Source organism: Pseudophryne corroboree, chromosome 6, assembly GCF_028390025.1.
Source record: "Pseudophryne corroboree isolate aPseCor3 chromosome 6, aPseCor3.hap2, whole genome shotgun sequence".
NCBI classification, from domain to species: domain Eukaryota; kingdom Metazoa; phylum Chordata; class Amphibia; order Anura; family Myobatrachidae; genus Pseudophryne; species Pseudophryne corroboree.
In genome coordinates this window covers 184959435-185247792 of record NC_086449.1, presented here as the reverse complement: position 1 = coordinate 185247792, position 288358 = coordinate 184959435, and the positions used below count along the sequence as shown (strand labels likewise).

General features: G+C 44.6%; 1 non-coding gene and 1 pseudogene across 1 annotated transcript; one reads left to right on the top strand and one right to left on the bottom strand.

Annotated features, from left to right (window-relative positions):
* Window positions 1–22641: 22641 nt before the first annotated feature.
* On the bottom strand, window positions 22642–22760 carry LOC134936917 (5S ribosomal RNA; annotated as a pseudogene).
* Window positions 22761–41923: 19163 nt separating this feature from the next.
* Window positions 41924–42042, top strand: LOC134938950 (5S ribosomal RNA). Its single transcript, XR_010181377.1, has one exon. It is a non-coding gene; the product is annotated as a 5S ribosomal RNA (ribosomal RNA).
* Window positions 42043–288358: the final 246316 nt, after the last annotated feature.

Below are 288358 nucleotides of genomic sequence, written 5' to 3'. Positions count from 1 at the left end.
AGCGATCGTAGTGTGATTGACAGGAAGTGGGTGTTTCTGGGCGGCAACTTGGCGTTTTCAGGGAGTGTGCTAAAAAATGCAGGCGTGCCAGGTAAAAACACAGGAGTGGCTGGAGAAACAGGGGAGTGGCTGGCCGAACGCAGGGCGTTTGTGACGTCAAACCAGGAACTAAACAGTCTGTAGTTATCGCAATCTAGGAGTAGGTCTGGAGCTACTCAGAAACTGCAAGGAATTATTTAGTAGCAATTCTGCTAATCTTTCGTTCGCTATTCTGCTAAGCTAAGATACACTCCCAGAGGGCGGCGGCCTAGCGTTTGCAATGCTGCTAAAAGCAGCTAGCAAGCGAACAACTCGGAATGACCACCAAAGCGTGTAGCTACCATAGGTGCAGTGAGTGCAGCTGCTATGGGGCCCAGAGCTGAAAGGGGCCCACCTTCCCTGTCACAGTTACATGTGATACACAGCAATAATATTGATTTTAAGTACTTGGTAAACTTGGTTTCAATTCTGGACAATCATATTCGGAACAATATTTCTGATTTAAGACATTTTGGTTAGGATCTCTTTGTTTACTGCACACATAGGCCCTCATTCCGAGTTGTTCGCTCGTTGCCGAGTTTCGCTATATTGCGATTAGTCGCTTACTGCGCATGCGCAAGGTTCACAGAGCGCATGCGCTTAGTTATTTTACACAAAAGTTAGGTATTTTACTCACGGCATAACTAGGATTTTTCATCGTTCTGGTGATCGGAGTGTGATTGACAGGAAGTGGGTGTTTCTGGGCGGAAACTTGCCGTTTTATGGGTGTGTGCGGAAAAACGCTGCCGTTTCTGTTAAAAACGCGGGAGTGGCTGGAGAAACGGGGGAGTGCCTGGGCGAACGCTGGGTGTGTTTGTGACGTCAAACCAGGAACGAAACTGACTGAACTGATCGCAGTGGCAGAGTAAGTCCCGAGCTACTCAGAAACTGCAGAGAAATTTCTATTTGCAATTATGCAAATCTTTCGTTCGCAATTCTGCAAAGCTAAGATTCACTCTCAGTAGGCGGCGGCTTAGCGTGTGCAATGCTGCTAAAAGCAGCTAGCGAGCGAACAACTCGGAATGAGGGCCATAGTCATACTTTAAAGATCTCATCTAATCTATGATTGCATTGCAGAAAAACATTCTTGCGTATCTGGGCACTTTAGCAGGGCTCTTCAAGAGCCTGGATCAAGCACCTCTTAGGGAAGCAGTATGTAATTAAGCTTTATACTAAAATATGGTACTATTTATATTCTGGATAACACTAGCAAAAACAGCGTAGGAGTAAAATCTAATGCATTCGAGATATTATTGTAAATGTATGTGTTTCATCTAAAGTGTCCATGTTGAACTTCTCTACAATTAAAAAAATTAATAACTAGTGCTCCTCTGATCAAAGATATTTTTAAATATTATAGAAGCTGTCTGAATATAACCCCCCCCCCCCTTCCCTTCCTAACTTGAGCCGCAAAATTAAAATAGGAAAAGTAACAAAGAAATTATTCTGAATGGTTATATTCAGCTCAGATGCTACTAAGTGAATTGAGAGTAATGACATTTTCTAACCAAATTGGGTCTTTCTAATTGGACCCTCTGTTTTGCATTCTCAAATAGCCGCCACTGCTCAGCACAGTAACAATTTGTCTCCTGGTTTGTGAGCAGCAAACGCTTTTATAAAAAGAACATTTCTTGTAATGGCAAATTCAGTTCTGGTAATCTGTCTAAATTCTTTTTTTTTTCTTTTGATTCTTTACAGAATAATAATAACTTAAAAGCAAAACGCTCCATCAGAGAATCTCATTATTGTGAAACCGTGGAAACTGTTTAATCAGTCAAAAACAGCGGACCAGGGAAATATAACAAGTCCTAACTCATGTCATTGGGAGAGATCTGTTGGAAGAATTTGTTTTAGCAGCTCTCTTTCCCAGGGCTGGATTAATAATGAGACTGATAGGACTACAGTCCAGTGCTCCACTTTGGAGAACGAATTGACAGAATAGGAGAGGAGTGGGTTAAACCTCAGCTAGTCTGGGGGGCAGGACGGTAAGGCATTATGGGAGTTTATTGTTAGCCAATAGGAGTGAACATTGGGGGTAGGTGGAAAGGGGTTTTAAGCCTGGTAAAGGGGCTGGGTCAGCCTCTTCTGCTGTAATCGTGGTAGGGGTGAGTGCTTTTCACCCCCCTTTCTCCTGTGTTTGTGCTGCTCTCCCCTTATTGCTTTTACTCACTTGCCTGGACTGGGTGCATTTTATATTGTGCCCACCTTGTGTCCCCCTTTCTGTTGCCCATTACCTCCTGGTTATTTTCGTGCTGGCTGCCATGTCCCATCCCCGCCGCTCTGCTGGTGCCCCTGCACGTTATGCTGCTGCTGCCCCCTCTCCGTCTCGGGCCCCGGGCCTGAGCGCTGCGCTCACGGCTGGGGCTCAGTCTCCTAGCCCTGCTGTGGGTGCCCGTCCGCGGGCACGCACGGTGGCGCGTGCGTCCGCTCCCATGCTGGCTGAGCCGCGGGCGTGGGGGGATTCTCCCGGCGCAGCGGCGGCTGGTGAGGGACGGGGCGCTGGGCGGCGGAGGACGAGATCGGGCGGTCGGAGGGGGGAGCCAGCAGGAGTGCCCGCTGGCGGGAATCCCTCTCCGGCTGCAGCGGCTCAGGGACGCACGCGCGGTCCCCGCGCCCTCCACCGCTGAGAGTCGCTCCGGGGTCCCCAGATGATGAGGGGGTTGTGTTTAGGGTTGCGGCCAGTGGCTCATCCACTGGCCGCCCCTTCCAGGCGGCTGGTGCTCGTGCTTCCTGGGAGCTCTCCCTGCTCCAGCGGGCGGGGCTCCAAGGATGCTTCTGTCATCACAGTGCGGGGCCAGAGAGGGGAGGTGCGATCTGGGAATGGTGGCCATCCGGTTCCCCAGGTGGGCGAGGCCAGTGGGGGCTGGGGCACTGAGGGGGCGGCTGGCGCATCGCAGGAGATTGCGGGTTTGCGGAGGCCATCTGGCGTCAGTCCCAGTCGGGGCCGACTGGGACGGCACGGCGGCGACGAGAGGGCCGTCCCTGCTGCGGACCCGGGGAGCGGGGGGACCATTGGGGCTGCGGCTCCGGATCCCTCTGACGTTTTTGTCGACTTTGTCCCCGGGTGGCGTTTCCGTGGCTCCCGCTTCGGTCGACGCGGCCGTTCTCCCTGGTGCTTCTGGCCCCGCCATGGCAGAGTTACTCCAGGCGTGTCACGCTATGGGCTCCGCCGCTGCATTGCTGGGTGGCGCTGCCCTGTCGCCCGCAGGGGCGTCTGCTTTCATCCCCGCCGGGGGGGCTTCAGCACCCGTGGCGGCTTTCCCTTCTTTTTCAGATTCGGATGCGGGTGACAATCGGGAAGAGGAGCCGGTCATGGCGGACATTTCGCCTTCAGGAAGTGGGCCATCCGGTGAGTGGGACACCGATACAGTTTCTGTGTCTCGTGGGTCTTCTTCTTCCTCTTCCGGCAGTAGGTCCAGTAGGTCTTCTTCCTCTTCTTCCTCATTGCAGTCGGCAGCTAGTAGCTCCACAAAGGCTAAAAAGAGGGCATGCAAGTACGCGCGGCGTGAGGCACGGCACCGGGATAAGCGGTCTAGGAAGATCGGTAGTAGTTCCCGTAGGGAGAGGAGGCGGCGTAATTTGCCGGGTGTAGCTCGCTGCGAGTACACGGCGGTGTTGCGGGGGTTGCGTGAGAGTTGCAGGAAGAAGATTAGGTGAGGGGAATACGTCGACCTTTTCACATTGATGGAGGACACCAAGAGGGAAGGTAAGGAAGCGCTTGCGAAGGGTGGTATCAGGGCGGAGGCCTTTCGTTCGTACGACAATTCTGTGTGTTCGCGGCATGCTACTTGGAGGATCGCCCTGATGAGCACATCAACGTCATCAGGTACATTCACCTCGTGCATGACATGCAGCGTCAGTCTAAGGACGATACGTGGCTGCATTATGACAAGCAGTTCCGTCAGAAGCACGATTGCCTGCACATCATTGACTTCGGGTGCAAAGATGTGGAGGTATGGCTTCGGGTCACACGGGCGCAGGATATGAAAATGGTGGCGAAAGGGGGGGTCCGTGGCTCGCGATTCGCGGTGGCGAATTAGTCCCGGCCCTCCTTTGAGGCTGCGCCGCCCTTGGAGCGCGGCCCGTACTGCGCAGCAGGCGCCGGCGAAGGGGAAGTGCTTCGCGTTCAACAATTTTTGACACCTTTGCTTGCGATGTAATGGATCACACCCGGCTTCCAATTGCTTTTGCGCGTGGCGGCCAGGAGCTAAGGCAGCCGGGGGTGCGGCCGGAAAACCAGCTGGGGGGGTTGCCGCTAGTTAGGGCGCCGTCCCCGGTTCGTTTGGGGGCCATGCTCAAATGGTTGGGGTGGTACCCAAACAGAAACAACGCTAAATTTCTGCATGATGGTTTTGCGTTGGGTTTTCGTTTGCCGGTGGAGGGGGATGTTTTAGTTCGGGCCGCCAGGAACCTGCAGTCTGCTCGGGATTTCCCCGACGTGCTTTGGGAAAAGCCCTTTGCGCTGCCGCCTATCGAGGATTTGATTATTTCCCCGGTGGGGGTCGTGCCCAAAAAGGCCCCGGGTAAGTTCCGGCTTATTCAGCATTTGTCTTATCCATCGGGGTCCTCGGTTAACGATGTAATTCCACCGGAGTGTTGTTCGGTGGTTTATCAGTCTTTCGAGGATGCCCTGGGCATGGTACGGGGCTGTGGCCCTGGGGCCCTCATGGCTAAGCTTGATGTTGAATCGGCCTTTCGCTTGCTCCCTTTGCACCCGGAGTCGTTTCGATTCATGGGTTTCCGCGTCGGGGAGGAATACTTTGTAGACAAGTGTCTGCTATGGGGTGTTCCGTTTCGTGTGCCTTTTTCGAAAAGTTCAGCACCTTTTTACATTGGTGTGTGGAGTTTTCTTGCGGAGGTAGCGGTATCGCGCATTACCTTGATGACTTTTTGTGTATGGGGCCCGTGCATTATCCTCGCTGTGGTTTCCTGTTGTTTTCGCTGCGTGCCTTGTTGGGGCATTTTGGCGTTCCTGTGGCCGAGGACAAGACAGAGGGGCCTCTCTCCTGTTTGTCCTTTTTGGGTATCGAGATTGATACTGTCGCAGGGGCTTGCCGGTTGCCTCGGGACAAGGTTGCGAGGCTTCAGGAGTCCATAGCGCGGTGCTTGGAGCCGCATAAGGTGACGTTGCGGGAGGCTCAATCCCTCCTCGGGCTGTTGTACTTTACCTGTCGGGTGATTCCCATGGGCAGGGTTTTTTGTCGGAAGTTGGAGCGGTCCACGGCTGGGGTGTCCAGGCCGCACAATTTTGTCCGTTTCTTGGCTGAGATTAGGAGAGACCTCGCTGTGTGGGTTTCGTTTCTGGTGGACTTCAATGGTGTGCTGATCTGGATGGCCCTGCTCGTTGACAATTTCGACCTGCAGTTGTTCACGGACGCGGCGGGCTCGTCGGGGTTCGGTTGTTATCTCGACGGGGCTTGGTGCGTGGCTTCATGCTGACTTGTATGCGATGTAGTATTCTGTTTCGGGCTCAGCAAGTCCCCGGGGTTGATAATGGGATTGCCGATGCATTGTCCAGGGAGCAGTGGGATAGGTTCCGTTTATTGGCCCCGGAGGCTGATTCAGCAGGTTTGCCCTGCCCTTCTTATGTTTGGCAGGTCATCATGGCGGATTGGAAGGGCTAGCCGAGCTATCTTTGGCTCCATCCACTCTCACGGGATATCGTCAGGCCTGGAAGGAATAGCAAGACTTTTCCCGTGACCAAGGGCCTAGAGGTAAGAGGGGTCAGGGATTGTTTCTGGACTTCGTTTGGCAGCTCTACGTGACGGGTAGATCGAGAGCCGTGGTGTCTCGATACCTCGCTGGAATATCTTTTTATTCAAAATTGAGGGGTGTTCCAGATTTTATGAAGTTTCCTGCTGACGAAGGCGCTTAAAGGTTGGGCGCACTCTGCGCCGGTGCCTCCTGATAGTCGGCGCCCTATCGATGCATCCCTGCTTTCTTCCCTCATGGGAGCGGTGGAGGCGGTGGCGGACTCCCAGTTTGAAATGCTTTTATTTCAGTTGGCTTTTTCCATGGCCTTCCATGGAGCGTTTAGGGTCTCTGAGTTGGTTGCGGCTTCTAAAAAGTCGGATGCCATTATGCGGCGCGCGGATGTTGTCGTGGGTGTGGGGTCTGTGCTGTGCAGGCTGCGCCGCTCCAAAACTGATCAGATGGGTAGAGGTCATTGGATCACTTTGGCACCTTCAGGTAATGGGGCCTGTTGTCCGGTGGCATTGGCTAATCGGTATGCGGAGGTCAGGCCCTTGTTAGAAGGGTCTTGGCTTCTGCACTATGATGGGTTGCCATTGACGAAATACTAATTTACTTGGATGATGCGGCGCTGCCTGTCCAGTTTGGGCCTCTCCCCTCGGGATTTTGGTTCGCATTAATTTAGAATTGGGGCCGCCACTTCCGCAGCAGCTACAGGGCGCGCAGTGGATGAAATTAAGGCTTTGGGCCGCTGGAAGCTTATAAGCGTTACATTCGGCCCGTTGTTGCATGAGCGAGTTGTTTGTTCTACTAACATTATGTTTGTTTACTGTTTCTACGTTTCGGTTCAGTTTGTTCGTTTGTATTGTTTGTCTCCCCTGTCCTCCCTACTCGGATGGCTTGCTACTCACCACTGCTGGCAGTGGGGGTCTGGAGTGCTTTGCGATTTTTTGCCTGAACTGACTAACTGATTTGGCTTAATTCATTCAATTCAGCTAATTGACTTCTAATTACAAGTTCCTCAGCAGGTTTTTACGTTTCACTTCCAGCCGAGTTAGTCTGTGGGACCCCCCCCCCCTCCACTCCCTAACACCCCTCCCCCAATTCCCCTTTTTCTTATTTTAAGTTTTCCTTCCGTTTCTTTTTGTTGCTTCGATTGGCCTGAAGCTTGTCCGAGAGGAAATTCATAGTCCTCTATTCAATTTTTCTTTTTGGCAGATCCTCGTTCTTGTAGTTGGTTCCTGTTCTGGTCTGGGGGTTTTGCTTTCCTTTGTATATTCATGATTGTTTGTCTGTTTTTTCCCTTATAGGTTGGCGAGAGGATGAGTTTAGTGTTTGGGTGATTGGTCACTCCTATGTTTTTTGGGCAGCCGAGTTGGTGGCTTCGGAGGGGGCTCCTGGCTTTGTTGGGTCAGATAACGTGAGGTGGATAGGAGTTAGGGGGATGTTGTGGCAGGATCTGAAGGTTACCCTTTTGGAGCAGGTTAAGCGTTTTGGGCTGCCCAGATTGTTGGTGATACACTTAGGTGGCAACGACCTGGGTAAGAGAAAGACAGTGAATCTTAGATTGGCCATTGTTCATGACTTACAGGTGATTGCGGGTGCTTGGCTGGGCTGTAGACTTGTCTGGTCCTGTATAGTGACGCGGTTGTGTTGGCATGGAGTTGCGGACTGTAGGGCGATCGATGCCTCTCGGCGGAAGGTCAATTCCGCAGTTGCTAAGTTTGTGGTGGCTCTTGGCGGTGCTGTGGTGTGGCACCAGCGGATCAAGTTTCGGTTCTTCTACTTGTTTAGACCGGATGGGGTTCATTTGACTAGGCAGGGACTAGGTATTTTCCTTGAGGATCTGTTTTCGGTGGTTGGTTCTTTGGGTTAGGGGTATGGTGGCGGAGCGTAGTTGCTGTTGGGCAGAACTTCGCTGTTGGCGGGAAAGAACGGCAAGTTAACTTTAGTTGTATTAAAGGAGTTGTTTGGAGGTTGTTTGGTGGTTGGTTTTTTAGATGCGCTCTCCTTTGTTGACTGGTATTACATCTGCTGGACCACCTTCACGGGGGCAGCCTCATCACCTTCACGGGTGGGTAGTCAAGATGGAGGTTGAGCGGATACCTATTGCTTGTTGGAAGGTTTATGTCAGTTTTTTATAAGATAGGTTTTTTGTTCATGGGATAGGGTTGTTTTAGCCGTTCTTTCTGGCCACCATACTTTAGTTTAATTATTCATCAGTTAATGGTTCATTTAAATAAATAGCTAACATTTTCTGCCAAATTCAAGTCTCCGTGTCTTTATTTATTATAGTTAAGTGTTAAGATGTTATGGTTTAAGTTTACGGACAATCCTCAGACTATATGAGGTTTATAAAAGCAAGCCCATGAGATGGATTGTCCATAAGAGTTACTAGTGTCTGTCTGGCCTGATTTTACACCTGCAGCTGGTAAGCAGTGCATGTTGGCAAAGTGTTACAGTATCAGATAGGGATGTTAGTCCACACAACGGCACTTAACCAGAATGATTGGTTTATTCAGATAACAGAGATAACAGCTTGTAGTATATAGAAGATGTTCTGCAGCAGCAGGAACTCACAGTATACATGTGAAGCAGTACAGCGGTAACACAGCGTTTCAGTACACACAGAATGTGGCTGCATACACACAGGGTGTGGCTGCGGGGAAGACAAGGTCACAGACTGAGGAGGGCAGAAGCTGCACGTGAGTGCAGTTGTCTCTCACAAGAACTCTCAGACTGTGAGAAAGCTAAGTACCTCCTCCTGCACTAAGCTGACACTAGGAGGGAAAACACTAGAGCAGTGAAGCTACCTCTAGTGCTGGGAATGGAGACAGACCACAGAGTGATCCACTGTCTAGCACCCCCACCCCCTTGCTCAAGGCTGTCTCCAGTTACATACATTTGCATAAAACTTTATCAAAACATTTCTCAATAAAGTTTTCCTGTAACCGAAAACACATTAATAAAGCATGATAAGTAAACAGTAAAACAAATCAATATTTCTCAAAAGTATTCCAGTCCACATTTTGCCATGAACATATTCAGCAAGTGTGATGATAGTCCCTTTGTCAACATATCAGCAGCATTGATCTCGCTTGCTATGTAATCCACATAGACAGACTTGTTCTCCACTAACTCACGGATAAAGTGATGTCTAATGGCAATGTGTTTGTATCATCTATAATGCTTGGTGCTGGAAGACAAATCAATTGCTCCCTTGTTATCACACACAATGTTGATATTCTCACTGTGGTAAAGAAGGCTAAGATCACATAAAGTCTCCTTCATCCATAAAGCTTCTTTTGCAGTTTCTGTAAGTGCCATGTATTCCACCTCTGTGGTGTATAGGGCAACAGTGGGTTGCTTTCTGCTCCCCCAGCTGATGGCTGCACCTGCCAAAACGAACAAGTATCCCATATAGGAACGACGGTCTTCCTCATCTGATCCCCATTCCCAGAAAACTTCCAAAGTCATACCGTTTGACTTTATAAACACCAACTTTAATAAACTTGTACCTTAAGATTGCACCGGCGCATGCGCTGTTCAGACCTGATCGGCTGCTGTGCAAAAATGCACAGCAGCGATCAGGTCTGAATTAGGCCCATAATTCAATTTGTGTTCTTTCATAGTTTTGATGTCTTCTGTCACGGGCTGGTCTGATTGTGTTCCCGGTAATGACCTGGGTGAGCCAGTGGAGAGCACAGGGAGGCAGAAGTTAGGTGGCTTGAGATATGGACAAGTCATATGCTGGAGCACTCCGGAAGTTTACACAGTGAGCACAGAGAATTGGCGAGACCTGAAGCATAGGCGCGGAGTCTAACTCGCCAGGGGTTTTCGCCAGTGACCCCCGCCAGGGGATATGGTCTTCGCTGCGCCTGACGGGCAGGTCGCGGCCCTCTGCTCAGGTTCCTCTGTGGAGGCTGTGAGACACTCGGGTATACAGGGATGCTTAATACCGGATTATACTGAAGTGCTTAACCATCGATGGTGAGTCCGATGGTGACATGAAAAGGTAAGTATATTGGAGATGGTGAACTCTGGAGTGCTTGGGTAGCTGAGGATATCCGGAGCCTGTGAGGGGAATCCTGGACTGGGCACCGCAGACTGGTAACACACTGAGATGGAGATAGTGGAAGTCTCTGGCGGCAAGTAAGTAACCAGGAAAGGCAGGTACAGCAGGACACAGGTAAATGGATCTCTGGAGCAAGCTTGGAGCCTTGAGAGCGACGCTGGAGAACTTGCAGGAGAACTGACAAGTTGTTCAAGGCAAAGAGGACTCTGGGAAGCCTTCTTATATCCCCCAAGAAGGATGCTGATTGGTTGCTACCGGCAGCAGCAGCAGCATGCAGACCCTCCAACATGACCCGCCCCACTAGGTACAAAATGCTCTGTTTCTGGACTTCCCTCTTAATTTATGATTTCCATCACCTGTGTTGAACTAGTTAAATGATAAGAAAGCTGTTTCTTCACAGGTGATTGCAATAATAAATTAAGAGGGAAGTCCAGAAACAGAGCATTTTGTACCTAGTGGGGCGGGTCATGTTGGAGGGTATGCAGCATGCACAGAACAAGGAAATAATTGCCTGGATACCTGGATTATGTGACTCTGGATCATGTGACTCTGGATCATGTGACTCTGCCAGAGTCAGTGGAAATCATGCTAGTAACCACAGAAAGCACCAGCGGCTGATCTGTGGCACAGAATACACCAGCGTGCCGGTAAGTGGCGTGTGCGAGCAGTGCGTGAACTGTGGTTCCTGACAGTCTTCAGTATTAATCTACAATGTAGAAAATAATTAAAATAAATAAAAACCATAGAATGAGAAGGTGTGTCCAAACTTTTCACTGGTACTGTATGTGCATAAGCTTTACAGCCGAAGACACAAAGATGATTGACAGCGGTTTTTTCTTGAACCATGCCTCCAGTGGCGTTTTACCTTTTACAGCTACTGTGGGCACACAGTTTTTAAGATATACTGCAGTAGACACTGCTTCTGCCCAAAAGCTTTTCTCCAGGCTTGCATCACTCAACATAGTCCGTGCTCTCTCAACAATTGTACAATTTGCACACTCACTCACACCATTTTGTTCTGGTGTGTTAGCAGTTGTTAGTTGATGCTGTATGCCATATTTTTTGCTAAAACTCTGTTGTCACACTCTCTGCCATTGTCGGATCTCAAGACTTTTAATTTCAGATCCGTCTGAGTCTCTACCAGGTTCTTGTTTTTCACAATTTTATAGACAACTTCACTTTTAGCTTTCATGAAATATACATGTGTCATCCTTGTGGCATCATCAATAAATGTTATAAAATACATGTAGCCACTCATTGATTCCATCTCCATCGGACCACATACGTCAGTATGCCCTAGGGCTAGCAGTATTTCCGCTTTACTAGTAAGCTTAGGAACTGGGGTGCGAGTCTTCTTTCCTTTTATACAACTCTCGCACACAACTCTCAGTGATTCCAGTTGCCATTCCATCTAGTAGTTTCTGCACGTTGTCATATCCCAGATGACCTAGGCGCCCGTGCCACAGCTCCATCGACTGGTTTGAATCAGAGGCCGCCATTGCAGAACACTGCTTGGCGTCCAGGACATACAGTTGGTTGTACCAGGAATCCGAACCCCCCCGAACTTCAGCCTTTTTACACGGGTCCGAGGCAGACTCAGATCTTCCCGCCTTGCTCGGCTAACCCAAGCGCGCCCGAACGTCATCATCCCGCAGTCGGATTCTCGCGAGACTCGGATTCTATATAAGGAGCCGCGCGTCGCCGCCATTTTCACACGTGCAGTGAGATTGATAGGGAGAGGACGTGGCTGGCGTCCTCTCCGTTTATAGTTACTGTTAGTAGTTAGTTAATCTGATTGCTGCTTAGCTTATTGTGGGGAGGATTGGGGAGAGCTGTTAGGAGGAGTACAGTCAGTGCAGAGTTTTGCTAGTTTTTTTTAATCCGTTCTCTGCCTGAAAAAAACGCTCCATACCATATCTGTGCTCAGCCTCAGTGTGCTGCATGATATATCTATGTATATCTGACTGTGCTGAGTGCTCACTGCTCACACAGCTGAATTGTGGGGGAGACTGGGGTGCAGTTATAGCAGGAGTACAGTGCACACTTTTGCTGCCAGTGTGACTGACCAGTGACCACCAGTATATTGTCTGCCTGAAAAAATTAAACACTCCTGTGGTGTTTTTTTTTTTTATTCTATAAACGCATTTTGCTGACAGTGTCCAGCAGGTCCGTCATTCATTATATTATATAAATATTTACCTGCAGTAGTGTTATATTTTTTTTGTTCATCTCTATCATCTTTATCATCTCTATATTAGCAGACGCAGTACGGTAGTCCACGGCTGTGGCTACCTCTGTGTCGTCAGTGCTCGTCCATAATTGTATACCTACCTGTGGTGGGTTTTTTTTTCCTATCTTCTTCATACTAGTAGTTTAGGAGTCTGCTGACAGTGTCCAGCAGGTCCGTCATTATATTATATATATACCTGCAGTAGTGATATATATATATTTTTTATATCATTATCATCTCTATACTAGCAGACGCAGTACGGTAGTCCACGGCTGTAGCTACCTCTGTGTCGGCAGTGCTCGTCCATAATTGTATACCTACTTGTGGTGGGGTTTTTTTTTCTATCTTCTTCATACTAGTAGTTTAGGAGTCTGCTGACAGTGTCCAGCAGGTCCGTCATTATATTATATATATACCTGCAGTAGTGATATATATATATTTTTTATATCATTATCATCTCTATACTAGCAGACGCAGTACGGTAGTCCACGGCTGTAGCTACCTCTGTGTCGTCAGTGCTCGTCCATAATTGTATACCTACCTGTGGTGGGGTTTTTTTTTCTATCTTCTTCATACTAGTAGTTTAGGAGTCTGCTGACAGTGTCCAGCAGGTCCGTCATTATATTATATATACCTGCAGTAGTGATATATATATATTTTTTATATCATTATCATCTCTATACTAGCAGACGCAGTACGGTAGTCCACGGCTGTAGCTACCTCTGTGTCGTCAGTCGCTCGTCATCCATAAGTATACTAGTATCCATCCATCTCCATTGTTTACCTGAGGTACCTTTTAGTTGTGCCTATTAAAATATGGAGAACAAAAATGTTGAGGTTCCAAAAATAGGGAAAGATCAAGATCCACTTCCACCTCGTGCTGAAGCTGCTGCCACTAGTCATGGCCGAGACGATGAAATTCCATCAACGTCGTCTGCCAAGGCCGATGCCCAATGTCATAGTACAGAGCATGTAAAATCCAAAACACAAAAGATCAGTAAAAAAAGTACTCAAAAATCTAAATTCAAATCGTCGGAGGAGAAGCGTAAACTTGCCAATATGCCATTTACCACACGGAGTGGCAAGGAACGGCTGAGGCCCTGGCCTATGTTCATGGCTAGTGGTTCAGCTTCACATGAGGATGGAAGCACTCAGCCTCTCACTAGAAAAATAAAAAGACTTAAGCTGGCAAAAGCACAGCAAAGAACTGTGCGTTATTCGAAATCACAAATCCACAAGGAAAGTCCAATTGTGTCGGTTGCGATGCCTGACCTTCCCAACACTGGACGTAAAGAGCATGCGCCTTCCACCATTTGCACGCCCCCTGAAAGTGCTGGAAGGAGCACCCGCAGTCCAGTTCCTGATAGTCAGATTGAAGATGTCAGTGTTGAAGTACACCAGGATGAGGAGGATATGGGTGTTGCTGGCGCTGGGGAGGAAATTGACAAGGAGGATTCTGATGGTGAGGTGGTTTGTTTAAGTCAGGCACCTGGGGAGACACCTGTTGTCCGTGGGAGGAATATGGCCATTGACATGCCTGGTGAAAATACAAAAAAAATCAGGTCTTCGGTGTGGAAGTATTTCAACAGAAATGCGGACAACATTTGTCAAGCCGTGTGTTGCCTTTGTCAAGCTGTAATAAGTAGGGGTAAGGACGTTAACCACCTCGGAACATCCTCCCTTATACGTCACCTTCAGCGCATTCATCATAAGTCAGTGACAAGTTCAAAAACTTTGGGCGACAGCGGAAGCAGTCCACTGACCAGTAAATCCCTTCCTCTTGTAACCAAGCTCACGCAAACCACCCCACCAACTCCCTCAGTGTCAATTTCCTCCTTCCCCAGGAATGCCAATAGTCCTGCAGGCCATGTCACTGGCAATTCTGACGAGTCCTCTCCTGCCTGGGATTCCTCCGATGCATCCTTGCGTGTAACGCCTACTGCTGCTGGCGCTGCTGTTGTTGCTGCTGGGAGTCGATGGTCATCCCAGAGGGGAAGTCGTAAGACCACTTTTACTACTTCCACCAAGCAATTGACTGTCCAACAGTCCTTTGCGAGGAAGATGAAATATCACAGCAGTCATCCTGCTGCAAAGCGGATAACTGAGGCCTTGGCATCCTGGGCGGTGAGAAACGTGGTTCCGGTATCCATCATTATTGCAGAGCCAACTATAGACTTGATTGAGGTACTGTGTCCCCGGTACCAAATACCATCTAGGTTCCATTTCTCTAGGCAGGCGATACCGAAAATGTACACAGACCTCAGAAAAAGACTCACCAGTGTCCTAAAAAATGCAGTTGTACCCAATGTCCACTTAACCACGGACATGTGGACAAGTGGAGCAGGGCAGACTCAGGACTATATGACTGTGACAACCCACTGGGTAGATGTATTGACTCCCGCCGCAAGAACAGCAGCGGCGGCACCAGTAGCAGCATCTCGCAAACGCCAACTCTTTCCTAGGCAGGCTACGCTTTGTATCACCGCTTTCCAGAATACGCACACAGCTAAAAACCTCTTACGGCAACTGAGGAAGATCATCGCAGAATGGCTTACCCCAATTGGACTCTCCTGTGGATTTGTGGCATCGGACAACGCCAGCAATATTGTGTGTGCATTAAATATGGGCAAATTCCAGCACGTCCCATGTTTTGCACATACCTTGAATTTGGTGGTGCAGAATTATTTAAAAAACGAGAGGGGCGTGCAAGAGATGCTGTCGGTGGCCAGAAGAATTGCGGGATACTTTCGGCGTACAGGCACCACGTACAGAAGACTGGAGCAACACCAAAAACGCCTGAACCTGCCCTGCCATCATCTGAAGCAAGAAGTGGTAACGAGGTGGAATTCAACCCTCTATATGCTTCAGAGGTTGGAGGAGCAGCAAAAGGCCATTCAAGCCTATACAACTGAGCACGATATAGGAGGTGGAATGCACCTGTCTCAAGCGCAGTGGAGAATGATTTCAACGTTGTGCAAGGTTCTGCAACCTTTTGAACTTGCCACACGTGAAGTCAGTTCAGACACTGCCAGCCTGAGTCAGGTCATTCCCCTCATTAGGCTTTTGCAGAAGAAGCTGGAGACATTGAAGGAGGAGCTAACACAGAGCGATTCCGCTAGGCATGTGGGACTTGTGGATGGAGCCCTTAATTCGCTTAACAAGGATTCACGGGTGGTCAATCTGTTGAAATCAGAGCACTACATTTTGGCCACCGTGCTCGATCCTAGATTTAAAATCTACCTTGGATCTCTCTTTCCGGCAGACACAAGTCTGCAGGGGTTCAAAGAACTGCTGGTGAGAAAATTGTCAAGTCAACCGGAACGCGGCCTGTCAACATCTCCTCCTTCACATTCTCCCGCAAATGGGGGTGCGAGGAAATGGCTCAGAATTCCGAGCCCACCCGCTGGCGGTGATGCAGGGCAGTCTGGAGCGACTGCTGATGCTGACATCTGGTCCGGACTGAAGGACCTGCCAACGATTACGGACATGTCGTCTACTGTCACTGCATATGATTCTCTCCCCATTGAAAGAATGGTGGAGGATTATATGAGTGACCGCATCCAAGTAGGCACGTCAGACAGTCCGTACGTATACTGGCAGGAAAAAGAGGCAATTTGGAGGCCCTTGCACAAACTGGCTTTATTCTACCTAAGTTGCCCTCCGACAAGTGTGTACTCCGAAAGAGTGTTTAGTGCCGCCGCTCACCTTGTCAGCAATCGGCGTACGAGGTTACTTCCAGAAAATGTGGAGAAGATGATGTTCATTAAAATGAATTATAATCAATTCCTCCATGGAGACATTCACCAGCAGCAATTGCCTCCACAAAGTACACAGGGAGCTGTGATGGTGGATTCCAGTGGGGACGAATTGATAATCTGTGAGGAGGGGGATGTACACGGTGATGAATCGGAGGATGATGATGAGGTGGACATCTTGCCTCTGTAGAGCCAGTTTGTGCAAGGAGAGATTAATTGCTTCTTTTTTGGTGGGGGTCCAAACCAACCCGTCATTTCAGTCACAGTCGTGTGGCAGACCCTGTCACTGAAATGATGGGTTGGTTAAAGTGTGCATGTCCTGTTTATACAACATAAGGGTGGGTGGGAGGGCCCAAGGACAATTCCATCTTGCACCTCTTTTTTCTTTCATTTTTCTTTGCGTCATGTGCTGTTTGGGGAGTGTTTTTTGGAAGGGCCATCCTGCGTGACACTGCAGTGCCACTCCTAGATGGGCCAGGTGTTTGTGTCGGCCACTTGGGTCGCTGAGCTTAGTCACACAGCTACCTCATTGCGCCTCTTTTTTTCTTTGCGTCATGTGCTGTTTGGGGAGTGTTTTTTGGAAGGGCCATCCTGCGTGACACTGCAGTGCCACTCCTAGATGGGCCAGGTGTTTGTGTCGGCCACTAGGGTCGCTTAGCTTACTCACACAGCTACCTCATTGCGCCTCTTTTTTTCTTTGCGTCATGTGCTGTTTGGGGAGTGTTTTTTGGAAGGGCCATCCTGCGTGACACTGCAGTGCCACTCCTAGATGGACCAGGTGTTTGTGTCGGCCACTTGGGTCGCTGAGCTTAGTCATCCAGCAACCTCGGTGCAAATTTTAGGACTAAAAATAATATTGTGAGGTGTTCAGAATAGACTGAAAATGAGTGGAAATTATGGTTATTGAGGTTAATAATACTTTGGGATCAAAATGACCCCCAAATTCTATGATTTAAGCTGTTTTTTAGGGTTTTTTGAAAAAAACACCCGAATCCAAAGCACACCCGAATCCGATCGGTGAGGTTTTGCCAAAACGTGTTCGAACCCAAAACACGGCCACGGAACCGAACCCAAAACCAAAACACAAAACCCGAAAAATTTCCGGTGCACATCTCTACTCTATAACCCCTTTTTTTCCAGGATGCTTATAGCAATGAGATTGCTTCCTAATTCTAGCACGAACAAGACGTCTTGGATGTCCGTAATAACTGTTTCACCTTTAATTCTTAGATGCACTGTGATTTCCCCAAATTTTGAAGCAGTAAGGACTTTGGGGGTAATTCTGAGTTGATCGCAGCAGGATCTTTGTTAGCAATTGGGCAAAACCATGTGCACTGCAGGGGGAACAGATATGACATGTGCAGAGAGAGTTAGATTTGGGTGTGGCGTGTTCAATCTGCAATCTAAATTTCAGTGTTAAAATTAGGCAGCCAGTATTTACCCTGCACAGAAACAAAATAACCCACCCAAATCTAACTCTCTCTGCACATGTTATATCTGCCTCCCCTGCAGTGCACATGGTTTTGCCCAACTGCTAACAAAGATCCTGCTGCGATCAACTCAGAATTACCCCCATGGTCTCCAATCGTTTTTACTATAATGGGTTCACATGCTGTCAGTGAATTGAACCATTCCTGATTACAACTGAAATGCCTAGTGGCCCCCGAGTCCATGTACCAGCAATCCTTCTCTGCTACATTCAATGCTGACTTATTTGGTTTGTTACGCTTCTTCTGCGTACCACTGCAATTTCTCAGTCTGCAATCTGAGGCCTTGTGCCCCACCTTGTGACATATAAAGCACTTGAACTTGAGCTTTCTGGATTTAGTACCTTTTGGTGATTGTGAATAAGGCAGAACCCTCAGCATGGGGTATATTTACTAAGCTCCCGATTTTGACCGAGATGCCGTTTTTTCTTCAAAGTGTCATCTCGGTTAATCTCGGTCATTTACTAAACACTAATCACGGCAGTGATGAGGGCATTCGTAATTTTTTGCTAGTTCAGGTAAAAAATTACGAATGAATACACCATCGGTCAAATTACGCCTGTTTAGATATGAATCTCGGTCATTTACTAAGAAGTGCAAAGCAAAAAAACACAAAACACTGCCGTGAAAAATTACAACTCGTAAAAAAGTCCTAAAAAAAACAGACCTGCTTTTTTTTTCCGTGATTTGAGATGCATGCAGGGATCCATGAGATCCGTGCATGTATATCAGTGGGAAGGGGTGGGAAAGTGCTTATTTTTGCCAAAAAAATTGCGTGGGGTCCCCCCTCCTAAGCATAACCAGCCTCGGGCTCTTTGAGCCGATCCTGGTTGCAGAAATATGGGGAAAAAAATGACAGGGGTTCCCCCATATTTAAGCAACCAGCATCGGGCTCTGCGCCTGGTCCTGGTCCCAAAAATACGGGGGACAAAAAGAGTAGGGGTCCCCCGTATTTTTAAAACCAGCACCGGGCTCCACTAGCTGGACAGATAATGCCACAGCCGGGGGTCACTTTTATACAGCGCCCTGCGGCCGTGGCATCAAAAATCCAACTAGTCACCCCTGGCCGGGGTACCCTGGGGGAGTGGGGACCCCTTCAATCAAGGGGTCCCCCCCCCCCAGCCACCCAAGGGCCAGGGGTGAAGCCCGAGGCTGTCCCCCCCCATCCAATGGGCTGCGGATGGGGAGGCTGATAGCCATTTGTGATAATGAAAAGATATTGTTTTTAGTAGCAGTACTACAAGTCCCAGCAAGCCTCCCCCGCATGCTGGTACTTGGAGAACCACAAGTACCAGCATGCGGCGGAAAAACGGGCCCGCTGGTACCTGTAGTACTACCACTAAAAAAATACCCAAAAAAACACAAGACACACACACCGTGAAAGTATAATTTTATTACATACATACACACATACATACATACTTACCTTATGTTCTCACGCAGGTCGGTCCTCTTCTCCAGTAGAATCCAAGGGCTACCTGTTGAAGAAATTCTACTCACCAGATCCATGGGTCCAGGCTCCTCGGCAAATCCAGGGTTAATCCACGTACTTGAATAAATAAAAAAAAACGGTGTCCCGACCACGAACTGAAAGGGGACCCATGTTTGCACATGGGTCACCTTCCCACGAATGCCAGAAACCCACTTTGACTTCTGTCTAAGTGGGTTTCTTCAGCCAATCAGGGAGTGCCACGTTGTAGCACTCTCCTGATCAGCTGTGTGCTGCTGTCCTCACTGACAGGCGGCACACGGCAGTGTTACAATGTAGCGCCTATGCGCTCCATTGTAACCAATGCTGGGAACTTTCTGCTCAGCGGTGACGTCACTTTAGGTCAACCGCAGGGCAGAAAGTTCCCATCATTGGTTACAATGTAGCGCATAGGCGCTACATTGTAACACTGCCGTGTGCTGCCTGTCAGTGAGGACAGGAGCACACAGCTGATCAGGAGAGTGCTACAACGTGGCACTCCCTGATTGGCTGAAGAAACCCACTTAGTCAGAAGGCAAAGTGGGTTTCTGGCATTCGTGGAAAGGTGACCCATGTGCAAACATGGGTCACCTTTCAGTTCGAGGTCGGGCAACCGTTTTTTTGTTTTATTCAAGTACGTGGATTATCCCTGGATTTGCCGAGGAGCCTGGACCACTGGATCTGGTGAGTAGAATTTCTTCAACAGGTAGCCCTTGGATTCTACTGGAGAAGAGGACCGACCTGCGTGAGAACATAAGGTAAGTATGTATGTATGTGTGTATGTATGTAATAAAATTATACTTTCACGGTGTGTGTGTCTTGTGTTTTTTTGGGTATTTTTTTAGTGGTAGTACTACAGGTACCAGCGGGCCCGTTTTTCCGCTGCATGCTGGTACTTGTGGTTCTCCAAGTACCAGCATGCGGGGGAGGCTTGCTGGGACTTGTAGTACTGCTACTAAAAACAATATCTTTTCATTATCACAAATGGCTATCAGCCTCCCCATCCGCAGCCCATTGGATGGGGGGGGACAGCCTCGGGCTTCACCCCTGGCCCTTGGGTGGCTGGGGGGGGGGACCCCTTGATTGAAGGGGTCCCCACTCCCCCAGGGTACCCCGGCCAGGGGTGACTAGTTGGATTTTTGATGCCACGGCCGCAGGGCACTGTATAAAAGTGACCCCCGGCTGTGGCATTATCTGTCCAGCTAGTGGAGCCCGGTGCTGGTTTTAAAAATACGGGGGACCCCTACTCTTTTTGTCCCCCGTATTTTTGGAACCAGGACCAGGCGCAGAGCCCGATGCTGGTTGCTTAAATATGGGGGAACCCCTGTCAATTTTTCCCCCATATTTCTGCAACCAGGATCGGCTCAAAGAGCCCGAGGCTGGTTATGCTTAGGAGGGGGGACCCCACGCATTTTTTTTGGGGGATTTTACATTGTTTAATTAAAAAAAAAAAAAAATAAGAACCCCAGCACGGATCACACAGATCCGGCCGAGATTGATTGTAAAAAAAAACGGCAGTGTTTTGCTAATCACTGCCGTAAAAATAGGTAAAAAAAAACGAATGACATCGACATCGGAAGAAAAGAAAAACCCGAATACGACAGCTTAGTAAATCCATCGTAATCAATTCAAAAAGTTGCAGTTTTACACTGTCGATGTCATTCGTGATTGAACTTTGACCTTTTTTCGGAAATTACGAATCTTAGTAAATTTACCCCCATGTGTCTCAACAGGAATACGTTCTTGGAACTGCAGCAGCTTGGCTCTTACAATTTCTGTTGTCAGCTTGGTATCACTAGACTCCAAAGCTACTATCAGGAAATCTAATTCTGGTGTCAGATTTTGTAATATCACCACCGCCACTTCCTCGTCGTCCACCTGTGCCCCCACAGATGCCAACTGCTGAGCTATTGACAGTATTTTATCAATATAATCATTCATGTCTTTACAGGCACTTTAAGTTGTCCCGTACAGCATACGCCTCAAGTTTATTCTTCTTATCAGGCCTTTGTCCTCATACACCATTTGTAGAGCTCCCCACATGTCTTTGGCTGACACTTTCCTGCTAATAATGGAGTAGACGTGTTGTTCCATGGCCAAGCTTATCATCCCGATGACTCTATCCACCTCAACTGGGTTTAGGTCTGCTCCTGGCTCAATTGTGACTTTCCACAACTTATCCCACTTAAGCTGCATTTCCATGGTAAATTTCCATGTTATGTAATTCTCTGAGCCTTTTAGCTTTGTAAAGTTCACGCTGCTCCCTGTACTGTACATTCTTCTCTATATTTAATAAAAGTACTCCTTCTTTAATCAGCTGCACTTTTGTTTCTTATTTCTCTGTTTTAGAATGCCTTTCGGACTTGGGGTCCTGGGCCCATAACCTGTTGGCAGAGTGTTGCGGTGTCGGATAGGGTCTTAGTCCACACAACGGCACTTAACCAGGATGATTGGTTTATTCAGATAACAGAGATAACAGCTAGTAGTATATAGAAGATGTTCTGCAGCAGCAGGTACTCACAGTATACTGCTGGGAACGGAGACAGACCATAGAGTGATCCACCGTCTAACAGTGCAATGTTTCTAGAAAAATAGGTTCAGGAAGCCTGGGGATGAAGAAGTGAGTGGTGATGTGGGTGGAGGGTGGGTGAAGCTATTACAGGATTTGTGCTTAAAGCACAGTTAAAGAAAAACTATACAAATCTATCTATATATATATATATCTATATATATGTGTGTGTGTGTGTGTGTGTGTGTGTGTGTGTGTGTGTGTGTGTGTGCAAATCAGAAACTTCTGTGTGAAGAACAAGTAAAACAGCTAGTAAAGAATATGGGGGGTCATTCCGAGTTGATCGCTCGCTAGCTTCTTTTAGCAGCCGTGCAAACGCATAGTCGCCGCCCACGGGGGAGTGTATTTTTGCTTTGCAAGAGTGCGAACGCCTGTGCAGCCGAGCGGTAAAAAAACATTTTGTGCAAAACAAGACCAGCCCTGTATTCTGTGCGATGATTGCAGCGACGAAAGTCCCGGAATTAACGTAAGATACCCACCGTGCAAACTTCTGGAAACGCCTGCGTTTTCCCAAACACTACCAGAAAATGGTTAGTTGACACCCATAAACTCCCTCTTCCTGTCAATATCCTTGCGATAGGACAGAACACGGGGTGATCGGGCACAGGTCACAGGGATACAATCATATATATAAGAGAGAAAAAAAACAAAAATGGACAATTAATTACCCAAGTAGTGGGAAAGAGAAAATGTATACAATTTTCTCTTATTAAATACTGTCCTAGTTGGTGGTGCGCCCAGAGCCAGAAAATACACAGATAGACAATGGGAGAGAAAGAAGGCTCTTGTGTGGGCGCACTCTTGCACAAGGAAGGAAATTCTTATATTAGATATTAGGAAATATTTAAAACATAACTTTTATTGGTATTGTTTAAGACATAATTACCCATCTAAATGATCCTTATGAAATAAAGAATTGAAAAATATTAAAATGTTCTGGTCTCTTGCTCCAAAGAGTGATTGGAAAGGTTGTAGACACTGGATTGTCAAACCCCCATTTCCCCTGACCAGTACAGAGTTTCTGTATTGATGGGACCGAGGAGTGGTCAAAAATATTATAGATAAATTCAACTATAGTAACTTATATTAAGTTATAGTTAATATTCGATGGTCACCAATATTGAAACACCTGAAATGTTGACAGATATCACATTGATAAAAAATTATAAGATGTAGAGCTGCAATGGACACGAATTAAATAAAAGAGGAAGATAAGGAGGTACTGAATAAAATTAGTGGTGATACTGCTGTTGGTGTCCCTTCTTACATAGAGAGGGAAATAATTCCTACTCTACAACACCAGGTATTCGCAGGCAGTCTCCTCTCCTGGTACTAACCTGGCCCAACGCTGTTTAGCTTCCAAGATCGAACGAGATCGGGCGTTGGCAGCGTGGTATGATAGTAGAGGATTATGCAATCTGTACACCAATGAGAGTGCACCTATGTAAGAAATTATGGAGTAGGAATTAATTAGAGAACAAGAAAGAGGGATGAATAAGTGAAGTGGGTGAAAATGTGTGGATCTGCTTTCCACGTTAGGCACGGTTCAACAGTTCCCACGTCCGTGGTACTGTGTTCCGTGGATCGTGGATGAGAGTCCACAAAATTTTTGTGGAAAGGAGAGAGAATAAATTAATATAATAACATTCCAGAACAGAAATGTGTTTCGTATCCACATACAGTGAATTCTGGACAATACCAGTCACTATAGCTGAAGTAGTGCTCCTAACACAAATGTCGTTATTGACGGTAATATGGAGCTTTGCAAATATATTCTCACAACAAAAATATGTGTGTGTATATGTTTACTACATATTAGGCCGTCTGAGCCAACCTGTTAGTAAGATGCCAGAAGGTCAAGAATTAGCACAAAATATTACCATGGATAGACCAATATGAGAAAATAATTGCTGGAATTGATATTGAAAACAGTCTATCAGCAAGTTCTAATAATACTGACACAAAAGTATCTGATAGGTACCAGGAATCGTGTAAGTTAAGGAAAAAGATCCTGACCTCAGATAAGGATGAGTTTATATCAGAGAGTAATATTCCATAGAAAGATTATTCTGGAAAAAATTCAACAGTCATCATAATAATATAATGCTCCAGACATGGGATATAGTTTTAAGCAACGGCATTAGTTTTGTGACTGTGTAGATGTATTCTCACAGCGTGTATTTTTCTGACATATTAACAGTCTAGCACAACATACAATTGTGGTATTCAGATGAAAAAAGGTCCAGAATTGCATAGATTATTGCTGAAAATTAAACCAGCGTAACTGAATCATTCCCTCAATTGGAAAATAAAGCAGCCTATTTGCAGATACAAATAATCCTGACACAAAAATGTCTAGCAGGTACTGGGAATTATACAGGTTATGGCAAAAGGAAAGACAGAGAAAGGAATAAGTAAAGGTGTCCTAGTCTCTGTTGGAGATTATAATTGCAGCCTGTATCAAAGAAGCAAACTTCACATGAAAAATTATTTTAGATATTACCTCTGAGGTGCAGATTATAGGGATACAAATGTGGCTGACTACAAATACAATGTTACTGTCTGTGGGACATGACCACACGACAGATGGGGCTTACAAAACTCCAACCAAGAGGGCAATCAAGCAGATCCATGCATCGTCAGGTGAGTAAAGGTGGTGCCAAAAGGATCACTCCATGTGCGGACCCCCCCGTGGCAGACGCGTTTCGCCCGTCAGGGCTTGTTCACTTCCGGGTTCGGAGGGGTGAGTGGGGGACGGGATTTTTAAAAGCAGCTACATTGATGAAATGACCAATGGTTGTGGTCAGAGAGTGGGTGCAGTGGGCAGGAGTGCTACGTTGCCGCTCCCACCCGCCGCCGCTGACAGCATAAGAAAGAAATTGCCCTGTATGAACAAGCAATAATTGACCGAAAATGCAACAAATTCATCAGGGATAAATGTGACTTCACACAAGGCGACATCTTTAGGTGGAATCCCATACTCCCCAACAGGAATAGAAAACAGAAGGAAGACCCCACCCTCTCGGAGTTTGAGTCTTCCAACAGTGAAACTTTTGAAAACACCAAGTACAATCAGGAAGAGGTTGAGGATTTCTCCCCACGTTTTTTAGGCCAAGGTTCAAGGCCCAGGGGCCGTATAAGAAATCAAGGAAAACCAGGAGAGGGGGAAAGAAGAAACAACAGACGCAATCAAGATTGGGACATACCAAGGACCGCCCGATTTCCAGCCCAGCAGAGGAAGACGGTGCGATAGATCCCGATAATTCCTCCAAATTACAGATCATTAATTTATCTGATAGGTTTCTCTCCCCCGATCACATGGAAGTACTTGCAAAGGGACTTTCCTTCTCACCATCTAGATCTTTTAATAGATTTTCCTGGGAAAAGGATCTGAGACTATTTGGGAGGAAGCTTCTTCTCAAGAAATTTTTCGCCAAACAACAATCCAGACAGGCATGTGATATCTTCAACTCAGAACTGTCTAGTGATTACCTCCATGCCATCCAGGAATTAGAGGAACTTCAAATGGAATCCAACACTGACGGAGTAACTACCTACAGACCGAAATGTAAACCCAAATCATCATTCTTCCCTCCTGACAATACTAGTCCAGAGATCAAGGTCTTTTTGAACCGAATATCCAAAGAATTTGATGACATTTATGTTCAAACTAAAACTGGCCTCCACAACTCTTCCAAAAATCTTAAATTCAAAGAGAGAAAAGCCCTTCAAGAAATAGGAACTTGTCATGATATAATCATAAAATCATCCGACAAAGGTGGCAATATTGTTCTTTGGCCTCGAGATATGTACATTACCGAGGCACATCGACAATTGTACAATCTTTCATGCTACAAAACGCTTCTCAGTGATCCGACCACCACATTCCTGAATGCTTATAACATCCTGGTACAGGAAGCTGCTGCCCAAGGTACCATCACGAAACAAGAACTACAATATCTTACTGTCCAGAAACCAAAAACACCAACATTCTATCTTTTGCCCAAAATCCATAAGAATGCTCATACCCCACCTGGCAGACCAATAATGTCAGGTAATGGGGGACTTTTGGAGCAACCAAGCCGATTTTTGGACTTACATCTACGCAAATTCATTCTTGATTTACCCTTCTACTTGCAGGATACATCTGACTTGTTACGAAAGATCCATGACATTTTGAGAGCAATTTTCTCCTAGTGACTCTAGATGTAGAGGCACTTTACACAAGTATTAATCACCATCAAGGCCTCACAGCGGTCAAATACTACCTGGATCAAGGAGGAGCAAAAGATTTTTCAAATTTCCTTCTGGAGTTACTCAATTTTGTTCTTTCCAAAAACTACTTTGTATTTCAAGACCAATTTTTCCTACAAGTAAGGGGAACAGCAATGGGCGCTGCTTGCGCACCTACATATGCCAATCTTTTTGTTGGGGTGGTGGGAGCATCTTTATGTCTTTAATACCATCAATGAGGAGTATACCACACATGTGATTTTGTGGTTGAGATATATCGATGATATATTCATTATTTGGGACGGAGAAAGAGACCTTCTTATGGACTTTATCAAACTTCTGAATACCAACGATCTCAATATCACACTGACACACACCATTAGCTCTGAGATGGTCCCCTTTCTTGACCTCAAGATTTACCCGAGTCCCGAGTGGAAAATGCTGAAGAATGCCATAACTAAACATCTTCCCATTCTACAGCTGGATCCCGATTTATCTCCCTTCTTGAATTCTCCATTGCAGATGAGTTGGCGCAGATCCAAGAACATGAAAGATCAGTTAGTCCGGAGCCATTTTGTGACTTCGACACCTAAAAAAACCATCTGTTACTGGCTCTTTTCCTTGTGGACAATGTAAATCGTGCCCCCAGATATTACAAACTAATACCGTCATGGACCGATATGGTCAATCAATAACGTTACAACATTTATTCAATTGCAATAATCAAGCTGTGATTTATTGCATAACTTGTGGATGCAACCTTAAATACATTGGCATGACCACACGTAAATTGAAAGAGAGGGTCCTAGAACATTTGGGCAATATTCGCAATGCACCGAAAGATCTTGCACGTATGAAACAGCTCACCTCGGTTGCCAGGCACTTTCACTTTTACCACAAAGGATCCATCAAAGAATTTAAGGCCTTTGGCTTGGATCACGTTCATTTAGGCCTACGAGGAGGAGACATTACCAAGGAACTTTACAAAAAAGAGAGCGAATGGATTTTTCGCCTCAATAGTCTCAAGCCCTCCGGTCTAAATGAAAATATAAATTACGCTGTTTTCTTGTGAACCACTGGTTTCCTTCATTAGTTTCAATCCATTTACATATACACTGCACCTTTTCTCAACCCCAAACACATTGCACTGCCTATCACACTTTTTACATGCTCTTCCTTTCCCTCTTCTTGCACCCTGTTCCCCCCTTTCTTTTTCCCAATCCAATACTAGCGAGTGACCCAGTCGTCACCTGCTTTATTCAATACCTTTTCACTCCATCACAGTTACCTTCTCCCATCCTCATCATTCCGGTAGATTTTCCAATTTTATTTATAATTCCCTTTCCCACGCCATTCTCCATATCACTACTTCTCCCCACGTGTTTCACAATGCCTATACCGTGGCACACTCTTTATTGTAACCTGGTGACACTGCCCTTATACTATACACCACCTTTTTTCACCGTCCTGCTCATTCATTCACTCTGTAATAAAGTGCCACCAGATGAGCTCACAAATTTCGATAATTTAGCATTATTCATACTATGATACAACGCATTAGATGCATTATTTTTATTATTTTTCCTGTTTAATACCTGTTATTGATTTTTGCCCGTTCAACCAATTATTATTTCATGTATTTAATACCAGTTTTATTCCCTTCATTTGTATTTTATTACGCTTTATTTTTTATCATTATTTATTTTTAATTTTATTTTTAGTATATATTTCTTCCTACTTCACTTTCCTTTTATTTCCTCAAATCCAACTCTCACCGAGTTCAACAATCATTATCCTCTTAGTTATTTTTTCCCCCTCCACTCTCACAGCTCACCACTACACATTTATACCTATCAATCATTCTACTCACTCATTCAATATAATAGCCGGCACGTTAAATCACGTCCTAGCATGCACCACTAATACCCCAATTCCATTCATACCCCACATCCCAGGTTGCACTATTCCAGTCCCCAGTTTCACTCAATCATAACCTGCCACTCAGGGTTCGTTAGAACTCTATCTTGTTTCCCCTTCTCCCTTTCCCTATACCCAATTCTATTCATCATTAATATTTTCTATTACATTTATTTCATTTAATTTCACTTTTATAATTTTTGCCATAATGTCATCGATCCGTTCTGGTTTCTCATACTATGCAATATATGGTCCTCATTTTTCTATCTGTCAAAGTCAGAAAAATATCTCTATGCACACTACCATATTTGCACCTCACACAGGTCCGTGCTGCGCATGCGTGCGCTCTCCCGTACGTGCGCATACTCACAGTCGCGGGCACCCGCAGGCGCATGGTATGCGTATTTACGGTAGAGTTTATGCGATCGTAGCGTGCGACTCAATCATTACATATTTTCACTAATAATGTATTTTGTAGATCATGGTCCCTTTGATAGATTCTGAAAGTTTGGTTAATATAGAATGTTTATGAACAGAGGAATCCCTCTTTGTTTGATACGAAGGGTCAGACAGGAGTAATACAGTGGTGTTTAGTATCCATCGGAAGAATATTTAATTAGAAATATTCCGGTGTTGGTTTGAAGCAGATCAATCGCTCGTGCGAATAGTTATGGACATAAGAAGTTTATGAACATTTACTTTATTTGCACTTTATTACCCATGCGGCGGGAAACCCAGTTTCCCTCCCACCTGAGCAGTTGGAAATAGTCACAGCCCACCTGTATGAATCAACCTATGACCTTTTGTTATAATACGAAGCCGAATTCCTATGTCCAATGAACAATGAGATTGTAGGGACCATTGAATTGTATTGTGTGTGGGGCATAAATAGGCAAGCCGACCATATCCAACTTCACTCTCTTCAACGGTTCTCATTGCTGATAATCGGGAGCTGGATATCGAGGCGCATGCGATCGTTTCCCCTTGTGCGTAAGTTTTCTCCGTAATCATATTGTCTTACTGTGAGCCATCTCTCTCTCTCTCTGTCTCTCTCTCTCTCTCTATCTCTCTCGTATTTTCCTTTAATTGTATTATATTGTATTTCCTGTGTAGTTTATCTGGTTAGTTGGTTTATGTTATATTGTAGTGTATCATTTGTACTGTGATTCCTTTTGCAAGTATAATAGTTATAATAAATATAATAGGTTTTGGACCCTAAGCCCAGGTATCTGTGTATTCTTTATAAGGGTTAAGTATTCTCTGAGCGTCGGTGACGCTCAAGCAGCTTTGTAGTTAATCAGGTTACACCAGGTTGCACTTACACTCTGTCTCCACACTAAGGTATACTGTGTATCTCATCGTTAAAGGTATAGATATAAAGGTTTAACGTTGTAAACGTCTGCACCGCTGGTGATCTCCTCGTGGTCCCGAGCGTACGCTACGCTATAGCGAATCATTACGTTAGTCGGCAGCCAATAGCGTGCCTGCCTGTGATCACTGGGCCGTAAGCGAACGTGACGCTTGAGCGTCTCGACTACGGTTGAGCGATCGCTACACAACTTGCGTACCCTTACGGTACTTCTTACGTAGATAGCGTACAGTGTTCTTAGACCTCTTAAAGTGTTTTATATACGATAAATATTTAGCTTTATCAATTGGCGGCTCGCCCGTCCTTCACATATCTGCACTAGGTAGATCAGCAGACATTATCCCTCAGCAAAGGGCGGGAGGTTGTATCCCTCGTAGTGCTGACAGGATAAGCGTCTGCTTCGCTTAGGTAAAGAGTGCTGAAGGAATCCGGGAACCGGAGGTAAGAACAAAACGCTAGTGCCTTTTAAAACTGTTTATTTTTCTGTCTTGCGTACACACGCACGCACACATATATATATCTGCATTTCTTTTTCTTTTTCATTTTCGTATATCACTCTCCTGTCTGCCAGTTTTATAGTTGATAGAAGTGCTAAAAAAAGATTTGCCGTTATTTCATAGTTTAAGAGTAAAGGTAATATAGTTAAAAGATAGACAAACACGCAGTTTTGCCTGGGAGATAAGGCGAAGTCAGTGTGTTGTGTGGTAGATGATCAAGGATCATCTACATTGATAAAAGTATAAATTGTGTTACGGTGGATCTTTGCTTTGCGTATACGTGTCTCTAACAAAGACTTGCGTACGCAATCCAAAGGCCGACGCACGCAGCGTATATTATGCAACGGAGCGTCCGGTTACGCCCACGTAGCTCAAGTCACGATAAGTTGATTTTTAACGCAAAGCGATAAATAACGCGAGGCGAGAAATAACGCAAGTCTATTTTTGGGTGTCCGAAATTTTAATTAACAGATCCTGCTCCTAATTGGTAACACACCTGATCTGAAGAAAAATTTCTGCGCAGAAATAGAAATAGAAACAAAAGTGTACATGTGATGAGTGAGTGTTTTTACAATTTTTAAAGGTTGAACCACAAGAAAAGTCGAGTACTCGTGAGGTACATGCGTGTAAGTGACGTGCACGGTGGCTAGGGAGGCATCTCTGGTTAAATATACAATTTTGAGCATTAGAGTATAGCAGACCAGGAGGTCATACTGTAACAAGACCAGGAGGTCGTACTGTAACAAGACCAGGAGGTCATAGCAGACCAGGAGGTCCAGGTACAGCCGACAAGGAAGTCCGCTATACAGTTCACAGGCACAACACCGAAAAGGGTTGGTGCAACACCCATATAGGCCATATAAGCTCTGGCTGAAGGAATTCGCCGTCGTAAGTTTCGATTCCATTGGTCTTTCCGTACATAAGCTTAGTTGTTTGTGTACTGAACGACTGGACCGCACGTAAGTGTGTGCAGTAGTTAGTAATCTGACCTAATACCATTAGAGTAAAGGGGTCACAAACGCTATCTGTACACTCTAACGTGATTTGTGTAATTTTTTTATTTTAAGGGAAGTTTGCTGCTCACTCAGGAACTATCCAGCAACCAATAGTTACTGGAAAGAGTAAGTGTTCTTCGGATAACCCTCGCAGGTTCCAGTAAATAGAGGTTCAGGTCGCAGGGGCCCTAGGTCGAGTACGCCAGCACCATATCGGTGTGATCAGGTCGTATTGGTCGGCGTGGGCGAGTGAGTGGGGTACTCGGTAAACCGCCACCGTCAGCCTATTGTTGACATTTGGTTTTTCGTAAGGGTTGGCTAAATAAAGCAACACTTTCGAACTATGGGGGCCACTTGTTCAGGTAGGGGGCGATCAACCTCGGTTCGGGTTGATTCAGTGGTCCGACCAATTGGGTCGGCCAGGTATATAATGTGTAAGAAATATGGAAGTCACACAGAAACTTTATGTGATGAATGGGAGAGAATGACTGTACATGACGGGGAGAAATTCCCAAGAGTAGGGAGCTTCAGCTCAGAAGTGTTACAAAATTTAAGGAGGAGGATATGTCTCATAAAATCAACAAAGAGACGAATCCAGCATTATGATTATTTACAGTTGTGGCAACAGGAAGGTGAGATACAGAGAGGTTTGGCTCAGGCGGCGGGATCTGGCTCTAACAGAAAACTGATTGCCACGGCCCCACCGCCACCATATATATCAGGAGAGAAGTTGATTGTGGAGAAAGACGCACTAAGGTGTAACACAAAATCACTTAGTAACTGTGTAAATGTTAATGATAATGTTAACCCATTAACCCATGCAAGTATTAACCCGTGCAAGTTGTACCCTGTTTTGAACTTTCCTCAGGAGTGTGATCAAGAGGACGAATCGGCAACGATTTCAGCGCTCTCTCTAGCAGCCACCATAGCAGAGACCACAGTAGGCACAGCTCCACCCACGAGATTAGTAAAGGCCCCTAGCGGAGGGATAGGTGAGGTCGTATCAACTGGTAAGTACGGCACCATGCATTATGCTGAAACTATTTCACCACAGCCTGTAGAATCTACACAGAATGAGGTTGTTAGAATTACGCCTGTTAGAGTAATAGCAGTGCCAAATGGGAAAACAGACGCATCAGGAGCCACTCCCATTAGGAACATTGCCATGTACACTCCATTTTCCCGAATGGAATTAAGGACCATAGTGTCTGAATTTCCTGACCCTAGAAAAGACTTAGTTGCCAGTCAAAAATACATCAGAGACTTAGGTAACACTGCAGAGCCCAACAATAAAGACTGGCAGATATTGCTGAGAGCATGTTTACCCTCAAATGTCGACGCAACTCAATTTTTAGCTGATTGCGGACTAGATCATGATGTACCTCTTACAGATGTGTACAACCAAGATAATGTGAAAAGAATAAACTTGCAGTTAAAAGAGTATTTCCCAGCAGTAGCTAAATGGAATAAGATATTCTCCATTAAACAGAAGGAGTCAGAGACAGCTGCAGAGTATTTTCACAGAGCATTATTAGAAATGGCAAAATACACAGGCATAGAGGACATTAAAACAGACACAAACCATCGGGAAGTAGCAGTATCGGTACTGATGGATGGTTTAAAAGAGTCATTGAAGACTAGGGTACAGACCACACAACCATGTTGGCGAGGTCTGTCTGTGGCTACTTTGAGAGAGGCTGCTATTGATCACGATAGAAACATCACCAGACACAGGGAACAACAAGGTGATAAATTAATGTCAGTAAGTATACAGGCTCTGACCACAAGGCAGCCTTTGTTTGTATCACCAAATCCTGTGGGTAAGTCAAGTATGGTTACTTGTTATTCTTGTCACAAACAGGGACACATGGCACGAGATTGTAGAGTAAAGAATCCACGAAACTCATACCAAACCCCTAGACAACGACACGACACACGACATTGGGAGCAAGGTCCGCAGAAACGGAGTTATGAGCCACATACAGGGGAAACAAAAAGATATCCCCCAAACAGAGACTGGCATGCCTCTGGTAGTTCCCAACTATCTCCCTCACAAGTAGTTGCTGCCAGCGGGATTCAGGGAGGTCACCATACCCAATAGGGGTGTGGCCATACCTGTAATCTGCAGCCAGTAAAATTAATTGCCAACATTGGAAGTGAACCCGAGATCGCAATTAATGTAGCTGGTAAAACTTTAAACTTTCTTGTAGACACAGGGGCGGCCAAGTCGGTGATAAATTCGACAGTGGGCATGAGAACCACTGGTAGGACAATTCCAGCCATGGGAGTAACAGGAGTAGTCCAGCACTACCCTGTTAGCAAACCAGCCGAGATTACAATAGGGCCTTTGCATACCAAGCATTCCTTTTTGCTGGCTGCGTCGGCACCAACCAATCTCCTGGGAAGAGACTTACTGTGTAAAATGGGGTGCGTCATTTATTGTACTCCTGAAGGTGTATTCTTGGACATACCTGAGAAACACGCTCAGGAAGTGCGAGACATGTTAGACTCCCCATCAAAATTAATGTCACATACCATTATGACAAATAGGAATCCATCCCAAATAGAAGAGATGACATCTCAGATACCAGAGTCACTTTGGACAAAAGACGGACAAGACACTGGATTAATGGCAAACGTAGCTCCAGTAGTTGTACAAGTAAAAGATGGTAGGATAGCTCCAAAAATCCCACAGTACCCTCTGAAGCCAGAGGTGGAGTTAGGAGTTTACCCAGTAATAGAGCGCTTGCTACAACAGGGCATTCTGGTAAGAACGTCCAGCACTGCTAATAGTCCCATCTTCCCTGTGAAAAAGAGTGGGGGGAGGGGTTACAGACTAGTGCAGGATCTAAGGGGGATTAACAAAATAGTTGAGAGTCAGTTCCCCGTAGTGCCAAATCCAGCTGTCATCCTAATGCAAATCCCTCCCACTGCCAAATTTTTCACTGTTATTGACCTCTGCTCCGCTTTCTTTTCGGTACCTCTGCACCCTGACAGCCAATATTTGTTTGCATTCACATACAGAGGAGTCCAATACACGTGGACTCGATTACCCCAAGGTTTCATAGATAGTCCAAGTATATTTTCTCAGGCTTTGCATGATTGTTTACAGTCTTTCCAACCAGACAGTGGATCAGTATTGATACAGTATGTGGACGATTTACTACTGTGTTCAGATTCACTGGAAGCATCTCTGAAGGATACGAAACAGCTCCTGTTTCATCTTTCAGACACAGGACACAAGGTGTCCAAAGACAAGTTACAATTATGCCAAACTAAGGTAAAATATTTGGGACACTGTCTAACACAAGGACTGAGACACCTGACCGCTGATAGAATCCAAGCAATTAGAGACATGACTCTGCCACAAACCCAGCAACAGATCAGAACGTTTTTAGGAATGTGTGGGTATTGCCGTAATTGAATCCCAGGGTTTTCCATTTTGGCGTTACCTTTGCAGGAAATGGTCTCCTCAAACAAACCTGATAGGATTTTGCATACAGACGAGTCCGAAACAGCATTTGAGAGACTCAAACAGTGCCTAACGCAGGCACCAGCACTAGGTATGCCAGACTATGGGAAACCCTTTGAACTATACGGAACAGAAAGTGCTGGTTGCGCGGCAGGTGTACTAACCCAAAAACACGGTGATGCCAGCAGGCCAGTTGCATACTACAGCGCTCAGCTAGACACGGTAGCGCGATCCCTCCCCACATGCTTGCGAAGCGTTGCTGCGATAGCATTGCTAGTGACAAAAAGCGAAGATGTCGTGCTAGGCCACAACCTCACAATCCATACGCCACATGCAGTATCAGCCTTATTGAATTCTGCCCAAACCAGACACGTCTCATCAGCGAGGTTTACAAGATGGGAATTGGCACTAATGGCCCCCGTAAACATCACCATAAGGAGATGCAGTGCATTAAATCCTGCAACGTATCTCCCAGGTGTGCCTGGTCAGGCACAAAGGGTGGAAGGTGAGAGTGATGGGGAAGGAGGATTTAATACAAAGGAAGATACACATGATTGTATGGAATATTTGACCCAAAATTTTACCGCAAGGCCTGACATCAGTGACAACCCACTGGAAGATGCAGAACTCACGTTCTACACGGACGGTAGTTGCCATAGACAGTCAGACTCGGGAGACTTGTGTACTGGATACGCAGTCGTAGATGACCAAGACACCATAGAAGCGGAACCGCTAGGCCCACCTCACTCAGCCCAGGTTGCTGAACTGGTTGCCCTAACCAGAGCATGTGAATTGGCTAAGGGTAAGTCAGCCAATATCTACACCGATTCTAGATACGCATTTGGAGTAGTCCATGATTTCGGAGCCCTATGGCGTCTCAGAAATTTCATGACGGCCGCTGGTACACCGGTAGCGCATGCAGCTCACATAAAAAGGCTTCTAACAGCGATACAGGAACCCGACAGAGTGGCTGTTATCAAATGTAAAGCACACACATATAGCCAAGACCCGGTATCACTTGGTAACAGCCGAGCAGACGAAGCTGCTAAGTTAGCAGCTGCTACCCCCATACAGACAGACACCACACAATTGATGGTATTTAATACCATTAACACACAGAAGTTGTGTGAAATGCAAAATTTGTGTTCCACACAGGAAAAGGCAGTCTGGAAGGCAAAGGGATATGGCCAAGAGTCCTCAGGACTCTGGACGGATGGACATGGTAAACCAGTGGCCCCCAGAGCATATCTTCCATGTCTGGCTGAAGCAGCTCACGGGCTGACTCATCTAGGCAAGGAAGGGATGTGCAAATTGGTAAGAGCCTATTGGTGCGCCCCAGGATTCTCCTCTCATGCGAGTAAAAGAGCAATGTCATGCCTTACCTGTTTGAGAAAGAATATTGGAAAGGCAATACCTACAGAACCATCCCATATCCCACCTGCCGGCGGCCCTTTCCAGGTAATACAAATTGACTTTATACAATTACCCCCTTGTCGGAATTTGAAATATGTACTTGTTTGTATAGATGTTTTCTCAAATTGGGTCGAAGCATTTCCTGCGGCTACAAATACCGCTATGTTTACTGCTAAGAAAATTGTGCAGGAATTTGTATGTAGATATGGTATCCCTAGAATAATCGAAAGTGATAGGGGTACCCATTTTACAGGTGATGTCTTTCAAGGAATGTGTAAGTTGATGGGAATTGATAGCAAGCTGCACACTCCGTACCGGCCACAGGCGAGTGCGAAGGTCGAAAGAGTGAACAGCACTATTAAAAATAAATTGAGTAAAGTGATGGCAGAGACAGGATTGACATGGCCAGAAGCTTTACCCATTGTATTGTACAGTATCAGAACCACTCCCAGGTCCCCTCTTAATCTGTCTCCCTTTGAAATCTTGTTTGGTCGACAACCGCATGTCATGATTAACCCTCAGGATGATTTGAAATGTAACAATGAAGTAACTGTAAAGTACTTGATTAACATGAGTAAACAGTTAAGGAATCAAAATGATAATCTGAAGTTGGTGATTCCTGATCTACCTGATAGTAATTGTCATGACATTGAACCTGGGGATTATGTAATGATACGGAATTTTCTACGCTCAGGTTGCCTTATTGACAGATGGGAAGGACCATACCAGGTCTTATTGACTAGCACTACAGCATTGAAGGTTGCTGAGAGAGAGACTTGGGTCCATTCATCCCACTGCAAGAAGGTTGCTGATCCAGAGAAGTCCCGTGATAAGGAACAGACGGTAGAGGTTGTATCACTGGAGTGTCTGTTCCAGGAGGACTGAGGCGGCACCTGAGCCTTGAAGACCGAGAGCTGTTGTCGACTCCCCACTCCCTTTTATTATTTTCCTCCACTTCCCATCCCCTCTCCCTCAAATTTCTTTTTCCTCCTTCTCATTTTTCTCCATTTCCTCCTATAAGATGGACTTGCCCCAAGAGACTGTGATCCGGATTTTCCTGTTGACCATGATGTTGACCAGAGCAGTCTGTTCCGGCGAGAGTACCATGGAGGTCGATAGAGGTTCTGGAATGGGTTCTGATGATAAAGATGGAGGCGTAGTTTTCCAAGATCAACCTAACCAACAAGCAAAGGCGAGTATCAGAAAACGATCCGATAGCATTGACCATAGAAGAAATTGTGACGGATTGTTAGCTGAGGAAAACTGTATCTGTAGGCTCTGTAACAATGTCATTGAAGATGGGTGCATTAAGAAATGCCAATCCAGTTTTAATATCCATATGGACCGGCATCCATTGAGTGACTATCACTCCTTAGTGGGTAATGTGTTAAACAAAACAGATTGTTGGGTATGCTCTCAAGTACCTCAGGGTCATAGCAAATCAGGGCTAGTACCATTTCCTTTAACGATAGGGGAGGTACTTGAGTTAAATGGTGGGAGACCGGTGGACAGGAGGTTTAATATCTCCAGCCCTCCTAGTTTGAAGCTCCACCAATACCATGTGGATAGGTCCCTATTATGTTTCAACATCTCCAATCCCAGAAAGCCGGGAAATTGGGAAGTGTCATGGAGTAACCACACCATGACCTTTTCGCATAGAGCAGATAGAATGCCTACAGATACAGAGCTTGTACGCCACATAGCCAGTAGAGGAAAATCTTTCCGGTATAGGTACACCTTAGGAAATAGGATTACGAGAGTTGGAGAAGTATCACCAGGATACTGTGCACATATCGTACAACCTGATACGTGTATTAAGCAGATGGAAGAATTAGGGTTAGGAGAGTTCACCTGGAAGGTGTGTAATATGGTTATGTCCTTCTCCGTCCCATATGTTCTTCCCGATGATGCATATTTCATATGCGGGAGAAAGGCGTACAAGTGGCTTGCCCCAAACTCTGAAGGATTGTGTTATATTGGAAAAGTATTGCCTGAAGTGATGACTGTAACACATGATAAAATGAAAGACATACATCGTGGTGCCCAAGCTCCTTATACTCACACCCATTACGAGCACGTTGTTAAAAGACACCTGATAGAGAAGACAGAGCATCCGGCCTCTGATCTGATAAGTGAATCCACCGGGATTCAATTCTTAATCGCGTTAGATTTCACCCGCACCGCTAGAGGAGTGCTAAATTATAAATACATATCGGCGCTCGCAAATTTGTTAGATAATATCACTGAAATGTATGATGACACGTTTAGATATACTGGAAGGGAACTTCAAGCTTATAAAACAGAACTGGTGCAGCATAGAATGGTTCTTAATTACCTCACAGCAGTGACAGGCGGATATTGTGTTACATTGGCAACACAGTACGGCGTGAAGTGTTGCACGTATATCACGAATAACACCGAGGATCCGGTCGAGGTCATAGACCAAAAGATGGACGATATTCTCCAATTGAAGTGGGAATTTCGCCGAAAACACAATCTCACCCTTGCTGCTGTAGGTAATGAGCTGACTGGTTGGGTGTCATGGTTGAACCCGCGAAATTGGTTCTCCGGTTTGGGAGACTGGGCTCAAGGAGTCATAATGGATGTTGGGAAGTTTCTCCTATGTATCTTAGGTGTTATCATAACGATCGGTTTGATATTTAGATGCGGTCAGGCTTTAATGAGGTGCAATCGTCGTACTAAGGTAATGAGTTTGAGGAGTGAGGAAACTGTAATTAACCTGGATTTGATTTATGACCCAATGATAGAAACAATGATGTGATGAAAATGCGATTTCTACGGTCCGTTTCTTTCACCTGTTTTTCTGGTTTTTCTCCAAGAAAAAAAGACCCACTTGGACGAGGAAGTTGACGAGACGCTATACAGACAACGGATAGACCAAAGAAGAAGTTTTGACCACTTGAGATATGGACATTTGATGAACTTTGCCATGGATCCCCAGTTTCCCTAGAATTCTTAAACTTACGCTAGCCCAACATTTTTTGTAAATCTAATGGCATTGACAAAGCTTTTTGCTCACACCTAATGGGCAACACAGCGCAAAGAAGACGACTTTCAACTGATACCGAACAAAACTTCAACCGACAGATGTACATTAACCTGACATAGAATACCACCGCATTTACCGTAATTATGTCTTTTCTTCATTTCTACAACCCTCAGGTAATGACACACATAGTATAGGGAATACAGGCACAGATATCAGCAATCACATATTCCCCCATTCATGTATCATCAACTAAAATGTGCTCCCCATTTTATTCAAAATCCGAAAAGAGCTCGGTAAAGTTTGACAGCCCATCCACAGACCCGTACCACGGGATAAGAAGGAATTCAAATGTATACTTCGCAATACCTCGAAGCTTGATTTACAACACGTACGGCACGATGATACATGACCCCCCAAACATGGACTTATACACACATGCTTCTGCTATCTCACTAGGTCATACCCTCTTCCCACCTACTCCTCTCTCCTCCCTTACCCAACCATGGAAATGAATTAACCCCTGACATATATTTTTCTCCTTTTGAAATGTTTTAGAAGGTGGCAGTTATTATTGACTGCCAAAGGGTGGACTGTCAAAGTCAGAAAAATATCTCTATGCACACTACCATATTTGCACCTCACACAGGTCCGTGCTGCGCATGCGTGCGCTCTCCCGTACGTGCGCATACTCACAGTCGCGGGCACCCGCAGGCGCATGGTATGCGTATTTACGGTAGAGTTTATGCGATCGTAGCGTGCGACTCAATCATTACATATTTTCACTAATAATGTATTTTGTAGATCATGGTCCCTTTGATAGATTCTGAAAGTTTGGTTAATATAGAATGTTTATGAACAGAGGAATCCCTCTTTGTTTGATACGAAGGGTCAGACAGGAGTAATACAGTGGTGTTTAGTATCCATCGGAAGAATATTTAATTAGAAATATTCCGGTGTTGGTTTGAAGCAGATCAATCGCTCGTGCGAATAGTTATGGACATAAGAAGTTTATGAACATTTACTTTATTTGCACTTTATTACCCATGCGGCGGGAAACCCAGTTTCCCTCCCACCTGAGCAGTTGGAAATAGTCACAGCCCACCTGTATGAATCAACCTATGACCTTTTGTTATAATACGAAGCCGAATTCCTATGTCCAATGAACAATGAGATTGTAGGGACCATTGAATTGTATTGTGTGTGGGGCATAAATAGGCAAGCCGACCATATCCAACTTCACTCTCTTCAACGGTTCTCATTGCTGATAATCGGGAGCTGGATATCGAGGCGCATGCGATCGTTTCCCCTTGTGCGTAAGTTTTCTCCGTAATCATATTGTCTTACTGTGAGCCATCTCTCTCTCTCTCTGTCTCTCTCTCTCTCTCTATCTCTCTCGTATTTTCCTTTAATTGTATTATATTGTATTTCCTGTGTAGTTTATCTGGTTAGTTGGTTTATGTTATATTGTAGTGTATCATTTGTACTGTGATTCCTTTTGCAAGTATAATAGTTATAATACATATAATAGGTTTTGGACCCTAAGCCCAGGTATCTGTGTATTCTTTATAAGGGTTAAGTATTCTCTGAGCGTCGGTGACGCTCAAGCAGCTTTGTAGTTAATCAGGTTACACCAGGTTGCACTTACACTCTGTCTCCACACTAAGGTATACTGTGTATCTCATCGTTAAAGGTATAGATATAAAGGTTTAACGTTGTAAACGTCTGCACCGCTGGTGATCTCCTCGTGGTCCCGAGCGTACGCTACGCTATAGCGAATCATTACGTTAGTCGGCAGCCAATAGCGTGCCTGCCTGTGATCACTGGGCCGTAAGCGAACGTGACGCTTGAGCGTCTCGACTACGGTTGAGCGATTGCTACACAACTTGCGTACCCTTACGGTACTTCTTACGTAGATAGCGTACAGTGTTCTTAGACCTCTTAAAGTGTTTTATATACGATAAATATTTAGCTTTATCATATCTTATTCATAATGGGATCCCTGATATTAATTGCAGTCTTGCATTTTTCTTTGCCCACACTTTGATTATCCCAGCGCCACTCTTTCCCTTTAACAAGATGGCGCTCCAGGTCTCCGCAATAGCCATTCCTGGCCTGCCCATACTTTCTTCAACATAGCATCATCCTATCCCACTATCAATATGGCGGATGCAGGCTCCTTGCACGTAACTACCAGCTGACAATGCCTGTCAGCGGCAGCGGGCGGGAGCGGTAACGTAGCAATCCCGCCCACCGCACCCGCTCTCCGACCACAACCATTGGTCATTTCATCAATGTAGCTGCTTTTAAAAATCCCGTCCCCCACTCACCCCTCCGAACCCGGAAGTGAACAAGCCCTGACGGGCGAAACGCGTCTTCCACGGGGGGGTCCGCACATGGAGTGATCCTTTTGGCACCACCTTTACTCACCTGACGATGCATGGATCTGCTTGATTGCCCTCTTGGTTGGAGTTTTGTAAGCCCCATCTGTCGTGTGGTCATGTCCCACAGACAGTAACATTGTATTTGTAGTCAGCCACATTTGTATCCCTATAATCTGCACATCAGAGGTAATATCTAAAATAATTTTTCATGTGAAGTTTGCTTCTTTGATACAGGCTGCAATTATAATCTCCAACAGAGGCTAGGACACCTTTACTTATTCCTTTCTCTGTCTTTCCTTTTGCCATAACCTGTATAATTCCCAGTACCTGCTAGACATTTTTGTGTCAGGATTATTTGTATCTGCAAATAGGCTGCTTTATTTTCCAATTGAAGGAATGATTCAGTTACGCTGGTTTAATTTTCAGCAAAAATCTATGCAATTCTGGACCTTTTTTCATCTGAATACCACAATTGTATGTTGTGCTAGACTGTTAATATGTCAGAAAAATACACGCTGTGAGAATACATCTACACAGTCACAAAACTAATGCCGTTGCTTAAAACTATATCCCATGTCAGGAGCATTATATTATTATGATGACTGTTGAATTTTTTCCAGGATAATCTTTCTATGGAATATTACTCTCTGATATAAGCTCATTCCTTATCTGAGGTCAGGATCTTTTTCCTTAACTTACACGATTCCTGGTACCTATCAGATACTTTTGTGTCAGTATTATTAGAACTCGCTGATAGACTGTTTTCAATATCAATTCCAGCAATTATTTTCTCATATTGGTCTATCCATGGTAATATTTTGTGCTAATTCTTGACCTTCTGGCATCTTACTAACAGGTTGGCTCAGGCGGCCTAATATGTAGTAAACATATACACACACATATTTTTGTTGTGAGAATATATTTGCAAAGCTCCATATTACCGTCAATAACGACATTTGTGTTAGGAGCACTACTTCAGCTATAGTGACTGGTATTGTCCAGAATTCACTTTATGTGGATACGATACACATTTCTGTTCTGGAATGTTATTATATTAATTTATTCTCTCTCCTTTCCACAAAAATTTCGTGGACTCTCATCCACGATCCACGGAACACAGTACCACGGACGTGGGAACTGTTGAACCGTGCCTAACGTGGAAAGCAGATCCACACATTTTCACCCACTTCACTTATTCATCCCTCTTTCTTGTTCTCTAATTATTTCCTACTCCATAATTTCTTACATAGGTGCTCTCTCATTGGTGTACAGATTGCATAATCCTCTACTATCATACCACGCTGCCAACGCCCGATCTCGTTCGATCTCGGAAGCTAAACAGCGTTGGGCCGGGTTAGTACCAGGAGAGGAGACTGCCTGCGAATACCTGGTGTTGTAGAGTAGGAATTATTTCCCTCTCTATGTAAGAAGGGACACCAACAGCAGTATCACCACTAATTCTATTCAGTACCTCCTTATCTTCCTCTTTTATTTAATTTGTGTCCATTGCAGCTCTACATCTTATAATTTTTTATCAATGTGATATCTGTCAACATTTCAGGTGTTTTAATATTGGTGACCATCGAATATTAACTATAACTTAATATAAGTTACTATAGTTGAATTTATCTATAATATTTTTGACCACTCCTCGGTCCCATCAGTACAGAAACTCTGTACTGGTCAGGGGAAATGGGGGTTTGACAATCCAGTGTTTACAACCTTTCCAATCACTCTTTGGAGCAAGAGATCAGAACATTTTAATATTTTTCAATTCTTTATTTCATAAGGATCATTTAGATGGGTAATTATGTCTTTAACAATACCAATAAAAGTTATGTTTTAAATATTTCCTAATATCTAATATAAGAATTTCCTTCCTTGTACAAGAGTGCGCCCACACAAGAGCCTTCTTTCTCTCCCATTGTCGATCTATAAATATCCTTGCGATAGCCTGTGCAAATGGAATCTTCGCTAGAACCAGTGCACAGCAGCGATGCTCTTGTGCCCGTATGACGCATGTGCGCATTGCAGTGCATACGCATGTGCAGTTTTGGCATTTTTTTACCTGATCGCTGCGCTGCAGAAATCGGCAGCGAACGATCGGAATGACCCCCATAGTTAAGAAAATTGCTGTAAATTCACATACTCACCAGCCCATGGATCCACATAAAGGGCCTAATTCAGAGTTGATCGCAGCAGCAAATTTGTTAGCAGTTGGGCAAACCATGTGCACTTTAGGGGGGGCAGATATAACATGTGCAGAGAGAGTTAGATTTGGGTGGGGTGTGTTCAAACTGAAATCTAAATTGCAGTGTAAAAATAAGGCAGCCAGTATTTACCCGGCACAGAAACAATATATAACCCACCCAAATCTAACTCTCTCTGCACATGTTATATCTGCCACCCCTGTAGTGCACATAGGGGGTCATTCTGAGTTGATCGCACGTAGCAACTTTTTGCTGCCCGTGCGATCAACTAGACGCCGCCTATGGGGGAGTGTATATCTATGGGGGAGAACACTTGTGCAGCCCTGCTATGCAAAAAAAGTTTCCTGTAAAAGAAGACCAGGGTAAGAGTTACTTACCCTGTGCGATTGTTCCATCGCATCGATGCAGGTCCCAGAATTGACATCAGACATCCGCCCTTCAAAAGCCTGAACATGCCTGCGTTTGCCGAACCACTCCCGGAAAACAGTCAGTTGACGCCTCAGAACGCCTTCCTCCTGTCAATCTTCTTGCGGTCACCGCTGCGACCGCTTTTGTCATTAATGCCATCGCTGCCCGTCGACGGCCATCGCCGGGCAATGACGCGCCTGTGCAATGCGACCGACGTGCATGAGCAGAACCGACCCGTTCGCACCACTGCGACAAACAGCAGCATGCGAACGGGTCGGAATGACCCCCATGGTTTTGCCCAACTGCTAACAAATTTGCTGCTGCGATCAACTCTGAATTACCCCCAAAATACATTGAAAAAGCATAGGCCAAATAAAATTAGTTGGAAAAAACAGTTTCACATAGAATGTATTGAAATAAACAGATCCATACAAAATTCATTGAAAAAGCCAGAAAACTACCCAGAAAAGCAGGATACATAATAAATATTTTTTGGTCTGCCTAATGTAATTAGAGTTCAGAATCTCTGATTGTTTGGTGTCAGTTACCTGTTAGGTATATTCAGCCAAGCTGATGAAAAAGCCACTTACAAGATTTGAGTTCTAGAACTCTGACCCACAGAGCTGCATCGGCAGAGCTGCTCACCTGTCTCTGGCCCAAACATTTAGCTGCACCAGCAGGTACTGCTAACAGGACTGACAAGAACAGTGGCGAGCCATACCCATGTTTGTAAGAATGGCCTTTTTGTAAATTGGTTTGGACAATGATACTGCAATTCCTCACCGTAAATGGTGTTCCTCGCCTAAATTGGTGTTCCTGAGTAGATTGTTAGAAAAGGCCAGATGCAGGGTGATTTCTGCAGTGGCCAGTTTCATGATGTCAAATGCTTGGTGGTGGTTTAAGAATGAACTTCTGTTTAGGCCTGATGGTGTGCATTTGATGGCTGAGGGTTGTTTTTGTTTGTGGAAGCTTTATTAAAAATGGCTTTTCAAGTTGGTTTAGTTTAGGTTTCTAGTTGCAAGCATGGCTTAATTTGCCTTGCTTTGGATGAAAGAACGATAGTTTGGTTAATTGCATAAATATTTTAGATGGAAGTGCTCTCCTTATTAATTATAAACCAATTGGTCCCCAACACACAGCTTGTCTGGGCGTGCTTTTTCACAAGAGTTAAAAACAAGTGTTTTTGTATGCATGTTATTGTTGTACTTGTGCATTCTGTGTTGTCTGAAACCATACGTACTAATTATATGAAATCAATTTTAAGTGATCATTGAAGAATTTGAATTCAGTTGGTTAATGTCAAAATAAATTTGACCTAAATACATTCCTTGTATTTATTTTTTTATAAATTGGGATAAGTCTTAAGGCCTATACACACTTGACGATGCACACGTCGTTAACGACCGTCGTTAACGACTTCCCTTGAACTTCCCTTGAACAGCTGAGCAAACGACATGAGCATACACACTACCAACGACCAAAGACCAAAGACCATTCATCGTTGAAGCATCCAAGCTGAACAGTTTATTAAAATAATGAGCTGGGAACATGGCTGGTGAACAGTGGCTTGGTCGTTGGTCGTTGGTCGTTCACACCATAGACATTCAACGACGTCTCTGGTCGGTAACGACCATAGTGGAAATTGAGCATACATGCTCCACAGATAAGCGAGGGTCGTTAACGTCCCGCGGGGCCGTGCATCGGTGGTCGTCGGATGCATACACACTTGACGATATAATGAGCGACGTCGTTGATGAGGGCTGAAATGAACAACGTCACTCATTTTATCGTCAAGTGTGTATGGGCCTTTAGAGGTAAACTGTGGATATTTTTTATCATTTATTTATTATCAGTTATTTACATAGTAACATAGTAACATAGTATCTAAGGTTGAAAAAAGACAATTGTCCATCGAGTTCAACCTATTTGTGGTCTCCTATGCATGATTATTTTGTAGAAAATTTTGACTGAAGTTGATGACTGCCGTTACGTTTTACCCCTCTTTTTTATAATAACCATAGTGCGTGACTATGCCCCGTAACCCTGGATATCCTTATCCATTAGGAATTTATCTAACCCATTCATAAAGGTGTTGACTGAGTCTGCCATTACAACTCCCTCAGGCAGGGAATTCCAAACATGTATCGTCCTTACCGTAAAAAAGCCTTTACGCCGTATTGTGCGGAATCTCCTCTCCTCTAACCTGAGCGAGTGTCCACGCGTTCTCTGTGTTGATCTAACCAAAAACAGGTCCTGTGCAAGATCTGTATAATGTTCCCTTATATATTTGTAATGTTGATCATGTCCCCTCTTAATCTCCTCTTTTCCAGTGTAAACATGCCTAGTCTTGCAAGCCTTTCCTCGTATTCCAGCGTCTCCATACCCTTAATTAGTTTGGTCGCCCGCCTTTGAACCTTTTCTAGCTCCAGGATATCCTTTTTGTAGTAAGGTGCCCAGAATTGTACACAATATTCAAGGTGTGGCCTCACAAGTGATTTATATAACGGGAGTATAATACTCTCGTCCCTAGCATCAATTCCCCGTTTTATGCATGCTAATATCTTATTAGCCTTCTTTGCTGCAGTCCTACTTTGGGTACTACTGCTTGGTTTGCTATCTATGAGGACACCTAAGTCCTTTTCCAGTACAGAATCCCCTAATTTTTAATTTTTTTTATATAGGGCACACGTATTCCGCAGCGCTTTACAGAGAATATTTGGCCATTCACATCAGTCCTTGCCCTAGTGGAGCTTACAATCTATATTCCCTATCACATGTACATCCACACACATTCACACTAGGGTTAATTTTGTTGAGAGCCAATTAACCTACAAGTACAATTTTGGATTGTGGGAGGAAACCCACGCAAGTACAGGAGAATATACAAACTCCACACAGTGGTGGGAATCGAACCCATGACCTCAGTGCTGTAAGGCAGTAATGCTAACCGTTACACCATCTGTACTGCCCCATCAACCGCTAGGGAGTCTATGCAACACTGCATAGCTAGCTTTTAGGAAATAAGCCATTCATTAATTCCTAAAATGTGCATCATTTTAAAACTTGACTAATAAAGGTGTTGTTCTTTATTCTGGATCAGATTTCTACTCTGTAATCTCCTACTGTACAGTACCTCTAACTATCAGATAATTCCTAACGCCAAAATTGACTGAGTGTTTACAAGTTGCAAGTCATTTAATAATAGTTTAGAATGAGACTAGAATCTTTAGGAATTGTTCTACTGAACTTGACAGCTTACAAAGGAATCCAAATTGGTAGGACTGAACTAAAAATTGTCCGTTTTGCTGATGTCATGATACTCTTTGTCTCAGGTCCAGCATCTTCTCTCACACTTATACTTCATATGATCTCTAAGTTTGGAACCAGAGCCAACTACCGAATAAATAGATCCAAACCAGAGTTATTACCTTTAGGCGTATCTTCACAGAATCTATCCTATATTCCTCAAGTGTTCTCTTTTCAGCTAACTTATATTTAGATGACTTATTTAGAAGTACAGATTCTGGTAGCTCTCTCCAGGTTATACGAGATTCATTTCTCAATAAAGATAGTGAAAATTACTTAATTATTGAATAATTGGAAATTACGACCTCTCCCCTTACTGGACACAGTTGAGATCCTCAGGTGTATTGTCTTCCTGAAGATATTTTATACAATGCAAATGTTAGCTATTGGTCTAACCAAAAGAGATATTTCTTATCTACGTAAAATCATGACTAGATTTTTATGCCAAGGTAAGAAACCATACATTGCTCTAGATAAACTCATGGCCCCAAGAGCGGATGGAGGAATAGGTGTACCAGATTATACAAGTTATTCACTGGCTGTTTTGGTCAGATGTGTTGCTGACTGGCTGTATGTATGGCAAGAGCACCTATACTGACCCTAATCTTGACGCAGAACGCCTCCATCCATTCTCACCGAGCGCGCTTTTATACTCTATACCATCAGATATTGCTTCTCATATATTACATAACTCTCTCTTTCATGACATTTACAATGCTTGGATTAATCTGAATAAGAAGTTGAATAAAAACTCTTCCTTCTCCCCTCACATTCCTCTCTGGGGTAATCCCACTTTCCCCCCATCTTTTTCAAGTAATATATTTACCACTTGGAAAGATAAGGGACTACCAGATTCCTCCAAAGTATTTCACCCTGGTGGCACTCTTCTTCAATTTTCAGACCTCAAAACAAAATACGGGCGGCCTCAGACTCATTTCTTCATGTACCTACAAATGCGACATTACCTTTTCTCAGTTATCCCCCTAAAGATTCCCTCTCAGACTCTCTCCACTCATTTCTTAACATCTATGAGTGGAATCTATTCCGTATCCTATATATTTACACTATATGGTCTAAACTCTCGACAGACAACAGATGGGGCAGACTACTGTCCCAATGACAGAAGGGCATTCTGACTTTGACAGACTCACCACACCTTAGTCAAAACTAGAGATGTGCACCGGAAATTTTTCGGTTTTTGTGTTTTGTTATTGGATTCGGTTCCACGGCCGTGTTTTGGATTCCGACGCGTTTTGGCAAAACCTCCCTGAAATTTTTTTGTCAGATTCGGGTGTGTTTTGGATTCGGGTGTTTGTTTGTTTTCAAAAACCCCTCAAAAACAACTTAAATCATAGAATTTGGGGGTAATTTTGATCCCATAGTATTATTAACCTCAATAACCATAATTTCCACTCATTTCCAGTCTATTCTGAACACCTCACACCTCACAATATGATTTTAGTCCTAAAATTTGCACCAAGGTCGCTGGATGACTAAGCTAAGCGACCCAAGTGGGCAGCAAAAACACCTGGCCCATCTAGGAGTGGCACTGCAGTGTCAGACAGGATGGCACTTAAAAAAATAGTCCCCAAACAGCACATGATGCAAAGAAAAAAAGAGGTGCACCAAGCTCACTGGACGGCTAAGCTAAGCGACCCAAGTGGCCGGCACAAACACCTGGCCCATCTAGGAGTGGCACTGCAGTGTCAGACAGGATGGCACTTAAAAAAATAGTCCCCAAACAGCACATGATGCAAAGAAAAAAAGAGGTGCACCAAGGTCGCTGGATGGCTAAGCTAAGCGACCCAAGTGGCCGGCACAAACACCTGGCCCATCTAGGAGTGGCACTGCAGTGTCAGACAGGATGGCACTTAAAAAAATAGTCCCCAAACAGCACATGATGCAAAGAAAAAAAGAGGTGCACCAATGTCGCTGGATGGCTAAGCTAAGCGACCCAAGTGGCTGGCACAAACACCTGGCCCATCTAGGACTGGCACTGCAGTGTCAGACAGGATGGCACTTAAAAAAATAGTCCCCAAACAGCACATGATGCAAAGAAAAAAGAGGTGCTCCAAGGTCGCTGGATGGCTAAGCTAAGCGACCCAAGTGGCCGGCACAAACACCTGGCCCATCTAGGAGTGGCACTGCAGTGCCAGACAGGATGGCACTTAAAAAAATAGTCCCCAAACAGCACATGATGCAAATAAAAAAAGAGGTGCACCAAGGTCGCTGGATGGATAAGCTAAGCGACACAAGTGGCTGGCACAAACACCTGGCCCATCTAGGAGTGGCACTGCAGTGTCAGACAGGATGGCACTTAAAAAAATACTCCCCAAACAGCACATGATGCAAAGAACAAAAGAGGTGCACCAAGGTCGCTGGATGGCTAAGCTAAGCGACCCAAGTGGCCGGCACAAACACCTGGCCCATCTAGGAGTGGCACTGCAGTGTCAGACAGGATGGCACTTAAAAAAATAGTCCCCAAACAGCACATGATGCAAAGAAAAGAGAAAAAGAGGTGCACTGTGGTTGCTGGACGGCTAAGCTAAGCAACACAAACACCTCAATATCACAGGAATTATTTGTTCTAATCAATGGTATTATTGGTCCAAATCACTGGAAGAAAATGACAAAATCACAGGAATTATTCATTCTAATCAATGGTATTATTGGTCCAAATCACTGGAAGAAAATGACAAAATCACATAAAATTATTCGTTCTAATCAATGGTATTATTGGTCCAAATCACTGGAAGAAAATGACAAAATCACTGGAATTATTCGTAAACACTTGTAGAAAGTCGCTGCTTTCTGATTACAGAAATGCTCACATATTCCACAATCCCTTCCCAGACGAAAAAGAAATTGAGAAACCGTTGTTTGAGAACGTTTGTTCTCTTTCCCTTACAAAGGAACAAACCACTTTCCAAGAAGACTGACGTTTTTGGGATTATGGAGACATAATGTTTTTGAATATAAATCCTAAAGCAGGTGGTCTATTAGAGCAAAAGAGTGCAAGAGACCAGCCATGCAGTTTCTGAAATATTATGACAAAATGTTACTGTATCTTATAAGCACTCATTCCTAACTCTGCTAAGTACTGTTTGATATACTGTATCTGGCTTCCATGAGGTAGTTGACCTTTTTGAAAGCGGTAGAAGTTATCGATTCTTTTTATTTCCTCCCCCCCCCTATTTTTAATTTTCTCCTGCATAGCCCAGTAAAATGTTGCAATGTTAAGTATTGACTTGTGCCTTCTGGGGGTCCAATTCTTCACCAAACCCAGCCAAATCTCATCCTAACCCTCTGTTCCACGTTCTCTATGTACCCCATCTGTGTCACCTATGTTTGTCTACCCCTCCACTTTAGATTGTAAGCTCTCACGAGCAGGGCCCTCTTCCCTCATGTGCTTATCCTTTGTCTTACTTTAATAATCTTCAACTGTACCACATCCAGCATTCTTCTGCCACATGATACTTATTCCAGTGTCATCTGCTGATGTAACTATGTTTATTTACCCTGTACTTGTCCTATACTGTCATCAACTGTAAGTTGCTGTTTTCCTGTTTGATTATTTATGTACTCTGTAATTGGGCGCTGCGGAACCCTTGTGGTGCCATATAAATAAAGGATAATAATAATAATATACGGTGTATAATCCCCAGGTGTATCTCACACATCGCTCAGTACAGATTACAGGATGTATAAAATCACCAGGTGTATAACACACGTCGCACAGTACAGTATACATACTGGTCCCAATAGCAGCACAGAGATAGTATACTCGACACAGAGCTGCAAGATACACAGCAATGGCCTACTGTACTGTACTATATATGTATACTGCTGGTCACCAAAATGCTGCACTGTCCTACTATATACTGGTCACAATAATGCAGCACAGAGATGGTATACTTGACACAGAGCTGCAGGATACACAGCAATGGCCTACTGTACGGGTGGTCTTCAGTATGCCGAATGTCAGGATCCCGGCGCACAGTATACCAGCGCCGGAATCTCGACACCCGGCCTACGGACATATATTCTCCCTCGTGGGGGTCCACGACTCCCCTGGTGGGAGAATAAAATAGCGTGGCGCGCGTAGCGCTCCACCGTGACCGCAACGTGGCGAGCGCAGCGAGCCCGCCAGGGGTACCTTTGCACTCGCCACGGTGTCGGTATGCCGGTGGTCGGCCCCGGCACCGGTATGCTGGTCGCCGGGATCCCGGCCGCCGGCATACCATACTACACCCTACTGTACTGTACTATATATTTATACTGCTGGTCACCAAAATGCTGCACTGTTCTACTATATACTGGTCACAATAATGCAGCACAGAGATAGTATACTTGACACAGAGCTGCAAGATACACAGCAATGGCCTACTACTGTACTACTATAATACTGGTGGTCCCGAGTCCCTACAATGCAGCACACTGAGCACAGATATGTAGCGTTTTCAGGCAGAGAACGTAGATATTTTCAGCACACTGAGATATTTGCAGCACACTGAGCACAGATATTTGTAGCACACTGAGCACAGATTACGGAGCTTTTCAGGGAGAGAACGCAGCCACGTCCTCTCCGTTCAATCTCCAATGCACGAGTGAAAAATGGCGGCGATGCGCGGCTCTTTATATAGAATACGAATCTCGCGAGAATCCAACAGTGGGATGATGATGTTCGGGCACGTTCGGGTTAACCGAGCAAGGCGGGAAGATCCGAGGCTGCCTCGGAACCGTATAAAATAGGTGAAGTTCGGGGAGTTTCGGATCTTGACGAACCGAACCCGCTCATCTCTAGTTAAAACTATGATGCTGTTTGGAGATTCCTAGGATCTACATGCCTACAAGAAGTTCATGTACGTACCTTACAAAGGGCATGTATCTCCCCTGGACAACAAGCATGTTTCAACCCTTCCCATACACTATTGTCAACCTCATTTTGTCATATGTTTTGGGAGTGCGGACACAATCGTCGATTTTGGTATAAAGTGGAGTCCTTTGTTAGTGACCAATTGTCAATCCGAGATATGTCTGACCTATTAACTTGCTTCTCAAATTGGGAACCAAGTCCCTCCTGGAAAACACATGTACCCTTCTTGACCGTGTTAGTCACAGTTGCCAAGAAAATTATATTAACCCACTGGATATCTCGGTTCACCCCTTTCCTCATGGAGGTTCATATGAAATTACTACAGATATTATATTTTGACAGAAAATATGCACAAGTGAATACAGAGATGGGAGTATGAGCATTCTATAAAAAATAGGGGTTATATATTGAGTCAAGAGACCAACACACCCGCACCCAGATATTTACAGTATTTGAGTATTTTACACATTCCCGACAAGGGTTAAAGAGAACATAGGAGGCTGACCTGCTGGTTACACTGCCACCCCTCATCCCTCATTAATTTCTAAGTCAAACAATTAAGTTAACTTAATGTTGAACTAATCAATCCTACCTTCCTTCATCTGCCTTCCACTACATGCATATTCCACCTCCATCTCCCTGTACTGCCCTCGGGCCTCTGATTTACTTCCTGATTAATGAAAAAATTGCTGGTTTCTTTAGGATTGTATAGTACAGGCCTGGCTAACCTGTGGCTCCCCAGCTGTTGTGAAACTAGTCTAGAGATGTGCACCGGAAATTTTTCGGGTTTTGTGTTTTGGTTTTGGATTTGGTTCCGTGGCCGTGTTTTGGATTCAGACGCATTTTGGCAAAACTTTCCTGAAATTTTTTTGTCGGATTCGGGTGTGTTTTGGATTCAGGTGTTTTTTTTCAATAACCTCTCAAAAACAACTTAAATCATAGAATTTGGGGGTAATTTTGATCCTATAGTATTATTAACCTCAATAACCACAATTTCCACTCTTTTCTAGAGATGAGCGGGTTCGGTTCCTCGGAATCCGAACCCGCCCGAACTTCATGTTTTTTTTCACGGGTCCGAGCGACTCGGATCTTCCCGCCTTGCTCGGTTAACCCGAGCGCGCCCGAACGTCATCATGACGCTGTCGGATTCTCGCGAGGCTCGGATTCTATCGCGAGACTCGGATTCTATATAAGGAGCCGCGCGTCGCCGCCATTTTCACTCGTGCATTGAGATTGATAGGGAGAGGACGTGTCTGGCGTCCTCTCCATTAGAATAGAGATAGATTAGATAGAGAGAGAGAGATTGTGCAGAGTCGCAGACAGAGTTAGTTTACCACAGTCAGTGACCAGTGCAGTTGCTAGTTAACTTTTATTTAATATAATATATCCGTTCACTTCTCTCTGCTATATCCGTTCTCTGCCTGAAAAAAAAAACGATGCACAGTCAGTCACACAGTGTGACTCAGTCTGTGTGCACTCAGCTCAGCCCAGTGTGCTGCACAGTCATCAATGTATAAATTAAAAGCTTATAATTAATTGTGGGGGAGACTGGGGAGCACTGCAGGTTGTTAGCAGGAGCCAGGAGTACAATTATATTAATTAACAGTGCACACTTTTGCTGCAGGAGTGGTGACCAGTGCCTGACCACCAGTATAGTATTGTTGTATACTACTAATATCTCTTTAAATATCAACCAGTCTATATTAGCAGCAGACACAGTACAGTGCGGTAGTTCACGGCTGTGGCTACCTCTGTGTCGGCACACGGCAGGCAGTCCGTCCGACCAGAATTGTATTATTTATTATTATATACCTACCACCTAACCGTGGTTTTTTTTTCATTCTTTATACCGTCATAGTGTCATCCTAATTGTTACGAGTATACTACTATCTCTTTATCAACCAGTGTACAGTGCGGTAGTTCACGGCTGTGGCTACCTCTGTGTCGGCACACGGCAGGCAGTCCGTCCGACCAGAATTGTATTATTTATTATTATATACCTACCACCTAACCGTGGTTTTTTTTTTCATTCTTTATACCGTCATAGTGTCATCCTAATTGTTACGAGTATACTACTATCTCTTTATCAACCAGTGTACAGTGCGGTAGTTCACGGCTGTGGCTACCTCTGTGTCGGCACACGGCAGGCAGTCCGTCCGACCAGAATTGTATTATTTATTATTATATACCTACCACCTAACCGTGGTTTTTTTTTCATTCTTTATACCGTCATAGTGTCATCCTAATTGTTACGAGTATACTACTATCTCTTTATCAACCAGTGTACAGTGCGGTAGTTCACGGCTGTGGCTACCTCTGTGTCGGCACACGGCAGGCAGTCCGTCCGACCAGAATTGTATTATTTATTATTATATACCTACCACCTAACCGTGGTTTTTTTTTTCATTCTTTATACCGTCATAGTGTCATCCTAATTGTTACGAGTATACTACTATCTCTTTATCAACCAGTGTACAGTGCGGTAGTTCACGGCTGTGGCTACCTCTGTGTCGGCACACGGCAGGCAGTCCGTCCGACCAGAATTGTATTATTTATTATTATATACCTACCACCTAACCGTGGTTTTTTTTTTCATTCTTTATACCGTCATAGTGTCATCCTAATTGTTACGAGTATACTACTATCTCTTTATCAACCAGTGTACAGTGCGGTAGTTCACGGCTGTGGCTACCTCTGTGTCGGCACACGGCAGGCAGTCCGTCCGACCAGAATTGTATTATTTATTATTATATACCTACCACCTAACCGTGGTTTTTTTTTCATTCTTTATACCGTCATAGTGTCATCCTAATTGTTACGAGTATACTACTATCTCTTTATCAACCAGTGTACAGTGCGGTAGTTCACGGCTGTGGCTACCTCTGTGTCGGCACACGGCAGGCAGTCCGTCCGACCAGAATTGTATTATTTATTATTATATACCTACCACCTAACCGTGGTTTTTTTTTTCATTCTTTATACCGTCATAGTGTCATCCTAATTGTTACGAGTATACTACTATCTCTTTATCAACCAGTGTACAGTGCGGTAGTTCACGGCTGTGGCTACCTCTGTGTCGGCACACGGCAGGCAGTCCGTCCGACCAGAATTGTATTATTTATTATTATATACCTACCACCTAACCGTGGTTTTTTTTTCATTCTTTATACCGTCATAGTGTCATCCTAATTGTTACGAGTATACTACTATCTCTTTATCAACCAGTGTACAGTGCGGTAGTTCACGGCTGTGGCTACCTCTGTGTCGGCAGTCGGCAGGCAGTCCGTCCATCCATAATTGTATTATTATTATAATATATACCACCTAACCGTGGTTTTTTTTTCATTCTTTATACCGTCGTCATAGTGTCATACTAGTTGTTACGAGTATACTACTATCTCTTTATCAACCAGTGTACAGTGCGGTAGTTCACGGCACAAACAGAATGTGCACAAACTGGCTTTATTCTACCTAAGTTGCCCTCCCACAAGTGTGTACTCCGAAAGAGTGTTTAGTGCCGCCGCTCACCTTGTCAGCAATCGGCGTACGAGGTTACATCCAGAAAATGTGGAGAAGATGATGTTCATTAAAATGAATTATAATCAATTCCTCCGCGGAGACATTGACCAGCAGCAATTGCCTCCACAAAGTACACAGGGAGCTGAGATGGTGGATTCCAGTGGGGACGAATTGATAATCTGTGAGGAGGGGGATGTACACGGTGATATATCGGAGGGTGAAGATGAGGTGGACATCTTGCCTCTGTAGAGCCAGTTTGTGCAAGGAGAGATTAATTGCTTCTTTTTTGGGGGGGGTCCAAACCAACCCGTCATATCAGTCACAGTCGTGTGGCAGACCCTGTCACTGAAATGATGGGTTGGTTAAAGTGTGCATGTCCTGTTTTGTTTATACAACATAAGGGTGGGTGGGAGGGCCCAAGGATAATTCCATCTTGCACCTCTTTTTTCTTTTCTTTTTCTTTGCATCATGTGCTGATTGGGGAGGGTTTTTTGGAAGGGACATCCTGCGTGACACTGCAGTGCCACTCCTAGATGGGCCCGGTGTTTGTGTCGGCCACTAGGGTCGCTAATCTTACTCACACAGTCAGCTACCTCATTGCGCCTCTTTTTTTCTTTGCGTCATGTGCTGTTTGGGGAGGGTTTTTTGGAAGGGACATCCTGCGTGACACTGCAGTGCCACTCCTAGATGTGCCCGGTGTTTGTGTCGGCCACTAGGGTCGCTAATCTTACTCACACAGTCAGCTACCTCATTGCGCCTCTTTTTTTCTTTGCGTCATGTGCTGTTTGGGGAGGGTTTTTTGGAAGGGCCATCCTGCGTGACACTGCAGTGCCACTCCTAGATGGGCCCGGTGTTTGTGTCGGCCACTAGGGTCGCTTATCTTACTCACACAGCGACCTCGGTGCAAATTTTAGGACTAAAAATAATATTGTGAGGTGTGATGTGTTCAGAATAGGCTGAAAATGAGTGTAAATTATGTTTTTTGAGGTTAATAATACTTTGGGATCAAAATGACCCCCAAATTCTATGATTTAAGCTGTTTTTTAGGGTTTTTTGAAAAAAACACCCGAATCCAAAACACACCCGAATCCGACAAAAAAAATTCGGTGAGGTTTTGCCAAAACGCGGTCGAACCCAAAACACGGCCGCGGAACCGAACCCAAAACCAAAACACAAAACCCGAAAAATTTCCGGCGCTCATCTCTACTCTTTTCCAGTCTATTCTGAACACCTCACACCTCACAATATTATTTTTAGTCCTAAAATTTGCACCAAGGTCGCTGGATGACTAAGCTAAGCGACCCAAGTGGCCGGCACAAACACCTGGCCCATCTAGGAGTGGCACTGCAGTGTCAGACAGGATGGCACTTAAAAAAATAGTCCCCAAACATCACATGATGCAGAGATAAATAAATTAAAAAAAGAGGTGCAAGATGGAATTGTCCTTGGGCCCTCCCACCCACCCTTATGTTGTATAAACAGGACATGCACACTTAAACAAACACATCATTTCAGCCACAGGGTCTGCTACACGACTGTGGCTGAAATGACTGGTTGGTTTGGGCCCCCACCAAAAAAGAAGCAATCAATCTCTCCTTGCACAAACTGGCTCTACAGAGGCAAGATGTCCACCTCCTCCTCATCGTCCGATTCCTCACCCTTTTGCTGTGTACATACTCCTCACAGAGTATTAATTCGTCCCCACTGGAATCCACCATCTCAGGTCCCTGTGTACTTTCTGGAGGCAATTGCTGGTGAATGTCTCCACGGAGGAATTGATTATAATTCATTTTGATGAACATCATCTTCTCCACATTTTCTGGAAGTAACCTTGTACGCCGATTGCTGACAAGGTGAGCGGCTGCACTAAACACTCTTTCGGAGTACACACTGGAGGGGGGGGGACAACTTAGGTAAAATAAAGCCAGTTTGTGCAAGGGCCTCCAAATTGCCTCTTTTTCCTGCCAGTATACGTATGGACTGTCTGACGTGCCTACTTGGATGCGGTCACTCAGATAATCAACCACCATTCTTTCAATGGTGACAGAATCATATGCAGGGAGAGTAGATGACATGTCAGTAATCGTTGGCAGGTCCTTTAGTCCGGACCAGATGTCAGCACTTGCTCCAGACTGCCCTGCATCACCGCCAGCGGGTGGGCTCGGAATACTTAGCCTTTTCCTCGCAGCCCCAGTTGCGGGAGAATGTGAAGGTTGAGCTGTTGATGGGTCACATTCCGCTTGACTTGACAAGTGTCTCACCAGCAGGTCTTTGCACCTCTGCACACTTGTGTCTGCTGGAAAGAGAGATACAACGTAGGCTTTAAACCTAGGATCGAGCACGGTGGCCAAAATGTAGTGCTCTGATTTCAACAGATTGACCACCCATGAATCCTGGTTAACCGAATTAAGGGCTCCATCCACAAGTCCCACATGCCTAGCGGAATCGCACTGTTTTAGCTCCTCCTTCAATCTCTTCAGCTGATTCTGCAAAAGCCTGATGAGTGGAATGACCTGACTCAGGCTGGCAGTGTCTGAACTGACTTCACGTGTGGCAAGTTCAAAGGGTTGCAGAACCTTGCACAACGTTGAAATCATTCTCCACTGCGCTTGAGTTAGGTGCATTCCCCCTCCTTTGCCTATATCATAGGCAGATGTATATGCTTGAATGGCCTTTTGCTGCTCCTCCATCCTATGAAGCATAAAGGGTTGAATTCCACCTCGTTACCACCTCTTGCTTCAGATGATGGCGGGGCAGGTTCAGGAGTGTTTGCTGGTGCTCCAGTCTTCGGCACGCGGTGGCTGAATGGCGAAAGTGGCCCGCAATTCTTCGGGACACTGACAGCATCTCTTGCACGCCCCTGTCTTTTTAAAAAAAAATCTGCACCACCAAATTCAATGTATGTGCAAAACATGGGACGTGCTGGAATTTGCCCACATGTAATGCACGCACAATATTGGTGACATTGTCCGATGTCACAAATCCCCAGGAAAGTCCAATTGGGGTAAGCCATTCTGCAATGATGTTCCTCAGTTTCCGTAAGAGGTTGTCAGCTGTGTGCCTCTTATGGAAAGCAGTGATACAAAGCGTAGCCTGCCTAGGAACGAGTTGGCGTTTGCGAGATGCTGCTACTGGTGCCGCCGCTGCTGTTCTTGCTGAGGGAGGCAATACATCTACCCAGTGGGCTGTCACAGTCCTGAGTCTGCCCTGCTCCACTTGTCCACATGTCCGTGGTTAAGTAGACATTGGGTACAACTGCATTTTTTAGGACACTGGTGAGTCTTTTTCTGACGTCTGTGTACATTCTCGGTATCGCCTGCCTAGAGAAGTGGAACCTAGATGGTATTTGGTACCAGTGACACACTAACTCAATAAACTGTCTAATTCCCTGTGAATTAACGGTGGATACCGGACACACGTTTAACACCACCACAGCTGCCAAGGCCTGAGTTATCTGCTTTGCAGCAGGATGACTGCTGTGATATTTCATCTTCCTCGCAAAGGACTGTTGGACAGTCAATTGCTTACTGGAAGTAGTACAAGTGCTCTTCCGAATTCCCCTCTGGGATGACAAACGACTCCCAGCAGCAACAACAGCAGCGCCAGCAGCAGTAGGCGTTACACTCAAGGATCCATCGGAGGAATCCCAGTTAGGAAAGGACTCATCAGACTTGCCAGTGACATGGCCTGCAGGACTATTTGCGTTCCTGTCTAAGGAGGAAATTGACACTGATGGAGTCGGTGGTGTGGTTTGCGGGAGCTTGGGTATTAGAGGAAGGGATTTAGTTGTCAGTGGACTGCTTCCGCTGCCACCCAAAGTTTTTGAACTTGTCAATGACTTCTGATGAACGCGCTCCAGGTGACGTATAAGGGAGGATGTTCCTAGGTGGTTAACGTCCTTACCCCTACTTATTACAGCTTGACAAAGGCAACACACGGATTGACACCTGTTGTCCGCATTTCTGTTAAAATAATTCACACCGAAGAGGTGATTTTTTTTGTAATTTGACCAGGCATGTCAATGGCCATATTCATCCCACGGACAACAGGTGTCTCCCCGGGTGCCTGACTTAAACAAACCACCTCACCATCAGAATCCTCCTTGTCAATTTCCTCCTCAGCGCCAGCAACACCCATATCCTCATCCTTGTGTACTTCAACAGTGACATCTTCAATTTGACTATCAGGAACTGGACTGTGGGTGCTCCTTTCAGCACTTGCAGGGGGCGTGCAAATGGTGGAAGGTGCCACCTCTTCCCGTCCAGTGTTGGGAAGGTCAGGCATCGCATCCGACACAGTTGGACTCTCCTTGGGGATTTGTGATTTAGAAGAACGCACAGTTCTTTGCTGTGCTTTTGCCTACTTAACTCTTTTCATTTTTCTAGCGGGAGGATGAGTGCTTCCATCCTCATGTGAAGCTGAACCATTAGCCATGAACATAGGCCAGGGCCTCAGCCGTTCCTTGCCACTCCGTGTCGTAAATGCACATTGGCAAGCTTACGCTTCTCCTCAGACGCTTTTAATTTAGATTTTTGAGTCATTTTACTGAACTTTAGTTTTTTGGATTTTACATGCTCTCTACTATGACATTGGGCATCGGCCTTGGCAGACGACGTTGATGGCATTTCATCGTCTCGGCCATGACTAGTGGCAGCAGCTTCAGCACGAGGTGGAAGAGGATCTTGATCTTTCCCTATTTTACCCTCCACATTTTTATTCTCCATTTTTTAATGTGTGGAATTATATGCCAGTAATATATCAATAGCAATGGCCTACTGTACTGTACTATATATGTATACTATTGGTCACCAAAATGCTGCACTGTAATACTATATATACTGCTCACAATAATGCAGCACAGATATGGAATGGATACTTGCAGTGACATAGAGCTGCAAGATACAGCAATGGCCTACTGTACAACTATATACTGTTGGTCACCAAAATACTGCACTGTAATACTATATACACTGCTCACAATAATGCAGCACAGATATGGAATGGATACTTGCAGTGACACAGAGCTGCAAGATACAGCAATGGCCTACTGTACAACTATATACTGTTGGGTCACCAAAATGCTGCACTGTAATACTATATATTAGAGATGAGCGCCGGAAATTTTTCGGGTTTTGTGTTTTGGTTTTGGGTTCGGTTCCGCGGCCGTGTTTTGGGTTCGACCGCGTTTTGGCAAAACCTCACCGAATTTTTTTTGTCGGATTCGGGTGTGTTTTGGATTCGGGTGTTTTTTTAAAAAAAACCTAAAAAACAGCTTAAATCATAGAATTTGGGGGTAATTTTGATCCCAAAGTATTATTAACCTCAAAAAACATAATTTACACTCATTTTCAGCCTATTCTGAACACATCACACCTCACAATATTATTTTTAGTCCTAAAATTTGCACCGAGGTCGCTGTGTGAGTAAGATAAGCGACCCTAGTGGCCGACACAAACACCGGGCCCATCTAGGAGTGGCACTGCAGTGTCACGCAGGATGGCCCTTCCAAAAAACCCTCCCCAAACAGCACATGACGCAAAGAAAAAAAGAGGCGCAATGAGGTAGCTGACTGTGTGAGTAAGATTAGCGACCCTAGTGGCCGACACAAACACCGGGCACATCTAGGAGTGGCACTGCAGTGTCACGCAGGATGTCCCTTCCAAAAAACCCTCCCCAAACAGCACATGACGCAAAGAAAAAAAGAGGCGCAATGAGGTAGCTGTGTGAGTAAGATTAGCGACCCTAGTGGCCGACACAAACACCGGGCCCATCTAGGAGTGGCACTGCAGTGTCACGCAGGATGTCCCTTCCAAAAAACCCTCCCCAATCAGCACATGATGCAAAGAAAAAGAAAAGAAAAAAGAGGTGCAAGATGGAATTATCCTTGGGCCCTCCCACCCACCCTTATGTTGTATAAACAAAACAGGACATGCACACTTTAACCAACCCATCATTTCAGTGACAGGGTCTGCCACACGACTGTGACTGATATGACGGGTTGGTTTGGACCCCCCCCAAAAAAGAAGCAATTAATCTCTCCTTGCACAAACTGGCTCTACAGAGGCAAGATGTCCACCTCATCTTCACCCTCCGATATATCACCGTGTACATCCCCCTCCTCACAGATTATCAATTCGTCCCCACTGGAATCCACCATCTCAGCTCCCTGTGTACTTTGTGGAGGCAATTGCTGCTGGTCAATGTCTCCGCGGAGGAATTGATTATAATTCATTTTAATGAACATCATCTTCTCCACATTTTCTGGATGTAACCTCGTACGCCGATTGCTGACAAGGTGAGCGGCGGCACTAAACACTCTTTCGGAGTACACACTTGTGGGAGGGCAACTTAGGTAGAATAAAGCCAGTTTGTGCAAGGGCCTCCAAATTGCCTCTTTTTCCTGCCAGTATAAGTACGGACTGTGTGACGTGCCTACTTGGATGCGGTCACTCATATAATCCTCCACCATTCTATCAATGTTGAGAGAATCATATGCAGTGACAGTAGACGACATGTCCGTAATCGTTGTCAGGTCCTTCAGTCCGGACCAGATGTCAGCATCAGCAGTCGCTCCAGACTGCCCTGCATCACCGCCAGCGGGTGGGCTCGGAATTCTGAGCCTTTTCCTCGCACCCCCAGTTGCGGGAGAATGTGAAGGAGGAGATGTTGACAGGTCGCGTTCCGCTTGACTTGACAATTTTGTCACCAGCAGGTCTTTCAACCCCAGCAGACCTGTGTCTGCCGGAAAGAGAGATCCAAGGTAGGCTTTAAATCTAGGATCGAGCACGGTGGCCAAAATGTAGTGCTCTGATTTCAACAGATTGACCACCCGTGAATCCTTGTTAAGCGAATTAAGGGCTGCATCCACAAGTCCCACATGCCTAGCGGAATCGCTCCGTGTTAGCTCCTTCTTCAATGCCTCCAGCTTCTTCTGCAAAAGCCTGATGAGGGGAATGACCTGACTCAGGCTGGCAGTGTCTGAACTGACTTCACGTGTGGCAAGTTCAAAGGGCATCAGAACCTTGCACAACGTTGAAATCATTCTCCACTGCACTTGAGACAGGTGCATTCCATCTCCTATATCGTGCTCAATTGTATAGGCTTGAATGGCCTTTTGCTGCTCCTCCAACCTCTGAAGCATATAGAGGGTTGAATTCCACCTCGTTACCACTTCTTGCTTCAGATGATGGCAGGGCAGGTTCAGTAGTTTTTGGTGGTGCTCCAGTCTTCTGTACGTGGTGCCTGTACGCCGAAAGTGTCCCGCAATTTTTCTGGCCACCGACAGCATCTCTTGCACGCCCCTGTCGTTTTTTAAAAAATTCTGCACCACCAAATTCAAGGTATGTGCAAAACATGGGACGTGCTGGAATTTGCCCATATTTAATGCACACACAATATTGCTGGCGTTGTCCGATGCCACAAATCCACAGGAGAGTCCAATTGGGGTAAGCCATTCCGCGATGATCTTCCTCAGTTGCCGTAAGAGGTTTTCAGCTGTGTGCGTATTCTGGAAAGCGGTGATACAAAGCGTAGCCTGCCTAGGAAAGAGTTGGCGTTTGCGAGATGCTGCTACTGGTGCCGCCGCTGCTGTTCTTGCGGCGGGAGTCCATACATCTACCCAGTGGGCTGTCACAGTCATATAGTCCTGACCCTGCCCTGCTCCACTTGTCCACATGTCCGTGGTTAAGTGGACATTGGGTACAACTGCATTTTTTAGGACACTGGTGAGTCTTTTTCTGACGTCCGTGTACATTCTCGGTATCGCCTGCCTAGAGAAGTGGAACCTAGATGGTATTTGGTAACGGGGGCACACTGCCTCAATAAATTGTCTAGTTCCCTGTGAACTAACGGCGGATACCGGACGCACGTCTAACACCAACATAGTTGTCAAGGACTCAGTTATCCGCTTTGCAGTAGGATGACTGCTGTGATATTTCATCTTCCTCGCAAAGGACTGTTGAACAGTCAATTGCTTACTGGAAGTAGTACAAGTGGGCTTACGACTTCCCCTCTGGGATGACCATCGACTCCCAGCGGCAACAACAGCAGCGCCAGCAGCAGTAGGCGTTACACGCAAGGATGCATCGGAGGAATCCCAGGCAGGAGAGGACTCGTCAGACTTGCCAGTGACATGGCCTGCAGGACTATTGGCATTCCTGGGGAAGGAGGAAATTGACACTGAGGGAGTTGGTGGGGTGGTTTGCGTGAGCTTGGTTACAAGAGGAAGGGATTTACTGGTCAGTGGACTGCTTCCGCTGTCACCCAAAGTTTTTGAACTTGTCACTGACTTATTATGAATGCGCTGCAGGTGACGTATAAGGGAGGATGTTTCGAGGTGGTTAACGTCCTTACCCCTACTTATTACAGCTTGACAAAGGGAACACACGGCTTGACACCTGTTGTCCGCATTTCTGGTGAAATACCTCCACACCGAAGAGCTGATTTTTTTGGTATTTTCACCTGGCATGTCAACGGCCATATTCCTCCCACGGACAACAGGTGTCTCCCCGGGTGCCTGACTTAAACAAACCACCTCACCATCAGAATCCTCCTGGTCAATTTCCTCCCCAGCGCCAGCAACACCCATATCCTCCTCATCCTGGTGTACTTCAACACTGACATCTTCAATCTGACTATCAGGAACTGGACTGCGGGTGCTCCTTCCAGCACTTGCAGGGGGCATGCAAATAGTGGAAGGCGCATGCTCTTCACGTCCAGTGTTGGGAAGGTCAGGCATCGCAAACGACACAATTGGACTCTCCTTGTGGATTTGGGATTTCAAAGAACGCACAGTTCTTTGCGGTGCTTTTGCCAGCTTGAGTCTTTTCAGTTTTCTAGCGAGAGGCTGAGTGCTTCCATCCTCATGTGAAGCTGAACCACTAGCCATGAACATAGGCCAGGGCCTCAGCCGTTCCTTGCCACTCCGTGTGGTAAATGGCATATTGGCAAGTTTACGCTTCTCCTCCGACAATTTTATTTTAGGTTTTGGAGTCCTTTTTTTTCTGATATTTGGTGTTTTGGATTTGACATGCTCTGTACTATGACATTGGGCATCGGCCTTGGCAGACGACGTTGCTGGCATTTCATCGTCTCGGCCATGACTAGTGGCAGCAGCTTCAGCACGAGGTGGAAGTGGATCTTGATCTTTCCCTAATTTTGGAACCTCAACTTTTTTGTTCTCCATATTTTATAGGCAGAACTAAAAGGCACCTCAGGTAAACAATGGAGATGGATGGATTGGATACTAGTATACAATTATGGACGGACTGCCACGGTTAGGTGGTATAAAAAAACCACGGTTAGGTGGTATATATTATAATAATAATACAATTATGGATGGACGGACTGCCTGCCGACTGCCGACACAGAGGTAGCCACAGCCGTGAACTACCGCACTGTACACTGGTTGATAAAGAGATAGTAGTATACTCGTAACAACTAGTATGACACTATGACGACGGTATAAAGAATGAAAAAAAAACCACGGTTAGGTGGTATATATTATAATAATAATACAATTATGGATGGACGGACTGCCTGCCGACTGCCGACACAGAGGTAGCCACAGCCGTGAACTACCGCACTGTACACTGGTTGATAAAGAGATAGTAGTATACTCGTAACAACTAGTATGACACTATGACGACGGTATAAAGAATGAAAAAAAAACCACGGTTAGGTGGTATATATTATAATAATAATACAATTATGGATGGACGGACTGCCTGCCGACTGCCGACACAGAGGTAGCCACAGCCGTGAACTACCGCACTGTACACTGGTTGATAAAGAGATAGTAGTATACTCGTAACAACTAGTATGACACTATGACGACGGTATAAAGAATGAAAAAAAAACCACGGTTAGGTGGTATATATTATAATAATAATACAATTATGGATGGACGGACTGCCTGCCGACTGCCGACACAGAGGTAGCCACAGCCGTGAACTACCGCACTGTACACTGGTTGATAAAGAGATAGTAGTATACTCGTAACAATTAGGATGACACTATGACGGTATAAAGAATGAAAAAAAAACCACGGTTAGGTGGTAGGTATATAATAATAAATAATACAATTCTGGTCGGACGGACTGCCTGCCGTGTGCCGACACAGAGGTAGCCACAGCCGTGAACTACCGCACTGTACACTGGTTGATAAAGAGATAGTAGTATACTCGTAACAATTAGGATGACACTATGACGGTATAAAGAATGAAAAAAAAACCACGGTTAGGTGGTAGGTATATAATAATAAATAATACAATTCTGGTCGGACGGACTGCCTGCCGTGTGCCGACACAGAGGTAGCCACAGCCGTGAACTACCGCACTGTACACTGGTTGATAAAGAGATAGTAGTATACTCGTAACAATTAGGATGACACTATGACGGTATAAAGAATGAAAAAAAAACCACGGTTAGGTGGTAGGTATATAATAATAAATAATACAATTCTGGTCGGACGGACTGCCTGCCGTGTGCCGACACAGAGGTAGCCACAGCCGTGAACTACCGCACTGTACACTGGTTGATAAAGAGATAGTAGTATACTCGTAACAATTAGGATGACACTATGACGGTATAAAGAATGAAAAAAAAACCACGGTTAGGTGGTAGGTATATAATAATAAATAATACAATTCTGGTCGGACGGACTGCCTGCCGTGTGCCGACACAGAGGTAGCCACAGCCGTGAACTACCGCACTGTACACTGGTTGATAAAGAGATAGTAGTATACTCGTAACAATTAGGATGACACTATGACGGTATAAAGAATGAAAAAAAAACCACGGTTAGGTGGTAGGTATATAATAATAAATAATACAATTCTGGTCGGACGGACTGCCTGCCGTGTGCCGACACAGAGGTAGCCACAGCCGTGAACTACCGCACTGTACTGTGTCTGCTGCTAATATAGACTGGTTGATATTTAAAGAGATATTAGTAGTATACAACAATACTATACTGGTGGTCAGGCACTGGTCACCACTCCTGCAGCAAAAGTGTGCACTGTTAATTAATATAATTGTACTCCTGGCTCCTGCTAACAACCTGCAGTGCTCCCCAGTCTCCCCCACAATTAATTATAAGCTTTTAATTTATACATTGATGACTGTGCAGCACACTGGGCTGAGCTGAGTGCACACAGACTGAGTCACACTGTGTGACTGACTGTGCTGTGTATCGTTTTTTTTTTTCAGGCAGAGAACGGATATAGCAGAGAGAAGTGAACGGATATATTATATTAAATAAAAGTTAACTAGCAACTGCACTGGTCACTGACTGTGGTAAACTAACTCTGTCTGCGACTCTGCACAATCTCTCTCTATCTAATCTATCTATCTCTATTCTAATGGAGAGGACGCCAGACACGTCCTCTCCCTATCAATCTCAATGCACGAGTGAAAATGGCGGCGACGCGCGGCTCCTTATATAGAATCCGAGTCTCGCGATAGAATCCGAGCCTCGCGAGAATCCGACAGCGTCATGATGACGTTCGGGCGCGCTCGGGTTAACCGAGCAAGGCGGGAAGATCCGAGTCGCTCGGACCCGTGGAAAAAAAAGTGAAGTTCGTGCGGGTTCGGATTCAAAGAAACCGAACCCGCTCATCTCTACTATATATACTGCTCACAATAATGCAGCACAGATATGGAATGGATACTTGCAGTGACACAGAGTGGCAAGATACAGCAGCGGCCTACTCTACAACTATGTACTGTTGGTCACCAAAATGCTGCACTGTAACACTATATATACTGCTCACAAAAATGCAGCACAGATATGGAATGGATACTTGCAGTGACACAGAGCTGCAAGATACAGCAATGGCCTATTGTACGACTATATACTGTTGGTCACCAAAATGCTGCACTGTAATACTATATATACTGCTCACAATAATGCAGCACAGATATGGAATGGATACTTGCAGTGACACAGAGCTGCAAGATACAGCAATGGCCTACTGTACAACTATATACTGTTGGTCACCAAAATGCTGCACTGTAATACTATATATACTGCTCACAAAAATGCAGCACATATATGGAATGGATACTTGCAGTGACACAGAGCTGCAAGATACAGCAATGGCCTACTGTACTGTACTACTATTATACTGGTGGTCCCCAGTCCCCACAATAAAGCACACTGAGCACAGATATGGAGCGTTTTCAGGCAGAGAACGTAGATATTTTCAGCACACTGAGCACAGATATTTGCAGCACACTGAGCACAGATATTTGTAGCACACTGAGCACAGATTACGGAGCTTTTCAGGGAGAGAACGCAGCCACGTCCTCTCCGTTCAATCTCCAATGCACGAGTGAAAATGGCGGCGACGCGCGGCTCTTTATATAGAATACAAATCTCGCGAGAATCCGACAGCGGGATGATGATGTTCGGGCGCGTTCGGGTTAACCGAGCAAGGCGGGAAGATCCGAGGCTGCCTCGGAACCGTGTAAAATATGTGAAGTTCGGGGGGGGGTTTGTATCTCGGAGAACCGAACCCGCTCATCTCTAGAAACTACAAGTCCCAGATTGCCCTGCCACAGGTTTACTCTTAGTAAATGCTACAACAGTGGCAGGGCATGCTGGGATGTGTAGTTTCACAACATCTGAAGAGCCATAGGTTGGCCAGGCCTGGTATAATGTATTAAACTGCTACCCTGTCTGCCACTGCTGTGTGGCAATGTTTCATAGATGTGCTATAGTTTTTTAAAATAGTGTGTTTGTGCCGCTGCTCTGTTGCTTTGTTTAGACAGCCAGCCTTTGGCCTATATTGCTGAACAATATTGTGAGCTGTGAGGTTGTCAAAATTTACTGGAATGTTATTGAGGTTAATAATACTGTAGGAATAAAAACAGGCCCAAATTATGATTTTAGTTGGTTTTATTTAAAAACAAAACAAAAACAAAACACCAGCTCCCAAACCAAAACACATGAGGGTGGCTTTGCAAAACCAAAACATGAAGATAAATCCAGATTCAAAACCAGAAAACGGGTTCAGCGCACATCTCTAATGTTAACACTGTGTGCCATCTTGTATCATGGAAAAAAGTTTTGTTTCCATTTCTTTGAAGATTTTTAGAAGTGCAAGAAAAAAAAATGGATTCTGAGAAGGGTCATGTTGTTCTATTCAGCTGCTCTTTCATATATCCTAGAAAAATCCATTAAACCATGCAGGAGATGCTGTGCTTGTCATAAAGTACAATAAAACTCACCTGAGAGCAGGAAATGCATTTGGAATTGGGAACTATGAGTTATGCTACGAGGTCATGATGAACTTTTTAGTTATGTACAAGTATGACGTCTAGAAAATACTGTGAGATTTCTGCTGGTTTGTCTCACATTATACATGATGCATAAGTGTAACAGCCTGTGGTTATGTTTTTGGAAAAGATTACTGGCTGCAGGAGATGTAGCATGTTTATAGACAACACTTTTATTTATGACTATAAAGCAGTGTTCACCCATTGAATGATGCCATGTTTTTCTTCAACAGTTGTACAAGTGAATTATTGTGACATGTTATAACAATGGGGGTCATTCCGAGTTGATCGCTCGCTAGCAACTTTTTGCAGCGCTGCGATCAGGTTAAAACTCTGCAAAACTGTGCATGCGTATGCACCGCAATGCGCAGGCATATCGTACGAGTACAAAGAGGATTGGTGCTGGGCGATGGATTTAACGAAGAATCCATTCGCACAGCCGATCGCAAGGTTATTGACAGAATGGGGGCGTTTATGGGTGTCAACTGACCATTTTCTGGGAGTGTTTGGGAAAACGCAGTCGTGTCCAAGCGTTTGCAGGGCGGGTGTCTGACGTCAATTCCAGGACCAAAAAGACTGAACTGATCGCAGCAGCTGAGTAAGTCCAGAGCTACTCAGAAACTGCAAAAACCTTTTTTATACCACTCGGCTGCAAAAGCGTTTGCACATTTGCAAAGCGAAAATACACTCCCCCCGTAGGCGGCGACTATCTGATCGCAGCAAAAAGTTGCTAGCGAGCGATTAACTCGGAATGAGGGCCCTTGACTCTAGAAAAACTCTGCTATAAGCAGTGGTGCAAGTAAAAAAAATGTCTTAGTGGTACTGAGTGCGCTCGCCTCGCCAAAAAAAATGGCTGTGGTCAAATGCCACATGGGGCATGGCCAATGAAAATGGGGGCATGATACACATATGGGTGGGCCAGATACACTATAGTAACATAGTAACTAAGGTTGAAAAAAGACAATTGTCCATCGAGTACAACCTATTTGTGGTCTCCTATGCAGCCTTATTATAGGACTAGTTATTTATGTTAGGACTAGCTATATTAACTATAATGCGTGCCTACGCACCATAACCCTGAATATCTTAATCCAATAGGAATTTATCGATCCCATTCTTAAAGGTGTTGACTGAGTCCGCAGTTACTACTCTCTCAGGCAGGGAATTCCAAACACGTATTGTCCTTACTGTGAAAAAACTTTTCGCCTCAATGTGCAGAAACTCCTCTCCTCTAACCTAAGCGAGTGACCACGTGTCCTCTGTGCTGATCTTATAGAAAACAGGTCCCTACCGAGCTCTCTGTATTGACCCCTTATATATTTGTAGATGTTGATCATGCCCCCTCTTAGTCTCCTCTTTTCCAATGTAAACATGCCTAGCCTTGCAAACCTTTCCTCGTGTTCCAGCGTCTCCATGCCCTTGATTAATTTGGTCGCCTGCCTCTGAACCTTTTCTAGCTCCAGGATATCCTTTTTGTAATATGGTGCCCAAAATTGCACACAGTATTCAAGATGAGGCCTCACTAGTGATTTATATAATGGGAGTATAATACTCTCGTCCCTTGCATCAATTCCCTGTTTTATGCATGCTAATATCTTATTAGCCTTCTTTGCTGCACTCCTACTTTGGGTACTGCTGCTTAATTTGTTATCTATGTGAACCCCTAAGTCTTTTTCCAGTACAGAATCCCCTAATATTACCCAATTTAGTATGTAGGTGTTATTTTTGGTCTTGCCCCCACAGTGCATTACCTTACAATTGTCTGTGTTTAATCTCATTCTCCATTTTGCTGCCCATGCTTCCAGTTTAGTTAAGTCATTCTGAAGAGACTCAGCATCTCTCTCCGTATTTATAACCTTACACAATTTGGTATTGTCTGCGAAAATTGATACCATGCTCTCTAGACCTACTGTTAGGTCGTTGATGAAAATGGTGAACAAAAGTGGTCCAAGTACAGGCCCTTGTGGCACACCACTTAGAACTTTAGTCCAATTTGAAAATGATCCATTGACCACAACGCCTTGCTCCCTATTATCTAACCAATTACTGACCCAAGTGCATATTGTGCTCCCTAGCTCTATTTCTTGTAGCTTGTAGATAAGACGCATGTGTGGTACAGTGTCGAAAGCTTTGGAAAAATTTAAAAAGATTATGTCCACTTCCTCCCCCTGATCAAGGTTCGCACTTACTGTTTCATAAAAGCCAAGTAAGTTGGTCTGACATGATCTGTCCTTCACAAATCCATGTTGGTTCCTTTAAATGACCTTATTTGCTTTAAGGAACTTTTGAAAACTGTCCCTTATATACCTTCCAATACTTTCCCCACTATAGATGTAAGACTAACTGGTCTATAATTACCTGGTTCCTACACCAATGTACCTCACTTCGCTTATCTCAAAATATCTCCCAACCCGACCTCTTCGCTCTTCACAAGACCTGCGTCTCTCATCCACACTCATCACTCGCTTCCACTCACGATTGCAGGACTTTCATCGGGCTGCACCCACTCTGTGGAATGCCCTACCACACACAATAAGACTCTCCTCTAGTCTCCAAACCTTCAAGCGTTCCCTGAAAACACACCTCTTTAGGCAAGCATATCAAATTCCAGAACCGCCCACATAACTTTCATAAACCTTCTTATTAAATTGCATCCACTCTGTACAGTCCACACATATCCTCACATGTCTTCTCATTCTTCACTTTTCCTTCCTCTCAAACCCGGTTCATCATTGCTGTATGATCATATCATACAGCCCTCCAAGAACCTTTGCAATCTGGCGAACAACTATGCAATAGATAGCACCTTTCCTTGTGTACACATGCCTATTTCCCTATAGATTGTAAGCTTGCAAGCAGGGCCTTCCTACCTCTATGACTGTTTGTTATCACCCAGTTTGTTATTGTTATTTTAAATTGTAAAGCGCAACGGAATTTGCTGCGCTATATAAGAAACTGTAAATAAATAAATAATAAATAATGGTTCAGCTTTGCTCCCCTTTTTAAATATCGGCACTACCTCCGCTATATGCCAGTCTTTGGGAACCATACCCCGATTTAACCGAATCCATGAAGATCAAAAATAGTTCAGCGTGCAGCTCCATAAGAACCCTCGGGTGAATTCCATCGGGACCAGGTGACTTATTAATCTATAACCCCAATAGTGCCAGGTACACATATGCCCCCACAGTGCCAGATATGCCCCCACCATGCCAGATATACTCATACAGTGCCTGATACACAAATGCCCCACAGTGCCAGATACACAAAGGCCCCCAGCAGTGCCATATATGCCCCCACAGTGCCAGATATGCTCCCACAGTGTCATATACACATTGCACCACAGTGCCGGATATACATTGCCCCACAGTGTCAGATACACAATACACATTGTCCCACAGTGCCAGATACAAATTGCCCCACAGTGCCAGATACACATTGCCCCAGAGTGCCTGATACACATTGCCCCAGAGTGTCAGATACACAAATGCCCCACGGTGCCAGGTACACAAATGCACCCAGCAGTGCCATGTATGCCCCCACAGTGTCAGATATGCTCTCACAGTCCCAGATACACATTGCCCCAGTGCAAGATACACATTGCCACAGAGTGCCAGATACACATTGCCCCACAGTGCCAGATACACATTGCTCCACAGTGCCAGATACACATTGCCTCACAGTGCCAGATACACATTGCCCCAAAGTGTCAGATACACAAATGCCCCATGGTGCCAGATACACAAATGCCCCCAGCAGTGCTATGTATGCCCCGCAGTGCCAGATATTCTCCCACAGTGCCAGATACAAATTTCCCCAGTGCAAGATACACATGATACATATAGCCACATAGTGTCAGATACACATTGCCCCAGAGTGCGCTCCCCGTGATGCTCACAAGGCCTCTGTTGTTTCTGTTATGTGAGAGTAGGAGAGCACAGCGCCTCTCCTGCCCCTCAATGATCGTGAAGTCCGGTCTCCGGTGGCGGGTATCTCAAATGAGGTGCTGGTTCGTTAGCCAATCAGAGCTTGTGGACCGGCAGCCAATCAGGAGCCGTTGCAGCCGGTCTGCGATCTCTGATTGGATAACAAACCGGTGTCTTATTGAGATTCACCACCCCCCGCAACTGCCGGAGACCGGATATCACATAGCATTGACGGGAAGGAGAGACGCTGCGCTCTCCTGCCCTCACATAGTGGCGGGCTGCAGGTATGGTGGACGGCCCGGCAGTACTGTGTACCGGCTGGGATTTTCTTACCAGTATGCCATAACGACCCGTACTGCCATACTTGCAGCACTGGCTATAAGCCAGAAAGATCCCAATGATTTTGCAGTCACAGTAGGCAGATCCATCTTAACGGCAGTGTAGGCCCCTAGGTACAGCAATGCACTGGGCCCCTACCCATCCTCCAGCAGGAGGGGTGGGGGGTGATATCAGCTGCAGCTTTGATATTCCGTGGGTGGTAGGCGGTGTTCAATATATAAGGGAGGGGTGGATAGTGGAGTGTGCTTAATATTCTTCATTTTCCAGTGGGAGGGCAGCTTGCTTGACTGCAGATATCTCAAGTTCCTGAAAAGATACAGGTATTTCTTAGCTCTGAATGGGATACAAAACTAGAGAGCCCCACCTTTCAGGAGGTTCTGGGGATTTGGGGATCAGAGTTCAGCAGCCAAACCAATCCACCTACGAAAATCTAAAGCTGCATATTAGGCGTGTGGAACTGGAACAGTGACCAGCTGCTTGAAGGCTGATATCTCTGGTTCTGGGCATAGTAGAGACAAGCTGCCAGGTCCACCAAAAGGGGAGAGTCACAGCTTTTGGATTATATCCTCAGTAAAACTCTAGGTCAGACAAAACCCGAGATATCTGGCTGGTAAGAGCAATTAACAGGCATGGACGGGGACCACTGCTTTCATGTCAGATATCTCCGGTTTCCCAGGGCCGATTTTCAAAAATCTGGTACCCCTGGAAAGAGGGGACTCTCAGCTATCAGCATAGGACCCTTACACTCCTGGGGCCCTTGGGCAAGAGCCCATTGAGCCCATACAAAAAGACGGCCCTGACAGTAGGTCGGTGTATTTCACAGGAAGTTTGCAATACTTGTGAATAGTGATATTTTCCATATTGTTGCAATGTCCCACTAGCATCTAACAATTTTTACAAGTTTTTAGAGTGAATTTAGTGGGTGATTCAGTAAGGATTGCATAAACCCCCGATGTTAGGCTCCTGCATACATGCCAGATCCATTGTGCGCATTGTTGTGTCTATTGGGCCTAATTCAGACCTGATCGCTGGGCAGCGATTTTTGCAGCCCTGCGATCAGATAGTCGCCGTCTACTGAGAGAGGGTATTTTAGCTGTACAAGTGTGCGAACGCATGTGTAGCAGAGCTGCACATACTGATTTTTAAACCCTAAACAGTGGCATATCTACATAGGCGGGGATCCATGGGCAGTCTCCATATGTGGGCCCCCTCCTCTCCTGTAGCTGGCAGCGCTATTAGCACTCTGAGCACTAGATACTCTGGCACAGTGCCAGAGACAACATCACTGGTTCAGGTGTCCGGGAAAATACCATGGCGGACATTTTCCTGGAGACCTGTGCATGCGCCTTAGACTCTGGCACTGTGCCAGAGTCTCTAGTGCTCAGAGCACTAATAGCGCTGCCGGCTATGGGTGAGGAGAGGGCGCACACAGATACCGATGGACACAAGAAATGTAAGTCTAGAAGAAATGGATACAGTTTGTGTGGTGTGGGCTCACTCTTGACCCAGGGGCCCGTGTGCACAGCACACACTGCACCCATTATAGATACACCACTGACCCTAAACCATTAGTGATTGCAGAAAGATTTAGGTTTCACAGACGCAATCAAACTCGAAGTGAAATCAGAGCTGAGTAAGTTATCTGAATACTGTGCATTTGGAGCAGGGTTATCAGATGATTATTATTATTACTTTTTATTTATAAGGCATCACAAGTGTTTCGCAGCGCCGTACAAAGGACAGTACAGGGAGACAAAACTTAGCATTACAGTAAATAAATAACAAAAATAGAGTACAGGTAACAAAGAGCACCACAATTCTCAAGACATAATACAGCTAAGATGTAAGTAGCGAGGGAGTAATCATCGTACTACTTGGGGCTGGTGGCCATAGATGGAGATGAGCCTTGACCAGCAGGAGAAAAAGCGGGTAAAGATGGTTGCTGAGTAGGAGAGAGCTGTGAGTGAAATGTGTCGAGAAGAGTATGGATATCTGGTTTTCACCTGACTGCGCTCATCCCCTACAGTTTAAGTACTCGTGAAATGATGCAAATGGGTACTTATATAAAGGTGTGTTTTACTTTCACATGTATCAAATATGACACTCAATATAATGAAACAGTGCAGATAAATATTGTGGAACATGAAAAAGGTGGTAATCACAATGTGTGCTCCACGGGGAGCACCTGTTTAACTCAGTCCTTCAATCACTCAAATTGGTGATTAAATCCTTTAGGTTCTTGGCGTGTGTGTTCTGACACAAAGGCCAATGGGCTGGAAAAAATATATATATGTAATGATTAAATCTGGCTGCGTTGCTTTAAAAGTCAAATATAGATTTTCCAGTGGAAATGTCTCTAGTCCTGACCGGACTGTGTGGGCTTTCAAAATCTGTCTTTAGTAATTAGATTCATATAGTTGCAGAGGACGGCGTCCCGTACCTCTGCGTGTGGAAGTCAGGTATTCGTGCACTGTCGTTGCGGCCGTACTTGTAAGATGTACAGGTGCGGGGGGCAGCGGGAACCTCCTGGCAGCTCCGGACAGACTCGTCCCTCAGCTCGCGCACCTGCTCTCCGGTTCGTCCTGTTAGGGATCTCCCCGTGTGCCTGCGCCGCTCGCTGGGTTGGTCGTGTTCGCGTGGGGGGGAGCTCAGCCGCAGGATCTAAACAGAGCCTGTGGCAGTGTTGCACCTCCCCACAACGGAGTACTCACCTGTGTGGTCCTCCTGCTGCCCGTCCGTCTGTACTGCTTACCGATGTCTGCGCCGTAGGTCCGAGGGTCTCACAGCACTCTCCTGTCCTCCAATGGTTTGATGTCTCTTAGTCGTCTCCTCCAACGCGTTTCAACCGGATCGGTCTTCCTCTGGGAGTCTTTGCAGTGTTCTGATAGTGATGGGTGTTAAAATGGCTTGCGGGCGGGACCAGCATCAGTTCCTCCTTTGTTCCACTGATTTGATTGGTGGTTGAGGTTGTCAGTATTGGATGTTAAATTGGCTTGCGGGCGGGACCAGCATCAGTTCCTCCTTTGTTCCACTGATTTGATTGGTGGTTGAGGTTGTCAGTATTGCAGGGGGCAGATCATATGTTCCTGCAATCTGTCCCATTTGTGAGTTTCAGAAACAGGGAAAGTATGAAAACATGGCAATGCAAATGAAATTCCTTTTTTCTTTTTTTTTGATTGGTGGTTGAGGTTGTTAGTATTGCAGGTGGCAGATCACATGTTCCTGCAATCTGTCCTATTTGTGAGTTTCAGAAACAGGGAAAGTATGAAAACATGGCAATGCAAATTAAATTCCTTATTATTATTATTTTTTTTTGATTGGTGGTTGAGGTTGTCAGTATTGCAGGGGGCAGATCATATGTTCCTGCAATCTGTCCCATTTGTGAGTTTCAGAATCAGGGAAAGCATGAAAACATGGCAATGCAAATGAAATTCCTTTTTTTTTTTTTTTTTTTAAAGGTACATAGTGGTGTTTCTTAATCATTTTTTGTTAGGCATTTGTATTCTCAGACAAATAATACGATTCTGGTTGTGTGTCTGGGTTTCTGAATTTCAGTCATCGGTACCAAGGTGCATTAACCAATGAACATAATATGCTTTGGTCATGTAAAATTAAATGAGAATTGCGGTTATTGTATACCACACTTCTCTCAAACCCAAGTCACAGTTTTATCCCAATTACATGATGGGAAACCATATAGCGACATTCACCGATATGGTAGAGAAAGACGTCATGAGACTAGACGACAGACCTAATAGACTTAGGAAACACAACATGACCAATAAGGAACAAAGAGCACTGACAGAACTCAGCAAAAATACTAACTTGGTAATTAAACCGGCTGACAAAGGGGGAGGGGTAGTACTTCTTAACAAGGATGACTATATGAAGGAAGCCAACAACATACTGAGCGACACGAACACCTACAGAAAACTACAAGGAGACCCCACCCATACATTCAAACAGCAACTACAGACCCTACTTAGAGAAGGGTTGGACAAAGGGATCCTCTCAGCACAGGAACACACATATCTCAACATACAACATCCAATCATACCAGTATTCTACTACCTACCAAAAGTGCACAAAAACCCAACAAAACCACCAGGCAGACCGATCATATCCGGAATAGATTCAATCAGCTCAAATCTCTCACAGTATATTGATGTCTTTCTACAGCCATACGTTAAAACTCAGAAATCCTATCTTAGAGACACTACTGACATCCTTAGAAAGTTAGAATCAATCACATGGAAAGAGGACTACTGGTTAGTCACAAGCGATGTCATTTCTTTATATTCCATCATAGATTGTGCACAGGGAATAGACAGCACACGTCATTACCTCGAACAAGACCCCAACATGTTACCAGACCAACGAGAATTCATTTTGGGGGGCATAGAGTATATTCTCACCCACAATTGCCTATGGTTTAACAACAACTATTACCTACAGACCACCGGGACCGCTATGGGGACAAGGTTCGCGCCAAGTTATGCAAATCTGTTCATGAGCAAGTGTGAAGACGATACAATCTGGTCTGATGTGGAGCTTGGTGCGAACCTCGTCCTCTGGACCAGATTCATAGATGATATATTCTTCATCTGGAAGGGAGATGAAGAATCACTCAAAAGTTTCAATACACACCTCAATCAGAACGATCGGAATCTCAAACTCACCACCACATATAGCAAGGAAAAAGTACAATTTTTAGATCTCAACATTTTCATAGATGAAGATCGAATACACACAAACACTTACAATAAAACTGTCGACGTGAACAGTTATATACTAGCCACCAGTGGGCATCATCCGACATTGCTCAATGGCATACCAATGGGACAATTTAAAAGACTTCGTAGAAACTGTTCCAAAATGAGTGATTATGAAACACAGGGGAAGGTTTTGAGTGACAGATTTAAGGAAAAAAACTACCATACCGAGACAGTACAAGTAGCCTTCGAAACAGCAAAAAAGATAGAGAGGCCCGCACTCCTTAACTACAAAGAGAAGCCAAAACAGATGACACAAATCGAAGAACCACTGTTCATAACACAATATTCAGACCAAGCCCATCAGATCAAAAAGATCATCACAAAACACTGGCAGATATTATTGCAAGATGACAATTTAGCTAAAGTTCTACCCCCTAACCCCAAAGTCATCTATCGAAAGGCTCCTGACATAAAGAAAAAACTAACACACAGCCACATACCGCCACCAAATCAGATACAAACCACAATAGATGGGTCACAGAACAAAGGAGGTTTTTACCACTGTGGGATCTGCTCAGGTTGCCATATGGTAAAAGCAAGAAGCACATTACCCACTATCATGAAACAATCTGCAACTAACTCATACAGTTACAAAATCAAAGACAGAATCACATGCCACAGCAAAGGCATCATATACTTACTAGAATGTCCATGTAAGTTACAGTATATAGGGAGAACCGTCCGACCACTGAAAATCAGAATCAGTGAACACATTCGCAATATTAAACGAAAAACAGAAGATCATCCGCTCTCATTACACTTTAGAGACCATCATGAATCAAACCCCGCATTACTAAAGTGTCACGATCCGGGTAACTGGACGCCATTACTTACCCTTCAGATGCCTCCTAAGGCTGGCTCAGCGTTCCAGGACCGGATCCCGCTGTTCCTGAGTTTCCACATGCAGAATGTCAGAGTGGTGATTTCATCAGCCGCGGCCTCCGCTGTGCCCGCGTGGTTACATGTGCGCTTGTCAGTCTGGCGTCTCCTGTCTCCTGTGGCCGGCGTCGCCATTACTGTTTCAATTCTCACATGGATTACAAACCAAACTTCCCTCCAAGTGTCTGCATGGGCGCAGCCATCTTGGATTTTGTCATCTGATCATTTCCACCAATCTGCTGTCTGTATTGTTGATTTGCATAATTGCCTAGCCAACCCCTTCCTTGCTGCAGGTATAAGTAAGCTGTGCCTGAGCAAGGAAGGCGTCAGTGCTTTGGTTGTCTAACCTAGTTCCAGTTTGTCTCTCTCCTGTGGTTGTCTTCCAGGTTCCAGCTCCTGTCTCCAGACTTCTGCTATAGAGACCCGCACCAGCATTCCATCTGCGGTGTAGCCTGACTCTCCGATCCATTCTGGACTCACCTGTTTCCAGCTCAAACAATCACCTGCTTCCAGCCCAGCTTCCAGCAGTGTACAGCTTCTCTTAAAGGGCCGGTGTCCTTTTCTGCAGTTTACCACTCTCCACCGGTATTATTATTTCACCGCTCTCAAACAATCACCAGCTTCCAGCCCAGCTTCCAGCAGTGTACAGCTTCTCTTAAAGGGCCGGTGTCCTTTTCTGCAGTTTACCACTCTCCACCGGTATTATTATTTCACCGCTCTCAAACTCCAAACTTCATTATTATTTCATCGCTCTCAAGTTCGTTTATTATTTAACTGGTCCCAGCCAGTATCCACTCCGTATCAACAACAGTCTGGTTCCAGCCAGTATCTTCAGCAGCCCAGCCTTTCCTGGAACATCGGCTGGTACGATCCTGGGTTCTCTCCATTGCTACAGTCAGGCCTGGTAAGGACTTTCCAACTAGAAGATTATAAGAACTGTCTCACACTACCAGTGCCTGTGGCCCTTGCCACCCTGTAGTACCCAGGAATTGTATTTATCCTCTGTTGACTTTTATGTTTCCTTTTACTGCTGCTGTGTTACGGAGTTTGTCATAATAAACATCATTGACTTTTATCCTGGTTGTCGTGGTCACGCCTTCGGGCAGTTATTCTACATGTTACTTACATGTCTAGGGGTCTGATACAACCTCCCAGGTTCCGTTACATCTCAGCCCCTACAACTGAGGCTGCCTCCCGTCAGCTCAGGCCCTCAGTTGTGACAGTAAGCACTGACCTAATGAATCCAGCCGGAGACCAGGATCAAGCGGCCAGGCCGATGCAAGAACTGGCAGCCCGACTTGAACATCAGGAGGCTGCACAGGGCCACATCATCCGCTGTCTCCAGGATCTCTCTACACGGCTGGATGGGATTCAAACGACCCTCCGTGGACCTGGCACGTCCGGTGCGTCCACTACAGTGACACCAGCTGTAACCCCACCCACCTTACCCATTTCCAGTCCACATCTTCATCTTCCAACGCCAGCAAAATTTGATGGATCTCCAAGGTTCTGCAGGGGATTTCTCAATCAATGTGAAATCCACTTTGAGCTTCTACCTGGCAATTTCTTCAGTGACCGTACCAAAATTGCCTATGTCATCTCCCTTCTCAGTGGCTCAGCCCTTGACTGGGCATCACCTTTATGGGAGAAGTCTGATCCCCTGCTATCCTCCTATACTGACTTTGTAGCTACATTCAGGCGCATCTTCGACGAGCCAGGCCGGATAACATCTGCTTCATCTGAGATTCTTCGTTTACGCCAGGGAACACGTACTGTGGGACAGTATCTTATACAGTTTAAAATCCTGGCATCCGAACTGGCATGGAATGACGAGACCCTGTATGCTGCATTCTGGCATGGCTTATCAGAACGCATCAAGGATGAGTTAGCTACCAGAGACTTGCCCTCTAAGTTGGATGAGCTAATTTCTCTTTGCACGAAGGTTGATCTACGTTTCAGAGAGAGAGCAACCGAGCGAGGAAGATCATCTACTCCTAAATCTTCTGCTCCTCCTCCTCGTCAACCATCTCCATCCAAGGATGAGCCTATGCAAATTAGTCGTTCCCGTCTATCTCCCGCTGAGCGCCGAAGACGTCTCTCTGAGTCTCTCTGTCTCTACTGTGCAGCTCCGTCGCACACTATCAATGCCTGTCCCAAACGTCCGGGAAACTCCAGATCCTAGCTCGCCAAGGAGAGGGCCGGCTAGGAGTAATGATCTCCTCTCCATCTCCTCATGACTGTAACCTCCCAGTGTCGCTCCAAATTGCTCAACGTTACAGGAACGTCATTGCCCTCCTTGATTCCGGAGCAGCTGGGAATTTCATAACCGAATCTTATGTTAAACGGTGGTCCCTACCCACCGAGAGACTGTCCTCGTCCATCTCTTTGACTGCCGTGGATGGCAGCAAGATTTTTGACGCAGTCATTTCCTTAAGGACTCTTCCAGTTCGTCTGAGAGTGGGAGTTCTTCATTCTGAGTATATTTCTTTTTTAGTGATTCCAAGAGCCACACATCCAGTGGTTTTAGGCCTTCCATGGCTCCGTCTCCACAACCCATCAATTGACTGGACGACTATGCAAATACTGGCATGGGGTCCCTCCTGTGCTGAGACTTGTTTAGCCAAAGTTCTTCCTGTTTGTTCTTCCTTCCCCAGGTCAACTGATGTTCCGCCTCCTCCATATCAAGACTTCACGGATGTGTTCAGTAAAGCCTCTGCTGATATCCTTCCTCCTCATAGAGAATGGGACTGCCCAATCGACCTCATTCCAGGGAAGGTTCCACCGCGAGGCCGAACTTATCCGTTGTCTCTGCCCGAGACACAGTCCATGGAAGAGTACATCAAAGAGAACCTGGCGAAGGGTTTCATCCGACCATCTTCTTCTCCAGCCGGCGCAGGCTTCTTCTTCGTTAAGAAGAAAGACGGTGGTCTGCGTCCGTGCATCGACTACAGAGGTCTGAACGACATTACCGTCAAGAACCGATACCCTTTACCCCTGATTACCGAGCTCTTTGATAGAGTTAGTGGTGCAACCATTTTCACAAAGCTGGACTTGAGGGGTGCCTACAATCTCATCCGAATCCGTGAGGGTGACGAGTGGAAGACCGCCTTTAACACCCGTGACGGACATTATGAGTACCTCGTCATGCCCTTCGGATTGAGCAACGCTCCAGCAGTCTTCCAGCACTTCGTGAATGAGATCTTCAGGGACATCTTGTACCGCCATGTCGTGGTTTATCTAGACGACATCCTCATCTTTGCTAATAATCTCGAAGATCATCGTTTCTGGGTAAAAGAGGTTCTTTCCCGTCTCCGTGTCAATCACCTCTATTGTAAATTGGAGAAGTGTGTGTTTGAAGTTAAAACCATTCCGTTTCTAGGTTACATTGTGTCCGGTTCCGGACTAGAGATGGATCCTGAGAAACTCCAAGCAATCCAGAATTGGCCTATACCCTTAAGCCTCAAAGGGGTCCAGAGGTTCTTAGGGTTTGCCAATTATTATAGAAAATTTATACGAGACTTTTCCACCATTGTGGCGCCTATCACTGCATTAACCAAGAAAGGTGCTAATCCGTCCAAGTGGTCCGAGGAAGCTACACAGGCCTTTCACCTTCTGAAGCAACGGTTCATCTCTGCACCAGTTCTGAAACAGCCTGACACCGACTCTCCTTTTATCTTAGAGGTAGACGCCTCCTCCGTTGGAGTAGGAGCAGTGTTATCCCAGAGGGCCAAAGATGGACATCTACATCCTTGCAGTTTCTTCTCCCGGAAGTTCTCTCCAGCTGAGCGCAACTATGCCATTGTCGATCAGGAGTTGCTAGCCATCAAGCTCGCTCTGGAGGAGTGGAGATACCTGTTGGAGGGAGCTTCCCACTCAATCACCATACTCACCGACCACAAAAATCTTTTATATCTCAAAGGCGCACAATGTCTGAATCCTCGTCAGGCTAGATGGGCACTTTTCTTCTCTAGGTTTGACTTTAAACTCCAGTTCTGTCCGGGTTCTCAGAATCGTAAGGCCGATGCCCTTTCCCGCTCATGGGAGCAAGAAAATGAGTCCGAGTCTGCAGACAAGCATCCTATTAATAATCCGTTGGCATTCTCCACGGTAGGGATGGACTCTACGCCTCCACCAGGGAAAGTTTTGTTAAGCCAGTTCTAAGGAAGAAGCTCATGCATTGGGCCCATGCTTCCCGTTTTGCTGGACATACAGGCATTCAGAAAACCCTTGAATTTATTTCTAGGTCCTACTGGTGGCCAACTCTGAAGAAGGACGTTATGGAATTTATTGCCTCCTGCCCAAAGTGTGCCCAACACAAAGTCTCCCGCCAGTCGCCTGCGGGGCAACTGGTTCCATTATCTGTTCCCCGTCGACCATGGACCCATTTGTCGATGGACTTTGTTTCCGATCTACCTATCTGCAACAAGTTTAATACCATCTGGGTGGTAGTTGACCGGTTCACCAAGATGGCACATTTCATTCCTCTCACCGGTCTTCCGTCAGCTTCCAAGTTGGCTCAAGTGTTTATACAAGAGATCTTCCGACTTCACGGTCTTCCTGAAGAGATCATCTCGGATCGTGGAGTACAATTTGTAGCCAAATTTGGGCGAAGTTTGTGTCAAGCCCTCCAAGTCAAGTTAAAGTTTTCCACGGCTTACCATCCTCAGACCAATGGTCAAACCGAGAGGGTGAATCAGGACTTGGAGGCCTTCCTCCGTATATATGTGTCTTCCTCTCAAGATGACTGGGTTCAACTCCTTCCTTGGGCCGAGTTCAGCCACAACAATCAATACCATTCCTCATCTTCTTCTACACCATTCTTCATTAATTATGGATTCCACCCTAAAGTCCCAGAATTCCAACCGCTTCCCGCAACTTCTGTTCCAGCAGTGGATGTCACCTTGCGTCAGTTTTCAAATAACTGGAGGAACGTCCGCGCAGCCCTGCTTAAAGCCTCCTTCAGGTATAAGAAGTTTGCCGATAGGAAGCGTAGAGCGGTTCCTGCTCTCAAGGTGGGTGATCGTGTGTGGTTGTCCACGAAGAATTTGAGGTTGAGAGTTCCCAGCATGAAATTTGCACCTCGCTACATCGGACCCTTCAAGATTGAACAAGTCATCAATCCTGTTGCCTACAGGTTACAGTTACCATCCTTCTTGAAAATACCCAGGACATTTCATGTTTCTTTGTTGAAACCGCTGATCCTGAATCGGTTTCATTCCGCACTTCCTCCAGCTCCCAAAGTTCAGACTCAACGGGGAGTCGAGTACGAGGTGGCCAAGATTTTGGACTCACGTTTCCGTTACGGTCAGTTATAATACCTCATTGACTGGAAGGGCTATGGTCCTGAAGAACGCTCTTGGACCAATGCCTCAGACGTCCATGCTCCTGCCTTGGTCCGAAATTTCCACGCAAAGTTTCCTTTAAAGCCTAAGAAGTGTCCTGGGGCCACTCCTAAAGGGGGGGGTGCTGTCACGATCCGGGTATCTGGACGCCATTACTTACCCTTCAGATGCCTCCTAAGGCTGGCTCAGCGTTCCAGGACCGGATCCCGCTGTTCCTGAGTTTCCACATGCAGAATGTCAGAGTGGTGATTTCATCAGCCGCGGCCTCCGCTGTGCCCGCGTGGTTAAATGTGCGCTTGTCAGTCTGGCGTCTCCTGTCTCCTGTGGCCGGCGTCGCCATTACTGTTTCAATTCTCACATGGATTACAAACCAAACTTCCCTCCAAGTGTCTGCATGGGCGCAGCCATCTTGGATTTTGTCATCTGATCATTTCCACCAATCTGCTGTCTGTATTGTTGATTTGCATAATTGCCTAGCCAACCCCTTCCTTGCTGCAGGTATAAGTAAGCTGTGCCTGAGCAAGGAAGGCGTCAGTGCTTTGGTTGTCTAACCTAGTTCCAGTTTGTCTCTCTCCTGTGGTTGTCTTCCAGGTTCCAGCTCCTGTCTCCAGACTTCTGCTATAGAGACCCGCACCAGCATTCCATCTGCGGTGTAGCCTGACTCTCCGATCCATTCTGGACTCACCTGTTTCCAGCTCAAACAATCACCTGCTTCCAGCCCAGCTTCCAGCAGTGTACAGCTTCTCTTAAAGGGCCGGTGTCCTTTTCTGCAGTTTACCACTCTCCACCGGTATTATTATTTCACCGCTCTCAAACAATCACCTGCTTCCAGCCCAGCTTCCAGCAGTGTACAGCTTCTCTTAAAGGGCCGGTGTCCTTTTCTGCAGTTTACCACTCTCCACCGGTATTATTATTTCACCGCTCTCAAACTCCAAACTTCATTATTATTTCATCGCTCTCAAGTTCGTTTATTATTTAACTGGTCCCAGCCAGTATCCACTCCGTATCAACAACAGTCTGGATCCTGCCAGTATCTTCAGCAGCCCAGCCTTTCCTGGAACACCGGCTGGTACGATCCTGGGTTCTCTCCATTGCTACAGTCAGGCCTGGTAAGGACTTTCCAACTAGAAGATTATAAGAACTGTCTCACACTACCAGTGCCTGTGGCCCTTGCCACCCTGTAGTACCCAGGAATTGTATTTATCCTCTGTTGACTTTTATGTTTCCTTTTACTGCTGCTGTGTTACGGAGTTTGTCATAATAAACATCATTGACTTTTATCCTGGTTGTCATGGTCACGCCTTCGGGCAGTTATTCTACATGTTACTTACATGTCTAGGGGTCTGATACAACCTCCCAGGTTCCGTTACATCTCAGCCCCTACAACTGAGGCTGCCTCCCGTCAGCTCAGGCCTTCAGTTGTGACATAAAGTTTACGGGGCTGAAAGAAATCAAGAAGAACTGGAGGGGAGGGGATTATATACAAAAAATAAATAAAGAAGAGTTACGTTTAATAATCTCCTTTGGCACACTAGCACCAAAAGGGTTAAACATTGATAATGAAATAAGGTCTATCATCTGCAAGTAGAACCAATCATTTAGTATACAGATATCCAATACCCAGAAAAAGCCCACAGGGAACATAGGATTATAAACCACTCCAAAGTAGGAAAGTTATATATATCCCAGATATTTCATAACAATACCAAAGAATCCACTTTACCATTATTGTTGACACACAAGAAACATCTTGAATTTTTGAAAAGCTCCGTGATCAGATAGCATACTAACAAGCCACATACCATTGCCACATAAAACACTAAGAAATATCCCGACGTAACGTAACATCTTCCACAATAGCAAGCTTACCAACAGGCCCTATACCATTTGCTCTAACAATAAGATTCACACCATCACTGGTATACAATAACCGCAATTCTCATTTAATTTTACATGACCAAAGCATATTATGTTCATTGGTTAATGCACCTTGGTACCGATGACTGAAATTCAGAAACCCAGACACACAACCAGAATCGTATTATTTGTCTGAGAATACAAATGCCTAACAAAAAATGATTAAGAAACACCACTATGGACCTTTAAAAAAAAAAAAAAAAGGAATTTCATTTGCATTGCCATGTTTTCATGCTTTCCCTGTTTCTGAAACTCACAAATGGGACAGATTGCAGGAACATATGATCTGCCCCCTGCAATACTGACAACCTCAACCACCAATCAAATCAGTGGAACAAAGGAGGAACTGATGCTGGTCCCGCCCGCAAGCCAATTTAACATCCAATACTGACAACCTCAACCACCAATCAAATCAGTGGAACAAAGGAGGAACTGATGCTGGTCCCGCCCGCAAGCCATTTTAACACCCATCACTATCAAAACACTGCAAAGACTCCCAGAGGAAGACCGATCCGGTTGAAACGCGTTGGAGGAGACGACTAAGAGACATCAAACCATTGGAGGACAGGAGAGTGCTGTGAGACCCTCGGACCTACGGCGCAGACATCGGTAAGCAGTACAGACGGACGGGCAGCAGGAGGACCACACAGGTGATTGCACCGTTGTGGGGAGGTGCAACACTGCCACAGGCTCTGTTTAGATCCTGCGGCTGAGCTCCCCCCCACGCGAACACGACCAACCCAGCGAGCGGCGCAGGCACACGGGGAGATCCCTAACAGGACGAACCGGAGAGCAGGTGCGCGAGCTGAGGGACGAATCTGTCCGGAGCTGCCAGGAGGTTCCCGCTGCCCCCCGCACCTGTACATCTTACAAGTACGGCCGCAACGACAGTGCACGAATACCTGACTTCCACACGCAGAGGTACGGGACGCCGTCCTCTGCAACTATATGAATCTAATTACTAAAGACAGATTTTTAAAGCCCACACAGTCCGGTCAGGACTAGAGACATTTCCACTGGAAAATCTATATTTGACTTTTAAAGCAACACAGCCAGATTTAATCATTACATATATATATTTTTTCCAACCCATTGGCCTTTGTGTCAGAACACACACGCCAAGAACCTAAAGGATTTAATCACCAATTTGAGTGATTAAAGGACTGAGTTAAACAGGTGCTCCCCGTGGAGCACACATTGTGATTACCACCTTTTTCATGTTCCACAATATTTATCTGCACTGTTTCATTATATTGAGTGTCATATTTGATACATGTGAAAGTAAAACACACCTTTATATAAGTACCCATTTGCATCATTTCACGAGTACTCAAACTGTAGGGGATGAGCGCAGTCAGGTGAAAACCAGATATCCATATTGAACCAAAGGGCAAGGACACCCTTTTGACTAGCAGCACATCCCATACAGTAAAACCACCCCAGTGCGCAGATTACCTCCCTTTTTGTGTCGAGAAGAGGGCTTTGACAACAGGAGGAAATAGGTCCCTGCTCTGAAGAGCTAACAATCTAGTGGGAAGGGGTGACAGGCAGATGACATTAGGAGCAAGCAAGCGGGAGGTAGCCTGATGGCAGTATGTAAGCAAACCCGAGATGTTTAAGGCATGAGGCAGGGGGATGGAGGAGCAGCCTCAGATGCTCTAAGAAACTGTTTAGTTTGTGGGATGAAAAGTGCACGTATACAAAAGAAATTGCTGGCTGAGCCTGAACTAATCTTAGAGCGGACACTATCGCTATTTCAATGGAGACTTCAACCACAGATACATCAGAATTGCAACAAAAGGGACCAGAATGTACTCCTAATTCAGTTCATTGGAAACAAGGACAATCCTGTTTCTGCTGTGGGAAGTCCTCACATGATGCCAGTCAATGCTGGTTTAAAGACAAAGTATGTAGAAAATGTAGGAAAAGAGGCTATTTTGAAAGGTTGTGCTAGTCGAGAAAAGCACCCAAACACCCACAAGTATCCAAAGCTCCTTGGAGAAAATATACAACACCCCAGGTGCATAAGGTAGCCGACAAGGAGTCAGACTCTAATGATTGGTACAGAAAAAGGGTTATGCAACCTAGAGGTGCACTCTATGATGGTAAAAGAACTTCAAGTGATTTGGGTCACTTTGGAATTATCAGGTATTGACTTTAAAATGGAATTAGACACAGGCTCTGCTCTGTTAATGATAAATGCGTGATTACAAACGCCTGTTTGCTGCGATTCCTTTAAAGAAAACATCTGTAACACTCTGCACATATATGTGTGAACCAGTGTGCCCATTATGAAAAATAAAAGTTTTTGTGAAACACACAGGCAATACCCATAAGCTGTATTTATACATACTTCCACCGGCCCAATCCTTCCATTATTGGGCCGTGAATGGATAAGAAAATTTCAACTTGATTGGTATTCCATTCCATTCACATGCTACAGTCTACCGCATCTAATGTATCCAAAAGTGACGCAGCTACTAAGGAACTTTCGAAATTGTTAGCTGCCGCACAACCTATCCTCCAACCAGAGATAGGCACGTTAAAGGGCATTAAGGCCAGTACAGAGTTGGATCCACATGCCGTTCCAAAGTTTTGTAAAGCTCAAACAGTACCATATGCTATCTGACCAGTGGTTGAGGTAGAAGTACGGAAACTGGAAGACTCTGGTATACAGTACTCTCCCCAGTGGAATGGAGCAAATGGGCCTACAGTTCCAATAGTAAAGAAAGAAAAAACAGGAAAACATTTGCATTTGAGAGCAATGGATCAAGTCCTACAAGTAATACCAGGTACGCAATGTTACCTGGATGACATAATTGTGACAGGCAAAGATGATTTAAATAATTTGGAAAGAGTATTAACCCGACTGCAGGAATATGGACTCAGAGTTAATAAAGACAAATGTGCATTTTTCCTCAAAAGCATTTCCTATTGTGGACACGGATAAAGAAGGCCTGCACAAATCGACTGATAAAATTGAGGCAGTACTGCAAGCACCCCAGCCTCAGTCTGTATCACAACTGAGATCTTACCTGGGTCTAGTTAATTATTATCACAATTTTCTTACCAGACCCCTTCACAGTACTACACCTGCTAAATGGCCTACTACAGAAAAATGCACGTTGGAAGTTGACAAAAGACTATGAGAAAGCATTCTCTGACACAAAAAGATTGATTACATCTGATAAAGTCCTTACTCATTTTGATCCAAAGCTACCCATCAGACTGGCGTGTGATGCTTCACCATAGGGCATTGGAGCAGTGTTGTCACATCAACTGAGAGATGGAAGTGAGACACCAATAGCATTTGCTTCATGGTCCTTGCCAGTAGCAGAGAAGAATTATGCTCAAATTGATCGAGAAGCCTTAAATTTAGTATGGAGAGTAAAGAAATGTAATCAATATTTGACTGGGCAAAGGTTTACATTAATTGTGGATTATCAGCCATTGGTATCAATATTTAACCCCCGCAAGGGAGTCCCAGTCATGTCTGCTGCTCATTGGTTATTATTCCTGGGTGCAAACACATTTTGACTTTGAGTTTAAAGGCACAAAACTGCATGGCAAAGCTGATTGTCTATCTCACTTGACCCAAAGTTAGGAGGACAATGGTGGAGATCCCCTTGAAGTGTATCACAATGCGTTGATGGAACAGCTACCTATTAGCAATGACATGATCAACCGGGAAACAAGGAAAGACCCGGTACTATCAAAAGTAATGGACCTAACTCCCAAAGGTTGGCCTAAACATGATGATGCTCAATATTATGGGTTTTTAGCCAGGAGAGATCAGCTTTCTGTCTATCAAGGAACTCAATTGTGTGGATCCAGAGTGGTAATACCACCTAAACTGTGAAACAGAGTTTTGGAAAATTTACATGAGTGTCACCTAGGCACAGTAATAATGAAGAATCTTGCTAGAAGCTATGTGTGGTGGCGAGTAATCAATGGTCAAATTGAAACATTGACAAAAGGGTGTGAAGTATGTCAAATAGTTAAAAATTCACCAACTTTAGCCCCGTTACACTCCTGAGAATAGCCTCCATGGCAGCGGGTACATATTGACTTTGCTGGTCCATTCATGGATTGTATGTTTCTTATTCCAGTGGATGCTCATTCAAAATTGGCAAAGGTAATAAAGATGGAATCTACTACATTTAAGAAAACAATTGCTGTGAACCAACTGGGAATAGTTTCTTCCAAATCCAGCACTCTGATGTATGTGATTGAAGTCAGAGGAGAATTGTGGCATCACCACATTGATCAAATAATTGAGGTCGGGAGGCAAACTGACTGTACGTCGACAGCTGGACATAGCCAAGCCAGTGATGTGGGGGTTAATTTCCAGTATACCTCTCTGGGACTGCTACAGAGACTGTTCCTGACACTGTGGAGAAAATGTACCCCTCTGGGTCAGCTACAGAGACTCTTCCCAAGCCTGCTATAGTGTCACCTGAGCATGAGGTTCCCTTAGTAACAACAACTGATCCTAAACCTTTTATTGTGAATTTGGTGGAGCAGCCAGTCATTCTGGGATTTAAACATAATACCCAGACAGAGTTCGTATGGCACCTCAAAAGATTGATTTGTAGCCTTCTGGGGTGACGTCTACATTGCATAATGCTAATCTTTTTTTTTTGTCTGCATTTGTCTAAGTTGGGAGGAGTATGGTGTATATTAGTTTCCATTGCTGTATATGTATTCCGGTGGAAGGTTAAAATGGATCTTATTTTGTGTTTGTAATAGTTGGCATATAAATCTCTATTCTGTGTCTTTTGGTTCCTGTGTTTCAGTAAACAAACATCCAACACACACTGTGTCCTGGTTACATCAAAACGCTTATTGAAATATAAGTCACAGACTTAACAAGCATATGCAAAACACGTCCTGTGATCTTGGTGCAGGTTTGTAAACACCTCTGCCTGATTGACAGACAGAGGCATTTGTGGGAGGGGTGGGGGCGGCTGGCATCGAGAAAACAGGGGTGTGTGGTACCCATTTTCCAGGAGTAGCAAGGCCAAGGACTGTGTTTTGCGAGATGCAGCTTCCTTGGCCTCGCAAGCCACCCTGTGACGCCAATCCTGAGTAAGCTGAAGCTTACAGCAGACAGAGAGGGGGTTGCTGTTTCCCCCCTGGTATCCCCCAAGCACACTAAAAATTATCTGTAACCATACCTGAACCTATCTGGTAATAGAATTTCAGAGAAATGGTCGCATGCATTTGCAAAGACATGTTTAGCTGTTGAACCGCGTCAAGGCTTCTCCGATATCAGCAGTCCTAACACTACATAATGGCAGTGCCCACATAGGGCCATGTGATTTGTCTACAGTAAGGCCTCATGATAAAGGCTCATACTAAAATGCATCCAGACAAAGAGCAAGCTTACCTGGGAGCCACCCTCGGGATCTCCCATTAGCAACACAAGGAACAGCATGCCTTCCAAATGCTGCTCCCATTCAATGCATTCTAACTAGTGATGTGCACCGGACATTTTTCGGGTATTGTGTTTTGGTTTTGGATTCGGTTCCGCGGCCGTGTTTTGGATTCAGACGCGTTTTGGCAAAACCTCACCGAAAATTTTTTGTCGGATTCGGGTGTGTTTTGGATTCGGGTGTTTTTTACAAAAAACCCTAAAATACAGCTTAAATCATAGAATTTGGGGGTCATTTTGATCCCATAGTATTATTAACCTCAATAACCATAATTTCCACTCATTTCCAGTCTATTCTGAACACCTCAAACCTCACAATATTATTTTTAGTCCTAAAATTTACACCGAGGTCGCTGGATGGCAAAGCTAAGCGACACAAGTGGCTGACACAAACACCTGGCCCATCTAGGAGTGGCACTGCAGTGTCAGGCAGGATGGCACTTCGAAAAAATAGTCCCCAAACAGCACATGATGCAAAGAAAAAAAGAGGCGCACCAAGGTCGCTGTGTGACTAAGCTAAGCGACACAAGTGGCCGACACAAACACCTGGCCCATCTAGGAGTGGCACTGCAGTGTCAGGCAGGATGGCACTTCAAAAAAATTGTCCCCAAACAACACATGATGCAAAGAAAAAAAGAGGTGCACCAAGGTCGCTGTGTGACTAAGCTAAGCGACACAAGTGGCCGACACAAACACCTGGCCCATCTAGGAGTGGCACTGCAGTGTCAGACAGGATGGCACTTCAAAAAAATAGTCCCCAAACAGCACATGATGCAAAGAAAAATGAAAGAAAAAAGAGGTGCAAGATGGAATTGTCCTTGGGCCCTCCCACCCACCCTTATGTTGTATAAACAGGACATGCACACTTTAATGAACCCATCATTTCAGCGACAGGGTCTGCCACACGACTGTGACTGAAATGACTGGTTGGTTTGGGCCCCCACCAAAAAAAGAAGCAATCAATCTCTCCTTGCACAAACTGGCTCTACAGAGGCAAGATGTCCACCTCATCATCATCCTCCGATTACTCACCCCTTTGACAGTGTACATCCCCCTCCTCACAGATTATTAATTCGTCCCCACTGGAATCCACCATCTCAGGTCCCTGTGTACTTTGTGGAGGCAATTGCTGCTGGTGAATGTCTCCACGGAGGAATTGATTATAATTCATTTTGATGAACATCATCTTCTCCACTTTTTCTGGAAGTAACCTCGTACGCCGATTGCTGACAAGGTGACCGGCTGCACTAAACACTCTTTCTGAGTACACACTGGAGGGAGGGCAACTTAGGTAGAATAAAGCAAGTTTGTGCAAGGGCCTCCAAATTGCCTCTTTTTCCTGCCAGTATACGTACGGACTGTCTGACGTGCCTACTTGGATGCGGTCACTCATATAATCCTCCACCATTCTTTCAATGGTGAGAGAATCATATGAAGTGACAGTAGACGACATGTCAGTAATCTTTGGCAGGTCCTTCAGTCCGGACCAGATGTCAGCACTCGCTCCAGACTGCCCTGCATCACCGCCAGCGGGTGGGCTCGGAATTCTTAGTCTTTTCCTCGCACCCCCAGTTGCGGGAGAATGTGAAGGAGGAGATGTTGATGGGTCACGTTCCGCTTGACTTGACAATTTTCTCACCAGCAGGTCTTTGAACCTCTGCAGACTTGTGTCTGCCAGAAAGAGAGATACAACGTAAGTTTTAAATCTAGGATCGAGCACGGTGGCCAAAATGTAGTGCTCTGATTTCAACAGATAGACCACCCGTGAATCCTGGTTAAGCGAATTAAGGGCTCCATCCACAAGTCCCACATGCCTAGCGGAATCGCTCTGTTTTAGCTCCTCCTTCAATGTCTCCAGCTTCTTCTGCAAAAGCCTGATGAGGGGAATGACCTGACTCAGGCTGGCAGTGTCTGAACTGACTTCACGTGTGGCAAGTTGAAAGGGTTGCAGAACCTTGCACAACGTTGAAATCATTCTCCTCTGCGCTTGAGTCAGGTGCATTCCCCCTCCTTTGCCTATATCGTGGGCAGATGTATAGGCTTGAATGGCCTTTTGCTGCTCCTCCATCCTCTGAAGCATATAGAGGGTTGAATTCCACCTCGTTACCACCTCTTGCTTCAGATGATGGCAGGGCAGGTTCAGGACTGTTTGGTGGTGCTCCAGTCTTCTGTACACGGTGGCTGAATGCCGAAAGTGGTCCGCAATTCTTCGGGCCACCGACAGCATCTCTTGCACGCTCCTGTCGTTTTTTAAATAATTCTGCACCACCAAATTCAATGTATGTGCAAAACATGGGATGTGCTGGAATTTGCCCAGATGTAATGCACGCACAATATTGCTGGCGTTGTCCGATGTCACAAATCCCCAGGAGAGTCCAATTGGGGTAAGCCATTCTGCGATGATCTTCCTCAGTTTCCGTAAGAGGTTGTCAGCTGTGTGCCTCTTCTGGAAAGCGGTGATGCAAAGCGTAGCCTGCCTTTGAACGAGTTGGCATTTGCGAGATGCTGCTACTGGTGCCGCCGCTGCTGTTCTTGCTGCGGGAGGCAATACATCTACCCAGTGGGCTGTCACAGTCATATAGTCCTGAGTCTGCCCTGCTCCACTTGTCCACATGTCCGTGGTTAAGTGGACTTTGGGTACAACTGCATTTTTTAGGACACTGGTGAGTCTTTTTCTGAGGTCTGTGTACATTTTCGGTATCGCATGCCTAGAGAAATGGAACCTAGATGGTGTTTGGTACCGGGGACACAGTACCTCAATCAAGTCTCTAGTTGCCTCTGAATTAACGGTGGATACCGGAACCACGTTTCTCACCGCCCAGGCTGCCAAGGCCTGAGTTATCTGCTTTGCAGCAGGATGACTGCTGTGATATATCATCTTGCTCGCAAAGGACTGTTGGACAGTCAATTGCTTACTGGAAGTAGTACAAGTGGTCTTCCGACTTCCCCACTGGGATGACGATCGACTCCCAGCAGCTACAACAGCAGCGCCAGCAGCAGTAGGCGTTACACTCAAGGATTCATCGGAGGAATCCCAGGCAGGAGAGGACTCGTCAGACTTGCCAGTGACATGGCCTGCAGGACTATTGGCTTTCCTGGGTAAGGAGGAAATTGACACTGAGGGAGTTGGTGGTGTGGTTTGTAGGAGCTTGGTTAGAAGAGGAAGGGATTTAGTGGTCAGTGGACTGCTTCCGCTGTCACCCAAAGTTTTTGAACTTGTCACTGACTTATGATGAATGCGCTGCAGGTGACGTATAAGGGAGGATGTTCCGAGGTGGTTAACGTCCTTACCCCTACTTTTTACAGCTTGACAAAGGCAACACACGGCTTGACACCTGTTGTCCGCATTTGTGTTGAAATAATTCCACACCGAAGAGCTGATTTTTTTTGTATTTTGACCAGGCATGTCAATGGCCATATTCGTCCCACGGACAACAGGTGTCTCCCCGGGTGCCTGACTTAAACAAACCACCTCACCATCAGAATCCTCCTTGTCAATTTCCTCCCCAGCGCCAGCAACACCCATATCCTCATCCTGGTGTACTTCAACAGTGACATCTTCAATTTGACTATCAGGAACTGGACTGCGGGTGCTCCTTCCAGCACTTGCAGGGGGCGTGCAAATGGTGGAAGGCGCAAGCTCTTCCCGTCCAGTGTTGGGAAGGTCAGGCATCGCAACCGACACAATTGGACTCTCCTTGGGTATTTGTGATTTAGAAGAACGCACAGTTCTTTGCTGTGCTTTTGCCAGCTAAAGTTTTTTCATTTTTCTAGCAAGAGGATGAGTGCTTCCATCCTCATGTGAAGCTGAACCACTAGCCATGAACATAGGCCAGGGCCTCAGCCGTTCCTTGCCACTCCGTGTCGTAAATGGCATATTGGCAAGTTTACGCTTCTCCTCAAACGCTTTTAATTTTGATTTTTGGGTCATTTTACTGAACTTTTGTTTTTTGGATTTTACATGCTCTCTACTATGACATTGGGCATCGGCCTTGGCAGACGACGTTGATGGCATTTTATCGTCTCGGCCATAACTAGTGGCAGCAGCTTCAGCACGAGGTGGAAGTGGATCTTGATCTTTCCCTATTTTAACCTCCACATTTTTGTTCTCCATTTTTTAATGTGTGGAATTATATGCCAGTAACTATCAATAGCAATGGCCTACTACTATATATACTGCGCACAACTGAAATGCACCACAGGTATGGATGGATAGTATACTTGACGACACAGAGGTAGGTAGAGCAGTGGCCTTCCGTACCGTACTGCTATATATACTGGTGGTCACTGTCAGCAAACTTCAAAACTAAAATGCACCACAGGTATAGAATGTAGATGGATAGTATACTTAATGACGACACAGAGGTAGGTACAGTAGTGGCCTTCCGTACCGTACTGCTATATATAGTATACTGGTGGTCACTGTGTCAGCAAACTGCAAAACTAAAATGCACCACAGGTATAGAATGTAGATGGATAGTATACTTAATGACGACACAGAGGTAGGTACAGCAGTGGCCTTCCGTACCGTACTGCTATATATAGTATACTGGTGGTCACTGTGTCAGCAAACTGCAAAACTAAAATGCACCACAGGTATAGAATGTAGATGGATAGTATACTTAATGACGACACAGAGGAAGGTACAGCAGTGGCCTTCCGTACCGTACTGCTATATATAGTATACTGGTGGTCACTGTGTCAGCAAACTGCAAAACTAAAATGCACCACAGGTATAGAATGTAGATGGATAGTATACTTAATGACGACACAGAGGTAGGTACAGCAGTGGCCTTCCGTACCGTACTGCTATATATAGTATACTGGTGGTCACTGTGTCAGCAAACTGCAAAACTAAAATGCACCACAGGTATAGAATGTAGATGGATAGTATACTTAATGACGACACAGAGGTAGGTACAGCAGTGGCCTTCCGTACCGTACTGCTATATATAGTATACTGGTGGTCACTGTGTCAGCAAACTGCAAAACTAAAATGCACCACAGGTATAGAATGTAGATGGATAGTATACTTAATGACGACACAGAGGTAGGTACAGCAGTGGCCTTCCGTACCATACTGCTATATATAGTATACTGGTGGTCACTGTGTCAGCAAACTGCACAACTGAAATGCACCACAGGTATAGAATCTAGATGGATAGTATACTTAATGACGACACAGAGGTAGGTACAGCAGTGGCCTACTGTACCGTAATGCTATATATTATATACTGGTGGTCACTGGTCAGCAAAACTCTGCACTGTACTCCCCCTAATATATAATATTATACTGGTGGTCCCCAGTCCCCACAATAAAGCAGCACACTGAGCACAGATATGGAGTGTTTTTCAGGCAGACAACGTATACTGGTGGTCACTGTCAGCAAAACTCTGCACTGTACTCCTGCTATATAATACAGCTGCTCCCCAGTCCCCACAATTAAGCAGTGTGAGCACAGATATATGCAGCACACTGAGCACAGATATGGAGCGTTTTTTTCAGGCAGAGAACGGATAACTGGTGGTCACTGATCAGCAAAAGTCTGCACTGTACTCCTCCTATAGTATACAGCTGCTCCCCAGCCCTCCCCACAATTAAGCAATAGTGCACAATCAAGTTCAACAATAACGGAGAGGACGCCAGCCACGTCCTCTCCCTAACATTTCCAATGCACGAGTGAAAATGGCGGCGACGCGCGGCTGCTTATATAGAATCCGAATCTCGCGAGAATCCGACAGCGGGATGATGACGTTCAGGCGCGCTCGGGTTACCCGAGCCATACGGGAGAATCCGAGTATGGCTCGGACCCGTGTAAAAAGGGTGAAGTTCGGGGGGGTTCTCATTCCTGGAGATAATTATATATCAGGTGCTTGAAAAGGGTAGGGGGTCATAAACAAACAGCAGACAGAGAGGGGGGGGGGGTTCCCCCCTTGTATCCCCCCAGAACACTAAAAATTATCTGTAACCATACCTGAACCTATATGGTAATAGAATTTCAGAGAATTGGTTGCATGCATTTGCAAAGACATGTTTAGCTGCTGAGCTGCATCAAGGCTTCTCCGATATTAGCAGTCCTAAGACTACATAATGGCAGTGCCCACATAGGGCCATGTGATTTGTCTACAGTAAGGCCGTATAACCATGCACAGTTTCACAAACTTTTTTTTCTTACGGCCACAAACATTTATTTACACTGCAGGTTGTGCGTTTTGGACAATGTGGTAGTAGTATCTTTTGTGGACCTGCTTGGGTTCTAAGTGGGGAAACATAGGTTCAGCCATCAACTTGATGCAGAATAATTTTACCATTTAACTACTGCACTGTAGATCAGACATGGAGATAAAGAATAGCAGCCCATTGCCCTTAATGAGCTGATAGCACTTAATGCTCTTGGCAAGCTCCAGGCTTATATAACTATTCACTGGCCTAGAAGGAGTACTTTTGCTCTTTGTTACTCCTGATCTGGTCTGTCTGCATTTCCTGATACTAATACTTTTTCTGTTTACGTGTTGCTGATTGAACCTGCTTAGTTACCTGCCTTGAGATTGGATATTTCTTTCTATTGCTATGTTTCATTGCACTTCCACACTGCACTTGCACCTTACCTTTGATGGGATTAATGTACCACCTGTTACCTGCGTTTGCCTCCCCTGATGCCCAGATATAAAAGATTTCAGTTTTTGCAAAAGTTTAAATTAATTCAATGCGCAGTTGCAGTACATGCCATTCGTGTTTTTAGTTGGTTTGTTTTTGTTTACCACTTAATATTATACTGATCATTTTTAAGTAAATTTATTCCACAATGTATTAATAATGTAGATATTTGTATAATAGCTTTTGTAATAGTTTAGGGTCAATTATTGTGAGCCTTCCCAAATTTATCACCCAGAGTTCTGATGCTTGCTCCTTATAATATACACCATTCCTGTAAACTGCTAAGTTTGTTGGGGTATCATACATGTTGGGGGGGGTCTCAGCTCTACTTGCATTGGTGGTGGCAGTAATCTCACCAGAGACAGAGAAGAAACAGCTACCTTTGAAAATAGAGAAGTAACAGCCACTTTGACAATCACCCAATCAGTGTACCAGCCATGTAATAAAAACAGTTCTGAAGACCCCTGGTTCTCTTGACTAATTTAAGAGATCAGTTAGGCTAAGCTGAGCAGTACTGGAATTCTGAAATAAATGAGTGGTCTAAAAGTGGAAGTAGGTTGAAGTTTATGTGACATTTTAAGCCGTTTCACTTTGTACACTTCTAGCCAGGGGTGTAAATACAGTAGACAATGGAAGTCAGTGTCCTCTGGGCGACAGCCCTGAAGTAAGCACCCTGATCTCCTCCATTGCTCTAGGTTCTGCTTTATGTGCCACAGAGCCTGAATAAGCATGTGCTGCGGTCCTCTCTCTGACAGCACTCCCACACCAAAGTCCTTCCCCATGTGGAGATGTGCCCTGTATCACAGGGCACATCAGTGTGGCAGCGGCGGGTGTCCGGTGCAGGGATCAGATATTTCCCTGCACCAGACTGTCGGCGGCGACAGGCAACGGTGCGGCGGTGTTACGAACTTGGCGCCACTTGGGCCGCCAATGAGAAGCGCCGCCGGCGTCTTTTCAAACCCGGCGCCGTCCGCGAGCCAATCGCGGCTCGCGGGGCGCCGGCCAATCGGAGGTGGGCACGGTGAGCCAATCAGCGCTCGCCGCGTCATAGGCCCCGCCCCCGGCGTCTGACGACAGTCGCCGGGCGGGAGCCACGGGTGAGGAGAAGCGCGCGGAAGAGCGCAGAAGAAGCGTCCGGGACCCGGAGAAGGAAGTCGGCACGCAGGAGTGCAGAAGAGAGACCGGCGCGGAGGAGAAGACGACGGCCGTTTGAAGAAGAGCTCCGGTGGCCGCTGAAGAGGCCTGAAGACGTCGGGCTCCTGAACGAAGATGTCCAGCGGCGGCTGGACGCGGAGGAGCGGAGGCGACGCCACTGGCCAGGACGGGTCAGCGACAGAAGAGGGCGCCGGAGACCCCCAGAGCAGGTGAGGCCTCAGTGAGGCTACTTCCACCCCCCTCTCCTTTCCTCCCTAGACCATCAGGGATGGACATTAGGCCCGGGGGCACAATTCAGGCACTAGGCCTGTGGCGCAGATAGGAGGTTGGGGTCACCATTTGATTTGGTGGTTTGGGCATTAGGCCCAAGCCACCCCAACAGCACAGTAGGCGGGCATTAGGCCCGAGGGGCATATCAGGCAATAGGCCTGTGTGGCATTAGGCCCTAGTGTATTCTGGCCAATTAGGTGAACATAAGGTGACGCTGGGTACTAGGCCCAGGTCACCCAACGAGTGACGAGTTAGGCGGGCGCTAGGCCCGTGGGTGATGTCGGGCCTCGGGCCCGTGCGCAAATAGGGGGTGCTAGGCCCAATAAATAAGCGGTTCCCCCGAAGGTGAATACAGGTGCTACTGGGCACTAGGCCCAGTCCACCCCAGGGTGTTTAGGTAGGCAGGCTCGCTTGGCCTGAGCCCCACATAAGGGAGGGTACAGGAGGTGGGTAGGCTGTGCGGCGTCCACCCCCCAGAGTGCAGGTAGGGATCTAAAGGAACCGCACCGTTTGATGTTGTACTCTGATATGTGTGTTGTTACCGTGCAGGGCAAAGTGTTGTTAGAGTTTGTGCATAGTTTGTGTTGCACCACCCACACTTGAGCCAGTTTGAGGGCTTTGTTTATGTAGCTAGTGTAGCGGATGCACACTAGGTTAGAGTTAGGCCCTGCACGGCTGTTCCTCTCTTTGCCTCCTTACAGGGACCTGTAAGTGGAGAAGATCGGAGTACAAGTCGTAGGACGGTGAGTAACATCTGTCTGTGTGTTACTTCTGTGTTTGTCCCTATCTGTCTCCCTTCCTTCAGGGCGAACGGTGAGCCTTGCACGCCGGTGCAAGGTAGAATTTCCACCTGGTGCAAGAGTGCCAATAGGTGAAATTTGGGCTCTGAGGCGGACGCCTGGGATGACCCTCACCTAGCCCGAAAGCACTATTTTCCTCGGTTCCGGAGGGCGTTTCGGTCCACAGTAGGAGGACGGCACTCAGAAATCTCCTTCCTCCTAGGTCATCGTGTCCGGGTCCGACTGAAGATTTCCAGGTCCGTTGAAGGTACCGGTACCTGAAGGTGAGAGAGTGCGGCGCCTGGTAAGTGGTGAACCTAAACCTGCACGGCAGCAGGCACTACACGCACCGCGCCACCACCACCCCTCTTACACCCAGTCTAGGGATATATCTGTTTTTCTCAATCTATACCACATCTCTTGGCAAACTATTCAGTTCTTTCGGATTTCAGTATTATCTGTATGCAGATGATACTCAAATCTACCTATCCTCCCCAGATTTGTCTCTATATGTATTGGGCTGTGTCACTGAATGCCTTTCTGCCATTTCATCTTGGATGACATCTCGCCACCTCAAACTTCATCGTCTGCAGAACCGCTATGTCAGTCCCTCCATTGGGTACCGGTATTCTACCGTATTAAATATAAAATACTTTTACTTACATGCAAGGCTATTAACCAAACTGCACCATCATACATCTCTTCACTCATCACAAAATATCTCCCTACCCAACCTCTCCTCTTTGCACAAGATCTGTGTGTCTCATCCACACGTATAACTTGTTCCCACTTAAAATTACAGGACTTTATCGGAGCTTTGCCCACTCTGTGGAATGACCTACCATGCACAATAAGACTCAACTCTAGTCTCCAAATCTATAAACGCTCCCTGAAAACTCACCTCTTCAGACAAGCCTATCAAATTCCAGACCCACCCACATAACCTTCAATTCCCTATCTAATTACATCCTCTCTGTACAGAACACATAACCTCACATATTTTGTCTTTCTTTGCCCTCACAACCTCCTGAGCCTTGGCCAACATTTGCTGAGTGATCAACCCAGCAAATACAACCCATACAACCAATTAAGAACCTAGCAATCTGGCGGACCATTATGCAATAGGCAGCATCTATCCTTGTGTATCCTTGTGTATCAATGCCTATTTCCCTATAGATTGTAAGCTTGCGAGCAGGGCCCTCCTACCTCTATGTCGGTCTGTTTTTGCCCAGTTTTGTTCTATAACTGTTGTTCTAATTGTAAAGCGCAATGGAATATGCTGCACTATATAAGAAACTATTAATAAATAAATATTTCCAGCAAGCAATCCGCACCAATGTACGTAAAAGGGGCAGGGGACAAGCATGAAGTACATGGCCCTTCCCTTCTTTGCTGGCTCTTCCTCCTCATACATATGGAACTTGCTGCCTTTGCTGTTGCTGTGGAATCACCAGGAAGACCCTGATCAGCAGTAGCTAGTATTTGTTTTCTGGGGTGTTGGCAATTAATTAGGAAGGAGATTGTGGAGCTAATTCAGACCTGATTGCTAGGCTGCATTTTTGTACAGCGGGCGATCAGGTCTAAACTGCGCATGCATATGCGCCGCAATGTGCAGGTGCATCGCACGGGTACAAAGTGGATCGCCGCTCAGTTATGGATTTGTGCGAAGGATCCGTTCGCATAGGCGTGCGCAAGGAGATTAACAGGAAGAAGGCGTTTGTGGGTGTCAACTGAATGTTTTCTGGGTATAGTTTGGAAAAACGCAGGCGTGTCCAAGCATTTGCAGGGAGGGTTCCTGACGTCAATTCCCGGACAGGCTGAAGTGTTCGCAGTGGCTGAGTAAGTCCTGGGCTACTCAGAGACCGCACAAAATCTGTTTGTACAGCTCTGCTACACATGCGTTCGCATACTTGCAAAGCAAAAATACACTCTCCTATGGGCGGCGATTAAGCGAACGCAGGACTGCTAAAAAAACCCTAGCGAGCGAACAGTTCTGAATTGGCGCTTGTGTCTGGGTGCTGCTGGAGTGTTGGAAGTGAAAGCACAGGGAGGACAGTGTGCGCTGTTGGGCTGTTGATAGTGAAGACAGGGAAAGAGTATGTCTGGTTGCTACTTGGATGTAGGTAGTGAATGTAGATTAGGGGGATTGTGTGTCTTGTGCTGCTGGGATTTGGGTGTTGGCAGTGAATGCGAGAGTGGGGGATGGGGGTCACCAGCAATTACTCCTGGTATAAATTTACACCCCTGCTTCCAGCCAGATATAGAATTCCACAAAAGATAATGCAAAGCATTTTCCAATTGTAATTCTTAACACCATAATGTAGAGTAGAGTAGATGCTCGGATGTAGACCAGAGAGGGCTGTGTAGTGGTATAAGCACACAGATGCAACAGCAGCACAAGACACAAGGAGGCCAAAACTACGTCCAACTCAGAATCAGGTCTTAAGAGGAGTGATCCTGGCCTCTTGACAGACTCTACCCACTCATCAGACCCCGCCTTCATTAGGTCTGCTTCCATGCACTTCCCGGGCTGGTTTTTTATCCCAATCCGCCCCTACTAAAGGCAGTAGTTTTTGAAGTGGATAGTGAAAGTGCTATCCCATCGGCCTTGTTCCTCCCCCTGATTTCAGAGGTAATTTAGCCCACTTGGATCTAACATAAAACATCAGCCAACATGAAGGAGAAGATGGCTGAAATGCAGGGGAATGTGCTGGTGGGTGGCTGCTGTGGCTGGTCGGGGGGGGGGGGGGGGGATGGGACAGGGCTGGTTCACTCCTTTCCTGTGGGCAACATAACAACATAACAGTAGTAGCACATGTAATTTTCATCAGTGTTAACATTCAAGTTTCCTGTGCATAGCTATAGACTATATATTGGCTTAGCATGCTTAAAAATAGACATTTGCTATCTAGGACATGTGTGAGATATTTGTACCATGAGTAAGAACCTACAGGACAACAGGTTAAGGTCAGTATAGTGGTCTTTAAAAACTTTTTGGTGCTTTCTGCAGTGGCAGAACATGTGTGTGTTGGGCCCAGGTGCAAAAATATAATTTGTAATTTGGGCGCCCCTCCTCCACCCCAACCCAAGGATACAATATGCCACACTGCAATGGATGACAGGGAGTTGTAGAGAGTGACAGAGGAAGGCAGGGGGAGGCAGAGATTAACATAGAGTCAGATGGTGAAAATTAAAGGCAAGGGAAGGCATACGGTAACAGTGGAAGGCATGGGAAGGCAGATGGTGACAGCGGAAGGCAGGGGGAGGCAGAAGGTGACAGGGGGAGGCAGTGTGTGCCAGAGAGGGTGAAAGGGGAAGGTAGTGGGTGATAGGAGCAGGGCCGTATTAAGCCTTGGGGGTGCCCGGGACACTTAAGACAGGGGGGCCCCGATGGTAGGTGAGGGATGTAGATTAAATTGTGCATACTTCCCAACATTTCCCATTCCAGGAGGGACAAAATGCTCTCTACTTGGACTTCCCACTTAATATATGATTGGCATCATCTGTGTTGAACTATTTAAATTATAAGAAAGGTATTTTAAAACCGGTGATTGCAATCATAAATTGAGAAGGAAGTCCAGGTAAAGAGCATTATGTCCCTCCTGAAATGGGTCATGGTGGGAGGTATTTATTGTGTTTATTACATTTAAACCAATGGTGTATATTAGTATTAACTAATAGTTTAATAATGCCTGGGTACTGTTTATAGCTCCACCTAATTGAAAAACAACTATTTTACAAAATTTTCTTGTAGTGGAACAAAGACAACTTAACCGTAAAACACACATAGAAAAATAAATAAATAATTTATCTTGTCACGTGCAGTAATAGCAGTAGCCTCTGTACTACTTACACACTGGGATATGACTCAGGAGGACTCTGTGTGTCTATCTCTAGAACCAAATGGTTTAGTTACATAACAGTTTGCAAAGAACTCCGACACCCAGGTGGGGAGGAGAAAGAGCTGGGATCCCTGTGTCAATTACAGCTCTCTCCACATTTCTATCTCTCCTCTGGTTAGAAAGCTCCGTCGGTAGCTCATAAAACTTGATATTCCTGTGTCTCTGCCTGCACTGCATACTGTCCTGCTCGCATTATGACTGCTGGCTCTGCTGCTGCTTAAGAGGGAAAGCTAATGATTTCAGTGTGCTCTGGCCAGAGGGCCCCCTCACAAAGGGGGGACCGGGGTACAGTATGCCCTGCATCCCCCCCTTAATCTGGCTATGGACAGGAGTACAAACACAATGTCCTGTGTGGTGTGGAGAACAAGGGGCATGTACCTTGGAGAGGGCAGGAACACAGTGGCCTCTGCTCTATCTGTGGCAGCTGCCCCCGCCCCTTGTGCTTTCCTCAGTTTGGCACTCATTAAGGCATCTCTGACAGTGCCAGTTACACCAGTCATGAGCTGCCTTTAATTGACAGCAGAGAATCAGAAAAAAATGTACAGCTGTGTGTTAATTAGAGACAGAAAGTGGCTGTGATCATCAGTGTGGATAGGTGGCAGGACTCATCTATCAGTCTGGCACACACAAGGTCAGCCCTGTCTCCCTAAGGTAAGGGGCAGGTCCCCCAAACAGTGGGGTGCACCCTGCTCTCTGTGTTACTCTACAAAGGATTTTTACAATACATTATATTTTTGGGATTGAAACACAACTTTTTTTATTCGGCTAATTGGATATCATTTGTATTTTATATTCATGCTGTATGTGTTGAGTATTTGTTTTGTATAAATATTTATTAATTCTATGTAAATTAAGACATTGGGCCTAATTCATGTTTGTTGCCAATGACTTATGTTCACACAATGGAGCGATTATCTGCAAACTGCGCATGTGCATGAGTGCCGCTGTGATCCAGCTCACAGCGAAGACATACAGCGTTGGTTATACGACCGCCGGGATCCCATGCGCCGGCAAAACATACTGATCCACCAGCTGTATGGTGACATGGGCCCTATGTGGGGTATGCTGGCTGTATGGAGACATGTGGCTCTATGTGGATCACATCCAATGAGTTATCAAGTCTCTGTCCATCGTTTTAGATGTGCTGTGCTCGATCTGCTTTCAAGCAAGGAGTTCCTAATATTGGTAATTCTTCCCATTTGTGGTAGCGGGATTACCAGGAAGCAGGGAATATATTGTGATTGCCAGTGAGAGCTGAAACCTCTGGTTGTTCTGGAGGTAACTCTAAACAGCCGGCTGAAAGCTACAATTCTTACCTTGATAGCATCTGCCTATGAATTATGCAGCTTACAGAGACTTAATATTGAGCACCCTGCATTTGGTGAAAATTCACCTGCACATTATACAGTTATAAATTCTACCCTCACCCTTCCCCAGGGAGAGCACTACTCAGGGACCTCCAAGAGGTCATGAGCTGCGGTTGAGTTTCCAGAAATCCACAGAAGAGGACACAGCATGAAATGATGGGAAAATTAGGAACTCTCTTAGGCAGTGCAGGAGGCTGCTGCTATGACATCTCCTCTCCCTCGGCTCCCCGGTGTGCAGTGTCCCCTCTCTGGCTCCCCAGCGTGCAGTGTCCTTTCTCCGGCTCCCTGGTGTGCAGTGTCCCCTTTCGGGCTCCCCGGTGTGCAGTGTCCCTTCTTCGGCTCCCTGGCATGCACTGTCCCATTTCCGGCTTCCCGGCGTGCAGTGTCCCTCTCCGGCTCCCCTGCGTGCAGTGTCCTCTCTCTGGCTCCCCGGCATACAGTACACTATCTATACCAGGGAGGCCAGCGTTTCATCTACCAACGCTGTGGCCGAAGATGTCTTGGCTGGGGATATGGGGTCTTCACTGGTTACTGGTTCCTGCTGTAGCAAGAATTTTTTTCCCTGTCTGCAGGTGCTGTTGGCCTATTTTCATGGTGGGCCTGAGCTGCAGCTCCATGAGACCCATTGTTAATACGGCTCTGGTTACGATAAGGTATCGAAAAAGAGTAGCATCCCCATATAGTAGAGCAAGTGTTTTTTGTTTGTTTGTTTTTTACTTGTTTACTGTATATCAAACAGGTCTTTTCATCCAATGTCGGTGGTTTCAACGCATTACACTTTGTCTAGTAATATTTTTTTTAAAAATTGGTGTAAATAAAACAATTCTGCTTGTGATCTGTTTACTTGGCTAAAGTTCCAATGAAATTATTCTGTTTTTTTTTTGTTTGTTTTTTATAAGCCATTTGTGTGACAGACTTGGACAGAGACCATCCTTTGTGTGGCAAAGCAAAACACAAATTTTCCTGAACAAGCAGTACTTGTATTCAGAGTAATAAAAAAAAAACATTAAAACTAAGTTCTTGCTCTACTTTTATTTATGAAAATAACAGGTTACACATCAGTTTAGTAGCGGTGAATCAAGCTTTATTTGCGTACATGTACGCAAATAAAGCTTGATTCACCGCTACTAAGCTGACTCCTGAATGCCGCCTATCCACATTTGGTACCAGCTAGTATTTGGTACTAGGAGGGCATTGGAGCAAGTTATATACAGCTGAAAGAAATTGGAGGAGTGCCGGGACCAATTGCTCTATCTATCTATCTATCTATCTATCTATCTATCTATCTATCTATCTATCTATCTATCTATCTATCTATATTGTTCTTGTAAAAAATTTAGATGAAGAGCAGCCTGTTCCTGGGCTTGTGGAATGCCCTATGAAAATCTACTCACATCGCTCTTCCATAGTGTAACAATGGAAAGGGAAGCGTTAATCATATTTTCTAAAGCAGCCTCCTCAGTGCACAGCCTTGTTATTTCTAAGAAAAGAATTGTGATCTGTACATTCAGTTTGATTATCTCCTATGAAGGTGTGTGCTTTCATTGTGTAACAATCTGCAAAATGTGCCGAGTTGCCTTCTCCTCTGGCAGGGTCAGAGAGATGTAATGGGGAGCTCAATTCCACAACGTAACTCTCCGGTACCAAGGAAGGCTCAATTTATTGGCTAATGGCCGTTCTCCACAGGAGAATCCAATACCATCAATTTACATGGAGCAAGCATGCAATATAACATTACAAATATGGGTAATTAATACATTCAACACAAGGTATTTTATTGCGCAGGAACTGGATATTCACAGTAGAGATGAGCGGGTTCGGTTTCTCTGAATCCGAACCCGCCAGAACTTCATGTTTTTTTTCACGGGTCCGAGCGACTCGGATCTTCCCGCCTTGCTCGGTTAACCCGAGCGCGCCCGAACGTCATCATGACGCTGTCGGATTCTCGCGAGGCTCGGATTCTATCGCGAGACTCGGATTCTATATAAGGAGCCGCGCGTCGCCGCCATTTTCACACGTGCATTGAGATTGATAGGGAGAGGACGTGGCTGGCGTCCTCTCCATTTAGATTATAAGAGACTGAGAGAGATTTACTGGAGCTGACTAGGAGGAGTACTGTTACTGTAGAAGTGTAGAGACTGAGTGGAGAGAGTTTACTAGTGAGGACAGTGCAGTTTACTTTATAATCCGTTCTCTGCCTGAAAAAAGCGATACACAGCACACAGTGACTCAGTCACATACCATATCTGTGTGCACTGCTCAGGCTCAGGCCAGTGTGCTGCATCATCTATTATCTATATATAATATTATATATATCTGTCTGACTGCTCAGCTCACACAGCTTATAATTGTGGGGGAGACTGGGGAGCACTACTGCAGTGCCAGTTATAGGTTATAGCAGGAGCCAGGAGTACATAATATATTATATAGTGAGTGACCACCAGACACACAGTGCAGTTTATTTAATATATCCGTTCTCTGCCTGAAAAAAGCGATACACACAGTGACTCAGTCAGTCACATACCATATCTGTGTGCACTGCTCAGGCTCAGGCCAGTGTGCTGCATCATCTATATATATTATATATCTGTCTGACTGCTCAGCTCACACAGCTTATAATTGTGGGGGAGACTGGGGAGCACTACTGCAGTGCCAGTTATAGGTTATAGCAGGAGCCAGGAGTACATAATATTATATTAAAATTAAACAGTGCACACTTTTGCTGCAGGAGTGCCACTGCCAGTGTGACTAGTGACCAGTGACCTGACCACCAGTATATATAATATTAGTAGTATACTATCTCTTTATCAACCAGTCTATATTAGCAGCAGACACAGTACAGTGCGGTAGTTCACGGCTGTGGCTACCTCTGTGTCGGCACTCGGCAGCCCGTCCATAATTGTATATACCACCTAACCGTGGTTTTTTTTTCTTTCTTTATACATACATACTAGTTACGAGTATACTATCTCTTTATCAACCAGTCTATATTAGCAGCAGACACAGTACAGTGCGGTAGTTCACGGCTGTGGCTACCTCTGTGTCGGCACTCGGCAGCCCGTCCATAATTGTATATACCACCTAACCGTGGTTTTTTTTTCTTTCTTTATACATACATACTAGTTACGAGTATACTATCTCTTTATCAACCAGTCTATATATTAGCAGCAGACACAGTACAGTGTGGTAGTTCACGGCTGTGGCTACCTCTGTGTCGGCACTCGGCAGCCCGTCCATAATTGTATACTAGTATCCAATCCATCCATCTCCATTGTTTACCTGAGGTGCCTTTTAGTTGTGCCTATTAAAATATGGAGAACAAAAATGTTGAGGTTCCAAAATTAGGGAAAGATCAAGATCCACTTCCACCTCGTGCTGAAGCTGCTGCCACTAGTCATGGCCGAGACGATGAAATGCCAGCAACGTCGTCTGCCAAGGCCGATGCCCAATGTCATAGTACAGAGCATGTCAAATCCAAAACACCAAATATCAGTAAAAAAAGGACTCCAAAACCTAAAATAAAATTGTCGGAGGAGAAGCGTAAACTTGCCAATATGCCATTTACCACACGGAGTGGCAAGGAACGGCTGAGGCCCTGGCCTATGTTCATGGCTAGTGGTTCAGCTTCACATGAGGATGGAAGCACTCAGCCTCTCGCTAGAAAAATGAAAAGACTCAAGCTGGCAAAAGCAGCACAGCAAAGAACTGTGCATTCTTCGAAATCCCAAATCCACAAGGAGAGTCCAATTGTGTCGGTTGCGATGCCTGACCTTCCCAACACTGGACGTGAAGAGCATGCGCCTTCCACCATTTGCACGCCCCCTGTAAGTGCTGGAAGGAGCACCCGCAGTCCAGTTCCTGATAGTCAGATTGAAGATGTCAGTGTTGAAGTACACCAGGATGAGGAGGATATGGGTGTTGCTGGCGCTGGGGAGGAAATTGACCAGGAGGATTCTGATGGTGAGGTGGTTTGTTTAAGTCAGGCACCCGGGGAGACACCTGTTGTCCGTGGGAGGAATATGGCCGTTGACATGCCAGGTGAAAATACCAAAAAAATCAGCTCTTCGGTGTGGAGGTATTTCACCAGAAATGCGGACAACAGGTGTCAAGCCGTGTGTTCCCTTTGTCAAGCTGTAATAAGTAGGGGTAAGGACGTTAACCACCTCGGAACATCCTCCCTTATACGTCACCTGCAGCGCATTCATAATAAGTCAGTGACAAGTTCAAAAACTTTGGGTGACAGCGGAAGCAGTCCACTGACCAGTAAATCCCTTCCTCTTGTAACCAAGCTCACGCAAACCACCCCACCAACTCCCTCAGTGTCAATTTCCTCCTTCCCCAGGAATGCCAATAGTCCTGCAGGCCATGTCACTGGCAATTCTGACGAGTCCTCTCCTGCCTGGGATTCCTCCGATGCATCCTTGCGTGTAACGCCTACTGCTGCTGGCGCTGCTGTTGTTGCCGCTGGGAGTCGATGGTCATCCCAGAGGGGAAGTCGTAAGCCCACTTGTACTACTTCCAGTAAGCAATTGACTGTTCAACAGTCCTTTGCGAGGAAGATGAAATATCACAGCAGTCATCCTACTGCAAAGCGGATAACTGAGTCCTTGACAACTATGTTGGTGTTAGACGTGCGTCCGGTATCCGCCGTTAGTTCACAGGGAACTAGACAATTTATTGAGGCAGTGTGCCCCCATTACCAAATACCATCTAGGTTCCACTTCTCTAGGCAGGCGATACCGAGAATGTACACGGACGTCAGAAAAAGACTCACCAGTGTCCTAAAAAATGCAGTTGTACCCAATGTCCACTTAACCACGGACATGTGGACAAGTGGAGCAGGGCAGGGTCAGGACTATATGACTGTGACAGCCCACTGGGTAGATGTATGGACTCCCGCCGCAAGAACAGCAGCGGCGGCACCAGTAGCAGCATCTCGCAAACGCCAACTCTTTCCTAGGCAGGCTACGCTTTGTATCACCGCTTTCCAGAATACGCACACAGCTGAAAACCTCTTACGGCAACTGAGGAAGATCATCGCGGAATGGCTTACCCCAATTGGACTCTCCTGTGGATTTGTGGCATCGGACAACGCCAGCAATATTGTGTGTGCATTAAATATGGGCAAATTCCAGCACGTCCCATGTTTTGCACATACCTTGAATTTGGTGGTGCAGAATTTTTTAAAAAACGACAGGGGCGTGCAAGAGATGCTGTCGGTGGCCAGAAAAATTGCGGGACACTTTCGGCGTACAGGCACCACGTACAGAAGACTGGAGCACCACCAAAAACTACTGAACCTGCCCTGCCATCATCTGAAGCAAGAAGTGGTAACGAGGTGGAATTCAACCCCCTATATGCTTCAGAGGTTGGAGGAGCAGCAAAAGGCCATTCAAGCCTATACAATTGAGCACGATATAGGAGGTGGAATGCACCTGTCTCAAGTGCAGTGGAGAATGATTTCAACGTTGTGCAAGGTTCTGATGCCCTTTGAACTTGCCACACGTGAAGTCAGTTCAGACACTGCCAGCCTGAGTCAGGTCATTCCCCTCATCAGGCTTTTGCAGAAGAAGCTGGAGGCATTGAAGAAGGAGCTAAAAGGGAGCGATTCCGCTAGGCATGTGGGACTTGTGGATGCAGCCCTTAATTCGCTTAACAAGGATTCACGGGTGGTCAATCTGTTGAAATCAGAGCACTACATTTTGGCCACCGTGCTCGATCCTAGATTTAAAGCCTACCTTGGATCTCTCTTTCCGGCAGACACAGGTCTGCTGGGGTTGAAAGACCTGCTGGTGACAAAATTGTCAAGTCAAGCGGAACGCGACCTGTCAACATCTCCTCCTTCACATTCTCCCGCAACTGGGGGTGCGAGGAAAAGGCTCAGAATTCCGAGCCCACCCGCTGGCGGTGATGCAGGGCAGTCTGGAGCGACTGCTGATGCTGACATCTGATCCGGACTGAAGGACCTGACAACGATTACGGACATGTCGTCTACTGTCACTGCATATGATTCTCTCAACATTGATAGAATGGTGGAGGATTATATGAGTGACCGCATCCAAGTAGGCACGTCACACAGTCCGTACTTATACTGGCAGGAAAAAGAGGCAATTTGGAGGCCCTTGCACAAACTGGCTTTATTCTACCTAAGTTGCTTCCCACAAGTGTGTACTCCGAAAGAGTGTTTAGTGCCGCCGCTCACCTTGTCAGCAATCGGCGTACGAAGTTACATCCAGAAAATGTGGAGAAGATGATGTTCATTAAAATGAATTATAATCAATTCCTCCGCGGAGACATTGACCAGCAGCAATTGCCTCCACAAAGTACACAGGGAGCTGAGATGGTGGATTCCAGTGGGGACGAATTGATAATCTGTGAGGAGGGGGATGTACACGGTGATATATCGGAGGGTGAAGATGAGGTGGACATCTTGCCTCTGTAGAGCCAGTTTGTGCAAGGAGAGATTAATTGCTTCTTTTTTGGGGGGGGTCCAAACCAACCCGTCATATCAGTCACAGTCGTGTGGCAGACCCTGTCACTGAAATGATGGGTTGGTTAAAGTGTGCATGTCCTGTTTTGTTTATACAACATAAGGGTGGGTGGGAGGGCCCAAGGACAATTCCATCTTGCACCTCTTTTTTCTTTTCTTTTTCTTTGCATCATGTGCTGATTGGGGAGGGTTTTTTGGAAGGGACATCCTGCGTGACACTGCAGTGCCACTCCTAGATGGGCCCGGTGTTTGTGTCGGCCACTAGGGTCGCTAATCTTACTCACACAGCTACCTCATTGCGCCTCTTTTTTTCTTTGCGTCATGTGCTGTTTGGGGAGGGTTTTTTGGAAGGGACATCCTGCGTGACACTGCAGTGCCACTCCTAGATGGGCCCGGTGTTTGTGTCGGCCACTAGGGTCGCTAATCTTACTCACACAGCTACCTCATTGCGCCTCTTTTTTTCTTTGCGTCATGTGCTGTTTGGGGAGGGTTTTTTGGAAGGGCCATCCTGCGTGACACTGCAGTGCCACTCCTAGATGGGCCCGGTGTTTGTGTCGGCCACTAGGGTCGCTAATCTTACTCACACAGCTACCTCATTGCGCCTCTTTTTTTCTTTGCGTCATGTGCTGTTTGGGGAGGGTTTTTTGGAAGGGACATCCTGCGTGACACTGCAGTGCCACTCCTAGATGGGCCCGGTGTTTGTGTCGGCCACTAGGGTCGCTTATCTTACTCACACAGCGACCTCGGTGCAAATTTTAGGACTAAAAATAATATTGTGAGGTGTGAGGTGTTCAGAATAGACTGAAAATGAGTGTAAATTATGGTTTTTGAGGTTAATAATATTTTGGGATCAAAATGACCCCCAAATTCTATGATTTAAGCTGTTATTTAGTGTTTTTTGAAAAAAACACCCGAATCCAAAACACACCCGAATCCGACAAAAAAAATTCGGTGAGGTTTTGCCAAAACGCGTTCGAACCCAAAACACGGCCGCGGAACCGAACCCAAAACCAAAACACAAAACCCGAAAAATTTCAGGCGCTCATCTCTAACACAGTGAACACTCCGTCTGCGTCGCGTCCCTGGAAAACAGTAAACCTTTTCCACACAACTTTGCAAAATTTCAATACTAGGCTGAATCGGACTTACTATGTGTAACAACCGGTTAGGAAATGTATAGATTACACTCAAAATTCTCCTTTTTCCTTACCCCACACTAAGGCATGCAAATAAAGTACACAAAAAGAAACAAATCCCTTAGAGCACATGCACGGCTAGACCTGTCTTAAAGAGAGCTCTCTCGTATTGTTCGTTGCCCGGGTTAAATGTGAACAGAGTTTAATGGTTCCTGCCTGATATCCCTTGGAGCTGCAGTCTACACTAGAACCCAGGGCTGTACCTGAGGGAAAAGTACTCTGCTCCAGAAAGTCTGCCGGCTTTCCCTGGTAATAGGTGAGGGTTAATCACAGCATATGCTCTGGATCCCTGGTCTGCTGTCTTTCTGACATAAGTGCTGCCACTGCTACTTTAAAGCTCCTGTTGCACGCTACACAGTTATCCTGTCACTGAGGATTGCGGCAGTTATCCTGTCACTGTATAATACTTGGCCAGACCGTGAAGGTAGGAATTGCTGACTTACAACTGGAGAAGTTTAGGTAGTATATCCTATACGGCTTTCCCTGCTCTCCACAGCTGGCTGCGTTGGAGAAATTATCATTTAACCCTGTCACTTCTCCACCTCTGCAGCTGGGTTGGTGGCACTAGAATTGTTTTTAAGAGAGGTGCTCCTCACAATAAAGTTATTAAAGAGAGAATCCCCTTTTTTATGTGGTGTTGCTGCCCCGAAATGTCTCTGGACTATCACTCTCGTGGTACTGTCTACGGCAGAGCTGGCCCTAACCAATATGATGCCCTAGGCAAGATTTTGGCTGGTGCCCCCTAGCACCACCGCTGGTTCCGCCTCTGACCTTGCACCTCTTTCCCAGCACCATCACCCCTCACCCATAGCAGTCCTTATTTTGGTGTTTGTACCCCCTATACTTTAAATAGGAACAGCTCGCACATTTGGCGCACAGCAACTTTATTCACATGATCATGATCATGCGATAGTGTCCATAATTCATATTACACCCCACAGTAGTATCACTTTACCTTATAAACGTTACGCCTCACAGTAGAGCCCCTTATTCACATTACATCACACTGAATTGCTCCTTATTCACATTACACCACACCCTACTGCTCTTTATTCACATTAGACGACACAGTAGTGCCCTTTCTATATGCAACGCCATATAGTATAGCACCTTATACACAAAATGCCACACATTAGTCATGCATTTATACACACAATTCCACACAGTAATGCCCCTTACACATATGAGACACCTTATTAATTTCCTTATAACCATAATGCGCCTTACACATTATGACAACCTTTATCAATGCCCTTTTACACATAATGTCCCTTACACATATGCCGCACATTATTAATGCCCTTATACACATAATGACACACACAGTGCCACCTACACATTTGCTGCACATTATTAGTGCCCCTTTACACATAATGACACACATACAGTAGTACCCTGTTACACATATGCCACACATTATTAATGCCCTTATACCCATAATTACACACAGTACCCCTTACACATATGTTGCACATTATTGATGCATTTTTACATGACACACATAATGCTCCATACACATATTCTGAACACTACTGCACAACCAACCCACTCACATGCACACAGCACTCACGCTGCTACTAACACTGTGACCTCTGCCTCTGCTTGGATACAGATGTGTCCTCATAAATCTTGCCTCAATGATAACGTCGGGCACGTTTTTTTTTATGAAAATGCATCTTATTTGCATTGCTATGTGGCTAGGATGCACAAGCAGCTTCTGTTGATTAAAATGATATGCAGCATGCCTATATACTGTGTGAGACTGTGGCTGTATCTGCATATGAAATGCTACACTCAGAATATAGGCATGCCGCATATCATTTTAATCAGCAGAAGCTGCTGATGCCCCTAGGCATATCAAATGCCCTAGGCAATTGCCTAGTTTGCCTATACCTATGGCCGGCTCTGGTCTACGGGGACACCCTGCCTATGGAAACTAGAGATGAGCGGGTTCGGTTTCTCTGAATCCGAACCCGCCAGAACTTCATGTTTTTTTTCACGGGTCCGAGCGACTCGGATCTTCCCGCCTTGCTCGGTTAACCCGAGCGCGCCCGAACGTCATCATGACGCTGTCGGATTCTCGCGAGGCTCGGATTCTATCGCGAGACTCGGATTCTATATAAGGAGCCGCGCGTCGCCGCCATTTTCACACGTGCATTGAGATTGATAGGGAGAGGATGTGGCTGGCGTCCTCTCCGTTTAGAATAGATTAGAGAGACACTTGATTTACTAATTTTGGGGAGCATTAGGAGTACTCAGTACAGTGCAGAGTTTTGCTGATAGTGACCACCAGTTTTATTTATAATCCGTTCTCTGCCTGAAAAAAGCGATACACAGCACACAGTGACTCAGTCACATACCATATCTGTGTGCACTGCTCAGGCTCAGGCCAGTGTGCTGCATCATCTATTATCTATATATAATATTATATATATCTGTCTGACTGCTCAGCTCACACAGCTTATAATTGTGGGGGAGACTGGGGAGCACTACTGCAGTGCCAGTTATAGGTTATAGCAGGAGCCAGGAGTACATAATATATTATATAGTGAGTGACCACCAGACACACAGTGCAGTTTATTTAATATATCCGTTCTCTGCCTGAAAAAAGTGATACACACAGTGACTCAGTCAGTCACATACCATATCTGTGTGCACTGCTCAGGCTCAGGCCAGTGTGCTGCATCATCTATATATATTATATATCTGTCTGACTGCTCAGCTCACACAGCTTATAATTGTGGGGGAGACTGGGGAGCACTACTGCAGTGCCAGTTATAGGTTATAGCAGGAGCCAGGAGTACATAATATTATATTAAAATTAAACAGTGCACACTTTTGCTGCAGGAGTGCCACTGCCAGTGTGACTAGTGACCAGTGACCTGACCACCAGTATATATAATATTAGTAGTATACTATCTCTTTATCAACCAGTCTATATTAGCAGCAGACACAGTACAGTGCGGTAGTTCACGGCTGTGGCTACCTCTGTGTCGGCACTCGGCAGCCAGTCCATAATTGTATATACCACCTAACCGTGGTTTTTTTTTCTTTCTTTATACATACTGTACATACTAGTTACGAGTATACTATCTCTTTATCAACCAGTCTATATTAGCAGCAGACACAGTACAGTGCGGTAGATCACGGCTGTGGCTACCTCTGTGTCGGCACTCGGCAGCCCGTCCATAATTGTATATACCACCTAACCGTGGTTTTTTTTTCTTTCTTTATACATACATACTAGTTACGAGTATACTATCTCTTTATCAACCAGTCTATATATTAGCAGCAGACACAGTACAGTGCGGTAGTTCACGGCTGTGGCTACCTCTGTGTTGGCACTCGGCAGCCCGTCCATAATTGTATATACCACCTAACCGTGGTTTTTTTTTCTTTCTTTATACATACATACTAGTTACGAGTATACTATCTCTTTATCAACCAGTCTATATATTAGCAGCAGACACAGTACAGTGCGGTAGTTCACGGCTGTGGCTACCTCTGTGTCGGCACTCGGCAGCCCGTCCATAATTGTATATACCACCTAACCGTGGTTTTTTTTTCTTTCTTTATACATACATACTAGTTACGAGTATACTATCTCTTTATCAACCAGTCTATATATTAGCAGCAGACACAGTACAGTGCGGTAGTTCACGGCTGTGGCTACCTCTGTGTCGGCACTCGGCAGCCCGTCCATAATTGTATATACCACCTAACCGTGGTTTTTTTTTCTTTCTTTATACATACATACTAGTTACGAGTATACTATCTCTTTATCAACCAGTCTATATTAGCAGCAGACACAGTACAGTGCGGTAGTTCACGGCTGTGGCTACCTCTGTGTCGGCACTCGGCAGCCCGTCCATAATTGTATATACCACCTAACCGTGGTTTTTTTTTCTTTCTTTATACATACATACTAGTTACGAGTATACTATCTCTTTATCAACCAGTCTATATATTAGCAGCAGACACAGTACAGTGCGGTAGTTCACGGCTGTGGCTACCTCTGTGTCGGCACTCGGCAGCCCGTCCATAATTGTATATACCACCTAACCGTGGTTTTTTTTTCTTTCTTTATACATACATACTAGTTACGAGTATACTATCTCTTTATCAACCAGTCTATATTAGCAGCAGACACAGTACAGTGCGGTAGTTCACGGCTGTGGCTACCTCTGTGTCGGCACTCGGCAGCCCGTCCATAATTGTATATACCACCTAACCGTGTTTTTTTTTTCTTTCTTTATACATACATACTAGTTACGAGTATACTATCTCTTTATCAACCAGTCTATATATTAGCAGCAGACACAGTACAGTGCGGTAGTTCACGGCTGTGGCTACCTCTGTGTCGGCACTCGGCAGCCCGTCCATAATTGTATATACCACCTAACCGTGGTTTTTTTTTCTTTCTTTAAACATACATACTAGTTACGAGTATACTATCTCTTTATCAACCAGTCTATATATTAGCAGCAGACACAGTACAGTGCGGTAGTTCACGGCTGTGGCTACCTCTGTGTCGGCACTCGGCAGCCCGTCCATAATTGTATATACCACCTAACCGTGGTTTTTTTTTCTTTCTTTATACATACATACTAGTTACGAGTATACTATCTCTTTATCAACCAGTCTATATATTAGCAGCAGACACAGTACAGTGCGGTAGTTCACGGCTGTGGCTACCTCTGTGTCGGCACTCGGCAGCCCGTCCATAATTGTATATACCACCTAACCGTGGTTTTTTTTTCTTTCTTTATACATACATACTAGTTACGAGTATACTATCTCTTTATCAACCAGTCTATATATTAGCAGCAGACACAGTACAGTGCGGTAGTTCACGGCTGTGGCTACCTCTGTGTCGGCACTCGGCAGCCCGTCCATAATTGTATACTAGTATCCAATCCATCCATCTCCATTGTTTACCTGAGGTGCCTTTTAGTTGTGCCTATTAAAATATGGAGAACAAAAATGTTGAGGTTCCAAAATTAGGGAAAGATCAAGATCCACTTCCACCTCGTGCTGAAGCTGCTGCCACTAGTCATGGCCGAGACGATGAAATGCCAGCAACGTCGTCTGCCAAGGCCGATGCCCAATGTCATAGTACAGAGCATGTCAAATCCAAAACACCAAATATCAGTAAAAAAAGGACTCCAAAACCTAAAATAAAATTGTCGGAGGAGAAGCGTAAACTTGCCAATATGCCATTTACCACACGGAGTGGCAAGGAACGGCTGAGGCCCTGGCCTATGTTCATGGCTAGTGGTTCAGCTTCACATGAGGATGGAAGCACTCAGCCTCTCGCTAGAAAAATGAAAAGACTCAAGCTGGCAAAAGCAGCACAGCAAAGAACTGTGCATTCTTCGAAATCCCAAATCCACAAGGAGAGTCCAATTGTGTCGGTTGCGATGCCTGACCTTCCCAACACTGGACGTGAAGAGCATGCGCCTTCCACCATTTGCACGCCCCCTGCAAGTGCTGGAAGGAGCACCCGCAGTCCAGTTCCTGATAGTCAGATTGAAGATGTCAGTGTTGAAGTACACCAGGATGAGGAGGATATGGGTGTTGCTGGCGCTGGGGAGGAAATTGACCAGGAGGATTCTGATGGTGAGGTGGTTTGTTTAAGTCAGGCACCCGGGGAGACACCTGTTGTCCGTGGGAGGAATATGGCCGTTGACATGCCAGGTGAAAATACCAAAAAAATCAGCTCTTCGGTGTGGAGGTATTTCACCAGAAATGCGGACAACAGGTGTCAAGCCGTGTGTTCCCTTTGTCAAGCTGTAATAAGTAGGGGTAAGGACGTTAACCACCTCGGAACATCCTCCCTTATACGTCACCTGCAGCGCATTCATAATAAGTCAGTGACAAGTTCAAAAACTTTGGGTGACAGCGGAAGCAGTCCACTGACCAGTAAATCCCTTCCTCTTGTAACCAAGCTCACGCAAACCACCCCACCAACTCCCTCAGTGTCAATTTCCTCCTTCCCCAGGAATGCCAATAGTCCTGCAGGCCATGTCACTGGCAATTCTGACGAGTCCTCTCCTGCCTGGGATTCCTCCGATGCATCCTTGCGTGTAACGCCTACTGCTGCTGGCGCTGCTGTTGTTGCCGCTGGGAGTCGATGGTCATCCCAGAGGGGAAGTCGTAAGCCCACTTGTACTACTTCCAGTAAGCAATTGACTGTTCAACAGTCCTTTGCGAGGAAGATGAAATATCACAGCAGTCATCCTACTGCAAAGCGGATAACTGAGTCCTTGACAACTATGTTGGTGTTAGACGTGCGTCCGGTATCCGCCGTTAGTTCACAGGGAACTAGACAATTTATTGAGGCAGTGTGCCCCCGTTACCAAATACCATCTAGGTTCCACTTCTCTAGGCAGGCGATACCGAGAATGTACACGGACGTCAGAAAAAGACTCACCAGTGTCCTAAAAAATGCAGTTGTACCCAATGTCCACTTAACCACGGACATGTGGACAAGTGGAGCAGGGCAGGGTCAGGACTATATGACTGTGACAGCCCACTGGGTAGATGTATGGACTCCCGCCGCAAGAACAGCAGCGGCGGCACCAGTAGCAGCATCTCGCAAACGCCAACTCTTTCCTAGGCAGGCTACGCTTTGTATCACCGCTTTCCAGAATACGCACACAGCTGAAAACCTCTTACGGCAACTGAGGAAGATCATCGCGGAATGGCTTACCCCAATTGGACTCTCCTGTGGATTTGTGGCATCGGACAACGCCAGCAATATTGTGTGTGCATTAAATATGGGCAAATTCCAGCACGTCCCATGTTTTGCACATACCTTGAATTTGGTGGTGCAGAATTTTTAAAAAAAACGACAGGGGCGTGCAAGAGATGCTGTCGGTGGCCAGAAAAATTGCGGGACACTTTCGGCATACAGGCACCACGTACAGAAGACTGGAGCACCACCAAAAACTACTGAACCTGCCCTGCCATCATCTGAAGCAAGAAGTGGTAACGAGGTGGAATTCAACCCTCTATATGCTTCAGAGGTTGGAGGAGCAGCAAAAGGCCATTCAAGCCTATACAATTGAGCACGATATAGGAGGTGGAATGCACCTGTCTCAAGTGCAGTGGAGAATGATTTCAACGTTGTGCAAGGTTCTGATGCCCTTTGAACTTGCCACACGTGAAGTCAGTTCAGACACTGCCAGCCTGAGTCAGGTCATTCCCCTCATCAGGCTTTTGCAGAAGAAGCTGGAGGCATTGAAGAAGGAGCTAAAAGGGAGCGATTCCGCTAGGCATGTGGGACTTGTGGATGCAGCCCTTAATTCGCTTAACAAGGATTCACGGGTGGTCAATCTGTTGAAATCAGAGCACTACATTTTGGCCACCGTGCTCGATCCTAGATTTAAAGCCTACCTTGGATCTCTCTTTCCGGCAGACACAGGTCTGCTGGGGTTGAAAGACCTGCTGGTGACAAAATTGTCAAGTCAAGCGGAACGCGACCTGTCAACATCTCCTCCTTCACATTCTCCCGCAACTGGGGGTGCGAGGAAAAGGCTCAGAATTCCGAGCCCACCCGCTGGTGGTGATGCAGGGAGTCTGGAGCGACTGCTGATGCTGACATCTGGTCCGGACTGAAGGACCTGACAACGATTACGGACATGTCGTCTACTGTCACTGCATATGATTCTCTCAACATTGATAGAATGGTGGAGGATTATATGAGTGACCGCATCCAAGTAGGCACGTCACACAGTCCGTACTTATACTGGCAGGAAAAAGAGGCAATTTGGAGGCCCTTGCACAAACTGGCTTTATTCTACCTAAGTTGCCCTCCCACAAGTGTGTACTCCGAAAGAGTGTTTAGTGCCGCCGCTCACCTTGTCAGCAATCGGCGTACGAGGTTACATCCAGAAAATGTGGAGAAGATGATGTTCATTAAAATGAATTATAATCAATTCCTCCGCGGAGACATTGACCAGCAGCAATTGCCTCCACAAAGTACACAGGGAGCTGAGATGGTGGATTCCAGTGGGGACGAATTGATAATCTGTGAGGAGGGGGATGTGCACGGTGATATATCGGAGGGTGAAGATGAGGTGGACATCTTGCCTCTGTAGAGCCAGTTTGTGCAAGGAGAGATTAATTGCTTCTTTTTTGGGGGGGGTCCAAACCAACCCGTCATATCAGTCACAGTCGTGTGGCAGACCCTGTCACTGAAATGATGGGTTGGTTAAAGTGTGCATGTCCTGTTTTGTTTATACAACATAAGGGTGGGTGGGAGGGCCCAAGGACAATTCCATCTTGCACCTCTTTTTTCTTTTCTTTTTCTTTGCATCATGTGCTGATTGGGGAGGGTTTTTTGGAAGGGACATCCTGCGTGACACTGCAGTGCCACTCCTAGATGGGCCCGGTGTTTGTGTCGGCCACTAGGGTCGCTAATCTTACTCACACAGCTACCTCATTGCGCCTCTTTTTTTCTTTGTGTCATGTGCTGTTTGGGGAGGGTTTTTTGGAAGGGACATCCTGCGTGACACTGCAGTGCCACTCCTAGATGGGCCCGGTGTTTGTGTCGGCCACTAGGGTCGCTAATCTTACTCACACAGCTACCTCATTGCGCCTCTTTTTTTCTTTGCGTCATGTGCTGTTTGGGGAGGGTTTTTTGGAAGGGACATCCTGCGTGACACTGCAGTGCCACTCCTAGATGGGCCCGGTGTTTGTGTCGGCCACTAGGGTCGCTTATCTTACTCACACAGCGACCTCGGTGCAAATTTTAGGACTAAAAATAATATTGTGAGGTGTGAGGTATTCAGAATAGACTGAAAATGAGTGTAAATTATGGTTTTTGAGGTTAATAATACTTTGGGATCAAAATGACCCCCAAATTCTATGATTTAAGCTGTTTTTTAGTGTTTTTTGAAAAAAACACCCGAATCCAAAACACACCCGAATCCGACAAAAAAAATTCGGTGAGGTTTTGCCAAAACGCGTTCGAACCCAAAACACGGCCGCGGAACCGAACCCAAAACCAAAACACAAAACCCGAAAAATTTCAGGCGCTCATCTCTAATGGAAACTACTGCTGTCACTGATGTTCACAGAGAGTAGAAGAGGGAGATCCACATACGTGTTCCCATGGTGCTGTAAGAAGCTTTGTCTCCGCCCAGTCTGCCTCCTGGCATGGTCACTGCGAGGGAGCCACCTCCAGAACCGCCTCCTGCAGTTTTTGCTGTACGGGGGTTGAAAGGAGCGACACCCCGTCAATCAGTGTGAGCTCCACCTCCCGGGCCTGCCTCTGTAGCGCCTCCCGGCATGACCGTTGCCTGCAAGCCGCACCTCCACTCCGTCCCGCTGGCTGGATTCTCTCCCGGGTAGCTCCGCCTCGCCGCTGCCGGACTCTCTCCCTCACGCTGACTGGTGTCACTCTTGCGGGGTCACAACGGAGCCGCGCAGTCCTGCATCCTCTCTCCCTGAGGACCATCCAGTAAGTGTGCAGTTCCTTTCAATGGCTGCCCGGTGCTCACAAGATCCTGTGCAGCCGGCGTGCGTGAATAGTCCAGCAGTTTCTAACCACGCGCCGGGCCCCTGCACCCGCTCAACCCCTGCCACCAATGTATGCTGCACATAACAAAAGGCATCCACCTATCCACTGTCACCAATGTACACAGGGTACAATGTATATAGCCCCTGTGCACCTATATATATATAACTGTTATCACAATAAAAGGTCCTATAACAATGGGCAAGGACTCCACGGTCTGGTGGGGGTGTCACAATTGTATACCTAAAATGTTTACAGTTAGCGATTCATTTGATGGGATTAGGTAGTGCTTTCCTACCACCACCATCATCAGCCTCATCAAGGATGGGGACGAACCAGCCTATAGACAGGAAGTAGACTGGTTGGCCCAGTGGTGCAGCCACTACAACCTTGAGCTTAACCCCCTCAAAACTGTCTAGGTGATAGTGGACTTCAGGAAGAAGTCATCTAGTGCACCTCCGCTTACAATTGCTGACAGTGTGGTATCGCTATTGGACTCCTTTTAGTTTTAGGGACTACAATCTCCCGGTACCTTAAATGGGGGTCCAACGCTGACGCCACTGTTAGGAAAGTGCAGCAGAGGTTGTTCTTCCTCAGGCAACTAAGGAAGTTCAACATCCCACAGAAGCTTCTGCTCCTCTTCTACTCTGCGATTGTGGAGTCAGTACTGTGCTCCTTGATTCTGGTATGGTACAGCTCCGCCAGCGCGAGGGACAGATGCAGGCTCCAAAAGGTGGTCAGAACAGCAGAGAAGATCATCGGGCCGACCTTCCCTCAGTCCAGGACCTGTACCTGTCCAGAGCTAAAAAGCGGGCAATGAAGATAGTAAAAGACCAGTTACACCCGGCCACAGAATGTCTAACTTGCTTCCTTCAGGAAGGTGTTTCAGGGCCGTCCCCGCCAGGTACACCAGAAGCCTCAAAAGTTTATTTCCCAAGCGGTCCGCCTGCTGTACTCCTGAACATTGACTGACTAGACGTACATGTAACTAACTTGTGTCCCTACGGTATACCTATCTGTATGACTTTACTTGACCCCCCCCCACCCCCCCCACCCCACACACACACACACACACACACACACACCTGCTTGTCTGTTACGTACTTGGCTGTTGTATAGCAAACCGAAGACAAATTCCTAGTATATGCAAGTATACCTGGCCAACAAAGCTGATTCTGATTCTGATTTATACTGTATGTCTTATTCTCTTCAAGGAGAAGCAAGAATAGAACCATAAGAAACACTACATATGTTAGGGATGGGATAGAGCTGAGGTAAACTTAGACATATTCAGTCTTCATGTCAAGGTTTAATACAACTCTCATTTGCATAAGAACTTAATTAAAATGAATGGTAACAGGTTATTATAGTTCTTAGTTATTCATGTGCTCAGCTGCCTATGAATTGTGTTTTCCATTTCAAAAGAGGATTCAGGATTAATGTATCCTAGTGAAATGACAGCTCACAGTAAACGTAGCATTTATACACATTCCAGAGAGGAAGAAAAATACAAAGCAGCAGCATAATATCTCCATTAGGACCACTTACAGTCATTAGTGCACCCACATACCTTCCTGGTAACTTGCAGTACCCCAAAAGCAGCATCAATCATGTTTTCTCAAGCTAGTAGCAGAAAACAAATACATGTATTTCTGCGATGGTTGGTTTTGGGCTTATGTGATGCAATGGAGATCTCTGGTTCTAGCTCCACCTATGGGCTATATTTTGCCCATGATGACATTCTGAATGACAACATAATGGCTACATAGCGTGGCAAACGCTTAATAGTGATCACTAGTAGCACAACACTGAGTGTCACTCATAAAATAATTCTTAATGACATCAGAGTACATCAAGTTTTCTTGTAATTTTCAAACCACAAGATTTACAAAAGGTAAAATCGCTAAAAACTGTCACACTATCTTCATTGTGAGCATTGAAAACAAATATTTCTCAACTCCAGTCATCAAGTAGCCCCTACAGGCCATGTGTTCAGAAGCCACTCCAGCTTCTATGGGCTGCAGCTGATGCAGTCCATACAAGCCGGCGGTTTGTGCACGCGCAGTTGCACCACGGCGTCTGCGCATATGCCTGTCTCTTTTCCATGCAAGGGGGTAGTGGCAGCCTTTCTAATAAATGTAAGTAGGAGCTGCTGCTTCTGCTTATGAGTCCCAACGCACCGTACAAGAATCACACAATAGAGAAGGTACTGTATCTTCATTTTACATACATACTAGTTATACATGTAAAAACAGTATACTCAAAACTATATTCAATATGTAAAGAATTTCCACACTGAGAGACTACCCAGGGGCGTTTTAAGAGAGGAGGGGTCCTGTCTGAAGCATAATACCAGAGTCTACTGCACATGCGCAGGTCTCTCCGGGAACAAGGCACAGGCGCCATGTTCCCAGGGACATCTCTACTGAGCATGAGCAAAACATTCGGAAATGGCCACGACCATTTTCCAAGAAATTTGTGTACACAGTTCAGGGCCACCGCCGCAGGACTCCAGAGGGGAAAGTATACTATATAGATGCAGGGTGTTCGCTGTGGGCCCCCCTGGACCCAGGAGCCCTTGTGCATCACACACACTGCACCCATTATAGAAACGCCATGTCCCTAAAACAGTGAGACCTTCAGTATTAGCAATAGAAACAGTTAATCACACTTACCTACCTGGGCTAGGGAGGGCAAGCTGCTGTGCAACTTCAAATGTCTATGGAAAATGGTTTATTCGAATCCTAGCCACTATGACCTGAGACTTGTAGAGCCCACCACTGGGCCTGAGGGGTCCTCTATTGGCTAAGTAGGGCATACCTGAAAGTCACCCTGTTCCAGCAGGCACACCAACAGTGAGCCTAGGACAGCTCCTGACAGAGCCGGACCTAGGCATAGGCAAACTGGGTAAATGCTTAGGGCATTTGGTATGCCATGGGGCACAAACAGCTTCTGCTGATTAAAATGATATGCGGCATGCCTATAGTCTGTGTGTGACTGGGCTGTATCTGCATACAAAATGTTACATTACAGTGTATTCCTGGATATCACTATAACATAGCATTTCATATGCAGATACAGCCACAGGCCCCCTCTCTGTCCAGGCCCTGGACTCCCTGATGGTGGCTGCAACTGCTACCAAAGTTCGCTCTAGAATAAAGCACATTTTTTAGTACAATAAAGCGCTAGAATAAAAGCACATCATTGTAATTATTAGAGATGAGCGTTTTCAGTTCCCTGAGTACTGAACACCCCCAAGCTTTGTGATCTGACCTGGGATCCGAGCCCACCTCCGGTTTTTCCACCTGCCTTGATGATGTTATCAAGGCAAAACATCTTCATCCCACTGTTGGATTCTCGTGGGTTTGGATTCTATATAAGTCCCTGTGCATCTGCTCCATCTTTACTCCTGCATTGGGGAGGGTACTGAACGGAAGTGTCCTTCTCATTACTCCATGGTGTGGCGTGGCGTGGCATGGCTGTGGCAGGTGGGGGTGCCATGTCAGCTGTATCTGAAAAAGGGGTGCTCTCTCTGTCAGCTATATCTGAAAAAAGGTTGCTCTCTCTACCTGCTGTATCTGAAAAAGGGGTGTCCTCTGTCTGCTGTATTTGAAAGGGGTGCTCACTCTGTCAGCTGTATCTGTAAAGGGATGCTCTCTCTGTGAGCTGTATCTGTAAAGGGGTGCTCTCTCTTTCAGCTGTTTCTGAAAAAGGGGTGCGCTCTCTCTCTCTCTCTCTCTCTGTCAGCTGTATTTGAAAAAGGGGTGCTCTCTATGTCAGCTGTATCTATAAAGGGGTACTTTGTCAGCTGTATCTGAAAAAAGGGTGCTCTCTGTCTGCTGTATTTGAAAGGGGTGCTCTCTCTGTCAGCTGTATCTGAAAAGGGGTTTTTCTCTCTCTGTTAGCTGTATCTGTAAAGGGGTGCTCTGTCAGCTGTATCTGAAAAAGGTGTGCTCGCTCTGTCAGCTGTATCTGAAAAAAGGGTGCTTTTTGTCAGCTGTATTTGAAAGGGGTGCTCTCTTTCAGCTGTATCTGAGAAAGGGGTGCTCTGTCTGCTGTATCTGAAAGGGGTTATCTGTCCGCCCATCCAGGGGCTCATTCCCAGTGTAAAATTAAAATAATAAAGCTAAAAACAAAAAGCCTAAAATAAAAATTAGAAAAAAAGTATTATTATTTTTTTTAGTTTGTGCTGTACCCCAGTGTACTATACAATTTTTATTTTATTTTCATAAGTACTGTGACACTGCCGGTCTGACCGCAGTATATTATTTCCTGCAACACTGTCTGTGAAGTCAACCACAGTGTGTATTATTATATAAATTTCTGACTCTTTTGTGCGATGCTGTCAGTGAAGTAAACTGCAGTGTGTAATTATTATTATATACATTTCTGACTCATTTGTTTGACGCTGTCGATGAAGTCGACCGCAGTATGTAATTATTTATTATATATATTTCTGACTAATTTGTGCAACGCTGTTGGTGAAGGTCAACCCCACTTTGTGTTGATAGGAATGGAGGCTACTACTAGTGCTGAAGCTGCTTCCACTAGTCATGACATTGACAATGCAAGTCCGTCAATATCATCTGCTAAGGCAGATGCCCGGGGGCATAGAGGGCTTGGGCCAGGGCATGTAAAATCATTTAATTTTAGAGTGGTAAAGAAAAAAATCAAGAGGAAAATTAGCTGCAGAGGCAGTAAAACAAACTGCGCATTCAGAATCAGAACCATCAGACATTCTTGAGGAACGTTTAGATGTGTCCACATCAGCTGACATTTCTCACACTGTCCTCATAGAGAAGCCTCTTTCACCTCTTTCCACCATTTCTGAACAATCTGGACATGTGGGGAGCAGTACAAGTAAAAGTTGTGATGTATCTGTTGAGGAGGGTGATGAATCTGATGAGGAGGACATGATACAAATTGAGGATTCGTGTGTGGAAGTGGGACAGGATGAGGGAGATATGTGTGTACTATCTGACAGTGAGGATGTTGATGATGATGATGTTTGTGTAAGTCAGCCACTAGTGGCTGCAGTTGTTGACCGTGATAAAAAGAAAGCCATTGTGATGTCTGGGCATACGACAAAAAAACCCACCTCTTGGGTGTGGGATTATTTTAACACCAATCCTGACAATGTTAATGAAAGCATCTGATTCATTTGTGAGGCCAAATTTAGTAGCGGTTGGAACTATCTAGGCATCTCTTCCATGTTACGTCATTTGCGGCGAAGACATGAAATTTATTGCACAAGATTATAATTCAAAACGAAGGAGGTCCTTCTAAAAAAAAAATTTGTGGGGTTCCAAACAAACCAATCATTTCAGCCAGAACTGATGGTCCCTGTCACTGAAATGATTGGTTTGTTAAACTGTGCATGTCCTGTTTAAAATATACAACATAAGGGTGGGTGGCAGGGCCAAAGGATTATTCCATCTTGCACCTTATTTCTTTGCATTATGTGCTTTTAGGAGCATTTTATTTTTGGAATAGTGCATAAAACAAAACTGCCATCCTGTCTGTCACTGCAGTGCCACTCCTAGATGGGCCAGGTGTTTGTGCCGCCCACTTCTGTAGCCTACTGTAGTTTAGTCATCCAGCTACCTCGGTGCAAACATTTGCCCAAAACTGGATTAAAACAATATTGTGAGCTGTAAGGTACTCAAAATACACTGGAAATGAGTGGAAATGAATGTTATTGAGGTTAATAATACCGAAGAAACAAAAACACCCCCAAATTATGTGATTTTAGCTGTTTTTATGATTTAAAAAAAAATTAGAACCAAAACCAAACACACAAGGGCAGTTTTGGCGAAACAAATCCAAAACAAAACACGAAAAACAAACCAAAACACGAAAAATGGGCATGCGCACATGTCTAGAAAATTATGTTGATAATTAGTTTGGCACTTCAGGTGCCATAAAACCATTCCTTTTAACTCCCTATATTCATTTGTGATGTCACATGCCATTCAGCAGATCATGGCTTCCTCTGTGGAGTAGAGAGAGAGGGAGGGGGAGGGGGGGGGGGGTTGGCATCTTGGGACTTCCTGTGGTGTGTCCCAGAAGCACAGACAAATGGACAAACAGGATAGTACACCCAGTTGCACACATTTTACACTAGACAACAAGTCATTGCAAACCATAATACAGTAACCAATACATCCCTAGTCATGCATCACTTTCACGTGTAAACATATTATACATAGCAACAAGGCACCCTAAACTATAATACATAATTAATGGGAATACGGTCATTAGGTCAACACCACTTAGGTCGACAGTCATTAGGTCGACCACTATTGGTCAACATGCATTAGGCCGACACGTTCATTAGGTCGACCTGTACTAGGTTGACAGTTCAAAAGGTCAACATGAGTTTTTCACATTTTTTTAAAAAAAATTGACTTTTTCATACTTTACGATCCACGTGGACAACAATTGGGAACGGTAACCTGTGCCAAGAGCAGCGGTAGCAGAGCGAGGCACCGTACTTGAAGCATGGCGAGTGAAGCGAGCCATGCGAGGGTACACGGTGCACTAATTGAGGTTCCCCATCACTTTACGAAGAAAACGACACCAATAAAAGTAAAAAAAACTCATGTAGACCTAATGACCATGTCGATCTAATGACTCTGTCGACCTAATGCATATCGACCAATAGTGGTCGACCTAATGACTGTCGACCCAATGACCCATACCCAATCATTGACAGGAACAACACAGCTATGTAAGAAGAGAGACTACTATACATTATATAATCACATGTTCAGATTAATCAATACAATACCCTATTAATGTCTAACGTACAGTCCTGTTCACAGCAGCTATGATGCACAAACATTAATTTGCATTATAATCATAGTTACTTGTCGACTTGATTACACCCTCTTCCGGGAGGGGACAGCCCGGTCGGCGAATAGGGGGATGGTCGGCGAGTGCTGGGCTTGCCGGGGCTGTGGTAGGCAGGATTGTGGGCATCTCAGGGGCGTGGCCTTGAGAATGCATCATTGTGGTTCCACCCCTACTCTACAGTTTCGTGGAAACAGGCACTATAGAGCGGTGGGAGGCTATTCAGTGCCAATCTCATCATTGGCCCCCCTCGCACTGCCCACTTCCACTAAAATCTGAAGGGGGTTGCGGGAAAGATCCAGGACGCTTGCTTGTCTTTCTGGGTGGCTGGGAGGGTCATCTGATTTTCAGGAGCCTCCCGGCCATTCTGGGAGGGTAGGCAAGTCTGATTATAATGTGCACAGTGAAACTGAGCACACAGGCAGTGTGCTACATAGGGGGAAACATCTATCTCCCTTCCCCCTTGCACTTACATACTGAGGAGAAAACAGGCTGGGAAAAAGTATACTGTCAACCATGTCTATATACACAGAATGCATTTATGATTTATATACACCTTACAGGGGTGTATCTAGGGGTCCAAGCGTCCCTGGCAAAGTAAGGGGCTGGCGCCCCCTACACACATTTGAAATAAGGTGTGAGTATTGGAAATGAGGAATGGTCTTGTGGGGGAAGAGCGTGGACACAATAGTACTTCCAATTCAAATTATGCCACACAGTAGTGTCCCTTTCACATTACACCACACAGTAGTGTCTTGTATTCACGTTACGCCATCCCTCCCCCCTAATCCTAACCCACCTTTCCCACAGCCTGACCCTAACCCGCCCCCATCCTCTTAAGTGGTGCCTAACCCTAACCCACCCTTCCTAATCTCCCTCTCTGCAGCCTAACCCTAACCCTCCCATGCGGCTTGCCAGTGGAGACTTTGGAACCAACTTGATTCAGATTTGGCATTTTTGCATCGCTATCTATGTTGGAATGCCAGCATCAGCATTCCGAGCAGTTTCGGTATGCTGGCGTCAGCTTTCCGACTGCCGGGATGTCAAACGCTGGCATCTTGACTGCATCCCGAATGAAATGCTAATTAGATGTAGTGAGATGAGCCTCAAATGGACCCAGCCATTAACCAAACACCATTAGTTGGGTGGAAGAAGTGCTTCCTGTTAGAAGAAACATCAGGGTGCCATCACTTCCAAGATAAAATGATCAATTATACAATAACCTGATATACATTTCCATGAACATGGCCTTGAAATAGGTAATATATGTATTTTCTTTATTACACTCAACATGTTAAAGTTTTTGCTTACTTACTACTTACTAACATCTAACATGCATGAAAATTGTGTAGTTTTCCAGGTACTAGAGTCCCTTCTCCCAAACACTGCCACTTTTTCATTAGTACTGTGCTATATAACAATTGCTGTGTACCTGGTGAGAGTCTGTTACTGCCGGCGCGGCACCGGTGTCCGTCAGCACCACACTGGACTAGTGATCAGACTAGTGTCCGACAGCACTGCACTTGTAATCAGCCTCAAATTAAACTACAGTTTCCAGCAGCCCTTGCTGCTAGTAACTCCCAGCAACAAAGGCTGCTGGGAGCTGTAGTTTATTTTGAGTCTGATCGCAAGTGCGGTGCTGCCGTATACTGGCGCCGCTCCAGCAGTAACAGACTCTTACCAGGTACAGTCTGGCAGTACTACTTTTTTATCCTCCTCCTTGCTGGCGCCCCTGGCGAGTGCCATCCTGGCCAATGGGTAGATACGCCCCTGACAACTTAAACACACAGCCTGTAGGTAATTTTACACAATATTTTTTATAATGTTGTGCATGAAACAAAATTTGAGTACTTTGAACTATCAGAAAGCAAAGGTGTCACTATCTCAGTCAGAAAAAAATCTGTATTTTGAAATATTTCGCATTATGGAATTTTGGATATGGAAAACTATACCTGTAATTATTATTTTTTTTACTTTGCTAAGACTATTCAAAATTATTTGATAGCTTGTGTACCAGTAGCTCATTACAGGGACAACTCAATGGGGTGACATACACTGAGATAATAGAGGATAAAAATAAAATAAAATAAATATAAAAGTACTTCCCTCATATACTGTATACACATCATATAGTTATATACTATATATGGAATCATTTATTATGTTACCTGTTTAATTCTTTTTATTAGTTTGGCCAAAACATGAGAATGAATAATGATTGGTGCCAATTGGTTCACGATACCAATCCAAAGTGACGAGTATTCATACAGTAACAAACTGTGATGTGCTGATTCCTGCTCTAGTCGCCCACGTCACACAGAATATGGCAGTGCTTGATGCTGGCTGGGTGTCTGGAACTTGTTATATTGCTTTTCTCAGTGAATAATTGAAGGCACATTGTTTATTCCAGTTCTGCGCTCGAACAAAACCTCTCACTCATTTGGATGTTTTTGCTGTCAGTTATTTTGCTTCCCTTTTGCTACCATACCTACTGTAGTGTGCTAATAAATGTAACCAGTCACTGGCCTAAAATATGTCTCCCTAAATAGGTGAATGACTTAGAAGAGCTTGCTTTTCACTGATGTGCAGGAAGAGAATACTGCATTATGGGACTAATTCAGGTTGGATCACAAATCACTATCCAACTGGAATTATTAAGTCCACCCCACGGTCGCATGCACAGTGCTTGTCCTGCACATGTCCCTGTACTTTCTGCGGGGGGGCAGCATAAAATGCGATCGCCTCTACCTGTAGGCAGTTGTGGGGTAGGGAGAGGCGGCAATGCTCTGTTTCCAGGGTGGAGATGGAGCATTGCGGGAGCGGTGCAGCACGAATGGGGGCAGAGGCGGCCAAATGGGGGCGTGAACTCGGCGGCTGTGTGATGTCATATGCAGCCGCCACGATCAAGAACATGGCAGCGGGCCTCCTGTGAATGCAGCTAAGCCAGTAGGAGGCTTCCTCAGTTTCTGCTAACAAGCAGAAATTGCGATGCATTCACAATTTCTTCTTGTTGAACGGGGGGAGGCGCCGGTCAGCATGCTGGGCGGCCTTGGCCAGCAATGGGTGGCCTCCAGCATGTGATCCAAAGGATTGAAAATTCTGCTAATTAGCAGGATTTGCAATCCTTACTGAATTAGGCCCTATGTACAGAGACTGTACTCAAATGTAAAGCATCAGCTAATTAACTATTCTGATGGTATCCGGTCTATAGAGCTATGCTCAAAAGGTCTACAGTCAATAGGTCGAACCTTATGGTAGACATGCAGTAGGTCAGCGGTTGCCAACCAGTGGCTCTGAGCCACATGCGGCTCTTTCTTTATTCAAATGTGGCTCCCAACACTTTAAATCATGTGACCACAACAAATACAGAAACCGCTGCACTCCAGCCAGACAAGCAGCAGCACTACGGAGACTGAAAACTGAAGGAGCCAGATACTAGAGGTGAGACACCCACCAACAAACAGAGGACACATTAAGGGCTGCTGCAATTGCACGAATTGGTGGGGAGGCTGTAGTGATACATGAGGGTGGGCTAGAGTGACTCAAGGCAGAGCTGGCTGGAGTGACACAGGAAGGTCCTGGCAGCAGTTACACATGGGGGAGCTGACTGAAGTGACGCATGAGGGTGCTGGAAGTAGTGACACATGGGAGAGCTGGCTGGAGTGACATAGGAGGGTGGTAGCAGGAGAGACACATGGGGGAGCTGGCTGGAGTGACACAGCAGGGTCCTGACAGTAGTGACACATGGGAGAGCTAGCTGGAGTGACACAGGTCGGTGCTAGCAGGAGTGACTCATGGGGAGCTGGCTGGAGTGACATAGGAGGGTGCTAGCAGGAGTGACACATGGGAGAGCTGGCTGGAGTGACATAGGAGGGTGTTAGCAGGAGTGACACATGGGAGAGCTGGCTAGAGTGACTCAGCAGGGTGCTGGCTGAAGTGACAGGAGGGTGTTGGCTGGAGTGACATATGGGGAGCTGAAGTGTATTATGTGAATCTGGCTTTTTTAATTATTTTATTTGAAAGTGGCTTTTTCAATGTATTTTATACCAGGGGAGTGGTCTAGCAGGCACAAGGCCACATTCCATTTTTGCATGTGCTCCTTCGGCTCGATGTCGGTTCTTTGACGTACTTAACAAGGTTTTTGGGCTCTTTGTCATAGACTGGTTGGCCACCCCTGCAGTAGGTAGACAGGGTCAAAAGGCTGACAGGGTCAAAAGGGCATCATGTAAAAGGTAGACAGGTCAAAAGGTCAACAGTGTCAAAAAGTTGACATGATTGATACACATATGGTCGACACAAGTTTTTTTCCATTTTCTTTTCAACTTTTTCATACTTTACCATCCACGTGGACTAGGATTGGGAATAGTAACCGTAACCTGAGCCAAGCACAAGGGAGGTGGTACACTAATGAGGCTTGTTTGTAGCAGAATAGTGACAAAACACCCCAAAAAACAAAATATCTGTCTATCTTTTTTTGTGTTGACCATTTCCATGTCGATCTTTTGACCCTATTGACCTTCTGATCTCATCAACCTTTTCTAATGTCTATATATTCTATGTCAACCTTTTGACCCTGTTGACCTAATGCATGTCTATCATTACTGGTAAGCCTATTGACTGTAGACCTTTTTAGTGTATAGCTACTAATCCACACCCGGCTTTTTCAAAGGGAACCCCACAATATTTGTCCCTTGGATTATGCAGGTATCAGCCTAGCAGAGGCATGTACTGTATGTGTGCAATGCGCTCTACATCCAGCACTCCCCTACATTCTGCCAAGGTACTATCTTCTGTGTGATATCCTCAGAAAGTTTTTCAAAGATACCAGAGGCTGTGGCACAGTACGAGAGTCCTTACCATCACATGCGCAGGCACCATCTACGTGAATATAGCATTATAGATATGCCACTGCAGCCTAGTCTTGAAGTGCTGCAATGTTGGAGGGAATTTTAAAAACTCTCCACCTCAAGTTTCTCCAGCTCAGACAGATCCAGCCATCAGGTGACACTCCTGAATGAAAGATCGAGCAGTGGACGTTAGTACAGCAGATGTGTCTTATTTTGTTTCTCTTACCTATCTCATTCTAAAACTAATTTATCCTGTAAGACATCATTTATACAGTAATAGTTCATTTTCAGTCATTACGCTTTCTATGGATTCAGTATGTTTTACCAGCGGGCCAGATGCCGACTGACAATATCCCGACAGCGGTATCCCACCCGCCAGAGTGCCAGCAGCGGGGTGCGTGCTAAGAGTCCCCTTGCTGGCACACCGTGCTCACCACTCTGGGGACTCAGTGGCTCACTGTGCTCTCCACAGGATCTATTTCTACTCTGTGGGTGTCGTGGACACCCACGAGTGGGAATAGCCCTGTTGCGCCGGGATCCCGGCTGGCGGCATTGTCGGCTGGCGGGATTACGACATCAGTATCCTGAGCGCCGGGATCCCGACAGCTAGCAAATTAAACGTAGCCCCTTTTTTAAAATGTTGGTGCAGTGTTTTCCTATAGCGGGGGGGTTTGGGGTCTATACAAAATTATACTTAAAATGGCAATGTAATTTTTCTAAAAACTTATAATAGCTAAAAGTTTATATTTAATTGTTTTTTCATCCATACAATGCTGCTATAATGCTATTCATTAATTGCCCAGTATGTGCCATATTAGGTGGTCTAATTGTGTGTATAAGAAAGCATTCAACTGCACTTATTGCTATTTTGTTAGCTTAAACAAAAGATTACAAAGTTTCTCGTGATTCATACAATAGACAGTTACACAATGGATATAATACATCTTCACCAGAGAAAAAGGTATGAACAAAGCTATAAATACATTAATAGCAGCTCATGAAATAATAGCAGTCTTACAATTTTGTGAATATAAGGTACTAAAATGTCATGTGGGACATAATACACCCCATAAAGTATGAAGTGTTCCCTGGGAAAATATGTTTGCGAGCAGCCAAGCAATATACTGTAGGAGTGGGAAGGACTGTGTCATAGCAGTAATCACTGTCATTTACTACTGCTGTAATGGAAAGTAAAGTGATACTTTGAAAGAATATGTGAGGAGTTGTAGTAGAACATTTTTAGGCATTCAAATTCTTATCATTTTAATAACCAGCAGTATCCCAGAGAACCAAAGGTACTCATTTAGGAAGAACAAAATAGCGAGATGCTCCATTTTGATAACGTTACATGACGTGATTTGTGCAGATGCAACTATATATCTTGCAAAGTCTATTGGAAGGCAGAGTAAGATGGTTATAGGTGCAGGGGGAACAAATGTCTACTCTACACTAGAGATGAGCGGGTTCGGTTTCTCTGAAACCGAACCCGCACGAACTTCATGTTTTTTTCACGGGTCCGAGCAGACTCGGATCCTCCCGCCTTGCTCGGTTAACCCGAGCGCGCCCGAACGTCATCATGACGCTGTCGGATTCTCGCGAGGCTCGGATTCTATCGCGAGACTCGGATTCTATATAAGGAGCCGCGCGTCGCCGCCATTTTCACACGTGCATTGAGATTGATAGGGAGAGGACGTGGCTGGCGTCCTCTCCATTAGAAATTAGATTAGAAGAGAGAGAGAGATTGTGCAGAGTCAGACAGAGTTTACCACAGTGACCAGTGCAGTTGTTGTTACTAACTTTTATTTATTTTAATATATCCGTTCTCTGCTATATCCGTTCTCTGCCTGAAAAAAAACGATACACAGCAGCAGCCAGTCACACAGTGTGACTCAGTCTGTGTGCACTCAGCTCAGCCCAGTGTGCTGCACATCAATGTATAAAAGGCAAAGCTTATAATAATTGTGGGGGAGACTGGGGAGCACTGCAGGTTGTTATAGCAGGAGCCCCCAGGAGTACATAATATTATATTAATTTAAAATTAAACAGTGCACACTTTTGCTGCAGGAGTGCCACTGCCAGTGTGACTAGTGGTGACCAGTGCCTGACCACCAGTATAGTAGTATATTGTTGTATGTATTGTATACTATCTCTTTATCAACCAGTCTATATTAGCAGCAGACACAGTACAGTGCGGTAGTTCACGGCTGTGGCTACCTCTGTGTCGGCAGTCGGAACTCGGCAGGCAGTCCGTCCATCCATAATTGTATTACAATATATACCACCTAACCGTGGTATTTTTTTTTCTTTCTTTATACCGTCGTCATAGTGTCATACTAGTTGTTACGAGTATACTACTATCTCTTTATCAACCAGTGTACAGTGCGGTAGTTCACGGCTGTGGCTACCTCTGTGTCGGCAGTCGGCAGGCAGTCCGTCCATCCATAATTGTATTATTATTATTATAATATATACCACCTAACCGTGGTTTTTTTTTCATTCTTTATACCGTCATAGTGTCATACTAGTTGTTACGAGTATACTACTATCTCTTTATCAACCAGTGTACAGTGCGGTAGTTCACGGCTGTGGCTACCTCTGTGTCGGCAGTCGGCAGGCAGTCCGTCCATCCATAATTGTATTATTATTATAATATATACCACCTAACCGTGGTTTTTTTTCATTCTTTATACCGTCATAGTGTCATACTAGTTGTTACGAGTATACTACTATCTCTTTATCAACCAGTGTACAGTGCGGTAGTTCACGGCTGTGGCTACCTCTGTGTCGGCAGTCGGCAGGCAGTCCGTCCATCCATAATTGTATTATTATTATAATATATACCACCTAACCGTGGTTTTTTTTTCATTCTTTATACCGTCGTCATAGTGTCATACTAGTTGTTACGAGTATACTACTATCTCTTTATCAACCAGTGTACAGTGCGGTAGTTCACGGCTGTGGCTACCTCTGTGTCGGCAGTCGGCAGGCAGTCCGTCCATCCATAATTGTATTATTATTATAATATATACCACCTAACCGTGGTTTTTTTTCATTCTTTATACCGTCGTCATAGTGTCATACTAGTTGTTACGAGTATACTACTATCTCTTTATCAACCAGTGTACAGTGCGGTAGTTCACGGCTGTGGCTACCTCTGTGTCGGCAGTCGGCAGGCAGTCCGTCCATCCATAATTGTATTATTATTATAATATATACCACCTAACCGTGGTTTTTTTTTCATTCTTTATACCGTCGTCATAGTGTCATACTAGTTGTTACGAGTATACTACTATCTCTTTATCAACCAGTGTACAGTGCGGTAGTTCACGGCTGTGGCTACCTCTGTGTCGGCAGTCGGCAGGCAGTCCGTCCATCCATAATTGTATTATTATTATAATATATACCACCTAACCGTGGTTTTTTTTTCATTCTTTATACCGTCGTCATAGTGTCATACTAGTTGTTACGAGTATACTACTATCTCTTTATCAACCAGTGTACAGTGCGGTAGTTCACGGCTGTGGCTACCTCTGTGTCGGCAGTCGGCAGGCAGTCCGTCCATCCATAATTGTATTATTATTATAATATATACCACCTAACCGTGGTTTTTTTTTCATTCTTTATACCGTCGTCATAGTGTCATACTAGTTGTTACGAGTATACTACTATCTCTTTATCAACCAGTGTACAGTGCGGTAGTTCACGGCTGTGGCTACCTCTGTGTCGGCAGTCGGCAGGCAGTCCGTCCATCCATAATTGTATTATTATTATAATATATACCACCTAACCGTGGTTTTTTTTTCATTCTTTATACCGTCGTCATAGTGTCATACTAGTTGTTACGAGTATACTACTATCTCTTTATCAACCAGTGTACAGTGCGGTAGTTCACGGCTGTGGCTACCTCTGTGTCGGCAGTCGGCAGGCAGTCCGTCCATCCATAATTGTATTATTATTATAATATATACCACCTAACCGTGGTTTTTTTTTCATTCTTTATACCGTCGTCATAGTGTCATACTAGTTGTTACGAGTATACTACTATCTCTTTATCAACCAGTGTACAGTGCGGTAGTTCACGGCTGTGGCTACCTCTGTGTCGGCAGTCGGCAGGCAGTCCGTCCATCCATAATTGTATTATTATTATAATATATACCACCTAACCGTGGTTTTTTTTTCATTCTTTATACCGTCGTCATAGTGTCATACTAGTTGTTACGAGTATACTACTATCTCTTTATCAACCAGTGTACAGTGCGGTAGTTCACGGCTGTGGCTACCTCTGTGTCGGCAGTCGGCAGGCAGTCCGTCCATCCATAATTGTATTATTATTATAATATATACCACCTAACCGTGGTTTTTTTTTCATTCTTTATACCGTCGTCATAGTGTCATACTAGTTGTTACGAGTATACTACTATCTCTTTATCAACCAGTGTACAGTGCGGTAGTTCACGGCTGTGGCTACCTCTGTGTCGGCAGTCGGCAGGCAGTCCGTCCATCCATAATTGTATTATTATTATAATATATACCACCTAACCGTGGTTTTTTTTTCATTCTTTATACCGTCGTCATAGTGTCATACTAGTTGTTACGAGTATACTACTATCTCTTTATCAACCAGTGTACAGTGCGGTAGTTCACGGCTGTGGCTACCTCTGTGTCGGCAGTCGGCAGGCAGTCCGTCCATCCATAATTGTATTATTATTATAATATATACCACCTAACCGTGGTTTTTTTTTCATTCTTTATACCGTCGTCATAGTGTCATACTAGTTGTTACGAGTATACTACTATCTCTTTATCAACCAGTGTACAGTGCGGTAGTTCACGGCTGTGGCTACCTCTGTGTCGGCAGTCGGCAGGCAGTCCGTCCATCCATAATTGTATTATTATTATAATATATACCACCTAACCGTGGTTTTTTTTTCATTCTTTATACCGTCGTCATAGTGTCATACTAGTTGTTACGAGTATACTACTATCTCTTTATCAACCAGTGTACAGTGCGGTAGTTCACGGCTGTGGCTACCTCTGTGTCGGCAGTCGGCAGGCAGTCCGTCCATCCATAATTGTATTATTATTATAATATATACCACCTAACCGTGGTTTTTTTTTCATTCTTTATACCGTCGTCATAGTGTCATACTAGTTGTTACGAGTATACTACTATCTCTTTATCAACCAGTGTACAGTGCGGTAGTTCACGGCTGTGGCTACCTCTGTGTCGGCAGTCGGCAGGCAGTCCGTCCATCCATAATTGTATTATTATTATAATATATACCACCTAACCGTGGTTTTTTTTTCATTCTTTATACCGTCGTCATAGTGTCATACTAGTTGTTACGAGTATACTACTATCTCTTTATCAACCAGTGTACAGTGCGGTAGTTCACGGCTGTGGCTACCTCTGTGTCGGCAGTCGGCAGGCAGTCCGTCCATCCATAATTGTATTATTATTATAATATATACCACCTAACCGTGGTTTTTTTTTCATTCTTTATACCGTCGTCATAGTGTCATACTAGTTGTTACGAGTATACTACTATCTCTTTATCAACCAGTGTACAGTGCGGTAGTTCACGGCTGTGGCTACCTCTGTGTCGGCAGTCGGCAGGCAGTCCGTCCATCCATAATTGTATTATTATTATAATATATACCACCTAACCGTGGTTTTTTTTTCATTCTTTATACCGTCGTCATAGTGTCATACTAGTTGTTACGAGTATACTACTATCTCTTTATCAACCAGTGTACAGTGCGGTAGTTCACGGCTGTGGCTACCTCTGTGTCGGCAGTCGGCAGGCAGTCCGTCCATCCATAATTGTATTATTATTATAATATATACCACCTAACCGTGGTTTTTTTTTCATTCTTTATACCGTCGTCATAGTGTCATACTAGTTGTTACGAGTATACTACTATCTCTTTATCAACCAGTGTACAGTGCGGTAGTTCACGGCTGTGGCTACCTCTGTGTCGGCAGTCGGCAGGCAGTCCGTCCATCCATAATTGTATTATTATTATAATATATACCACCTAACCGTGGTTTTTTTTTCATTCTTTATACCGTCGTCATAGTGTCATACTAGTTGTTACGAGTATACTACTATCTCTTTATCAACCAGTGTACAGTGCGGTAGTTCACGGCTGTGGCTACCTCTGTGTCGGCAGTCGGCAGGTATCCAATACTAGTATCCAATCCATCCATCTCCATTGTTTACCTGAGGTGCCTTTTAGTTCTGCCTATAAAATATGGAGAACAAAAAAGTTGAGGTTCCAAAATTAGGGAAAGATCAAGATCCACTTCCACCTCGTGCTGAAGCTGCTGCCACTAGTCATGGCCGAGACGATGAAATGCCAGCAACGTCGTCTGCCAAGGCCGATGCCCAATGTCATAGTACAGAGCATGTCAAATCCAAAACACCAAATATCAGAAAAAAAAGGACTCCAAAACCTAAAATAAAATTGTCGGAGGAGAAGCGTAAACTTGCCAATATGCCATTTACCACACGGAGTGGCAAGGAACGGCTGAGGCCCTGGCCTATGTTCATGGCTAGTGGTTCAGCTTCACATGAGGATGGAAGCACTCAGCCTCTCGCTAGAAAACTGAAAAGACTCAAGCTGGCAAAAGCACCGCAAAGAACTGTGCGTTCTTCGAAATCCCAAATCCACAAGGAGAGTCCAATTGTGTCGGTTGCGATGCCTGACCTTCCCAACACTGGAGGTGAAGAGCATGCGCCTTCCACCATTTGCACGCCCCCTGCAAGTGCTGGAAGGAGCACCCGCAGTCCAGTTCCTGATAGTCAGATTGAAGATGTCAGTGTTGAAGTACACCAGGATGAGGAGGATATGGGTGTTGCTGGCGCTGGGGAGGAAATTGACCAGGAGGATTCTGATGGTGAGGTGGTTTGTTTAAGTCAGGCACCCGGGGAGACACCTGTTGTCCGTGGGAGGAATATGGCCGTTGACATGCCAGGTGAAAATACCAAAAAAATCAGCTCTTCGGTGTGGAGGTATTTCACCAGAAATGCGGACAACAGGTGTCAAGCCGTGTGTTCCCTTTGTCAAGCTGTAATAAGTAGGGGTAAGGACGTTAACCACCTCGGAACATCCTCCCTTATACGTCACCTGCAGCGCATTCATAATAAGTCAGTGACAAGTTCAAAAACTTTGGGTGACAGCGGAAGCAGTCCACTGACCAGTAAATCCCTTCCTCTTGTAACCAAGCTCACGCAAACCACCCCACCAACTCCCTCAGTGTCAATTTCCTCCTTCCCCAGGAATGCCAATAGTCCTGCAGGCCATGTCACTGGCAAGTCTGACGAGTCCTCTCCTGCCTGGGATTCCTCCGATGCATCCTTGCGTGTAACGCCTACTGCTGCTGGCGCTGCTGTTGTTGCCGCTGGGAGTCGATGGTCATCCCAGAGGGGAAGTCGTAAGCCCACTTGTACTACTTCCAGTAAGCAATTGACTGTTCAACAGTCCTTTGCGAGGAAGATGAAATATCACAGCAGTCATCCTACTGCAAAGCGGATAACTGAGGCCTTGGCATCCTGGGTGGTGAGAAACGTGGTTCCGGTATCCATCATTACTGCAGAGCCAACTAGAGACTTGTTGGAGGTACTGTGTCCCCGGTACCAAATACCATCTAGGTTCCATTTCTCTAGGCAGGCGATACCGAAAATGTACACAGACCTCAGAAAAAGAGTCACCAGTGTCCTAAAAAATGCAGCTGTACCCAATGTCCACTTAACCACGGACATGTGGACAAGTGGAGCAGGGCAGGGTCAGGACTATATGACTGTGACAGCCCACTGGGTAGATGTATGGACTCCCGCCGCAAGAACAGCAGCGGCGGCACCAGTAGCAGCATCTCGCAAACGCCAACTCTTTCCTAGGCAGGCTACGCTTTGTATCACCGCTTTCCAGAATACGCACACAGCTGAAAACCTCTTACGGCAACTGAGGAAGATCATCGCGGAATGGCTTACCCCAATTGGACTCTCCTGTGGATTTGTGGCATCGGACAACGCCAGCAATATTGTGTGTGCATTAAATCTGGGCCAATTCCAGCACGTCCCATGTTTTGCACATACCTTGAATTTGGTGGTGCAGAATTTTTTAAAAAACGACAGGGGCGTGCAAGAGATGCTGTCGGTGGCCAGAAGAATTGCGGGACACTTTCGGCGTACAGGCACCACGTACAGAAAACTGGAGCACCACCAAAAACTACTGAACCTGCCCTGCCATCATCTGAAGCAAGAAGTGGTAACGAGGTGGAATTCAACCCTCTATATGCTTCAGAGGTTGGAGGAGCAGCAAAAGGCCATTCAAGCCTATACAATTGAGCACGATATAGTAGGTGGAATGCACCTGTCTCAAGTGCAGTGGAGAATGATTTCAACGTTGTGCAAGGTTCTGATGCCCTTTGAACTTGCCACACGTGAAGTCAGTTCAGACACTGCCAGCCTGAGTCAGGTCATTCCCCTCATCAGGCTTTTGCAGAAGAAGCTGGAGGCATTGAAGAAGGAGCTAACACGGAGCGATTCCGCTAGGCATGTGAGACTTGTGGATGCAGCCCTTAATTCGCTTAACAAGGATTCACGGGTGGTCAATCTGTTGAAATCAGAGCACTACATTTTGGCCACCATGCTCGATCCTAGATTTAAAGCCTACCTTGGATCTCTCTTTCCGGCAGACACAGGTCTGCTGGGGTTGAAAGACCTGCTGGTGACAAAATTGTCAAGTCAAGCGGAACGCGACCTGTCAACATCTCCTCCTTCACATTCTCCCGCAACTGGGGGTGCGAGGAAAAGGCTCAGAATTCCGAGCCCACCCGCTGGCGGTGATGCAGGGCAGTCTGGAGCGACTGCTGATGCTGACATCTGGTCCGGACTGAAGGACCTGACAACGATTACGGACATGTCGTCTACTGTCACTGCATATGATTCTCTCAACATTGATAGAATGGTGGAGGATTATATGAGTGACCGCATCCAAGTAGGCACGTCACACAGTCCGTACTTATACTGGCAGGAAAAAGAGGCAATTTGGAGGCCCTTGCACAAACTGGCTTTATTCTACCTAAGTTGCCCTCCCACAAGTGTGTACTCCGAAAGAGTGTTTAGTGCCGCCGCTCACCTTGTCAGCAATCGGCGTACGAGGTTACATCCAGAAAATGTGGAGAAGATGATGTTCATTAAAATGAATTATAATCAATTCCTCCGCGGAGACATTGACCAGCAGCAATTGCCTCCACAAAGTACACAGGGAGCTGAGATGGTGGATTCCAGTGGGGACGAATTGATAATCTGTGAGGAGGGGGATGTACACGGTGATATATCGGAGGGTGAAGATGAGGTGGACATCTTGCCTCTGTAGAGCCAGTTTGTGCAAGGAGAGATTAATTGCTTCTTTTTTGGGGGGGGTCCAAACCAACCCGTCATATCAGTCACAGTCATGTGGCAGACCCTGTCACTGAAATGATGGGTTGGTTAAAGTGTGCATGTCCTGTTTTGTTTATACAACATAAGGGTGGGTGGGAGGGCCCAAGGATAATTCCATCTTGCACCTCTTTTTTCTTTTCTTTTTCTTTGCATCATGTGCTGATTGGGGAGGGTTTTTTGGAAGGGACATCCTGCGTGACACTGCAGTGCCACTCCTAGATGGGCCCGGTGTTTGTGTCGGCCACTAGGGTCGCTAATCTTACTCACACAGCTACCTCATTGCGCCTCTTTTTTTCTTTGCGTCATGTGCTGTTTGGGGAGGGTTTTTTGGAAGGGACATCCTGCGTGACACTGCAGTGCCACTCCTAGATGTGCCCGGTGTTTGTGTCGGCCACTAGGGTCGCTAATCTTACTCACACAGTCAGCTACCTCATTGCGCCTCTTTTTTTCTTTGCGTCATGTGCTGTTTGGGGAGGGTTTTTTGGAAGGGCCATCCTGCGTGACACTGCAGTGCCACTCCTAGATGGGCCCGGTGTTTGTGTCGGCCACTAGGGTCGCTTATCTTTCTCACACAGTCAGCTACCTCATTGCGCCTCTTTTTTTCTTTGCGTCATGTGCTGTTTGGGGAGGGTTTTTTGGAAGGGACATCCTGCGTGACACTGCAGTGCCACTCCTAGATGGGCCCGGTGTTTGTGTCGGCCACTAGGGTCGCTAATCTTACTCACACAGCTACCTCATTGCGCCTCTTTTTTTCTTTGCGTCATGTGCTGTTTGGGGAGGGTTTTTTGGAAGGGACATCCTGCGTGACACTGCAGTGCCACTCCTAGATGGGCCCGGTGTTTGTGTCGGCCACTAGGGTCGCTTATCTTACTCACACAGCGACCTCGGTGCAAATTTTAGGACTAAAAATAATATTGTGAGGTGTGATGTGTTCAGAATAGGCTGAAAATGAGTGTAAATTATGTTTTTTGAGGTTAATAATACTTTGGGATCAAAATTACCCCCAAATTCTATGATTTAAGCTGTTTTTTTGGGTTTTTTGAAAAAAACACCCGAATCCAAAACACACCCGAATCCGACAAAAATAATTCGGTGAGGTTTTGCCAAAACGCGTTCGAACCCAAAACACGGCCGCGGAACCGAACCCAAAACCAAAACACAAAACCCGAAAAATTTCAGGCGCTCATCTCTACTCTACACATACATATACACATTTTCACATACGTGTGTCTGTACATCACACAGTGACATACAGTGTCTGCAGTCACTGTGGAGGGTTAAATCGCCTTGGGGCCAAGAGGTTAAAGGACTTGGTAAAGCTAGACTGCTCTCCTTTCTGCTCAGGAGAGCATAGCATAGAATGAGGATAAGCAGGCCAGCACGTGTGCAGTAAAGCACAGCAAGGTCTTCTGGGCATGTGTGGAGCCCCTGGGACTGCCAGAAGGCCAACAAATACTCACATATTTAGCACAAAGCCAACATGTAGAATGGATATGTGGTAAACAGTGCAGAATTGTGTAGTACACATAATACACATTATACTCCAGACCATCTCAACATAAAAAACAAGTGTAACCCATGCTCACCTGCAGTTGGTACGGTGAATCCAATGAATGGTTTTATATGTACTTGTTGTTACGCCATTTTGTTAAGTTTCTATCCCCAGCGATATTTCCATAAACTATTGTTCCACTGACTTCATTACTGTCTTTTCTCCAAACCAACACATATTGTACCAGATATCATTATGAAGATCTTAATCTGTAGATCCAGCCAAAGTATGGAGCACCATGATTACAAGCTGGTCAAAGGAGATTCCTTCTTTCCCAGCCTCAGATGAGATTTTCTTGCACTTTGACTCCACTATGAAATACCTGCTGTTAGCAATTCCCCAGGAAGTCTTTAAAGTCTTAAATAGAGCTGTATATCTCTCAGTACCACAGTAAACATGTGATCAGTGACAAGACAGGCTGCTGTTCTAAATGTCACTCTACTATATCCCATGTTTTCAGATTTTTTAGAATGCACCAAAATAAAGCAGTTTTGGAACAAATTGGTTTCTTTTATGAACTCTATTTTTCATTGCACCTCAGCCTTGACCCGCTTGCTATATTGTGTACTGTATGCACTACACCAGTGTCAGACTGGGGCATGAAGGGCCCACTGGGAAAATGCAGTGGTAGGGGCCCATGTTTAGAGGTTTGGCCAACTTATAGTGTATGGTCTGGGCACCTTGATAAATATATAGAGTAAATACATAGTCCTGTGCTGTATAAGGTAACCTATGTATAGTGTATAATTGAAGTGCTCAGTTTGGAACCTGATCCCTAGAGGAGGATGTGGGCCTCCGGCAGTGGGGCCCACCGGTGGTTTCCCCTGTACCCCTGTGGGCCAGTCCACCCCTGCACTGCACTAGTTGGTAGTTTGTACACCACCACAAGTCCATAATACTGTACCAACACACGCATACTCCTTTCAACAGTCAACCAGCTACTCTTACATTTTTTTTCTACAACAAACTGGGGCTCTATGTTAATCAATTAAATACACAGAGCTGGTATTTGTTGTGTCAGTTCTAGGACTTGTCCTGACCACATGCCAATGTTTTTATGTTAGAATACTATTTAAATACTCTACGGTACTGAGTGGAACCATTTTTGCTTTGCATCTCCCCCGACACTGGGGGTCATTCTGACCTGATCGCACGCTAGCTATTTTTTGCAGCGCTGCGATCAGGTCAAAACTCGGCAAAACTGTGCATTCGTATGCACTGCAATGCACAGGCGCGTCGTACGGGTACAAAGCGGATCAGTGCTGGGCGATGGATTTAACCGGACAGGCTGAAGTGATCGCAGTGGCTGAGTAAAGGGCCCTACACATATGGCGATGTGCCGCCGAGGTGCCCGACGGCCGATACGGCCGACGAGCAACCCGGCGGCTGGGGGGCAGTGACGGGGGGAGTGAAGTTTCTTCACTCCCCCCGTCACCCGGCTCCATAGACGTGCAGGCAAATATGGACGAGATCGTCCATATTGGCCTGCATGCACAGCCGACGGGGGACCAGCGATGAATGAGCGCGGGGCCGCGCATCGTTCATCGCTGGAGCCTCCACACTGAAAGATATGAACGAGTTCTCGTTCATTTATGAACGAGATCGTTCATATCTTTCAAAAAATCGGCATGTGTGTAGGGCCTATTAGTTTAGACCTACTAGGAAACTGCACAAAACTTTTTTGTACCGCTCGGCTGCACAGGCGTTTGCACACTTGCAAAGCAAATATAGACTCCCCCATAGGCGGCGTCTATCTGATCGCAGCAATGCAAAAAATACCTAGCGAGTGATCAACTCGGAATGACCCCCACTACCTTTTCCACATTCACTTTTTGCCTATTTAGAAAGATATGATGAGGTCCTGTTACCTAGCATTGCAAAGTTATTCAAAAACACGTGTGATCCCTTACTATTATTATTATTATTATTATTATTATTATCAAAAACATAGGTTTCCCCTTCAGTAAGAAATACTAATTGTTGTACCTGGTTTCTAATAAAAAGTAACACTATTCAATATTGAAATAAACTTGAACTCACTTCAGGGTGACAGCTAATGTTAAATGGATTTAGATAAGTGTTTCCCAATCTCAGTCCTCAAGGCACACTAACAGTCCAGGTTTTAAGGATAGCCATAATTGAGTTAAGGATAGCCATAATTGAGCACAGGTGAGTTAATTAGTACCTTATTTTGATTTAACCATCTGCGCTCAAGCATTGATATCCTTCAAACCTGGACTGTTAGTGTGCCTTTAGGACCGAAGTTGTGAAAGTGGTAAATATTACTATACTATAAGCGACAGAGCAGCGGAACAAACACACTGCAGTTTAAAAGAATATAGCACATCTGCAGCACAGGAATGGCAGACAGAATGGCAGTTTAATAAACTACATGATGCAGCAGAAGCAAGTTTTCAAAAGAAGAGGCCCCAGGGCAGCACAAGGAAATGAAGGTGGAGTATGTAGTGGCAGGCAGTTAAAGCATTGATTGATTGATTGATTGATTGATTGATTGATTGATTGATTGATTGACTGATTTAAATTGATTAATTTAATTTAGAAAATGTATTTTAAAGAGAAAAGGCCATAAAATAATTCAATATTAATAGCCAAGGGTTGCAAAAAGAAGAAAATTTGAAGTTGCACTGCAGACCTGCAAACTCCAAATCATCCTATCTTACACTAACAAATATTAGTACATTAGGAAGGGGGTGGGGGAGAGACTTAAGCACTGGATCATTTGTCAATAAATAAAGTAATTATGAAAGATACGTAAGGATATGCTGTCTATGATCAAAGAGTTTGAGTCAATAGTGTCTCATGTGGATGTGTTGCCCTGAGAGTATAGATATAATCACTGAGAAAAAGAGGAAGTAACTCTCCTTTTTATGGGGGCACACTTGTAAATAAAGTTAAAAGATTAATAAAATGTATGTATTATAGGGGTAAATATATAGACCATGAAAACATATATGGGTCGATCCTATTAGCCGCAATGATATCGGGGCTGTGAATCATCGTGGCAGTGGCAGCACTTTATGGCAACCTGAATTTGCACAAAAGTGCTTGCTGCTTCATAACGCTCCAAGCACTTTGGTGCAACTGTAGCCCGATACAGTCTGTGAAGGGTACGAGATTGGGTACTGTTGCCAGCATTTAAATGCAGCAACAATGGCACATCGCACCCTTCGCAGGTAATAGTTCGACCCAATAGACACAGACACAACAATGAGCTCTTAAATATACGAGTAACACGCGAAATATCAATGATAAATGTTTCAATAGTAGTATCAATACACAACAGTCATAGTAGTTTAGAAACAGTGTAGCTCAATATACTGTAGCACAGTTTAGGACAGCAAATAGAAAATAGATACTTTCAATAGATGTATAATAAGCCATAAGATTATACTTACATAGGGGTATATTCAATTGAAGTCGTATCCATTCCGACATTCATTTGTCGGAATGGATCCGACCCGGGGGGGGGGAGACGGGGGTGAGCCGCGGGCAGACAGGGGAGAGCAGCGCTAGAGCTCTCCCCTGTCTGCCGGTTTTGGCCCCGATTTCGACACAAGCACGTGGATCGGCAGCTATTCCGCCGATCCACGTGCTTTTCGACAAGTCGAATTCCTCGACTTGTCGAAAAATTTGGGGTTTGATTGAATAGGTCGGAACCCCTTCCGACCTAAAAAAGTCGAAAACTGCCGTCTTTTCGACAGATGGCAGCTTTCGAGTTCAATTGAATATGCCCCATAGTCTCATTGCCGACTATACAATATCTGCCCAAGTTGTGCCATATGCTAGTCAGCAGGAGCTAAAAAAAAAAAATGATCTTATATACAGGACAGTATCACAATTGTAGCTCATACATGATTATTATTGTATGATATGCCAAAACTTTATCAGTCTACTGAATCAGGTTTTATTTCTGTCAACCCCCCTATATTGGCATTTAGAAATAAGTAATGGATAGTGTAATAAAAATCAGGTAATTGTAACCAAATGTACAGTAATAGACAATCCAGGAAAGATTAGGGGGAGAAAACAACTCCCTTTGTTATGTTATTTATAGCTACTGCTCCCCACAGTGTAAGCTGAGACTCACTCCACTCTGGTTTTGGGAGGGTTAAAGGAATACCAAATAGGTGGGGGGAAGCTGCAGCATGTAGCTTTACATATGGGAAACTGACTCTGAAAATTTGTCATTATCGTGAGGTGGTTACAATGAGAGATTGGACCCTATAATGTTGCAGCATATGCCGAGAAGCCTCACTCAACCAGCGTTGAGTAATACAGGTGACTAGGAAGTTGTTTTTCTCCCTATTTTATTTATTGAAATTGCAATTACTTATGTGACTATAGAAACTATTATATTCTTGTAACCTTTCTTTCTCTAACGTCCTAAGTGGATGCTGGGGACTCCGTAAGGACCATGGGGAATAGCGGCTCCGCAGGAGACTGGGCACATCTAAAGAAAGCTTTAGGACTATGTGGTGTGCACTGGCTCCTCCCCCTATGACCCTCCTCCAAGCCTCAGTTAGATCTCTGTGCCCGAACGAGAAGGGTGCACACTAGGGGCTCTCCTGAGCTTCTTAGTGAAAGTTTTAGTTTAGGTTTTTTATTTTCAGTGAGACCTGCTGGCAACAGGCTCACTGCATCGAGGGACTAAGGGGAGAAGAAGCGAACTCACCTGCGTGCAGAGTGGATTGGGCTTCTTAGGCTACTGGACATTAGCTCCAGAGGGACGATCACAGGCCCAGCCTGGATGGGTCCCAGAGCCGCGCCGCCGGCCCCCTTACAGAGCCAGAAGGCAGAAGAGGTCCGGAAAATCGGCGGCAGAAGACGTCCTGTCTTCAACAAGGTAGCGCACAGCACTGCAGCTGTGCGCCATTGCTCTCAGCACACTTCACACTCCGGTCACTGAGGGTGCAGGGCGCTGGGGGGGAGCGCCCTGAGACGCAATAATAAACACCTTGGATGGCAAAAGAATGCATCACATATAGCTCCTGGGCTATATGGATGCATTTAACCCCTGCCAAAATACATAGAAAAACGAGAGATAAGGCCGCCGATAAGGGGGCGGAGCCTATCTCCTCAGCACACTGGCGCCATTTTCCCTCACAGCTCCGTTGGAGGGAAGCTCCCTGTCTCTCCCCTGCAGTCACTACACTACAGAAAGGGTTAAAAAAAGAGAGGGGGGGCACTAATTACGCGCAGTATTAAATAAAACAGCAGCTATAAGGGGAAAAACACTTATATAAGGTTATCCCTGTATATATATAGCGCTCTGGTGTGTGCTGGCAAACTCTCCCTCTGTCTCCCCAAAGGGCTAGTGGGGTCCTGTCCTCTATCAGAGCATTCCCTGTGTGTGTGCTGTATGTCGGTACATTTGTGTCGACATGTATGAGGAGAAAAATGATGTGGAGACGGAGCAGATTGCCTGTAATAGTGATGTCACCCCCTAGGGGGTCGACACCTGAGTGGATGAACTGTTGGAAGGAATTACATGACAGTGTCAGCTCTGTATAAAAGACAGTTGTTGACATGAGACAGCCGGCTACTCAGCTTGTGCCTGTCCAGACGTCTCATAGGCCGTCAGGGGCTCTAAAGCGCCCGTTACCTCAGATGGCAGTTATAGACGCCGACACGGATACTGACTCCAGTGTCGACGGTGAAGAGACAAATGTGACTTCCAGTAGGGCCACACGTTACATGATTGAGGCAATGAAAAATGTTTTACACATTTCTGATAATACGAGTACCACCAAAAAGGGGTATTATGTTCGGTGAGGAAAAACTACCTGTAGTTTTCCTGAATCTGAGAAATTAAATGAGGTGTGTGATGATGCGTGGTTTTCCCCCTATAACAACTGATAATTTCTAAAATGTTATTGGCATTATATCCTTTCCCGCCAGAGGTTAGGGTGCGTTGGGAAACACCCCCTAGGGGGGATAAAGCGCTCACACGCTTGTAAGGGCTCTACCCTCTCCTGAGATGGCCGCCCTTAAGGATCCTGCTGATAAAAAGCAGGAGGGTATCCTAAAATGTATTTACACACATACTGGTGTTATACTGCGACCAGCAATCGCCTCAGCCTGGATGTGCAGTGCTGGGTTGGCGTGGTCGGATTCCCTGACTGAAAATATTGATACCCTAGATAGGGACAGTATATTATTGCCTATAGAGCATTTAAAAGATGCATTTCTATATATGCGTGATGCACAGCGGAATATTTGCCGACTGGCATCAAGTCTAAGTGCGTTGTTCATTTCTACCAGTAGAGGGTTATGGACACGTCAGTGGTCAGGTGATGCGTATTGCAAACGGCATTTGGAAGTATTGCCTTATTAAAGGGAGGAGTTATTTGGGGTCGGTCTTTCAGACCTGGTGGCCACGGCAACAGCTGGGAAATCCACGTTTGTACCCCAGGTCGCCTCTCAACATGAGAAGGCGCCATATTATCAGGCGCAGTCTTTTCGTGGACAAGCGGGCAAAAGATTCCTCATTTCTGCCCCGTGACAGAGGGAGAGGAAAAAGGCTGCAGAAATCAGCCAGTTCCCAGGAACAGAAACCCTCTCCCGCCTCTGCCAAGCCCTCAGTATGACGCTGGGGCTTTACAAGCAGATTCAGGCACGGTGGGGGGCCCGTCTCAATGAATTTCAGCGCGCAGTGGGCTCACTCGCAAGTAGACCCCTGGATCCTTCAGGTGATATCTCAGGGGTACAAATTAGAATTCGAGACGTCTCCCCCTCGCCGTTTCCTAAAGTCGGCTTTACCAAAGTCTCCTTCTGACAGGGAGACTGTTTTGGAAGCCATTCACAAGCTGTATTCCCAGCAGGTGATAACAAGGTACCCCTCCTGCAACAGGGAACGGGGTATTATTCCACACTGTTGTGGTACCGAAGCCGGACGGCTCGGTGAGACCGATTCTAAATCTAAAATCTTTGAACACTTACATACAGAGGTTCAAATTCAAGATTGAGTCACTCAGAGCAGTGATTGCGAACCTGGAAGAAGGGGACTACATGATGTCTCGGGACATCAAGGATGCTTACCTTCATGTCAAAATTTACCATCTCATCAAGGGTACCTCAGGTTTATGGTACAGAACTGTCACTATCAGTTCAGACGCTGCCGTAGGGATGGTCCACGGCACCCCGGGTCTTTACCAAGGTAATGGCCGGAATGATGATATTCCTTCGAAGGAAGGGAATTTTAGTTATCCTTTACTTGGACGATTCCCTGATAAGGGTAAGATCCAGGGAACAGTTGGAGGTCGGTGTAGCACTATTTCAGGTAGTGTTGCGGCAGCACGATTGGATTCTCAATATTCCAAAATCGCAGCTGGTTCCGATGACTTGTCTTCTGTTCCTAGGGATGATCCTGGACACAGTCCAGAAAAAGGCTTTTCTCCCGGAGGAGAAAGCCAGGGAGTTATCCGAGCTAGTCAGGAACCTCCTAAAACCGAGCCAAGTCTCAGTGCATCAATGCACAAGGGTTCTGGGTAAAATGGTGGCTTCCTACGAAGCAATCCCATTCGGCAGATTCCACGCAAGAACTTTCCAGTGGGACCTGCTGGACAAATGGTCCGGGTCGCATCTTCAGATGCATCAGCGGATAACCCTGTCACCAAGGACAAGGGTGTCCCTCCTGTGGTGGTTGCAGAGTGCTCATCTTCTAGAGGGCCGCAGATTCGGCATTCAGGACTGTGTCCTGGTGACCACGGATGCCAGCCTGCGAGGCTGGGGAGCAGTCACACAGGGAAGGAATATCCAGGGCTTATGGTCAAGTCTGGAGACATCACTTCACATAAATATCCTGAAGCTAAGGGCCATTTACAATGCTCTAAGCTTAGCGAGACCTCTGCTTCAAGGTCAGCCGGTGTTGATCCAGTCGGACAACATCACGGCAGTCACCCACGTAAACAGACAGGGTGGCACAAGAAGCAGGAGGGCAATGGCAGAAGCTGCAAGGATTCTTCGCTGGGCGGAAAATCATGTGATAGCACTGTCAGCAGTATTCATTCCGGGAGTGGACAACTGGGAAGCAGACTGCCTCAGCACGACCTCCACCCGGGAGAGTGGGGACTTCACCCAGAAGTCTTCCACATGATTATAAACCGTTGGGAAAAACTCGACAGGTATTGCGCCAGGTCAAGGGACCCTCAGGCAATAGCTGCAGACGTTCTGGTAACACCGTGGGTGTACCAGTCAGTGTATGTGTTCCCTCCTCTGCCTCTCATACCCAAGGTACTGAGATTGATAAGATGGAGAGGAGTAAGCACTATATTCGTGGCTCCGGATTGGCCAAGAAGGACTTGGTAACCGGAACTTCAAGAGATGCTCACGGAGGATCCGTGGCCTCTACCTCTAAGAAGGGACCTGCTCCAGCAAGGACCCTGTCTGTTCCAAGACTTACCGCGGCTGCGTTTGACGGCATGGCGGTTGAACGCCGGATCCTGAAAAGGCATTCCGGATGAAGTCATCCCTATCCTGATCAAAGCCAGGAAGGATGTAACCGCAAAACATTATCACCGCATTTGGCGAAAATATGTTGCGTGGTGCGAGGCCAGTAAGGCCCGACGGAGGAAATTCAACTGGGTCGTTTCCTACATTTCCTGCAAACAGGAGTGTCTATGGGCCTGAAATTGGGGTCCATTAAGGTTCAAATTTCGGCCCTGTCAATTTTCTTCCAAAAAGAACTAGCTTCAGTTCCTGAAGTTCAGACGTTTGTAAAAGGGGTACTGCATATACAGCCTCCTTTTGTGCCTTCAGTGGCGCTTTGGGATCTCAATGTAGTTTTTGGGTTCCAAAAGTCACATGGGTTTGAACCACTTAAATCTGTGGAGTTAAAATATCTCACATGGAATGTGGTCATGCTGTTGGCCCTGGCCTGGGCCAGGCGCGTGTCAGAATTGGCGGCTTTATCTTGTAAAAGCCCTTATCTGATTTTCCATTCGGACAGGGCGGAATTGAGGACTCGTCCTCAGTTTCTCCCTAAGGTGGTTTCAGGTTTCACCTGAACCAACCTATTGTGGTGCCTGCGGCTACTAGGGACTTGGAGGACTCCAAGTTGCTAGACGCTGTCAGGGCCCTGAAAATATATGTTTCCAGGACGGCTGGAGTCAGGAAAACTGACTCGCTGTTTATCCTGTATGCACCCAACAAGCTGGGTGCTCCTGCTTCTAAGCAGACTATTGCTCGTTGGATTTGTAGTACAATTCAGCTTGCACTTTAGGTGGCAGGCCTGCCACAGCCATAAATCTGTAAATGCCCACTCCACAAGGAAGGTGGGCTCATCTTGGGCGGCTGCCCGAGGGGTCTCGGCTCTACAACTTTGCCGAGCAGCTACTTGGTCAGGAGCAAATACGTTTGTAAAATTCTACAAAATTGATACCCTGGCTGAGGAGGACCTGGAGTTCTCTCATTTGGTGCTGCAGAGTCATCCGCACTCTCCCGCCCGTTTGGGAGCTTTGGTATAATCCCCATGGTCCTTACGGAGTCCCCAGCATCCACTTAGGACGTTAGAGAAAATAAGAATTTACTTACCGATAATTCTATTTCTCGTAGTCCGTAGTGGATGCTGGGCGCCCATCCCAAGTGCGGATTGTCTGCAATACTGGTACATAGTTATTGTTACCAAAAAAAAAAAAAAAATCGGGTTATTGCTGTAGTGAGCCATTTTTTCTAGAGGCTCCTCTGTTATCATGCTGTTAACTGGGTTTAGATCACAAGTTGTACGGTGTGATGGGTGTGGCTGGTATGAGTCTTACCCGGGATTCAAAATCCTTCCTTATTGTGTACGCTCGTCCGGGCACAGTATCCTAACTGAGGTTTGGAGGAGGGTCATAGGGGGAGGAGCCAGTGCACACCACATAGTCCTAAAGCTTTCTTTAGATGTGCCCAGTCTCCTGCGGAGCCGCTATTCCCCATGGTCCTTACGGAGTCCCCAGCATCCACTACGGACTACGAGAAATAGAATTATCGGTAAGTAAATTCTTATTTTTTCTGTAACTGTAATTTTTGACTTGGATTAAAAATTATTATTTTTTTTTGAATAGAGTGTTTTTATTCAACAAAGTAATTAATGGTACAGACATTTCAGTGTACGCTGGGAAACATAGTTGACATTATACAATATACTTTGCATTGTTCCCCCACAGAATACATATTTACCGAAGTCCGTATACAAATCATGATCCACATACTTAACATTTTAAATGTTCTCCCCGAACCATTATGGTAACTACCCCAACTAGCAGGCCAAATATAGCCCACAACCCCTTAACCCAAAACAAACCCCCCAAAAAACAAACACAAACCCGTCTTACCTATAACTACCCGAGTGTGTGAGGTGAGATACAATAGCAAAATAAATAACATAAAATAAAGTAAAGGAGAGAGAGAGGTCCAGCTCGGCTCCTCTGGGCCCAGAGAACGCGTCGCAGTTACGGTCAGTACCCCCTAAATCCGAAGGGCAAGGGATGAGTATGCTGAATTGATCCAAGGAGACCATATTTTCTCGTATTTGGTGAGTGCATTATTTTTCATATATACATAGCGGTCTTTCAATAGAGTATCATTCACCAAAACTTTATATGCAGATATCGTGGGAGAATGCGGAGCCATCCATGCCCGCACAATACACACCTTAGCAAGGGCGCACATACTACGGGCATACATGTCCTCCCACCGAGACCCAGAGTCAGGACCACCCACCCCCAAAATACAAAATCTCGGAGTCAGCAAACCTCTCGATATCCCCGTGTGTTCCAGAATCGACCCGACCCCAGCCCAGAACGCCTGCAATGACTGACATTCCCATGCAAGGTGCCAGAAGGTTCCTCCAGCAGCCCCACACTTGGGACAAACATTAACACTACCGACCCCAAATCTGGCCAGTCTACTTGGCGTCATATATGATCTGTGCAAAATAAAGAGTTGTATCTGTTGGAACCGTAATGATTTGGTGACCTGGCTCGAGTTACCCAGCGCTACCTCCCAATCTTCCACATCTATGGGGCCCAAGTAACACTCCCAGTGCTCCCGAAGATTCGAGAGCGGGTTTGCGTGAATTGTTTTAAGAAGGTACGAGTAGGTGAAGGAGGTCACCTTAACTCGACCCAGTGAATGTAAAAAGGTTTTTATGGGGAAGGGGAGGAGCGCCGGGGGAGAGTCTCCAAACTGTGCTTGCAAGGCGTGCCTGAGCTGTAAAAATCTGTAAAAGTAAGAATTCAGGAGTCCAAACTCCTCCTTTAATTGCTGAAACGATTTCAATGAACCATCACTATACAGCTGGGACACTGAAGTTATCGAATACGGAGCTCACACCTCCCCACCCTCCAGAGACCCCAATTCATGGAACGACGCGGAGTGCCAAAGGGGAGTGTCTGGGTCCACACCATCATACCCAAGCAGACTCTTCAAAGCTAGCCAGATCTTCATGGCCTGAAAGACAATAGGAGGCGAGAATCTAGAAGGACTCCCCCCCCCCCCACCAGGACCTGCGCCAGGGAGAGATCTGGGTAGTAACACCTAAGGAACGCCCAGTATAAGCCAGCCTCGTCTCCACCCCTGAGCCAGATACCGATATGGGACAACTGAGCCGCGTAGTAATACAGTTGGAAGTGAGGCAAGGCCAAGCCTCCATCAGCTTTTTGTCTGGTAAGGGTAGTTAATTTTATTCTAGGCCTTTTATTGGCCCAGATCAGGAACGCTATGATACTATTTAATTTCCTAAAGAAGGCTGGAAAGATGTACACAGGGGATTACAAGAGAACGTACAATAGTTTGGGCAACACTACCATTTTAATGAGGCTAACCCTACTCGTCATTGTCAGCGGGAGTTTACACCAAGCTCTCGACTTGCGTACAATCAGCTGTACAAGCAGGTCAAGATTCAAGGGTATAAAGTCCGAGGGGTCATTAGTGACTTGGATCCCAACGTACTTAAACTGGCCTGTCCAGCATAGCGGCAGAGAGAGCCTCGGGACCTGGGGGGGAGAGCCCATAATGGGCATTATAAATGATTTGGACCAGTTTATGCGGAGACCAGAAAAACCACCAAATGTCTCTATGACCTGCAACACAGTAGGCATATCCACCACGTAATCATGGAGGAATAACAACAAGTCATCCGCATAAAGGGCTATTTTGTCAGTGCATGTACCCGTATCAACTCCCCCAATGTCCGGATGTGACCTAACCAAGCAAGCCAGGGGCTCGATGGCTATGGCAAACAAGGCAGGAGAAAGGGGGCATCCCTGTCTGGTGCCCCGTGTCAGAGGAAAGGAGGAGAAAATGTAGCCGTTGACCAAGACCCTGGCGCGTGGATTTTGATATAGCAATTTGATCCATTGTATAAAATTAGGGCCAAAGCCCATGCTTCTCATGACTCCCCACAGGTAAGGCCACTCGACACTGTCGAATGCCTTAGCCACATCCAATGAGACCACAACCGCGTCTGAGGGGAAGTCATGAGGGGCCTGCAAAATAGTGTACAGCCTGCGCAAGTTAATGGACGTGGATTTCCCGGGCATGAAGCCGGATTGATCCGGATCTATTATAGATTCAATCACTAAGTTGAGCCGGAGCGCCAGAATTTTTGCCAGGATCTTGGCATCGGTAGGGATGAGAGAGATCGGCCTGTAGGACTCCAAAAGTTTGGGGTCCTTTCCGGGTTTTGGGAGCACTATAATGACGACCTCTGGCATTGAGGGAGGAAGGTGATTAGTGGTAAATATATCAGTATACATTTCATGCAACTTAGGGCCAAAGAATTGTATGTTCTGTTTGTACAGCTCCGTGGGGATACCGTCACTACCCGGGTACTTGCCACTGGGAGACATCTCCACCGCCGCCGTCACCTCCTCCAGAGTCAAAGGCGCATCTAAAGCGTCCCTAGGGGAAAGTTTAGAAAGGGGAATTTTCGTCAGGTACAGGTCTAAGTCCTCCATGGAGCATGTCAGCCGAGTATCATAAACCTCCCTAAAGTATAAGAGGAACATCTGTGCAATGTGAGGGGTGTTATCTACCGTGGAACCGTCCAGGCCAGACATCTGCGCTATCGTAGTCCCAGGTCGGTCATAATGCACCAAATGGGCCAGTAAACTACCTGGTCTGTCCGCCTGCATATATATATTAGTAGCCCTAAACAAAAGGGAGCGTGCATTTTTGGCCGAAAGGTGAGCCAGCCAGGCCTCCTGAGCCAGCAGCCAGCGAGCCTTCAGCGCAGAGGTCCCCTCGGTCAGATAGCGGGTCTCCAGATCCCTACATTCAGACTCAAGCTGTCTCTCCGTCGCCCTACATGCCACTTTGCAGGCAGCAATTTTGCCAATCAATGTACCACGTAAATAAGCTTTAAATGTATCCCAAACTACTTGGGCCGGGGCCGTACCCAAATTATCCACAAAAAACCCCTCCCACATGGGCGCTAAATCTGGGCAGTCACCCAGCTGGGTCAACCAAGACGGATGCAACCTCCAATAAGACTGTCCCCTTTGGCACTCCCCATCCAGAGACAGGATCAGGGGCGAGTGATCAGACACCCCCCATGCCTCGTAGTGGACATCTTTTATACTAGGTAAGAGCTCAGGTGAGACCAGGGCCAGGTCAATTCTGGAGAAGGAGCCGTGCGTACTGGAGAAGCAGGAGTATTGCCGAAGCGTAGGATACCGAGTCCTCCAAGCATCCACCCACTGCATACTATCTAGAAAATCCGCAAACTTAGATTCGGATGAATTCGGGTCGCCCCCCCCCGCCCCTGAATCCCGAGGTGTCCTCCATCTGTCCAGAGAGACATCCAACACATTGTTGAAGTCCCCCAGACAGATGACAGGAGTGTGAGGGGAAGAAGCCATAAATGAGGCGGCCTTCTGCAGGACATCATATGAGAATGGGGAGGGTCATATACAGACAATAGGAAAAAATTACGAGAATACAATTTACATTCTAGAAATACAAATCTACCATACGGATCTGTATTTACCGTGATCAGTTCAAACTGTACAGTCCTCTTTATCATGACCGACACCCCTCGGGAAGAGGAGGAGTGTGAGGAATGATACGCCCAGCCCACCCAGGGCCTGCGGAGGAGCGACAACAGTCTATTACCCTCTAAATGAGTTTCGCTCAGGCAAATAATGTCCGGCCCATATTTCTTAATCATTTTAAAAACTAGGGATCGCTTTATTTTGTTATTAATGCCCCAGACATTCCACGCCAAGATTTTTAAGGGAGACATGTCAGCCAATGTACCAACTGGGACCCATCACTCCCATATACCTGAAGGCTAAGAGGAAGTACCATCATCAATGCAATCCGGGCAACTACCTTCCCGTACTGTGCTCCACCCTCATATCCAAATCGTCCGCAGGCCCCCGGTTCCCAAGCCAAACCCCATAAAATAGCACAGCATCACCTCACTATCTGAAAAACAATTATATAGAAACCAAAAAACTAAAAAAGGAACAAAAAAACTGCTGAGAAACTTACAGCAAACCCACAGCCACCCCCCACCCCGTATACCTTCCCGAACTGTGGCATACACATATCCCTAACTGAACTCTACCCCTGGAGATCCGAAAGCCTACAGCAACACTATTCTAGGCGTACAGATCCAAAACAACCCCAACACAGAACCCTTATACGTATATAACTCTTCTCAGCAAAGTCCAGAACCACTAAACAAGAGGAAGCTCCCCTGACTTATACTTGCAGATTGTAGGCCCATGTAGGAGGAAGTCCTGGTGTCAGTCTGGAGCCAGTTGGCGGACACCTGGAGCATATCTGTCCAACCAGGCAGCCGCCTCCCTCGGAGAACTGAAGAACTTGGTTTCCCCATCCGCCACCACACGCAACCTGGAGGGGAACAGCATTGAGTAGGGGAGATTCAGGTCACAAAAATGTCGCTTAATGGGAAGAAACTGAGCCCGGTCTTTTTGAACGTCCGCTGCAAAGTCCGGAAATGCCGACACCCGGACTACGTTCCGAAGCAGGGGGCCCTTCGTGCGCCCTAGGCGCATGACAGAGTCCTGGTCTTTATAGTGCAAGAATTTTGCAATAAATGTCCGTGGAGGGGCGCCTGGGGGCAAGGGCCGGAAAGGTACTCGGTAAGCCCGTTCCACCGCAAACTGGGAGGTAAAGGATTCATCGCCATATGCTTCTTTCAGCCAGGACTCTAGGAAATCTTCGGGATGTGCCCCCTCCTCCTTTTCAGGTAGACCCACGAACCTCACATTATTTCTGCGAAGTCGGCCCTCCATATCCAGGAGTTTGGTTTGCAGTGTCGAGACTTGTTGTGTCACCGCAGACACAGAACGCTGCAGTGGGCCGCTGAGGTCCTCCAGATTAGAGACCCGCATCTCAGTTTCGCCCACCCTCTCCCGGACCCGCTGGACGTCCTGGCGCAGCAATGACAAATTGCACTGCACCTTCTCCATTTTGTCCTACAGGCGTTGTCCGCTGGCTGCTATGGCCTCCAGGACCTGTTGAATGGAAGGAGCAGATGGCTGTGCGTTCGCTCCGGAGTCGGCCCCGGCCGGGAGATCCATTCTGGCAGAAGGGGAGGGCTTAGGAGATGACTGCGTTGGCTGGGTAGCAGGCTGTCGAGCAAACCTTTGCAATTTAGCTGCGGCCGCGCTCTGGCCACCCCTCACCATTGTATCAAGGCCCAGCAGTGCTCAAAGTCCTAATACTCAGTGTCAGGGAATACAGCAGTGGATGGGGAATGTAATATCAGCAGCACACCAGGGTCCAGGACATCCAGCAATAATACAGAAGGGGGATGGGGGGACCAGTGGGATCCAGTGGTATATATATATAGTGTAGGATAGTCCAGAAGCCGAAAGCAGGGCAGCGGGGACCAGCTCAAATCATCCAGCCCAATATGATCTTCACACACACAGCTCCATGCAGTGAGGAGGGACACTGGAAACTGCAGTCAAGATGGCCGCCCAGCACACACACTCTCCCTTCCTTTATCCAGCCCTCACAATATCTGGCACCAGGGGAGATGGATTGGGCCAGTATGGTGCCCTGGGGGTGCAGGAGTGGGGTGCTGCTCACCTCAGATGCCGCGGAAGCCGTGGACGCCGCGGGTGCGCGCCCGGCGGAGCTCCGGAAATTGATGCCGCCGTGGCCACGCCCCTTTGGATTAAAAATCTTAATCTTAACTCTGTATTCTGTGTTTTCACACTCAAGTCCCGAGAGGCTTATGTTACTTAATTTTTATGTATTAAAAATTGTGTTTGGGGGTGAGAGTAGGAGCTCAACCTGGGCTTGACCCAAAAGGTACTTTTGCTGGTGGCAATTACCATATTGATTTACCACACATGTTGAGGTAAGGAGTAAGGTGTCACAGGCAGCGTTCTCAGATTGGCGTATATGAAGTATCGAGGTGCCTGGAGTCCTAACGTACAGTTTGTTCTTTAGCCTTAGTGTTCTTCTTTTTTTTTGGACACTGATTTGTTTGTTTTAATGGTGACACCTCTACTAGGCTCAGAGCGAGAAGGTGTTGCATAATCATATGAGGTTACAGGATAAGATGACTGACTTCCAAAACAGACATTCTTCTAGTATATGAAGTAGCAAGCAGGACCACCACTCACACACAAAGGCCATTGCCTGAGACTTTCCTTGCCACTATGTGTGGTGTATGGCATGTTGGAAATTTTACATTTTTTCACTGTAAATTTTCCCATTAGAGCTGATGTTTTGTTTAACATTGCAAAATATTGTTTAGATTTTTTGTACACTTCCTTAAACTTTGTGTCCCCTGGACCACCTTTAGTAGATGTTGAAGTACTATCATGACTGCCAGCAGCCATATCATTAGTACTGGGTTTTTGCTCCTGCTCTTCTATTGTCTGATCGTGATCCATATCGACTCCTAAAAACAAAAAATATTCTAACACGGTGCTTGAACACATAGCAGTTTTATTATTATGTTACATGGTGGTTGAACACCCAACATTATTATTTTATTTAGTATTTTACATGGTGCCTGAACACACAATAGTTTTAATTGTATTTTAATTTTTTTTACATGGTGCTGGAACACACAACAGTTTTATTCTTTTTATATTTTATTACATGGTGCTTGAACATTCAACAGTTTTGCCTGTGTGGTTCAGTCCTACACAGAACCACACACTCTCCCTCTGGTCACTGGTGTGTGTCCTCTCTTTTTTTTTTTTTAGTGTCTCAGAGCCCACAGTCCCACACACTCTCACTCTGGTCACTGCCACTGGTGTATCTATAATGGGTGCACGGTGTGTTGTGCACATTGGCCCCTGGATCCAGGGGGGATTACACACCGCACACTCTGCACCAATTTAACTATACTTACCACTATGTTGGCACAGTGCTGGCTGCAGAGCATCTGCTATGTTCCCAGAGATCTGCGGTTTAATTTGATTGAAATCGAATCAAAACAAACCTCTTTTTCCACTCATCAAATCCCATATTTACTAATATTTGATTTTGCATTTGATTTCATAATCGAATTCGATGTTTGATTTTGACTAGTGATTTTGTGTTCGGTTTAGGATATCCATTTCAAAATCACCTACAGTATAAAATTGAATACAGATGTAGCCATGATGAGCATGGCTACATCTGTACAGTATGTTCATCTAGGGTATTACAGGATATAATTTACAAAGGTAAACAAAACCAAAAAGCCTTGGAAATCTTTACAGCGCTGTTTTCAAGTGATTTTATATGCCAGCAGTTCTTATTTCTTATACGTGTACTACTTCCAAAAAAATATATCCATAAAAGATGTGCTGCCCAGATAAAAATTAAAATATTAAAAATGTATTAAAGGACATTAAAAAGCTTTCTTTGCTCGTAGACAATGTTCTACTTTAAAGTTCTACTTTCAGCAGGTATTACAGTTCAGCATTGGATTTCAACAAAAAGGGATTATCTCACCGGACCTCCTGGACACCAGAATTGAAGCACGGCGTTCCCCCTGCTCCGAGAGTGTCGCTTTTTACCCGCAGCTGTGCACTTGAGGGCTTTCCTGCCGCTGGTCATCCACCGGCTTTCTGTATCGAGAACAAACCCCTTATGCCGCTGATTCTCCTGCTCTGCGTCTTGTCTATATTAACGCTCCCGGCTCTCTCCTTATGCATAGAGTGACCAAATCCACCTACTACCGCCGACGGGTTTCTAAACAATCAGGGTCTTTGTCAAGGTATAGGTGGGTTTGGTCTGGTCACTAATTTATACTGTGCCCGGGAAATGAGGTGTGCCAACTCCTACATTTAATTATACAGGTTCCATCCTTTATTATACATATATCGGGGCTTTTTAAGGTACATGTCCTATTACATTCTTAAACACATCGTTTCTTCATAAGTATTAAAAAAATCTACCTATTATAACACTTTGCTCTATTGCACTTTATCAACATACGACTTTCACTAGATAGATATAGCAACATCATGTGCTTCTACCTCCTTGTAATTATACCACTTTTGGCTTTATAATGTATTCAAATACTGGAGAATAAATTCCAACACCAGAAAAGTTATTTATACCTGAAGCAGAGGCGGAACTACCGCCAGTGCAACCAGTGCGTTGCACTGGGGCCCGCCTCTGTCCAGGGGCCCAAAGCATGTAATGAGTCAAACTGACTCATTACATGCCGCTGTGCGCTGCGGGCAACCGCTGCCCGCAGCGCACAGCCGCCCGGAGAGAGGAGAGGAGCAGCGGTACGGGGGAAGGAGGAGGAGGGAGGTGAAGGAGGGAGCCGCAGCAGCGCTTTACTACTGGTGGAGGCGCTGCTGCTGCTGCCCCTCTGCTTCACTATAGGCTGTCTTCCGAGTACAGCCTATAGTGAAGCAGAGGGGCAGCAGCAGCAGCGCCTCCACCAATAACATAGCGCTGCTGCGGCTCCCTCCTCCTCCTCCTTCTCTCCAGCCCGGGAATCGTCTGACGCTGCACCGAGGAGCCTGAGCCAGCGGAGAGGGTAAGTATAATTCTTCTTTCTTTCTGTCTCTTTCTTTCTGTCTCTTTCTTTCTTTCTTTCTTTCTTTCTTTGTTGGGACTGCCTGCCACAATGTGTAAAAAGGGGGAATCTGCCTGTCGCAATGTGTAAAAATGGGGAATCTGCCTGCCGCAATGTGTAAAAACGGGGGACTGCCTGCCGCAATGTGTAAAAAGGGGGAATCTGCCTGCCGCAATGTGTAAAAAGGGGGGTCTGCCTGCCGCTATGTGTAAAAATGGGAAATCTGCCTGCCGCTATGTGTAAAAAGGGGGAATCTGCCTGCCGTAATGTGTAAAAAGGGGGACGCTGTCTGCCGTAATTTGTAACAAGGGCACACTGTCTGCCGTAATGTGTAAAAAGGGGACGCTGTCTGCCGTTATGTGTAAAAAGTGCACGCTGTCTGCCGTTATGTGTAAAAAGTGCACGCTGTCTGCCGTAATGTGTAAAAAGGGGGACGCTGTCTGCCGTTATGTGTAAAAAGTGTACGATGTCTGGCGCTATGTTTAACAAGGGCACGCTGTCTGCCGTTATGTGTAAAAAGTGTACGCTGTCTGCCGCTATGTTTAACAAGGGCACGCTGTCTGCCGTTATGTTTAAAAAGTGTACGCTGTCTGCCGCTTTGTGTAACAAGGGCACGCTGTCTGCCGTTATGTGTAAAAAGGGGACGCTGTCTGCCGTTATGTGTAAAAAGTGCACGCTGTCTGCCGTAATGTGTAAAAAGGGGGATGCTGTCTGCCGTTATGTGTAAAAAGTGTACGATGTCTGCCGCTATGTTTAACAAGGGCACGCTGTCTGCCGTTATGTGTAAAAAGTGTACGCTGTCTGCCGCTATGTTTAACAAGGGCACGCTGTCTGCCGTTATGTTTAAAAAGTGTACGCTGTCTGCCGCTTTGTGTAACAAGGGCACGCTGTCTGCCGTTATGTGTAAAAAGGGGACGCTGTCTGCCGTTATGTGTAAAAAGTGCACGCTGTCTGCGTAATGTGTAAAAAGGGGGACGCTGTCTGCCGTAATGTGTAAAAAGGGGGACGCTGTCTGCCGTAATGTGTAAAAAGGGGATGCTGTATGCCGTAATGTGTAAAAAGAGGAATCTGTCCGCTGTAAGGTGTAAAAGGGTCTCTACCTGGTGTAGTGGTGCTACTGTGCGGCGTAATTTGAAGAATGGAGACTACTGTGCACCGTTTTATGAATTGGTATTATTTTGTGGCCACACCCCTTCCCCACGAAGCCACGCCACTATGTATTTTTGCGCGCGCCTATGGCGCGCACTGCCCCTGTTTTGCATGCAGGGGTGGGGCTCCGATGCCGTTTCTTGCACACAGTGCTAAAATATCTAGTTACGGCACTGTTGCTAGGTATCCATTTCTCTGGCCCTGAGCAGGTCCCCCTCACCAGATCCTCTCCAGGGGTGAGAAGGTGGACTTGGATGGGATGTGGGGGGGGGGGGGGCAAAGCATTTTGTCGCACCTGGGCCCACTGCTCGCTAGTTCCGCCACTGACCTGAAGGGAGGTTATTTATACCTAAAGGTTATTTATACCTAAAGGAACCATTTCATCTCGAAGTCACCGTTTAAACCATCCTGTTGTAGGGTTTTTAGTTCATATATCCACCACATCTCGTTTCTCGCTAGACAAGCTGCTACATCTTTTTTTCTCCAATTACCCTTTACTTGTTCGATGGCTTTAAAGTTCACTATGCTACTGACTGAACAGTTATGTTCCTCTTTGCAGTGTGAGGACAGGTTCTCAAATCCCTTTTTTATATTATTCAGATGTTCCCTCATTCTGACTTTAAAAGGTCTGCTCGTCCTCCCCACATATTGTTTATTGCATATGCATATGCACTGTATCAGATAAACAATGTTACTACTGTCACATGTCATAAAATTATTAATTTTGTATTGTTTCTTAGTTGTGGTTGACACAAATGTTTCCATTTTACTGCCCTCGATTACTTTAATGGATTTACATGCCATACACAAACCGCACCTAAAAAATCCTTTTGATCTCACTCGTGTTGTCATTGTGGGAACAGGGGCTACAGCACTCTTTACCAAAAGGTTCTTTAAATTAGGGGCTTTTTTATATATCACCCTTGGTTTTTCTGGCAATACTGTTTCTAATACAGAATCACTCCTGAGGATTCCCCAGTGTTTCTGCAAAACTCTCTCAATGTTTTTATATTTGGAGCTATATGTTGTAACAAAGGAGAGAGAAAAATCTTCCATTTTCTCTCTACTGCTAGGTTGTAATAATGAGTCTCTGATAATTTGATCTATGCTATCTAAGGTGTTCTGTAAAGTGTCCGGATCATAGCCTTTTTGCACAAACTGGCTTTTCATTACCTGAACCTGTTGTTTATAGACAGAATTCTCGGTGCAGTTCCGTTCTACACGTCGGAACTGACCTCCCGGTACTCCTTTCAGCCAATTGGGATGATGGCTGCTGTCTTTTCTAATAAAGGAATTACTGTCTGTGGGTCTAGTGTAATTATGTGTGCAAATGGTCTGGTCTTTAATATATACTGTCAAATCCAGAAAGTTGATATTATGAAAACTTTGCGTATAAGAATCACTCAAAACACATTGTCGTTCAACTTACTCTGGAACTATAAGAGGGTTTCCTCCCCTCCACACAAAAATTATATCATCTATATATCTATAGTAGAGTACGAGACCCGCCCCCAGCTCGCCCCACACATGGTACTCCTCCCATGAGTCCATGAATATATTAGCAAAACTGGGGGCGAATCTCGTACCCATCGCCGTGCCGAGGCGCTGCAGGTAGTGGGCATCCTTGAAGAAGAAATGATTATTGGTCAAGATAAATCTTATACCCTCTAAGATTAATTTCTTCAAATTATCGTCTATTTTCTCCATCAAAAGGACATTCTCTATATAGCTTGAATTCCTCTCTTGTGTTCTATTATTGAATACAGTGACCTGACATCTGCAGTCACTAGAATATCTCTCGACTGCCACTGTACTTCCTTTAATTTATTAATAATATCTGTGGTGTCCTTTAAATATGCCCTACCTCTGCATGCCAGGGGTTGCGAGTGTGAATCTATCAAATGAGAGGGGTTTGAGGTAACTGAACCCACCCCTGCCACTATAGGACGTAAATGGGGAATCCTCCACATTTTTGTGGACCTTTGGCAGTCCATAAATTACTGGGAGGGTGGGGTCATCCACCAACAAAAAATATCTTTCCTGTTCAGTAACTACCCCCATCTCATAGTATCTTTTCACCATCTCATTAAGATCTGATTGTATTTTATCCATCGGGTTCTTTTTCAAGGGTTGATAGGTATTCCTATCAGACAACATAATTTGTATCTTTTCCTCATATTTCTCTGTGTCCATCACCACCACCCCACCCCCTTTATCAGCTGGTTTGATGGTGATGGACTTCTTTTCCTGAAGATTCTTCAGCGCCTCTCTTTCTTTTTTAGAGAAATTATTATTACATTTTCCTCCCCTTTTCTTAGACACACCCACATCCCACAATTTCTCCAGATCATTCATAACCATCTTTCCAAACGTGTTTACTGCCGCACCTCTACTCTGTACAGGGTTAAATGTGGATTTTTTTCTTGAATCTAGATCTCTCCACTTGTTCATCATTTACCATGGTATTTTTACCAGAAAAAAAACGTTTCAAAGAGAGTTTTCTCAAGAATTTTTGCATGTCAACAAATAAATCAAAAGACTTAGCTGTGTTAGTAGGTGCAAACTTTAGCCCTCGTTTTAACACACTTTCTTCTATTGGAGTCAACATGTATGAACTAATGTTATAAACTTTGGTATCTTTTATTTCTTTCATTTCATTCACATCTCTCTCCCTTTTTCTTAGTAGTTTTGATTCCTTACTCTTTATCTTATTCTTTTCTTTCTTTTTAACCAACCCCCCTCTTTTCCCCCTTCTCTTACACTTTTTATTGATCCTTCTTAATATCTCCAACTCCTTAGTGTATTCTGATGTAATCTTCCTATTTTTGGGTCTTGATGGCTCCCCCCTAAAAAACGATATTCACTCTCATTTTCATTTTTTTCTCCATCTACCTTCCTCTCTCTGATCTCTCCCATTATCGGGTTCAGTCCCTCTCGAATGGTTACTGAATTGTTCACCTCTAAGGCGACTCCCCGTCTGTAATCTATATCTGGGAGATCCATGTTCTCTGAAATTCCCATAATCTTCCCTTCTCCTAGGGGGAATGTCTTTACCTCCATACCTAAATCTACGATCCCTTTGGGGTGATGGGCTCCTTTTCTGTCTGTGAACTGGGGATGATTCTTTATTCTTTCTACTTCTTACATTAAATCTTCTATTTGATGTTAGATATTCATCTCTTTTCTCAAAATGCTGTCTTTCTTTCCTAAAAGTATCTTTTTTGTTGTTTACCTGTCTACCAATTTGTGGAGATATTATTGTGTCTATAACCTTATCCCTATCTCTTTCAATCTGGTCTTCTACTGTCTCAAATTTTTGATAATAATTACCACTTACTAGATCTTTCTTATCCCTTAAAAATGTCTTCTGTTTCTTCTTAATTAAATCTTGTTCATTTTTTCTAAGTTTAATTGTTATCTCTTTTTCAAGATCTTTATAATCAACCGAATCTTTATAAGGATAAATTAAACTCATTAACAATTCTATTTCACTTTCAATAACCTTTAAATTCTCTCTCCTATCACTGATAATTATTTCCATCAGTGAGAGAGAGCATGAGTCCAGAATTTTATACCAGTCCGTTCTAAATCTTTCTGAACCGGTGTTGAAACTGGGAAGTTTCTTTATTCGTAGTCCTCGTGGTATCAATTTCTGTGCAACATAAGTCTCTAGGGTAATTACTTCCCACCATAAAGGTCTACAGTCATTAGGTTGACCACTATTGGTCAACATGCATTACGTTGACAGGTTCAAAAGGTCGACACATGAAAAGGTCAACATGAGAAAAGGTTGACACAAAAAAATTGATGCAACATTTTAACATTTATTTGCTGTCATTTTTGCTGTAAAAGCATGTGAAACCAAAATGAGTGTACCATGTCTCCTCACTTCGGGCAGGTTACTATTCACAATTGTAGTCCACGTAGTTGGTAAAGTATGAAAAAGTTGAAAATGCGAAAAGAAAATGAAAAGCTATGTCGATTTTATGTGTGTCAATCATTTGTACCTGTCGACCTTTTGTACCTGTCGACCATAAGAAATGTCAACCTTTTATATGTTGACCTATTGTCCAGGTTGACATTTTGACCATGTCGACCTACTGCATGTCGACCATTAGTCATTGACCTAATGACTGCCAACCTTTTCATGGTCGACCTAGAGCCCAGATATCGCTCATCTATGTAAAAGTACCAAAATTCGAGTTTAAAAAAAGTCGGCAAGTATGAAACTAAAGGTGAGATTCAATTCTTGATATGCTGGCAGCTACTAGATGGTGCCCTAAAGGAGCTATTCGATTGCAACTCCATTCATGCGCAATGGCTGCATTTCAACTCTTACCCCCTGGGGATGGCGAGCTGATATGCGCGAGAAGTGATCCATTTGGGCACCCAAGTGGCAGTTTTTTGCAATCGGCCACACACTTTGGTCAGGTTCAGCTTCTTTTTGCGGTTAAACATACCCTCAATGGGTGAGAAATATGTGGAAAAATAAAACAATTAAATTGCGCCCTATGATCTCCAGTCTTTAGATGGGAGATTAGACGTGCAAAACAATTGACTCTTGCCCACAGTGTAGAGCTCAGTTAAAATGTAAAGGAAACCTGCTCTATTCAATAATTTTTAGTGTTTTCAAGACTCATTCTTCCATTTCATATGTCTGTTTTAAGTTTAGCCAGCTTACATCTATTCAGGGGAGATTGACAATAAAGGTGGTCATATTTAATATGGTGAGGAAATTGTGATGACTTCTATTTGTCATGCACTATACATTTCCTCCAGTAATAGAAAAATATTGCCGTTCATATGATTTTACTGTATCACCTGAGGCCTGTAGATGGGGAAAGTAGCGTTATCCATCCAATGTGGCTTGTTACTGTTCCAGAGGTTTGTTTCTTTTTTAAGAACACTGTGTACCCAGGACATTTCCTTTGTACAGAGAGGTAAAAAAGCATTTCATCATGAACTGGTAGGAGGTTGCACAGTTTTGTTTAAACAACTTTTAAAAAGCATAGAATGTATTGCCAATTGAGAAAGCAACAGGGAGGAGCAATTTGTCATTGAGCAGACACTGTAAATCACATAATGTTTTCAAGACAGAGCCAAGAGATGGCATCTTCAGTACCTGTACCAAACATTCCGATATCATTATTAGGAATAGAACGTGAAGAGTAAGCAAGATTTATTTTTCTTTAAAAATAACCACAGAATACATAGGCATAGACAATAACATACGTTATGTAACTCAGAAGCAGGATGCTATGCTGTAAGCCAGTATTTACCAAGCTCTTTATAGATTTTTCAAAAGAAGAGATGAATTTTCAATCTTCTTACAGTATATACTTTTGTGCAAGGACTTTATCTGTACAATCTTTCTGGTTGGAACAATAATCTGTAAATGTTTGGGAACAAATGACAATTGACAATTTATTTGCTCCCAAACACTGGAAAAAAATGGACATGCAGACAAATTGGTTAATTCCATTTGAATTTATCCAAATGACCATTTTCTGTCCATACAGTATTCCAGCTTTTCATAGCAAATGGTTGATTGTCATTTGCTCCCATACTGTACATTACCAGATATTTGCTCTAACCAGAAATATTGGACAGATTATTTTATAGTGTGTATCCAGTTTAACATGGACTCTCCGATAATGTGAAGACATGTCCTTTGTACTGCTCAGGGGTGGACAGGAATGGAAAACCAGCCTTGGAAATTTCTGGAAGCAGCCCTAATGTAGGTGGGGTTTGTTGATGGAAAGTTAAGGGATTCTGAGATGCTGCCTGTCATGTTTTTTTTTTTTTTGCTGCAGTTGCATCTGTGACTTTATGCAGATCTCGCTACAATACCCTTCCCTGGTGCACATCTATGCATCCAAATGTGCAGGGACTGAGACACCCACTGTTTCTACAGATGCTGCAATCATGCTTTGTGTGTCTTTCAATGCCACCATCAGTCTCACCATTGAAACTCTCACAAACCCTATGGTAAAGGTTAGGTATGGCTTACCGGCGTTGGGGATCCTGGCGATTAGCATATTGACCATAAGATCCCCGCAGCAAAATGTTGCGCGCTCGCTGCACTCGCCATGATGCGGGCTCGGTGGCAAACTGCACTCGCCACAGGTTGTATTCCCACTCTATGGGTGTTGTGGAAGTGGGAATAGTCCTTGCAAGTCGGCATGCTGACTGTCAGGATTTAGAGGGGGGCGGGATGTAGCCGTCGGTATTGTGACCGGTGGTGTCCTGACTGCCGGTCACATAGCTACATCCCCTAGGTACAGATCATCCATCTGAGTACGGCCTGCAATGTGAGCAATTTAGTGGCTCTATACACAACCACTTTCAGCAACCCGTCCTTGTTACTCCAATAGCATGCTAATACTATACTACATCTGAGCCTGATTAGCCAACCCCCTGTAACCACTCAGGAATATCCCAACACATTTCTAGTACATTTCTTGGTGTGTGCATTTGAAACTGTACTGCGCCTCTGTACGAGTAAAGACAGTGAAAATTATGACATGACATAATGTCACCATGCATGTATATGAGTGTTAGGTGTAGGGTTACAGTTAAGTTTGGGGTTAGGCCACGGTTATGGTTAGAGTTACGACTAGAGATCAGCGGGTTCGGTTCCTCAGGAATGTTGCAATCCGAGCTGGTATCCGAATCATTTAGGGGCTGCTGTGACATCTAAGGGGCTGATGTGACATCTAAGGGGTTGCTGTGATATCTAAGGAGCTGCTGTGGGCTCACATTTATGGGCTGCTGTGGCTTCTAAGGGTCTGTTGTGTCCTCCTACAAGGGTTGCTGTGTCTTCCAGGGGCTGCTCTGTCTGTCAAGGGTGTACTCTGTCAAGGGGGTGCTCTCTGTTAGTCCATCCAGGGGCATTGCCCCAGCATTAAAAAAATAAATAAATTATATTTTGTACTGCACCCCAGTATACATCCAGATGCTGCTGCTGTTGGTCCATCAAGGGGCTGCTTCATCCATTAAGGGGTGCCCTGTCCATCCATCCAGGGGCCCTGACCCAGTGGTAAAAAAAATAATATATATTAATGTATGTGTGTGTATATATATATATATATATATATATATTTAATTCAATCTTGTGCTGCACCCCAGTATACATCCAGAGGCTGCTGCTGTCTCCATCCATCAAGGGGCTGCTGCATCTGTCCATCCAGGGGCCCTGCACCAGTGTTAAAAAAAATAAACATTTATATTTTGTGCTGTACCCCAGTATACATCTGGAGGCTGCTGCTGTTGGTCCATCAAGGGGCTGCTCATCCATTAAGGGATGCTCTGTCAGTCCATCCAGGGGCTCTGCCTCAGTGTAAAATGAAAATAAAAAAAGCTAAAAACAAAAAGCTTAAACTCATAATTATATAAAAAAAATATCTTTTTTTGTCTGTGCTCTACCCCAGTGTACTATACAATTGTTTTACATTTTCATAAGTACTGTGACACTGCCGGACAGACCGCAGTATATTATTTCCTACTTATAAATGCATTGTGCGACGCTGTCTGTGTAGTAAACCGCAGTGTGTAATTATTATATATATATCTGATTCATCTGTGTGACACTGTAACCGCCACTGTGTGACATAAAAAAATCATATTTTTGGCTCATTTGTGCAACACTGTAACCACAGTGTGTGATATAATATATATATATATATATATATATAATTTTTTTATTTATTATTTCAATACAGGTTGAGTGTCCCATATCAAAATATTCCGAAATACGGAATATTCCGAAATACAGACTTTTTTGAGTGAGACTGAGATAGTGAAACCTTTACTTTTTGATGGCTCTATGTACACAAACTTTGTTTAATACTCAAAGTTATTAAAAATATTGTATTAAATGACCTTCAGGCTGTGTGCATAAGGTGTATATGAAACATAAATTAATTGTGTGAATGTACACACACTTTGTTTAATGCACAAAGTTATAAAAAATATTGGCTAAAATTACCTTCTGGCTGTGTGTATAAGGTGTATATGAAACATAAATGCATTCTGTGCTTAGATTTAGGTCCCATCACCATAATATCTCATTATGGTATGCAATTATTCCAAAATACGGAAAAATCCAATATCCAAAATTCCTCTGGTCCCAAGCATTTTGGATAAGGGAAACTCAACCTGTAATATTTTGTGCTGTGTTATCCCAGTATACATCCAGGGACTGAAGCTGACCCATTCATCTACATCTAGGGGTGTTCTGTCAGTCCACCCAAAATAAAAGATATCTTTTAAAAAAAACTGTGTGCCGTATTCTCCCAGAATACATCCAGGCCTACTCCATCCATTTCAGGGTGTGGTGTCCATAGCTCATATGCTTATGTTATAACTTATTGTCATATTTTCATAATTCTAATCACCACATTGTGATTAATTCACATTAATATTATTAATAATAATTATAAATTAGCTACATTTAAATTAAATGAATATGAATAAACTCTCCACACTTATATACTGAACTTTCTGCATATCAAAGATATCTTTTAGGAAATTAAGAATTTGATCCTAAATAAATAATATAAAATAAATTAAAATAAATTGAAATTAAAATAAATTAAATTAAATACATTAAATATATTATTCTTCTTTGCCGTAATCATCTTTTTGTGAACTGAAATCTTGAGCCTTGCCTAATGTGTCTTTTTTTTTAAAATACATTTTTTCTAAATATTTTGTCCTTCCGGTATATACATCCAAGGGCTGCTGCTGCTTCGTCCAGATACTTTGGTGCAACCTTTTGGCCTAAACTGGATGCAAACAATATTGTGAGCTGTGAGGTGTTCAGAATAGTCTGGAAATGAGTGGAAAAGAATTTCATTGAGGTTAATAATACTGTAGGAACAAAAACTCCCCCAAATTCTGTCATATTAACTGTTTATATGATTTTTCCCACCAAAAAATACAGATACAAAGCCAAAACCCAATCCAAACTCTGCAAGGGCGGTTTTGGCAAAACCAATACAGATCCACAACACGAGGACAGATCCAGATCTAAAACCAAAACACAAAACCTGAAAAATGGCAGGGTGTGCACCCATAGTTATGGTAGAGTAGGGCTGGAAATACGCTAAAAATGACATGTTGACATATAAATATATAGAATTTTTAAAGTTTGTGTAGTCATTAGTTTTTGTTCACCATGTTTTGGAAATTCTCAAAACATTCACGTTCAAAGTGTGTGAGAAGACAATACCCAGATCATTGTAAAAATGTCATATCTTTGTCATCATCATTATAAGCCATTTAACAAACGATTATGTTTTGCAAAGCATAATTTGGGTACAGTAGAAGGAGGCAGAGAAGAGATTTATGGTAAGAAATTACCTTTGTTAAATCTCTTTCTGCGAGGTACACTGGGTTCCACAGGGAATAACATTGGGGTGTAGAGTTGGATCTTGATCCGAGGCACCAACAGACTAAAAGCTTTGACTGTTCCCAAGATGCACAGCACCAACTTCTCTATAACCACGCCTTCGTGCACAGGAGCTCAGTTTTGTTAACCAGTCCAATGCAGTAGCAGGTAAAAGAGACGACAATCGTTAGCAGCCACATATACCACATTCTCACGACAGGAGAAAGGTACCAACGGCTAATGCCACACAAACCCAAAGAAGCGAAGTACATCAGGGTGGGCGCCCTATGGAACCCAGTGTACCTCGCAGAAAGAGATTTAACAAAGGTAAGTTCTTACCATGAATCTCCTTTTCTGGAGTGGGGTACACTGGGGTTCCACAGGGAATAACATCGGGGATGTCCTAAAGCAGTTCCTCATGGGAGGGGACACACTGTAGCGGGCACAAGAACCCGGCATCCAAAGGAGGCATCCTGGGAGGCGGAAGTATCGAAGGTATAGAAACTTATGAACATGTTCACTGAAAACCATGCACAATTGTTCAAGGGTCGCACCACGTCGGGCCGCCCAAGAAGGTCCAAAAGACTGAGTAGAGTGGGCTTTGATGGTAGCAGGAGCTGGAAGACCAGCCTGTACATAAGCATGTGCAATCACCATTCTAATCCATCTGGCCAAGGTCTGCTTATTAGCAGGCCAGCCACGGTTGTGAAAACCAAAAAGGACAAAGAGGGAATCAGATCTTCTAAGAGAAGCTGTTCTGTTCACATAAATACGGAGAGCCCGTACCACATCCAAAGACCTTTCTTTGGAGGACAAACCAGGAGAGGTAAAGGCTGGAACCACAATCTCTTGGTTAAGGTGGAAAGATGACACCACCTTAGGCAGATAACCAGGGCGAGTTCTAAGAACCACCCAGTCATGGTGAAAAATCAGAAAGGGTGACCGACAGGACAGGGCACCCAAGTCTGAAACCCGTCTAGCAGAGGCAATAGCCAGCAAGAACAGAACCTTAAGAGTAAGCCACTTAAGGTCCACCGACTCAAGAGGTTCAAACGGAGACTCTTGTAAGGCGTCCAGAACAACCAACAAATCCCAAGGAGCCACAGGCGGGACATACAGTAGGGAGGTTGAATCCGTAAAACACCTTGAGTGAATGTATGAACATTAGGCAGAGTCGCAATTTTTCTCTAAAACCATATCGACAAGGCAGAAATATGAACCTTGAGGGAAGCCAGGCGAAGGCCTAAGTCCAGGCCCTGTTGCAGGAAAACCAAAAGCTTGGCAGTACTGAACTTATATGCATCATAATGGTTAGTCGCACACCAGGCGAAGTAAGAATTCCAGACCCTATAATAAATCCGAGCCGAAGCTGGTTTACGGGCCTTCAACATAGTTTGAATGACCGCCTCAGAAAATCCTTTGGACCTCAGTACGGTAGCTTCAAGAGCCACGCCGTCAAAGCCAGCCGGGCCAAATCCTGGTAGACACAAGGGCCCTGAACAAGGAGGTCTGGGCATTGCGGAAGTAGAAGAGGACGCTCTATCGAGAGACCCTGCAGGTCTGAGAACCAATGCCGTCTGGGTCACGCTGGAGCGATTAGAAGTAGTATTCCTCCTTTTTGCTTGAACTTCCTCATCACCCTGGGCAGAAGTGACACTGGAGGGAACACGTATGGCCAGTGCATCCACGAACGCTGCTTGAGGATCCTTTGTCCTTGCTCCGAAGACCGGAACCTGGTTATTGTGTCGAGACGCCATCAGGTCTACATCTGGTAGGCCCCACTTGTCCACTGGGAGTTGAAAGATATCCAGATGAAGGCTCCACTCTCTGGCATGTATGGCCTGACGACTGAGGAAGTCCGCTTCCCAGTTGAGGATACCCGGAATGAACACTGTCGGTAAGGCTGGCATATAGCGTTCAGCCCAACAAAAGATTTTTGATACTTCCTTCATTGCCATGTGGCTTCGAGTGCCGCCTTGATGATTTATGTATGCCACCATGGTGGCGTTGTCTGACTGTACTTGAACAGGCCTGTTCTGTACGAGAGGCAGGACTAGTGTCAACGTATTGAACACGGCCCGCAATTCCAAAATGTTTATCGGGAGAAGAGATTCCTCCCTGGTCCATCGACCCTGAAGACAGTGTTGCTCCAACACCGCGCCCCAGCCCCGCAGACTGGCATCCGTCATCAGAAGGACCCAGTTGGAGATCCAGAAGGGATGACCCCTGCTCAGCTGCTGGTCCTGTAGCCACCAGCTCAGTGATAAGCAGACCTCCGGAGTCAAGGAGATCATGTGGGTCCTGATCCGGTTAAGTAGGCCGTCCCACTTGGAGATTATCAACCTCTGCAGGGAGAGGGAATGAAATTGAGCGTACTCTACCATGTCGAAAGCCGACACCATGAGGCCTAGTACTTGCATCGCAGAGTGTATCGACACACGTGGGTGAGAGAGGAAGCATCTTATCTTTTCCTGAAGTTTCAGGATCTTTTCCGGAGACAAAAACAACTGCTGGTTGTGGGTGTCCAATAGTGCTCCCAGGTGCAACATGCTCTGAGCAGGGAGCAGGGAAGATTTCTTCCAGTTAATGAGCCACCCGTGGGCTTGCAGGAATTGGACCATCAGTTCCAGATGACAGAGGAGAACCTCTGGAGAGTTCGCCAGGATCAACAAGTCGTCCAGATATGGCAGGATCCTGATACCCTGATGGTGGAGTAGAGCCGTCATGACCTTGGTGAAAATTCTTGGAGCCGTGGTCAGACTGAAAAGGTAAGGCCTGGAATTGAAAATGTAGGTTGCCAATAGCAAACTGCAGGTATTGCTGATGCGACACTGCAATAGGAATATGCAGGTAAGCATCCTGTATGTCCAGGGATACCATATAGTCCATGGGCTCCAAAGCCAGAACAATAGAGCGAAGCATTTCCATACGGAATTTGGAAACTTTCACATATTTGTTCAAAGACTTGAGGTTGAGAATAGGCCGAGAGGACCCATTCGGTTTCTGGACTAGGAACAGCATGGAATAGTACCCTCTGACTCTCTGGGCCAGAGGCACCAGTACTATCACTCCTGTATCCAGGAGAGATTGTACCACCAAATATAGAGTTTTTGCTTTTACCTGATCCAAAGGGATGTTTGTTGAGCAAACTGACGAGGGGCACGTTTCTTGAAAGAGATGGCGTATCCGTGAGTGACGACTTCCCTTACCCAGGCATCCGAAGTGGTCTGTAACCACGCCTGAGCAAACCGTAGAAGTCGGCCTCCCACCCTGGGATCCCCCAGGGGGAGGTCTGCCCCGTCGTGCAGCAGGCTTGTCCGTTTTGGAAGCAGGCTGACGGGCAGCCCAGGCACGTTTAGGTTTGGGCTGAGGTTTTGGAAGTGTGAGCCTTTTTTTTCGGGTACGCCTGAACCCTTGCTTTACCTGGAGGTCGAAAGGAACGAAAGGAAGTACTCTTAGCCTTCAGAGCTGAAGGAGAAGTACTAGGCAGACATGCAGTCTTAGCTGAAGCTAAGTCAGCAGCAATCTTGTTGAGATCTTCCCCAAAATGAATGTTTCCCTTAAAAGGGTTCACCTCCAAGGTCTTTTTAGAGTCCAGATCTACAGACCAGGATTGCAACCACAGGATCCGGCGAGCCAGAACAGACGTAGTAGACGCTTTGGCCACCAGGATACCTGCATCAGATGCCACCTCCTGAATATGATGAGAGGCTGTAATAATGTATGAAAGACACTATCTAGCATTATCAGGAAAATCAGACGGTAGTTCCCTTTTCAACTTCCTGAACCCAGGCCTCTATAGCCTTAGCAGTCCAAGAGGCCGCAATAGTGGGCCTATGTACAGCTCCAGCAAGAGTGTAAATGGACTTCAAGCAACCCTCCACATGCTTATCCGTCGGGTCCTTCAGGGAGGTGACGGTAGTGACAGGCAGAGCATAGGACACCACCAGACGAGCGACTTGTGAATCCACCGGCTGAGGTGTTTCCCAATTTTTACTTAACTTTGCAGCAAGGGGATAACGGGCTAGCATCTTTTTAGAAACCTTCTGACGTTTAAACTTATCTGTTTTCTTTGAGGTAGCTGGAGGCTCTTCGTCATCATCGATTTGAAGAATCAGCCTGAATGCCTCCAAGAGGTCAGGAACACCCACTTGTGTCAGAGATTCCCCATCAGAAGCATCTGCATCTGTGTCTGAAGGGTCAGTGTAAGCGCCATCTTCATCGGATGAGGTATCTGAAACGTGTGGATTGTGAGGAAGTAATGGCCCGTTTGGATGTCCCCTTGGTCTTAGACGGGTGAGTCAGAATTTTGCTTAGCCAGAGACCGATTTAATTGATGTAACTGAGAGGACAGAGTATCTGCCCATGGCGGATTAACTGCAGGGACTTGATGTGGCTGTAATAGCACAGGAGGTCCCATAGGGGGTGCAAGTCTAGTTACTAGCGTAGTAAGTAAATTAGAGAAAGAGCCCAAGGTGGGTCTTGATTTGCCTCCATTGCTGCAGACTGACCATGGGTTATAGAACCCCCAGTACCTGAACCCTCAGCTGCTATGTTTTCCTCCGAGTAATCTGTGGCATCAGCACTGCATGGTGCAGGATCAGCCATAGATCGACCTCCCTGTTTAGCAGACATTATATGTAAGCGTAACCTTAGGGTGTAACAGTACAATATAAGCAGACAAATTACCTGACAAAAAACCCCTGTATAGTGTGACTGCAAAGCAGTGCACAAACAGAGGAATTAAGAGGTATGTGGTGACTGTAAAACACAGAGAAAAATACCAAAGTAGTATATCCTGTGAAACACTATGGCCCTCATTCCGAGTTGTTCGCTCGCAAGTGAATTTTAGCAGATTTGCTCATGCTAAGCCGCCGCCTACTGGGAGTGAATCTTAGCATCTTAAAATTGCGAACGATGTATTCGCAATATTGCGATTACACACCTCGTAGCAGTTTCTGAGTAGCTTCAGACTTACTCGGCATCTGCTATCAGTTCAGTGCTTGTCGTTCCTGGTTTGACGTCACAAACACTCCCAGCGTTCGCCCAGACACTCCCCCGTTTCTCCAGCCACTCCTGCGTTTTTTCCGGAAACGGTAGCGTTTTTTCCCACACGCCCATAAAACGGCCTGTTTCCGCCCAGTAACACCCATTTCCTGTCAATCACATTACGATCGCCAGAACGATGAAAAAGCCGTGAGTAAAATTCCTAACTGCATAGCAAATTTACTTGGCGCAGTCGCAGTGCGGACATTGCGCATGCGCATTAAGCGGAAAATCGCTGCGATGCGAAGATTTTTACCGAGCGAACAACTCGGAATGAGGGCCTATATTTATGAGGACACTGACGCGCTTAGCCCCCCTCAGGGTACAGAATATAGGGATAGCAATATGTGTGGGATACACGAAATAGAGCTATTGGCACACACTCAGTCACATATACAATGCAGAAATGATTACCAACAGTAAAACTACAATGGACTAGCAATACTAAGAACAAACAGTACCACTAAGTAAAGCTACATAGGTATACAGATATAACAATGCACAGTAAAGACTGGATGTATATCACAGGATACTTATACTAAATATGCCTGTAGTAATGCACTTGTTCTTAACTAACACTGTCTAAATGACATGTAGAACACTTAAGTGTCCTGTAAATGCACAGCGCTGTTGATGCAGGCGGCTTTACAGCGGTGACATTGCCCAGCAGTTCCAGAATCAGCTCAGCATGTGTGTAATGGCGCCCAAACGCTGACAGGGAGTGAGGGAGACAAAGAGATGCAGCTCCAGGGCGGGAACATTTGCAGTAAATGGCACCTGGGGCTGGGGAGGGGCTACAGGTCAGAGCCTTATCCCCTTGCTGGACTTCACCACCGGGTACTGCGGGGCCTATTAAACTGGATTATGAGGTAATCCGACCTGTGCCTCTTGCCCTGGTGGTCTAGTGGGGTCCCTGTATGGGCACAGTGTCCACGCCAGCGCGCACGTCCCGTCTCCTAGAGACCGCGGCGGATCGCGGTTTTCAGCGGGTCCCACCTGGGGGACCATCTTACCTCCTCCCTGTAATACGGCCACGCGATCCTGGAGAGAAGCGGCAGGCGTGTGTGTGCCTGAAGAGAAACCAGAGCACTCCGCTGTAAGTACCCGGCAACCAGGGCGCAGGAGTATACAGCACCGCTGGGGGAGGTGAGGGAGCCTCAGCACGATATGTCAAACTGACATATAGCACTTTTAAGTGCCTGTGCTGCGGCCCTTGAAGTCTTCTTTTCTTCTAAAAAAGCACTTTTCAGGGCTGCCTAGCACAGCCCTCCCTGTTAGCTGCCTGCACTGCAGGCACCAACTTACAAACTGAGCTCCTGTGCACAGAGGCGGGGTTATAGAGGAGGCGGCGCTGTGCATCTTGGGAACAGTCAAAGCTTTTAGCCTGTTAGTGCTTCGGATCAAGATCCAACTCTACACCCCGATGTTATTCCTTGTGGAACCCCAGTGCACCCCGCTGCAGAGAGAGATTTGTTTCAAATTTAAAATCTGTTCTAATTCTTTATATGATCTGACAAATACTGAAGCCCGCAAAAAAAATTATGATTTTTATTATTCAGTTACTATTTTATGTTTATTATAGGCAATAATACAGCAGGTAGAGATTTTATAATTCTCACAGCAGCCATAAGTGAGATTACAATATATGAACCTATACAACTTTGCTTGCAGTTTCTTAACACCTCTAAAATAAGCGTTGCAAATGACAAACAAAACAATCATCCCCAATAATTGAAAAAGATATACAGCAAAAACATAAAATTCATACAAATAAGTTCAAAGTATTTAACCATTTTTACTACTGTATCTGCTAAAATGATGAGCAAGAAGAAGCTTGTCTTCTTTCTGTATACAGTATACCTTGTTGTCATACTTTCAAATATAACATTCATGTGTAATATCTTTCTTACTCTAAGTAGCGTAGCCTGCTTCTGACATGAGGTGGAGTGAAGATGAAAAATAGGCTCTCCAGATGTCTCAGAAATAATATATCCAGATGACATCAATGACTACCCCTGGCATTACATGAATATCCCACACACACAAGTATAAGGGAACACAGTCAGAACTCAGTGATCATGAAACAGTAAACAGAACATCCTAGTGATCTTCATTCAGTAAATAGAGCATCCCAGTGACTGCCGTATAGTAAACACAGTCTCCAGCGACTGGTTTGAAGTACACAGAGCATTGCAACACAGTGAACGCCAGAAAATTTAGTCGACACCCACATCCATTTTTAATATTTCTTACGCTCTTACTGTGCCCCCTTCCACCAGCTATGCAACTGCTCACTCTATTTCTTTGTTTAAAATTTATAGACAAGCTCATACAGTTATATTGATGGAACCACAAAATAACAATGGCCCTCATTCCGAGTTGTTCGCTCGCTAGCTGCTTTTAGCAGCCGTGCAAACGCTAAGCCGCCGCCCTCTGGGAGTGTTTTTTAGCTTAGCAGAAGTGCGAACCAAAGGTTCGCAGCGCTGCTACAAAAAAAGACTGTGCAGTTTCTGAGTAGCTCAAGACCTATTCCTAGCTTGCGATCACTTCAGACTATTTAGTTCCTGTTTTGACGTCACGAACACGCCCTGCGTTTGCCCAGCCACGCTGACATGCCTCTGATTTTACACACACTCCCGAAAAACGGTCAGTTACCACTGAGAAACACCCACTTTCTGTCAATCACTCTGTGGCCAGCAGTGCGACTGAAATGCGTCACTAGAGCTTGTGTAAAACTGCATCGGCTTTTGTGAAAGTACGTCGCGCGTGCGCATTGAGCCGCATGCGCAGAAGTGCCGATTTTTAGCCTGATCGCTGCGCTGCGATCGAAAGCAGCTAGCGATCAACTCGGAATGAGGGCCAATAAACTGAGTGTACTGAAAGGAAGTTCTTTACTCTAGCAATTAACAAAAGCATGACTGGAAAGAAAGGTGCCCTCTCCAAATCTTCTTGTCTACAATGGTTCTGAAACAAATGGCTCCTTATAGCAAGAAAAAATAGAACTTCACAGGTACATTCAATATAGGGGCAAAAGATAGTGATGTTAAGGTTACAATACCATGGTATATCTATAAAGGGTGCAAGTTGTGCAGTGCACACAGGGCCCAGCGTGAGTCCCTTCATGATTGTACCTATTGCATTACCTATGTATTTGTCCATGTATTTTTTGCACATCAGTGTCCACTGAAGATATTCATGTGAGCAATACAAATAAAGGAGCTAGTGGTTGTATTTTTGGCTTGAGAGTGCTATCATGACTCTGATATGCAATGTGAAGGTTCGATGTAGTAAGACCAATATGGTTGTAATAACCAAGAAATAGTTAAAAGACCAGGGAATGGGTTCATCTTGAGAACAATGATATCATCCTAATTATAAACCAGTTGGGTGATCTAACTTATTTAATTATACAGGTGTTCTGTTTATTGATAGCAAGGAAGGGCAACCACAGCTTTCTGCCAGGGACTGCTAGCTTCAAATAAAAGGTGAGAGAATTACTTCACTATAGATGAACATTGCCCCAAACAAGAACCTTAGACTTACACCATTGATACTGTCAGACCAGCCAAAATAACTGGCATGCCCCCTTGTTGAAGGTGGTGTGGCCACACCTTATTTATTTATTATTTATTTATTTATTAACAGTTTCTTATATAGCGCAGCATATTCCGTTGCGCTTTACAATTAGAACAACAGTAATAGAACAAAACTGGGTAAAAACAGACAGACAGAGGTAGGAAGGCCCTGCTCGCAGGCTTACAATCTATAGGGAAATAGGCATAGATACACAAGGATAGATGCTACCTATTGCATAATGGTCCATAATGGTCACACACCTGCTCTGAGTGAGATCAGCTTTGAAGACTGTGCATACAAGCACATGCAAAAGAGGGGTAATTCCTCTTTTTCCCCTTCCAATCTCCCCACAGTCAAGCCCAGGCAAGCAGTACCCTCCCCTCTCTCTGTGCCAATGATGCCAGTCACTAGTGAATCTCTACTGCGTTGGTGAATACTTTATAGTCCACAGAGATGCATTTCTTCTTCACCAAACCACGCTGGAGGCCGAGTATATCCAATTACATTCTGAAAACTCCTGCTGACCCTTATCGCATTAAGGACAGTCCTGCAGATTTATATTACATTGTTAACAACAGTGTGGCATGGACAACATGCGGAGACTGGAGCTGAATCCTGTGTCTCTTGGTTGCCCGAGACAGTGATTATTGTGGGAGTTGTGAGATTTCAGTTTGAGACTCCACACTCAGAATCGGCCCATACAGTATATGAGTTGGAGGAATCGAAGTATCCATGGACCAGGAGTATATTTTGTCACAGTTGTGCATAACCATAGGGCGGTCCACAAGATGGATATTTTTCAATTTCATGACACTAGGAGGCAAATTTACTAAAGGTCGACTTTAGTCGATTTGTTTTTTTTGCGAAAAAGTTGCGATTTAGCTTATCTCAAATTTACTAAGGATTAATTTGCATGGAAGTCACATGTCAAATGCGACTTTGCACTCCAAATAGCGACAAATCACCATCAGTACAAACATCATCAAAATAACATTGGGATCAGCGAAATTTGCACGAAGTATGGTCTTTGCAAATGTGCACACATTTGCACTAAAATCGCATAAAATTCGCACTTCAATGATCTTTTTTTATTGAGCGTCATGACATGTAAGTTGCATAAAAAGCCATACAAAAATTGCACAAAAACCGCACCTAAATGCACCACTCCCAAAAAGCAACATGTGAAAACCATTTTAATTATGGACAAACCAATCAGAAAGCTAATAAAAGCCACACTCCACCACAAGCACCACCAATGCATGTGTTCCTGGTGGTTTGTGGGTGTATTTATAACAACATGATGATGTCACTGTAGCATGTGCATGTTTTGACCAATTGAAATGTGTTGATGCAATTTGTTGCTCTCTGCCGACTTGCGAATTAATGTGCGACTTATGGTGCAAATTGAGGCATGATTAGCTATGTGTTGGCATGCGACTTGTGAGGCATTCTTTTGCAAATTATAGATGATTCAAATGTGACTTATGAAGTGACTTCCCATGCGAAAGCTGCAAACTCACACATGCCAAAAATCAACAACATACACAAATGATAGACAAAAGTGAAAGTGCATGTTAGTAAATGTGCAATGTTTTCAGCTCTTAGTAAATGTCCCCCAAGGACTGGATGAAGGAATTAAGTGTTCCATATTGTTTGCGCAGACAGTGTCATTTCTGTAGGACTCCTATTTCAATGGATTTTTCACTGTAAAGTTTCACTGGAATAATACTGTATATAAGAAAGCCCTTCCTAAGTAGTATTAAATGTAGACCTACAATATTTGATAAAAATACGCAATACAGAAACAAGTGCAGGGAATTTTGCAGCAATACATCAAATCATTATCACAGGATTGGATTTGAGAGATATGAATGCAGCTACACTAGGCTTATGACTTTCTAGGAATTATAGTTCATCACAAGTCTCGTATCAGAAGCACAACTATAATTTACAGAAGCCCATGTACAAGTCACATGGTATTATTGAACTAATCAGTAAACAACAAACGCTTTCATAGGAAAATCTGTAGGGAGGTTTAAGCAATGCAGGTAAGTGTGCATTTTGTAATAATTATAATGTGTTAGGTTGTCCATTGGTTTATATACTTTTCTATGTACCATGGGACTGATTCAGAAAGGTATGCACACCCAATGTTTACACACATGGATGTTTTTAGATCTATGCATGTGCAGAAGCCGCATTGCGCATATTGTATGTATATCTGGGTCTGCAATTTCATATTCTGTCCCTCAAAAGCTGCAGCATGATTGACATGCTGCTGGTCTTTGGGGACAGTGACGGCCGTGTTCCAGAAAATGGTGGTGTATCAGCCCAATTTTCTGGGCTTGCCAATGACAGAATACGCAGCTCCAATGGCCTCGGCAGTGTGATTTCACCAGACATCCTGAGTAACCTGCGGGATACTCAGATGTCCGAAGTTCACATAGAGGGATCCGATGCTGCAGGCCAGTGGCAGTAGTAGTCTATTTGCACAATACTCCACCTGTGGTTTTTGCATATTTAACACAGCAGCTGCTGGTGCAGCTACTGTATAGCATCCAACTCTACATCAGCCTCCATGTGTAGTGTCGTTCCTTGATTGTGTTACACAATTCTGGATATTTCAGGGGTGCTTGTCAATCTCATTACCCTATATACTGCAATATTGATGTAATGTGATAAGAAATAACTGTGCTTGGGTACTGCTGAATATTAGAGTATTTGTGATCATGCTGATTCAAAGGTGGACACTATTGTTCGGTTGTGCTTCAGCTCTGTACATAATTAAAACTTAGGTAGATTGAGTATTGCGTCACTGTGTCTGCTGTGCGAATAAGACTCTATAGAAAAAGTCACTGCGCTAAACTGCTCAGTGCAGCTTACTAATGCCACACGGTGTACTGAGGCTTGGGGGGAATTTAATTGTGGGTGAAGGATGTGAATTGCCGTTGACATGGCATTTAAATGTCGTCAACAGTAGCCTGACTCACACCCTTTACCCGGATGATTCACTCCCCTATTTGCTTAAAAGTGCTTGCTGCCTTATGGGGTACTGAACACTTTTTATTAAGATCCTGCCGCAGTTAAGTGCGGTAGGTGTCATATAAATTTGGCAGAGGCAATCCATTTGGCATCAATTGAATTTCCCCCTTGTTGTATGAAGACACATCTGTATACTGGTGTTAAGTATACAAAGTAGAGCCCATTTCCCTTACTTCTATATATGAGATTGATCTGTGAGCCAGAATCAAGAACAGAGCATATTCTGACTGCAAGTGTTCAAAGCAGAATGCTGGTCCCATTACACCATGGATCAGTAACAAATGATGCTATACAGCTTAAAATTCTCATGGAACATTCCCAGACCTAGCTCCACTGTATCCAAATAACTTAGTTTTGTTGTCAATTTCATAAATGCAATATCGGCTCTCACTGGCTATAAAAAGGTCACATTATTCTTATTGCAGTACCGTGGCTTTCAGTTAAAACCTCAGCTGCCAATGATTATCTTTTAGATGGAAAAAAGGCTACACGTGCACAGATCTACTCACTGGACACAAAAAAAAACCTCTGATGCATTAAACTCATTATTTTTGTTACTGTATGACACTTCATTTGTATCAGATTCTGCCAGTCTCATTTTACAGTCCCACTTATATCATCTTAACTCTTTCTTCACTCTCTCTACACAAAGAGAAGACATACTGTACTGTATGTACAGTACATAAAGAACAGTGCATTAAGATAAGCCTTTTCCTAATAGTCTGCAAGATTACAGCTATTCAAACGTATTTTTCATTTATGCATCTATTGTGCCAGTAATTTCTGAAAGAAAATCCTGTTACCGGTGTTAAGCAGTTTTTTTTTATCTTTTAAATATAAAAAATCTTCATTTTCTGGGATCCATAAAAATGATGCAGACATTACTTGTCGCCCAGAGAGTATAAAACATATTAAATCTCATGGAAGGCTATGAGAATTCAATTTCAGTGCACTTCATAGACTGAGGACGCCTTTTAAAGGCTCGTAAACAATCTATATGGGCAGATTTATAAAACAAATACTATGGATATTACTTTGTGATCTACTTAGCAGTAATGTAAATAGTGCATAAGAATACTTTTGTTATTGTTAACCATTTCATATAGCTGTGGGAAGTGCAGTACTCGGACCGGTTCATAACAGAACTAGAAAATTTTCAGGTTTAGTTCTTGTCCCAGATCTTGTCATAGGTACTGTACTGTAACTAGGGGTTTCATTAGTGGAAAAGTTAATCCTGTGAGTTATAGTTATCGGCTGGTAAAAGGGAGACAGTGTTCTCTATTATGTGTATTGGCTTTCTCCCCTGTCAAACCTACTTAAGGCCCATATAGACGGGCTAATGTGGGCATAGGCGTGCGCACGGGGGGTGCCTGGTGCTCACAGGCACCCCCTAATGTCCGGCACCCCCCGCACATCACGCCTGCTACAGCAGCACTGACATTAAATGATGATCGCCGCTGCCGTAGCCAGCGAGGCGCCACCGAGCCTAGCCTGCCGAAGTGCTGCTCATTCGTTGCTGCCTTCTGTGAACCACCCCCCACCTGGACCCCGCTGCACCCGCCGCCAGCCGCCCGCCGTGGACGATGTACAGTATCAGTATAGCCTTGCTCTACTCAGTCTACTGTGTATTCTAAGGGAGGACTGACGTCAGGCTCCGCCTAGCGTTGTGACGTGTCACACCGCGAGCCCTCCCTACCTGCACTTTCTTACCGTGCTCTCAGCCCATGTGTGCCCTGGCCCCTGCACCTTCCGCCTGGCGATGCCACTGGCCCAGCCCATGCAGCTACTCTCAGAAGGACTCGGAGCCCAGAGCAGAGGACACAGTTGAGGAAGCCAGAGACAGTTTAGCAGAGGGTGAGATTCTCTCTGTCTGTCAATGTCACTGAGACAGCTGACTGCGTGCTGCAGCCTACCCTGCCACTGAGCCTGCAGGGGAAAGAGAGAGGGGCCAGGCCAGCCATGGGGAATAAAAGTATGTAGTACAGGTTGAGTATCCCATATCCAAATATTCCGAAATACGGAATATTCCGAAATACGGACTTTTTTGAGTGAGAGTGAGATAGTGAAACCTTTGTTTTCTGATGGCTCAATTACACAAACTTTGTTTACTACACAAAGTTATTAAAAAATATTGTATTAAATGACCTTCAGGCTGTGTGTATAAGGTGTATATGAAACATAAATGAATTGTGTGAATGTAGACACACTTTGTTTAATGCACACAGTTATAAAAAATATTGTCTAAAATGACTTTCAGGCTGTGTGTATAAGGTGTATATGACACAAAAACGCATTCTGTGCTTAGATTTAGGTCCCATCACCATGATATCTCATTATGGTATACAATTATTCCAAAATACGGAAAAATCCCATATCCAAAATACCTCTGGTCCCAAGCATTTTGGATAAGGGATACTCAACCTGTATATGTTTACAGCAGTAAATTCATGATAGTTTGTTACAAAACCAAAAAAAGAGATCCATTGACACAACTACATCTCCTGCAGCAACTGCGGGGGCTTGGCTTTGATCCCCCCTGAAAGCCTGGAGCCTCCATCCCCCGCAGTGGCTGCGGGAGCTGTAGTTACGTCAGTAGATCTAGTTTTTTTGGTTTTGTAACTAACTATCATGGATGTACTGCTGTAAACATATACTACGTAATTTTATTCCCCATGGCTGGCCTGGCCCCGTGTCATTCCCCTGCAGGAGCAGTTGCAGGCTCAGCAACAGGGCAGGCTGCAGCACGCAATCAGCTGTCTCAGTGACCTCCAAAAATGGCTGCAGCCTTGGAGGAGACAGATGCTAGAGGTCATACTTGACCTCTAGCATCAGACTCCTGTGTCCCTATGCAGCACAGCAGCATAACCCGGATGTGCCGGGAGCGCTCAGTGCTGGCGGCAGTGCCAGCCACATACACCCCTGTCAATAAGCATGACACCCCTGGCAACGAACATGACACCCAGCGCATGAAACCCCTAGCGATGAGAATTACACCCAGAGCATGAAACCCCTGGCAACGAGCATGACACCAAGAGCATGAGACCCCTGGCATACAAACATGACACCAAGAGCATGAGACACCTAGCAACGAGCATTACACCCATGGTAACAAGCATGACACCCAGAGCACGAAACCCCTGGCAACGAGCAGGTAATTTAAAAGTAATTTGAAGCTTTACTGTGGTGCATAATGTGTCAGGGGCATTGTTGTGTGTGGCATAACGGAAACTTTTTTGGCTTGTGGGTGCAGAATTTCTAGTTATGACACTAATGAGATCTGTAGGTGCAGTGTGCACAGTGTACTCTTGAGAAATATATTTATACAGGTTGAGTATCCCATATCCAAATATTCCGAAATACGGAATTTTTTGAGTGAGAGTGAGATAGTGAAACCTTTGTTTTCTGATGGCTCAATGTACACAAACTTTGTTTAATACACAAAGTTATTAAAAATATTGTATTAAATGACCTTCAGGCTGTGTGTATAAGGGGGGTCATTCCGAGTTGTTCGCTCGGTAAAAATCTTCGCATCGCAGTGATTTTCCGCTTAATGCGCATGCGCAATGTCCGCACTGCGACTGCGCCAAGTAAATTTGCTATGCAGTTAGGATTTTTACTCACGGCTTTTTCTTCGTTCTGGCGATCGTAATGTGATTGACAGGAAATGGGTGTTACTGGGCGGAAACAGGCCATTTTATGGGCGTGTGGGAAAAAACGCTACCGTTTCCGGAAAAAACGCAGGAGTGGCCGGAGAAACGGGGGAGTGTCTGGGCGAACGCTGTCTGTGTTTGTGACGTCAAACCAGGAACGACAAGCACTGAAATGATCGCAGATGCCGAGTAAGTCTGGAGCTACTCAGAAACTGCTACGAGGTGTGTAATCGCAATATTGCGAATACATCGTTCGCAATTTTAAGATGCTAAGATTCACTCCCAGTAGGCGGCGGCTTAGCATGAGCAAATCTGCTAAAATCCGCTTGCGAGCGAACAACTCGGAATGACCCCCAAGGTGTATATGAAACATAAATGATTTGTGTGAATGTACACACACTTTGTTTAATGCACAAAGTTATTAAAAATATTGTCTAAAATTACCTTCAGGCTGTGTGTATAAGGTATATATGAAACATAAATGCATTCTGTGCTTAGACTTGGGTCCCATCACCATGATATCTCATTATGGTATGCAATTATTTCAAAATACGGAAAAATCCGATATCCAAAATACTTCTGGTCCCAAGCATTTTGGATAAAGGATACTCAACCTGTATAACCATTATTCTATTTTTATTTATTTATTTTTTCCTGAGTGCATCCACAGAACTTCATGTATATGGCCAAATACAGTAAGATACAAAAAAGAAAAAAAATAGATCTGTGGGTGCACTTATTAATTATAATTTTTTTTTTAAATACTTAAATTATGTATAGTGGCTGAGCAAAGCATTCAGTAGTTTCTTGAGTGCACCTATAGTCAATTGAACTACTGAATGCTTGGATCAGCTAATATATATATGTAATCCTTTTTATTTTTTTTCATGTGCAGAGTTTCTTACATAGGCGTGTGCACGGGGGGTGCCTGGTGCGCACAGGCACCCCCTAATGTCCGGCACCCCCCGCACATCACGCCTGCTACAGCAGCACTGACATTAAATGATGATCGCCGCTGCCGTAGCCAGCGAGGCGCCACCGAGCCCAGCCTGCCGAAGTGCTGCTCATTCGTTGCTGTCTTCTGTGAACCACCCCCCACCCGGACCCCGCTGCGCCCGCCGCCCGCCGCCCGCCGTGGACGATGTACAGTATCAGTATAGCCTTACTCTACTGTGTATTCTAAGGGAGGACTGACGTCAGGCTCCGCCTAGCGTTGTGACGGGTCACACCGCGATCCCTCCCTGCCTGCGCTTTCTTACCGCGCTTTCAGCCCATGCGTGCCCTGGCCCCTGCAACTTCCGCCTGGCGATGCCACTGGCCCAGCCCATGCAGCTACTCTCAGAAGGACTCGGAGCCCAGAGCAGAGGACACAGTTGAGGAAGCCAGAGACAGTTTAGCAGAGGGTGAGATTCTCTCTGTCTGTCAATGTCACTGAGACAGCTGACTGCATGCTGCAGCCTACCCTGCCACTGAGGGAAGAGAGATGCAGATGCACACTCTTAGCACTAAGAACACTGATAATAAAAATAATTTAAATAAACCCTCACAATTAATATGGAGTATAATTGAAGTTCTTAGCACACATTTGCGCAAATATGCGGGCCCATGTACCGCAGCCAGGTGACTTCATCACATGGGTCCCTAACATCCCTAATAATATCACATTCTATAAATTTATACAGGACTTACCTCTAAATAGGGCCTTTTCAATGTGTCACTGAGCCTGCAGGGGAAAGAGAGAGGGGCCAGGCCAGCCATGGGGAATAAAATTATGCAGTATATGTTTACAGCAGTAAATTCATGATAGTTTGTTACAAAACCAAAAAAAGAGATCCATTGACACAACTACAGCTCCTGCAGCAATTGCGGGGGCTTGGCTTTGTTCCCCCCTGAAAGCCTGGAGCCTCCATCCCCCGCAGTGGCTGCGGGAGCTGTAGTTACGTCAGTGGATCTAATTTTTTTGGTTTTGTAACTAACTATCATGGATGTACTGCTGTAAACATATACTACGTAAAGCATGACACCCAGAGCACGAAACCCCTGGCAATACAGTAAGGTACAAAAAAGAAAAAAAAATAGATCTGTGGGTGCACTTATTAATTATTATTTTTTTTTTAAATACTTAAATTATGTATAGTGGCTGAGCAAAGCATTCAGTAGTTTCTTGAGTGCACCTATAGTCAATTGAACTACTGAATGCTTGGGACAGCTAATATATATATGTAATCCTTTTTATTTTTTTTTCATGTGCAGAGTTTCTTAAATAAACCACCAACACCCACCTTCTAAGCCATTCACACAACAGGCAATTTAATATATCTGCTGTAATATAGGGGGCAACTATCAGATGCCAATGAGGTGCCAGTGCTGTACACTCTATTTAATCGGATTCCCTATATTATTCAGTTTGCAATTAGGAGCCAATATACAGTGCTAGACATGCCCGATATGCAGTGCTAGACATGCCCCAATGGTTGATTCTATATCGGAGTGGGAGAAGGGACCTTCTGATGTACCTAGGGGAGGAGATACGCCACCAGGGGGAGGAGCTACGGCCAAACAGGGTACCCGAAAAGTACCCTCGCGGGCTCGCTTTGCTCGCCACACTTCGGGCTCCGTGGCTCGCTCCACTCGCCACCTGATTACTAAAGGTAATTGGTGGTGGCGTGGATAGTAGAGGAACTATCCCGCTTGCCTAGCTCCTCCCTCTTGTGTCGTAGCTCCTCCCCAATGGAAAAGGTCCCTTAGCCCACTTGGATCTAGCATCAACCATGCCCCAATGGGTGGTGTTAGTCACGCCCAATAGGTGGTGTTAGACATGCCCAATAGGCGGTGCTAGACATGCCACTCCAATAGTGCACCCCCTAATAAAATCACTCCGTGTGTAGGGGGTACACACGGAGTGATAATGCTTAAATTCTTAAATGCTTAAATTCTAAGCAATCTAGTCAGATTGCTCAGAATATCGCTCTGTGAGTACCCCCCTTTAGTCATACAGGAGATCACACAGTTGTGACAATAAATCTTACAAGTGTTGCTGGGCCTCTTAGGAGATGGACACTAATTGCTCTATCATGGTCATAAGAACTGCATAGGTGTTTGCTTCAGTTTAGTGTACAACATATTGCTTTTAGGTTCTATAGTCATATTAACTGGATTCCATGTACCAATGATGCTCTCGTCCAATTTGTATTTCTGTAGAACACTTTTTTATTTCACCATAATTGTCATATATTCTTTACTAACATATTCCTCCTAATATTTGCCTCACCGGAACATTAGCTGGAGTGAGCTCACTCAGATAAAAATACTGCCAGCTGCAACTATGCTTCTTAAAGATCTCAACATTTAGTGGCCGTACTAAATGACCTTCATTATAGTAATAAGGCATATTTATTAATATTGTTTTTTTCTAAAATAATGTGAAAAGTCTTTCCACATTATTTTAGTTTCACTGAAATGTATTATACGGTTTTAGAAGTAGTTTTCCGGAAAAACTACTCCAACCCCTTTAATTCACAGATTACATTTCCCATACTTGTAATAGGAAATGGGATTTAGCCGAATTTACTAAACAAAAAATATGTAAAAAAATACCGGAGGCAACCCTGTGATAATAATAACTCTATACTGAGACAGCGTTATCCACAGTCCCCTCTGGACCCTGGCTCCATTCTCTGCTCTGACAGGCAGAGCTGAGTCTGGAGTCTGCGCCAGTGATCAGCCATGTTTGTCTAAAAACCACAGGCTGATCACCTGAAAAAAAGTATTTTTTAAATTTACCTAAAGTCCCCCTGGTGTGATGATCAGTTTCCCAGGGGGCTCCTTTGTGCCTCCAGTCATCTGATTGCCGGCTTCCTGCACTGTGACCCCGGTCATCTGATGTCTGCTGTAAACCAGCCTCTCAGTTTACAGTGGAGACATCAGATGCCGGGGTCTCAGAGCTGGAAGCTGGCGATCAGATGACATGGAGAAGATGGCTGAGTGGAGTCACAGGGATAGTGCTCTCTCGCAAGCTCTGGTCCTGCATGATACAATTGATAATTCCCTGCGGTGTAATCAATTATCGCATTGCAGATAGGGGTGATTTTATCACATCCCATCCCGCATCTGAGATGCAGATTGTGATTAATATGCCCCTAAATGCTTCATTAAAAGTTAATTTGAGCTGTATTCTGTTTTATTTCATTCATTCGATAAAAAAATCAATAAACTTTGTTAAAAATCTACAAAAACAGCTAAAATCATGTTATTTTTACAATCCGAAATTTGGATTTAAAATCCGAATTCCGAACCGCAGGTTTTGGATGGATTCGGATTCCTGGAGAACCGAACCACACATCTCTGCTTGCTATTATATAGAAAAGTATCAGTAAGATTTGGTTTCAATCTGACATATTGTATTACAGTTACTCCCTGAGCTATCTCATAATATAACCTCTTAAATAATCACAGTTACTGTAGCCCAAACATCTGCCTTATATGTTGCACTTATAAGCAATCTCACTCATCTCGCTTAAGAATTCTCTAAAAACACAATGATAAAACATAATTAAAGGAGATACAAAATGCCAAAGGATGGCAGAATGCTTAAAATACTTTAAACATTTTACTGTTTGTCTTCATTTTTACAAAGAGGGAATATAAAAATGTGAAATTTAATTTAAGGTTCTTTTAGTTATTTATTTGCTGGTACCTTTTCATGCATTTTATCTTGTATGACGCCATATTTTTCCCTATCAGCAGACTATAGCACTAACTTTACTCACTCTGAGTCCTTCTTCCCATGGCTTGTATAGAATACTTACTAAATCTACAGACAGCTTTGAATAAGTAACTTTAATTATGACTTATAGCGGATCGGTAACTCAGATCAATACAGTATATATAGGATAATCCAGGTCTGATCATAGATGTGCTAAATTTAGCACATATACGATCAGTTTCTCAGACATGCGGGGGGACGCCCAGCACAGGGCTAGTCCGCCCATTGGCATTTCTAGAATGGGTGCAATGGGTGCTGTGGGGGGGCCCACACCGCACACACTGCATCCATTTTAATGCTTACCATTCCGGATTCCAGCGCCGGGCGCTGCGGTCATGGCGGCAAATGCTGATAAAAATGGCCACCGCGCATGCTCAGTAACCAAATTGGAGTCTGGATCAAGGCAGGCGCCCTGTTAACGGAGGCCTGCACATGCACAGTATTGTGCCAGAGTCTACAGTGCCGTTCAGAAGAGGGGGCCCACCCGGAGGTGAACACAGACCCCCTCCTCTGTAGAAATGCCCTTGAGTCCGCCCCGCATGTCTGGCCATACCCCCCTCCCCTGCAAGGGTGCAAAAGCAATGCACAGTGGTGATGCTTTTGCATCCAGCGAGTAGCTCCCTGCCAGTGTAGTTCCTGTGTGCTGGCAGGGGGCTACCCTCCACGTCCCGGGTCACAGCGGCTGCGTATGATGTCACGCAGTTGCCGGGGCCCGCCCCCGCAATGGTCTGGACAAGCCTGCATTGTCCAGACCGTGCCCCGCCATCTGCGTTCTAACACTGTTGGCATGCCCCCTCCCCCCCACGACCACCTCTGCTTCTCAATCAGGCAGAGACGATCGCAGCCCTGAGATGCTGTTAGCATCTCAATGTGCTCCCGGGGTGCGAGAGCGCACTCCACAAAGGGATTCAGACTGTGATTGCTGCTGCTGCAGCGATCTAGTCTGAATTACCCCATTGCCCTTTAAACATTCATTGCTTCACTAATATAATGTCTGTGTGTATGGTAATTAGTTTTACATTTGCTTTTGTTCCAACACATCCTAATCAGATATTCCTATAAACAAAACATCTATTAACTGGAAAATCAATGAACTATAATAATTCTATTCAAGAGATATTCATTTACGTGCAGATGTATATACAGATGGAGCCTCACTCATCTAGGCTTCTCTGCTGCGCCTAGCTGCACCAAGGTTTATTAGCATAAACCTTTCATCTATTGTTCTCAGCTGCAGTACAATACAGAGAGGACAATACAGCAGGGGATTAAGTCATTATAGCAGGGGATTAAATCCAACAGCACTGGCTCAGTTAATCCTGTTAAAGGGATAGATGAGCAGGGCTCCATCTGTAGTTCATGAATGTAATCTCTGTATCCTTTGCAAAATTATGTGATCTCTGTAGCTTGCTTTTCATGCTATAGTGATGTGTTAGTTGCAGCTAATCAACCTGATTATAAATAGATAGGGTCACCCTATGTCATATGGATATATTAAAGTTAGTATATTGATGTATTAGGTTGCCTATATAAATTAATATAACGTTCTGGGATGGTCACATGTCCTCTATAGCCTTTAGGCCTCTATATATATGTGACTGATTGTCACAATTCTCCTATCCCCCTCACACCAGGGGGTATAGTTACTAAAATTTGATTCTGAGATCACTTTTATCCATCTACAAAATTTGTTTTCTAAATCCCCCCAAAATCCCTCATTTACTAAAAATCAATTTTGCATTCAATTTTCACTTCAAACTCAATTTTGATTCATGTTTAGTAGGGATTTTGGGTTGAGATTTTGAAAATTGACCCTTAAATTCCCATTAAAATCTCTAGCAAAATCGAATGCAAAATAGAACAGAACTTTCTCATTGCTTCCTATTGGTCCAAATGTATCACATGCACACTAATTAAAGGGGGAGATCTCTTTTTACACTGTTTTATAGATGAAAACCTAACCTAAAATGTTGTGTTTTTTTTTTTTTATATTAACAGCTGAAACTAGTTGGCCTTATCTTAGGCCTAATCTACCTTCTTGCCTGACTTCCACTTTCTGTGCTCACATAGTCAGTTGCATAATCTGAGGTGAGCGGTTTATTTAATGCGTGATTATGTAATAGATGGCAGCAGACCACAATATCGGACACTTCTGCCAAATGATATAATAATATGCCTTCTAAATTATCTATTTTTAATAGACCAAAGGTGCATTCTGTCATGGATAGGGTGGCTATATGTATACTGTAGGTAACTTACCCAACAACCATCCCTCTGGCATTTGACTCACCTCAAATTTTGCAGACAGGGATGATTTGCTGAGGATGTAGGCATTATAGCACAAACCAGGATAGCCAGTTACAACACTCGTGAAGCTTCATTATATCATCCAGCAAATGTGTGAGTTATTGTGCTACGCTGCTATCTATTGCACATTCATGTACTAGGTATGATGCCCATTGGTATAAAAATGTGTAGTATTCAACATATGAAACTGCTGATGTTGCTCTGATTAATACTCCTGGGTTCTCTCAGTCAAGTGGTAATTTGCATACTGCAGGTAAGTGTACAACATACCATAACCTTGGAGAGCATTCACACTGCTTTACGTCCATTTGGGTACTTAAAAAGTCATCCCAATCAATTTCCTAGCAAAAGAATGGCATTTAGAAGCTCAAGTCGAATGTCTAACTTCATTCTATTCATTTGGGGGTTTCAAATTCAATTTTGAGTTCGATTTTGAGTTCGATTTCAAATCAAACTTTAGTAAATGAGGGGATTTTATATTGGACTATGGAAAAACATTTATGTTTTTTAGAAATTCGATTTCTGTTGGGATGTGAGTTGAATTTGGCTTTAGAATCGAATGGAAACATAATGCCAAAATCCCCTTTAAATCAAAATCAAACAATAGTAAATTTTGCCCCAGGTCAGGAAATTGGGATTATTAAACAAGTTTAAAGATCTCAATTCCCCGATCCAGACTAGAAATAGGTCAAGATAGCCAAGTAAGGGATTCTTAACATAAAGACTTTCTTTGATTTCTCAACAGATCGATGATTAACAATGGGCGCCAATCAGCATTTCTGTTCAACAGATCAGTGGTTCCAGTTGGTTCGGGTGAAACAGCTGCCAGATGTATGGGGCCCTCAGACTCTAAAAAGTGCCATAAATAATTATCTGACCTGCTGATCTTATATGACACCACTAAGCTATGTGACAAAATACAGCCACTTTAGATCACACATTTCTGCAAGCATAAACTTCCCAGTCCATTTATGTTTTAACTCCTGATTATATTCTAATCATATTATAATTATGGTGTTGTTATAATCCTAACAACAGTCAATTGGAATTTTAGGTATAACAGACGGGACCCACCTACTAACAGGTGCACATTATGGGCGCAGTCATGCCCCTTTCCTTATATCTGCACCCCCTTAGGCTCTTAAAATTTTGACTGATTCTTTAATATTGGGATTGTGGATCCAATGTTAGTATGCAAAAATGACATAATATTCTTAAAATTAGCTTCTCAAGATTGATGTAGTTGTATATAACTTATCCTGATTTGTACATAGTTTTGCAAGCAGTATTCATCTTGTTGAAGAAGAAATGTCATCTCATTTTGTTAAAGCACATTGCTAGTCTGTATCGATTTTTTTCTCAACCTCATCTAGTGTCTGACAAAATATAATTGATTGCAATGTTGCTGCTGCTTATGATATCTGCTTGTTCCCTTGTTATGTTACAGCTGTCCTTCTGTGTAATCCTCTTGTTGCATATTATATCCTTCCTCTTCCTTAGAGGTGGTGTAGTGCTTTAATGAAGAGCACAAGCTTCTCAGAAAGTAATTGGATTCTTGTTTCAGAGCTCCCTGCAGTAGTCTGTGGAGTGTTATGTAATAGATATAATGATCTAAAGTCTGAATGTAAAAAGTCTAAAACAAGGGTCAAATGATATCAACTTTGTCAAGTCATGAGCATAATTGCATGACAATGCCTATTGTATGGAAAATAAAGAACTGAGACCTGTGCATCAAGTAAGCCATGAGATGCTTGTTGTATTTGAATCTGTGATGTCTGGAATGACCATGAATTTGGCCACGCCCCTCCCCCCCCCCCCCCCACACACACACACACACTTCCCCCACCCCCGGTACCCGGGCCTGAAATTGACTATTACAATGTGATATGTCAGTCAGTTTAGTACTCTACGGGATATAATAGGACAATGAGAATATAGTACGATTGTTAGAACTAACAACAGTACAAATGTCTATGAGGGAGAGATGTACTAAGCCTTGAAAAGTGATACATCTCAAAGTCCTAAAGTACCAAACAATCAGCTCCAAACTGCCATGTTACAGACTGGGTTTGAAAAATGACAGTTAGGAGCTGATTGGTTTGGGCTTTATCACCATGCAATTTATCAATTTTCAAGGCTTAGAGCATCTGGCCAATAGTGTGTAATATAAAGATGACAATGTTGCCTGTAAAGGATAAATGTTTTATGTCCAAAAAGGATATCGGTTAATGCCCATATAAGATTGAAAATTCCACTGACATTACTCAGTAGGAAGTATTACTGTATACTAGTGATAATACCCACAGAATAAGGTATTACAAGAAGAATGTTCAGCAAAATAAAAAAAAAATGCCTGTAATAATGGGCATTAAGAGTAATAAATCAATTACTATGAACAGAAGTAGATTGAATGTACTATGGGGGTAATTCAGAGTTGATCGCAGCAGCAAATTTGTTAGCAGTTGGGCAAAACCATGTGCAATGCAGGGTGGGTGGCAGATATAACATTTGCAGAGAGAGTTAGATTTGGGTGGGTTATATTGTTTCTGTGCAGGGTAAATACTGGCTGCTTTATTTTTACACTGCAATTTAGATTTCAGTTTGAACACACCCCACCCAAATCTAACTCTATCTGCACATGTTATATCTGCTCTACCTGCAGTGCACATGGTTTTGTCCAACTGCTAGCAAATTTGCTGCTGCGATCAACTCAGAATGGGTCTGGGACTGAGGGTCGACAGCACAAAGGTCGACACACCTTAGGTCGACACCAATTGGTCGACACACCTTAGGTCGACATGAACAAAAGGTCGACATGGACAAAAGGTCGACAGGAACAAGGTCGACATGGAAAAAGGTCGACATGAGTTTTAGGTGGTTTTTTTGTGTCGTTTTCTTTGTAGAGTGACCGGGAACCCCAATTAGTGCACCGCGTCCCCTCGCATGGCTCGCTTCGCTCGCCATGCTTCGGGCATGGTGCCTTCGCTCCGCTACCGCTTTGCTCGGCACACTTTACCGTTCCAATCGTAGTCCACGTGGATCGTTAAGTATGAAAAGGTTCAAAAAAAGAAAACAATTGTGAAAAACTCATGTCGACCTTTTTCCATGTCGACCTTGTTCCTGTCGACCTTTTGTCCATGTCGACCTTTGTCCACGTCGACCTAAGGTGTGTCGACCAATTGGCGTCGACCTAAGGTGTGTCGACCTTTGTGCTGTCGACCTGGAGTCCGGATACCGGCTAGGGCCTTCCCCTTCTCTCTGTGGGACTGGACAGGCCCACCAGCCCATCGGCCCTTCTGGCATGTGCCTGAAGAGCCATATGGGCAGTCCGGCCTTGGAGGATAATGGGCCTGATGCAGAGGTGCACACAGATGTATTTGCAACACAGCAGACGTGGAAATATGCTAATGACTCAGCCACTGTCGCTTGTATAGAGACACCCACCACCAGCATCTCAGATCTGCCTCTTATGTACAACATCCGGAACATCGAATGCAACAGTAAACTTCTGCCCAACACTATAGTGTCTCAGAATGTCTGTCTCAACTAAGACACAAGGGACAAACAAATTTGCAGCCGCTGACTGGTAAACAGCCAGGAAACGGTCACAACATGCTTGTGTTTTTGTAGTTATCCCTATTACCTTCTGCAAATGGTCATTCCCTATCATTAATTTGGTATGTGTTCGGGATCCCAGCTGTCAGGATCCTGGCAGCCGTAATTTCGACACTGGGATTCCGACAGCCGACAGAATACCAATGCCAGAAACCTGAAGAGATCAGCATCCCAACAAATATATCCCAACAGTCAGGATCCCGAAGGAAAGTATGAAATGCCAAGTTAGGTTTAGGCTGCGGTAAGGGAGGGTTAGGTTTAGGCACCACCAGGGGTATGTTAGGGTTAGGCTGTGGACAGGAAGGGTTAGTGTAAGGGAGGGTGGTTAGGTACCCTTTACACCCTTGTCAGCATTGGTGCGATCAGGATGCTGGAGTCTGTATACCGAACACCAGAATCCCGACTGCCGGTATTTCATACTGAACCCTTTCGCTTTGTAAATAATTTATCACTGTCTCCACCAGCGCTAATCAATTGTGGCCTGTGTGAAGTGCAACTTTGATATATGTGCAGTAGCAAAAATATTTATTCACTGCGTCAGACATTGACATTGCATCCTCCTCTGAATCAGGCTCAATGTTATGGCTGGCCAAACGGTAACTGCACTCTTGACACCTTTATAACCAGTCCCTGAAGCATGGTGAACAGGAGTTGTATATGTAAATGCAAAGGTCCTCACTCACTCTCTGACTCATCACTAATTCTCTTACTTACCGATATGTTAGGAAGCTGAACTTTAACATAGGTATTCTGCAGGTGGGAAATAGGAAAACTACATAGTTAGAATTTTATTAAACCTCCTCTGAGGGGATGAAAAGTGAGTTGACATAGTGATAACGCCCAAATGGACAACTGGATCAAAATTTGGATTCCACCTTGTGTGTAGAATTTCATAAACTACAAAAATGCAAAATCACTCACTAAGAAGTCTCAAGTTTACAGCTCTATAGATTTATCACATTTTTAACACTCATTTATTTTTAAAACCATGAAAATCAGAAACTCCTGTGTGAAGATCAGGTAGAATGGCTAGTTTTTTTATACTTTTGATCATGGAACTTAATTATTTATTATTTATAGCATATTACTTGGTAAGTAAGAGACCCCATCATTACACTCTAGCGTGGGTGTCATCTAGCCTAAAAGTGACCGTGTGATCAGTTTGGTATAGTAGTACAAGAAAATAGCAATTTGTAGTGATTGAGAATATGTGTAAACAGAAATACTAAAAGTTTATAGAACTTTTCATATCCTCTTTTATACTGTACTCACAGAATACCTTATGTAGGATTTGATGGCATATAGACACCAATGGGCATGCAGCATACTGTACAAAGGCTTATTTTTCTGTCTCTCTTCTCCTTTCAAATATTCAATAAATTCATTCAGCAGATTTATTCCGTTTGAAATTGTGCAGAGCTTCTGACCACTGATAACTCTTTTGATAAACCCAGTTGGAATTGTCCTGTCCTTAGGGCAGGGAACATTTGTTTAATGTGTTTTATGTTTCACCACATTATAGCCCTATAATTGGGTACAATTTTTTCAATGCTATTTACTAAAACACAAGGCTAGTTATCATTGTAATTTGTTTTTAAACAGCATCTATTTAATTAACATTTCCTTATATACTACAAAAGAGAACATATGCTGAAATATATGCCAGTCTAAACCCGCCAAATTCATTCCTCCCAAAGGTTAATTTGAAGAACGTTGTTTTGTTCAAGGCTGTTTTGCCCAGAACCAGTCATCATTATTGTTGCAGAGCAAAACAAAGGTGTTCTTATGTACTGTTGGTAACAGTTAGCCCAGTACTACAGTTCTCTCTAATGTCTAAACTAATAAATACTGTGTTACAGCATCAAAGGCTTTATATTGTTTGATGTCTATAATGGTCCATTAAAGGTTATCACATCTAGGACTAGTAGTACTGAAAACTGCCACTTAGCCAAGAAGTGTAACAATCTACTTCATACAGTACCTTTGATTTGGCCCTGATCTTTCACTTTCTCTCCCACAGCTTTGCGAGTACCTACCAGAAACACAGAAAAATAATATGCTTTAGATATAATCTCTCTCTGTCCATTTCCATCTTAATTCATAAAAACATAATTATTTTGTTGACCTAACCTACCATGGCTTCACCCACAACATTTACAAAGTGCAATTGATGGTTAAATTAATCATTCTCATGAAGGAAAACTTTTTTGTGTGCAAACCTTTTTATTACATTGCCTGAAATGTGCTTCTCCACTGAAATTCAATGTAAAGGAGTAAAATACTTCACAATTAAAACTAAAGAACAAGACTGGAAAATTGCCAGCTGTGACCTGGTGCAAGATCCTTTTGGGGAGTGACCATGGATGTGTGACCCTCCATAGTGCAATGACTATGACTAAAAATGAATCATCTCCATTGAAGATGGGAGAAGATGCAAATTATTCATTATTGCGGAATATGTGTGTGCTATATAAATAAGTGTTAATAAATAAAATAATGCTGATCATTTTTCTGTTCCTTTTATAATCTTTGTATATATAAATGCGAAATACCTCACTGACTGACTGACTGACTGACTCATCACAGTTGTAAATATGAATGAGTGTTAATAATTTGGTAAATCTATAGAGCTGTAAACTTGAGACGTCTTAATGCAAGTAAATATTAATCCATGGTTATTGGCATTACCTGAGGAGCACCCATAGCAAATACGGTAAAAAAAGACAAGACCACTTTTGTAGTTTATTAAATTCTTCACACTGGAGGTTCAAACCAAATATGATCCCATTGTCAGTTTGGGCATTATCGTTCACGCAATGCAAGCCACGCATCGGTAATGACGTTATTATGTCAACCCCATTTTCATCCCCTTAGGGGAGGTTTATTAAAATTCTAATTATGTTGTATTCCTGTTTCCCACCTCCAGAATACCTATGTTACATTTCATCTTCCTAACATATCGGGATGTAAGAGAAATAGTGATGAGTGAATGAGTGAGTGAGTGAGTGAGTGAGTGAGTGAGTGAAGGCTTTCACATTTATATATAGATAATAAAATACATTTTTTACACAATTTTATATTTACTAAGTTCAGTTCAGAGTAGTCTCCAGCTCCTGTGCACCAGTTACAGTCAGATATATATGAACAAGATGTCTCTCTAAAGCTGCTTTATTTAATTATTCCTTATTGGCTGGATTGTCACTGATTCATGAGACCATTTTACACAGTATTCAGTATTTATTTGGTTCATATTCATTTGTAAGGTGGGGATATTCTTAAAGAAAAAAAAACATTATTAGACACATTTACCTGCATATTTGCATCGTATTAGTGAGTGCAGCTCATTCCAAGATTCAATTCTTCACTGTAAGCTCTGTGAGCACAATTACATTTTTCTCTTGGGTTCACTGTTTTCAATTCATTATTATAGTTGAGTGTACAAGACCTACTGTAGAAGAGCATTTATATTGTACCAAGGCAATACAAGCTCAGGAATGGAAAGTCAGGAACATGGATAGCTCCTATCGGTCACTTTCTTTAATTGACAGTCTAATCAGCAATACTGCTCATTCTGGATAGCAACATGTTATTACTGAAATGTCATTTTCTGGCCACAGTCATTGCTCAAAGTGATTACGGCTTGGTATGCTATTTGTACCTCTTGGAATGCAGCGCCTTCATGTTATAATTTGGTTTAAGTAGCAATTTCTACAAAATATGCAGTGTCTCTGTACTAAAGATCCCTGTGGGATTAGTAACTATTAAAATATTTTAATAGTTTTAGTTCATCTTAACTTTAAAAAGCTTTTAGAGTGCTAACATACAGTAACACATTAAACATTATGCTGTCACAAAATGGACTTGATTCAGCTGATAAGAAAACTGTTGGACGGTGTTTTAAGTACTCTGCATACATTTACATTGCACTGCGCATGCATTCTGATGGTTACCGCTCAGAGATAAAGAATGAATTTGGACACAGGTAGTGTGGGTTTTAGTTGGCATTCCTGGGAGGTAACAGGGGGATGGCTAGGCGGACGCAGGCATGTCGCTGACAGCGGTTGCATCTAAAGATGCACAACTGCTCACATAGGCCCTCATTCCGAGTTGTTCGCTCGGTATTTTTCATCGCATCGCAGTGAAAATCCGCTTAGTACGCATGCGCAATGTTCGCACTGCGACTGCGCCAAGTAACTTTACTATGAAGAAAGTATTTTTACTCACGGCTTTTTCTTCGCTCCGGCGATCGTAATGTGATTGACAGGAAATGGGTGTTACTGGGCGGAAACACGGCGTTTCAGGGGCGTGTGGCTGAAAACGCTACCGTTTCCGGAAAAAACGCAGGAGTGGCCGGAGAAACGGTGGGAGTGCCTAGGCGAACGCTGGGTGTGTTTGTGACGTCAACCAGGAACGACAAGCACTGAAATGATCGCACAGGCAGAGTAAGTCTGGAGCTACTCTGAAACTGCTAAGTAGTTAGTAATCGCAATATTGCGAATACATCGGTCGCAATTTTAAGAAGCTAAGATTCACTCCCAGTAGGCGGCGGCTTAGCGTGTGTAACTCTGCTAAATTCACCTTGCGACCGATCAACTCGGAATGAGGGCCATAGTTCACCATACTCAGATGGAGAACTGAACCTGCATGGTGTGTCTACAAACACACTGAGACAGACTTGCACTGCCACAAGCCACTGCAGGTGGGGGTCTCACTAGTTATAAATTAATATCAGCTGTGACTTTCACTTAAAGAGGCGGAGGCAGCTGTGGCAAAAGACGCATCTGTGTGTGATTCAGAATCAGCCTCAATACAAGGTCTTTTTACTATTTAAAGAAACAACTTTTTTTAACAGATTGTAATTTCCTATAATGAAAAATTGATACCATATATTGTGCCATTGTCTATTTCAATCTTGTACATTGTCAGGTACATCTGTCACATAAAAGGAACATTTCTAGCTACAATAGTACATCAGAAACCCGTAGTTCATGCTAGATATTTATTTCATAGACACATACACCTTCCTTTCCTGTGTTGGGAGATGTTCTTTTTACTAATGGAATTAGAAGCAAAAGGGTGAGAGAGACATTCAGTAGATCTAGCAGATTATTTACATTTAAAGAATTCTGGGCCTTATTCACTATGGATCACTATTGAGGCTGAATTAGTAATATTCTCAAACATGCTACAGCTAAAAATCGCATGTAAAGAGCCACCCAGCAAAGATAATAGATGCCAACCAATGCATACGCAAATATCTGCATGCATTAGCAGAATCGCAATGCATACACAAAAAATTAGCACAATCTACAGTTGCGGCTGACTCACGTCCACTCAAAATAATGTAAATGCAGTCGCACCTGGCACCATGTTTTTCATTGCAGCATTTGTAGATGACGTCAGATACACGCCCCCTCCGTACCCGCGAATGCCACTGCCGGTCAATCAGGCAGAGGTGTGTGCACAACTGAGATGCTCTCACATGCGCACACTTCACAGGGCTGCAGCATGCGAACATAATCATACCTGTGTTCCATACTGAAAAAAGGCCCTTAGTGTCTGACACTGCAGTTCTACTGAAATAATTTTTCAATTTTCTCATTGTAGCTGCAGGTCTAATAAGTTAAAATCGACAGAAGAGATAGTGCTGAAATATTGGAAAGAAGTCAATAGTTTTTCATTTAAAAATGAATATTAGGTCAGTCTCTAAATGTGGCAATGGGAATAATTTATGTTTGTATGCTATGTAATTTTCTAGGCTTTGGAAATGCTAATGCTAGCAAGTGAAGTTGGTGCCATGAAATTAAAAGAGATGCCCAATGGACCCATCACAAACTAATTTGCAATTTTGTACATATTCACACTGTATACGCATGGAAGTGAAAACATAAACTGTTAGGGTAGCCATGTGGGTATGCCGACTGGACTCAGCAGTAGTGTCACAGCACCATGTTTCTTATGACTGCAGCTGACTGCATGTATACACCCCAAATATGGCAATAAAAGACCTGCATTTCTGCTACCACTCTCCATTAACACATCCAAATGGTCACTTCCTGTCAATCACTTTTCCATGAAATCCTCATTGTGAGCGGGTTAGCTGCAGCACCAAGGCACTTATGCGATCGTTGCATATGCACAGTTTACCAATAATTGCTTCATTACGTAAACATCAGCCATTGTGTACAAACATTAATTAGGCCTAGATGTACCTGCTGCGACCGTGGCTTTGATCAACAGGATCAACATTTCTGGAACATATTAGTCTAATGCTGGCTACACATCTAAAAATTCCAGTTAGAATCTGCTGACAAGTTGGCTGGTTGAATGAAAACCTGGTAATGTACAGTGTGAGAGCAAACAAACACTTGCAGACAAATTCCAGAAAATGGTCATTAAGCAAGTTATTATCTGAACAATTAATTTTAGGTTCCAGTGGTTGTGAGCAAACAGCTGGTGGTCATTTGCTCCCATATATTACCAAATTTTTGTTCCAACCAGCCATCTATGATAATAATATTTAGATTAGTAGCCAACATTACTAGTAAGAGGACCACATATACTGGACAATAGAGAAGATTTATTAACCACATTTTTCAATACATTGGTCAAGCCTACCGACATTGATAGGATCATTATAGCTCATTGCAGACATCTTAGTGCTAAAATAAGAAGGAGTCATCAATAAGTGTAGCAAGAGCCATACTCACAGCTTTGTTTATTAGGAAACTCCTATTTGTATTGTCATGCATCCAACATTAATAATGATGATCTGTCATTTGCTCCCATACATTACCAGATTTCTGTTCCAATCAGCCAACTATGATAATATTTAGATGTGTAGCCAGCTTTATTAGTATGATGACCACATATACAGTACAGACCAATAGAGATGATTTTTAGATGTATTTGAATCTGTGATGGCTGGAATGACCACAAATTTGTCCTTAGGGCAGGTAAACATCTGTTTCATATCCTGGAAGCAGACTGAGATATCAAAGAGCAACAGATCAATTATATCACAGAGGGAATCTGTTTCATATTAACCCACAATTACTTCTTTTTCAGTAACAAAATCTATATCCAAAAAAGAGGGACTGTAGTGGGAACAGTTTTTGCTCCCTCTTATGCCAACCTTCTCCTCCAACAGTGGGAAAAGGAAAGAAATTGGACAAACAACCAATATCAAAAAAGTCAGATTTTATGGGCCCGCTACATTGACGATGTCTTTATCATATGGTAAGGAGATGGAAGCAATCTTATGAATTTTATCAACTACATCAACTTTAATCAAGAGCATCTATAATTTACAAGTGAAAAAAGAAAAACCTCAATTGATTTCCTAGACCTTACAATATTTATAGAGAATAACACAATCTAAACAAGGACATACACAAAGAAAGTTGACTGCAATAGTTATCTGGATGCAAAGAGTAATCATCAACATCATTGGATATCAAACATCCCTAAGGGTCAACTTAAGCGCATAAGAAGGAACTGCTCCAGAAGACAAGATTGGGAAGAACAATCAAAGTATTTGCTAATTCAGTTTGAACAGAATACTATAACAAACTAGACCTGGAAAAAGATCATGAAACAGTAAGCAAGATAGAAAGAAATTTACTCTTCACCTACAAAACAAAGGAAACTATCGATAAAGAAAATGTCCTATTTCTTACATACTTCCCGGGACAGAGCAAATGGTTGGAAAAATCACTAAAGAAACATTGGCATGTCCTTATGGCAGATGAAGAAATGCGCACCATACTCCCTGGAACACTGAGAGTTATCTATAGAAGAGCCCCAACTATAAAAAGTAAAAAGTAAAGTAGTACACAGCCAGCTTCAGAAGAATGAAACTAACAAGACATGGCTGGACACCAAGAAAGCAGGGTTCTATAAATGTGGCTCCTGCATAGCCTGTAAGAAGACCAATAGTCACACAATGAGACCAATCACCAACATCAAAACAAACAACAAAAGAGGATCCTTTAGAATTAGAGAGACCATCATGTGCCACTCAAATGGCATCATATATCTTCTTTGGTGCCCTTGTGGTTTCCAATATGTGGGAAAGACAATACAGAAACTCCATATCCACATTATTGAACATTTAAACAACATAAGAAATGGCAAGGAAGACCATAGTGTATGTAAGCACTTCAAAGGTATACATAATTGTGATCCATCTAAACTCACCTTTGTAGGTCTAAAATCAATACAGCCATCATGGAGAGGTGGAAATTTAGATGAAGAGCTGCTAAAGGAGGAAAAAAGACTGATCTTTGAATTGGAAACCCTCCACCCAAAAGGATTAAACATAGACTTCGAACTCCTTTTGTTCCTTAGATCCTGAACCATATAGATAAGTAGATGAACAAACCCCTCGGAATCTATCCCAAGAGTCTTCACCTTTTTTAAAGAACCAACCCTCCATTCTCACTTCCTGGTTCATGGATCATACAGAAGAACAAATAACGAATGTCCGATATTTCCCATGCAATGATAATTACTTTCCAAATCTAGAAATCCATAATTTCTATAATTATATATTTTTTGTATTAATATTATTATTATTATTAGCTTTATTTTTATTTTTTTATTTTTTATTTTTATGTTTTATTTATTATTATTATTATTATTATTATTATTTATTCTTACTAATATATATTTTTGCCCAGTATATTTTATTTAGTCAATTTCTGTAGATTTATTAGCACTATATACGATATGTCATCAGTCCACCCATCATATTGAATCATTCACTTATTTTTGTATGCACACATCTATTCCTATGACTATTTTTTATATCATCCGTTTAGGCCATTATATATATTTACATGTTTTGTCGTGTTTGTCTTGTTTTGCATGTATTATCTTCTTTTCTCTATAAGCACTGTGCATATCCCTGCCCCTATATAAATGAACATACTAAGACTCTGTTTATTTTGCATGAATAAATACAAGATCACCAACTCCCAAGGATTAAATTATCCCATGTATTGACACAGAACCAAGGACAGCTGTTATAGGAATGCGATGATGTGAGGGCGGAAGTGATGTAATAGACATCATGAATGGAAGGGCGGAAGTGATGCATGAGAGCATCTCTCAATAGTGTCCTCACCAACCAGCAAGTAACGAGGCTACATACAGCCCACACACTTCTTCAATTAGGGCGAAAGTGACATCGAGACCTGACAGCGCCGCTGGGCGGAGCTACCAGAACCAGAAATGACGCAGCCCTGCACAGCTTAATGATTTATCCAGGGTATAAAGGCAAGTATGAGCAGAGGTACTCTCCATCCTGATGAAGCCTGCTTGAAAGGGGAAACACGTCGATGAATGAGAGGATCAGAGAAGCGGTGATGGCTACATTATGGACAGCACCATCCTGATTTTGCCGGCAAACTACTTCTATTATACAAAGAATTAAATCACTGGACAATTATTTACCAGCCAAAGGTTTGAAAAAAACCTTAGAACCTGCTACTGTTTTTTTAATCTCTTTTAGACAAGTTTTATCATTTTAAAAAAAAGAACATTATTGATTTTATTCAGTAGGTTTGAGTAAGATCGCTCTAGAGGCACATCACTCCCACACAACCAGAACAAATAAGGAATGCAGATTGGTTGTTTGTCATCTTTGTGATTGTTTGTTTTGTCTTTTTGTTTTATGTGTGTAACGGTTTAGTCCCATACTACCATCATATATTTTAACTGACTCATCATTGTGTGACCTTATCATTGAAACATTTTTTGCTATATTCACAGAAATATACTCTGTATTTTTAATATACGGGTTTTGAACACTGCAAAAGAAGTCTTATATGTAAGGGCAAGTGCTAGAAGTATCATTTGCTTGCATACTATCTTTCTGAGGGGAGGTGGAGCCCCCAAAACCTCAATGGCAGCATTCTCATTTACATATACAGGTTGAGTATCCCATAGCCAAATATTCCGAAATACGGAATTTTTTGAGTGAGAGTGAGATAGTGAAACCTTTGTTTTCTGATGGCACAATGTACACAAACTTTGTTTAATACACAAAGTTATTAAAAATATTGTATTTAATGACCTTCAGGCTTTGTGTATAAGGTGTATATGAAACATAAATGAATTGTGTAAATGTACACACACTTTGTTTAATGTACAAAGTTATTAAAAATATTGGCTAAAATGATATTCAGGCTGTGTGACTAAGGTGTATATGAAACATAAATGCCTTCTGTGCTTAGACTTGGGTCCCATCACCATGATATCTAATTTTGGTATGTGATTATTCCAAAATATGCTATAATCCGATATCCAAAATACTTCTGGTCCCAAGCATTTTGGATGAGGGTTACTCAACCTGTACAGAAATCAATACAGCGATTAGCGCAGCTTTCCCCTTACAATACTCAAACATTTGTTTCATATGTTTTACCACATTTTATAACCCTATAATTGGGCTCAATTTTCCAATGCCATTTGCTAAAACACAAGGTCAGTCAGCATTTAATTCTTAGCAGTCAACATTGTAAGTTGTTTTTAAACAGCAACTATTTAATTCACATTTCCTTATATACTACAAAAGAGAACATTTGCTCAAATACATAGCAGTCTAAACCCGCCAAGTTCATTTCTCCCAAAGGTTAATTTGAAGAACGTTGTTTTGTTCAAGGCTGTTTTGCAGCCCAGTACTACAGTTCTCTGTAATGTCTAAACTAATAAACACTGTGTTACAGTATCAAAGGCTTTATATTGTTTGACATCTATAATGGTCCATTAAAGGTTATCACATCTAGGACTAGTAGTACTGAAAACTGCCACTTAGCCAAGAAGTAGAACAATCTACTTTATACAGTACCTTTGATTTGGCCCTGATCTTTCACTTTCTCTCCCACAGCTTTGTGAATACGTACCAGAAACACAGAAAAATAAGATGCTGTAAGTGTAATTCCCTCTGTCCATTTCCATCTTAAGCCATAAACACATAATTATTTTGTTGATCTAACCTACCATGGCTTCACCCACATCATTTTACAAAGTGCAATTGATGGTTAAATTAATCGTCATCATGAGGGAGCACTTTTTTGTATGCAAACCTTTTTATTACCTTGCCTGCTTCTCCACTGAAATTCAATGTAAAGGAATGAAATACTTCACAATTAAAACTACAGAACAAGACTTGAAGACTGCCAGCTGTGAGCTGTTGCAAGATCCTTTTGGGGAGTGACCATGGCTGTGTGACCCTCCTTAGTGCAATGACTATGACTAAAAATGAATCTTCTCCATCCCATATTATTTTTGCACTACTCTTAGAGCTAAGAATAGTGGTGCAAAAACCTCAGACTTAGTAAGAACTCAGCACTCTTCCAACCCCTGCCCATGGTCTGTCCAAGCCTCTGCATCTACACAAGCACTGCTATCTTACTCTATAAACCCATTCATGTTGTAGACATCAAAGAGCATGGCAGACTGAAGCTGACTTTGGGCAGTTCCTTGCCTATTCTGCCAGAGCCGGATTAACAATGGGGCGGATGGAGCTGCAGCTACAGCTCCCAATTGAAAATAGGCCCATAGCAAACTGACAGCATTGAGAAGAAAATCTTTTTCCTGTCATAGACTGCATGCAGCCTCCTCTCCCCCATGCTCCACCTCCTCCTCCGGCTCCGTCCAGCACTCTCACCTGGGTTGTCACGGTGCCATGCAGGCAGTGTGGTGGCCACCCCTCCCTCTCCTTCAGTCACTGCTTCACTGGGGGTCTTTCTGCCATTCACAGCCTTAAGCTCTGCCCCCAGACTGTACGAGGAGCTGCTGCTGTAGGTAGCCTGGCAAGTGTAATGGCTTCTTGATTAATGTGTGTATACTGTTTGTGTCAGGGACGTGCAGTCAGGGGAGGCAGTGCCTCTCCTGTGATTAATTATTAAAATAATACAAAGAAGATACTTATGACACATATTCTGTGTCATAAGTATCTTCTTTATTTTATTCTAATAATTTTAGGTCCTTAAAGTTCTTTTGGAGGTACTGATAGCAGTGCCTCCCATAGATAATGGGAACGGGGACAGAGTGTGGGGCGGAGACAGGCACTGGGCTGTAAAGAACCATTAAAAAAGATGGGGAAAGCGGCACTTAAACAAGTGCCTCGCTGACAGGGACACCACCCCTATGTCAGCGAGGCACCTGTGATTGGACAGCGGATCCAGTGCTGGATCCACTGTCCAATCACCCACACATGGCATAGGAGGTGAGAGTGGTGGCGGGTCCTGGCGGTGACTGGCATTGGAGCTAGCCAGGAGGCCGGCTACAGCAGCGGTGGTCCTGAAGCAGGAGTCAATGCGGTAGCAGGCAGGACTCTCCCTTCTCATTCCTCCTCCGCAGTGGCAGCAGCATAATACTCAGGTTAATGTCTCTCTCTCCTTTCCCCCCTTCCTGTGGATTACTTCAGGAACGAAGTTTGTAAGTATAATTTTCATTTTTACTGGTACCCCTATTGGATTCTACTGGACAAGTAGACATGATTCTCGGCGTTGGATGTAGGTAAGTATGTATGAGTGTGTAAGTGTGTTTTAATAAATTTTTACTTACAAGTTGTGTGAGTTGTGTTTTTTTGGGGATTTTTTTTTTAGAACTGCAGGTACCAGCGGGCCTGTTATTTCCCCGCATGCTGGTACTTGAGGTTCTCCAAGTACCAGCAAGAGGGGGAGGCTTGCTGGGCCTTGTAGTTCTACAACAAAATACAATATTCTTTTTTTTTTTGTAACACAATTTTGGCTACTAGCCCAGCATCCACCACCCAGGGGTGCTGGGGACAGCCTCGGGCTTCACCCCTGGCCCTTGGGTGCCTGGAGGGGGGACCCTTGATCTAAGGGATCCCCACTCCTCCAGGGAACCCCGGCAAGAGGTGACTAGTTGGTGGGGTAATGCCACGGCTGCAGGGACCTACATAAATGTGTCCCCCGGCTGTGGCATCATGTCCCTGGCTAGTGGAGCCCGGTGCTGGTTTTAAAAATACGGAGGACCCCTACATCTTTTGTCCCCCATATTTTTGGAACCAGGACCGGACTAAGAGTCCAGTGCTGGTTGTCTAAATAAGGGGAACCCCTGTCCACTTTGTTTCCCAGTATTTACACAACCAGGACCGGCTCAAAGAGCCCAAGGCTGATTATACTTAGGAGGGGGACCTCATGCATTTTTTTTAAATTTTTTAACCCATTCAGACCCTTTTCCAAAGATAAGCATGCACGGATCTCACTGATCCGTGCATGACTATCACAACACGCCAGCAAAAAGCAGGTCTATTTGAAAGCTCCATTTTTTTTTACAAATTATATGCCTTCCCGGCAGTGTTTGGCTATTGTTGGCAGTGATTGAGAATACAAATTCTTAGTAAATTTCTGAGTTCTATTAAATAACAGTCTTGTTTGACCGATGGTCTATTGATTCGTATTTGTGTGGTCGGCAGTGTATCTCAATACAAATAGCCCCAACACTGCAGAGATTTGTGTTTAGTAAATTCCCTAGATCACACTTAGAAAAAAAACCCAACTCGAATGAAATTGGGACCTTAGTAAATATACCCCAGTGAGTCCAGTCTGGCCAGAGGTGGAGAGGGGCCATGACCCCCTGCTTCTCCCCGCTTCTCTCACTCTCTCTCTCCCGACCCCGGATTCCTGTTAAGGATGCTCTTCTCACCGGCGATCCCCGCAGTTCTAAGCCCAGGTCCATGTAAGTAATTACCAATATAATTGTCTGTTCTCATCACCCTTTACATCTCTCTTATACACTCTCACTCGCTGCTACTACTGTTACCCTTTCCCTGGCATCACCCTCACCCTGTCACCCACTACAGCCACCCTTTCCCCGGCGTCACCCACTGCTGTCACCCTCTCCCTGGTGTCACCCTCTCCCTGGCATCCCCCACTGCTGCCACCCTTTCCCTCGCATCACCCACTGCTGTCACCCTCTCCATGGCATCACCCTCCCCGTCACCTTCTCCCTGGCATCACCCACTGCTGTCACCCTCTCCCTGGCATCACGCTCTTCCAGTCACCCTCTCCCTGGCGTCACCCACTCCCTGTCACCCACTGCTGTCACCCTCTCTCTGGCGTCACCCTCTCCCTGTCACCCACTGCTGGCTATTTTGTTGTCCAGGACTTATATTAACTTAATAGTGCCGCATCCATGGTGCTATTAAGTTAATGGAATCCCTGGACAACAAAATTGCATTCATGTCCTCCTCCCACTTCCTTCCCAGTCCCAAACACTAATTTTTTTTCTATAAAAATGTACAATATATCACAAGTATGATGAGCAGGCAGGCAGCGGGCATTGGCGGCATCGGACTGAGATGCAAATTAGTGGCGGAGGGCTGGGTCAGTTGATGGTGGGCGAGTTTGGCTTGGCGGCGGTAGGGGTCATCGGCAGGATTCAGCAGACATTATGGCTGTAGTGCCTTACCAGCCACTGACCTCATCGCATGCCACTGGTTTGTACTGATGTGTGTGTAGTGTGTACTGTGTGTGTATATGTGGTGGTGCGTGTGTGTATAGTGTGTACTGTGTGTGTGTGTGTGTGTGTGTGTATATGTATGTGGTGATGGGGGTGTGTGTGTGCGTGTGTGTGTGTGTGTGTGTGTGTGTGTATGTAGTATGTACTGTGTGTATATGTGGTGGTGTGTGTGTGTATAATGTGTACTGTGTGCATGTGTATATGTGATAATGGGGGTGTTTGTGTGTACTTTAAGTGTGTCTATATGTGGTGGTAAAGTTGTGTGTTTGTACTTTATGTGTGTGTATGTGTGTGTGTATATATGTGGTGGTGGTGGTGGTGGTGGTGGAGGTGTGTATACTTTATATGCGTGTAATGTATGTGTATATGTGATGGTGGAGGTGTGTGCGAGTGTATGTACTTTTTGTGTGTGTAATGTGGGTGTATATGTGGTGGAGGTGTGTGTGTGTGTGTGTGTGTGTGTGTTTGTACTTTATGTGTGTGTATATGTGGTGGTGGAGGTCTTTGTGTAATGTGAGTGTGTGTACTTTATATGTGTGTGTATATGTGGTGGTGTGTGTGTGTGTGTGTGTGTGTGTGTGTGTGTGTGTGTGTGTGTGTGTGTAATGTGTGTACTGTGTGTGTGTATGTGGTGGTGGAGTAGTTTGTGTTTGGTGTGTACTGTGTGTGTATATGTGGTGTGGGGGGGGTGTACAGTGTGTGTGTGTGTGTGTGTGTGTGTGTGTGTGTGTGTGTGTGTGTGTGTGTGTGTGTGTGTGTGTGTGTGTGTGTGATGGGTGGTGTGTGTACTTTATGTGTGTGTAGTGTGTACTGTGTGTATATGTGGTGGGGGTGTACTTTATGTGTGTGTAGTGTGTACTGTGTGTGTGTATATGTGGTGATGGGGGTCTGTGTATGTTTGGGAGGGCTTGGCTAACACCTATTTGTTATATGAGTAGAAGCTGAGGAGGGAAGGGGTTCCACTAGCCCATAGAAATTGGATGCTTAGCATATATAACTCCCAGCACTCACTCCTAAACAAATAATATCACATATGCAGTTTACTTTTAAATTCTGGTATAATCCAATATATTAGGATACAAAGCATAAAAACAGTATTATTTACAGTTTATATGGTTTATATAATGCTGATGGTCCTAATACCGGTATACATAGACACAACAATACATGACCAAAAAACAAGAAACATTTATACATTTAAAATTCCATTTGAATAATGCAGTGGCAAGAAGGAATATTTCTGCTAACCTATTTGATTGGATTATACCAGATTTTAAAAGCAACATGTGTCTGTGTGTATATGTTGTGATGGGGCGGTTTGTGTATACTTTATGTATGTGTTGTGTGTGCGTGTGTGTGTGTGTGTGTGTGTGTGTGTGTGTGTGTGTGTGTGTGTGTGTGTGTACTTTATGTGTGTGTAGTTTGTACTGTGTGTGTGTATATATGTGGTGGTGTGTGTGTGTGTGTGTGTGTGTGTGTGTGTGTGTGTGTGTGTGTGTGTGTGTGTGTACTTTATGTATGTGTGTACTGAGGGTGTATATGTGGTGGTGGTGGGGGTGTGTGTACTTCTTATGTGTATAGTGTGTACTGTGTGTGTGTATATGTGGGTATGTGTGTACTGTGTGTGTATATGTGGTGGTGTGGGGAGGTGAATGTGTTAGTGGGCACTGGGATATTGGAATTGATCAATGAATGGTTTATGAGTGTTAGGTGGAGGTAGTAAGGGGTGCCGCTGTGTGTGTGTAGTAAAGGGTGCTTTAGTGTGTGTGTGTGTGTGTGTGTGTGTGTGTGTGTGTGTGTGTGTGTGTGTGTGTGTGTATAGTAAGGGGTGCTGTGTGAGTGTAGTAACATATTCTGCTGTGTGAGTGTCATAACGGGTTCTGCTGTATGAGTGCAGTAATAGTTCTGTGGTGTCAGTGTAGAATTTGGTGATGCAGTGCGAGTGTAGTAACGGGTGCTGCGGTGTGAGTGTAGTAATGGGTGCAGCTGTGTGAGTATAGTAATGGGTGGTCCTGTGAATGCTACTGGTCATACCCCACTATATCACTAGTCATACCCTTGGCGGCCGCATATTATAGGCCCTTTGTAAATTTCAGCTCCAGGACCATGTGGACCATAATCTGGCACCGTATTATGCATACCTCCAGTCTCCAAATTTCACTAACTGTATGATTTATTTCAAGCCAAGAGCATACTGTTAGGTTCATTGGATTCTGAAAAATATAATCCTAGTGTATATGTATGTGTACATGTTGTAAGCTTTTATAGATTGTGAGCTCCACTAGGGCAGGGACTGATGCTAATTACTTATTATTGCGGAATATGTGTGCACTATATAAATAACTGTTAATAAATAAATAAAATAATGCTGATAATTTTTCTATTAATTTTATAATACTGTATATTAAACCGATCAGCAAAAAGACTTTTGAGTGTACACCAGCTTATCTAGAATAGCACTCAATTTTAAAGACCACGTTTCCAGAGAAAAATGTAAATAAAAAAAATTATTTAAAGAGTTTATTCTCTACAGTTTTGAGTATGTGGAAAAAATGTGCAAAAACTATAATTAGAAATCAATTTAACATTTAATAAGGTATCATGAAGAATGTGGGTACAGTATAGCCATTTTTGAGAAATATGCAATAAAGTCACAAAAATATACAATAAAGACACAAACGGTCTTAAAACAGTATGGATGCATGCATCCCACCAGACATTAGTGATGGAGAAGACATACTGTATTTTTAAGATTGTGTATCTTGTTTCAGGATAAAAATTCATAGAAATTTATACCAAATAATAAAATATTTTTTTTCCACATTTTTATATTTATTAATATATACAATTTACCTTAAACTCAGTTAAAAACTGTTTAATGGAAGTAAATGACCCAGTTCAGAGTGTATCAGTTACAGTCAGATATATATGAACAAGATGTCTCTCTAAAGCTGCTTTATTTAATTATTCCGTATTGGCTGGATTATCACTGATTCACAGGAAGTTTTTACACAGTATACAGTTTTTATTTGGTACATATTCATTTTTAAGGTGGGGATAATCTTGAAGAAAAAACACTATTAAACACATTTACCTGCATTTTTGCTTCCTATTAGTGATTGCAGCTCATTCCAAGATCAGTGTCATTCAATTCTTCACTCTAAACTCTGAGCACTAGGACATTTTTCTCTTGGGTTCACTGTTTTCAATTCATTATTATAGTTGAGTGTACAAGACCTACTGTAGAAGAGCATTTATATTGTACCAAGGCAATACAAGCTCAGGAATGGGAAGTCAGGACCATGGATAGCTCCTATCGGTCACTTTCTTCAATTGGCAATATAATCAGCACTACCGCTCACTGTGGATAGCAACATGTTATTACTGAAATGTCATTTTCTGGTCCCAGTGATTATGGCTTGGTATGCTATTTGTACCTCTTGGAATGCAGTGCCTTCATGTTATGTTCTAATGCATTTTAATGCTCATTTAAGTAGCAATTTCTACAAAATATGCAGTGTCTCTGTACTAAAGCTGCCTGTGGGATGAGTAACTATTAAAATATTTTAATAGTTTTAGTTCATCTTAACTTAAAAAAGTTTTTAAATTGCTAGTATAACACATGAAACATTATGCTGTCACATAATGGACTTGATTCAGCTGATAAGAGAATAGTTGGACGGTGTTTTAAGTACTCTGCATACATTTACATTGCACTGCGCATGCATTCTGATGGTTACCGCTCAGAGATAAAGAATGAATTTGGACACAGGTAGTGTGGGGTTTAGTTGGCATTCCTGGGAGGTAACAGGGGGATGGCTAGGCGGATGCAGGCATGTCGCTGACAGCGGTTGCATCTAAAGATGCACAACTGCTCACATAGTTCACCATACTTAGATGGAGAAACTGAACCTGCATGGTGTGTCTACAAACGCACTGAGACAGACTGGCACTGCCACAAGCCACTGCAGGTGGGGGTCTCACTAGTTATAAATTAATATCAGCTGTGACTTTCACTTAAAGAGGCGGAGGCAGTTGTGGCAAAAGACGCATCTGTGTGTGACTCAGAATCAGCCTCAATACAAGGTCTTTTTACTATTTATAGAAGCAACTTTTTTTGTAATTTCCTATAATGAAAAATTGATACCATATATTGTGCCATTGTCTATTTCAATCTTGTACATTGTCAGGTACATCTGTCACATAAAAGGATCATTTCTACCTGCAATAGTACATCAGAAACCTGTACTTCATGCTAGATATTTATTTCATAGACATATACACCTTCCTTTCCTGTGTTGGGAGATGGAATTAGAAGTAAAAGGGTGAGATAGGCATACAGTAGATCTATCAGATTCTGTACAATTAAAGAATTCTGGGCCTAATTAACTATGGATCACTACTGATGCTGAATTGGCAATATTCTCAAACATTCTACAGCTAAAAATCGCATGTGACGAGTCACCCAGAAAAGATAATAGATGCCAACCAATGCATCCGCAAATCTGTGTATGCATTAGCAGAATCGCAATGAATACACAAAACATGAGCACAATCTACAGTTGCAGCTGACCCATGTCCACTCAAAATAATGAAAAATGCAGTCGTACTGGGCGCCATGTTTTTCATTGCAGCATTCGTAGATGACGTCAGATACATGCCCCCTCCGGCCCTGCAAATGCCTCTGCCTGTCAATCAGGCAGAGGTGTGTGCACAAGTGAGATGCTGTCACATGCGCACACTTAACAGGGCTTCAGCATGTGAACATAGGCCCTCATTCCGAGTTGATCGCACCAAGCAACTTTTTGCTGCTGGTGCGATCAACTAATCTCCGCCTATGGGGGAGTGTATTTTAGTATAGCAGGGCTGTGATTGCTAAAAAAGTTTCACTCAAAACAAGACAAGCCCTGGACATACTTACCCTGTGCAACAGATCCAGCGATGATGGGGCCAGCTTTGACGTCAGACATCCACCCTCTGTTCGCCTGGACACACCTGTATTTTACTTAACACTGCCTGAAAATGGCAGAAAATGGTAAGTTGATGCCCCAGAATGCCCTCTTGCTTTCCATCTTCTTGCTGCGACTGCTTTCTTCTCTGTTTCTCTGTTAGCGTCGTTGCCCAGCGACCTGTTGCTGGGCAACGACGCGCGTGCGCAATGCGCATGCCGCGCATGCTCATTCCAGACCCATTCACATTGCAGCGAAGATCTGCTGCATGCAAATGAGTCAGAATGACCCCCATAATCATACCTGTGTTCCATGCTGAATTAGACCCTTAGTGTCTGACACTGCAGTTCTATTGAAATCATTTTTCAATTGTCTCATTGTAACTGCAGGTCCAATAAGTTAAAATCTACAGAAGAGATAGTGCTGAAATATTGGAAAGAAGTCAATAGTTTTTCATTTAAAAATAAATATTAGGTCAGTCTCTAAATGTGGCAATGGGAATAACTTATGTTTGTACTTTAATGCAATTTTCTGGGCTACGGAAATGCTAATGTTAGTAAGTGAAGTTGGCACCATCAAATTAAAAGAGATGCCCAATGGAGATTTTGCAAACTAATTTGCAATTTCGTACATATTCACACTGTATACGCAATAAAGGAAAACAGAAACTGTAAGGGTAGCCATATGGGTATGCCGACTGGACTCGGCAGTAGTGTCTCATGACTACAGCTGACTGCATGTATACACCCCAAAAATGGCAATAAAAGACCTGCATTTCTGCCGCCACTCCCCATTAACAGCTCCAAACTGTCACTTCCTGTCAATCACTTTTCCATGAAATCCTCATTGTGAGCGGGTTAGCTGCAGCACCAAGGCACTTATGCGATCACTGCATATACACAGTCTGCCAATAATCGCTCCATTATGTAAACATCAGCCATTCTATACAAACATTAATTAGGCCTAGATGTATCTGCTGCAACTGTGGCTTTAATCAACAAGATTGACATTTGTCGAACATATTAGTCTAATGCTGGCTACACATCTAAAAATTCCAGTTAGAATTTGCTGACAAGTTGGCTGGTTGACTGAAACCCTGGTAATGTACTGTACAGTATGAGAGTAAACATCCACTTGCAGACAAATTCCAGAAAATGGACAGAAATGGTCATTAAGCAAGTTATTTTCTGAACAAATAATTTTAGGTCCCAGCATTTGTGAGCAAACAGCTGGTGGTCATTTGCTCCCATATATTACCAAATTTTTGTTCCAACCAGCCATCTATGATAATAATAATTAGATTAGTAACAAACATTACTAGTAAGAGGACCACATATACTGGACAATAAAGAAGCTGTTTTAACCACATTTTTCAATATGATTGTCAAGCCTACCGACATTGATAGGATCATTATAGCTCAATGCAGACATCTGAGTGCTAAAATAAGAAGGAGTCATCAATAAATGTAGCAAGAGCCATACACACAGCTTTGTTTATTAGGAAACTCCTATTTGTATTGTCATGCATCCAACATTAATAATGGTTATCTGTCATTTGCTCCCATACATTATCAGATCTTTGTTCCAACCAGCCATATGATAATATTTAGATGTGTAGCCAGCTTTATTAGTAGGATGACCATATATACAGGCCAATAGAGAAGATTTTTAGGTGTATTTGAATCTGTGATGGCTGGAATGACCATGAGTTTGTCCTTAGGGCAGGTAAACATCTGTTTCATATCCCGGAAGCAGGCTGAGATATCAAAGAGCAACAGATCAGTTATATCATAGAGGGAATCAGTTTCATATTAACCCACAATTACTTCTTCAATAACAAATTCTATATCCAAAAAAGAGGGAATGCAATGGGAACAGTTTTTGATCCCTCTTACACCAACCTTTTCCTCTTGCAGTGGGAAAAGGAAAGAATTTGGACTAACAGCCAATATCAAAAAAGTCTGATTTTATGGACCCGCTACATTGACGATGTCCTTATCATATAGAATGGAGATAAAAGCAATCTTATGAATTTTATCAACTACATCAACTTAAATCAAGAGCATCTATAATTTACAAGTGAAAAAGAAAAACCTCAATTGATTTCCTCAACTTTATGATATTTATAGAAAATAACACAATCGAAACAAGGACATACATAAAGAAAGTTGACTGCAATATTTATCTGGATGCAAAGAGTAATCATCAACTTCATTGGATATCAAACATCCCTAAGGGTCAACTTAATTGCATAAGAAGGAACTGCTCCAGAAGACAAGATTGGGAAGAACAATCAAAGTATTTGCTAAATCAGTTTGAACAGAATATTGTAACAAACTAAACCTGGAAAAAGATCATGAAACAGTAAGCAAGATAGAAAGAAATTCACTCCTCACCTACAAAACAAAGGAAAATATCGATAAAGAAGATGTCCTATTTCTTACATACTTCCCGGGACAGAGCAAATGGTTGGAAAAATCACTAAAGAAACACTGGCATGTCCTTATGGCAGACAAAGAAATATGCACCATCCTCTCTGGAGCACTGAGAGTTATCTATAGAAGAGCCCCAACTATAAAAAGTAAAGTAGTACACAGCCAGCTTCAGAAGAATGAAACTAACAAGACATTGGCTGGACACCAAGAAAGCAGGGTTCTATAAATGTGGCTCCTGCATAGCCTGCAAGAAAACCAATAGTCACACAATGAGACCGATCACCAACATCAAAACAAACAACAAAAGAGGATCCTTTAGAATTAGAGAGACTATCACGTGCCACGCAAATGGCATCATATATCTTCTTTGGTGTCCTTGTAGTTTCCAATATGTGGGAAAGACAATACAGAAACTCCATATCCACATTAATGAACATTTAAATAACATAAGAAATGGCAAGGAAGACCATAGTCTATGTAAGCACTTCAAAGGTAAACATAATTGTGATCCATCTAAACTCACTTTTGTAGGTCTAAAGTCAATACAGCTGTCATGGAGAGGTGGAAATTTAGATGAAGAGCTGCTAAAGGAGGAAAAGAGACTGATCTTTGAACTGGAAACCCTCCACCCAAAAGGATTAAACTTAGACTTCGGACCTCAAATTCTGAACCGTATAGATAAGTAGATGAACAGACCCCTCGGAATCTATATCAAGAGTCTACACCTTTTTTAAAGAACCAACCCTCCATTCTCTCTTCCTGGTTCATGGAATAGGGTGGTCTTCAGTTTGCCGGCTGTCGGGATCCCAGTGCACAGTATATCGGCGCCAGAATCCCGACAGCCGGCATACTGACACCTTTTCTCCCTCTTGGGGTCCACAACCCCCCTGGAGGGAGAAAAGATAGCGTGGCGTGCCTAGCGTGCCACTGTGCTCGCAGCATGGTGAGCGCAGCGAGCCCACAAGGGGCTAATTTGCGCTCGCCCAGCTGTTGGTATGCCGGTGGTTGGGATTATGGCGCCAGTATGCTGGCCGCCGGGAGCCCCATGGACAACACAGAAGAACTAATGTCCAATATTTCCCATCCAATGATCATTACTTTCTAAATATAGAAATTCATCATTTCTATAATTATATATTTTTTGTATTATTATTATTATTATTATTATTATCATCTTTATTTTTATTTTCATGTTATTTTTTTCCATTTTATTTTTATATTTATTTTTATTTTATTATCACTATAATTATTATTTTTTATTCTTACTAATATATATTTTTTTCACTGTATTTTCTTTAGTCCATTTCTGTAGACTTATTAGCACTGTGCATATCCCTGCCCCCTATATAAATTAACATACTCAGACTCCATTTATGTTGCATGAATAAATACACATGTATGGCATGTATTGACACAGAACCAAGGACAGCTGTTATAGGAATCGTGATGATGTGAGGGCAGAAGTGACGTAACAGACTTCATGAATGGAAGGGCGGAAGTGACGCACGAGAGCAGCTTTCAATAGACTCCCCACCAACCAGCAAATAACGAGGCTACATACAGCCCACACACTCCGTCAATAAGGGTGGAAGTGACGTTGAGACCTGACATCATCACCGGGCGGAGCCACCAGTACTGGAAATGCCGCAGCCCTGCACAGCTTAATGATTGATCCAGGGTATAAAGGCAAGTATGTGCAGAGGTACTCTCCATCCTTATGAAACCCTGATTGACAAGGGAAACGCGTCGATGAATGAGAGGAGAGGGAAGAGGTATTGGCTACATTACGGACAGCACCCTACTGATTTTGCCAGCAAACTATTTCTGCTATACAAAGACTGAAATCACTGGACAATTATTTACCAGCCAAAGGTTTGGAATAAAACCTTTAAACCCACAACTGTTTTATTTATCTCTTTTGGACAAGTTTTATCATTTTTTTTAAACAGAACATTATTGATTTTATTCAGTGGGTTTGAGTAAGATTGCTCTAGAGGCACATCACTCCCACACAACCAGAACAAACAGGGGATGCACATTTGTTGTTTGTCTTTTTTGTGATTGTATGTTTTGTCTTTTCGTTTTATTTGTGTACCGGTTTACTGCGAAACTACCATCATATATTTTAACTGACTCATCATTGTGTGACCTTATCATTAAATAAATTCTTGCTATATTCACAGAAATATACTTTGTTGGTATTTTGAATATACTGATTTTGAACACTGCAAAAGAAAACTTATATGTAAGGGCAAGTGCCAGAGGTATCATTTGCTTGCATACTATCTTTCTGAGGGGAGGGGGATCCCCCAAACCTCATTGGCAGCATTCTCATTTACATATATAGAAATCAATACAGCGATTCCCGTTACAATACTCAAACATTTGTTTCACATGTTTTATATTTTAACACATTCTAACCTTATAATTGGCACAATTACTCCAATGCCAAGGTCAGTCAGCATTTGATTCTTAGCAGTTAACATTGTAATTTGTTTTTAAGCAGCATCTATTTAATTAACATTTCCTTATATACTACAAAAGAGAACATTTGCTCAAATATATGCCAGTCTAAACCCACCAAGTTCATTTCTCCCAAAGGTTAATTTGAAGAACGTTGTTTTGTTCAAGGCTGTTTTGCAGTTAGTCCAGTACTACAGTTCTCTGTAATGTCTAAACTAATAAACACTGTGTTACAGCATCACAGGCTTTATATTGTTTGACTTCTATAATGGTCCATTAAAGGTTATCACATCTAGGACTAGTAGTACTGAAAACTGGCACTCAGCCAAGAAGTGTAACAATCTACTTCATACAGTACCTTTGATTTGGCCCTGATCTTTCACTTTCTCTCCCACAGCTTTGTGAGTACCTACCAGAAACACAGAATATAATATGCTGTAAGTATAACTCTCTCTGCCCATTTCCATCTTAATCCATAAAAACATAATTATTTTGTTGACCTAACCTACCATGGCTTCACCCACAACATTTACAAAGTGTACTTGATGGTTAAATTAATCATCATCATGAGGGAACACTTTTTTGTATGCAAACCTTTTTATTACATTGCATGAAATGTGCTTCTCCACTGAAATTCAATGTAAAGGAATGAAAGACTTCACAATTAAAACTAAAGAACAAGTCTTGAAGACTGCCAGCTGTGAGCTGGTGCAAGATCCTTTTGGGGAGTGACCATGGCTGTGTGACCCTCCATAGTGCAATGACTATGACTAAAAATTCATCTTCTCCATCCCATATTATTTTTGCACTACTCTTAGAGCTAAGCATAAAGGTGCAACAACCTCATATTTAGTAAGAACTCAACACTCTGCCCACCCCTGCCCATGGTCTGTCCAAGCCTCTGCATCTGATTCAGCATGTGAATATAATCATACCTGCATTCCATGCTGAATTAGGCCCTTAGTGTCTGACACTGCAGTTCTATTGAAATCATTTTTCAATTGTCCCATTGTACTGCAGGTCTAATGAGTTAAACACTATGGAAGAGATAGTGCTGAAATATTGGAAAGAAGTCAATAGTTTTCCATTTAAAAATGAATATTAGGTCAGTCTCTAAATGTGGCAATGAGACTAATTCATGTATGCGGATGCACTTTTCTAGACTACGGAAATGCTAATGCTAGTAAGTGAAGTTGGCACCATGAAATTAAAAGAGACACCCAACGGAGCCATTGCAAACTAATTTGCAATTTTGTACATGTTCACACTGTATATGCAATAAAGGAAAACATAAACTGTTAGGGTAGCCATATAGGCATGCTGACTGGACTTGGCAGTAGTGTCACAGCACCATGTTTCTCATGCCTGCAGCTGACTGCATATGTATACCACAAAAATAGCAATGAGAGACCTCCATTTCTGCCGCCACTCCGAGTTAGCAGTTCCAAACAGTCACTTTTCCATGAAATCCTCATTGCGAGCGGGTTAGCTGCAGCACCTTAGCGCTTTTGCAGTGCGATCGCTGCAAATGCACAGTCTGCTAATAATAGCTCCATTACGTAAACATCAGTCATTGTGCACAAACATTAATTAGGCCTAGATGTACCTGCTGCAACCGTGGCTTTGATCAACATGATCAACATTTCTGGAACATATAAGTCTAATAAAAGGGAGAGCCTGGACTGCACACCCTATCACTAAAGATATCAAGAGGTGCTATCATGCTGATGCTTCTAATACTATGCTGGAGGAAGAGAAATCCAGATGCACACTCCTAGCACTAAGAACACGGATAGTAAAAATAATTTCAATAAACCCTCCCAATTAACATGGAGTATAATTGAAGTTCTTAGCACACATTTGTGCAAATATGTGTGCCCATGTACCATGACCAGGTGAATTCATCACATGGGTCCCTAACATTCCTAATACTATCAGATTATATAAATTTATCCAGGTCTTACCTTTAAATAGGACCTTATCAATTTGTGATCTGAAATGCAGCAACCTTGCTAATTAAAACACCTGAGGGTGAATGGGAGGGGTGTCAATACCAGAGGAAGGAAGCCTTGCCTTCCAGTGTACAATATATACATAAATATAGAGGAAGAAGGGAGGAGCCTCGACTGCACACTCTATTACACACCATATTAGTCTAATGCTGGCTACACATCTAAAGATTCCAGTTCCAATCTGTTGACAAGTTAGCTGGTTGAATGAAAACCTGGTAATGTACAGTATGAGACCAACCATCAGTCATCCATTTGCAGCAAAATTTCAGAAAATGGACAAAAATGGTCATTCAGACAAGTCGGTTAAAACAAGTTGATTAGATCCGTTTAATCAACTTATCTGAAGAAATAATTTTATTTTCCAGCATTTGTGAGCAAATGGCTGATGGTCATTTGCTTCCCAGCCATTTATGATAATATAATAATATTTAGAATTGTATAACCAACTTTAAAAGTAAGATGACCACATATACTGGACAGTAGAGAAGATTTTGAAACCACATTTTTCAATACATTTGTCAAGCCTATTGACTTTGATAGGATAAATATAGTTCATTGCAGAAATCTGAGTGCTAAAATAATAAGTTATCAATAAATGTAGCAAGAGCCATACACACAGTTTTGTTTATTAGAAATTTCCTATGTGTATTGGGGATACAGTCTTTAGGTCATCAAGACTTAGGTCGACAGTGTCTAGGTCGACCACTATTGGTCGACAGTAAGTAGGTAGACATGGTTTCTAGGTCGACAGAGACTCTAAGTTGACATGTACTAGGTTGACATGACAAAAGGTCACTGTCGACATGAGTCTATTCTATCTAACATACCACACCCCTCATGCATCCAACATTAATAATGATGATCTGTCATTTGCTCCCATACATTACCAGATTTTTTGTTCCATCCAGCCAACTATGATAATATTTAGATGTGTAGCCAGCTTTATTAGTATGATGATCATATTTACAGACCAATAGATAAGATTTTTAGATGTATTTGAATCTTGATGTCTGGAATGACCATGAATTTGTACTTAGGGCAGGTAAACATTTGTTTCACATGTTTTATGTTTTACCACATTATAACCCTATTGGGCATAATTCTTCCAATGCCATTTGCTAAAACACAAGGCCAGTCAGCATTTGATTCTTAGCTGTTAACATTGTAATTTGTTTTTAAAAGCATCTATTTAATTAACATTTAATTATATACTACAAAAGAGAACATTTGCTCAAATATATGCCAGTCTAAACCCACCAAGTTAATTTCTCCAAAAGGTTAATTTGAAGAACGTTGTTTTGTTCAAGGCTGTTTTGCAGTTAGTCCAGTACTACAGTTCTCTGTAATGTCTAATCTAATAAACACTGTGTTACAGCATCACAGGCTTTATATTGTTTGACTTCTATAATGGTCCATTAAAGGTTATCACATCTAGGACTAGTAGTACTGAAAACTGGCACTCAGCCAAGAAGTGTAACAATCTACTTCATACAGTACCTTTGATTTGGCCCTGATCTTTCACTTTCTCTCCCACAGCTTTGTGAGTACCTACCAGAAACACAGAATATAATATGCTGTAAGTATAACTCTCTCTGCCCATTTCCATCTTAATCCATAAACACATAATTATTTTGTTGACCTAACCTACCATGGCTTCACCCACAACATTTACAAAGTGTACTTGATGGTTAAATTATTCATCATCATGAGGGAACACTTTTTTGTATGCAAACCTTTTTATTACATTGCGTGAAATGTGCTTCTCCACTGAAATTCAATGTAAAGGAATGAAAGAATTCACAATTAAAATTAAAGAACACGACTTGAAGACTGCCAGCTGTGAGCTGGTGCAAGATCCTTTTGGGGAGTGACCATGGCTGTGTGACCCTCCATAGTGCAATGACTATGACTAAAAATTAATCTTCTCCAACCCATATTATTTTGCACTACTCTTAGAGCTAAGCATAAAGGTGCAACAACCTCATACTTAGAAAGTACTCAACACTCTGCCCACCCCTGCCCATGGTCTGTCCAAGTCTCTGCATCTACACAAGCACTGCTATCTTGCTCTATAAACCCATTCGTGTTGGAGACATCAAAGTAAATGGCAGACTGAAGCTGACTTTGAGCTTTTCCTTGCCCATTATGGGATGGAGAAGACAAATTATTAAGATTGTGTTTTCTTGTTTCAAGATAAAAGTTCATGGAACTTTATACGAAATAATAAAATTATTTTTTTACACATTTTTATATTTATTAATATATGCAGTTTACCTTAAGCTCAGTTTTCAACAGTTTAATGGAAATGAATGACCCACCAGTTCAGAGCAGTCTCCAGCACCTATACAGAATTCATTTGGTTCATATTCATTTGTAAGGTGGGGATATTCTTGAAGGAAAAAAATGATTATTAAATATATTCACCTGCATTTTTGAGTTCTATCAGTGAGTGCAGCTCATCCCAATATCAGTATTATTCCATTTTCACTGTAAGCTCTGTGAGCACTATGTCATTTTTCTTTTGTGTTCCCTGTTTTCAATTCATTATTATCTTTACGTGTACAAGACTTACTGTAAAAGAGCATTTATATTGTACCAAGGCAATACAAGCTCAGGAATGGGAAGTCAGGACCATGGATAGCTCCTATCGGTCACTTTCTTTAATTGACAATCTAATCAGTACTGCCGCTCAATCTGTATAGCAACATGTTATTACTGAAATGTCATTTTCTGGCCCCAGTCATTGCTCAAAGTGATTACGGCTTGGTATGCTATTTGTACCTCTTGGAATGCAGCGCCTTCATGTTATGTTTTGGTTCATCTAATGCACATTTAGGCAGCAATTTCTACAAAACATGCAGTGTCTATGTACTAAAGCTGCCTGTGGGATGAGTAACTATTAAAATACTTTAACGTTTCAGTTCATCTTAACTTAAAAAAGCTTTTAGAGTGCTAGTATAACACATGAAACATTATGCTGTCACATATGGAGTTGATTCAGCAGTTGGATGGTGTTTTAAGTACTGTGCATACATCTAAGTCACATTGCACATGCATTTAAATCGCACTGCGCATGCATCCTTATAGTTACTGTTTAGAGATAAAGAATGAATTTGGACACAAGAAGACTGGGTTTTAGTGGCCATTTCTGAGAGTTAACAGGGGGATGGCTAGGCGGACGCAGGCATGTTGCTCATATTTAGTAAGAACTCAACACTCTGCCAACCCCTGTCTATGGTCTGTCCAAGCCTCTGCATCTACACAAGCACTACTGACTCTATAAACCCATGCACGTTGAAGACATCAAAGTACATGACAGATTGAAGCTGACTGTGGGAAGTTCCTTGGCCATTATGCAGACCTCCAGTTTCTAAGTTTCACTAATTGAGTATGATTTATTTCAATTCAAGAGCATACTTATAGGTAAATTGGATTCTGAAAAAAATTAACCCTAGTGTATATGTATGTGCACATGTTGTAATCTTTTATAGCTCGTAAGCTCCACTGGGGCAGGGACATATGCGCGTGACTAATTATTCTCAGTAAATTGCTGCAGAATATGTGTGCACTATATAAATAACTGTTAATAAATAAATAAATAATTTAAATAATGGTGATCATTTTTCTATTCCTTTTTTTATACTGTATATTGAATAAGTCAGCAAAAAGACTTTTGAGTGTACACCAGCCTATCTAGTATAGCACTCCATTTTAAAGACCATGGGGTATATTTACTAAGATTCGTAATTTCCGAAAATAGGTCAAAGTTCAATCACGAATGACATCGGCAGTGTAAAACTGCAACTTTTTGAATTGATTACGACTAATTTACTAAGCTGTCGTATTAGTATTTTTCTTTGCTTCCGATGTCGATGTCATTCGTGTTTTTTTACCTAATTTGACGGCAGTGATTAGCAAAACACTGCCGTTTTTTTTTACAATCAATCTCGGCCGGATCTGTGTGATCCGTGCTGGGGTTCGTATTTTTTTTTTTTTTTAAATTAAACAAAGTAAAATCCTAAAAAAAATTGCGTGGGGTCCCCCCTCCTAAGCATAACCAGCCTCGGGCTCTTTGAGCCGATCCTGGTTGCAGAAATATGGGAAAAAAAATGACAGGGGTTCCCCCATATTTAAGCAACCAGCATCGGGCTCTGCGCCTGGTCCTGGTCCCAAAAATACGGGGGACAAAAAGAGTAGGGGTCCCCCGTATTTTTAAAACCAGCACCGGGCTCCACTAGCTGGACAGATAATGCCACAGCCGGGGGTCACTTTTATACAGCGCCCTGCGGCCGTGGCATCAAAAATCCAACTAGTCACCCCTGGCCGGGGTACCCTGGGGGAGTGGGGACCCCTTCAATCAAGGGGTCCCCCCCCCCAGCCACCCAAGGGCCAGGGGTGAAGCCCGAGGCTGTCCCCCCCCATCCAATGGGCTGCGGATGGGAGGGCTGATAGCCTTTGTTGTAAAATAAAAGATATTGTTTTTAGTAGCAGTACTACAAGTCCCAGCAAGCCTCCCCCGCATGCTTGTACTTGGAGAACCACAAGTACCAGCATGCGGCGGAAAAACGGGCCCGCTGGTACCTGTAGTACTACCACTAAAAAAATACCCAAAAAAACACAAGACACACACACCGTGAAAGTATAATTTTATTACATACATACACACATACATACATACTTACCTTATGTTCCCACGCAGGTCGGTCCTCTTCTCCAGTAGAATCCAAGGGGTACCTGTTGAAGAAATTCTACTCACCAGATCCAGTGGTCCAGGCTCCTCGGCAAATCCAGGGATAATCCACGTACTTGAATAAAACAAAAAAACGGTTGCCCGACCACGAACTGAAAGGTGACCCATGTTTGCACATGGGTCACCTTTCCACGAATGCCAGAAACCCACTTTGCCTTCTGGCTAAGTGGGTTTCTTCAGCCAATCAGGGAGTGCCACGTTGTAGCACTCTCCTGATCAGCTGTGTTCTGCTGTCCTCACTGACAGGCAGCACGCGGCAGTGTTACAATGTAGCGCCTATGCGCTACATTGTAACCAATGATGGGAACTTTCTGCCCTGCGGTTGACCTAAAGTGACGTCACCGCTGAGCAGAAAGTTCCCATCATTGGTTACAATGGCAGGTCCTTCAGTCCGGACCAGATGTCAGCATCAGCAGTCGCTCCAGACTGCCCTGCATCACCGCCAGCGGGTGGGCTCGGAATTCTGAGCCTTTTCCTCGCACCCCCAGTTGCGGGAGAATGTGAAGGAGGAGATGTTGACAGGTCGCGTTCCGCTTGACTTGACAATTTTGTCACCAGCAGGTCTTTGAACCCCAGCAGACTTGTGTCTGCCGGAAAGAGAGATCCAAGGTAGGTTTTAAATCTAGGATCGAGCACGGTGGCCAAAATGTAGTGCTCTGATTTCAACAGATTGACCACCCGTGAATCCTTGTTAAGCGAATTAAGGGCTCCATCCACAAGTCCCACATGCCTAGCGGAATCGCTCCCTTTTAGCTCCTCCTTCAATGCCTCCAGCTTCTTCTGCAAAAGCCTGATGAGGGGAATGACCTGACTCAGGCTGGCAGTGTCTGAACTGACTTCACGTGTGGCAAGTTCAAAAGGTTGCAGAACCTTGCACAACGTTGAAATCATTCTCCACTGCGCTTGAGACAGGTACATTCCACCTCCTATATCGTGCTCAATTGTATAGGCTTGAATGGCCTTTTGCTGCTCCTCCAACCTCTGAAGCATATAGAGGGTTGAATTCCACCTCGTTACCACTTCTTGCTTCAGATGATGGCAGGGCAGGTTCAGGCGTTTTTGGTGGTGCTCCAGTCTTCTGTACGTGGTGCCTGTACGCCGAAAGTGTCCCGCAATTCTTCTGGCCACCGACAGCATCTCTTGCACGCCCCTGTCGTTTTTAAAAAAATTCTGCACCACCAAATTTAAGGTATGTGCAAAACATGGGACGTGCTGGAATTTGCTCATATTTAATGCACACACAATATTGCTGGCATTGTCCGATGCCACAAATCCACAGGAGAGTCCAATTGGGGTAAGCCATTCCGCGATGATCTTCCTCAGTTGCCGTAAGAGGTTTTCAGCTGTGTGCGTATTCTGGAAACCGGTGATACAAAGCGTAGCCTGCCTAGGAAAGAGTTGGCGTTTGCGAGATGCTGCTATTGGTGCCGCCGCTGCTGTTCTTGCGGCGGGAGTCCATACATCTACCCAGTGGGCTGTCACAGTCATATAGTCCTGACCCTGCCCTGCTCCACTTGTCCACATGTCCGTGGTTAAGTGGACATTGGGTACAACTGCATTTTTTAGGACACTGGTGAGTCTTTTTCTGACGTCCGTGTACATTCTCGGAATCGCCTGCCTAGAGAAGTGGAACCTAGATGGTATTTGGTAACGGGGGCACACTGCCTCAAGAAATTGTCTAGTTCCCTGTGAACTAACGGCGGATACCGGACGCACGTCTAACACCAACATAGTTGTCAAGGCCTCAGTTATCCGCTTTGCAACAGGATGACTGCTGTGATATTTCATCTTCCTCGCAAAGGACTGTTGGACAGTCAATTGCTTGGTGGAAGTAGTAAAAGTGGGCTTACGACTTCCCCTCTGGGATGACCATCGACTCCCAGCAGCAACAACAGCAGCGCCAGCAGCAGTAGGCGTTACACGCAAGGATGCATCGGAGGAATCCCAGGCAGGAGAGGACTCGTCAGAATTGCCAGTGACATGGCATGCAGGACTATTGGCATTCCTGGGGAAGGAGGAAATTGACACTGAGGGAGTTGGTGGGGTGGTTTGCGTGAGCTTGGTTACAAGAGGAAGGGATTTACTGGTCAGTGGACTGCTTCCGCTGTCGCCCAAAGTTTTTGAACTTGTCACTGACTTATTATGAATGCGCTGCAGGTGACGTATAAGGGAGGATGTTCCGAGGTGGTTAACGTCCTTACCCCTACTTATTACAGCTTGACAAAGGCAACACACGGCTTGACAAATGTTGTCCGCATTTCTGGTGAAATACTTCCACACCGAAGAGCTGGTTTTTTGGTATTTTCACCAGGCATGTCAACGGCCCTATTCCTCCCATGGACAACAGGTGTCTCCCCGGGTGCCTGACTTAAACAAACCACCTCACCATCAGAATCCTCCTTGTCAATTTCCTCCCCAGCGCCAGCAACACCCATATCCTCCTCATCCTGGTGTACTTCAACACTGACATCTTCAATCTGACTATCAGGAACTGGACTGCGGGTGCTCCTTCCAGCACTTGCAGGGGGCGTGCAAATGGTGGAAGGCGCATGCTCTTCACGTCCAGTGTTGGGAAGGTCAGGCATCGCAACCGACACAATTGGACTCTCCTTGTGGATTTGGGATTTCGAAGAACGCACAGTTCTTTGCGGTGCTTTTGCCAGCTTGAGTCTTTTCAGTTTTCTAGCGAGAGGCTGAGTGCTTCCATCCTCATGTGAAGCTGAACCACTAGCCATGAACATAGGCCAGGGCCTCAGCCGTTCCTTGCCACTCCGTGTGGTAAATGGCATATTGGCAAGTTTACGCTTCTCCTCCGACAATTTTATTTTAGATTTTGGAGTCCTTTTTTTACTGATATTTGGTGTTTTGGATTTTACATGCTCTGTACTATGACATTGGGCATCGGCCTTGGCAGACGACGTTGCTGGCATTTCATCGTCTCGGCCATGACTAGTGGCAGCAGCTTCAGCACGAGGTGGAAGTGGATCTTGATCTTTCCCTAATTTTGGAACCTCAACATTTTTGTTCTCCATATTTTAATAGGCACAACTAAAAGGCACCTCAGGTAAACAATGGAGATGGATGGATACTAGTATACTTATGGATGGACGAGCGACTGCCGACACAGAGGTAGCTACAGCCGTGGACTACCGTACTGTGTCTGCTGCTAATATAGACTGGATGATAAGGAGATGAAATTAATATATATATATATATATATATAATATCACTAGTACTGCAGCCGGACAGGTATATATATTTATTATGTAATGACTGATGACAGACCTGCTGGACACTGTCAGCTCAGCAGCACCGCAGACTGCTACAGTAAGCTACTATAGTAGTATGTATAAAGAAGAAAGAAAAAAAAAACCACGGGTAGGTGGTATACAATTATGGATGGACGAGCGACTGCCGACACAGAGGTAGCTACAGCCGTGGACTACCGTACTGTGTCTGCTGCTAATATAGACTGGATGATAATGAGATGAAATCAATATATATTATATCACACTAGTACTGCAGCCGGACAGGTAGATATATTTATTATGTAATGACTGATGACGGACCTGCTGGAAACTGTCAGCTCAGCAGCACCGCAGACTGCTACAGTAAGCTACTATAGTAGTATGTATAAAGAAGAAAGAAAAAAAAAACCACGGGTAGGTGGTATACAATTATGGATGGACGAGCGACTGCCGACACAGAGGTAGCTACAGCCGTGGACTACCGTACTGTGTCTGCTGCTAATATAGACTGGATGATAATGAGATGAAATCAATATATATTATATCACACTAGTACTGCAGCTGGACAGGTAGATATATTTATTATGTAATGACTGATGACGGACCTGCTGGACACTGTCAGCTCAGCAGCACCGCAGACTGCTACAGTAAGCTACTATAGTAGTATGTATAAAGAAGAAAGAAAAAAAAACCACGGGTAGGTGGTATACAATTATGGATGGACGAGCGACTGCCGACACAGAGGTAGCTACAGCCGTGGACTACCGTACTGTGTCTGCTGCTAATATAGACTGGATGATAATGAGATGAAATCAATATATATTATATCACACTAGTACTGCAGCCGGACAGGTAGATATATTTATTATGTAATGACTGATGACGGACCTGCTGGAAACTGTCAGCTCAGCAGCACCGCAGACTGCTACAGTAAGCTACTATAGTAGTATGTATAAAGAAGAAAGAAAAAAAAAACCACGGGTAGGTGGTATACAATTATGGATGGACGAGCGACTGCCGACACAGAGGTAGCTACAGCCGTATACTACCGTACTGTGTCTGCTGCTAATATAGACTGGATGATAATGAGATGAAATCAATATATATTATATCACACTAGTACTGCAGCTGGACAGGTAGATATATTTATTATGTAATGACTGATGACGGACCTGCTGGACACTGTCAGCTCAGCAGCACCGCAGACTGCTACAGTAAGCTACTATAGTAGTATGTATAAAGAAGAAAGAAAAAAAACCACGGGTAGGTGGTTTACAATTATGGATGGACGAGCGACTGCCGACACAGAGGTAGCTACAGCCGTGGACTACCGTACTGTGTCTGCTGCTAATATAGACTGGATGATAATGAGATGAAATCAATATATATATATATATATAATATCACTAGTACTGCAGCCGGACAGGTATATATATTTATTATGTAATGACTGATGACGGACCTGCAGGACACTGTCAGCTCAGCAGCACCGCAGACTGCTACAGTAAGCTACTATAGTAGTATGTATAAAGAAGAAAGAAAAAAAAAACCACGGGTAGGTGGTATACAATTATGGATGGACGAGCGACTGCCGACACAGAGGTAGCTACAGCCGTGGACTACCGTACTGTGTCTGCTGCTAATATAGACTGGATGATAATGAGATGAAATCAATATATATATATATAATATCACTAGTACTGCAGCCGGACAGGTATATATATTTATTATGTAATGACTGATGACGGACCTGCTGGACACTGTCAGCTCAGCAGCACCGCAGACTGCTACAGTAAGCTACTATAGTAGTATGTATAAAGAAGAAAGAAAAGAAAAAAAAACACGGGTAGGTGGTATACAATTATGGATGGACGAGCGACTGCCGACACAGAGGTAGCTACAGCCGTGGACTACCGTACTGTGTCTGCTGCTAATATAGACTGGATGATAATGAGATGAAATCAATATATATATATATAATATCACTAGTACTGCAGCCGGACAGGTATATATATTTATTATGTAATGACTGATGACGGACCTGCTGGACACTGTCAGCTCAGCAGCACCGCAGACTGCTACAGTAAGCTACTATAGTAGTATGTATAAAGAAGAAAGAAAAAAAAACCACGGGTAGGTGGTATACAATTATGGATGGACGAGCGACTGCCGACACAGAGGTAGCTACAGCCGTGGACTACCGTACTGTGTCTGCTGCTAATATAGACTGGATGATAATGAGATGAAATCAATATATATATATATATAATATCACTAGTACTGCAGCCGGACAGGTATATATATTTATTATGTAATGACTGATGACGGACCTGCTGGACACTGTCAGCTCAGCAGCACCGCAGACTGCTACAGTAAGCTACTATAGTAGTATGTATAAAGAAGAAAGAAAAAAAAAACCACGGGTAGGTGGTATACAATTATGGATGGACGAGCGACTGCCGACACAGAGGTAGCTACAGCCGTGGACTACCGTACTGTGTCTGCTGCTAATATAGACTGGATGATAATGAGATGAAATCAATATATATATATATAATATCACTAGTACTGCAGCCTGACAGGTATATATATTTATTATGTAATGACTGATGACGGACCTGCTGGACACAGTCAGCTCAGCAGCACCGCAGACTGCTACAGTAAGCTACTATAGTAGTATGTATAAAGAAGAAGAAAAAAAAAAAAACCACGGGTAGGTGGTATACAATATTATATATATATTATATACAATTATATATATATATATATATATATATATATATATATATTAAACTGGTGGTGACTGGTGGTCAGGTCACTGGTCACACTATCAGCAACTTGCAAGTAGTACTCCTAAGCAGACAATCACAATATATATTACACTGGTGGTCAGTGTGGTCACAATGGCAGTGTGGCACTCTGGCAGCAAAAGTGTGCACTGTACGTTATATGTACTCCTGAGTCCTGCTCTCAGACTCTAACTGCTCCCCACTGTCAGTGTCTCCCCCACAAGTCAGATAATATACAGTCACACTATCTATCACTTCAGCAAGTAACTAGTACTCCTCCTAATGCTCCCCAAAATTACTACTGTGTCTCTCTCTCTACTGTCTCACTCTCTATCTATTCTAAACAGAGAGGACGCCAGCCACGTCCTCTCCCTATGAATCTCAATGCACGTGTGAAAATGGCGGCGACGCGCGGCTCCTTATATAGAATCCGAGTCTCGCGATAGAATCCGAGCCTCGCGAGAATCCGACAGCAGGATGATGACGTTCGGGCGCGCTCGGGTTAACCGAGCAAGGCGGGAAGATCCGAGTCGCTCGGACCCGTGTAAAAAAAACTGAAGTTCGGGCGGGTTCGGTTTCCGAGGAACCGAACCCGCTCATTCCTACTTGTTTCATGATAAAAAAAATTGGAAATTTATACCAAATAATAAAAAAATATTTTTTACACATTTTTATATTTACTAATATATACAATTTATCTTAAACTCAGTGAATGGCCCACCAGTTCAGAGTAGTCTCCAGCACCTATGCACCAGTTACAGTCAGATATATATGAAAAATCTGTCTCTACAAAGCTGCTTTATTTAATGATTCCTGACTGGTTGGATTATCACTGATTCACGAGAAGTTTACACACAGTATACAGAATTTATTTGGTTCAGCTCATTCCAAGATCAGTATCATGCAAGTTTCCTCTATAAACTCTATGAGCACTATGTTGTTTTTCTCTTGTGTTCCCTGTTTCCAAATAATTATTGTCTTTGAGTGTACAAGACCTACTGTAGAAGAGCATTTATATTGTACCAAGGTAATACCAAGTTCTGGCATGGGAAGTCAGGACCATGGAAAGCTCCTATCAGTCACTTTCTTTAATTGGCGGCTAATCAGCACTACCGTTCAATCTGGATAGCAACATGTTATTACTGAAATGTAATTTTCTGGCCCCAGTCATTGCCCAAAGTGATTACGGCTTGGTATGCTATTTGTACCTCTTGGAATGCCTTTGTGTTATGTTCTGATTCATCTAACGCATTTAAGTAGCAATTTCTATAAAATATGCAGTGTCTTTGTACTAAAGATCCCTGTGGGATGAGTAACTATTAAAATACATTTTTAATAGTTTCAGTTTATCTTAACTAAAAAAAAGCTTTTAGAGTGCTAACATAACACATGAAACATTATGTTGTCACACAATGGACTTGAATCAGCTGATAAGAGAGCAGTTGGACGGTGTTTTACGTACTATGATGTGCATACATCTAAGTTGCGCTGTGCATGTATTTAGATTGTAAGCTCACAAGAGCAGGACCTCTTACTTACACTATCTTATACTCAGTACTCCCTTTGATGGCACTTAACCCTTGGTTTTCTGTATATAACTTGTACTTGTCCTATATTGTCTCAAACTGTAAGTGCTTTTTTTCTTATTTTGCTCATTTGTTTATGTACTCTGTAATTGGGGGCTGTGGATCCCATGTGGCACCATATAAATAAAAGATAATAATAATAACTTAAATCACATGGCACATGCATTTAAATCTTACTGCACATGCATCCCTATGGTTATGAATTTGGATGCAGGGAGTGTGGGTATTAGTGGGCATTCCTGGGAGGTGATGGGGGATGGCTAGGCATACGCAGGCATGTCACTGACAGCGATTGCATCTAAAGACGCACAACTGCTCACATAGGGCCTAATTTAGATCTGATCGCAGCAGCAAAATCGTTAGCTAATGGGCAAAATCATGTGCACTGCAGGTGGGGCAGATATAACATGTGCAGAGAGAGTTAGATTTGGGTGGGGTGTGTTCAAACTGAAATCTAAATTGCAGTGTAAGAATAAAGCAGCCAGTATTTACCCTGCACAGAAACAAAATAACCCACCCAAATCTAACTCTCTCTGCACATGTTATATCTGTCCCCCCTGCAGTGCACATGGTTTTGCCCATTAGCTAACAAATTTGCTGCTGCGATCAGATCTGAATTAGGCCCATAGTACGCCATGCTCAGATGGAGAAACTGCACCTGCCAGACAGACTGTGCAAGTGGCGGTCTCACTATTTATAAAATTAAAATCAGCTGTGACCTTGTGACCTTTACTATTTAAAGAAACAACTTTTTTTTTAAGCTTGCCATTTGCTGTAATAGAAAACTAATACTGTGTATTATGCCATTGTCTATTTCATTCTTGTACATTGTCAGGTACATCTGTCACAGTAAAGAAACATTTCTAGCTACAATAGTACATCAGAAAACCGTGCTTAACGCTAGCTATTTATTTCACCGTTATATACACCTTCATTTCCTTTGCTGGGAGAAGATCTTTTGCACTAATGGAATGAGAAGCAGAAGGGCAAGAGAGGCATACAGTAGATCTGGCAGGCAATATGAGTTTTAAAGAATTTAGTGTCTGACACTGCAGTACTATTGAAATAATTTTTCAATTGTCCTATTGTAGCTGCAGGTCTAATAATAATATCTATAGAAGAGATATTGCTGAAATATTGGAAAGAAGTCAATAGTTTTCCATTTAAAAATGAATATTAGGTCAGTCTCTAAATGTGACAATGGGTCTAATTCATGTTTGTACATGAATGCAATTTTCTAGGCTATGGAATTGCTAACGTTAGCAGGTGAAGCTGCAGCCCAGGAATGAATGGAGCCATTGCAGAGGTTCCCAAACACGGTCCTCAAGGCACCCCAACGGTCCAGGTTTTAAATGTATCCATGCTTGGCCACAGGTGACTTAATTAGCACCTCAGTCAATTTGATTTAACCATCTGTGCTGAGCCATGGATATACCTAAATCCTGGACTGTTGGGGTGCCTTGAGGACCGCGTTTGGGAACCTCTGAGCCATTGCAAAGTCATTTGCAATTGTGTACACATTCCTAGCCTATACTGTATGCAATAAAGTAGAATATAGACTACTGGGGTAATCTTATGGCTATGCAGACTGCACATGGCTGGCAGAGCAACGCTGGTGCAATGTTTCTCTGTGTACATGGCTGCAGCTGATTGCATATACACACCCTGAAAATGGCAATGAAACACCTGCGGTTTTGTCGCCACTCTCCATTAACACCTCCATTGATCATTACCTGTCAATCACTTTTCCATGAAATCCGCATTGTGACTAGGATGGCAGCAGCACATTGGCACATGCACAGTGCGATCGCAGTCTGCCAATAATCAATCCATTAAATGAACATCGACCATTGGGTGACCATTGACCATGAATTAGGCCTAGTGTACGGAGCATTCCTGCTGCTTCTGTGACTTTGATCAACAATACCGAAATTCCTGGAACATATTAGTCTTAACCCGGCCATACATTTTAAGATTACAATTCCAATCTGCTGAGAAGTTGGCCGGTTGAATGAAAATCTGGTAACGTGTGCGAACAAACATCAGTCATTCATTTGCAGCAAAATGCTGGAAAATGGACAAAAATGGTCATTCAGACAAGTCTGTTAAATCCGTTTGACCAACTTATCTGAACAACTATTTTTAGTTTCCAACACTTGGGAGCAAATGGCCGGTAGTCATTTGCTCCCATACTGTACATTACCAAATGATAATAATATTTAGATGTGTAGCCAGCTTTATTAGTAAGATGACCACATACAGTATACAGGCCAATAGAGAAGATTTTCAAACCACATTTTTCAATATGATTGGTAAGACTAATGATTTTGATAGGATCATTATGGGGCATTATAGACATCGCAGAGCTAGAATGAGAAGGAGTCATCAATAAGTGTTGCAGAGCCATACACACAGCTTTGTTTATTAGGAAACTCCTATGTGTATTGTCATGCGCCTAACATTAATAATGATGATTTGCATTATCTGCATTTACTCAAGAAACAGCCCATGTGTGGGCTAGTTTGAGATCATTAAAAATGTTCTACAATTAAATAACAATGTATATTTAAAAAGCACAGCAGGAAGATATATTGTTATTATTTATTTATATACTCGAAAACACTAACCCACTGTACTGCTGTATGTGAATCATAATCTTTGCAATCAGGAGTGAATTCCCTTGGAGACACCTAGGCATTTATTATTTAATTGAACTACTGTAATTAGCAGGTACTGTAATTTAAAACACTGTTTATTCACCAATTGCCAGGAGACTACAACTGACGAGATGAATGTCCTAAATCATATTGTTATAATATAATGAATCACTGTTTATTAAAAATTGGAATGAACCCCACCACACATTTCTTATCAATTCTTAATAATGCTAGCAATATGTTATTAGATTAACCATAATTTCATTCATTTTACAATTTCCTAGAAAAACATACTGTAGCACAAGCTAGGCAGATAAAAAGTTCAGACACAAGTATAGCTGTTTGCATATGCTTATTAGGTGGGAAAGTACTATACCTATCATTAGGTGGCAAAGAGCTATTCCTCTGTATTTTGAATGTATTACTAATCCTAAGAAGGCAGGGTATTAATCAAAGTTATTAATAAAAGTAAGTCCATCTACCCCAGGAGCAAACGTAGGATTTAGTCAGGGTGGTTTCTCTGTGTGTGTGTGTGTGTGTGTGTGTGTGTGTGTGTGTGTGTGTGTGTGTGTGTGTGTGTGTATGTGTGTATATATATATATATATATATATATATACATACAGATCACACACATTTATTCATACATACATAAAAACATACATACACAAACATACATACATACATACATGCATACATACACAAACACACATACATGCATACATACATACATACATACATATATACATACATACAGATGGTCCACAGATATCTTTGCTAGTTTGCTGCGCCTAGGCACAACACGGTTTATTAACATAAACCCTTCATCTATTGTTCTCAGCTGCAGTACAATACAGAGAACAATACAGCAGGAGATTAAGTCATTACAGAAGGGGATTAAGTCCGACTGCCCAGTCTCAATTAATCCTATTAAATGTCAAGATAAACATGGACCCATCTGTACATACACACACAAGCTTCATAAACAGTATAGTATACAGTCCAAACTGTATATTTTATACATTCAGTGCATCTGGAAAGTATTCACGGCGCTTCATTTTTTCCACATTTTTTGTTACAGCCTTATTCCAAAATGGAATAAATTAATTTCTCCCTCAAAATTCTACACACAATACCCCATAATGACAATGTGAAAAAAGTTTATTTGAGATTTTTGCAAATTTATTAAAAATAAAAAACTAGAATAGAAATAAGTATGCACAGCCTTTGCCATAGAGCTTAAAATTGAGCTCAGATGCATCCTGTTTCCACTGATCATCCTTGAGATGTTCCTACAGCTTAATTGGAGACCACCTGTGGTAAATTCAGTTGATTGGACATGATTTGGAAAGGCACACACCTGTCTATATAAGGTCCCACACTTAACAGTGCATGTTTGAGCACAAACCAAGCATGAAGTCAAAGGAATTGTCTGTAGACCTCCGAGACAGGATTGTCTTGAGGCACAAATCTAGGGAAGGTTACAGAAAAATATCTACTGCTTTGAAGGTCCCAATGAGCACAGTGGCCTCCATCATCTGTAAATGGAAGAAGTTCAGAATCACCAGGACTCTTCCTAAAGCTGGCCGGCTGTCTAAACTGAGCGATCGGGGGAGAAAGGCCCTAGTCAGGGAGGTGTCCAAGAACCCGATGGTCACTCTGTCACAGCATTCTACTGTGGAGAGAGGAGAACCTACCAGAAGGACAACCATCTCTGCAGCAATCCACCAATCAGCCCTGTATGGTAGAGTGGTCAGACGGAAGCCACTCCTTAATAAAAAGCAAATGGCAGCCTACCAGGAGTTTGCCAAAATGCACCTAAAGGACTCTCAGACCATGAGAAACAAAATTCTCTTGTCTGATGAGACAAAGATTGAACTCTTTGGTCTGAATGCCAGGCGTCATGTTTGCTTGAAACTAGTGATATACACAGGAAATTTTTCGGGTTTTGTGTTTTGGTTTTGGATTCGGTTCCGCGGCCGTGTTTTGGATTCGGACGCGTTTTGACAAAACCTCCCTGAACATTTTTTGTCGGATTCGGGTGTGTTTTGGATTCGGGTGTTTTTTTTACAAAAAACCCTCAAAAACAGCTTAAATCATAGAATTTGGGGGTCATTTTGATCCCATAGTATTATTAACCTCAATAACCATAATTTACACTCATTTTCAGTCTATTCTGAACACCTCATACCTCACAATATTATTTTTAGTCCTAAAATTTGCACCGAGGTAGCTGTGTGACTAAGCTAAGCGACCCAAGTGGCCGACACAAACACCTGGCCCATCTAGGAGTGGCACTGCAGTGTCAGACAGGATGGCAGATTTAAAAAATAGTCCCCAAACAGCACATGATGCAAAGAAAAAAAGAGGTGCACCAAGGTCGCTGGATGGCTAAGCTAAGCGACACAAGTGGCCGAGACAAACACCTGGCCCATCTAGGAGTGGCACTGCAGTGTCAGACAGGATGGCAGATTTAAAAAATAGTCCCCAAACAGCACATGATGCAAAGAAAAAAAGAGGTGCACCAAGGTTGCTGGATGGCTAAGCTAAGCGACACAAGTGGCCGACACAAACACCTGGCCCATCTAGGAGTGGCACTGCAGTGTCAGGCAGGATGGCACTACAAAAAAATAGTCCCCAAACAGCACATGATGCAAAGAAAAAAAGAGGCGCAATGAGGTAGCTGTGTGACTAAGCTAAGCGACCCAAGTGGCCGACACAAACACCTGGCCCATCTAGGAGTGGCACTGCAGTGTCAGGCAGGATGGTACTTCAAAAAACATAGTCCCCAAACAGCACATGATGCAAAGAAAAAAAGAGGCACAATGAGTTAGCTGTGTGACTAAGCTAAGCGACCCAAGTGGCCGACACAAACACCTGGCCCATCTAGGAGTGGCACTGCAGTGTCAGACAGGATGGCACTTCAAAAAAATAGTCCCCAAACAGCACATGATGCAAAGAAAAATAGAGGCGCAATGAGGTAGCTGTGTGACTAAGCTAAGCGACCCAAGTAGCCGACACAAACACCTGGCCCATCTAGGAGTGGCACTGCAGTGTCAGGCAGGACGGCACTTCAAAAAAGTAGTCCCCAAACAGCACATGATGCAAAGATAAAAAGAAGCACAATGAGGTAGCTGTGTGACTAAGCTAAGCAACCCAAGTGGCCAACACAAACACCTGGCCCATCTAGGAGTGGCACTGCAGTGTCAGGCAGGATGGCACTTCAAAAAAATAGTCCCCAAACAGCACATGATGCAAAGAAAAAAAGAGGCGCAATGAGGTAGCTGTGTGACTAAGCTAAGCGACCCAAATGGCCGACACAAACACCTGGCCCATCTAGGAGTGGCACTGCAGTGTCAGGCAGGATGGCACTTCAAAAAAATAATCCCCAAACAGCACATGATGCAAAGAAAAAAAGAGGCGCAATGAGGTAGCTGTGTGACTAAGCTAAGCGACCCAAGTGGCCGACACAAACATCTGGCCCATCTAGGAGTGGCACTGCAGTGTCAGACAGGATGGCAGATTTAAAAAATAGTCCCCAAACAGCACATGATGCAAAGAAAAAAAGAGGTGCACCAAGGTCGCTGGATGGCTAAGCTAAGCGACACAAGTGGCCGACACAAACACCTGGCCCATCTAGGAGTGGCACTGCAGTGTCAGGCAGGATGGCACTACAAAAAAATAGTCCCCAAACAGCACATGATGCAAAGAAAAAAAGAGGCGCAATGAGGTAGCTGTGTGACTAAGCTAAGCGACCCAAGTGGCCGACACAAACACCTGGCCCATCTAGGAGTGGCACTGCAGTGTCAGGCAGGATGGCACTTCAAAAAAATAGTCCCCAAACAGCACATGATGCAAAGAAAAAAAGAGGGGCAATGAGTTAGCTGTGTGACTAAGCTAAGCGACCCAAGTGGCCGACACAAACACCTGGCCCATCTAGGAGTGGCACTGCAATGTCAGGCAGGATGGCACTTCAAAAAAATAGTCCCCAAACAGCACATGATGCAAAGACAAATAGAGGCGCAATCAGAGCCGGCCATAGGCATAGGCAAACTAGGCAATAGCCTAGGGCATTTGATATGCCTAGGGGCATCAGCAGCTTCTGCTGATTAAAATGATATGCGGCATGCCTATGTTCTGTGTGTAGCATTTCATATGCAGATACAGCCACAGTCTCACACAGTATATAGGCATGCTGCATATCATTTTAATCAGCAGAAGCTACTTGTTCATCCTAGCCACATAGCAATGGAAATAAGATGCATTTTCATAAAAAAAAGGTGCTTGACGTTAGCATTGAGGCAAGATTTATGAGGACACATCTGTTTCCAAGCAGAGGCAGAGGTCACAGTGTTAGTGGCAGTGTGAGTGATGTGTGCATGTGAGTGGGTTGGTTGTGCAGTAGTGTTCAGAATATGTGTAAGGAGCATTATGTGTGTCATGTAAAACTGCATTAATAATGTGCAACATATGTGTAAGGGGCACTATGTGTGTCATTGTGTGTATAAGGGCATTAATAATGTGCGGCATATGTGTAACAGGGTACTACTGTATGTGTGTCATTATGTGCATAGGGGCACTAATAATGTGCAGCACATGTGTAGGGGGCACTATGTGTGTCAATATGTGTATAAGTGCATTAATAATGTGTGGCATATATGTAAGGGACATTATGTGTAAAAGGGCATTAATAAAGGTTGTCATAATGTGTAAGGCACATTATGTTTATAAGGACATTAATAATGTGTATGGGGCATTACTGTGTGGAATTATGTGTATAAATGCATTACTAATGTGTTGCATTATGTGTATAAGGTGCTCTACTATGTGGCGTTGCGTATAGAAAGGGCACTACTGTGTCGTCTAATATGAATAAGGAGCAATAGTGTGTGGTGTAATGTGAATAAGGAGCAAGTCAGTGTGATGTAATGTGAATAAGGGGCTCTACTGTGAGGAGTAATGTTTATAAGGTAAAGTAATACTACTGTGGGATGTAATATGAATTATGGAAACTATCGCATGATCAAATGTGAATAAAGTTGCAGTACTGTGTGGCGTAATTGGAATTGGGGTTACTATTGTGTGGCCATGCCCCTTGCCAGCAAAAACACACCCCTTTTTGGGCTGTGCGCCAAATGTGCGAACTTTTTCTATTTAAAATATAGGGGGTACAAACACCAAAATAAGGACTGCTATGGGTGAGGGGTGATGGTGCTGGGAAAGGGGTGCAGGGTCAGAGGCGGAACCAGCGGTGGTGCTAGGGGGCACCAGCCAAAATCTTGCCTAGGGCATCATATTGGTTAGGGCCGGCTCTGGGCGCAATGAGGTAGCTGTGTGACTAAGTTAAGCGACCAAAGTGGCCGACACAAACACCTGGCCCATCTAGGAGTGGCACTGCAGTGTCAGGCAGGATGTCACTTCAAAAAAATAGTCCCCGAACAGCACATGATGCAAAGAAAAAAAGAGGCGCAATGAGGTAGCTGTGTGACTAAGCTAAGCGACCCAAGTGGCCGACACAAACACCTGGCCCATCTAGGAGTGGCACTGCAGTGTCAGACAGGATGGCAGATTTAAAAAATAGTCCCCAAACAGCACATGATGCAAAGAAAAAAAGAGGTGCACCAAGATCGCTGGATGGCTAAGCTAAGCGACACAAGTGGCCGACACAAACACCTGGCCCATCTAGGAGTGGCACTGCAGTTTTCTAGCGAGAGGATGAGTGCTTCCATCCTCATGTGAATCTGAACCACTAGCCATGATCATAGGCCAGGGCCTCAGCCGTTCCTTGCCACTCCGTGTCGTAAATGGCATATTGGCAAGTTTACGCTTCTCCTCAGACACTTTTAATTTTGATATTTGGGTCATTTTACTGAACTTTTGTTTTTTGGATTTTACATGCTCTCTACTATGACATTGGGCATCGGCCTTGGCAGACGACGTTGATGGCATTTCATCGTCTCGGTCATGACTAGTGACAGCAGCTTCAGCACGAGGTGGAAGTGGATCTTGATCTTTCCCTATTTTACCCTCCACATTTTTGTTCTCCATTTTTTAATGTGTGGAATTATATGCCAGTATCAATAGCAATGGCTTACTACTATATATACTGCGCACAACTGAAATGCACCACAGGTATGGATGGATAGTATACTTGACGACACAGAGGTAGGTAGAGCAGTGGCCTACTGTACCGTACTGCTATATACTATATACTGGTGGTCAGCAAACTGTGCAAAACTGAAATGCACCACAGGTATGGATGGATAGTATACTTGACGACACAGAGGTAGGTAGAGCAGTGGCCTTCTGTACCGTACTGCTATATATTATATACTGGTGGTCAGCAAAATTATGCACTGTACTCCTACTATATACTAGTGATGAGCGGGTTCGGTTTCTCGGAAACCGAACCCCCCCGAACTTCACGCTTTTTACACGGGTCCGAGGCAGACTCGGATCTTCCCGCCTTGCTCGGCTAACCCGAGCGCGCCCGAACGTCATCATCCCGCTGTCGGATTCTCGCGAGGCTCGTATTCTATCGCGAGACTCGGATTCTATATAAGGAGCCGCGCGTCGCCGCCATTTTCACACGTGCATTGAGATTGATAGGGAGAGGACGTGGCTGGCGTCCTCTCCGTTTAGAATAGAAATAGATAGTGAGAGTGAGACACTTGATTTACTGGAGCTTAGGAGTACTCAGAGAGTGCAGAGTTTACTAGTGACTGACCAGTGACCACCAGTGCAGTTTTATTATTATTTAATATAATCCGTTCTCTGCCTGAAAAAAAACGATACACAGTGACACAGTATACCATATCTGTGCTCAGCCTCAGTGTGCTGCATCATCTATGTATATTTGACTGTGCTGAGTGCTCACTGCTCACACAGCTTAATTGTGGGGGAGACTGGGGAGCAGTTATAGCAGGAGTACATATATTTAACAGTGCACACTTTTGCTGCCAGAGTGCCACTGCCAGTGTGACTGACCAGTGACCAGTGACCACCAGTATATTGTGATTGTCTGCCTGAAAAAGTTAAACACTCGTCGTGTTTATTCTATAAACGCATTCTGCTGACAGTGTCCAGCAGGTCCGTCATTATATAATATATACCTGTCCTGCAGTAGTGATATATATATATTTTTTATATCATTATCATCCAGTCTATATTAGCAGCAGACGCAGTACGGTAGTCCACGGCTGTAGCTACCTCTGTGTCGGCAGTCGCTCGTCCATCCATAATTGTATACCACCTACCTGTTGTGTTTTTTTTTTCTATCTTCTTGATACCATATCTGTGCTCAGCCTCAGTGTGCTGCATCATCTATGTATATTTGACTGTGCTGAGTGCTCACTGCTCACACAGCTTAATTGTGGGGGAGACTGGGGAGCAGTTATAGCAGGAGTACATATATTTAACAGTGCACACTTTTGCTGCCAGAGTGCCACTGCCAGTGTGACTGACCAGTGACCAGTGACCACCAGTATATTGTGATTGTCTGCCTGAAAAAGTTAAACACTCGTCGTGTGGTGTTTTTATTCTATAAACGCATTCTGCTGACAGTGTCCAGCAGGTCCGTCATTATATAATATATACCTGTCCTGCAGTAGTGATATATATATATTTTTTATATCATTATCATCCAGTCTATATTAGCAGCAGACGCAGTACGGTAGTCCACGGCTGTAGCTACCTCTGTGTCGGCAGTCGCTCGTCCATCCATAATTGTATACCACCTACCTGTTGTGGTTTTTTTTTCTATCTTCTTGATACTAGTAGCTTACTTTAGGAGTCTGCAGTGCTGACAGTGTCCAGCAGGTCCGTCATTATATAATATATACCTGTCCGGCTGCAGTAGTGATATATATATATTTTTTATATCATTATCATCCAGTCTATATTAGCAGCAGACGCAGTACGGTAGTCCACGGCTGTAGCTACCTCTGTGTCGGCAGTCGCTCGTCCATCCATAATTGTATACCACCTACCTGTTGTGTTTTTTTTTTTTCTATCTTCTTGATACTAGTAACTTACTTTAGGAGTCTGCAGTGCTGACAGTGTCCAGCAGGTCCGTCATTATATAATATATACCTGTCCGGCTGTAGTAGTGATATATATATATATTTTATATCATTATCATCCAGTCTATATTAGCAGCAGACGCAGTACGGTAGTCCACGGCTGTAGCTACCTCTGTGTCGGCAGTCGCTCGTCCATCCATAATTGTATACCACCTACCTGTGGTGTTTTTTTTTTCTATCTTCTTGATACTAGTAGCTTACTTTAGGAGTCTGCAGTGCTGACAGTGTCCAGCAGGTCCATCATTATATAATATATACCTGTCCGGCTGCAGTAGTGATATATATATATTTTTTATATCATTATCATCCAGTCTATATTAGCAGCAGACGCAGTACGGTAGTCCACGGCTGTAGCTACCTCTGTGTCGGCAGTCGCTCGTCCATCCATAATAGTATACCACCTACCTGTGGTGTTTTTTTTTTCTATCTTCTTGATACTAGTAGCTTACTTTAGGAGTCTGCAGTGCTGACAGTGTCCAGCAGGTCCGTCATTATATAATATATACCTGTCCGGCTGCAGTAGTGATATGTATATATTTTTTATATCATTATCATCCAGTCTATATTAGCAGCAGACGCAGTACGGTAGTCCACGGCTGTAGCTACCTCTGTGTCGGCAGTCGCTCGTCCATCCATAAGTATACTAGTATCCATCCATCTCCATTGTTTACCTGAGGTGCCTTTTAGTTGTGCCTATTAAAATATGGAGAACAAAAATGTTGAGGTTCCAAAAATAGGGAAAGATCAAGATCGACTTCCACCTCGTGCTGAAGCTGCTGCCACTAGTCATGGCCGAGATGATGAAATGCCATCAAAGTCGTCTGCAAAGGCCGATGCCCAATGTCATAGTACAGAGCATGTAAAATCCAAAACACCAAATATCAGTAAAAAAAGGACTCAAAAATCTAAAATAAAATTGTCGGAGGAGAAGCGTAAACTTGCCAATATGCCATTTACCACACGGAGTGGCAAGGAACGGCTGAGGCCCTGGCCTATGTTCATGGCTAGTGGTTCAGCTTCACATGAGGATGGAAGCACTCAGCCTCTCGCTAGAAAAATGAAAAGACTCAAGCTGGCAAAAGCACAGCAAAGAACTGTGCGTTTTTCGAAATCACAAATCCACAAGGAGAGTCCAATTGTGTCGTTTGCGATGCCTGACCTTCCCAACACTGGACGTGAAGAGCATGCGCCTTCCACCATTTGCACGCCCCCTGCAAGTGCTGGAAGGAGCACCCGCAGTCCAGTTCCTGATAGTCAGATTGAAGATGTCAGTGTTGAAGTACACCAGGATGAGGAGGATATGGGTGTTGCTGGCGCTGGGGAGGAAATTGACCAGGAGGATTCTGATGGTGAGGTGGTTTGTTTAAGTCAGGCACCCGGGGAGACACCTGTTGTCCGTGGGAGGAATAGGGCCATTGACATGCCTGGTGAAAATACCCAAAAAATCAGCTCTTCGGTGTGGAAGTATTTCAACAGAAATGCGGACAACATTTGTCAAGCCGTGTGTTGCCTTTGTCAAGCTGTAATAAGTAGGGGTAAGGACGTTAACCACCTCGGAACATCCTCCCTTATACGTCACCTGCAGCGCATTCATCATAAGTCAGTGACAAGTTCAAAAACTTTGGGCGACAGCGGAAGCAGTCCACTGACCACTAAATCCCTTCCTCTAGTAACCAAGCTCACGCAAACCACCCCACCAACTCCCTCAGTGTCAATTTCCTCCTTCCCCAGGAATGCCAATAGTCCTGCATGCCATGTCACTGGCAATTCTGACGAGTCCTCTCCTGCCTGGGATTCCTCCGATGCATCCTTGCGTGTAACGCCTACTGCTGCTGGCGCTGCTGTTGTTGCTGCTGGGAGTCGATGGTCATCCCAGAGGGGAAGTCGTACTCGTAAGACCACTTTTACTACTTCCACCAAGCAATTGACTGTCCAACAGTCCTTTGCGAGGAAGATGAAATATCACAGCAGTCATCCTGCTGCAAAGCGGATAACTGAGGCCTTGGCATCCTGGGCGGTGAGAAACGTGGTTCCGGTATCCATCATTACTGCAGAGCCAACTATAGACTTGTTTGAGGTACTGTGTCCCCGGTACCAAATACCATCTAGGTTCCATTTCTCTAGGCAGGCGATACCGAAAATGTACACAGACCTCAGAAAAAGACTCACCAGTGTCCTAAAAAATGCAGTTGTACCCAATGTCCACTTAACCACGGACATGTGGACAAGTGGAGCAGGGCAGGCTCAGGACTATATGACTGTGACAGCCAACTGGGTAGATGTATGGACTCCCGCCGCAAGAACAGCAGCGGCGGCACCAGTAGCAGCATCTCGCAAACGCCAACTCTTTCCTAGGCAGGCTACGCTTTGTATCACCGCTTTCCAGAATACGCACACAGCTAAAAACCTCTTACGGCAACTGAGGAAGATCATCGCAGAATGGCTTACCCCAATTGGACTCTCCTGTGGATTTGTGGCATCGGACAACGCCAGCAATATTGTGTGTGCATTAAATATGGGCAAATTCCAGCACGTCCCATGTTTTGCACATACCTTGAATTTGGTGGTGCAGAATTATTTAAAAAACGAGAGGGGCGTGCAAGAGATGCTGTCGGTGGCCAGAAGAATTGCGGGACACTTTCGGCGTACAGGCACCACGTACAGAAGACTGGAGCACCACCAAAAACGCCTGAACCTGCCCTGCCATCATCTGAAGCAAGAAGTGGTAACGAGGTGAAATTCAACCCTCTATATGCCTCAGAGGTTGGAGGAGCAGCAAAAGGCCATTCAAGCCTATACAACTGAGCACGATATAGGAGGTGGAATGCACCTGTCTCAAGCGCAGTGGAGAATGATTTCAACGTTGTGCAAGGTTCTGCAACCTTTTGAACTTGCCACACGTGAAGTCAGTTCAGACACTGCCAGCCTGAGTCAGGTCATTCCCCTCATCAGGCTTTTGCAGAAGAAGCTGGAGGCATTGAAGGAGGAGCTAAAAGGGAGCGATTCCGCTAGGCATGTGGGACTTGTGGATGGAGCCCTTAATTCGCTTAACAAGGATTCACGGGTGGTCAATCTGTTGAAATCAGAGCACTACATTTTGGCCACCGTGCTCGATCCTAGATTTAAAACCTACCTTGGATCTCTCTTTCCGGCAGACACAAGTCTGCTGGGGTTCAAAGAACTGCTGGTGACAAAATTGTCAAGTCAAGCGGAACGCGACCTGTCAACATCTCCTCCTTCACATTCTCCCGCAACTGGGGGTGCGAGGAAAAGGCTCAGAATTCCGAGCCCACCCGCTGGCGGTGATGCAGGGCAGTCTGGAGCGACTGCTGATGCTGACATCTGGTCCGGACTGAAGGACCTGACAACGATTACGGACATGTCGTCTACTGTCACTGCATATGATTCTCTCCCCATTGAAAGAATGGTGGAGGATTATATGAGTGACCGCATCCAAGTAGGCACGTCAGACAGTCCGTACTTATACTGGCAGGAAAAAGAGGCAATTTGGAGGCCCTTGCACAAACTGGCTTTATTCTATCTAAGTTGCCCTCCCACAAGTGTGTACTCCGAAAGAGTGTTTAGTGCCGCCGCTCACCTTGTCAGCAATCGGCGTACGAGGTTACATCCAGAAAATGTGGAGAAGATGATGTTCATTAAAATTAATTATAATCAATTCCTCCGTGGAGACATTGACCAGCAGCAATTGCCTCCACAAAGTACACAGGGAGCTGAGATGGTGGATTCCAGTGGGGACGAATTGATAATCTGTGAGGAGGGGGATGTACACGGTGATATATTGGAGGATGATGATGAGGTGGACATCTTGCCTCTGTAGAGCCAGTTTGTGCAAGGAGAGATTAATTGCTTCTTTTTTGGTGGGGGTCCAAACCAACCCGTCATTTCAGTCACAGTCATGTGGCAGACCCTGTCACTGAAATGATGGGTTGGTTAAAGTGTGCATGTCCTGTTTATACAACATAAGGGTGGGTGGGAGGGCCCAAGGACAATTCCATCTTGCACCTCTTTTTTCTTTCATTTTTCTTTGCGTCATGTGCTGTTTGGGGAGTAGTTTTTGGAAGGGCCATCCTGCGTGACACTGCAGTGCCACTCCTAGATAGGCCAGGTGTTTGTGTCGGCCACTTGGGTCGCTTATCTTAGTCACACAGCTACCTCATTGCGCCTCTTTTTTTCTTTGCGTCATGTGCTGTTTGGGGGGTGTTTTTTGGAAGGGCCATCCTGCGTGACACTGCAGTGCCACTCCTAGATGGGCCAGGTGTTTGTGTCGGCCACTTGGGTCGCTTATCTTAGTCACACAGCTACCTCATTGCGCCTCTTTTTTTCTTTGCGTCATGTGCTGTTTGGGGGGTGTTTTTTGGAAGGGCCATCCTGCGTGACACTGCAGTGCCACTCCTAGATGGGCCAGGTGTTTGTGTCGGCCACTAGGGTCGCTTATCTTAGTCACACAGCTACCTCATTGCGCCTCTTTTTTTTCTTCTTTGCGTCATGTGCGGTTTGGGGAGTAGTTTTTTGAAGGGCCATCCTGCGTGACACTGCAGTGCCACTCCTAGATGGGCCAGGTGTTTGTGTCGGCCACTTGGGTCGCTGAGCTTAGTCATCCAGCGACCTCGGTGCAAATTTTAGGACTAAAAATAATATTGTGAGGTGTGAGGTGTTCAGAATAGACTGAAAATGAGTGGAAATTATGGTTATTGAGGTTAATAATACTTTGGGATCAAAATGACCCCCAAATTCTATGATTTAAGCTGTTTTTTAGGGTTTTTTGAAAAAAACACCCGAATCCAAAACACACCCGAATCCGACAAAAAAAATTCGGTGAGGTTTTGCCAAAACGCGTTCGAACCCAAAACACGGCCGCGGAACCGAACCCAAAACCAAAACACAAAACCCGAAAAATTTCCGGTGCTCATCACTACTATATACTACAGTGCAGCACAGATATGGAGCGTTTTTCAGGCAGAGAACGTATAATACTGGTGGTCACTCGTCAGCAAAACTCTGCACTGTACTCCTCCTATATAATACTGGTGGTCCCCAGTCCCCACAATAAAGCAGTGTGAGCACAGATATATGCAGCACACTGAGCATAGATATGGAGCGTTTTTCAGGCAGAGAACGTATAATACTGGTGGTCACTGGTCAGCAAAACTCTGCACTGTACTCCTCCTATATAATACTGGTGGTCCCCAGTCCCCACAATAAAGCAGTGTGAGCACATATATATTCAGCACACTGAGCACAGATATGGAGCGTTTTTCAGGCAGAGAACGTATAATACTGGTGGTCACTGGTCAGCAAAACTCTGCACTGTACTCCTCCTATATAATACTGCTGGTCCCCAGTCCCCACAATAAAGCAGTAAGCATAAATATTTGCAGCCACCTGAATAAAACTGAGAGGACGCCAGCCACGTCCTCTCACTATCATTTCCAATGCACGAGTGAAAAATGGCGGCGACGCGCGGCTCCTTATATAGAATCCGAATCTCGCGAGAATTTGACAGCGGGATGATGACGTTCGGGCACGCTCGGGTTAACCGAGCAAGGCGGGAAGATTCGAATCTGCCTCGGAACCGTGTAAAATGGGTGAAGTTCGGGGGGGAGGGTTCGGGGGTTCACTACTTGAAACCAGGCCAATATCATCCCTACAGTGAAGCATGGTGGTGGCAGCATCATGCTGTGGGGATGTTTTTCAGTGGCAGGAACTGGGAGACTAGTCAGGATAGAGGGAAAGATGAATGCAGCTATGTACAGAGACATCCTCGATGAAAACCTGCTCCAGAGTGCTCTTGACCTCAGACTGGGATGACGGTTCATCTTTCAGCAGGACAACGACCCTAAGCACACAGCCAAGATATCAAAGGAGTGGCTTCAGGACAACTCTGTGAATGTCCTTGAGTGGCCCAGCCTGCGCCCAGACATAAATCCGATTGAATATCTCTGGAGAGATCTGAAAATGGCTGTGCACTGACGCTTCCCATCCAACCAGATGGAGCTTGAGAGGTACTGCAAAGAGGAATGGGCGAAACTGCCAAAAGATAGGTGTGCCAAGCTTGTGGCATCATATTCAAAAAGACTTGAGGCTGTAATTGCTACCAAAAATGCATCAACAAAGTATTGAGCAAAGGCTGTAAATACTTATGTACATGTAATTTCTTAGCATTTAATTTTTAATAAATTTGCAAAAATCTCAAAAATAACTTTTTTCACGTTGTCATTATGGGTAATTTTGGAATAAAGCTGTGACATAACAAAATGTGGAAAAAGTGAAGCACTGTTAATACTTTCCGGATGCACTGTACTGTACCACCATGGGCTGGGAGTTGGGAGCAGTTGAGTGTGAGGACGGAGGGAGCTGCTGAGGCTGAGCTGTACTCTATGCAGAGAGCTATATCGCTCTCTGCTGCTGCTGCAGCAGCATGATCACGTTTACGGCTTTTACTGAGACGGAGACACTGCTGTCTCTGTTTGATAAACAAAAAATTTGGCTCATCAAGGGGGGGGGGGGGTTCCAGGCACTCAGAAACTCCCTTAGGTGCACCACTGCACCACTGCACCTGTACAGAGATTACATTATACTGGTACAGTACAGTGCAGAGAGAGAACATGCCAACACATAAGCATGAAACATGCTATTTTTTAGGGTTTACACCAGGTACAATCTGAAGGTGAGTCAGTAAAATGATAGAGGTCATCAGGAATGTAGCAGGACGAGAGACCACAGAGCTGATCAGGAAAGTGCAGAAACTCATGCACAAGGCTAACATACTGTAACAGAAAATAATGTTTCCTCATGAGCAGGCAGCAGGGAGATCTGGAGAAGTAAATACTGATGGTATATTCTGTCGACCTGAAAAGGTTGACATGGTCATAGTGTTAACATACAGCATGTTGACATTGACATTGACCAGGGTGAAATTTGTCATGTCGACACTGATGAAATGGTGAAATAATTAGAATGTCAACAAAATATCCCTGGTGGTCTAGCAGCATCTTACCTGGTATGATATATTTATATGTGTAGCCAGCTTTATTAGTGTGGTTAGAAGGTGACCATGTATACAGGTCAATAGAGAACATTTTTCATACAGTTGAGAAGCCTTTGATAGGATCATTGGGAGTTATTCAGAGTTGTTAGCAAACCAAATAAATTAGCAATTGGGCAAAACCATGTTGCACTCCAAGTGGGGCAGATGTAACATGTGCAGAGAGATTTATATTTGGGTGGGTTATATTGTTGCTGTACATGGTAAATACTGGCTGCTTAATTTCAACACAGCAATTTAGATTTCAGTTTGAACACACCCCTCCCAAATCTAACTCTCTGCACATGTTACATCTGCCCCGACTGCAGTGCACATGGTTTTGCCCATTTGCTAATTCTTTTTGTTTGCTAACAACTCTGAATAACCCCCCTTATGCGGCATTGTACACATCTTAGAGCCAGAATTAGAATTACTGGGAGAGCTGCCTAATATTGCCAATATTACAGCCTGTGTGGCCAGCATAGCATATTAAAGTGTAGGACTGAACATCATACCTTACTCTTACACTAAGGCATATACAGTATTTACTGAACCTTCTAAAACAGGTAAGTGGTGGTATTGCCCATAGCAACCAATCAGATTCTATCAATTGTCTGTTGCATTCTAGAAAAGAATTAATAGATAGAATCTGATTGGTTACTACGGCCAACACTGCCATTTCACCATGTCTGTTTAGAAGTTGTAGTAAATCTACCCCTGACATACTTTAATGCTCAAGTAATGATGCATCCTTAAATTTAATTTGTGAACTATTCTCTTTTCTTTGCGTTTTGCGTGTTGCTATACCATCCATTTGTGTTTACCATATGAAAATGTCAATAAAAATATGTAAAACTGGCAATAGCATTATGAAGTTTTATCTAAGCAGATGGAGTTGGACTCTAATCATCAATAAACGTAGCAAGAGCCATAAACACAGCTTTGTTTATTAGTAATCTCCTATCTGTATTGCCGTGCGCCTAACATTATTAATGATAATTGCATTATCTGCACTTTCTCAAGAAACAGCCCATGTGTGGGTCCAGCGTGAGTTTATTAAAAATGTTCCATAATTAAACAGCAAAAGATATTTAAAACACACCACAGGAAGAGAAGATGACACATCTTTATACACATGAAAACGCTAACCCACTGCATTATATGAATAATAATCTTTGCATTAGCCAGTTCAATTCTCCTGTATGCAATCTCATGGATAGTTTGTGAGCTTCATCCAGAGGCAGAACTCTGGGAGGCAATGGAGTCAACTGCCGCCGGGCTCCTGCTTTGAAGGGGGGCACTTCTCCTCCGGTTCTGTGTGTTCAGTGACATTAATCAATTAAGTTAGTTGACAGCAGCCGGTATCTCTTCCGATGCCGACTTCCCCACTAGTCACTACACCTTACAAATCACACCCTCTTTATTATAGATATACTGGAAGCAGACACCTTACTGATGAAGCTATTTGCTCCTATAAAGGAAGCATGAGAAGATAAGCTGAAGGCTGCATAAGCCTGAAGCCATATAAGAGTCCAATTTTTTGTGATTGGTTGGTGGTGACTAAGCAGTTGCTAGGCAGATCAGTGTGTTCTGGGGTATTTTTCCTATAGGATTATAGGGCTGTCCATCAAGAGGGTAGGGGTTGGTCTTGGAATAATATATAAGCCATGGTCATATGACTCAGACTTCCTCTTGCCATTTTGGAATGCTCTTGCCATGTGGACAGCTAAGTGGCAAAGGCTCTGTGCCTGTTTTTATTTATTTGTCTTATGGTTCTATGTGTTACACTCATTGTGTTATTACTCCCCCCCCCCCCTTTTGCTGCATCTTTTCCCCCTCCCTCTCCTTTCCGTTTTTCCCCCTTCTAAGGTGTCTCGTCCCCGCAGGGACGCTCCCCCCCTCCCATCGCCAAGGTAGGCCGCGGGTGCACGGTGCTTGCGTGCACGGAGCGCGGCCTCCTCTTCTTGGTCCCCGCGCCTCTGCATCCCAGCGGGGTCGGGCGCTGCGGCCCGTGCCGCTCTACTCCAGCTTGCCCAGCCTGCTGGCGCGCAGCGGTCGCCGGGATCGAGTCCGGCGGCCGTTGACCTGCGGCGGCTCCCCTCACCTGATCAGATGGCTCCGGGTGCATCCCTCGCCTCCCCCCCCGTTTGCGACTCTGGCCAGCGGCGCCGGGGCCCACGCGGCACCCGGCGTCCTGGGGCGGGCTGCGGGGGGGGGGGCGGCTGCTGCAAGGGGACACTATGTCAACGGGGCAACAGGTCTTCCCTGTGCCCCTGGGTTTGTTTTTACGGGTGGGGGTAAGGGAGCGGGTGCCCGTGGTGAGTTTGGGGGGGGGGGGTTTGCACAGGGGGTGCCTGTCTTCCCATGCTGCTACGGGGCTGGGGTTCCCGGCCGGGAGGTTTACGGGAATTTTAGTTTTCGACCCCGACCGCTGGCACCTTCTGTTGGCGGGGTTGTGGCCCCCTCCCTGCGGTTGTCGCAGGGTTTGGCGACACAGCGAGGGTACGTCCTTTGCGCGCTATCCTCTGGGGGGGCGGATTTGCTTCCTGCGGGGTGTGTTTTTGACGGGCTCCCGTATGTTCCCTCATGGGGTTCCCCAGCTTGCACATAGGGGCGGGTGGGTTTTTGGTGTCTGCGGTACGGTCACCGCGGGCCGGGTCCCGGGGTTTTCCTTCCGGGGCCCCGTGGCACATAGAGGTTCCCCTTCGCCCGCAGCGGGCGCGCTGCAGGGTCCCCTTTCCATTGGGAGGTTGCTTTCTTCTGCGCCCTCCTATGGTTTAATTGTTTCATCACCTGCCGGGCGTGATCTGCTGGCTGAAGGTGTCCTCCCAGGCCTCCCTGGCTGACTCCCACCTTTGGCCGGTCCCTCCTTCCCCCCGTCCACTCTGGACCACCCGTTCCACCCCCTCCGGTGGCGCAGCCATTCCCCACCTCGTTCCCGGCGGCGCTTTGTTTCACAGTATTTCCTGTTCCCTGTTCGTGTCCCCTCTTTTCTTTCCAGCTGCGGGTTTTCCGGGACCGGGCGTCATCAGTACCGCGGGTGGCGGGTCGAAGGTCGGGAGTAGGTTCGGTGTCGGTGGCTGCAGGAGATGTTTCGGGCGGGATCGTCATCATCTGGAGTGGTTCCGGGTTCTTCAGGTAACGGTGAGCAAGCTGTTTCTTTCCTTAGCATTGTTATAGTGGGTTACCTCGGTTTGCACCGGGCGCCCGCGTAAATTACCTTGCTTAATGCGCGTCGCGCGGCTGCGGGAGTGGGTATGTGAGGGTACCGGTAGCTACGGGCATGTCGGCTCCCTGTATTTTGTGAGCAGGTTCATGATGCTATGTCAGAGGTTAGAGGCAGTGCGGACGGTGTTATCGCGGAATTGCTACCGCTTTGGTTACAGAATGGCGGCGGTGGCTTAGTCCGTATCCCGGGGGGTCAGTCGCAGTTCCGGGTGGTAGTTTCAGTCATGTTTTTATGGTCAGCAGTGGTATAACGGTTACAGGGTATGCCTGCAATGTGTGCATCCTGTGTTCGAATCCTGTCAACACCAGAGATTTCGCCTGCCCCTTTTCGGTTTCCGTACCCGTGGTGGAACGCCGATATGTGGAATCAGCCTGTGGCTTTCCTGCGTTAGGTCCGTGGGAAGGGTACGCTGACAGCGGCTGGGGCACAAGTGTGGGCCCTATGCCGTTTTTTCCCCTCTTCCCTACTTGGGCATCTCCCCCTTAAGGTTGATGCCCGAGAGGACTACAGGCAAGTCCTCCTCATCCAGCGTTTGGTTGTGATACGTAGATCCTTAGGTCGATGGTTCGTTTCCAGGCTTGAAGGAAAGTTTGGGTTCTGTTGGGGTCTCCATTCCCTAGGCCGTGCGCAGGGTGAGTATCAGTCTTTCAGCAGGCCCGGCTTTTTGTTCGGGACGGTGGTCCTGGTTGCCCCTTTTGGCTAAATTTGTACGTGGAATCGGATTTTCATCCCTTCCCCCTCTCCCCTATTTACTTTCAGGTTATGCGATGGTTTTCAGGTTTGCAGGTTCCTGCCACTGGTTTTTTCTGGCTCGTGCCTAGGGTTAGAAATTCGGCTCTGCCTTTCTTTGGGGCATACTAGCTGCCTCAGGCACCCCGGTTTCTCAACACCGGGCCGGTTTTTTCTCTTTGTGGGTCCGGGAGACGGTCGGTTTCAGCAATACTTTTGTTGATTGCCAGGTCAATGCATAGGTTGGGAGTTCCTGCCTTAACGGGAGCGGATTTGTTCTCTCTGAGCGCCGGTTGCCTAACGCGTGCGGCACTGGCCACCCAGGCAGGGATGGTGGGTTTTGGTCCCATATGGGATGGAAGGCATTATGGCAATTGTCTCATCTCTAATGTTGATATTTTCACGGTGGCGGGCGCTGCCACCTCCCCGCTGGTAACGTACAGGAACTTTTGGGTTTGATTAAGAATGCTTGGAACAGCGCTGAGTTCGGATTACGCAGTTTCGGTCGTTGCTTGCCCTTCAGGTTCGCGGTCAGGTTTTTTGCCCAGGGGTGGACCGCCAGGTAGCATCACGCGTTCACCCCTCCCGCGGGATCAGATATGATTTGCGGGTTGGTTTTCACTCCTGGAGTCGTTCTACGGGAGGTTTTTGCAGTTTAATTGGGGGCTGCTCCTTGGCCTCCCTCCCGGTCCCCCGGGATTTCTTTGGGAACCTTCGGCTGTGGTAAATTGTTTCCTATCTGGATAGCCTTGGTATTGTGGCCTGCAGGTTCGTGGTTAAGGGACTATAGCCTGGGGTGTTCACACTATTAACGATCAGCTTCCTTACACCCAGGCGTTGAGACTGCCGCGTCATCTGCTTGTTCGCTTGCGCCGCAGTATTGCTTTCGGGTAGCTGTTCTGGCCAGGCATGCGTTAGCTCCTTCTTCGCTTAGGGCTGTGGCAGCCGGTTTTTTCAGTAGGTTTCTACAATGGGGGTGTCCCTGGTGGACGGTTTTAATGGCTCTCGTGGGGTAGGACGATCTGGGAAGTAGGTCCATGGCAGCCATGTCTTCTGCCTTGCTAGCATTTCCTTCAGTTCCAGGCCGCAAGGGCTGGCAGATCCCGCCGGGTATTGCTCTCCTTTCATAAGCGCTTCAGGAGGGGGCTAGGGTGTGCCCCGCGCCTGCGATTAACTGGGCCTGTTACGTTGCAATTTGGTCGGAGATGCTGGGTGCGCGGCCTCGTGTAACCGGTTCAGTCTTTCGGCGTGGCCCCCCCCCCCCTTTTTAGTTTGGCCTTTGCCTTGGCTTTCTTACGAGGCTTTGATTAGGCTAAGGGTAGCAAGCAGCGAGGCGTCGCGGGATTCCTGCGCCTGATCCGTTACGGCGTGTGGCAGGATGGGCTGTGGCTCTGCGGCTTGTGCGGTACGAGTAGGATCAGACAACTTGGGGTCGCTGGGTGTCCTTGGAGGCCCTGGAGGATGTGGGGGTCTGCCCGCTGTGCATGGCGCATGAGTATACATGGGCCTCCAGGGGAGGGGGCGACCAGTTGCTGATACAAGCGCTCGCTGGTCCTCTCACTAAGGTACAGTGTTGCGGCTGTGTTTGGGTTCGGTACCGATTCCTTGCGGAAGGGGGCTGCTGACCATGCGGCAGCCACAGGGTCGACCCCGGCAGCTTTTCAGGGGGGAGGTTGCTGTGCGGCAGCTACAGGGGCCTCCACAGCAGCTATTCAGGAGCTGAACCGTTGGCGGTATACTTCTTAGGTCCTATTCCTGGCGGATGGGGGAGGCGGCCATGCGGCATCCACAGGGGCCTCCACAGCAGCTATTCAGGTGCTGGGCCGTTGGAAATGTACGTGTTAGGGCCTACTCCTTACGGATTGGGGTGGCTACATGGGGGCAGCCACGGGGTCCTCCGCGGCAGCTGTTAAGGAGCAGGGCTGTTGGGGGTGTGCTTATTATAGGCCCTATCCATGGCGGACTGGGGAGGCTGACCATGCGGCAGCTACAGTGTTCTCCACGACAGCGGTTTCAGGAGCAGGGTCGCTGGGGGGGATGCTTGTTGCAGGTCCTGTTTCCGGGCCGATTGGGGTGGTTGCTATGCAGCGGCCGCGGGGTCCCACTTGGCAGCGGTTCCAGTGCTGGGACGTTGGAGGTATACTTTTTAGGTCCTGTTTCCTTGTAGAGAGGAGAGGCTGTCAGGCGGCAACCACAGGGTCCTCCCCGGCGGTTGTTTAGGAGCTGGGGCGGTGGAGGTTACTCCTTATAGGTCCTGTTCCTTGTGGATTGGGGTGGCTGCTGGGCGGCAGTCACAGGGTTCCCCACGGCAACGGTCCAGGATCTGGGGCATTGGGGGTGTACTTCTTAGGCCTATTCCTTGCGGATGGGGGTGGCTACCATGCGGCAGCCACGGGGTCCACCGCCGCAGCTATTAAGGAGGCGGTCCGCTGGAGGTATATTTGTCTTTTAGATCCATTCCTGGTGGAAGGGGGGTGGCTGCCGTGCGGCAGGCATAGGGTCCCCCTCGGGCGCTATTCATGGGGTGGTTCGTTGGAGATATACTTCTTAGGTCCTATTCCATACGGATGGGGGTGGCTACCATGCGGAAGCCACAGGTTCATCCATGGTGGCGATGAAGGATGTGGGCCGTTGGAGGTATACTTTTTGGGTCCTATTCCTTGCGGATGGGGGTGGCTACCGTGCGGCAGCCACAGGGTCCTCCACGGCAGCTATTCAGGAGGTGCTCCGTGGAGGGAGGCTTACTATAAGCCTTCTGCATGTGGATAATGTTTAGTTGCATCTGTTGTGCTAACCCAAAAACTTGTTTACCCGTCGGTTTTTGAACAAGTAGCGTTCAGGAATCGAGGGTGTGAAGTGAATTTTTAAATTTTCCTCCGAGGGGGCCTAATTACAATTGGCTCATCAAAGGTCCACGGGAGGTTTTTTGAGTTTTCTCCTTCACTTGGGTTAGTTATGTTATCTGTCACTTGGTTTTCCTAAGTGATATCTGTCAGTGATGATTTCAGGGTGTTTTTCTTTTGCAACCGTCGAAGGTTGAACGGGAATGGCTGGTTTGGCCACTCTTACATTTTTGGCGGCAGGGCATTACTTGGCGCAGAGGACAGCTGATGTTTTGGGTTACGGCTTTTAGGTGGTCAGGCATCCTCTGCTGGTACTGCGTCAGCCGCAGTTTCGACAAGGGGTGAAGGCGTTTCGTCTTCTCCGGCTAAAATTTGGCAGGTTTTGTCTTACCTGGGGTTCTGGTCCTTTTAGTTAGTTTTCTCCTTTACTGGTTTTTATTGGTTTGGATGGCGGGGCGGTTTGTTAAACCTCTGTGGCGGGAAGTCGCTACCAACCAGCGGTCAGATGGGCATAAGTGGTCATTGTGGGGCACCCTCTTTAGAAGGACGGCAGGTGTGTCCTTACCTTGCGGTTGGACATTTAGACGTTCCCCTGCGGGAACCGAACGTTTGCCAGAGAAAGAGGGGTGAGGCCTGCACAATGCGGGTTATGCAGGGAGGAGGCGGGGTTTGGTGTACTCCCCTCCTTGGTGGTTGGATTTCATCCAATGGACTGGAGCTGGTGTCTGGTAGCGACTGGTCCTGTTGCCATCCTCCAATATAAAATCAATTCAATTACAATTATAGTTTAAAGAACAGGTCAGCGATCAATAAATATCGTCTGGCCTTTAACTACAGCTAACCGTGTCCGTGTCGTTATTTTAGTGTGTCGTTATTTTAGTGATAAGCTAGCTTAAAGAAGTGTTTATGTCAATCGCAATAAAATTATGGGCGCCTTAGATAAGCTGAAGGCTGCATAAGCCTGAAGCCATATAAGAGTCCAATTTTTTGTGATTGGTTGGTGGTGACTAAGCAGTTGCTAGGCAGATCAGTGTGTTCTGGGGTATTTTTCCTATAGGATTATAGGGCTGTCCATCAAGAGGGTAGGGGTTGGTCTTGGAATAATATATAAGCCATGGTCATATGACTCAGACTTCCTCTTGCCATTTTGGAATGCCCTCCCGCCCGCCCTGATCATAATTTTATGTTAATTTTAATTTTCCTACATCTTGTTTTTCTCGGTGGGCTATTGACAGCCAGACTGGCGGGAAGTCGCTACCAACCAGCGGTCAGATGGGCATAAGTGGTCATTGTGGGGCACCCTCTTTAGAAGGACGGCAGGTGTGTCCTTACCTTGCGGTTGGACATTTAGACGTTCCCCTGCGGGAACCGAACGTTTGCCAGAGAAAGAGGGGTGAGGCCTGCACAATGCGGGTTATGCAGGGAGGAGGCGGGGTTTGGTGTACTCCCCTCCTTGGTGGTTGGATTTCATCCAATGGACTGGAGCTGGTGTCTGGTAGCGACTGGTCCTGTTGCCATCCTCCAATATAAAATCAATTCAATTACAATTATAGTTTAAAGAACAGGTCAGCGATCAATAAATATCGTCTGGCCTTTAACTACAGCTAACCGTGTCCGTGTCGTTATTTTAGTGTGTCGTTATTTTAGTGATAAGCTAGCTTAAAGAAGTGTTTATGTCAATCGCAATAAAATTATGGGCGCCTTATTCTAACTATATGAAGTTATTTCTCTGACAATTACAAGTAACTTCATATAGTTAGAATTCTCATACTTCCTATGCAAGAGCAAATATCTCCATCAGTAAGGTGCATGCTTCCAATGTAATATGTTGTGGGTTCTAATCCTGGATATGACACTTGCAAATTAATTGTCAGAGAAATAATCAGCATTGTGAGTGACTGAGCAGATCTATGTAGTGTGTGGCTGGACCCCTACAAAGATCTGCCCAGTAGCAACGGTTTTGTAGTAGCTTCATATAGCTAGAATCTGCAGGCTCTCTCTCTCTCTCTCTCTCTCTCTCTATATATATATATATATATATATATATATATATAGAAACAGAAAGTTCAGCACTCACCAAAATAAGCTCACTTATCCTCACAACATCTAGGAATAAATGAATAAATGATGGGGGTTTAGTTAGTGAATTGGCCAATGCACGGAAGCCTGCACACCGCTCGCCAAGGTACCCCACCTTCATGCAGGTCCTACACTATCACAAAATAAAAACCTGGCAACTGTAACACACATAATATAACTGCAAATATGCCTACTTGGTTTAAGGTGTATCTGCCATGAACTCCATGGCTTTTAAATGTACACTCCCATCATTTCTTCATTTATTCCTAGATGTTGTGAGGATAAGTGAGCTTATTTTGGTGAGTGCTGAACTTTCTGTTTCTATATTTTTGAGTAGGTGGCCATGGGCTACATGCACCCCACCCTCTTAGTGGCGAGTGCGGACACTGCACCCCACTTCTGGGGTGGCGAGTGCTGTGGTTTTCTATTTGTTTGTATATTTTAGGGTTAATCCTTGGTTAACTCATTAACTGTGGCCACAAGCTCTGTTTGTGCACTACTATTATCTTAAACCTGTGTCAGCTGCCTTTCAGTAATTTATCAGCCAGTGTCAGGTGACGAGTGTACCTTTAAAAGCCATGGAGTTCATGGCAGATACACCTTAAACCAAGTAGGCATATTTGCAGTTATATTATGTGTGTTACAGTTGCCAGGTTTTTATTTTGTGATAGTGTAGGACCTGCATGAAGGTGGGGTACCTTGGCGAGCGGTGTGCAGGCTTCCGTGCATTGGCCAATTCACTAACTAAACCCCCATCATTTATTCATTTATTCCTAGATGTTGTGAGGATAAGTGAGCTTATATTGGTGAGTGCTGAACTTTCTGTTTCTATATTTTTGAATAGGTGGCCATGGGCAACATGCACCCCACCCTATTAGTGGCGAGTGCGGACACTGCACCCCACTTCTGGGGTGGCGAGTGCTGTGGTTTTCTATTTGTTTGTATATATATTATATATATATTTATATATATGGGGGGGGGGTCACCAATATTTTTCTTGACTCCGGGCAACTGGGACAAACTTACGCCACTGGCTACATCTATTTGTATCCATGTCCCAGGACTGAATTGGTGACTTGGTTGAACAGTAAGGGGCTGATTCAGAGTTACATTCAAGTCCGTCTTGCAGACTTGTGATTTTTCACAAACACCCAAACATATGCAACTCTGCGCAACTACAGGTAATGTGGAGTCGTAACTGGGTTGCAAGTAGGCAAAGTGTTCTGAGGCACGCATGCAGAATTGTGGCTATTCCGAGCATAACGTACAGAAAAATTGGTTGCGTGCCATGACCGTTTTCAGGGCGGCTGAGTGATGTCACACGCAGCCGCTCTGATTCAAAAAAATGGTTTGATCGGTTGCTATTAAGTTTGAAGCATCCATGATCTAATTGCGGACGCTTCGGGGAGGAGGCCCTTCACACATGCTGGGCGGCCCCCAGTGTGTGAGGAGATGGACGCAGATCTGGCTGCATATGCAGCAATCTGCGTCCATCTCTGAATCAAGTCCTGATAGTGTCGCCTTCCACAAGCAAAATGATGCAAGCAGTACAGCCACATAGAAGCAGCCACTGAGTGCCACATTCATTTTCGAGCACACAATACGCACCTTTGGCAGATTTGTGTTCACCTGTGGATCAGTCCCTAAATCTTGCATGGTAATAGCATCTGCTCCTTAAACTTTTCTGTGTTTGTTCTTTTGCAATAGGCTACTGAGCAGCTTCATTGCTAAAGAGATAACAGAGGAGGATCTCCTATAGTGATATAGCAAATCAGTAGTTTATGGTGATGAAACAGAGGAAATAAGAAGCAGTTGCCACTTCCTTCACCTAAGTCATTAATACAGTTCAGAGTTAGTGATAGTTTTACACAGTAGCATCACTAGGGGGGGTGTGGGGCACTCCAGGTGACAATATTCAAGGGAGTGACATAAAAATAGCAGAGCTGCTCTTCTATTTTCGTGACATCCCCTTGAATGGTGTCACTGAGCAACATGTGCATGCCATTCCCACTATGCCCAGAGAGGCTGGGGTAGTAGCGGATTTACCACAAGGTAACCAAAGCGGGTGATTGGGGCCTTGTGGGTCACAGGATGGCCCTCCAGCAAGGTTGTATTAGGGCATTTCCAGCATACTGCAAGCTCTGCCAAAATTGTCTAAGAGCTGGGCTGGCTGATTACTCCCAGCAGAAGAGCCGGAGTAACCCACTCAGCGAGGGTATGCAGTGCAGGGAGGTGCCGAGCTAGAGAGGTGCTTTCCCCGCTCTGCTACCCTGCCTTTACTGCTGGCTGCCGCTATGCCTGTCACACTGGATGAAAGGCAGCAGTACCGGCAGCATGTAGCGCGGCTGGTCCCTTGTTCAGCTCCCTGGTTCTCCATGGCTCCATCCCTCCACTCTCCCCCTCAAGTAGCAGATTTATAGCGCAGTGCTGATACATGTGAAGAAGGTGAGCCTGCAAGTGGTGGTAGCTGAGAACTGCAGAGGTAGGGGGTTGGCATTAGCTGATAGCTGTGGATAATTCGGCGGGTAATGCCCCCCATTACATTGCGCTGTTGAGGAGGCAGGGGTGTCGGTCATGTATTGACTGATGTGTAAGAGCCAAGTTAGGTATTTCTGTTGTATCTAGTGACTAATTTTCACTACAGGGTGCCCCCAAAAGGCCGACCCATGCACCCACCGCTCTGCCAAAAGAGGGTAGGTGGCTCTGAAAAGAGGAAGCAAGGAAGCAGCTACATCCTCCCTTCTGTTGCTACAGAGAATTTATGTATCGGTTAAATGTGTTGGTACCTAACTCTAACACACCCCCAGTGGTGCCTAAACCTAACCCCCCCCCACACACACACACACCCTCCCGTAGCCTAAACCTAACATGGACATTTACATTTGGGATCCTGGCTGTTGGCATTCCGTTGTTGGGATCCTGATCCTTTTGGGGTTCCAGCATTGATGTTCTGATGGCTGTCGTGAATCCAGTGTCGGTATTACGGCTGCCAGGATCCAGACAGCCAAGATCCTGAATGTATACCAACTAAAGAGAGCTATTTTCCACATTGGCCTTAGATGGTCTAGTCATATACTTGATGTAGATTTCCTTTTTCACCTGGCAATAATTTAGCTATTATTATCCCGTCAATCTAGACAGGCCTCCTGGAACCACTGTCTGTAGTGGGTTGGCAGTGGCTGTGGACAATTTGGCGGGCTATGCCCTCCATTACATAGCGCCACTGAGGGAGAGGCGGGGGGGTTTGGTTTGTGTTAAGATTGTAATATGCAGTTGTAGGAGGGTGGGGCTAGTAACTTTGGGTTTCCTGGGGAACTACTGCTATTAACATTATGTGTGGCACTACAACTGTGGGCATTATGTGTAAGGGGCACTACTACTATGGATGTTATATGTAAGGGGCACTACTGCTGTGGACATGTGTACGAGAGGCACTGCCGCTGTGGGCATTATGTGTATAAAGGGCACTGCTATTATGGACATTATGTGTAAGGGGCACTACTATTGTGTGCGTTATGTATAAGAGGCACTACTACTGTGGGCAGTATGTGTATAAAGAGCACTGCTACTTTGGGCATTATGTGTGGCACTACTACTGTGGGCATTATGTGTAAGGGGCACTACTACTGTGGACATTATGTGTGTAAGCGGCACTACTGTGGGCACTGTGTATTCAGGGACATGCGGTGAGGTAAATGGCTCATGAGGCACTGGCTAGTACCAGAGACGGATTTACACACAATATATGAGCCAGAGGGTTCATGTGGGCATTATACACAGGTGCAGCAGTATATACATGTGGGTGTAATACACAGGTGCAGCAGTATATACATGTTGACATTATACACAGGTGCAGCAGTACATATATGTGGGCATTATACACATGTGCAGCTGTATATGCATGTGGGTATTATACACAGGTGCAGCAGTATATACATGTGGGCATTATACACAGGTGCAGTGGTGTACACATGTGGGCATTATACACAGGTGCAACAGTATATACTGCTGGAAATTTGCTGAGATTTAAGCAGAGATGTGCAGAAAAGATTACCTGCCATAGACTTTTTACGTTAGAGTTTTGACTATAAAAAATGTACATAGTTAATACTCTTATTATCTATAGTGCAAAAATAGATATAAAGGGAGCGCATATACACAATTTATTAATACACATAAAAACAATTGTAATTCTATTCACATTTGTACATAATAATAGAATAGAATAAACCACACTAATAGATAGCCACTGAATATCCAAGGTGTAGCCAAAGTAATTGGACACAACAGAGGAGCCTTTGTAGTCCCATTTTACACACAATGAATATGTTCAAATGTTTCAAATAAAGATTGAAAATTACACCAGTGACTTAAGGGCCCTAGACATTTAACGATCCGCAGTCGAACTGCCCGACGGCAGATACGGCCGACGGGCGACCCGGCAGCGGGGGGGCAGTGGTGGGGGGTAGTGAAGTTTCTTCACTCCCCCCGTCACCCGGCTCCATAGAAGTGCAGTCAAATATGGACGAGATCGTCCATATTGGCCTGCATGCACAGCCGACGGGGCACCAGCGATGAACGAGCGCGGGGCCGTGCATCGTTCGTCGCTGGTTCCTCCACACTCAAAGATATGAATGGTATCTAGATCAATAATGAACGAGATCGTTCATATCTTTGAGGATTGTTGGCCTAATACTCTATTATTTGTATCAATGACTCCCCCTCCTCCCTTCTCCCTAATTGTAGCAGGCACTACAATCAATGAGGAGGGGAGGTGGGCACCGATATATAGTCAATACGGTCAATGACAGTGGGGTGTAATAAAGGGTATTCTAAAATGCTGTTATAAAATGCGTTTAGTGAGTGAGGGGGGATAATAATAATTAGTATTTTAGGTGATGTGGCTTGCTACAATCAGTAAACCTGGTGTCTTGTCAGTATGCAGGGAATGAGATTAACCTTTTTTTGGGCGCCCTCTTATTTATGTAAACTATAACTTTAATAATTATTAAAAATGTTCTAAAAACTTCCTTCCTGGAGAGTAGGTACATCAAAAATTCTCATCAAATACATCCAAAAGAAAATAGAAAATATATATGGAATAACTTTCCTGGGTGAAAATACTTGTAATATTTTAGTAAACTTCTAAAAATATTGTGCGTAAACATTCATTATTCAGCAAAATTGCTTGTTTTGAAGGCATACCACCATAATCAAGTATTTGCATTCATATCTCATAATGACCATTTATAATAGTTGGTACATAAGTTAGAGATGTGCGGTGGGCACTTTTAGTGTTTTGTGTTTTGGTTCTAATTCCATTTTCGTGTTTTGGTTTTGGCTTGGTTTTGCCAAAACCACCCTCTTGTGTTTTGGTTTTGGTTTTGGATCTGGATGATTTTTGACAAAAAAACATAAAAACAGCTAAAATCACAGAATTTGGGGGTAATTTTGCTCCTACTGTATTATTAACCCCAATAACAATCATTTCCACTCATTTCCAGTCTATTCTGAGCACTGAGCACCTCACAATATTGTTTTTAGGCCAAAAGGTTGCACCGAGGTTGCTGGATGACTAAGCTAAGCGACACAAGTGGACAACACAAACACCTGGCCCATCTAGGAGTGGCACTGCAGTGTCAGACAGGAGGGCAGATATAAAAAAAAGGCCCCAAACAGCACATCATGCAAAGAAGAAAAAGAATTGCAATAAGGTAGTTGTATGACTAAGCCAAGCGACACAAACAATTGGCCCATCTAGGCGTGGCACTGCAGTGGCAGACAGGAGGGCAGATATAAAAAAAAAAAGGCCCCAAACAGCACATCATACAAAGAAGAAAAAGAATTGCAATGAGGTAGTTGTATGACTAAGCCAAGCGACACAAACAATTGGCCCATCTAAGCGTGGCACTGCAGTGGCAGGCAGGAGGGCAGATATAAAAAAAAGGCCCCTAACAGCACATGATGCAAAGAAGAAAAAAAGGTGCACCAAGGTTGCTGTAGGCCTAAGCTAAGCGACACAACCACCTGGCCCATCTAGTAATGTCACACAGTGGCTGAATGTCGAGAGTGGGCCGCAATTGTTCGGTCCACTGACAGCATCTCCAGCACGCTCCAGTCACTTAAAAAAAAAATCTGCAATTGGTGGACTTAAACGGCAGTACCCCAGGACTAATACAGCAGTACTCCTGGACTCAATGAGGTAGCTGTATGACTAAGCCAAGCGACACAAATAATTCCAACTGGAATTATACGTCCAAATCACTGGAATTAATTGGCAAGATCACTGTAATTAATAATTATAAATCACTGAAATTAATTGGCAAAATCACTGTGATTATATGTCCAAATCACGGGAATTAAATGGCAAAATCTCGCTATCGCCTGCCTAGTGAAGTGGAATCTAGATGGGATTTGTTACCGGGGATACAATACCCCCATCAATTGTCTAAATCACACTGCACTAATGGCGGATACCGGACGCACGTCTAACACCAACATACGTGTCAAGGCCTCAGTTATGAGGGCTTCCATTTTCATGTGAAGCTGAACCACTAGTCATGAACATAGACCAGGGCCTCAGCCGTTCCTTGCCACTCCGTGTCGTAAATGGCATATTGGCAAGTTTACGTTTCTCCTCAGACGATTTAAATTTCTTTTTTGCTTCTTTTTACTGAACTTTGGCTTTTTGGATTTTACGTGCCCTCTACTATCACATTGGGTATCGGCCTTGGCAGACGACGTTGATGGCATTTCATTGTCTATGTCGTGGCTAGTGGCAGCAGCTTCAGCTCTAGGAGGAAATGGTTCTTCTTGATCTTTCCCTATTTTATCTTCAAAATTTTTGTTCTCCATTATTGTTTGGGAGTTATACGAGACAGTATGCGCCACAAGAATGACTGGAATTAATGATGACACAGGACACTACCACTGGTCTGATGCAGCACTACACGTTGTTGTTATAATTGTTATACTGCAGCAGTGGACATATAGCAGCAGCGTATATCGTCACTGGAATTACTGATGACACAGGACACTACCACTGGTCTGATGCAGCCCAACAGGTTGTTGTAATTGTTATACTGCAGCAGTGGATATATAGCAGCAGCGTATATCGTCACTGGAATTACTGATGACACAGGACACTACCACTGGTCTGATGCAGCCCAACAGGTTGTTATAATTGATATACTGCAGCAGTGGATATATAGCAGCAGCGTATATCGTCACTGGAATTACTAATGATACAGGACACTACCACTGGTCTGCACAACACAGCACCACTTTATACAGCTACACTGGATATATGGCAGCAGAGAACACCAACACTGTGAATGGCTGGACTGATGCAGCACAATACACTGACTACACTGGACTGGTCTGCACAACACAGCACCACTTTACAGCTACAGTGGATATATCTGCCTGGACTGATACAGCACAATACACTGACTACACTGGACTGGACAGCACAACACAGCACCACTTTACAGCTACACTGGATATATGGCAGCAGAGAACACCAACACTGTGACTGCCTGGACTGATGCAGCACAACAATACACTGAGTGACTACACTGGACTGGACTGAGCAGCACAACACTTGCCACCCCACTTTCCCGCTCCAACACACAGACACTGAACACTGAGGACACGTCCTCTCTATACACTCTCCGAGACTGGAGTGAAAATGGCGGGGATGCGCGGCTCCTTATATGGAATCCAAATCCCGCGAGAATCCAACAGCGGGATGATGGCGTTTTGCCGTGTTCGGGTTTCCGAGTCAAGAGGGAAAATCTGAGCCTGGCTCGGATCCGGGCTCGGAAGGCAAAGTTCGGTAGGGTTCGGTTCTCTGAGAACCGAACCCGCTCATCTCTAACATAAGTTCAGTATTAATATCAGCGACCAATTAAGGAAGACCAATTCTGTTGCCTTTATTATATGCAGTTTAATGCTTCTGGTGTCACATATACATACATAGTGACATAGATTGCCAGCAAGGCAATGTTTCCGGGTATGCGTCATAGGGTCGACCACACTTAGGTTGACAGTGTCTAGGTCGACCATTATTGGTTGACAGTGACTAAGTCGACACCCAAAATAGGTTGACACAATCATTAGGCGACATGAGCAAGGTCGACATGACAAAAGGTCGACATGAGATTTTTAAATTATATGGGTGTAATTTTCTTCATAGAGTGACCGGGAACCCCAAATAGTGCACTGTGTCCCCTCCCATGGCACTGTGTTGCGCTCAGCACAGGTTACTGTTGCCAATTGTAGTCCACGTGAATCGTAAAGTATGAAAAAGTAAAAAAAATTGTGAAAAACTTATGTCGACCTGTTGTCATGTTGACCTAGAACATGTCGACCTAGGGACCATGTCGACCTAGAAACCCTGTCAACCTAATGCATGTCGACTAGAGATGAGCGGGTTCGTTTCCTCAATATCTGAACCCCCCTGAACTTCACCTATTTTACACGGGTCCGAGGCAGCCTCAGATCTTCCTGCCTTGCTCGGTTAACCCGAACACGCCCGAACGTCATCATCCCGCTGTCGGATTCTCGCGAGATTCGTATTCTATATAAAGAGCCGCGCGTCACCGCCATTTTCACTCGTGCATTGGAGATTGAACGGAGAGGATGTAGCTGCGTTCTCTCCCTGAAAAGCTCCGTAATCTGTGCTCAGTGTGCTGCAAATATCTGTGCTCAGTGTGCTGAAAATATCTACGTTCTCTGCCTGAAAAGCTCCATATCTGTGCTCAGTGTGCTGCAAATATCTGTGCTCAGTGTGCTGCAAATATCTGTGCTCAGTGTGCTGAAAATATCTACGTTCTCTGCCTGAAAAGCTCCATATCTGTGCTCAGTGTGCTGCAAATATCTGTGCTCAGTGTGTTTCATTTTGGTGACCAACAGTATATAGTTGTACAGTACAGTAGGCCATTGCTGTATCTTGCAGCTCTGTGTCACTGCAAGTATCCATTCCATATCTGTGCTGCATTTTGTGAGCAGTATATATAGTATTACAATGCAGCATTTTAGTGACCAACAGTATATAGTTGTACAGTATATTAGGCTATTGCTGTAGTACAGTGGCGGAACTAGCGAGCGGTGGGCCCAGGTGCGACAAAATGCTTTGGGCCCCCCATCCCATCCAAGTCCACCCCCTCACCCCTGGAGAGGATCAGGTGAGGAGGACCTGCTCAGGGCCAGAGAAATGGATACCTAGCAACAGTGCCGTAACTAGACATTTTAGCACTGTGTGCAAGAAACGGCATCGCAGCCCCACCCCTGCATGCAAAACAGGGGCAGTGCGCGCCGTAGGCGCGCGCAGAATACATAGTGGCGTGGCTTCGTGGGGAAGGGGTGTGGCCACAAAATAATACCAATTCATAAAATGGTGCACAGTAGTCTCCATTATTCAAATTACGCCGCACAGTAGTACCACTACACCAGGTAGAGACCCTTTTACACCTTACAGCGGACAGATTCCTCTTTTTACACATTACAGCAGACAGCGTCCCCTTTTTACACATTATGGCAGACAGCGTCCCCCTTTTTACACATAACGGCAGACAGCGTGCACTTTTTACACATAACGGCAGACAGCGTCCCCTTTTTACACATAACGGCAGACAGCGTGCCCTTGTTACACATAGCGGCAGACAGCGTACACTTTTTACAAATAACGGCAGACAGCGTGTCCTTGTTAAACATAGCGGCAGACAGCGTACCCTTTTTACACATAACGGCAGACAGCGTGCCCTCTTTACACATAACGGCAGACAGCGTCCCCTTTTTACACATAACGGCAGACAGCGTGCCCTTGTTACACATAGCGGCAGACCGCGTACACTTTTTACAAATAACGGCAGACAGCGTGCCCTTGTTAAACATAGCGGCAGACAGCATACCCTTTTTACACATAACGGCAGACAGCGTGCCCTTGTTACACATAGCGGCAGACAGCGTACACTTTTTACAAATAACGGCAGACAGCGTGCCCTTGTTAAACATAGCGGCAGACAGCGTACCCTTTTTACACATAACGGCAGACAGCGTGCCCTTTTTACACAATGGCAGACAGCGTCCACTTTTTACACATAACGGCAGACAGCGTGCCCTTGTTACACATAGCGGCAGACCGCGTACACTTTTTACAAATAACGGCAGACAGCATGCCCTTGTTAAACATAGCGGCAGACAGCGTACCCTTTTTACACATAACGGCAGACAGCGTGCCCTTGTTACACATAGCAACAGACAGCGTACACTTTTTACACATAGCAGACAGCGTGCCCTTGTTAAACATAGCAGCAGACAGCATACACTTTTTACACATAACGGCAGATAGCGTGCCCTTTTAACACATAACGGCAGACAGCGTCCCCTGTTTACACATTACGGCAGAGAGCGTGCCCTTGTTACACATTACGGCAGACAGCGTGCCCTTGTCACACATTACGGCAGACAGCATCCCCTTTTTACACATTGCGGAAGGCAGATTCCCCCTTTTTACACATTACGTCAGGCAGATTCCCCCTTTTTACACATTGCGGCAGGCAGATTCCCCCTTTTTACACATTGCGGCAGGCAGATTCCCCCTTTTTACACATTACGGCAGGCAGATTCCCCCTTTTTACACATTGCGCCAAGCAGATTCCCCCTTTTTACACATTGCGGCAGGCAGATTCCCCCTTTTTACACATTGCGGCAGGCAGTCCCCCATTTTTACACATTGCGGCAGACAGTCCCCCTTTTTGAAGAAAGAAAGAAAGAAAAGAAAGAAAGAAAGAAAGAAAGAAAGAAAGAAAGAAAGAAAGAAAGAAAGAAAGAAAGAAAGAAAGAAAGAAAGAAAGAAAGAAAGTATTATACTTACCCTCTCCGCTGGCTCAGGCTCATCGGTGCAGCTTCTGGTCATGATTCCCGGGCAGGAGAGAAGGAGGAGGAGGGGGGTGGAGAAGGGAGCCGCAGCAACGCTGTGTTATTGGTGGAGGCGCTGCTGCCCCTCTGCTTCACTATAGGCTGTTCTCGGAAGACAGCCTATAGTGAAGCAGAGGGACAGCAGCAGCAGCGCCTCAACCAGTAACAAAGTGCTGCTGCGGCTCCCTCCTACACCTCCCTCATCCTCCTTCTCCCCCCGTGCCGCTGCGCTCAGTGCGCTGTTCTTCTCTGCTGTCCGGGCGGCTGTGTGCTGCGGGCAGCGGTTGCCCGCAGCACACAGCGGCATGTAATGAGTCAGTTTGACTCATTACATGCTTTGGGCCTCTGGACAATGGCGGGCCCCAGTGCAACGCACTAGTTGCACTCGCGGTAGTTCCGCCTCTGCTGTAGTGTCTTGCAGCTCTGTGTCACTGCAAGTATCCATTCCATATCTGTGCTGCATTTTTGTGAGCAGTATATATAGTATTACAGTGCAGCATTTTGGTGACCAACAGTATATAGTTGTGCAGTACATTAGGCCATTGCTGTAGTATCTTGCATCTCAGTGTCACTGCAAGTATCCATTCCATATCTGTGCTGCATTTTGTGAGCAGTATATATAGTATTACAGTGCAGCATTTTGGTCACCAACAGTATATAGTTGTACAGTACAGTAGGCCATTACTGTATCCTGCAGCTCTGTGTCACTGCAAGTATCCATTCTATATCTGTGCTGCATTATTGTGAGCAGTATATAGTAGGACAGTGCAGCATTTTGGTGACCAGCAGTATAAATATATAGTACAGTACAGTACAGTAGGCCATTGCTGTATCTTGCAGCTCTGTGTTACTTCTAGTATCCTGATCAGTGCTCAATATCTGCTGCATTGTTGTGACCAGTATGTATACTGTACTGTGCGACGTGTGTTATACACCTGGTGATTATACATCCTGTAATCTGTACTGAGCGATGTGTGAGATACACCTGGGGATTATACACCCTATATACTGTACTGTGTGATGTGTAAGATACACCTGGGGATTATACACCCTATATTATTATTATTATTAGTATCCTTTATTTATATGGCGCCATAAGGGTTCTGCAGCGCCCAATTACAGAGTACATAAATAATCAAACAGGAAAACAGCAACTTACACTTGATGACAGTATAGGACAAGTACAGGGTAAATTCACATAGTTACATCAGCAGATGACACTGGAATAAGTATCAGGTGGCAGAAGACTGCTGGATGTGGTACAGTTGAAGATTATTAAAGTAAGACAAAGGATAAGCACATGAGGGAAGAGGGCCCTGCTCGTGAGAGCTTACAATCTAAAGGGGAGGGGTAGACAGACATGGGTGACACAGATGGGGTACATAGAGAACGTGGAACAGAGGGTTAGGATGAGATTTGGCTGGGTTTGGTGAAGAAGTGGACCGCCAGAAGGCACAAGTCAATACTTAACATTGCAACATTTTACTGGGCTATGCAGGAGAAAATTAAAAATAGGGGAAAATAAAAATTAAAAAAAAGAATCGATAACTTCTACCGCTTTCAAAAAGGTCAATGGAATCTGAAATAATGGACAACTACCTCATGGAAGCCAGATACAGTAAACCAAACAGTACTTAGCAGAGTTAGGAATGAGTGCTAATGAAATACAGTAACATTTTGTCATAATATTTCAGAAACTGCATGGCTGGTCTCTTGCACTCTTTTGCTCTAATACACCACCTGCTTTAGGATTTATATTCAAAAACATTATGTCTCCATAATCTCAAAAATGTCAGTCTTCTTGGAAAGTGGTTTGTTCCTTTGTAAGGGAAAGAGAACAAACGTTCTCAAACAATGGTTTCTCAATTTCTTTTTCCTCTGGGAAGGGATTGTGGATTCGCAAGAATATCTGAGCATTTCTATAATCAGAAAGCAGTGACTTTCTACAAATGTTTACGAATAATTCCAGTGATTTTGTCATTTTCTTCCAGTGATTTGGACCAATAATACCATTGATTAGAACGAATAATTCCAGTGATTTTGTCATTTTCTTTCAGTGATTTGGACCAATAATACCATTGATTAGAACGAATAATTCCAGTGATTTTGTCATTTTCTTCCAGTGATTTGGACCAATAATACCATTGATTAGAACAAATAATTCCAGTGATTTTGTCATTTTCTTCCAGTGATTTGGACCAATAATACCATTGATTAGAATGAATAATTCCAGTGATTTTGTCATTTTCTTCCAGTGATTTGGACCAATAATACCATTGATTAGAATGAATAATTCCTGTGATATTGAGGTGTTTGTGTCGCTTAGCTTAGCCGTCCAGCGACCGCAGTGCACCTCTTTTTCTCTTTTATTTGCATCATGTGCTGTTTGGGGCCAATTTTTTTAAGTGCCATCCTGTCTGACACTGCAGTGCAACTCCTAGATGGGCCAGGTGTTTGTGCCGCCCTCTTGAGTCGCTTTGCTTAGTCATCCAGCGACCAAATTTTAGGACTAAAAATAGTATTGTGAGGTGTGAGGTGTTCAGAATAGACTGGAAATGAGTGGAAATTGTGGTTATTGAGGTTAATAATACTATAGGATCAAAATTACCCCCAAATTCTATGATTTAAGCTGTTTTTGAGGGGGTTTTGAAAAAAAACACCCGAATCCAAAACACACCCGAATCCGACAAAAAATTTTAAGGGAGGTTTTGCCAAAACGCGTCCGAATCCAAAACATGGCCGCGGAACCGAATCCAAAACCAAAACACAAAACCCGAAAAATTTCCGGTGCACATCTCTAATGTCGACCAATAGTAGTCGACCTAATGACTGTCGCCTTAAGTGTGGTCGACCTAATGACCGTATACAATGTTTCCTTAAAGATTGTATGGTGTGCTCTAATCACTGAGGAAAAGACTTGGTTGCATTTAGGCAAATAAAGCAATTTGCATCTCTTTGCTGAAAAGAAGACACAGGGCCTAATTCAGACCTGATCGCAGCAGCAAATTTGTTAGTTAATGGTCAAGACCAAGGGGCTAATTCAGACCTAATCGCTGCTGTGCGTTTTCGCATAGCGGCCGATCATGTCTGAACTGATCATGCATATGCACCGCAATACACAGGCGCGACGGTCCGCAGCGCCGGGAAGCAACGGGATGGTGCGAAAAATCCAATAGCACTGGCGATCGCAAGAAGATTGACAGGAAGAGGGCGTTTGTGGATGGCAACTGACTGTTTTCAGGGAGTGTCCAGAAAAACGCAGGAGGGACATTTTGTGGGAGGATTCGTGACGTCAGCTCTGGCCCCGATCATCGCAGCGGCTGAGTAAGTCCTGTGCTGTGCAGAGACTGCACAAACTTCTGTTTGTGCAGCTCTTCCGCACAAGCGATCGCACACCTGCACAGCGAATTCCCCCTCCCCCGGTAGGCAGCGACTACCTGATCGCAGGGATGCAAGAAATGCACCCTAGCGATCAGGTCTGAATCCCCCCCCCCCCCCATGTGCACTGCAGGGGGGGCAGATATAACATGTGCAGAGAGAGTTAGATTTGGGTGGGGTGTGTTGAAACTGAAATCTAAATTACAGTTTAAAAGTAAAGCAGCCAGTATTTATCCTGCACATAAACAATATAACCCACCCATATCTGACTCTTTATGCACATGTTATATCTGCCCCCCTGCAATGAACATGGTTTTGTCCATTAGCTAAGAAATCTGCTGCTGCGATCAGGTCTGAATTAGGCCCACAGTTATAACTAGCACATTAATTGCCTCTGGCATTTCATATAAATACAATGTAGCCTTAGGCTGGGTACACACTGAAGCGACGGGCATTCGTTCCTACATCGGCAGCACCTAGAATCCATCGCATATGTCACTCCTAAACACTCCAGTGTGTACCCACCTTTAGTTTGCACAGAGAGATCTGTAAATAAATATCAAACTTAGCCAAGCATTTGATAGCAATCAACTCTAATGTATTACCATTTGCATAACAGAAATGCTTAATTTAACATCAGTGTAATGAAGATTTTGTGCAAGCAGAAAATTCAGGGGCACTGGCAAATAGTACACTCCGGGGACATGTGGTGAGGTAAATGGCTCAGGAGGCACTGGCTAGCACCAGAGCCAGATTTACAAGCAATATATGAGCCAAAGAGTACATGTGGACATTATACACAGTTGCAGCAGTATAAACTCCTGGATATTTGGTGAGCTTTGATCAGAGATGTGAGGAAAAAGATAGGCAGGGGGACACTGCCTCACCTGCCATAGACTTTTTACTCCAGAGTTTTTGTTATAAAAATGATTAGAATAATGCAAAGAAGATATTTCTAACATATTCTTTGTATTTTTCATATACTTTATACAGTCAAAACTCTGGCACAAACTTTAGCAGGGTCGGACTGGCCCACAGGGGAACAGGGGAAACCACCTGTAGGCCCCACTGCCTGTGGGCCCCCTTCCTCCTCTAGGGATCAGGTTCCAGACTCTATCCTAGTGCACTTGAATTATGCATTATAAATATGTTACATTATACTCCACAAGAATATGGATTATTATTTACCAAAGGGGTACAGAACATGTACTCTGTAATGGGTAGCCAAACCTCTGTGGTGGCTGGCCACGCCCCAGTGGAGCCTGGCCACACCCTTAACCATGGGCTCCTACAACAGCATTCCTCCGGTGGGCCCTATATGTCCCAGTCTGAAACTGAACTTTAGTATAACAGGAAAGGCTCTGCCTCACCCCACCGCACGTCACTGGTACACTCAGGGTTACTGCTGTGTCTTTTGCATACAATAAAATACACCAGTGGTTCTCAAATTTGTCAGTCATAAAATATCTGGAACAGAAGCAAATTTTGTCCCTCACCACACAATTGAAGCTAAGGATGACATATAAACACAATAAATTGAATGTAATATTTCCTTCTAAATTTATCAATAAGAAGCTGTAATACACTATTATATAATACACTGCTGTTATCTCTTATGCATACAATATAAAACACAGCAGCCTTTATTATGAGGGGCCATTCAAGTCAAAATTACAGCTTTCTGGATATAACATACAGTATAGCTAATTGTTGCTTTCTGGATATGAAGTATGCCGAGATGAATATGACGTATGCTGAGATGGATATGATGTAAACTGAGATGGATATTATGTATGCTGAGACGGATATGACGTGTGCTGAGACGGATATGACGTGTGCTGAGATGGATATGACGTGTGCTGAGACGGATATGACGTGTGCTGAGATGGATATGATGTATGCTGAGATGGATATGATGTATGCTGAGATGGATATTATGTATGCTGAGATGGATATGACGTGTGCTGAGATGGATATGACATGTGCTGAGATGGATATGATGTATGCTGAGATGGATATGATGTATGCTGAGATGGATATGATGTATGCTGAGATGGATATGATGTATGCTGAGATGGATATTACATATGCTGAGATGGATATGATGTATGCTGAGATGGATATTACATATGCTGAGATGGATATGAAGTATGCTGAGATGGATATTACATATGCTGAGATGGATATTACATATGCTGAGATGGATATGATGTATGCTGAGATGGATATGATGACGTGTACTGAGATGGATATTACATATGCAGAGATGGATATGATGTATGCTGAGATGGATATGACATGTACTGAGATGGATATTACATATGCTGAGATGGATATTACATATGCTGAAATGGATATGATGTATGCTGAGATCGATATGATTTATGCTGAGATCGATATGATGACGTGTACTGAGATGGATATTACATATGCCGAGATGAATATGATGTATGCTGAGATGGATATGACATGTACTGAGATGGATATTACATAAGCTGAGATGGATATGATGTATGCAGAGATGGATATTACATATGCTGAGATGGATATTACATATGCTGAGATGGATATGATGTATGCTGAGATGGATATGATTTATGCTGAGATCGATATGATGACGTGTACTGAGATGGATATTACATATGCCGAGATGAATATGATGTATGCTGAGATGGATATGACATGTACTGAGATGGATATTACATATGCTGAGATGGATATGATGTATGCTGAGATGGATATGGCGTGTACTGAGATGGATATTACATAAACTGAGATGGATATGATGTATGCAGAGATGGATATTACATATGCTGAGATGGATATAACATATGCTGAGATGGATATGATGTATGCTGAGATGGATATGACGTGTGCTTAGATGGATATGACATATGCCGAGATGGATAGCACATTCTGGATTACAGTTGTCTCATATGGATACAATATGGCAAAACTGTTAGAAACCCAGAGTTAAATAAAGAAAGGGGTCCGGTATAATATATCGGCAGACGGGATGCTGGCTGTCAGTATACCGACAGCGGATCCCATTTGCCAGAATCCCGGTCTGCGAGTCCCCTTGCGGACTTGCTGAGCCTGCCGCACTAGAGGCCCAGTGGCGAGCTTTGTGAACTCGGTTGGTGGCATGGACCCACCAACCGAGTGGGAATTAGGGGCGAAATGTCATAAAACAGGGGTCGTGGCTTCGCTGGCATAAGGCCATGCCCCCTTTCACAGGTGACATGGTGGCATGGTGAGTAGGCACACTGGGTGACACCAAGCCTAGGGACATCACTAAGTTGTTTTCACCTAGTGCGCCTACTTACCACGTCACCTGTGAAAGGGGGTGTGGCCTAATGCCAGCAAAGCTATGCCCCCTTCATGGGTGACTTGGTAAGAAAGCGCACTGGATAACTCCAACCCTAGTGACGTCACCCATTATATAAAACAGATGTATATGGGTTTTAAAAAATAATAATAATTATTGGGCATTTTTTACGTCATGAGCTTAATAGATGTAAAGTGACAGGAACTTGAGCAATGGCTTAATGGTTCAGATAGAAAATAATAATAATGCATAAGTCTGTACATGAAAACAATGGCTAATGGAGCTGCATTCCCTACTCACAGCCTAAGCACTTATTGTGGATTCTGTTTTATTAAATGCATTATCTACAATGATTAATCTCTTTACTTTCACACGGAGATATGAAATGCAATAAAGAGCCATTATCAAATCCACAAATTGGGCTTTTATGTTAGCTAATACTTTAACCTTTAAATGCTACTTGTGCAATAAACGAATTCCACGACCAAGGGAGGATTTTAGGGAAACTCATTCTGAATCGCTCCCAGGTAAAATAATCAGCTCTGATCTCCTCTATAACATATAACAGAGTAACTATCTTTACTTCTGTTCACTCATCTAACTCATAGAGGAGCAGATTTACTAAGTATTGGACCAGCACCTAACAGTTATTTTTCAAATACAGCCTGTAACATGGTAGTTAGGAGCTGATTGGCCAATACTTTAGCTCTCCACATTATCACTCTCCAAGGGTTAGTACATCACCCCTAGACACTTTTAAAATAATCCTTTTTAAGTCTTCGGTATAAACTGAAAATCATATTTTGAAGTACATCATGTAACACTCCCGTTCTGGTACCACCATGACATGGTGTGTGTATAGAAGGATAGTGGCACGTTCTATTTTCCATTACATTTTGAGTTGGTTCATAGGAAGTTTCTGTCTTTTCTTCTCGCATTACATGTTCAGCTGCTCATCAGAGTGTTAAGTAAGTATGTCTTCAAGATAAAGATCGTGACTTTTCGAGTTCGTCCGACCATGACTGTCCTTGTGTGTTGAGACTTTTGCTGCAAAATCCCTTTTGACTTAAGCAAGGCCAAAAGGTGCTGAGGAAGCTGGAAGTCGTGAGGCGAATTGAAGAGGCCTAAAGATTCAGTGTACATGTACAGTATGTTCAGTGTAGGAGACTGGTGTAGAATGCAATAAACCTGATCTAATTGGGTATTGAGCAGTGTGAGGAGATAGCAAACTTGAGCCAGAAGGCTCCTAGTAAGGGCAAGTGAATTGAGTCTGCTCACCTGAGACACCTGAAGGTGGTGAACGCTTTTCTATGTTAATCTAGTTCACTGTCATTGATTTTAGCAAGAAGTTTGTAATTTAATATATTTTTTTTAATCTATTCCCTCTTTGTTAGTAATCAAGTTGGGTTTCCTGACCTTATGTACTAACAACATATGGGTTCCACTAGTCCAGCATAAACTCCTGGTTGCATGGTACACAGAGAGATGGGGCTGGCCAGCATACAGAGAGATGGGGGGGTGCTGCAAGGCCAGGCTGCCTTGAGTCCTGGCATGCCACCTTGAGGCATGACTGTGTCCCCTTTGTTGTGCACGAACCTGTGTCATGCCCGCAGAGTAGAATGCCAAGGCTGTTTTAGAGACCAGTCTGTCCCTGAGTCACACTGTTATCATTCAGGCTGGCCTACTCCACACTGCACAGCTCTCTCTGAGATTTATAGAGGAACCTTCCTCACAGACAGAATAGCATATATAGGGGGAGAGATATCAAGCCTTGGAGAGTCATAAAATAGAGAAGTTGCCCAAAGCAATTAATCAGCCTCTAATAGGGAGGACAATCCTGACATTGGGATCAGCAAGAATGCTGCTATTTGAATCCCAGGTTTGGAGCTTCCAATCCTAGGATTTCCAGGATTAGATTCCGCAGTGCGCACATTTGTTGGGTTTTTTGCTGGGTAGCACCGAGCGCTAGCAGCACTCGGATCAGAGGCTGCCCGGCTATGTGTGGCATGACGTCAGAGAAGTCACACTATGCAGCCCCACACCAACCATCTCTTCAGCCATGCCCACCCATCTGCTTATGCCAAGGGGCCACGTAGTGGACTGGTGACAGTGTGTCACACTTAGCAACGCTTGCCCTGCGGCCAGTGAGGATATCAAAGGCTCATACTGCTGGGAGTCGGGAGTAGTTGGGACTGGTTTGGACAGGAGTGCACTGGTAGTGGTACATGTGCTCCTGCTGCTGCCTGCCAGTGAGTGATAATGCCCTGGGCTGGCACTGCCTGGATTCTGGAGGAGGGTACAGTAAGTCAACCTGAATGTGTGAGATTGTCACTGTCTGTCACACAGCCTGGCTTTTCTTACTGTATAGCTGGGCTGGCTGGGCGGCCATGAAAGAAAGTTATTTTATTCTTGTAGCACACTGGGTGGGGTGAGTGCATCAAAGTTTTATTTATTTTTCCGGTGGGGCTGCAGAGCCATATTTTCATTGAACAACTCAATTCCGGGAATCCTGGGACTGACATTTTTTTAGTCCCAGAATAAAAAAAAATGTGGTATTGGCTTCATAGCTTCTAACTGTACATTATCTAGGACAGACTTTGCAATGACAATTACAGTAGCAGCTGATTGGTGGCTTTTGGCAACTACTTCAATTTATCGCTCTCCAAAGCTTAATACATCCCCCTCCCCATAAAGGGAATATAACCTTTTTTTCCTTTCCTGTCTTTTCTTTTTTTCGTGGTATATCATGTGTAATAGACAATTAAGAGCCAGTATAATCCTGGTGATAATCTATTTATAATATTGGGTTCAAGCCTGATGATACTGGCTGTGGGAAACGAAGACAGAAGACTGGATTTAATGGCCCCAAGGAGATGTAGACCATGCAGTGTAAAGAGAGGTACACACAGGAGATTTCTCCCGGAGATGAGTGCTGAGCGATCTATCACAGACCGCTCAGCAACATCTCTCCCCCCGCTCAGCACAGCGTGATGTGTTCTGAGCGAGTAGGGGGGACCGCTCAATTCACCCATGCATGCCCAATCTGGAGCCGGCGATAGCGACGCACGGGGCTGTGGATCGCTGTCGCCGGCACCCCTACACACGGAGCGATATGTTCTTAATTTCTAAGCAATCTAGTCAGATTGCTTAGAAATTACAGTAAGTGATCATCGCTCCGTGTGTACCTCCCTTTAGATACATTATACAGAGTGCATCTAGTAATCTATTGCACATATAATAGGAATTGGTTAATACTTTCTAACTTAACTTTTGTCTCTGTCGACTAATATGCTAACTAACTTTTATCATGTTTAAATTGGAGACATGACGGATACGCAACAGTGGTTACGCTGGCTACAGACCATGGATCAGCTTTTCCAACTTCAGAATGAGAATTCCTTAGAATCAGTAGCGTCATCTCTGCTCTAAAATGACAGCACAGTGTTGAGTAAGCAAACTATTAATCAGCCAAGAATATACAGTTTCATCTAATTAGACCTAAACACAAAAGACTGACCTTTTAATAGCTGATACATATCTTATCAAGCACAAAATCATTTCATCCTGATATGAGTGGGCTCCACATAAATGCTACAATTTGCCATGATCTTTTTGATTGACAGCCGAACGCGATAAAAGTTGTGTGTTTTTTAATAAGGAAAACTATACAGAGCAAGAGAGAGATAACTGAAGTTCACTGAGTACAGAAATAATAAAACAATCTCACATATTTGCATGTGCAGTTTACCTTGGAGACTGCTAGGCATTTATTCTTTAATAGATCTAATTACCAGGTACTGTAATTTAAAACACTGTTGATTCACCAATTGCCAGGAGACCGCAAGTGACGAGATGAATGTCCTAAATTATAGTTATAATATAATTACTGTATATTAAAAATTGGATTGAGTCCCTCCACACAATTCTTACTCATAATGCTTGCATAATCCATAATGTGATTCATTCTAATGGTGTGTACAGACAGTGAGATTTTTTCTAGTCAAAATCACAAGAAAAGTTAGTGCAAATCGCAAGGTGTTATGCCACTTGCAATCCCGATTCGATCCCGATGCGCGGTCCCGCCAGGTCGGCATCGCAAGAAAAGATAGACTGTGCAGGCAAGTCAATCCTTGCTAGATCGGTGTACTATCTAGTTCATCTCACATGTCAATGACATCTCACATAAGCCAAAATCGTAAGCACACATAGTCCATATCTCAAGAAAAGTTAGTCAAAATCTGTGATCCTGGGCTCCGGTGAGTTCAGGGGAAATCGCAAAATGAAAATCGGGCATAGCAAGGATCTCACCGTGTGTACACACCATAACTTCCCCCTCTTGCGGTCCCGTGCCATCTCTCCACATGCTTCCATACAGTAAATGGCTGTGAGCACTGTGATTGGTGGATAGCTCAAGCCATCCTCCAATCAGTATGCTGACAGCCATTCACTACCTGGCTCTAGATTTGTTGGCAGAGAGGAATGCTGCCTGGCCCCTCTGATTGTGTGTTATTCATTATAAAGCTGCATTCTCTACCTTCTTCCCAAGAAGCTCCATAGGCATTAGATATCCCCCAGCCCAGTTCACAACTGCTGGGATGCCCCTCAAATTGTGGGGTCCTGGGCAACTGCCCAGTGTGTCCATGGCCCAGATGCATCATCGTTTGGATAGTGATATATTGGAGAGTGAAAAAGTACCAGCCATTCAGCTCCTAACTTCCATGTCACAGGCTGTGTTTGAAAAATGGCAGTTAGGAGCTGATTGGCTGGCACATTTTCACTCTCCATTTTATCACTTTCTAAGCGATGATGCATCTAGCCCAACACGTTAAGATGGAATTGTAATTAGGTGGAACAAAAATAATAGAAATAAGGACATTATACTGGTAAGG